The sequence below is a fragment of the Lotus japonicus genome, chromosome 4, assembly GCF_012489685.1.
Source record: "Lotus japonicus ecotype B-129 chromosome 4, LjGifu_v1.2".
Classification (NCBI taxonomy): Eukaryota; Viridiplantae; Streptophyta; class Magnoliopsida; order Fabales; family Fabaceae; genus Lotus; species Lotus japonicus.
Window position 1 is genome coordinate 78647921 of NC_080044.1, and position 224065 is coordinate 78871985.

Genomic DNA, 224065 nt, shown 5'->3' on the forward strand with positions numbered 1-224065 from the left:
CAAGCGATGATAACGTTCATTTCACTTTCCCTACTACGCGTCCTTTTCCTGTCCGATCTGCGAGACGCGACATCGTATTCGTATGAGTGCACATTCTTTCATTATTAAAAGGATCATGTTCCAGTTTTTGTTTTGAATCAAATTAAAATTAAGAAACAAAAAATATCTATGGCGGTGGGCAGTGGGCACCATATGATCTATATCTCTGTGAGATACTGAGGTGGATCAAGATGTACTACAAACCACCAACCGCAAATTACGCCGTAACTGGGGAATGTTTATTTGATGAATAATATTGTTTATATAAGCTCTTAATAGAGTTTAATTTTTGAAATCTAAACATCAGTAAAAATTGTTAGAAAGTTGATCAATGTTACACCAATCAATCAATTAAATTACATAAAATTACATTTTTCTTTCGGTACATCATGTCCAAAATATATGTATTAACATAATATGTTTTCTATTTTTCACATATATTTTTTTTCAATTACATTATTCAACATATGCCTCATTTGGAAAATAGATGTTAAAGTATTCATTTTCCTTTCCTCAGAAAACCTTTTTAACCTCTCGGAGAGCCACTAAAAATTAGTCCATGTTGATTCTTTGTTTAGTAACCTGATTTCACGGTTTTCTTGCGGCCGTCATCTTTAGCCTTTATCTATCCACCCACTCCTTTTTCTTTAATTCAATTCAATATTGTATTCCATAATCATCCATCAACAAACGCTAACACTCTTCCCTCACCACCTACAATCTTCCATTCATATATACCCACCCTCCAACTCTTCCCACCACTCTTCGCTCTCTCCCACATTTCCCTTTCCAATGCGCATCACCGCCATGCAGAGATAGATAGATAGATAGCTTCCCTCTCAGATCTGCGTCTCTTCCAATTCGCCGCCATAGGTACGGTACCAATCTTCAATATCTTCTCATCACGCATTCACCCTAATCTTTTCCTGCATAATTCGCTGTTTCGCTTCTGCATTCATCGTCGTTGTGATTGCGTAACGTTTATGCTTAATGCCGGTTTCAGTTTTCGTTGTTTTCTCTGTTACTGCGGGATCTGTCAGAGACTGTTGTTGATCCTCCCTCCGTTTTCAATTCTTGAATCTCTTTCAATTTGCCGTGCTTCCGCATTTCGTCGTTGAATTGAATTTCACTTGAATGTGTGCCTATTTATTTCAAATTTCAAATTTCAAATAGAAGATTTCTCATTCTTTTTTATATTTGGTTATTTTGATTTATGAGCTTGCCTGTTATTCATGAATTTATCAGATCTGGTAGTTTTAGTTTTCCTCAATAGCGCGACGATCTCATGTAATATGAAATAAAATGAGAGGATTCAAACACCTTATGTGATTGATTAGGCATTTAGTGTTTCAATTTTCGTGATTAATTTCCGGGCGAGCAAATTTGGTTAATCTATGAATTGGTTGTTTTGTTTATATCATGCGATTTGCCATCTTACTTGGTAGATATTGTTTATTGATTGTTGCTGTTGCCACTGCTGTGTATGCTGATTCAACATTGGGATGGTTGGTTAATGTCCAGGTCTAAACTATCTGTGAACTACTGACTGCACCCCGCACCCTCTTGCAACATGGCTCAAGGGAAATATGCTAGAATAGACAATAATAAAAGATCGGCTTCTAGTTACTGTTCAACGGTGACTATTGTTGTGTTTGTTGCTTTATGCCTGGTTGGGCTTTGGATGCTCACATCTTCATCTGTAGTGCCTGTGCAAAATGTAGATGTGTCTCAGGATAGTACCACCAATGACGTGAAAGAACAGAGCGAGGTGAAACAACAGAGCGAGAGCGAGAGCGAGGTGAAAGAACAGCCAACTGACACCACTGATAGCAAGCCTAGGCGGTTTGAAGATGATGCCGGAGATCTACCTGAGGATGCAACCAAAGGGGATACTAGTGTCACCTCTGAAAATAACTCTGATTTGCCAGAAAAGCAGGAAGATAAATTGGACGAAAAGCCTGCAGAGCAGTTTTCTGATGATACTAAGACAGAAAGTACCGATTCCAATGAGAGTGAGAAGAAACCTGATTCTGATGAAGGCGAGAAGAAACCTGATTTTGATGAAGGCGAGAAGAAACCTGATTCTGATGAGAGCGAGACGAAACCCGATTCAGGTGAGAGCGAGACGAAACCCGATTCTGATGACAGTGAGAAGAAATCTGATTCCGATGATAACAAGCAGAGTGATTCAGATGGGACAGGGAATAAATCTGACTCTGTTGAAAGTGAAAAGAAACCTGATGACTCCACTGAAACAACTGATAATAGGACCGAAGACAACGAGGAACAAAGTGGTAACAAAGAGTCTGATGAAAGCTCTGATAAGAATAACACAGATGACAAAGCCGACAACCAGAGTTCTAATGAGGCATTTCCTTCTGGGGCCCAGTCAGAGCTTCTGAATGAAACTACAACTCAATCTGGTTCTTTTTCAACTCAGGCAGCAGAGTCATCTCAAGAATCCTCCAAGCAGTCTACTGGGTACAATTGGAAACTCTGCAATGTCACTGCTGGCCCTGACTTCATTCCATGCCTTGACAACTTGAAAGCAATTAAGCATCTTCCAAGCACTAAACACTATGAACACAGAGAAAGGCAATGTCCTGAAGAGCCTCCTACCTGCCTGGTCTCTCTTCCTGAAGGATATAAACGCCCAATTGAGTGGCCTAAAAGCAGAGAGAAGGTAGAAATTAATTAACTCATATGCTTGTCAATTACAATTCTTGCTTTAACAGTTTATTAATTCATAAACATCACCCTGTTCTTCTTCAGATATGGTATTCCAATGTTCCACACACTAAGCTTGCTGAGTTTAAGGGGCACCAGAATTGGGTGAAGGCTACAGGCGAGTACCTTACTTTCCCTGGTGGTGGAACCCAATTCAAACATGGTGCACTTCATTACATCGACACCATAGCACAGGTAAAAGATAATCATTTTGTGTCAAGATTGTCTGTCATTAGCTGCTTTTAGCGTTGAGGCCATGTGTATAGATCTGGATAACCTTTTGCTTCATATACATGTGCTGTGCCTGTAACAAATCCATCATCTTCCAATTCTATTAGATCTCCGCTTAAGCTAATTTCTCGTCCAATAATCTCATAACCACTCAATTTCTTGATCTTATCCATCTATTTCTAATTCAACTATATCGGTCAGACTTTAGCAGGAAAAAAACCTGTGACAGAAATTCTATCTTGTAGAGGTCTCAAATCTTGTTCATCTAACATTGGCATTTCTTGGGTGACTGGTGTGAGAGTTTAACGTTTCACTTTAGTATGATATCCGGATAAAATAATTTTTTTGATGCTGTCTTGAGTCCTTGATATGAAAATAAGTGATTGTAATTTCTTGTTTGTCTTTAAATGTTTAACTTAGGGGAAAAGCCAAATAGATAGGAACTGCATACAAGATGGTGTTAAGAGACTAATAAATAGTAAACAGATAGAGAAGTGGCAGTACTTCTGCTATGGCACTTGGGATTATACATTGAACTTCTCTACCAATAGGAGAAAGAGATCTCATGGGACTGGATGGTTGAGATGGCATTTTTCTTATGTCTAACTTGGGAAAAAGTCAGGGGGTAGGAACTATGCATATATGGTACTAGGAGACAACCAAGATTTGTCAATTACAGGGATATCAGCAACATTTAGACTTCAATGGACACATCTCTTTAACCATAAGAGAAGTTGTTGGATATAATAATGGAGATTTTTTTTTTCCATCCCAGAATTCCTATGTGTGAGGATTCTATATCTGATATGTTCTCTTGATGTTGTTGAGCATTTAACTGAATGTACAACTTCGAATATGCAGTCTGTACCTGATATCTCTTGGGGCCAACAGACACGTGTGATATTAGACGTTGGATGCGGTGTTGCCAGCTTTGGTGGCTTTCTCTTTGAAAGAGATGTACTAACAATGTCATTGGCACCAAAAGATGAACATGAAGCTCAGGTTCAATTTGCACTTGAAAGGGGAATTCCTGCTATATCTGCTGTCATGGGCACGAAGAGGCTTCCCTTCCCTGGAAATGTATTTGATGCTGTCCATTGTGCACGCTGCAGGGTCCCTTGGCATATAGAAGGTATTTCATTAGCCAAAATTCTTCATCGTACGAGCTTTAACTTTGTATACAGCATTTTAGAATTTTTCCTGCTTTGTTTTGAAGCTTACTCTTTGTGCAAGTGTAGGTGGCAAACTTCTTTTGGAACTGAATAGACTATTGCGACCTGGTGGTTTCTTTGTATGGTCTGCTACTCCTATTTATCAGAAGCTTCCTGAAGATGTTGAAATATGGAATGGTAAATGATTTTATTGTCTGCTTCTTTTAAGCATTTTTATGTTGGCATTTTTTTTCTGAAACTTTATGAATTCATTTGCAGAAATGAAGAAACTAACAAAAGCATTGTGCTGGGAAGTTGTGTCCATCACCAAGGATAAACTTAATGGAGTTGGTATAGCTGTCTACAAGAAGCCAACTTCTAATGAGTGCTATGAGAAACGTTCTCAGAATCAGCCTCCTATGTGTGAAGATTCTGATGATCGTAATGCTGCATGGTACTTCCTTTACTGAGAAATCAATATTTTTTTAACTAAAAACCAAATTAGAAAAAAAAGAGTATTTGACTGAATTAGTTGTGGATTTGCATCTTTATTGTAATATAAACAGCTGCAGGCGTATATTTTATTCAATTTTCCCCTAAGGAACATATGTTTGAGCATATAAGGATATGAAACAACAACCACTGACCAAGCCTTATATGACACTTCTTCAGTTGGATTCTTTTAAATTGAACAGTGTTTTCGTTACAAAAAAGTCTGCCAAAGTTTCAAACCTGCAGTACTATTAAGGAGGGGGACACTGATATTCTCATGCTTACTTTTTATACCACTTTTATTACATTGGAATTTGTCTCTAGGATACACACACATGCTTGCATCCCATATGCAATAATCGAATTGGCTTACATTATACACCAAAAAAAGGTGTAACATATAACTGATGTTCTCATTGGTGGCAGGAACGTTGCTTTACAAGCTTGCATGCACAAAGCGCCAGTGAATTCTTCAGAACGTGGGTCACAATGGCCAGAGAAGTGGCCAGCAAGACTGGCCAACACACCTTACTGGTTGACAAGTTCTCAAGTTGGAGTTTATGGAAAGCCTGCTCCTGAAGATTTTACTGCTGATTATGAATACTGGAAACGTGTAGTTTCCAAGTCTTATCTAAATGGGTTAGGAATTCAATGGTCCAATGTGCGGAATGTCATGGATATGAGATCGGTCTATGGAGGGTGAGTAAAATTGTTTCTGATGTTACTCTACATTATATTTACCTCCTATTTGCGCCACCAGTGTTTTGACACCTTTGTCTGTCTTTTGGGTTCTAGGTTTGCTGCTGCTTTGAAGGATTTGAAAATTTGGGTAATGAATGTGGTTACAGTTGACTCCCCAGACACACTTCCTATTATTTATGAACGAGGTCTTTTTGGCATATATCATGATTGGTGTGAATCATTTAGCACCTATCCCAGGTCCTATGATCTACTTCATGCAGATCATCTGTTTTCAAAGCTTAAGAAAAGGTGCTAACTAACTACTTTCATTCCTCATACATCACCAGCAAATAAATATTGTTTGTCAGATTAGACACAATTGGTAAATTTTTTTTGGTCTCATTTTGATATGTTTATTGGTCACACAGGTGCAAGTTTGAAGCTGTAGTGGCGGAGGTTGATAGGATGCTCCGGCCCGAGGGAAAGCTTATTGTCCGGGACAGCGTTGAGATAATCAATGAGCTTCAGAGCTTGGTGAAGTCTATGCAGTGGGAGGTTCGTATGACTTACTCTAAAGAAAATGTGGGGTTTTTGTGTGTCCAGAAGTCCATGTGGCGGCCTAAAGAACTCGAGACACTCGAGTATGCTCGTTAAACATGGATGAGATGCCAACAACAGAGTTAGGTGGTTTTTGGGGTTTTGCCGCTCAAAATTCTTGTGCAATTGTACTTAAAACCATTATTCATGTATCATTAAGTTAGGTATTTATGTAATTGTTTTATTTTTCATTGGTAATTTTGATCTCTATTTAGAGGTTGGTGTCTTTTGGTGTAACATGTTACCATAGGTAAGGAAATTTGATCACACGTTCTTGCAAATGTAGAGGCCTTTGGTAATCAATAGTTGAGATTCTGGAATTTTGTGAGATGTCCTCCAAAATTTGACAGTAATTATATAGTTGAATATTTTGACATGGATAACACATTATTGATCTGAATATGCAATTACTGGTTTGTTAAAGCTCATGGATAGTATATCAATGGCACAACATGCCATCCAATGGAATAAAGCGAAAAAATTGTTCACATTTTAATTAAGAAGTAAGTATACTTATATCTTGATCTTGGTTTTGATGCGATTTGAATTCCATTTTCCACTCATGTCTAAGTTGTATAGTGATATATTGTTTTTCTCTTAGTAATTCTCTTAAATAAAAAGGCAGTAAAAAAATAATACATACTATATTTGTCACTCAGAAAGTTTGTCACTATATTTTCCATGTAAAATCATATTCTCTTCTATGTTACATTTTTTTGAGATTAAAACTTTGCATTATAGATAAGCAATGCAGGTAAGCATTACTCACAAATATAAATCTATACAATTTGAAAATGAAAAAAAAAAAGTTCAAATGCAATGCTCAAACCTCAATGAGTGGCGAGTGCCCTTCTTAATATTTTTTTCAAATCACGAGCATTCTTTACCGAAACAATTTTGTTTAAGTTGAGTAGGAGCACTATGAGAAACAAAGCCCTGCTTACAAAGTATTTAACGCAACTGAATTTATGAACATTTTTTTTTATAATTTTCTAATTCGTCATTGAATAAAACAATAAAGAGTACAAAGTTAATTAAGTATGCCAACGGGTCAACAAAGGGTGCATCTATTGTCAATAATAGTGTTTAATCTAAGTTGGATTGGGTCCTGGCAGTTACATGAAGTGCTCAAAATCTAGAGCGAGTCTGAAGGATTTCACTGGTGAAAATTCACCTCCACCCATTTTTTTCTTTTTCAACTTTTACTTCTCCTAACCCTTCTCACTAGCCTATTTTTATGCCTCTCTTTTAGTTTCTCTACACAATATGTAAATGTAATCAATATCCTAAAAGTTCATTAATTAATTCCACTACCCTCAATGGAAGATGAGAGTCACAATAATAACACTTTGCCAAATAATGGGTTTAGCTCAGGAAGCCCTGAAAGTCCTTGCTTAAAGCCAAACAACAATAATCACCATAACAAAGAACAGGACCGTTTTCTCCCTATAGCCAATGTTGGTAGAATCATGAAAAAAGTGATTCCTGCAAATGGGAAAATCTCAAAGGATGCTAAAGAGACAGTTCAAGAATGTGTGTCAGAGTTCATTAGCTTTGTCACAGGGGAAGCATCTGACAAGTGTCAAAGGGAAAAGAGGAAAACCATCAATGGTGATGATATCATATGGGCCATCACAACCTTAGGATTTGATGATTATGTGGAGCCATTGAAAACTTACCTTGTGAAATACAGAGAGATTGAAGGAGAAAAGGTGAACACACCAAAGCAACAACAACAACAACGTTCTGATCAACAGAGGCTACTTCAACATCAACATAGCCAAGATGAAAATAATATTAATAACCAACCATTCAACTGTGTATATACAACCTCAACAAATCTCATGTCTCATCATCAGCCTCCTTTTGTGGCGGCGGATCAGCCATTTCCACTCCCTTTCTCAACAAATTCAATTCAAAAACAGTTAAGGCCACAGGACCAGATTGATTCAGTGGGGCATTGGTATGAGTAGCCAAGGTTTTAAATTGCGATTGCAGTCACGCGCAATTGTGAATAAATGGGGGGTGGTGCGATTGCAATTGCAGTCACGATACCGATGCAGGGACTTCAAAACCCGTTACATCGGTTGCGGACCGCAATTTAAAACCCTATGAGTACCTAATACCATGCTTTATATATACATGATTATGCTTATAAGAATATATAATACTTAATGTAATGTCTATAGTACAAGAATATACAATGTGCATCTTTAGTCCTTAGAGTTTTTTTCTGTTTGTACTTGTCGTATAATAAAGATAACTACATATCTGGTTTAATCCATCCTCCACTAGTTATTGTACTTGCATCTTCTAATTGCTTTGGTAATATAGATTTGAGGAGAGAAGGATTGAGCCATATGTTGGTATGAAAAATGGTTAAGTACCGAAGGTTTGTGTGTATATGCTATTCGAATTTCTTAGAGAATTTCTAAGATGTGGACCTAAAGGAAAATGAAGTCTTGGTATGAATTCAATGTGGAATTGGTTTGGTTGGCTCTTACTCCAAATTAATGGTGTAATTTGTTATTTGAATAGGTATTCGAATTCCGGATAAGCTTTTATTTGTTTTTCAGTTGGAAACGTCCCAACAAGCCAACACACATTCACACAATTATGAGATAAAAAGTCCAACGGAACCAAAATGATGAATTGAGTGAACATACCCTAATTGATTCAACCCACTGCATCTTCATTTCTTTTTATGCAAATCATCAAGGTTGACCTGTTTAGGCTAGATGGTAATCTAATTTAACTAAGATTCGGTTATGCTAATGAGTTTAACACCATTTCATTTCAAAGCACAATATGTTCAAATTCAATGCATCGTAGTAATCCATCACTTGTCAACCTATGTAAAGTTATACATAAGACATAATATATATATATATATATATATATATGAGATTATTTAAAAAGAAAAAAGAACTATAAGAAAAAACTTACATCAATTGCAAGTCTTAACGTACTTATATGTCTCAAAAAAAATTATAGATAATATATTTTCACTCAAATTGTTTTGATTAAGCGGATGAGAAGTACATATATAATAAAAACAGAACAATCAAGGAGTGGAACAAGGTTTGATACTTGATGAAATTCTGAGACTGTCTTAAAGCATCTAAAACTTTCTTCCTCTCATCTGCCTCTATCATTGCTTTCATTTCAGCTCTTAGCACTTTGTTCTCCATCTCTTGCACTACCAACCTTTTTGCTACTTCAATGTCTGTCTTACATCTTGCATTTTCTGATTCAGCCTCTTTCAGTCTCTGCTCCTGTTTCAAGTTCCAATCCTGAAGTTCAATCACCTGGACAAAAAAAATAAATAGTAGAGTCAGCATACTCATGCTTAAACTTTCATGACTTAATGCAAGTGAAAACATTTTAAGAGGCGAAAAATTGAAAAATTGAGGGATCTACTCAGAACCTTCTGATTTGAGCTTTTTACTTCTCTGCAGGCTGCATGGTACAATTCCATTGCATGCTTATGCTCTAGCTTATGTCTTAAGACTTCATCTTCCATACTATCCTGCAAGATTGAGATGATGCATTTCTTTAACATCAATGCTATGTTACTAGGAAGAAATGGTTATTAAGGTGTGTGTGAAAAGTAGGAATACATAACAATAGTAATATTAATACATGGTAGGATGTATGAGAAAATTATTTTTAAAGATAACTGTACCTTACTTTCATTGTCTTAATTACCAATAATAACTCGTATCAATAAATTGACTTACTAAGGAGAACAATGGTCCTTCACCGCATGAAAAATCATTCATAGTGTCCACACTGGCAGTTTTGGAAGATGAGAATAAGGGCTCAAAGTTTCCATTTAAAATTTCTGATGATGATGAAGATCCAACCAGTCCTCCAGATTCCAAATTTTCATAAAATGAGAGATAATCACTGTCTGTGCTTAGCCTTGCATGTGGGTTATCATTCTCCACAACTGAGACCTCATCATATAACCTGTAATAAGATAAAATACATTCATTAAAGCAAATTATAGCACATTTGTAAATCCTTCTACAATTGACTCTGTAGTCAAAATCAATTCTAGGGGAGAAGCTTCTGTGAGTAGCGTTTTAGTGACAAAAATGATTTTGAAGAAAAATAAGTTGATCCAATTTGCATTCTATCATTTGATTTGATTTTCCCACTTCAGGGAATCCTACTACAGAGTTGAGACTCAAGATTATGTATCATTTTCCATCAAACCATTATTGCTTATTTCAAAATTGGTATCCTAGTTGATCAAAACTTGTGCTGAAATTATCTTACTATTATCCAGAGTTTTTTTTGTTGATTGAGCCTTTAGTTACTATCTTTGCCAAAGGAAAATTCCCTAGTAGGTTTCTATGACCTTAAGAGTACAAAGAATTTTAGTCACAACTCTAGTTTGGAAGAGCTTATTTGAGATTATCTTTCAACATAAGCGATTATGGAAGTATCTGAGAGCTTATGTAAATAGCTTATGACCTACCTATAAGCTACTTATTTTCTTAAACTGCTTAGATTAGCTTACAAACTTATGCGATAAGCACTGATTGCTTTAAGCGCTTAATTAAGTTGTTTACCAAAACGCGTCGAATTGGTATTGTGTACTTTAGGCTAATCATTAACATTTATACATCCACACATGTATAAATCAGTTAGCATGTTTGGACTGCCTTTTTTTTTCTCAGAATCAATTCTGGCACTCAGGAGCTATTCACATAATTAACTCCAGAACGATTTCCAAACAAGCAGAGTGATGATACTTGTATGTATCTGGCCTTAAACAAAATACTTACATGTCAGGATCTGATTGAGTCGCATTGTGATAGATAGTTTGATTTCTTTCAACTGCATGGATAGCTTGGGCAGAACGTGAAGCAGGACGCATAGCACTGACTTTCCCCTTGTATATAATGTAAACATTACAGAAATTTGGTGCTGACTTTAGTACACTGCTTGAAACATCTGAATTCTTGAATATCCTTAAACTGATTCAAGAAAAAGCTGGTGTTTCAGATATAATACTAATGCAAATTTGTATCAAATCATTCATGTGCTTAGATTCTTGAGAACCTTGAAAGCTACCTGGAAAGGCCATTCCTTGATAATGTGCCAAGTATCAATGTATCAACTCCACCTAAGGAGACATAATCAAGGAGTGCTCTTGCCACATCTGAACTGTAAAGAATCACAGTCTCAAATTGCACCTGAATAATAGAAACTACTTCAATAAAAACTGAAAAGATCAATTGATAAATATTATGTCATTTTTCCCTTTATTTTCATATGCAAACAGAAGAACATCACTTCCACCAAATAAGAAATGAAAAAAACAAACAAACAACTTGCAAAGTGCTGCGTAGAGACTAGTGTTAATTAAGTGCACGTTCGGAAATTCTTCTATAATTGATTCTGAAGCCGAAATCAATTCTAGGAAATAGTTTCTGTGAGTAACTTCTGAATGCCAGAATTGATTTTGAGAAAAATAAGTTGATCCAAACATGCTATAAGCAACATACCTTTCTACGGGTGCAAAAGCACCTATATGGAAGTAATATTTGCAAAGCTTGATGATCTGGTTCTTGTTGGGTCACAATTTCACTGTTTCCTGCCACACCTGAAAGAGAAATTGAATCATGCCCTCTAAAGAAAAAATAGAAATTTAAGATAGAAAATATGGGGCAAATGAAAACTTATAAAATGGACTTAAAGCCCAAATGTTATTGATGGATATAATCAGCTAGTTTATGCACATTTTATTAGGCTAAGCTCACTTTTGTTCTGTTAATTTTTCAGTTAGCTATGAGCATGGCATACCACTATGAGCGACAAAACTCTTCATTGCACTTAACACAGATCTATTCACAAAGCCTCGAACTTAAAACATTTGCTTAAGCTACAATAAGCTCACACGAGTTAATATATGTGTTTGGTGGTACAAGAGTGTTATCTATGTTGTTAATTTCTAAACTGACAACAGTATAGGAGTACCACTCCCAATTGCAGCAATTACAGGTTGGTCATTCCTTCATTTGGGCATCAACAATTCATTTTTTAATGAAATATAAATTTAGAGAATGGCCAAGTAAGGTGTCAACAAACCTGGGTTATTGTTGGTCTGACAAATAACATGGACTTTGAATCTATTCTTGCTTTGACAAATAACATGAAATACAATACTTTTGGCTCCCTCAAAAGTATAAATACTAATATTTGATCCCATTAAATAAAATAAAATATTATTTGTGTAGTTTTAAATTGTGGTTGCTGACTTGTTGTTTCAATTATGGTCATATGGAGAAATTTGAAATTATGAAAAATTACAGATAAATGTGGTTGATTAATAATCAGTTTGTATTTGTGTTTGTGCATGTTTTTCTCAAAACTTGTAACTCTTGAAATCACGCACGTTGAAAGCAATTGAGACGCGGTTCTAAACATAATCTAATACAATTGCGATGATTGAAGAAAGCTTAGTATCATGTGTACAATAAAAATTGTTGGATTGCTATTTAAAACCATAATTATTTGTGAATGATGATGGTAATATAGGTGGGAACAAACCTGGGTTAGATTGTGATCTATGAACAACATGGATTAGTTTTAGGGGCCGGCTTCTGGGGAAAAGGTTATCAATTGCCCATTTGAAAGCATACTGGCTGGATTTTTCCTTGTCCACTGCTACAGCCACCACCCCCTCTCCATGCACTTGCCTTGTTTCTCCATTATCCCTTGTATTCCACATTGTTAACCCTTTTCCCCACAGATGATGGCGCCAAACATTGTTAACACTTTTTTGGATTATGCAATCATAATAATGGTAGTTTTTTTGTTAAATTATGTGTCACAATAATGTGGCATGTAACCTCAATGATACAGGTTTAAGAAAAATTGACTCTAGAAGAATTGGTTGTTGGAGACAACAGATGAGGTACTAAAAATAAAATCGGATAAGAGGCTTCCCTTTAGTTTTGGTCAAGTTCTATGCACAAATCAATTAAGAGGGTAATGTGGTATGTAAGTGTAATAGCCTCCTTTATGTGATTAAAATGACAGCAAAGTATTCTTGTACAAATCTATTAAGATGTATAGAGCATATTTTTTTGAAGGGCTGGTTAAGATGTATAGAAATCTATAATCTTGCTTATGTACTTTTTACACATGTAATTGTGTGTGTAATTTTTATAGATCCTACCCTTCTATTAAATAAAAAAAATTACTACAAAGATGACATTAAAATTTCATTAGGCATTGAATGTTTGTTATATATTATGACAACTAGTCAACAATAAAATTACTAAAAATGGTTATGATGGTTTTTGTCTGAGAAGATGGTAATTAGCTAATTATTGTCAATCCAAGTCATTTGCAGAAACATCAACAAGAAGACAAGAAGAAGAACCTCTTCAATCATTTTCAACTTTCTCTCTCCTTCACAATCGTGTATTACAACTTTTTTGTATGATGATGTTGAAATCTATTGTTAGGCATACACAACGCACCCTTTAGCTGTTCTGGAACTGGAAATCTAGCTTTAGTACAATTTTGTTTGCTTAGAAGAAAAAATAAAAACTAACTTTGAGCATTTTACCTTTTAAGCTGGCAAAAAGTTTAGTTTTTATGCATTGATAAATAAATTTAGTACTGGGATTTGTATAATCATTGAACTTTGTTTTTAAGTATGGTCCTGTCTTCTTTTTTTAATCTTCAACTCCCCATTGCTTTTTGTTTAATTTGCATTTTGATACAGGTGAAAGGAGGTTCTAGTTATGGGACATGGAGGGTCGAGACATCATCATCATCATCATCATCATGGTCATTTATCCCAGCAACCTCCTTCATATGTTGGGAGTTCAGCCAATTCTAACTATCAATATCATAAACCATCTTCTGATGCTGGAACTTCAAAGAATACTAGACATCAACATAAGCAGCGCCCCAAGTATATAGCTGACAATTTCAGCTCATTGGATCAGGTTTTCACTGCTACTTTTGCTCATTGATTTAGAAAAATGGTCAGTGGTGATCTTAGCCTTAGCATATGATATTTTAAGGTTGTTTCTGCTCTGAGAGAAGCTGGTCTGGAATCTTCAAACTTAATACTCGGTATTGACTTCACCAAAAGCAATGAATGGACAGGTTGGTTCTTTTGAATATGAAATTATGTTGTACATACACATTAGTATGGAGAATGCAGAAAAGTCACACCTTCATAATTATAGGCAAGCGTTCCTTCAATAACAAAAGCCTCCATCATATTGGTAGCACTCCTAATCCATATGAGCAAGCTATCTCTATCATTGGCCGTACTCTCTCTTCGTTTGATGAAGATAATCTGATACCATGTTTTGGATTTGGTGATGGTGAGCTGCTTTTTCTGATTTAGCTATGAGGGACAAATGCTGTATGTTTTCTCTTCTATTGATACGATATCCTTTGCTTGTAGCATCTACACATGATCAGAATGTCTTCAGCTTTTTTCCTGATCATCGCTGTTGTAATGGTTTCGAGGAAGCACTTGCACGCTACAGAGAGATTGTTCCATGCTTAAAATTGTCAGGTATGATAAAAATATTATCTTCCTTGCTAGATGAATTTATAATTTTGCTACAAGTATCTGTCTCAAATATATTCAATGACTTTGGACAATTACACTACTATATAGTGATGGGCTCAGAATAGTGGTATGATGCTGATTGGAAGCCTTATTGTACGAGATTGTATGATTGTTCTGTCAAGTTAGAACACCAATAAATGCTTACTTGTTGAATACATATTGATTTGTGCTAGGAATTGCAATGCAGATTCAATCACAGCAAAACCTGTGAAAGGCTAGGGCTTCTTATGCAGTTCATACTCTATAATCACAATTATCAATGGGGAAAATTGTTGAGCAACTAAAAGTTATCAAGTGAATGTAGAGGGGACCTAGCCAAATAAGTTAATCCTAGTCCCCTCCGTCATGGGCCTACGGGCCACACCATTACCCACATGAATCAATTCTATGGATATTCAAACCTTACTAAACGGATCACAAAAATTTTTAGGTGGCCTCAAATGCATCCCTATATGCAAATTAAAAAACAAACATCTGACAATAGTTATTAGATAATTCTAAAACTTATAACTCAATCAGACCTTTTCACTGGATATTTTCATAGTTTGTCATAAGAGTTTTGAGACAAATAGCTATCTCTTGTTGAAATTTGAAGTATCTTGGCAATTATTAAGTAAGTTGTTTGTGCAGTTTGGATAAAATTGAATCTTGAATAGTGAATCTTACGAATCTTAACTAGGAAATCTTAGATTGCAGGCTATATATTTTAAACAGGTTTTAATCTAGTTTCCTGGTAAAACATTCCTAAGTGGAGGGGTGGGAATTCAACTTTTCTGAAGGTGGGCTAACATTTCCAAAAACATTATAAGCTTACCAAATAAATTTTATACATTCCCAGAATCATAATTACTAGGAAACATGATTCACAAGAATGAGAAAAGACTGCATACGAACGCTGCCTTGTTAAAAAAGGAAGCAGTACATAGGGGAGATAGTGTAAATATCCAGGCAATGATATGAAGATTTAATTATGAGTCCTTATCCACAGGTCCAACATCATTTGCCCCAGTAATCGACGCAGCAATTAACACTGTGGAAAGAAGCAACGGTCAATATCATGTTCTTGTGATTATTGCTGATGGGCAGGTTATACTTGTTTAATATTGACCTGATATATTTTCTTTTCATGTCATGATTTAATGGCCTTTTCTTAAATTTTCTTCTATTTCTGGAATATCTTGTTTTTTACAGCTTAGTCCGCAAGAACAAGCAACTGTTCATTCTATCACAGCTGCAAGGTAAAGCAATGTCTTCAGTAGTCTTCTGCTATTGTTTGTGGTGTCTGTCTTTGATGTGGAGCTATTCTGATTGTCAGTCACTATCCTCTCTCAATTGTTTTGGTTGGAGTCGGAGATGGACCATGGAATGCAATGCATAATTTTGATGACAGCATGCCTGATCGCAAATTTGATAACTTCCAGGTACTTGACATTATGTTTTATTGTGTGTATATACTTGTGATCACCCTGAGAAAAGACTGCTTAATCTCAAAAAGACTGGAAGATTTTCAGTATTCCATATTTAGAATACCACTCTTAACTCTGAATTATTTCTTATATTTGGAGTTTCTTATAGTTACTGTTATTGATTTGTTAGCAACATTTTGTTCACTGTTGCCCCTCCAGTTTGTGAATTACACAAATATGATGTCTGAAAACAAAGAGACATCCAAGAAGGAAACCGCATTTGCACTTGCTGCCCTTATGGAAATTCCAATTCAGTATCGCATAGTCCAAAATCTACGAGTCCCCAAGTAAGTTATGAACTGAAGTATGTTAATTGTAAGTTGCGACTATAACCGCGTCTCATCTCGTGTTCTTTTGATGCAGAGGAAAATCAAAAAGGTATCAAGCCAGAAAGCCTTGCCCTCCCCCTAAGGAGGTAGATCATGGTAATGCCTTACCAAAAGTGCCACAAAAGAAGGTAATAGATGACAATGCATTACCAGAAGTTCCAGACAAAAAAAGCTTAGGATCAGCTGAGCCGACCGCTTCAGATGCTACAGAATCAGTACGTTACTCTTGTACCCCCACCATATTGTCTTTCTCCTGCTTTAGATTCATTAAAAGATCACATTATGGTTACAATATTAAATCCCCTCTTGTTCTAGGTATGCCTTATTTGCCTCACCAATCCGAAGAACATGGCTTTTGGATGTGGTCATTTAGTAAGTCTGATTGATGAACTTATTCTTGTTTAATGCTTATGTTAGTGTGCTAAGAGGTTATACTTATAGCTGTTTGTGTGAATGATAATCTATCTCAAAGGGAGTTTAGATTATAATTGTTGCACTGGAGGAACTTTCACTTCACTTCTGCTGTACTAATGAAAGTTCAAAGGAAAATGAAAAAGATTGTCTTTCCTTTCTCCCAATCAAAATTCTGCAACATTTCAACATTGACATGTAATCTGATTTTTCATGTAAACATGCCATCTTCTAAAAATTAGCATGATAAAGCAACAAATTGGTAGGAAAAAGCATTCTATTTTCGGCCATTCATATAGAATTGCTCTGCATAAAGGAACAATTGGCTATATAACATTATAACTTACATGTGAAAATGTCTCTTATTTATTTCAACTTTTTTTCTTTAATGTAGACTTGCAAGGAGTGTGGTGTGACCTTATCTTCATGCCCTATGTGCCGGCAGCAAATTACAACTCGTCTCAAACTATACGCTTAAGTTGGAGGTTTCTTAGCATACACTGCTATTGCCAACTGATAAGATTACTGCTATTGCCAACTGATAAGGAATGTCCCACCTGTAAAATTATAAGCATTTCAAATAAAAAAATGTTGTACAAAAAGGTTGGAATGTTTACATTTAATGTTGATTGCATTTCTTTTTTTTTTTTCTTCATCGGAAGATGTTGATTGCATTTCAAGAAGCCATGTTACTCTTATTCACTTAATAATAAAAAATTAGGCTTAAATGCTCAATTGACCCATGTAATTGTAAAGAGAATCAACTCTGGTCCCTGTAAAGTTTTCGTATCAAATTGGATCCCTAAAAAAAAATTTAATCAAATTAAGGACAAATGTGTCGGCCGCTGTTAAGATTAAAACATAACTAAATACAACCCTAAAATTAAAATCTAATATCTTAACCTAGCAGCCCCACCCCCTCTCTTCTTCCTCAACACCATAATGTTTAATCAGAATAATAGTTAAAATTTCCCAGTATGAACTGGTTTCAGAGATGAAGTGAACTGAACTGGAAGAAGAAGTTGAAATTCACCTCCATATACATATTTCACAAATGCACCAAAATTATAGAAGCAGTTGGAGAATGGTAGAACAGGGGATCTGGGAAAATAAATAAAACAATTGACGAAATTCTAGTAAATAAATAAGAGATAAAGAGTAGAGTCAGCTGAATAAGTGAAGAGACTGTGGTTATCTTACATTGACACATGCGAGGATAGTAATAGATAGTTTACATGATCAGTGGAAGCTTAAATAACATATATACACAAACATGTTACAAGATAGATTAGATAAGCACTACACTGAAAAATAGATGAATATCATTTTTTGGTGGAGGAGGGTGAAGAATTGGCCTTGAAGATGTTCTTTAGAATGCCATTCTTCACTTTTGCTCGGGATGGAGGCTGGTTGTGGAATGAACCCGAAGGAGGAGGGAGTTGAACTTTGCCATCACTCATACTTGATGCTGCTCCTCCAATCTTCAAATTAAATCAAATGAAATGCAACTCCTTCCCAACTACAACATGTCATGTTTTATATAGGGTGTTAATTTACCAATTGATTTGATTTACCTTCTGTTCTTTTTTAGTGTGAAAATATGATCTTTCTCATGGATAAGATCAAGAGAGGAATTGAATGAGATGGGTCCGGTCCTCATAAAGAAAACATCAACCTCTCATTATTTAGTGTATGTTTATTTTGGCGTTGAAGTCAATATGCAAACGTCATAATTTCATGTATGTTAATATTGACAGAAAAATTAGAATTTGTCACCTTAAATATTACTTAGAGTAAAGAAACAAGATTTTGACATGTTTAGCATGTTTAGAAGTAGTACTTCTGAAATGTTAAGATGATGAAACTTAACATTAAATTTGTTATGTATTTTTCTAGAATGTGTCATTATCCTGCAATTAAAGTGAATCTTTCTTGTTTTGGCCTTTATATATGCACGCCCGACACTATATACATCATTGTTAATGTGCAGCATGTGCTAACTTTTAAGACAGTCACACTTCATGCTTGAGCTGGCATGTATAGCAACAAAAAAACCTATCAAAATAGTGACCACAAAACAGTGTTGTTGGTCCATGCTGATGCTGATGCTGATGCTGATTGCTGACCAAGAAGGGTGACATAGCCATGACTGACGTATACACTGAATATTTTTTTGGAATATTCCCTTTAGGTTGATATATAGCATGTTAACTTGTTACTGTGTCCTAGTACATTAGAACTGTTGTATTTGTATAGTATAAATATGACAATATAAGGTCCGATAGTAGCAACCTTGATAGTATGTTGGTAAGCTTGCAGATGTTTGTCGGATTGGGAGGCTCGCTTTAGACATGTCCCTTGGGAAACTAATGCTCTTGTCGATTGTCTCGCAGAGATAGATATTTTTTCTCAGGGTGTATTCACTATTCCTAAGGATTCTCCTGATCTTTAAAGATGTTTTAGGGGTGTAGTTTAGTTTGTTTGTTTAATTTTCCGATGTAAAAAAAATAATAATATGAAAACTCCTAATTAAATTCTAGGGGGTGTTCTCCATGATATTTTTTTTGTTGTTGTTGAATGTTGACAAATAGCATCTACTTTTTTTTTTAGTACATTGGGTCAGCTCGTTAGGCCCAAAATATTTTAGGCCCATTGCTGTTGCCAAAAAAATAAAATTGATGATAAGGAAACGGCATCGAACGCCGTCGGATGAGGCAGCAGAACTGGATGAAGATGACAATGAAACACCGCCATTGAAGCCCTTCACTGTTTTCCTGCCACCGCCACTAACCGAATGCCACTATGGCAACGGTGTCGTTTACTCTCCATCTCTGCCGAAATTTCTGCAAAACGCTCTATCCCACTCCCGCTCGTCTGAGCCTCCGTGACGTCACATTCCGGCGAAGCTTCCGCCGCCGAGTCTCCTTCTCCAGTTCCGCTTTCTCCCGACGCTTCTCTGCCATCGCACCAGGTTCCACCTCCCGAGGTATGAGAATGGAATGGAATTGAATTTGTTTTCGGAGACTGGAATGGAATTGTTTACTCGTTTGAGATTTTGCAGCAGAATTGGATTGTGAAATTGGAGCACTGGATGAAAAATATGACGTGATTGTTGTTGGAGGAGGCCACGCTGGGTGTGAAGCTGCTCTTGCCTCCGCTCGTTTGGGTGCTAGAACTCTTCTTCTTACTCTCAATATTGACCGGATTGCATGGCAGGTTTCGTTGACTGACAACTCCATTCATCGTGTTTATGAACTTCACTTGTTGAATTCTTCGATGCTTGATTGAAATGAAGTTAGATGTGTTTGCAATTTCTCATGCTTTATCTTTGATTCGGTTAAGCACAATATGATGTGTGATGCTGACTGTGATGAGTTTGGTGCAGCCTTGTAATCCTGCAGTTGGTGGGCTTGGGAAGTCCCAGCTTGTTCATGAGGTAGATGCGCTTGGTGGTGATATAGGAAAGGTTGCTGATAGGTAATGTCCAACACTCCTTCATTGCATATTCATTTCTAGTTCTAGATTTTGAATTTGGCATTATCTTCTATGTAATTGCTTGATTAGAGTGAAGTGGTTTGGGTCCATTAAGAGAGAAGCGAGCTACTGATTTTGAATTTGGCATTACCTTCTATTTTGGACACGGGAAGGTAATCCTTAAAGAGGGATCTTAATAATTGCAATATGTTTGAAGATGGAGATGAATATATAATAGTTTGGTAACCTGCCATCCAAAACTAACTAGTCAAGTTGTATTGGATTCAAGTACTTGTCTAAAATACAAAATGAATACATATTCGTTCATGTTCTAATAAGTTTGGCGTGCCATCATCCTTGATTGACAGATATTCACATATACTATTTTCCAATAAATGGGACCTTTGCGGCCACCCCTTTTTTTGAAAAGAAAAATTGTTGCCTCTAATTGCACCTAAATTTCAGAATATGCTGAAGTAGATAAATTTTAAATACGAATTGGATATAAACAACGACCTAATAAACAGCCATTAGATCTTCTTGATTGACACTGCAAGGCTCAAATCACGCTTAAATGTAAAGAAGGTTGTTTGTGGATCATTATGCCATTCGATAGTGATCTAGTCAGGCCCAAAAATTCATAAGATTGTCCTCGTTCTAGTGGCTGCTTTGTACAATTTAATAAATGTTATTGCCATTTTATTTTTTGCATTTTTTATTCTCTGAATACTGAATTTTTTATACACCATTTTAGATATTTATTGTTGCATTTAGTAAAACTGCTATCGTCCGGAGATTCTTGAGTTGATTTGTTTATAAAAAACTGCATTTGTGATCTAATCTAGTTTGAAGGTGTTTTGTTGCTCATATACATATTTATGTTTGTGTTTCAGATGTTACTTACAAAAGCGTGTACTCAATGTCTCAAGAGGTCCTGCAGTTCGTGCATTACGTGCTCAGACTGACAAAAGGGAATATGCCTTGTTAATGAAAAGTATAGTAGAAAGGCAAGTTCAAGTCTTGCATGTGATGTGTGCACCTGCTCTTGTTTTTTTTTTTTTTCAATCATGTTTTGTTTTGACTTTATTTTTTGCAGCACTCCGAACCTTTCTATCCGAGAGGCTATGGTCACAGATATTTTACTGGGGAAGAATGATAATGTGGAAGGTGTTTGTACATTTTTCGGAATGAAATTCTATGCTCCATCTGTTGTTCTCACCACAGGAACCTTTATGAGTGGCAAGATTTGGGTTGGTAGAACATCTATGCCCGCAGGAAGAGCTGGCGAGTCTGCTTCACATGGATTGACTGAGAACTTGCAGCGACTTGGTTTTGAAACTGATCGGTTGAAAACTGGAACCCCAGCCCGAGTGGACATTCGCTCTGTAAATTTCTCTGAATTAGAACCTCAGCATGGAGATGAAGAGGTTCTTCCATTTAATCCTATGTGTAGGTTCATTAGATTCAATTTTGGTTCAAATCGAGTTTTTGTTTAATTGTTTGCACTTTGTAAATGGTTTCGTCTGCAGTCTGTGCGTATGTAAATGTCGGTTAGTATGCCTATAATTAAAAAGTATATATTAGGCATGTCAATGGGGCTGGGTAGGGAAATGACATATTGAATGTCATTTAGAAGATTGGGTGTTTGTTATAGTGGGGTCAGTAAACTGAAGTAGTTGGGCAGTTATTCAGTCAGCTGAGAAGTTAATAGAGGTAGAGAACCTCTCAAGTTGTTCTCTCGGTGTACAAGGCTGGTTCCTCTTGTTCCAAAGTGGTTCTAGGGTGAACACCAAAGTTCTGTGAATAAAACTAGAATCTTTTTTATCCATTTTTTATCACCATTGTAAAAGTCTCATTGTCAATTTTCTACTTGTTAGTCTGATAGTAGTAAGATCCCACACCGCAAAAAGGCAGAAGTTCTCCATTTGGAGAATCATGTGCACAAGCCATCAGTTGGGCTAAGTTCCAAGATGTTTCTCGAGTTTATTTTCTGATTGTGTTGATTGATAATACCATTTAGCATGAGTAACTATGCAATAATTTTAGTTCCAATAGTCCCAACAAATTATGGCACAATAGATAAAATATATTTTGGCTTTCCTCCAGTCCTGTATGATAATGCCCAACTGCTTGTAGTCTGTAATGGAAAGTGTTGACCTTGTAACACAAAGATAGTGTTTCCTCATTGTATTTTCATAATTGGCAGGTTACCTGGTTTAGTTTTGATCCTGATGTCCATATTGAAAGAGAGCAGATGTGCTGCTACTTAACCCGGACTACAAGTATTACTCACCAGATAATAAGAGAGAACTTACATGAAACTCCCACTTATGGAGGATGGGTTGAAGCCAAAGGACCTAGATACTGCCCTTCCATAGAAGATAAGGTGTGGTTCAACAATATTTTCTTGCCTTTTTTTGAGAATAAAAGTAAGCATGTTTTTTTTTTTATATTAGTTTAGTATTTACAGAATTAAGATTAGTTACTGAGTCATTCCATACGCAGCCTGAAGCAGAATGTGTAGTCCTAAACATCAGATGAACAATATTGGAATTTTTGTATTATTTTCTGATGTTATATATTGTCAATTTTAGATTGTAAGATTCCAAGATAAAGAGTCTCATCAAGTATTTCTTGAACCGGAGGGTCGGGATGTTCCGGAGCTCTATGTGCAGGTAAGTTGTATATTCTTTTTTCTTTTCTGTAATGCGAGTGAAACTTTTCAATATTTTTTGGGTGGAGGGGGTGGGTGATATATACTAATATGGTGAAGATTCATAAAGTAAATCAGCAAACTGATACAGTTCTTGAAAAATGATAATCAGTCACTAAAGTGATTGTAACAAATATACGCTAGTGATGCAGTTCTCGAACTTTAAAAACATCACTGCATCTGTAGTATAAGCAAGAACCAAATTGTCATGGTTTTTTTCATTTCCTTGCTATTTTCCTGTTGGGGAAAAGTGGGGTTTCATGGCTTATACCTTTTAATCTTGAAAGGATGTCTTACCTCTAGCTCTATACTCTTCTTTTCTTCTTTAATGATTATTTTAGTAGTCAGCTTACCATAGAATCCCAACCACAAAAAAATGGCAATGTGCATGATTGAACCTTTCTATCTTATAGGGGTTCTCAACTGGTTTGCCAGAGAGACTACAGCTACCTTTGCTAAGAACTTTGCCTGGACTTGAGAACTGTTCAATGTTGAGGCCTGCATATGCCGTGGAGTATGACTATTTACCTGCTCATCAATGTAATAGGTCTCTTATGACAAAGAAAATACAAGGATTGTTCTTCTCTGGTCAGATAAATGGAACTACAGGCTATGAAGAAGCTGCAGCGCAGGTATTCCTTTTAAGTTCGTTTGTGCTTATAAATATAATATTGTATGTGTTACTAGTTGTATCACAGAGATTAGTAAAACTCTTATTGGATGTTTTGGGCTTTTGGCTTCCTGCTATTCTAGCAAGCTTTATTCTCACAATTTAGTATTTTTCTTCCTTCAGGGCATTGTTTCTGGTATCAATGCTGCTAGACATGCAGATGGTAAACCACTCATTATTCTTGAGAGGGAGAGCAGTTATATTGGAACATTACTTGATGATCTAGCTACCAAGGACCTACGAGAGCCTTACCGCATGTTAACAAGGTATGCTATTGCTAACCAAGACTACATTTCTATTGATAGATGCATATATGCTGCTTCATCCATTCCATTTATTATTTCTTGACAATTGCAACTTAAAATGTTTGTCTTCTCTTAGCCGCTCAGAGCATCGGTTACTCTTGAGATCTGATAATGCTGATAGCCGTCTCACTCCTTTGGGTCGTGAAATTGGATTGATAGATGATAGACGCTGGAAACTGTACCAGGAGAAGCAGGCCCGGATTTCTGAGGAAAAGAAGCGGTTAAAAAGTGTCAGGATTTCAGGTGTGTTTGTCTGCTATGCATATGTGGTAACTCGTAACTCTTTCTTGGGAGCTGTTAGTTTAAAAGGGACTAGAAGTTTATTCTTTGGGAAAATCAAGCTGTTGCTTCGAGTCAAAGGCAATTGTTGGACTTGCTTTTGTTGTCAAATCCAATTGTTTTAACCTGTGTTGTAAAATTTGAACTCATCAAATCTTCCGAATCTTCTGTGCATTTTATGTAGTCTGGCAGACAATCCACTCTAGTTTTAAGTAGAAAGTTTACTTATTTGTGATTGCTAAAATCCATTCTCTTAGCAAAATGTTTGTCTTTTTCCCTTTTAATCTAGTTGGATTAAAAGCTTATTGTTTGATTTCTTATTGATCAACCCTACTCTCCTTACTTTTCTCGTCAGGAGGGGATTTGGCTGCTGAAGTTACTGATCTGTCTGGTCAGCCAGTGAAAGTCTCTTCAACATTGGAAAGTCTTCTTAAGAAACCACACATACAATATAGAACTCTTGATAACCATGGTTTTGGCAACAAAAACTTGACAAGAATGGAGAAAGAATGTGTTGAGGTCGACATTAAGTACGAAGGTTTCATCTTGCGTCAGCAAAGCCATCTTCAACAGGTAATCCGTTAAACATGTCAACGAGAAACGTCAATGTTGCTTTGCTCCGTGTCCATATCACTATCCCAAATCATTTCAATTATTGCACATTTTAGAATTTTAGAGCTCTTTTTATTGTTGAGTCTCATTGCTTGATTACCTGTAGATTGTTGCTCAACATCATCGACCACTTCCTGAAGACTTGGATTACCATGCAATGATAAATTTGTCTCTTGAAGCACGTGAAAAACTTTCCAAGGTTTGTAAGGCATCTATCAAAATAGATACTTTGGTAATTACAAGTAGGGAATGGGATGGTATGAACTAAAACACATCCTTGGATAGTTGCATCCAGACTCCAGAGGTTTACCGTATAAATTTAGTAACAACGAAAATAGAAGTATTGAGATATGATGGGAATAAATTGTTTATGGCAAATAACCCTTCAATGTATAAGCAACTTTATACTGTAACCTATTTTGTACGACTTAACCACAATAACTTCTTTCAATGATTTCAGGTCAGGCCTCAAACCATTGGTCAGGCAACCAGAGTAGGTGGGGTGAGCCCTGCTGATATCACAGCTCTACTCATTGTGCTTGAAGCCAATCGTAGGAAAGCTCATGAACAGAGGAGGTACAAAATATTGAACGCCATTCGAGCTGATGATACCCAAGATGAGGTGTCTGAAGTTTCTTTGACTGAAACAGTTAGCTCTGGATAAGTTTTCATGCTATTTGATGCCTGAACATTCCATCGATTTTGATATTTAGCTGTGCCATATTATTTATCTATGATGTAATTGTACATGAATAGATTTACGGAGAATGGAGATAAAGGAAAAGAAACTAACTGTGTTGGTTTTCCCCCTTTATTTTATGATTAATTGATTATCCAATTGATAAAAAAAATAAACAAATTGAACGAACTGGGTCGTTTTAGGGTGGACTTTTGTGCACTACCCCTCCCTTACGCTCCCTCCCTCTCCTTACCTTATTAATGAATTATAAAAGAAACTACACAGTTAATAGATTTGTTTGTTCTGAATTTTGCATGACAGAAGGTTCGAATCTAGCTATATTTAGAGGTGCATTTCTACTATAATATTTCACCGTAGATACACACTGAATTGCTCGAGCCTTGAGGCCTGGAGCTATTATGTTACAAAATTGAAAATCTTTGGGTGATGTTAATTTAAGAAATTCTAATTCTCTGTGCATAATTCGAGCATATGCAAAATCATGTTTTGAAGCTAGTGTTACATGTGTTTATAAGACGAGTTGGGACGAGTTGTGCTTGTCTTTCACACGACCCTAAATATTGATCGGATCAGTTTTGTAAACTCAAACTCATCCTTAGACATGAAAATAATGAAAATAATATGAGGAGGTGCAAATTAAATGGACTTGGGCTAGGACGGTTTAATGGACCGGATAAAATCATACTTAAGTTCCTTCTATCTCATTTCTTTATTTAAGTGTGGACTCGAATTGAGGTGTCAATCTATTGCTTATTTTCTATATAATTGAAGTAACGAGTATAAGTATTCACTGAATCATGGGTGAAATTGGTGGGTACTTTTTCATACGTAAATTAGTAGCACATGTATGAAACCAAATCTAACCTCTACTTAGATAACCACAAACGGAACCCGTTTCCCTCTCTCTTTCTCTGTCTTGGTGGTTGCATTTGTTCTAAGATTAGCCACCTTTTAGGTTAACAAACTTTTGAACACGTCCTCCATTTGAGAAACTCCCATTTTCATGATCATCAGCAACAACAACATCAGAAGAATCAAAACCAAGGGATACCAAACAAAAACAAAAAATCCACCTTCAAGAGAATAACCTCCTCTCACACAATGCAAGGCCATGCATATTCCTCCCCCAATCACTAACAGATCCAAGGTAGTTAAACTTGAGATTCTAGAAGGGGTCAGATCCTAAATGTAGGATCGTAACACGACTTGACTCGTAAGATCCTACAAATTCATATACATATATGAATAGAAATTTATATATGTACATATGAAATAGCATAGAAACCCCTCAACATTGCTTAAAATGGATGGTGATAATATTTGATCATCATTGTTCTGCAGCTTCACCAATGCCTGTGTCTGATCCTAACTCTGGGCGCAAGTTCATATGGCTTGTCACGTGCCTTTTGTTCACCTCTTTATTGGTAGGGGGAGGGTGCCTTGTGGCATACATGGTCCTTCCTGAGACAGAAACCACATCATGGATACCTGTAGTTGGGGTCACATTGGTTGGTCTACCATGGGCGTTTTGGTTCCTCACCTGCTTTTACAGAGTCTTCACAAGGTGTTTTGGATGCAGAGTTGACAATGCTAATGATGGTGGTGGTGGTGGTCGGGCAGGAATCTGGGATGCTCCAAATGACGGATCTCAAGGGAATAATACAGATGTGGAGAGTGCATCTCGAGGAAGAGGTGGACAGTTAAATAGGGCATCTTCTGTTGCTTCACATGAGAGTGAAATGGCCCTCGCAAAATCTATGGCGTCGTAATGTGATTGATTATATACATGTTTGGAATCCTTCTATAATTGATTCTCGTTCTGAAAGTATAATCAACTTGGGAGAAGCTTTGTGATATAACTTCTGTATTTCAAAACTGATTCTTTCTGAGAAAAGAGAAGCTGATCCAAACAGACTCTATTACAAGGGAAGGCAATTGCCCATTTTTTTCACATTTTGTTAATGTTCTGATAATCTGATGATCCTTTGGGTTTCCCTGTTTGATACATATTGATGATGGCCCTGACCAGCATCTGACCCTCACCATGCATATGCACCTAATGAGTATCCAGGCCTTTTTTGTATATATGAGAGATAAATATTGTCCTAAACAAATTCAATGACAGAATATGCATACATGCATGCATTGTTTTTCAACAAAAGCCATCTTTATAATGAACTTTTAGGGGGTCTTGGATACGGATTTGTGTAAAGAAATGGGAGTTTGATGATTCAACTCTCGTTTAGAATTTTGTAGTTCTTTTTTATTCCATATTTGAGATATGTAGTTATTCATTAATATCCCATGTAGCACAAATTTGAGATTGTTTATTTTCTCTTCTTCCATGAATTGTTGGCTACTTGCTAGTTATTCAATATTGACTTCGTGTGCTTTTGGATCAATGTTTCAATGCGAGCAACAAAAATGAACTACAGTTCATTAACAACTTTTTGTCCGGTACTCATGTGGGAATCATGTGAGAACAAGTATTGGATATCCGTCGGTTTCAGTTCAAACAGACATAATAGTCACCTTGAGTCAAAAAGTGAACGAAACTTTTTATGGATTGAAATGAATGTGTATTCATGTTAATTCAATTATTATCCGAACTCGCACTTAGTGTGTCGCAATACATTGAATGACACAAGTAATGTTTGCATTTATGTTACCACAACGTAATGCTAACAAAAGCTTGAAGCTTCTTCACGTTTGCATAATGAGAATGTGTAATCACGAGTTTCAATGTGCTTTTAGATAACACTACCTGGTTTGCTTCTCGTAATACAAGTTAAAACCCTAACCATCGCTTACCTTCAGAATATAAGAAAGAATGGTACCATAAGGATGATTACCATTGCTAGAAAGAAGTAGATGTCGTTACAGAATCACTCTCAATCACACCACCTTTAAGCTCAAGATCCCAAACAATCTTCAAAGTTGACAAAATAGTAAAATACATCAAAGCTCCGCCGCACTGAACATATGCATATCTCAACTCCCTGTAGAAACCAACCAGACACCTCCCCGAGTTCTTCCTACACGCGACCTGATCGGGAAAACTCAAACTAATTTAATATACATTTAGAAACATTTTCACGTTTTCAGAATAAGTAATTTTGTAAGAAGCTATTAGAACTAGCTTTTATGACCAAAAGAAGTGATTTTAGAAGAACAAAATATGTTGTTGTTGAAACCTATCTTGGAAGTTGCATCTATTGAAAAGGATTTGAAAAGGCACCATACCCTAATGTCAGAGAATTCAAATATGGCACACAAAGCGGGAAGGTGAGTAGTCAGTCCTCTATAGTAAAGAGTGTTGTTCCATTTCATTCATTTCCGAAAGCAACAATGGCGACCAACCCCAGGAGCACAGCGAAGAAACCAGTCAGCCTCAACGACAGCCACTATCGCTTCCTCCAAGACCTCTCCGCTCCGCCCAAACGCTCCTCCTCCTCCGTCACCACCACCGGTATTCTCCTTTTCCGTTTCCATCCCTCTCTCTCTCATCGCTTTCTATTTCTCATCAATCTACTTTTTCACAGATGAAGACGAAGACGATCAACCTACCCAACGCCGAAACAACCAACCACCACCAGATGATACTTTTCCTCAATTTTCTGCAATCACCGACTTCGATTCTCCAATCGGTACATATTCCATTCTATTTACCCTCTCTCTCGCTCTCTGTGTGTTCGTTCTATGAACTTGATCTGGGTTGTGTTATTCGATTATTAGGTCAAAACTCGCCGGAGAATCCCGAACCGAGCAAGGAAGAAGAAGCAACACCTCCACCTGAGGAAAATTTTCAGTGTTCGGCTATTTCTGCCCCTAGTAAGTGTTCTCTTCTCTCTCTCTCTCTGTGTATGATCCATGAACTTGATCTGAGTTGAGTTGTGTTATTCGATTATTAGGTCAAAACTCACCGGAAAAACACGAACCGAGCAAGGAAGAAGAAGCTCCACCTCCACCTCCACCTGAGGAAGATTTCCAGTTTTCGGCTATTTCTTCCCTTAGTAAGTGTTATCTTCTCTGTGTCATTTGAATCGTTTTCGTGACAATAAGGCTAATTGTTATTGTCTATTTATAGAGGACGAGAAGAAGACGAAGGTGAAGGTGCAAGGTCGACGCCGTCTTTGCAAGGTTGCGTATACCGATGATGCGAGTGAGAACGTGGTGGTTGATGAGCATAGGTTTGATGACATTGTTGATCTTGATACGCCTGTTCCGGCGCCGAAAAGTGTGGTCCGGATTGAGGAGAGTGGGGGTAGGAGTGAGATTAGGGATATTTTGAATGAGCTGAGCTCTAGGTTTGAGTTGTTATCTATGGAGAGGAAGCCGGAGAGGAAGGTGGTTGAGGGTTTTGTTGGAGGTGAACTGAGCTCCAAGTTTGAGTTGTTATCTGAGGAGAGGAAGCCGGTTGAGGGTTTAGTTGGAGGTAAACTGAGCTCCAAGTTTGAGTTGTTATCTGAGGAGAGGAAGCCGGAAAGGAAGCCTGTTGAGGGTTTAGTTGGAGGTGAATTGAGCTCCAAGTTTGAGCTGTTATCTGAGGAGAGGAAGCCGGTGCAGAAGCCTGTTGAGGGTTTAGTTGGAAAGAAAGAAGCTTTCGAAGATGAGGGTTTGGAGTTTGGGAGTGCGGGGTCTTCATTTTCTCAACAGCAGGATAATGAGCTTGATGGTGGTAGCGGCCGTGGTGGGGGTGGTTTGGAGGATGATTCAGATGATTCTGTTCAAGAGTTGGATCATTTTGAGGCTGTAGATGATGGTTCTATAACTTTGATTGGCCCAATATCTACATATAAGTTGCCGGGTAAAATTGGGAAGATGTTGTATCCGCATCAGCGGGATGGGTTGAATTGGCTATGGTCTTTGCATTGTCTGGGTAAAGGTGGAATATTGGGAGATGACATGGGTTTGGGGAAAACAATGCAGGTAAGGAAATTAATAGCACAACTAACCTTTTAAGTTATGTTTTTGAATAGCTGGTACATGACTTAGCAATGCGGGGTTCTTCTTGCAGATTTGTGGCTTTCTAGCTGGACTGTTTCATTCCCGTTTAATTAGAAGGGTGTTGGTTGTGGCCCCCAAAACCCTACTGCCTCATTGGATCAAAGAATTATCAGTTGTTGGTCTCGCTGAGAAGACAAGAGAGTACGACTGCCTGAGTTTATTCATTTGAATAGTTTATTTTATATGAAGACCTGAGAACTAATCTGCTTTAAGAACAACAATCACTCATTATTTATGCTTTTCTGCAGATATTTTGGAACTTCCATGAAACTCAGAGAATATGAACTTCAGTACATACTTCAGGTACTATATCATTCTTGCTTTTCTTATTTATATAAACTGAGAAATACCTTGAAGTTGAGTTGCTTGTTGCTCATCTGTTATAGAAGACAGGATAAATAAATATTTTACTTTTTGTCCGTCAACTTAAAACTGAGCTTAAGATTTGGAAGGAAACCTATTTTGTGCAGCATGGTTTATTTCAGAGAACATTCATTGAAAGTTGTTCCATTGTTGGACATTTGATTTATTGCTGAAGAACTGGTTGTATATCTAATCTCAACTATATTTTTCATTTCTCCCTCTAGGACAAAGGTGTTCTTCTCACAACATATGATATTGTCCGTAACAATTCTAAGTCATTACGGGGACATAGTCATTTTGATGATGATGAAAGTGATGACCCTACCTGGGACTACATGATACTTGATGAGGTATGGGCTTGTTCTATGTGTAACCTACCTAATGTTGATCTGTCTACTTACAGTACATTTACCTTGTATTTCTCAAATCATCTAGGAAACAGATTACTTTAGAAAAGTTGGAAGTGAATACAGTTGGTTGAATACCACTTGGAAAAAAATATGCATGTGGCGGAAGTTTAATTGATTACTTCTTTAAGAACTTTAGAGACCGTCTATGTCATATAATGAGACAGAGCGCATCTTGCCAATTGAAGGAAACAGAGACCTATGATTTTCGCTTGCACCTTTTACCTAATTGTCTTTATCTCTTTGACTCTTACTTTACAACTTATGTTTTATTCGTAAATAATTAATACAGTTTTATTTAATTTCAGACTCGGGTAAAGCTTTCCATTGTTGGAAAGTAGCGAATTTGACGTTTGATCAGAGATGTGTATGTTAAATTGTTTGTGATAGAAAGTACAAACGTATGTGTTAGTTGTCAGTTATAAATATAATACTACCTGTGTTGTGTATAAAAACTAGACATACTGATAACTACATGTCACCATCACGATAATGGATCCATTGACACAAGGTGTGAACTTTGGCTTGCACCCGCTTCTCTGTCATCCTTTAGGCAATATTGCAATAAGCTCAAATACAAGTTTCTTGCTGTATATTTGCTGAGTGAGAACAGTTTTGGGCCTGCTCAAGATTATCTGAACATGTTGCTCATATCAATTTGCTGAAATTTAAATTATATGATATTGAATATAAACACTTACAACTGGTGGTAAAATTTTTTTTGTAAAAATGTTCTTCACCAGGGGCACCTTATTAAGAATCCAAGCACACAGAGAGCTAAAAGTTTGCTCGAGATACCCAGTGCTCATCGCATTATCATTAGTGGCACACCATTGCAAAATAATCTTAAGGTATATTGATATACGCTCGTTTTATAATCTTTATTTAGTGTTTTTATAACATGACTAATCTGGTTTGTGTAATCTTGATTGAAATTTTGATTATGCTACATTGCTGCCATGTTGAATAGTTTTGTATCTTATAACTTTCTAACAGGAGTTGTGGGCATTGTTCAATTTCTGCTGCCCTGAGTTGCTTGGTGACAACAAATGGTATTAATAATTTTCATGCTCCATTCTAAATTTAGCTAAGGTTCTTATAATCTCAGAATTATAATCTCACAGGTTTAAAGAAAAATTTGAATCACCAATACTTCGTGGAAATGATAAGAATGCAACTGACAGAGAGAAGCGTGTTGGTTCACATGTGGCAAAGGTAATGATTCTTTGTGCTCCAAAATCTAATTTATGTGACTTGGCCTAATTAATTTTAATGGCAAAGACATTGCTCCAGATTGTCTTTGATTAGATATACTTTCTAGTTTCTACTCTTCCAATTGACTATTCTTCTTTTTGTTATTGTTTTGATGTCAAAGATTTATTTGTTTTGTGCTCTTTTATTTACTATCCTTAAATTCAGAGCTGTTAATCAGAATTACAAATATTTAACATTTCAGATGTTTTTGACTTGCTGATATTAACCTGCACCTACATGAAGCTCTGTACAATGATATTTTTAAATAAATTGTCTGGTGGATTTGTGAATACTTGGTTTTAAGTTTTCTTTCTTTCTGGTGATCCATTTATTGTGCTCTAAAATTGCAAGAAAGTATAACTGTAATACAAATAGATCATTTTAATATGCAGCGTTTTCTCATATCCTGATCATCAATTAATAAGAAATTTTGCTTCAACTTAAGCATTGTCTCTGCTCCTTTCTCAATAGGAGTTAAGAGATCGTATTCAGCCTTACTTCTTGAGACGTCTAAAGAGTGAGGTTTTCAATCAAGATGACAAGAACAAAACTGCAGAACTTTCTCAAAAACAAGAAATCATTGTGTGGCTTCGATTGACCAGTACTCAGGTTTGAAATGGAATTCTATGTTGTTTTTCATTTAATCATTTGAGATTACACTAAGTTATTTAGATAACTCTGTATGATTTTTTTTTTCATGTAGCGGCATCTTTATGAAGCATTTTTGAAGAGTGAGATTGTTGTCTCAGCATTTGATGGCTCACCACTTGCTGCCATTACGGTAATTTTGTTTGTTATTTATGCTATTCTCTTTCACTCTTGGCTGCATGCTTGTACTTTAGATTCAACATTAATTGCTATCTTGCTACGGGTATTATTTCCAACAAATCTAATGAAATTATTTAATTGGATCAGATTTTGAAGAAAATATGTGATCATGCACTTCTAATGACTAAGCGGGCAGCTGAGGATGTGCTTGAAGGGATGGACTCAGAGCTAAAGCCCGAAGAGGCTAATGTTGCAGAAAAATTGGCGATGCACATAGCAGATGTTGCAGAAACAGATGAGTTTAAAGATGTGCATGATGCCTCGTGCAAAATTTCCTTCATTATGTCATTATTGGTATGTGCTGATTTATTGCAAATTTCATTCTAATATATTACTTGTTTGCTTAATATTGTTATGTGTGCTCTCCGCTGTAGGATAATTTGATCCCTGAAGGGCATAATGTGCTCATCTTTTCTCAGACTCGCAAGATGCTTAATCTTATTCAGGTTAGTTCAGAAGTTATGTCCATTATCTGTTGCTTGTTTGCTGGTGCATTATTGTAGCTGGAAATACATTGGTAGTAGTTCCATAAACTTCTGTTTTAACACTTGTTTGGTCATTTGATGTTGAAAGTTTCCCTCTTAGTTCCTTGTATCATCATTTTATTGTTGCGAGTTTTTGGATTAGAGTTGACTTCAGGGTTTCTACTGGCTGATTATAGGAAAACCTAGCAGCCAGAAGTTATGACTTTTTACGAATTGATGGCACAACAAAAGCCAGTGACAGAATAAAGATTGTTAATGTAAGTGTTTTGCTTGGTTATATTAATAACCTTTCTGTAACCACTTAGGTCTTCTTTTGTCTTATGCCGACTGTTTTGTTTGATCTCAGGATTTCCAAGATGGTATTGGAGCTCCTATATTTCTCTTGACAACTCAGGTTGGTGGTTTAGGACTGACACTTACAAGAGCAGATCGGGTGATTGTGGTTGATCCTGCTTGGAACCCAAGGTACACCTTGAAGTGTTTCTTCCCCTTGAACCTACTTAGGTTTTTTGTTTCTGTTCTGTCCATGTTGCGCTCAGCAAAATTTGTTACGAATGCTTTTGTTTTCAAAATTTTGCCATTCATAGTACATGCAACTTCATTTAAGTTCCTGTCATGAATATTTTACCATACATACAGTTTCTTTGTTTCTGTTCTCTCCGTGTTGACTTCAGCTTTAAATTTGTTCTTAATGCTTTTGAACCATTGTGTATCTGGCCCTGTATTAAGTTTGCTAGCGTTAATCGTGCAGATCTTTTGTGTTTCTTTCTTTTAATTTGCATTCAGAGACCTATCTTGAGGTATTGGATTATATTCCGGGCAAAAGAGTAATACTTTCTATTTTTAACAGTACGGACAATCAAAGTGTTGACCGTGCTTATCGTATTGGTCAAAAGAAAGATGTTATTGTCTATAGACTGATGACATGCGGAACCGTTGAAGAAAAGATATACAGGAAGCAGGTATTTTTCTCTGTTCCATTGTTTTCACTGAGTATTACTATAATGGGGATAGAAATTAGAAGTGTCTAACATAGTTTTTTGATTGAACTATATGGACAAATAATATTATGTTTAGGCATTAATTGACTCTTTTGGCACTCAATTGCAATATGTAGGTATATAAAGGAGGATTGTTCAAAACTGCTACTGAACAAAAAGAACAAACTCGGTATTTTACCCAGCAGGTATAAGTTTGTTGTAAAGTTTTTTTTTTCCTGTCTAGAGATACTTACACTGTCTTCGAAACATTGTGATTTTCATATGAATGTTTATCCGTTCATCGTTCAGGATCTTAAGGACCTTTTCAGCCTCCCAAAAGAAGGATTTGATGTATCTGTTACCCAGCGGCAATTAAATGAGAAGCATGATCGTCTTAAAGTGTAATTAGTCTATTACTTTGAACTAACTGTTTTGGTGTAATTTATCTTTTTGACTGCAATTGATGCTTTAGCTTTTCTTATTAACAGTGATGTTACCTCAGCTGGAGCTTTACATTATCTACTTCAATTTGATCAATCTGTTTAACTTTCACATTGCACGCTGCATATCTATCTCACAATTGACTTGTCTTTGAAATGTTATGAATATGATAAAGCAAATCCTAATTGTGCTCAATCAGCTATTATTATCTTCAAAGAGTATTTGTATTTTTGTAGGGATGATGCTTTCAAAGCCCATATAGAGTTCCTGAAAAGTCTCGGCATAGCTGGTGTTAGTCACCACAGTTTGCTGTTTTCCAAGACAGAACCAGTTCAAGCTGCTCCAGAGGAGGATGAAGTAACAAGGTAATGCATGATGGAAATGGTTAATACCAAATAACTATTAATAGTTAGTTGTAGTTGATGTGATTTTTGTTCCCCTTTTATTATTTTTGTTTTTTGCCAAATGTATTGCTGACATCTTTCAATGGCATTTAATGTCACTTCCTGAAAGCTGAAGTACAGAATTTAAAATTAAGGAAAGCTCCATACAGTTTGTTACTTGGAATATGCTTACTAGTTACTAGTTTATAAATATGCTTTTAGTGTTGGATTTTTATTCCCGGGTTTTGCTAATTACTTTATCAAACCTAAAGCTGAAGTAATACAATGGTTGCAGGAATCATAGGCCTCCCTATATTGGATCTTCAAAGCCATCTTCGCATGATCTTGTTGTTGATGGGTAATGATTTTCTCATCATAACAATTTTTAGAAGCTAAGGCATGCTTTTGGTTTTGATTTGGTTTTTTTCCTTTTTGTTGTGAAGCAGAGCTGAGTTTGCGTTTAATCCAAAGGATGTTAACTTAAGCAAAAAAGGTTCTTCTCCAAGCAGTGCTGGTAAATTGTCGGAGTCAGAAATCAAGGATCAAATTAAAAGGCTCTCTCTCACACTTTCAAATACGGTATGCTTTTCTCCTTTTCAATGGATTGCCGAAATGTTAAGACAAGTGATGGTAGCAGACAGAGAGAGAATACTATATATTATCATTGTCTTTGTCATAGTAATAGAATAATAGTGTTTTGCATTCCTAATGCTGTAATTGAAATATGATGACTGATTTTTGTATCCCGTTTAAACCTGCGCACAGGCAATGGTTTCTAAATTACCTGACAAGGGGGAGAAACTGCATAAACGGATGGCGGAGCTGAATGTAATGCTCACTAAACTGAAGATGGAACAAAGAGAAATAATTGATTTGGATGATTTTACTAGTGACTTTCAGAGAGTGTTGAATGTATAGCTTATTTATATGTAACTGGATGTTAATAGACCTATTTCCTCGGGTCTTCTTTTTGTAGAAAATTATTGTAAGAACAATCAGGAAACTGTAAGTTAATTGAACTCTCTTGAACTTTTACCTCCAAAGTTCAAGATTGTCAATTAAGGTGAACATTTTTTCAAGGAATCAATACAGTGAAGCGTATTTTGCAAAATGCCTACAATACATGAAGTAGATTTATGTAGTTTTCGTCTTCTAATTTTTTGTGGATCGAAGAAGAGTGAAATGTTTGAAAAAAAGTAAAGTCAACCAATGTTCAGAAAGAAAAGGGAAAATGGCGAGAAGATTGAAAAACTTACTAAATTGAAAGAATGATGAAGAAGTGACTTGTGTTTTCTGAAGCAAAGATTAACAACAAATTCCAAAAAGGAACACTCAGCAAAGATGACAAGAATTGGAGAAGGTGAAATGAATCCTGATTTAAATGCCATGAATTGGGGGCAAAAGCCATGATTTCCGTCATCTTGGGAAAGTTGGGGAGTTGGGTTTGACACCCCACCTATGGGGCTTGGCACCCCACTTTATCAAATACGGAATTTAAAATTCCGTATTCTCCCTATTGAATACGGAACTTAAAATTCCGTACTGTATTTAAGCATGCGTGTCACATTTTCAACCACTCATTATATACTAAAACAGATGGGCACCAAACTCAATTCCCGGAAAGTTGCCTTGAGTCAAGTCCTGACAAGTTAAAAAAGTCACACACTTACTCATTTCAATAGTTAATCTGTTAAAACACACATTTTCCCATTTTGAGAGACTTCGAACACGAATTGTCAATATTTAAAATAAAACCTAAGACAATTTTATGAACTCAACCAAATAACCAATACTCTCCGGTACGGATGCCTATACTTAAGATCCGAAGTTGCATATCTTGAGCAGCGGATTGATCCATAAAACATCGCTCAAGAGCAATCCAAACACCCCGAGAAAGTGGAGAGGTCACGAACATCCGCAAAGATTTCCGTCCGTGAAAGGTGGCCATGAAATATAATTTAATAAAACACAATGAAAAGCTATAAAATAAAATATACCAATAAGTAATTAATATATTTTTAAACAATATAATTTTTTTAAGTAATTAAAATACACAAATAATATTGTAAACAGTCCATAACCCAAAATATGAGAATCTTTTTTCAATCGGTTTTATAGCTCACTCAATGTAAAACCCTAGATTTGTGAATTTTCCCCAATTCAATTCTATCGTGAGAGTGCTTCGAAGCTCTCTTCTCTTGTTCTTCTCCGTCATCTTGAGCTCTATCTGCTGCTGCTGGATGATGAACGAGCAGGGACCAAGGAGCACGGAGGAGGAGAACCCTTCGCTCTCTCCCATCGTTCTCCCTGACGAGTTGATTGTAGCGATTCTGGTGAGACTACCGGTGAGTTCTCTTCTCCGTTTCAAATGCGTCTCCAAATTGTGGCTCTCTCTAATTTCAGATACCCAATTTGCGAAATCCCATTTTGACCTAGCTGCTTCACCCACCCACCGTCTCCTCCTCAATTGCACTCATCAACTCCAATTCCAATCCTTAGACATTGATTCATCACCACCCAACAATGAATCTGCACTGCTCCAATACCTCCGTCAAGAGTTTCATGGTTATGGTATAGAATACCATATAGATTTTCACCCCAAACTTCACGTCCTGGGTTCTTGCAGAGGGTTTCTACTCTTACTTTCACCCAATCAAAATGATTTCATTGTGTCTAATCCATCAACGGGTGTGCAAACACTAATTCCATCATCTACTAGTTTTAGATATTCTAGGCATTCTCAGTATGGTATTGGGTATGATGAATCAACTGATGACTACTTGTTAGTTTCTATAAATTCGTTTACAATTGACCTGTTTTCTTTGAAAACCAATTTACCCTGCTCGCTGCCACTGGATCATGAATATCAGTTGTATGATTATTATTTTGCTAGTCCAATCGATTTGTTCTTACATGGGTCTCTTCATTGGTTGGTTACGTCGAGTCTTACGAAGCTTAGTGTAGTTCTTGCTTTTGATCTGGTAGGGAAGAGTTTATCAGAGATTGCTCTGTCGCCTGATTTAGCTCTGAAGAGAAAGCCATATCATTTCATAGAGATGACAGGATGTCTTGGTCTGTGTCCTGGTCTATGCTACTCTGGTAATCTTGGCATCATTGAAATATGGATAATGAAAGAGTATAAACTGCAATCATCTTGGACTAAGATTGTTTTCTCTACTCATGACATCCTTAGCACACCCCGCTTTTTTCCAATATGTTTCACTAAATGTGGTCACGTTTTTGGATCAGATGAGGCTGGAAGATTCTTCAGAGTCAACGATAAAGGAAAGCTGCTTGCAGTTTGGCCGTTGGACTGGAAGAGCAATTATCGTCTATTACATAGTCGTATGTATACACCAAGTTTACTGTCACTCCCTAGTTAATTTGTAACAGACATCAAGTATCAATTCACTGATTCTCCTGAGGCTCTGTTGGTAATAGCCACCCCAATGAATTTCCTCATTCAGCATATCCAGCAGGCGATGATAATCTGGACCTATTGTAATGTTTGACCTAATGTCTGCTCTTTTTGTCTTAGATAATGACATTTTAGATGTTAAATATTAAAACTTTTCAATTGTATGTAAGGTGTTTGATGTGCAGTTGAAGGAGAAATCAGTGATGGTTGTTAGCATGTACCTCTATATTCAATTTTACTTTTAGACAATGCTAATTGGTCCCGAGAAAAAACAAGTTTGAGTTGCACTGGGTTGACTTGACCTTGACGCCGCCACTAATCTTCACTACTTTCCCACGAATCTTTTCTTTAACCATTATTACTTTACTTGTGATTTTTTTTTTTCAATGAATAAAATTTAGGGTTAGAGGCTCGTGTTGAAAGTGTTGCGCCCAAAGAGCTCTAACAAGACTTACATTTACCTCACCCGAACTCGAATCTGCAATGCTCCAACCCTAGTGATTACTGATTACTTGTGATTTCTTACATCACCGATTCCCTTCCAACTCTTAAAAAATAGTTCTTTTTTCCACAACAAACAAATGACATTCATTTGCAATATCTCAGACGACCCAAGTCACTTCTGGTAGGTACGTCTCTTTGTTACTCACTCACAATCTCTGTGGAATTTTCAATTAACACTTGAAAGTTTCAATTTTTACCATCAAATTTCAGTTAGATTCAATTGGGGTTCGTTATGTCGTCGTTACCTGATTCCTGCGATTCAAGCTTGCTTCTTTTTCTGCCAGATGATGTATTTGCCATGGTGTCACGGTTCCTCAAGCCCAGAGACATTTGCAATCTCAGTCTCTGCTGCAAGAGTCTCTGCGATCTTTCAGCTTCTGAAAAAGTGTGGCTCACTCAATGTGACATCTTGAACATGCAAAGACATTGTTGAGTGGAGAGAGGGTGTGTCATCTTACAAGGCACTTTGCCGTTTTCTTCTGAGTGTTCAACCATTGCTTGGAACATGGGTGTATCAGAATCCTGAACTTGGTAACCTTGTCTATGTCATGCCAGGTTATGTGTCTGTTTTTTGGATGCAGGGTGGTTCCTCAGGAGATTGGTTCATTGGGGATTCATGATGGTCCTATCCTCTGGTCTGCTGTGTTTGAAGTTATTGGTGATTTTGATGGTTCAGCTGTTTTTGTCCTCCATGGAAGAGAAGAGGGTGTACATTATGTTTGTCTAAGGTCAGTGAAGTACATAGATAAATCTTGCAATGTTTTGTTGCTTGAGGTTGAGCCCTTGAAGGGTAGTAGCTTAGTATGCCAATCGGGTCTGGAGTTCTTAAAGAAGGTTTTTAGGTCATACATTGAGCTTTCTAGGCCACAAGGGGCGGTTGGAAATGATGATGGAATACAGGTTCCCTTCAGTAAGTTGACTTTTACAGATAGAGGAATGTTGCTTGATATTACAACTATCCAAGTTCGACAAGAGGTTCCTAACATGGCAATGGGACCATTGTTTACTAGGTCAAGGGATGATTATGATAATTTTCAGAAGGATTTGGTGCTCTCGAGGGATAGAAGAGTGGCCCTAATTCAAATGTACAGGCTCGGGGGTATTCAGATTGACAATAAATGTACAGGAGAGGGTATTGCAAATGGTTATGGGTTCAACTACCCTGGATCACAACCCGGTTCCCTCTTTGTATTTCAAAATGGTATCCTTGCCTTCGTTTGGGTAGATTCAAGTGTTGTTTTGACCTTGCAAAGACTTGACTTGCAAGAACTTTTGAAGAAAGGAGAAAGGATACCCTCTCTGCCCCCCATCAACAATTTTTCATATTTGACCAAGTCTTACTCAAATGTGTTTACAGTCTCTCCTAGCACTTAGTTTTCATCGAGGTTTGCCTTAACCCTGAAGTACCAACTTGTTTTATATTTCAAAAATTTCAGATCAATCTATGCATATCCTCCTTGCTTCATTATATTTTTTGTGTTACAAAGATATTATTTGTGTTAGATATAGGTTAATAGATATCATGCCTGTTTCTTATTATTACTCCCAACCATTTTTCTTGAAGTTACATTTATGCTGATGTATAGACTTTTGACAAGTTAATAACCAATTCCAATTAGGTGGGTTTTTGGACTTTTTGGCATAATTTTGTAGATCTAGAGGACTAACAGAAAGTTGCTGCATTGTGTCTCTCTAGTGAGTTTCACTCTCCTAGTTGGTGACTTAATAAAACTAGTTGCATAGACCAATTTCATTTGAATGATTATTTGGATCTTCCAAGAAAAACAGTTTATTCATGAATCTAAGAAAACCAGTTAGAAAGGCTGTCTCCACTCAGTACAAGAAATCTAATCTTTCTTTTTCCGTAGTTAGTGTTCAGTAAAAAAGTGAAAATTGTTAATCTCATATAATCTTCTAGAAGGAAATTATCCTGTACAGAAAAAATTGCTCACTTTCTTTTGCTCTTCACCTCACTTCTCTATAGGCATATAGAAAATGTCCTGCCTGTGAAAAATGGCCACATTTTAAGTGGATCACGTTATATGCTATTGTAGACATGATCAATGCTAGCAACACACTCTTTTATGATTAATGTATTTTTTTAATAAGCCAAAACACTTGCCCTGTAATTTGATCGCTTTTTAAGGTGTGTTGAAGTTTATAAAAATGGACCAACCATAGAAAGTTTGTTAAAGAGTGTGTTGCTGGCATTTCTGAATTACACTGACATTTGCCCGTTATTACTTAATATATGTCAACCACCTTTGTGAACTGGGGAAATTAACATTTAGTAGAACAGAGATCAGCTGAGTCCTGAATACAATTAGGGGTGGAAAATGCTTCTATGCGGTACAAGTACAACAATCATTGGAATCAGATTTTGTAGTTCTCCAATATATACAATGCTTTATTATATCTAGCAAGCCCTGCCACCAGTGGATTATTTTTTCAATTACTGTTATAGTGTTATGAAATATATTGTAACATCATTCAGATATAGCCACTTCATATGCTACTTTTCTTTATAACCTTTCCCGCATTGTCTGTGAAATAAATGATGGTAAAGGATTTAAATGTAATTGAAATCTATCGAAGATTGATATTAATTGCTCGTTTTTTTTTAAATTCTCTTCTAAAAGTTTGAATGTTGACAGGTAAAGACAACACCAGTATATTAGTGGGTTTGGAGCTTCATGGTTTTGACATAATAGCAGTGTAAGTTGTTATTCAGTTGTAAAATTCAGGTAGCCATAAAAGGTTGGATTAGTTTGATCAATTTTCAGTAATTTTTATAATAATGGCTTATTTTGATAGTAAATGAGTTTAATTTAGTAACACGTTTGATTAATTTCCTGCTTTTGCAGGCTTCCCAGCGCCAAGAAGTTGGCATCCCGACGCTTAGGTGTTGGGAAGGCGCAAGCTTAAGCGTCCCCGCGCTCAGGAGATATAGATCATTAGATCATTTCAATTTTTTGGAAAAAATCTTTTAGGCACAGAAGGAGGGCAGATGGAGTTTATCAGAGGTTTTGGGAGCAAAGGAGGCTAGAGAGCTGGAGCTGAATCTCAGAAGTGGAAGCACCAACTCCTGATGTCTTCTACTTTTTTATACTTTGGTTTTACTTGTTTCTCATACTTTGTGACTGGCTAAGTTTTTCATTGTTAGAGGGTGATTTTACTACTTGAAATACTTGTTCCAAACACTTTAATAATTTAATATGCTGCATTTTAGCTTTGTTATTGTGCCCTCTCTAGTTTTAATGAATCTTTGTCTATTGGATGATGATTTAGCATGTTTGTTATTGGAAATTAGAGTTTTCTTGTGTGAGTTGAGAACAGTGTATATTATGTTTTTGTCAGTGTATATTATGTTTTTGTCAGGGCCGTGTATAGACATCTGGGGGCCTAAAAAATCATTTAGGGGCTTAAAGATACTTAATATATCATATAAATTTTCGATTTTATTATATTAATCTTCTAGCTTTCTGAGCTGCAAAATCATTTATAATAGTTTTAAAATCAACAATTCTAACATTTCGTGTTCTATAGATATATTAAGGCTTAAATAATCTTTTGGTCCTTGAAATTGTAAATGGAATCAAGTCTGGTTCCAGTAAAATTTTTGCATCAAATTGAGTCCCTAAAATTATTTTTTTAATCAAATTAAGTCCTTTTACTCAATTTTGACCGGTCAACAGTCCAGTGGCAAACTTAGTTAGTTAAGGACGACCACGTGGATTTTTTCACATCGATTTTAGTCCCTTAAAAAATATTTTAATCAATTTTAGTCTTTGTTTTTCCACCTTCATTTTCTTCCTCTTCCACCTTCTTTCTCTTCCTCCATAACTCAAATCTCATTTATTAAAATGGAAGAATAAGGTGAATATGATGAAGTGATGAACACATAGTCTTTTTAGGATTTTGAACTAGTAAGTTACCCGTGCTGTTGCACGGGTCGCGGTCCGGACCGCGATCAATTTAACTAAACAATTCATATTTAAAATTATTTAAATATAAAGATAAATTGCTTTTTTGAATAAAGCAATTACAATATATGTTTTAAAAATTATGCTGGAATTTTTAAAAAATTATTACTTTTGTTAGCATAGATATTTTCCCGTTGATTAATTAATTATTTATTTAAACATTAAAAAAATAATTTAATAGTTACGAATATAATTAAAATTATAATGAAATTGTTTATAGAATCATTGACAAATAATTATATATTAAAATTTAATGTAAATTAATATTGTATAATTGAAGATATAATTAATCTCTATATAATATAAAAATTTACTATGTAAGGTTTTTTCAAATTATAGGTTTTATTAGCATAGATATTTTTCCCCATAGATTAATGAAATTGTTTATTTTTTTGAAACTGAAATTTTTTGTTTAAACATTGAAAAATAATTTATTAGTTAACCATAATAATTTAAATGATAGTGAAATTAGTTATTTAAGATTTGAAAATTTATTTTTTAATAAAAGTTAATGTAAATTAGCTCCTAATTAGAAATGAAGATATAACTAATCACTATATAATATGAAAATTCACTATGTAAGAAATATCTAAAAAATATAATTTTTCTTAGCATAGATATATACCCCGTTGATTAATGAAATTAATTATTTAAACATTGAAAATTAATTAATTTAAATAATTTATTAGTTAACCAACATAATTTAAATTATAATGAAATTATATATATATACATTTTTCAACATTAATTTTATAATAAAATTTAAGTAGTTTAAATCTTTATGAATGAAGATATATCAATCTCGATATAATATAAAAATTTACCATGTAAGGATTTTGAAAATTATAATTTTTGTTAGCATAGATATTTTTCCCCTTGACTAATGAAATCGTTTATTACTTTATTTCAACATTTAAAAGTAATTTGTTTAAATAATATTTAGTTAACCAAAATATTTTAAATGATACTGAATTTTTTTTTTTCAAAAAAATGACAATGAAATCATTTTTAAAATTACGTGGCTTGTTGGCAAAAGACGTGGGGTTAGAGTTTGAGGGAAATGATATTGATGCTATTCGGGGTTTGGAAAAGTTGTATGAGGATCATTTCGAGACTTGATTTTCGTTTGTTTCTCTCGGGCTTTGTTTTTTGCTTTTGTTCGGGTTGGGATTTTTTCAGCTTAGAGAGGTTTCTTTTGTTCGTCGGGTGTCTCTTTTATTGGGGTCTCTCGCCCCCTAAGAGCTTGTTCTTAGGGGTTTTTTTGTGGATAATAATATATAATCCTATATTTAAAAAAAAATCAATTTTAAAAATTTATTGTTTCATTTAGCATATATATATCTTCCCAATTGATTGAATAAATGATTTATTTGAAAAATGAAAAACATACTATTTTAAATATTAGTTATGAAACATAATTTAAATTGTAATGAAATATTTAATGATTGAAAAAAAAATTCAAAAAAATCTATTGTAAATTAACTTTATGTTAATCATGATGTATCTAATCTATATATAAAATAAGATTTCATTAAGTAAGATTGTTTTTTAAGAGAAAAAGTGTTTAGTCACTACTTCAATTCACTTTATTTTATTTTGCCCACTTTGTACAAAAGGCTTTTATTTTCCCAATTTGTACAAATTTATCAAAAAAAAATACAAATTTAAAATTACATGAGAGTTTCATACCAAATAGCGCAACTCCTAGAAAAATCACTATAAACCAGATAATACACAACTTTAACCAAGACGATAGGACTTGACTAAATAAATGGAATATTGCATTTAGAGTGATGGGCTGTATCAAAACAATATATGGAATGTAAAAATTAAAACTCAAACAACAAAATTAAGCATTTAAAGATGTTAAATGCTATACATAAGGTTGTAGCCTTTGCCTATAATAGGTCTTGTTTTACGAAAGCAAAGTGGTCAATCAACTGCTTTAATAGGTCTTGTCCAGTGATAAAAGTTAAGCTTAGTCTAACTTCTAATGAAGACACATCTAAGGGTGTTAAAGCATAAATATTCCTGAGACCAGAGATAAAGCCACCTAGTCCAACAAAGAAAGCAAGTCAAAGAATATATCAGTAATAAATTACAACATAGATGAAAGCAATCCAGGCTGATTTTTCTCATCCTTGAAAATACTCTTACAACAAAACTACCCAACTAAAGTATATAAAAACAGTTTGAAATTTGTATAAAACTTTCAGTGGACAATTTACAAATGCTCTGAAGCCAGCAATTAGATAGTAACAGTATGCTTTGTATAAAAGTGTTGCAAATGTCATAGCTATAGTAGGTATATTTACCTAGAAACTTGTGAAAGAAATTGTTACAATTTAGACTTCCATTTGCAACTAAATAAGGTCACAAACTGTAACTATAATTGCTATTAAGAATAGGATGAAACTTGATCAATTATAGTGAAGAAATAGCAAGTAATTTAACTGGGTTAGGAAATAGAGAACCCTCTTTGAATTTGATATTCAACTCCATCATCTGCCACTTTGAAAACAACATAAGCTCCAAATCGTTTATTAACTTTGTTAAGAATTAAGATAAATCAATTAAATTCTCTCAATCTTTCAAGCATTACATTAAATAGTTGTTAAGATCGTTCTTGTCAAAGATAGTTTGAAATGTATCATAAGCACTTCAATCACAAAATGGTTAAATCTGGAAAGGATCACATCAATATACAGACATATGCACAAAATAGTGAGACTGAAGAAGCTTTGTCTGAAATAGGTCAAATCTGAAATAGAACAAAAAAAATCAAAGCTTTGTCTTCAAAATCTGATAGTACACAAAAAAGGTCAAAGCTTTGTTATCAAAGAAAGCAATAAGTCAAGACACAAAAGAAGAACGCAAAAGAAATAGCAGATCTAGCTAAAGATCTAACAGTTGTGCTGGAATATTGGATATCCATGGAAACAATTTATGAAAGAGGAATTGCAAACATACTCTTTTTTACGCTCTTTAACACACTCCTTACTATTGATATAGTTTATGAAAGTCAACATCTTTATCATGTCATTGACCACATGCCAAACATTTTGTTGAAATTTTTCAAAAATTTAATCATAATCATAAAGAGGGAAATGATTACATTTCCCCGTTTCTGAAGTCATATTTGTTAGTACTTAATAGAGGAAAAAAGAAGAATGGTGGCAGTAGAAAGCGAAAGAATGAGGAAGAACAACAACAGAGGAAGAACAAAAGAAAAATAGCAGGGAAAAAAATAAAAATCAAACCTTGATGTGTTACCTCTTATGGAGAAGACAGAGGAAGAACAACAACAGCTTGATTTTTGTTTTCCTGTCAAATGGTAAGCCTAATTTGAGAATGAGATAGATTACAGAGGAAGTAAAAATAAAAGCGTTGAAGCAAGCTACTTCAAACAAATGAGTGTAGAAGAGGAGCAGTGAAACATGATGAGAATGAGAGTATACTAAATTGGGAAGATGAACTCCACACCACAGCTCAAGGAAAAGAAAGGCAGAGAGAGAGAAGGAGGGAAATACAGAAATAGGAGTAGCAAGATTTGAGGGATTAGGACAATTTTGAATTTTGAAAATGAAAGAAATGTGAAAAGCTAAAATGAGCGGGATTTTAAATTGTAGTAACTTTTTCAACTTTTTCTAAGTAAAGGAGAGCATGACACGTGGCCAGTAAGGTCTTCTTTTCTTAGAGTATATTGATTTATGGGTTGGGTTTAAAGATTTGAGTTATGGAGGAAGAGGAAGAAGGTGGAATAACAGAGACTAAAATTGATTAATATATTTTTCAAGGGACTAAAATTGATGTGATAAAGTGCACGTGGCCATCCTTAGCTGACTACGTTTGTCACTGGACCGTTGACTGGTCAAAATTGAGCAAAAGGACTTAATTAGATTAAAAAAATAATTTTAGGGACCAAATTTGATGTGAAAATTTTATAGGGTCCAAATTTGATTCCCTTTACAATTTTAAGGACCAAAAGAGTCTTTAAGCCATAAATTAAATAGCTAACACAGTCGATATGATTTAAGAAATTTTAATTTTGAAAAATTTCTTTCATCAGCAACCGTTACAGAAATTGTCAATAAAATTCTATAGGCAATATTTTCATTTGGAAAAAAATCTAATATATACTCATCGTGTTTCAAGAGAATTAATTGATTGATCTAGTATGTATAAAAGATACTCAATGCAAAAGATTCTTTAGATGAATGTGTGATCTCACTACTAATATTCTCATCAAAATGAGGCTTTTTATGAACTTTACATTTTTTGCGAAATTTTGGTTCGATATCAATTTCGATGGCTTTTTTTTTTGTGTGGATTATAAAGTCAATGCAAATTCATTTTTTTATAATTTTCTAAATAAGTGATAAGAACCATTATTTCTTTAACTTTGTGGTTTCATTTGTTTCAATATTTTCTGCCTAATGAGTAGCTGATCATGTAAACTACTCTAGAGTAATTTTCCAATTTTATCTGTGGTTATTTTAAAAAAAATGGGACCTATCTCAATCTCAATATAAATAAAAGGAGAACCCATTACAAGGAAAGTTTGACATGTGTCACTAGAGGAACCAACCCCTATTTTACGCCATGTTAGCAGAATAATTTAAAAAAAATCTAAAAGAAATTTGTAATACTATATTTAGCAACTTCCATCTTCACGTTGGCACGTGGACCTGAACACATGTGATGATGTGAATATGTGATACTGTTTCTTCCCTAGCGTGGTCCACAGCCTGTAAATGGAGGAAAATTGAAAAAAGAGAGAGTTAAAGATTGGCTAATTTAAACCTAAGTGTAGGTAATTAATGATAGCCTAAAACCTTCCTTGCCACACCAATGACCAATGAGCAAGCTTTATTTGAATTTTTCTGCTTTCAATCTCTATCTTCAAGAATTTATTTATTTTTACAAGAATCCGTAACTGCTGCATTAAATATTGTTGATTATTTTTTAAATTCCTCTTTATGAATTTACCCAAACCTCCCACAACACCCAATTAACGGAGAGAGAAAATAGAGAAAACAACACGGCAAATTATCAGGGCAGCTTTGCGTGTTTTCTTTAACTGCAGCCTGCAACCATTAACTTTACGTGTTTATCAAAACTAACAACCCTTGCTTTTCTCTTCCATTTGTAGCCCTATCAATTGTAAACCATGATGCCTCCCTATAGTCAGCTACTCAAGATGATTTTAATTTGAAATTTGAAATTAGTGCATGCAAACCTTCTTGAACGATCTATAAATTGGGATGAATGGAAGCAGTTGTTGTGCGCATCTGGATTCAGACTTCGGAGGATGGCTGGCCGGATTTCTTGAAGGCAGAGTTGGAGGAATCTCTCACTCATAGAGGTATGAAGGAATTTTGCCTGCTGGGCATTTGCTTCAATTGATCTATATGCTCCAAAAGGATATCTCAAATGGTTTCTTTTCTCAAACAATTCCTGACTTATATGAAATTACATAATACATTTTTGCTTTACTTGATTATGTTCTCGGTTTTTTTTTTTGTTGTTGTTTGAGGTCCAAGTCCATTGGATGTTGGTAACAATTAAAAAAGACAGGTGTAAGAAGAGTTGTTGGACTTGGAAGGGTTATGTGAGGAAAGGTGGAGTTTGTACCATGAATAAAGATGATTTAGTTAACCAAATAACGTGCTTAGATGGTGGAGTTTGTTTATGGAATTTAATATGGTTGAGAACTAAATATAGGAGCTGCAAATTTTATTTCGTTGAATGAAGGTTCTGAAACATTAGCATTTAAACAATACATCTGATTTATCTACCAGTTGTTTTCTGCTATTTGCAGCTCTGTTTTGTCCTCAACTCTTCTAATTTGTTTAGCTCTCATTTTTACAGGGCTTTCCGTGTAGTAAGTTTCATCATGATGCATTCTTTTCCTTTCGGGCTTGGATTTTTCTCCTCTCGGTAATCAAAGAAATCTTTGCTTTTAACCAAATTCACCAAGATTTTTTGTTTTAAAATAGACGCCTTTTTTCTTCGTCTCCTCAATTTACAATACGGAGTTTCAGGATCTCATATTTCTTTTAGGACTATATAAATGACCTTTTCTTTCTTTCTTTTAGCTGCACTCTTATAATGTCATCAATACCTTTTTTTGTTGAAACTCATTGTTAAGAGCAGGAGAATACGATCTTGAATTTTACATGTCATGGGAAGGAGAATATGAATATGAGGGGCCTGGATATCTAGGAGAATATTTGATTTGTTAGGATTGATAGTTTAATATTCTGTTTACTCTATTTTAATTTGTAGAAATGCTTTTAAGGTTTTGGGTATTTAAATATTTTAAATGCTTTTTGTTGTGGTAGACTCTAATTTGTCATTGACACATTTTGATATAATTTTAGCTAATATTACAATATTAAAGTTCTTTTTATTGATGTACTTGGTTATCTTTTAGAAATGTCCATTAAGATATTAACTTTTTTATTTTGTTAAAAGCTCTAACCTTTTTGAGTTGTTTTAATCATAGGAATATATAAAAGTATGTAGAACTCCAATAATAAGGTGTAGGTGAAGCTATTTGTTTTAGATAGAGAAAAATTTGTTGTGTTCTCTTCAAGAGATGAATAGTGATAATATACTATTTAGAATTTTCGATACATTTTGAGGACCAAGTGATGTTATTAATCTTTTAATTGTTACTAAATATTTATGGACAACATGTGAATCATTTGCTCATGTGTTACATCAGTCTTTTGAGGTACTTAAAAGGATTTAAGTTCTATTCACTTCTCTTCTCTTTTTCGGTTTGTTGTGATCTTCATTGTCATTTCTTGATTTGTTTAGATAAAGAGGTCTAGAAACAAGTTCTTAGACAAATCTATTACTTATGAACAAAGGCATATGCAAGTTTTGACTACAAACACTCTTCTATCTATGACTTCATGGTAGTTGAGTTTTTATAAGTTTCTATATGGTTCACTTTAGGAATCATGGATCTCTGCTATGTTACAAAAAATGATGTGGCTAAATGAAAAGGTGCTATGGGTGGTTTGTATTAGTTTTGTTGCTAATCCATTTTTGTGAAAGTTATCTAGAGTTGCTCTGTTAAATGGTGGATGATAGCCACCATTTTATTCATCGAGTGCGTGTATTTCAAATCACTTATGGGCTCTTGCTTTTTATCTATTCTATGAATGGGTTGTAAAATTGTTACTTGGTTTCATTCAATGATGATTTTGATAGATATGAATTTTGGAATTATATTCACAAAAATAGTAAATGGGGCTGAATGTGTGAGTTGTCATTCTCGCAAGATTCTATTCTTATCTTAAGACTCAATTTTGCTTAATAGTATACTTTGATGAGTTTCTTTATTTTCAGGACTAAATGAGACCACTTGCTCATAATCAAGTGTGATCTTCATCCTAGATATTTGGGACAACTTGACATAAAATTAATGGCCGAGTTGCCTTTTAACATGTACAAGTCTTTTCTAAGCATTGAAGTGGAACTTATGGAAGTGGTATGATAACACAATGTGAAATCAGAAGTATAATAGAATTGGTGCAGGAGTCATGTGTGATATATCAATTCGATGTGTTTGTAGAAGCTTTATAATGGTGTGGGACTTAACAAACGATCTTCAGGTTCATTTCTCTTTATGGTCTCTTGGTTGTGTAGGTTTTTTTGTGTTCTCTTACTGATGATTTGAAAATGTTTTATGGATAGAACAAATGGCAATGATGACAACGTCGCAGTATAAGGTGCAAAGGAGATAGAGCAGAAACAGATTGATGGGCAACTAGGGATTCTGCTATTTGATTTCCAACAAGCGAATATTGTGATTTGTGATGGAAGAATTGAAAGTGGAGTTGGAGAGAATAGCAGGTTATGAAACACAATATGGTGATATCCAAGAAAAATTTGATAACATGAAGAGTTACTTAGAGACTATATCAGTGCAGCTTGATGATTTCTTTAATGAAATATTAGAAGGAATGTAGAAGTTTCTGGTCATGTGCTATCATAGGTAGAAAAAAATTTAGATATAGAGAAAAGGAACTAGAAAAAAAATGTTAAAAAAAGCACTGTCATCTTGGTTAACGCTTTGGGTCTCAAATTGTACAGGCTACAAGAGTTAGGCTAGATACTATTTTGGTGCAAAGTACTGCAAAATCTGTGGGATTCTTGATTATAGGCATGTATATAAATTATAATTTTAGGGACAAGTATAATTTTTAATTACATTTGAATTATTATTGAATAAGATCAAATTTTAACATAATGTTACTCTTGCTTTGAGGAAAATTAGAACATGTAGAAGCTGATGACTTCAATTGAAAGAAACATCTTTCAATCAAAAGGGAAAGATTCTCTATCTCCTGTTTTGTGAAGAGGGTAAAGGTGGGAATCCTATATCTATTTTAGATTTGGATTGCATGTGTTTTGTTAATTGATTGTTGATATATACTTATTGGGATGATTTGTAAGAAGAGGGAAATTAACATATTTCATTTAGGTATAATAATTTTTTTTAATTATTACAAGAAAAATAAACTTATTGAAATGTTTTATTATGAATAAACTTTACAGTGTAACTATTTTTTATAATTCTTAAATCATTTTTAAATAATTTCGATATTATCATTTTTATCATTTTTTAAAATTTTTATAATTATAATTTGTCATGTATATTTTAATAAAAAATATTGAAATGTATATAATCAAAATTGTATTGAATTCAAATTATTAAAATCTATGAAAATATGTTGTGCGAAATAGAAGGCACAATTATATAACATGTAATTTGACATATACTCCTATAAAATAAATGAAAAACATATAAAATTACAAAATAAATATGAACTTAATGATGATCTCCTTGGCCATTATGAATTTAAGCTCAAAAGATTACATTTGACAAAGAGTTTAATTTCTATGCACCGACGGTGTAAAGTTTTTTTACACCATCAACCAATCAGATTTCAAGGATGTGAGAAAATATCTCATTTTATTTAATTTCATTAATTGACGTGGCACATCCTTGAAATCTGATTGGTTGACGGTGTAAAAAAACTTTACACCGTCGGGACAGCTGACTTTTTCTCTTTGACAAATTATAAAAAGGTTACTATATGCTACTATGTTATATGTTAATTTCAAAATTTTCTAATGTATATCAGAGCAATAATGTGAATCATTTAATTATACTTATTATATACTTGCGGTGCCTGTCTGGTGCGAAGGTAAGAGAAGCTATGATTCCATCTAGGCCATCTCATAGTGAACGTTCTAAGAGACGAGCTTAGCTGAAGGTATTTTTGTGATATGTACTAACACAATATAAGGGAATTTGAGCGCCATATAATTGGTGATTGGCTACAGTTTGTTCACACAAATAATTTTTAAGAAGAAGATCTATTAATTTCCTTTGGCCTATGTTTGTATTGGTGGTGGACAAACTATGTGTTGTTATTTAGACCTCACTGATTCAGACAGTTTCTAATTTGCTCATTTGTATTGCCTAATATGTTTGGTCTATACATTATCATTACATTTTCCTAAACTTTGATTTTAATTTACAGTTTTATAATAATCTAAAACATCTATCCGTGCATCGCACGGGTCAATTGGAGGGGGCTACGACGGTGGTGGAAGGAACTGCTCAAGGTTTAATTAGCCACGATTTCAAGGGTGAAGGCTATGGAGATTCAATATAGTGCCTAAATCGGAAAACATGGTACCTGAGTTTATATATATGCATGATAATTTGATAGGGAAGAGTCAGGCGTGGACATCATCATTTGCAGACAAATCCAGATCCTGTTTCATCATTAACTGTGATAAAAAGGAATAGTATGACTAGCTTTCCGGAAAATGAGACGTATTTTCACGGGAAGTAATATATATTAAAATCTCCCATGAGGAACATTTTTTATGAAACAAAATTCATCCCATAACTAATGTAATCTTTTTTATATTTTAAGAATTTTTTTCATAATTATTGAAATATGTTCTACGGAAAAAAAATCTACCACGCTGAGTAATATTGTAAATGAAAATACTGAAATATTTAAACTATGAAAAAGTATTTTACAAAATATAATATTATATGAATAATTTTTCGTAATTTTTTCAAAACTTTTTGGAATGAATATATATAAAATTTCCATAGTTTGATATATGAACACACACATATATATATAATATATTATGCATATATTTATGTTTAAATTATAAGGTAAGGAGCTCCCATAAGGTGGAATATCTTACATGAAAATATTATCATGTTAAAACTAATACTTAAATTACAGGTGAAAAGTTGCTACGGGTAATTTATAAGAACATTTAGTATATTTTTAAATTGTTTTTGAATATTTTGAGGATTATATTTTTTTGGTTACAACGGAAAATTATTTTGAGGACTAAATAGGGAAAATACTTTCCATTTAATGGGGTTGCTGGCTGGTTGGCGAGGTGGGGTAATTTCACTTTTGCGTCTGTTGTTTAGGTTTTTGAGATTCCACCGATAGAGCTTGAAACTCTGGTGTTGACGAACGCTCTGCTTGCTGTGTAATTATTCTTTTATTTTCATGTAATTTTTCGATGAAGTAAAAAAAGAAGGGAAAAATACTTTCACGGGGAGTAATATATATTAAAACCTCCCATGGGATAAATTATTTTCAGGATAAAACTAATATAATTTAAGTATTTTTTCATAATTTCATTTGCTTTTGGGTGTTTGTAAGGGGGGTTTTGGCTATGTAGTATGATGTGTTGACCCCTTTGAGATTTGGGTACTCTTTTTCCTTACTAGGATTTTTTCCCAATGGGTTTTTTTCCTTCTAAGGTTTTAATGAGGCCCTCTCTCAAAGTCAATATGTGGTCATTGGGTGGGGGTTTGTATGCGACACAGACATGTGATTCGTTGCTAGCCTGTTTTTGGAGGCTTTCTAATAATATGTTATTCAGTTTTAAAAAAAAAAGTATTTTTTCATAATTTTTTAATTTATTTTAGGTGTAAATATTTAAAATGGTATGAAAGTATGATAGTGGAAATATGTCATTAAAAAAATTCTCATGTGGAGGGATATTTTACATGATTTTTTGAAATCAGATATTTTAAATGAAAAAACTTTCATATTTAAACTAAAAAATATATTAGAGAATATAAGGAGTACTTCTAAACATAATTATATATATATATATAAAAGTTACACGGTAAAAAGCCCCTGCAACCCCCTATTTTAAGGTAAACTTTCATAAAATTTATTGCCAAACAAATTATGTAATTTAAAATCTTTTGGTATGTATCTTATAAGAGTTTAATGGATATGCACTGACAGTGTAAAATAGTTTTACATAGTCATCCAATCAAAGCATGCCACATAGGAGAGATAATTACATTTGACTTTAATTTTAATTAAAAGAATAAGATATTTTCTGATTTGGCGGAATTCAATTGGATGTCTGTGTAAAACTATTTTGCACTGTCAGTGCATATCTATTAAACTCATCTTATAAAAGATAAATGAAAAAATATGATTAAAATTAATTTTCAGAAAAACTCCCCGTGCATCGCACGAGTCACTTTATTTTCTTATAATCTAAATTTTCATTTAAAATATATTTATATCAATGCTGTCAGCTTAATACGATATTGAAAAATATATTATATATTAATGAGCCGTATAACAAGTAGAAGAGATTTTTTTTTTTACATAAAAAAGATACAACCGGAAGAGAATTAAGTATTATGAATATATGATAAATAGTTCAAATATAATTTTATTTCAAATATAATAATTTTACAAAAATTTCAGAAAATACTATCCGTGCATGGCACGGGTTAGTATACTAGTGGATAGTAAAAAGAAAGTTGGGACCTTAGGCATTTGCCTAATTTCCCTTATGGCTTCCACGGCCCAGGTTTTTGTTCGGCTATGGGAAAACCGAACCTATGTAGGCAAGGTGGTAGGGAAGCTTTGTTGGATTGCAACTCTCCATGGAAGGATCTTCTTCTCATAGCCGGCAATCAGTGGGCAACAGAGGTGGATACCTGTTGCAAGGCACTCTGACGCTGTAGTCAACAAAACTGAAGAGAAGTAAATGTAACACCCCATTTTCTGTTATTAGGTTATTTATTATTTTATTTTAATTAGTATTATGGTATATGTTAATTAAGTGATTTTATTAGATAATTAAGTGATTATGTGATATAGATAAATAAGGTTTTAGGGTTTAGTGTGAGTAATTGAGAGTGGGGCCCATTGTATGGCTATTTAAGGGTTAGGAGTGAAATAGAAAGAAAGAAAAGAAAAAAAAATAAGGATTAGAAGAGAAGCAGAACAAGAAACACGTGAAAGCAGAGAAGGAGAGGAGAAAAGAGGAGAAAACTTAGAACTGATCTACAAGAGGTAAGGGTTTGAAATCATGTTTTATGGATTGGTATGATAGTGGATAATGATAGAAAGCATGATTTAGGAACCCTAGGTTGCAAAAATTCCCAAATTGAAATAGTTAGGGTTTGGTTTTTAGATGATTTTGGGGGTAGATGATAGGCTTGCATGATGCGCAGAAATTTACGTTCTCTTGTACCCTTTTTCGTGCTATGTTAATGGCCGAATTTGAAGAAGTAGTCTTCATAAAAGTTGTAGGTTTTTCTGTTACGAAACTTTTGCCACTGGTTTCACGTCATTCCGACGTCTGTAGCTCGAGTTATGTGTATTTTAGTGAGTATAGGTTAAGCTGTCCAGTTTCTTACGAACTGCGGTTAGTGTACGGTTTTTCCTGATTTTTGTACTTCGAATTTTGACTTGAAAATTTATAGAGGTTTACAAAACGTGTATACGGAACCATGATAAAAATATTAGATTTTTCTGAGTATATTTGATAATTTACATCTGTTTAATAGTTCATTAGATGTGTGGTGCGCGCACATGGCGAGTTGCGCAGGAAGATGTCGCAAGATGTCGCGACATGGCGAATTGCGTAGGGAGATGTCGTGAGATGTCGCTGGAGAGTTATTCAGCGACATGGCGAGTTGCGTAGGGAGATGTCGTGAGATGTCGCGACATGGCGAGTTGTGCAGTGAGATGTCGCGAGATGGCGAGCATGAGCATGTCGCGAGTTTTTGGGAAAATTTAGAGAGAAATCCAGTCTTTAGGAAATAGTTGCAGAACCTGTTATATATGAATTATATTTAATTTACATCTATTTTTAATAATCATTATATGATGTTGTTTCTGAATTGATGTTATGTTTGAGATGCTAAGTTGTTGTGATTGCAAGTTGTATAATTGATAACATGTAATATGTGTTTTGTGCAACTGGTGATGAATATGCTAAAATAATTAGGACTTGGAGATGGTCTGAATATGCATATGTTAGTTGAGTTTTGCACAATACACTGCATAGTTGTCAAGAGGCAATGTTTGCTAGTTCTCGTGGAGGCTAGTGACTTGTCCCAAAACTGGAGTGGTTTTGAAGCCTAGAGCGAGGGCTTTATTGGTGGTTATCTGTCTGGAGTGGACGCGGTGATACCGCTAAGGATAACAACTTTGGTACCAAAGACATTTGCACGGAGTCACACTTGAGTCATATAAGTCACTGTAGGGAGTTATTGATGTTAATTAAAGTTAACTGACAATTTTGTTGTTGTGGTAATTGACAATATTTATATTTGCTTTGTCTGAGCTATGATTATGGAGTATTGGCATACTTTGAAAATTAATTGATTATATTAAATTTTATGATATATTTTCTTAATTATGTATGAGAAATTTATGGATAATTTTTAAAAGCTCTCGCATTACTTATTATTATGCTTATCCATATGATATGAGTTCTCACCCTTCTGTTGGAATGATGTTCTATGCGACATCGCTCAGGTACCGAAGATAGTGGAGCTTCTCGCGAGGGTTAGTTGGAGGAGCTAGTCTTTCATTTACGGTTTAGTTAGGGGAGTCATGCTCTATTATGTAACACCGGGAAACGTTTAGTTTTGTACCTTGATGTTAAGAGTTACCTATGAACTCTCTTTATGTTAAATTTTGGAGTTGAAATAAATCCGCTGTGCTATGCATATGATGTTGCGACATTAAAGTTGGAAAATTTATATATTTATTATGAGCATGACAGGTGTTTTGATTTATGTTTCTGGAGAATAAGTGTGACACCCTCTGTGTCATGCATTTTACTCTGATTTATAATATATTATTATGCGGGGTTTAGAGGGTGTTACCCTAAAGATTAGGGTTGAGCAAATAACCATGTGGAGAGTCAGGTGTGATATGATATTGTTATGTCATAGATATTATCCGATGATAGTAGATATTAGCTTAACTATGAATTTTCATTCCCATTCAATGTGAAAATTTTACTTGATAAAAATGTGCTTAGTCAAGCGTATGCCTTGGTCACTTGATTTCTATCTGTCCTTTGCTTTTTTATTCAACGTGAATATTTGGAATAAACTTGGTGGGTTATATACTTTTTTTTTTAGGAATGGTGGGTTATATATATATATACTTAATGGTTCATGGATAGTACTGTTTTACCTTTTAAAAATCAATTTAAATTGAAAAGTAAATTAAAATATATATTATAATAATAATTCGGGAGATATACAAACAATTACAGTATTAGTATTAAGTTTTAAATTACTTTAAAAAATATTTAAAATGTATAATTATAATAAAATGTAATAATATAAAATAATAATAATAATGAGATATGAGTTATTTATAAAGATTTATAGCTTAAAGATAAAATAGTAATTACAAATGTCATTCATTTTCATTAGTATCACTTTTCCTTCTACAACCTCTTCTTTTACCCTCAATCCAAACAACTTCAAAATCACTTTATTTTCCAATATATTTTTTCTTCTTATATTTCTTCCTCACATTTTCACCCCTACATACAAGCAAAGCATTAGTGTTCATGGGTGGCTTGTGTTATTGTGATGAACATTCATTAGACATACATATTTGTGACAGTTTTTAACACTCGGAACACTTTGTGGAACCGCCCATAAATGCTTCCACCACAAAGTTTATGTGAATCAATCATTATTATTTTCCATCATCCGGTTTGAGCACCAATCAAACGAACCGAAGACAATGGAGATTTACTAAATGTGGTTCCAAATGTTCTTTGTATTTGTACCGCTTATGAACATTTTCCCTCTGTAATTGCATTTGGTATTGGGATGTTACAGCTTACTACGTACCTATTAACTGTTGAGATTATTTTCATAAATCATTCATATTAGCTTATGAAAATACACTTATATCTACATAGAAGCCATTTTAAGCTTATTTCAATAAGTTTATCAAATCTACTACATATAATTAGCGTGTTGAAGGATTTACTGTGAATCACTGTTCATTTCAGATGGCCAATTTTTTTTTTTGGTCGAAATTTGCTTTTTACTATTCAACTGTTCATTCATGGACAGTCTTCCCCATTCCCTACGACACCACCAACTCCACCCATCACTTTCTCCCCTCTTTCCAGATACGTGGAGATGTAGAAGCAACAAGATAAAGCAGAAGGAAATGGAGCATCACATATGTTTACATATCAGATCCGTTCATCTATCAAACCCAAACCCAGAATTAGAGGAAGAATGAGACAGAAGAAGAGATTGACATTTAGCTAAAAAATTACAACAAGAATTAGACAAAGATGTTACAATAAAATTAAAAAGAGGTTGAATAACACAAGTTCCAGTAGATAAAATAGGTGAAGCAAATCCAGAAGATGAAATAGGTGAATAAAAAACAAAAGAGGAAAGTCGTATTCTTTCATGTGATGGGAAGCTTCAGTTCTGTGGCTGGAAGCTCTGATCTGGTGGCCGTGCCCTCTGATTCACACCGATCTGGTGGCTGGGGCTCTAAATCACTATGATTAGGGTTTCTCATTTAAATTTAGATTATTCCTTTTTTTGTCAAATGTGTATTCCTTTCTACTAATAATTAACCATTAAATAATTTTTTTTCCTGTTCTTTGAGTCAGACGGACCTTCTTGGCCCAGTACGTATTTTTTCATACACTGGGTAATGTTTTTATAATTATTATGTTTGACTTATTTTGTATTATGATGAAGTTTCAAAGCCCAGTTTATCTGTTTGGTCTGTAAGTAAAGAGCATGTTTTTGGAAGCTAACTCAAGTGCTTGCCCAAAATTAGTTGAAAGTTTATTGATTTTATTAATTAATTCTGAATATTTTAAGAGTTTAATTTTGATCCACTAAATTTTAGAGTAAAATACACTCACCCCCTCAAGGTTTGCAAGAATGACATTCCACCTCATTCTTTTTTAAAATCTACACTCCACCCCATTTTTTATAAAGGCAAAATTTAGTGACGAAAACAAATCCGTCACTGATAAAAAATAATTACTAATTAGTTAAAATTTAAATAAATTTAATGCATATACACTATCATACATTAATTTATGAAAATAATTTTACTGAATTAAATTTCAAAAAAATCATCGACCCTGTCTGTTAAGTCCACGTCCCATCTATCTCCAAATCATATTTCTCACCACAAACGGTCACCACCAAGCCTTTGCTCCCTTTAACACGGCGGTCACTGTCCCAGAATGTGAAACCTCATGACACAACCGTGCCTCAAAGTTTTGTTGCGACCTGAACCCTAGAACGTGAATCGCACATCCCAAAAACCACTTGTTCAACTAATTCTTGTGAACTTCACCCCTTTAAGTTGTGAGCGAACACTCTGTTGGTTTAAGATGTTGTTGGATTTTGTTAAAAACGGTGTTTCACCGCATCGTTGGGTTCTAATAACCTCCGATCCACTTCATATTTCTTAATTTTGTTTCTCTATTTTCTTCACCCATTTGTATTGCTTTTTGGGTCTACAATTCAATTTTGAAAATTGGAGGTATAAATAGATTATTTTGATTAAAATTGAATTATTACCAAATATGAAAACACAAGCATGTTTCATTATGTTCAAGATATGGTTTGTAAACTGGAGGAAGAACGCGATTGAGAGAATGAGGAGGACAGTAATGTTTTCATTTTTAAATTTATTGGATTATATTGAAAATATTTTTTGAAATTATTGATTAACAATTTAAATAATAACTAATTATTAATGAAGAATATTTTTCGTCAATAAATTTGCCTCTATATAAAATTGGTGGGGTGTAGATTTTAGATAAGAATGGGGTGGAGTGTAATTCTAACAAACCTTGAGGGAGGTGAGTGTACTTTACTCTTAGTAAAATAAGTCTAACTGTCTAAGTCTATATATATATATATATATATATATATATATATTAATGATCAATATATACTTAAAACTGTCCCCGAAAGATAGCAAGTGGTAAGAGCTAGGGACATAAGGGTTGAGTGGGGTGAAGGGTCCCGGGTTCGAACCCGGAGAAGAGATTAATTTACTAACATTTCTAACAACAAACATTTATCTATAAAAAAAAGAGATTAATTTCTATGCCACGACGGTGTAAAAAGTTTTACACCATCATTCAATCACAACCTTCCATTTCCTAATTTTAGATATTCTTAAATTCAAAATTAATTGTAAACTAACAAAATTGAGGGATGTGATTGAATGATGGTGCAAAACTTATTTACACCGTCGGTGCATAGAAATTAATCTCTAAAAAAAACTACAATATGTAAATTGCTTAATTCATTTTAATAAATTATAAAATCGTTTCTCCGTGCATAGCACGGGTGTACAATCCTAGTTAGCTTATAAATAAGTGCATATTGAACTAGCATAAAAAGTGGTCCACTTTTTGAACAAAAAATGCGCCATTTCTCACAGACAGGACATTTCTATATGCCTATAGAGAACTGATGTGAACAGGCTAAGAAAGTACAAGTTTGTCTGTACAGGATCATTTCCTTCTAGAAAATTATAAGAAATTAAGAATTTCCATTTTTTAATGGAACACTAACTACACAAAAAGAAAAGCTTACATTTCTTGTGCTGATCAGTTCAGACAGCCTTTCTAACTTGTCTTCTCAGAATCATGAATAAACTTTTTTTTCTTGTAAGCTCCAAAATCATAATAGAAAAGAAGTTGGTCTTTGCAACTAACTTAATTAGCATCTTCACTTCGTCTTAACACCAAGTTTTTGCTTCAATCATGCATTCTTTTACCTGGATTCCAAAAGCAGCTGGTTCTGAATTAGCCACCACCTTCTAGTCATACCATTCGAAAAAGCCACATGAATAAGATTTCTGCACCAAAGGAAAAAAAAAACAGAAACTTAGTATGGAAGCATATGAGCTAGAACAAATAGGCATTAGCTTGGTTATCTCAAACACATTTTCAGTTACCCTCCAATTAGGGCATCTCCAAAACCTTCTGCCTGGGTTTATGGTAGTGTTCGAAGTCATCAACCAAAGCTCCTCCCCGCATGAGCACATCCTGTGTGTTGGTGACAATCAAAGTAGTATGATTTTTCAACTTATATTTTCAACTTATAAAGCTGATATCATGTGGGGGTATATGGAATTAAAACTGATTTTAAGCTATCACATTCAATAGTCTTTACTGTACCTAAAAAAAATTAATCTCAGAGTCCCTCGAGTCTCCAGCCAACAAGAGGATTCGCCTTCAAGTGTCGGAGCCGAAGAATTATTATTTGCTCACACGCAGCAAAAAGGTATATGACACTTGAAGTACGGGTTTCCCTGTTGTGTCGGTGTTCGATATCGGGACAACTCCTTTGAAGAGGAGTGTCCGTGCAATAGAGGCCACGTCATTTAATGACTATATCCCTTAGTGATTAAGGATTTATTTCATGTAATTAAATTAGATCAGAGACTAAACCCGGGTTTTGAAAGTTTGGGACTAAAAGCGGAGGATCCCTACCCTATCTTACATTTTTGACTGAATACCCTATCTTACATTTACAGGGAACAAAAACATACTTAACCCAAATAAACAATAATCACAAAATAAGAACAAAAATCACATCTACTACAACAAATTATTGATAGTTAAAGACCAAAAATAATTATTGATAGTTATTTAGTATTACCATTTTTATCATGCATTACCTTGTTACTTCATCAGCAGGAGCCGGTTCTGTCTTGGAAAACAGCAAATTATGGTGACTAACACCGGCTATGCCGAGACTTTTAAGGAACTCCAAATGACCTTTGAAAGTGTCATCCCTACCCAAAATACAAATACTCTTTGAACATAATAATATCCAATTGAGCGCAATTATGATTAGCTTTATCATATTCATAACATTTTGAAGACCAGTAGGAAAACTGAACTTCAACTGTGAGATAGATATGCAGAGTAGCATGTGAAAGTTATATAGATTGAGCAAATTCATGTAGATAATGTAAAGCTCCAACTGAGGCACATCACAGTTTAGGAGAAAAGCTAAAGCATCAAGTACGGTCTAAAAGAAAACTACACCCAAAACATAGTTCAAAGTTGTAGACTAATTACACTTCATGTTCAAGATCATGCTCCTCATTCATTTTCCTCTGCGTAACAGATACATCAAATCCTTCTTCTGGGAGGTTGAAAATCTTATAAATATCCTGCAAGGGATGGATGGAAGATAAACATTTGTATACCAAATAACTATGTTTTGAAGATATTGTGTAAGTATCTCTCAACAAAGAAAAAATAAACTTCCCAATAAAACTTGTACCTGCTGGTTAAAGTACCGACTTTTTTGTCCATTTTCAGTAGCAGCTTTGAACAATCCTCCTTTATATACCTAAACATAATGCAATTGAGTGTCAAAAAAAAACAATTGATGCCTAAACATAATATTATTTGCCCATGTAGTTCAATAAAAAAAAACTATGTTAGACACTTCTCATTTCAATCTCCATTCTAGTAATACTCAGTGAAAACAATGGAACAGAAAAAAAATACCTGCTTCTTGTATATCACTTCCTCAACGGTTCCGCACGTCATCAGTCTATACACAATAACATCTTTCTTTTGACCAATACGATGTGCGCGGTCAACACTTTGACTATCCGTACTGTTCAAAACAGAAAGTAATACTGTTTTACCAAGAATATAATCAAATTTAGGAATTAAAAGCATTTGTAACAAATTCTGCTGAAGACAACAAGGACAGAACAAAAACAAAAAATCTAAGTAAGTTGTAGTATTTAGCTTTCTAGCCATTTTCCTGAGGAAGAAAATGTAAGAATTACCATACAAGATGCAAGAATAATGTATCTCACTTCATGAAAGATCAAATAAAAGATTAAAAGGGTTTAGAAAGAGAATGTATACTGAATTTCAAACAAAGAATACACAAAAACACATACAAGCCTTAGAGTCAAGGCTTCTCAGCCTTGAACAAATTAAATCGTTAATAGTTCCATAATTAGAAAATAATCCTACCAGTAATTCCAATGTTGTAAAATTCCAGCAAAATTAGATCAAATGTAAGAGTCAAGCGGAAGAAACACTTCAAGGTGTACCTTGGGTTCCAAGCAGGATCAACCACAATTACACGATCTGCTCTAGTAAGTGTCAGTCCTAAACCACCAACCTTAGATGTCAATAGAAATATAGGAGCTCCAATACCATATTAGAAATCCTGAGATCAAACAAAATAGTTTTCATAAGACAAAAGAAGACTTAGGGGGTTACAAAAAGGTTATTATTATATATAACCATGCAAATCACTTACATTAACAATCTGTTTTCTGTCACTGGCTTTCGTTGTGCCATCCATCCGTAAAAAGTCATAACCTTTAGATTTTAGGTTTTCCTAAAACCAATCAGTAGAAACCCTTAAGTCAACTCGAATCCAAAAAACATACAACAATAAGATGATGATGCAGAGATTTAAGAGGGAAACTTTCAACGTCATCAAACAAATGACCAAACAATTGTTAAAACAGAAGTTTATGGTGTTAGATAATATAGGTTTATTTTCTTGTCTTAGTCTTTACTTGTTACCTATTTATATTTATTCATTTCTCTATTGCAACAACAATTCATTCACAATGTAAACTAGTGGAGTTTTGTTTACTCTTCTTCCTCTCCCTTTTTTCCTTTGTATTGCTTCTCTTAACAAATGGAACCACTACCTATGTATTTCCAAGTACAACAATGCACCAACATACAAGAAACAGTTGAGAAAATGTTTGACTGTTTAATCATATCCAGACAAAATAGTTATAAAACACAAATAAAGGAAATAACTTCTGAACTAACCTGAATAAGATTAAGCATCATGCGAGTCTGAGAAAAGATAAGCACACTATGACCTTCAGGGATCAAATTATCCTACAGCAGACATCACAAATGATAATTTTAAGCAAACAAGTAAAATATCAGCATGTAATTTGCAAGAAACCAGCACTTACCAATAATGACATTATGAAGGAAATTTTGCACGATGCATCAATCACGTCTTTAAACTCATCTGTTTCTGCAACATCTGCTATGTGCATCGCCAATTTTTCTGCAACAATAGCCTCTTCTGGCTTTAGCATTGAGTCCATCCCTTGAAGCACATCCTCAGCTGCCCGCTTTGTCAATAAAAGTGGATGATCACATATTTTCTTCAAAATCTGATCCAATTAAAGATTTTCATAAGTTAATTTGGAAATAACACGCATAGCAAGATAATAGTAAAAATGAATATAAAGTACAAGCACGCAGCCAAGAAAGAAAGAGAATAGCATAAATAACAAAGTAAATTACCGAAATGGCAGTAAGTGGTGAGTCATCAAATGCTGAGCCTGAGACAACAATCTCACTCCTCAAAAATGCTTCATAAAGATGCCGCTAAATGAAATAAAAATCATTCAGAATTATCTAAATAAGTCGAGCGTAATCTCCAAAGATAAAATGAAAAACAACATAGAATTTAATATTAAACCTGAATACTGGTCAATCGAAGCCACACGATTATATCTTGTTTCTGAGAAAGTTTATTGTCATCTTGATTGAAAACCTCATTCTTTAGACGTCTCAAGAAGTAAGGCTGAATACGATCTCTTAACTCCTATTGAGAAAAGAGCAGAGATAATGCTTAAGTTGAAGCAAAATTTCTTATAAATTGATGATCAGGATGTGAGAAAATGCTGCATATTAAAATGATCTAATGGTACTAAAAAGGAAAATAATCAATTGGAAGAGTAGAAATTATATCTAATAAAAAACAATCTTGAGCAAAGTCTTTGACATCAAAAGCCACAGGCCAAGTCACATAAATTAGATTTTGGAGCACAAAGAATACCATTGCAACATGTGAACCAATAAGCTTCTCTCTGCCAGATGCATTCTTATCATTTCCACGAAGTATTGGTGATTCAAACTTTTTTTTAAACCTGTGAGATTATAATTTTGAGGTTAAAAGAACCTTGCCTAAATTAAGAATGTAGCCTGAAAATGATTAATACCATTTGTAGTCATCACCAAGCAACTCAGGGCAGCAGAAATTTATCAATACCCACAACTCCTGTTAGAAAGTTATAGGATACAAAACTATTAAACATGGTAGCAATGTTAGCATAAACAAAATGTCAATCAAGATATCACAAACCAGATTCTTCATGTTAAAAAAACACTGATTAATGATTATAATTTTTTCAAAATACCTTAAGATTATTTTGCAATGGCGTGCCACTAATGATAATGCGATGAGCACTGGGTATGTTGAGCAAACTTTTAGCTCTCTCTGTGTTTGGATTCTTAATAAAGTGCCCCTGAAGTTAGGAACATTTTGATAACAAAAAAAAATACCACCAGTTATAATATGTTTAATATAAGATAGGTTTCTCAAAGAACAAACCAATAACCTCATCAAGCATCATGTAGTCCCAGGTAAGGCCATCTTCAATTCTGCCATCATCAAAATAACTATGTCCTCCCCGGAAGGACTTAGAATTTTTACGAACAATATCATATGTTGTGAGAAGAACACCTTTGCCCTAGAGGGAGAAATGAAAAATATAGTGGAAGATGATTAGGAACAAAGAAATCAGAAACACACATATACAACCAGTTCTTCAGCAATTAATCAATCAAATGTCCAACAATAAAGCAACTTTAATGAAGCAACTCAACTTCAAGATATTTCTCAGTTAAAATAAACAAGAAAAACAAGAACAGATATAGTACTTGAAGTATGTACTGAAGTTCATGTTCTCTGGCTTTTGTGGAAGTTCCAGAATATCTGCAGAAAAGCACAAATAGTGATTGTTGTTCTTAAAGCAGAAAAGTTTTCAGCTCAGCATATTAAATAAACTATTCAAATGAATAAACTCACTCTCTTGTCTTCTCAGAGAGACCAACAAGTGATAATTCTTTGATCCAATGGGGAAGTATGGTTTGTGGGGCAACAACCAATACTCTTGTAATTAAACCAGAATGAAATAGTCCAGCTAGAAAGGCACTAATCTGCAAGAAGAACTAGAAAAATTGATAAATCATGCACAAAAACATACTCCAAACTTTCTAAAAGGGTTGGTTTGGTTGTGGTATTAATTTCCTTACCTGCATTGTCTTCCCCAAACCCATGTCATCTGCCAATATTCCACCTTTACCCTGACAGTGCAAAAACCAAAGCCACTTCACCCCATCCCACTGATGTGGATACAACATCTTCTCAATTTTACCAGGCAACTTAAATGTATATTTTGGGCCATTAGGACCATCATTCACAGGCTCAAAATGATCCAACTTTATAACATAATCATCTGAATCATACTCCAAACCACCACCACTACCACCACCATCATCATTCTCATTATCTTGTTGTGGAGAAAATGAAGACCCTGAAACTGCAACCTCATCATCTTCACAAGCTTCTTTTTTTCCAAGCAAACCCTCAACAGGCTTCACCAACCACTTCCTCACAACAGATAAAAACTCAAATTTCAAGCTCAAATCATTCTCAACAGCCACCACGTTCTCGCCGGTGCCAGCATACGCAACCTTGCAGAGGCTGCGTATTCCACCTTGCTGCAGCTTCACCTTGGCCTTTTTCTCTTCCTCTAGAAACAGAGGAAGAGAAGAACTATTGATTCCAGAATAATGAAGCTTGCTATAGTGTATGATTTTGTTGGAGATCTTGTTCCGGATAAAGAACTTCAAGTTCTGCATGTTCAGTTGCTGAAGAAACACTGCAAACTATGATCAAGCATGCATCTCCATGGAAAACCGTTCATATGTACTTACATTACACGTTTCATCTTCTCCAGACATTTTTTTCCCACCCAAAATTTTATTATTATTATTATTATTATTATTTAATTCCATTTTGAAGAAATAAACCATCATAATCTGACTTGAAAGTTGAAATGATCACTATAGATCTTATAGGTTCGTAGTTTTAGCTTTTTAGAGGTACAGGCTTATTATAGTATTGTTTTATTTTTATCAATACAGATCAACTTCAAAATTTGAACAGTTTTACTTTTACGGGAAGAAGAAAAAAAATGCAGTTCCAAGAAGTGATTGCCTTCTATTGACTGCGGTTGTTCAACTTCAGATTGATGGGATCACGGTAGAAATTTAAGAATCAATATTCTCATGTAGGTTACATTGTTAATATTGGCTCAAACTCAACAAAGTACACAATTTGTGACATTAGGATGTTGAAATTTCAAAATCTAAGATAATTTTTGTCTGAAGCAATGAAATGTTTGACATTTTCCAAGCGATACACTTGTGATCCTAGATGTGTAAGAGCTTTAATTCAGGCATGTTTCCAAGATTATATGAGCGAATTCGTACTCACATTATCTTTTATATCGACATATCCGTTCGAGGTTCTTGGGATGGAAAAAGGTGCGATCTTTGTTTAATATACCTTACATATTATTGATCTACTTAGAACCAAAATGATTTAACTCAAATTTTACCTTGGACTATTTACACAGCCTCATTGTTTAATAGAGTTCTACTATTAACTTCAAAAATATTTTAAATAAATTTATTATAATTTATTTCTTATAAGATATGAAATTCAAAAGGACAAACTTAATATTAAATAACATCTTACCAAAATAATACTCTCGCTAACCCTTCTCTCTACAAGTATATAAATAAGTGTCAATACTCATTCAACATGTGCTATTCACATAATCTTTGTTTATGTATATGCTTTTGTTTTTTCAAAGGCTCAAGGTTCAAGCCATTTTCATAGGTACATATATTCAAGGGGTAACTATTGATGTACTAGCCTAGAATGTTGATATATGTTCTAACAAGTTTTTTTTCATGATGATTTTCAACTTGATTTCATCATTTAAAATTGAAACACCTAACAAAATATTTTCTTTTTGATGGCCCAAACTTTACATAAGGTATCCAATATTTCAGAGTTCGTGTACTCCATGTGTGGGAAATAAGAGATTTCAAAAAAACCTCAAGTTGTTAATAGTATTAAGTTGCTCTTAATCGATGAACATGTATTTTGTTTTAATAGTTTTTCCCATTCCCATGGTACCTAATTCAAACTATTTATTTTTACCAAACAAAACTATGAATTTTTATAATTGGAAATTTTCATTTTGAAAATAAAACAGCACTCGAAGATCCATGCAACCTTTGGCCAGAGTCAAATAGCACAGTTTAGTGACACAATGTGTGAATGACAAGTTTATATGATTCAGAATTTTATGGTTCTAACATCTGCTAAGAAATGTAGAGTCACAAAGTATAAATACAAGATTACTTTAATGGGCATCTCTAAAGTTAAAGAGACTACAAGTGACACAATTTATGGAGCAAAATATGATTTTGTACCACTTCCTAAAATTCATTTTGTACCACTTCCTAAAATTCAGACAATCACTAATGACTAATATTTTTTTTGAAAGTGAAAATGTATTGAAATAAAGATGAGGAGATATACATGATATTCACCCTCCTCAAAGGGGATCCAAAAAGCAAAACCAGGCAAAAAATACTCTCTAAGATTCTGCAGACCTAACCAAAACCTAGCCAAACGGTTAAAAAAATCTAGCAAAACGGGTTTTGCTAATGACTAATATTTACTAGGTTACTTCTCATACAACAACAACATTGCATGCTCAACATTGTAGTTTAGTATTAATCTTTATCTTTTTTTATGTTAGATGTTAATGGCCATTTAGTTGAAAAAAGGTGGATTAATAGAAAGTTAAAAGGATGGGAAGACAAATAGGCATATAGATGTTGCACTACACGATTCGGCGTGAGTCTTTTTCATACATTGATTGATTATATTAAATTTTTTAGACTCTCCTAAATCATTAAGTTTATTTTGTTAAAATTAGAATGAAAACTGCAGAGGCAATCAACTGGTGTGTACACTTTGAGACTTATACGCAGACCAGATGGTGGTGTACTTAAGCCAAGAAAATAACAAAGAAATTTTAGTTGTGATAGTTCATCTATGTAAGACCAAAAACTTGCGATGCTGATGATGAAGTTCGAGATTGGGTACACAGTTGAAAGGAACCATGTTTGGTAGAAGCATATTAGGAATTGAGCGTTAAGTAGCTTAAGTGTAAGTTATGAAGACCTTGCAGCTGAGATTAATTCAAGGTGCAATGATGAAAATACCAAGTGCACAAATTATTTTGGGATTTAGTCAGTAAAGGGAGTCAATTTGTTCTAGGTAAGCTCTTCTTTTCTATGTGAAATTCATATACATACTTCATAGTAAAGTTATTTGGATATCTAAGTAAAAACCTTTTCTTGGCTTAAAAGAACGCAAAACAAATCCGCCAGAACTCCAAGATGCATAAACTTCCAAGAACTTCCACTAAACTCATCGGCTTCAGGCATGACAGCACCGGTGTGAAGCAGATTCAACAATTTTTATATTTAAAATGAATTGTAGTCTTTTAATTCATGATTCTTCTTTTAGTAAATCTATAAAAATAACTAAAAATATGAAAAAATACACATTATAAACAAAAATGAATAGCTCCATGTATTTCACGGGTCACAATACTAGGACTTGAATTAAAACTTCCCGAGTCAAAACCTATTTATATTTTCCATTTTTTTTAATGTTTTTGTGCTCAATCAACATTTATTCTATATGAAAACTACTGTTACCTCCACACACAAAAATGAAAATTACTTTCTTTTTGGGTAAGACGTCTTTCTTTGAAGGAAATCATGTTTGAGTCGAGAACATCCATATCATTGTGAGGTTATCTTCCTAGGGGAAAGTTACTTTCATTCCACATGAAATAAAAAATAAAAATCTATATAAAAATTACCTAAATGCACATCAAATTTACCTCATATAATTTGCCTAGCTTAAAGCTCTCATGTATTTTCATTTTTTCTCTCTTTTTTACTCCCTTTTATTTCTTAGATTTCTTTTTGTATGTTTATTGATTAACATAAATAAGGATGAAAAACGTGTATATATATATATATATATATATATATATATATATATATATATATATAATAGTTTCTTTTCTGTAAGACAAAAACCAACACAATTATAATGAAAAAAAAATTACAAATTAATATGTCCTTATATCTAAAATTAAACTATATCCTTTATTAATCTGTAAATTATCTTTGGTCATTGTTAAAAATACTACACACACTCTTATTAATGCCAACCACACTAATGTGAAGCGGAAGTGAAAATGTAACACACCTTATGAATTAATAGGAGGCGCGCGGTTTCATACATAAAAAATTGTTCATTGTTTTTTCTAGACAGGCGGACTAGTTCGATAATAAAAATTCATTTTTCTATAAATTCTTAAAGTGTGGTACACATTGGGGATGATAATGATAGGTGTGGGTAGTATTAATATCAATGATCATTATCTTTTAATACATATAACAACAATAACACATATTTTAAAATTTTACGCCATAAAAATAATGAATATCCGCCGTGCATCGCACGGGTAAAAAATACTAGTTAAATATATATTAAATGGTGCAATTAATTTTTGTTGATTTTCAGAAAAATATTATTTGTTTTCATTTTTTACCCTTTATAATATGTTTTATCTTTCATCATTTATTGTTCCTATAAGGACATTGCTTGGAAAAAATCCATTAGTGTTCTCTTGAAATTATAAGTGGACACATATATATATATATGTATATATATGAACAAAAAAATTCTTCAAAATAAACAGTTAATAAGGAACGGAAGTAATATTCATTTTGTCAGTTAGCGGGTTTGGGTTTGTTTCTTCTGGCTGGTTGATGCTTCTGGTGTCTCCTCTGTGAGACTGTAGCATGGGGTTCTACATGTTTCGTTGTTTGAATTGAAAATTTGATGAAAATAATAAAAGGAACAGATTTAATTTTATAATGTATTCCTTAAACTTAATTTATAAGCTCACATTCATGTCATCCTATATCTATTGCCCTTATGGTCTCCTTAGTGGAAAGAAATCTTTCATTCATTTTCGAGTATGTTTAAAAACTTTCAACAATAATATGTCCGTACTTCATTTTTATTGGTTTTTCTTTCTATCCGATAAGTGTCAGTTTTACCTAATTTCAATGAGAAATATAGACACTTATCCTTGTAAATTTATGAGAAACCTTGACCAAATCTAACTTCTTTTGTTTAGAACTTGTTGTTAGATGTACTTTAGGATAAAATGTGCTTAAACTTGATTATGATCTTGTTTTGTGTTTAAGGGATGAAGATTCAATGAAGAAGGCACACTTTGGCACGAGAATAGGAATTTGAAGATGCCCAGGTAGCCCAGCAGTATGCATAGGCCGCTCCGCGCCCAAGGCGGTGACAATTTCCCTTCTCTGAAGTAACTGGCCGCTCAGCGGCCAGGCACGTGACAACACATTATAAAAGGCTCTTTTCAGATCAAAACAGAGGATAGCTTGGTTTTTAGAGAGAGAATTCGAGAGAGAACACAAAGGGAAGGAACTTAGAGCTTGGGTAAGCTTCCATTGAGCTAGAGCTACGCCGAAGTCGGCACAGATCGTCACTTCCATCCTATTTCTCTTGTAAGCTTGTCTAGCTTCCATGTCTATGGATAGCTAAGCTTTTCTTTGTTGGGGTTTGGTGTAGTACCTTGACTCTATGTATCTAACTTAGTTCTTATGCATATGAATCTATATATCTCTTGATTTCAATCGTATAATCTTGTTCTTAAAGCTTGTTTTAACTTGATCAATTAGAACTTGATTAGAGATTTGATGTGTGAGTGAAAACTACATATTTGAATTGGATTTAGGTTATATCATCTAATAATCCTAATTGCTAGACATAGAGTTAGGTTTGTTAGTCGTTAAACACCCGAATCAATCACGCTTCGCTTTGTTAGTTATGCGAGACATCGGTACTTAGGAGAGCGGACCGTTAATCTTCTCATGTAAGGAATTAATGAGTTTGATAAGAAATGGTGTGATGGAATCAAGAATAGAATGATTCATATGTGTTGAATTAAAGGATTGATAACGGTTAAGGTGTGAAACTCAATCCCAACAGTTTTCTCAATCTGTGTCAGCCCTGTTATCATCGCTTTCCTTTATATTTACGACGTATTTTGAAACAATCAATTCAAAAAGCTTTGTTGAATTAATTGCTTAAGTGGTTTTACTAAAGAACGGCGTTGTATTTCCAATTCCATGAGGACGATAAAAACCCTTTGCTATACTACGATTGAATCTTGAAGGATTCGAAAGTGGTTAAGTAAAAATCTTTCAACACTATCCCACTCATTTTTTCCTATCACATCACTCATCATATCTCTCAATTATCTCTTTTCTCTTCATATCTTTAATTTCCATTAGGTGAAGGTGGATTGGTATGAACATGTCATTTTCCTAAAAACTCTACTTAAGTTTTTTTTTCATAAGCTCAAGACTCTCCTTAAGTATCTAGCATATAGATGTAGGCTCGAGGATCTCCTGCATTGGAGCATGTTAAGATTAACAACATTAAGTTTGTCAAATTCACATATATGTATATATAACCTTCTTATGATCAAGTTTCCAAGCAAGACAAGCCTTGAGTGACACCCAAGAGCTCTGCTAGAAGGGCATTGCTTTTTTCCCTCGAAGCTACTAAATCATGCAACCCAAGAGCTAAAACTGTTCCAAATAATTTCACCACAAACTGATATTCACTGAAGTATGGAAATGGCTATCATAAACATTTACTACCTCTGGTCCTATTTATAAGCATGAAAAAGAAGAAAAATATTGGTCCTTTTTATAAGAACCAAATGAAAGTTTGAGCTATATTAATTATTTTTTCCAATGATACCCTTATTAATTCTAACTTGTAGAATGTGTCTCATTAATTATTCTCTCTCTTTCCCACTTTCCAACACGAATAATAAAGGGTAATTTTGGAAGTTTATTTTGATTCAAGACAAATTTAATGCATTTTATCTAGTTTTACTACATTTCTTAAACTATGTGATTTTTTTTTGTTGCTTATAAATAAGACCGGAGGGAGTATTATAATGTTACCAAGGTCTGCGAAGGATTTTCTCCAAACTATTGTTTCACAAGAGAGAGGTTCTTAAAAGGGGTTACATAAGAGATAGCAAGATTTGATGTTGTTCCCTCCTTCCAGTCACTTCCATACTTCAAATTTAATTTAATTTTAGTTTCATAGTGAACTTCCTTAGTTTGAACTCTAACATTTACGGTTTGTAGTGTTCGGGTTCAAAGTATGGTTCAGTTTTTCCGTAGAATTTCATAACCTGAGGGCGATGGATATTGTTATTCATTACTTGAGTTGCACACATAAAGGGAAGACATTAGGTCATCGTGGCACGAGGACCCTTAGTGTTAGGGTTCAAAGTATGGTCCAGTCATTTTCGTGGAACTTCATGACCCGAGGGCGAGGGATGTTGTTATTCATTAGTTGAAATCAGAATAGGTGGTGTGCTTCTCAATACCAATAATGCAGTGGTTTTATCTCAAGTATCCTATAAAGCATGACCATTCTCTACTTTTTACACTTGACAAGTGCAAATGGTAAAATGAATGTAGTGATCAAGAACACATTACAATTTTTCTTTCCTTTACACAAAAAAAAACTAGCATAATCGAGCTCTTTGTCATAGATTTATTTTCCATGCTGACGCCAACTACGAAAAAAGCTGATGTAATGGTACACCTTCCCGGTTCTCAGCTCCACGTAAATTTAGCAAGAGATATTTCTTCACTTCCATAGGAACGTCAAAAGTATCAGGGCTCGTGTTCAATATTATCTCCAACAGCTGGAAGACATAAAGCAGGCCAAGTAAGATTCTATTCATCACTAGTGGTACTAGGAACTTAAGTAATAAGTTTACAATGCAATGTCAGAATCTACATATCCGGACTTAAAAAAGGAAATTTAAACAGAAGAAAAGTCATACCTATTGAATCCAAGACGAGCATATGTCATACAGGCTCGGGTCCAGTAAGGATCGTCCAATGGTATTCAAGACCTCACATGAAACCTTATTTGAAAGTTTGTCCATTACTGGGCCCGTTTCAACCATCAGTTTTAAGAGCAAAAGATCAAATCTAACATGCAACACTTCTGCAAAAGCGGAATCTACATCATCTGCTTGACCACCACACTGCACGACCACACAAAAATGTCATTCTAGTTTTTAAAATATTAATAACGATTTAAGTGAGCAACACAAATCATCATCCAATGGTGTATATCAGTCATGCCTCAAGGTGTGCTAACATTGTCGTACTGTTTAGTATTTTCCTATTATGAAATCAGACTGACATTGCGCGCCTGAGAATATACTAATAAGCAAGGAGCAGATGCTGACATTGCACGCAATTCTTGATAATCAGTCTTCATTAGGGCAAAATAATTCAGGTCAGTTCAAAAGTTTGGTTTTACTTATTTTTGTTGAAATCTTAGATCTAATAGAAAGTGAGAGAGAGATAGAAAGACGAGAGAATTGTAAGATTAATACAAATATGCTCAATAGACACTCTATGTAACCAAAATAAAATTGTTACACCTAGGGGCAAAACAATATAACCAAAAGTAGATTTTCTTAAATCTACACATCCAACATAGTGTGACCCGAGTAGTCAACCACTTCAATGTGATATGACCTTTTGTGTGTAAGCTTATAGTCATTGGTTCCTTGTAAGGGCCAAGGAATTCATTTGCATCTTTCTAGTGGTGTATTACGGGATTACTTTGATCTCGACCTAACATTCCAACATCAAAATAAATATCCGGCCGAGTGCATGTCTGCACATACATTAGATTTCGAATCATTGATGGACATGAAATATACTCCATTTTCTTTCGCCCCAAATTATTTTTATGACATTGCATATTACTATACTTGTCCCCTTAATGAATAGGAACTATACTCATGGAACAACTTTTCATTCTAAATCTCTCTAATAATTTATTGATATAACATTTCTTAGACAGCCCTAACACTCCTTGTGATTTATTACAAATATATTTATTTCTATCATATATGATGTCTCACCCATGTCTTTCATTCCAAAGTACATAGAGATCTCTTTACACCATATAACAAACTCATATCATTAGTAGCAAGTAGAGTATCATCAACATATAAAATCAAAATAATAAAACAACTTCCAGTAACCTTCATAACATAATGGTATCATTGAACTTGAGATACTTGTAGTTTTTTTTTTCTTTCCAGAAATACAAACCGGGCCTTTATTTTTGTGGTTTGTAAAATGTAGATTGTAATTGTAGTCTTTCCTTGAACACATTGTGTCATAGAAGTTGAAAAATGATTGTATTTGTTTTAATATTACATAGACCCTTTTAACCATGTAACATGTCTATATATTGTATACAAATGTAACAAATGAAATTAACTTGAATAATACTAATAATTTTTTTAATTAATTAATATGATAAATAAAATATTATAAAAAATGTATGCTGAATTTCAACCATTACTTATTATATATAATTTAACCTGAACAACAATGTTAACTATTAGCAAAATTTGAACTGTTATATTAAATTGACTTGTAACAAAAAAGAATGACTTGGACAAGTGGGTTGCATTGTTATTTAGCTCTTCATTTATTAAATAAATTGTTAGAGATTCGATTTTCAATTCTTGCAAATGAAAAAGAAGTAAAAAACTCATTTTTCCTATTGTTAAATAAACTGATAGTGTGACGAGAGATTAATTTTATGGCCACTTGCTTTGGAAAGATTAAAAGATAACATTAAATTAACTTGAACGACAACAATAAATGTTATATCTAATAAATGAGAGCTTAGAGCATGTTTTTCTCCGATGCCTAGCTGCTCAAAGCTTCTGGTTGGGATTGCCTTTGGTGTTGAGGATATAACGCTTTGCCTCCATAACAGATTTCAAGGAGGAAGTGTTGCGTGATGGATTGCTAAAGGTAGGTAATTCTTCTTTACATAAATGCGATTGAGAATTTGTGATATGGACAAATGATTTAAAGGAAAATGCATGTGCTTAAAACAAGTGTCATATTAAGAATGAGATTTTCTGCTAAACATAATATTTTGAATCAGTTAAGTGTTGATAATACCCTTGGTAAAAGTTGACAAATGTGGTGCTGGAGGCACTGAATGAGGGGTTACTATTCTTCTTTATTCATCTCATGCGGTGACCTCGAAGGTTTGTTTCCTTTGAATTCCCATACTTTTATGTTTCTTCCATCTCATAGCAAGGACTTTCATTTCATTCAGCAGCAGCATGAAATAACTATGGATTATTGGATTTCATTTGGAACTAGCAGAAACTAACAAGAAGCACGCCATAAGGTTTTCTGTCACTAGGTCTTTTCTTATTCCAATGCAACAATTTTAACTTTTCCAGAAAAACCTTTTCTTCACACTAAATAAATAATGTGTTTGTTGATCTAAAGAAAGAAAGCTTACTGATATTTATATGTGATCTTTTTCTACTGAATTTTGGACTTGCTCATATGAAACCCATTTCATATGCATATGTTAGTAAACATAATTTCATTATGGATATACTGTTGGCAGACCCTTAAGTCAACATTATTGGGTCCTTGATTAGTTGTGTTTCTTATATCTGCTATGTATATTTTTCCCAGCACTATTATGAAGTCCAAAATTTGTATTTTTGTGAGTTTGTGTTTTAAGGCTTATATTTCCTTTTTGGTATAATTGATGGAAACAGAGTAATTAACAAGGAGTGAAATCTAAATCAGAGCGCAGGTAATCAGTGGAGAAGAAAGAGAAATCAACAAGAGGCAATCAAATCAAATGATCAATTAACATAGGAGGCATTGCAATGCGATTACCAAAGATAGAAAGAACTCTGAATCAAATTACAAGGAAAAGGATTGCGCATTAATAATCAACATGGGCATATAGCTTTAATATGATATTCTTTTCCACTGCAAACATTTATTTTGCTTATTAGAATGATCAACATATATTTATATGCTTGCTTGCTTGACACAGATATTATAAAAGCCAAAATAAGGAAATCACAATAATCCTCCATTACAATCCATCACTTCTCTTCACCTGCGATTATGGTTTTTCCCTCCATGGATCCACAAGATTGGCCCCTCCAAAACCAAGCGATCTCCTCCATTCTGTCCTTCCCTGCAATGCCCCATTAACACTTCAGTTCACATCCCGTCTACCATGGCCAGTAAGAGGACATTTCTCCCATATCTATTGTCGTTACTAATTGTCAATGTCGAAAATGGTATGTGTTTTACTGACGCCTTTGGTTATTTTGATTTTATTCAAATATCAATCACCTTACATGGGCATGATCTCATTTGATTCTTAATTGTGGAAGGTTTTATTGTCTTTACTCAATTATCCCAAACAGGCTGCTATAATTTTTACCTGAAGGTTGCAATTTTTACCAATATATGTTATTGATATGAATTTCTTTCAAACATTATGGTTTACTTGGATTGAATGGTTGTGAAAAGTTTACTTGCTGCAACAGGTTGTCAAGAACTTCCAATTCCGGATCACATAGACATTTATTGCCTAACTAGGGAAAATGAAGCCTCTGACATGTTTGGAAGTTGTCATAAGCTGTGATAAGGAAAGACTGACATCGGAAAAAGAAGTTGAAACTTTGGAAGCCGAGTGTTGGTTTTGCTGCATGGTTGCTATAGATAAATTAAGTTGAGAGTGGTATGGGGTTGTTAAATTGTGGTGGAGTAGTCCCACTAGGATCCAAGTTTGTAAGATGTCATGTAACTGCCTATTCAATATGTAATTTGTATTAAAACTTATCTAATAAAGTGTACAAATTTTGTAGTTGATTTGAATGTTTAGTTATTCGTCATAATTTTTCAATACAATTTAATTTGTGTGCACCGTTAGTCTAAACTTTTTTTACACAGTGACCCAATTGAATTTCGCCACATCCACAAATATGTTCAGTTTTATTTAAAATTGAAGGCAAATTTTATTATTGCACCCATGTCGCATGTTGTGATTGGTTGTTAGTGTAAAACTCTTTTGCACTGATAGTACATATCAATTAGACTCTTTTCAATATTAATAACTTAATACTTGGGTGAGATATAAATTAAATTAAATATGGTCTACATTGACACTTGTATGAGTTGTATCTTATAGAAATAAAAACAGGAATTATAATAATTTAAATTACTATTTGAAGGAGATAAAAAATTTGACATATTGCATTTTGATCTTCAGATAAATATTTAATTCTAATTCGATTATATTCTCATTTTCATTAAATTATGTTACGAAATTTTATCAATTGCATTATTAATTTTTAGTATATTTGATTGATAAAAAGTTAATTATATTTCATTAAATATTATTGATTATAAAACAACACATGTTTTAATTCAAAAAAAATCAGAGACCATGCATCGCACGGGTAACTACCTAGTAATATTACATTTGTGTAGTTATCAATATAACACATATTATCTCAAACTACTTATGCCTATTTTTTTTTCCAAATTTAGGTTTCTGTGTTCTTCAAATATGGATTTCCAAAACCAATTTAAAATCAGAATAGGTGGTGTGTTTCTCAATACCAATAATGCAATGTTTTTATCTCAAGTATCCTATAAAGCATGACCATCCTTTACTTTTTACACTTGACAAGTGCAAATGGTACAAATGAATGTAGTGATCAAGTACAAATTACATATAGATTTGTTCATTAGTCACAATTTGTACAATGTTTTTAAGCAGCCTAGTTGGACACTTGATGGACCAAGATGCAGCAGAAAAAAAGGAGCATGAATTTGTGAGGAAGCTTAAAACCTGAACATGATATATATTTCAAACCCTACACTAAATACCATCCAAGTAGAAAACTAGAACATTCAAAAGGTATCACCCCAACTCAAAAATCCAATATATGAGAGGCTAATTAAAACTAGCATAAATTTGTCATGTACGAGCTATTTGTCATGCTGTTGAAACCAAAAAAAGCTATCTGTCGCTGTTGTAGATCAATTTGTTCTGAACAGTCAAATTGAAAGTTAGCAGAAGTCAAGTTATTCAAACTCTTGTAGATCAATTTCCCATGCTCACGCCAACTGCAATAAAAGCTCATGTATCGGTACACCTTCCCAGTCCTTATAGGTTGGAAGTTCATATAAATTCAGCAAGAGACCTTTCTTCACTTCCATGGGAATGTCAAAAGTATCAGGGCCATCTTTCAATATTATCTTCAACAACTGAAACCATGAATTCAGTATTTTAAGTCTCAGATGAAAGACAGAAGGCAATAGAAGAAAAAGAAGAAGCAAGCATGCAAGAAAAAAAAAGCAAGTATGCAAGAGCGCTTATCACATCCAGAATTCCAGATTGACCACAACTTTGCTATGCCATCATGCTAATCCAGGCAGGTATTATAAGCACATCACAATGACTTCTAAATTGATTCATAAATTATGGCGTTGAAAAATCGCAGTGATCTTCAACAAGGCGGGGGGCGATCTATGTCATTGGGACTAAAAGTAAATTGTCTAGCTTATAATATACATAAGAAACAGGTTGTATGCAAGTCCTCCAACTAACATGACTCAACAAAACATCAATGGCTTCCACAACTAGAGACCTGTTAGGAACCCAAGAGTCAGAAGTGAAAGAATATATCCCCTTACAACTAACTCGTTGCTCTGTTTTCCCAAAGTGTACAATGCAATGGCAGAATCTACATATTCGGACTTAAAAAAGGAAATTTAAACAGAAGAAAAGTCATACATGTTGAATCCAAGACAAGCAGAATTCATACAGGCTCGGGTCCTCTAAGGATCGTCCAATGGTTTCCAAGACCTTACATGAAGCCTTATTTGAAAGTCTGTCCATTATCGGGCCCGTTACAACCATCAGTTTTAAGAGCAAAAGATTAATTCTAAGGGCCAACACTTCTGCAAAAGCGGAATCTACATCATCTGTTTGAAGGGCATGCATTGCTTTACTCCAAGAACTCAATACGGAATTATCATCTCTGCGAACCTTGTCACCAGCCATAGCTTCTGCAGTCAATTCAGGGATTGCTACTCTTGTTTCTCTAGATGTTCCATTGTCTTCACCAGCAATTCGAATTGCTTCCAAGGTAGCTTCACCCTTAGAAGCTTGTCAGATGGGCATTGCTGTTTTCTCCTGATATCTCCTGCTCCCCCCTTAATCACTGTCATGGACTGACTTCCATGGTCTTCCATCAGAAGAACTACCAGTAAAAGCCCATCTTGAGGAAATCTGCTGATGGAAGACCATGGAAGTCAGTCCATGACAGTGATCAAGGGGGAGCAGGAGATCTCAGGAGAAAACAGCAATGCCCATCTGGCAAGCTTCTAAGGGTGAAGAAGCCTTGGAAGCAATTCGAATTGCTGGTGAAGACAATGGAACATCTAGAGAAACAAGAGTAGCAATCCCTGAATTGACTGCAAAAGCTATGGCTGGTGACAAGGTTCGCAGAGATGAGAATTCCGTATTGAGTTCTTGGAGTAAAGCAATGCATGCCCTTCAAACAGATGATGTAGATTCCGCTTTTGCAGAAGTTTTGGCCCTTAGAATTAATCTTTTGCTCTTAAAACTGATGGTTGTAACGGGCCCGGTAATGGACAGACTTTCAAATAAGGCTTCATGTAAGGTCTTGGAAACCATTGGACGATCCTTAGAGGACCCGAGCCTGTATGAATTCTGCTTGTCTTGGATTCAACAGGTATGACTTTTCTTCTGTTTAAATTTCCTTTTTTAAGTCCGGATAAGTAGATTCTGCCATTGCATTGTACACTTTGGGAAAACAGAGCAACGAGTTAGTTGTAAGGGGATATATTCTTTCACTTCTGACTCTTAGGTTCCGAAAGCATTTCCATATTGGGCAAATCTTTCACCAAATTGGATACGAGTACGACCATCGCCATCTCTTCCATACTTAGCATTGGAGTAATCTTTAAAACCATTGTACTTGGCTTCAACAGTTCTCTCAAGTCCCCATACGCTGTTTTCTAGAGACACCATACTATCACGAGATTGATCCATGAAAGTCTGCAAAATTGTAAGCATTTATCACTTACAAAGAACATATATACCAGAACTAATTTTTTTGGGCCATACTGAACATACCTGCAACCTGTTCATCATATCAACATGTAGCCTTTCCACCTGCATTAATATTTGTCTGGAATCATCATTTGGGATGTTTCCAATGGAAGTTCTTCCTTCTTTTGAATCTTTTGCACTTGCCTCTGATTCTTCCTCATTGTTTGAGCTTGAAGAATTGAGGCATCTACGAGGAACAACTACTTCAACTGGTAAATCATCTGAGCCCCTTTTTTCATGTTTTTGGAAAAACTCTGGGTTTAGTTCCTTATCACTCAAGACAGGAGCTTCCTTTTCTAATATTACAACTGCCTTCTCTGAGATGCCAGCCGGTTTGGCTTTAGTAGTCAAATCCGTGTTTGAAGAACTAGTTGATGGTTCCTTTACTTGGGGATCAGACTTCCTCTCTTCAAAATTTTCTTTTTTCAGGTCACTTGTTTCTGACGAAACAGCTGATTCAGGATTCCCACCATCTAAAGCATAAAAACAATCATCACTAAGATAAATCAGGACAAGGGAGTACAACAGAAAAATCAAATATGCCTAAAACAAGACAAGGGGTTTGTACCATTAGGAGATCCATCTCCTTTCCCTGCAATCTTTTTCCACAATTGCAATGCCTCTATCATGGTATCTCTCACGGGTTCTATCTGTAAACAGTAATACATTAACTTTTAAAAAACTTCGATGATGAAAAAGCAAAGAATCAATCTCCCAATAATGAAGTTTCAGCATATGACAACTCTACTATTCTAGGACACAACCGTCAGCGCTGACTTAACGAGAGAATAGTATATGTACACCTGCTAGACCAGTCACAAGGAAATGTACTATCTATCAAATCTGTGGGTGCATAATTCATTCAGTGCACTTTTAAATGATGAGCAGTAGAATGTTAGCAATGAAGTAAATGGAAAGAAAACTTGTTTAATGTGGCTATTGGCTACCTCCTTGCAACGATATAGAAGCAATTTAACAAGCTATAATAAAGAAATCTCTTTGCAAATAATACCAGGTCAAACTGGCAGGCCTCAAGTGCTGCTAGTGTGGGTCCTGTTTTATCAGTAACCAAGCTGCTTTGATGCAAAGCCAAGGAACTCAATGCCTCAGCTGCTGCTTTACGTGTTGCCCAATCACTACTGGTAAGGCACTCATGAATGCTAGGTAGAAAATGTTCCAAGCTTTGGGGTGCAATTGCTCCAGCATACAACAAAATTCAATTAACTCTTAAGGTTTTCTTAATGTACTTCCCATAAAATGGTAATTTGGTGATCTGTGAAAACAATAACCCAACAGCGGCCTGACAAATTGAACAAACACAACATGAGATTGGCAGAATCAAAATGAAAGGATATGGATCACTCTAGTCTTGAAAAGCAATAGACCTAAAATCTAATAAAAACCGGGCCAAATCTCCTACTGCAATTTGCATCACTAAAGGTATTTTATAGTCTCAGCAGTTGCCAAAAGAGCACACCAACATCATTCTCATGCAAATGGCCCATGTTGCATTGAATTTTCCAAATTTCAGTGTTCTAAGATCAACAAGCCTAACCATCCCTAAGTGCAATAAATGAATGTTACATTTTCAATCATCAATCCAATTCCAAACACAACTTTATTTTAGTTTTAAAATTTACAGGTTCAATATTAGTCCAACATGAATGAAAGTAAGCAAACCTGTGATAATCCAGCGACCACAGGCAAAGAGTACAGTGAAGGCGATGAAATTGGGGCTGCCGAGGTAGAGTTCAGAGAGGGCACCAACAGTGTAGCGGCAGGCGTCGCGTGTGGCGGAGTCGGGGTCGTTGAGGCAGCGGAGGAGGTGGTGGATGATTTTGGTGAGGTAGGGTGCGGCGGAGTGGGGGTGGGCGTAGCAGAGGGCGGCGAGGAGGCGGAGGGAAACGATTCTCGCCCACGAAGACAATCTTGAAAAATCCATCCTCAACTGCCTCTACAACGTCTCCTCCGACCTTAAAGCCGCCGTCAAAAACGTGGGCGTAGCAGAGGGCGGCGAGGAGGCGGAGGGATTCGTTTTTGACGGCAGCTTTAAGGTCGGAGGAGACGTCGTAGAGGCCGAGGATGGATTTTTCAAGATCAGGGGTTGTCTTCGTCGGCGAGAATCGTTTCCCTCCGCTTCACCACTGCGAGGTGGGAGTTTGCGGTTGACGACGGTGAAGACGAACAGAGCGGCGCTTTCTGAAACCAGGAACGAAAGGGTTTACCAACAGGCACGGATGCACTTGAGGAGGTATGGGGGCATTTGCCCCCACCTGAATTTCATTTCTTAATACAAAGATACCATAGTGTTAGAACATTAAGGGTTAAATTGCCCCAACAATATGGTAAATGCCCCCACCACATCTTTACATTGTTATTTTGAATGCCCTTACAGCTCAAGTTTTTTATTATGGATTTTGAACCACTTATTGTATCTTTCTCAATTCTCTTCCGGTAACAATATTTCTTGGACATAATTAACTCCATTTTCTTATATTCTCTAATTTGTTTTATTCTTTAATAGATTTTCTTTAAGTTACTGCTACATGTGTTTTCTTTCATTTTAAAAACTTTTGTTCTTTAATCAGAGATTAAAACTTACATTTTATCCTTTTAGTGAAATCTTCACTGTTGTATTAGATTGCAATTTTCATTTTAGTAAAAATCTTCAACTTAATTTACAGTAGTGTCATACATCGTCATGTTAAAATAATTGTGATGAATGCATTTAAAATTTTATATAGCACTTAATTGGTATGTTCTATTTTATGTTATTATGATAAAATATTCTATTTCATTTGTGAAAAAATTCTCTAAATGTTCATGAAAACTCATAAAGAATAATGATATATATATATATATATATATTCAAGTTTTAATAATAATATATTAGATTTTTAGTACTGCAAATTTATGTGTATATATTGCCCCCACAGCTTAAAATTTCTTGATCCGTCACTGTTTACCAATCTTCATTGTGAGTGGAATGCGTTTTGATATGGGATTTGCTCGGTTTGCTTGCGTGGGGTAGGTTATATATGTTTTCAAAAAGTAGATATATTGATATATTTGACAAAAAGGAATAAATATAAAAGTTTATTTTTAGGGTTAAGCGTCATATTGGTCTCTGTCTTTATATCGTCGTCTGATCTAGGTCTCTCCCCGAAAAATTTATTACATTGGGTCCTCGTTTTTGAAATATTTTTGGGCAGATCCTCGCTGGAGGGCGGAGCTTCGACGAGTGCATGTGTGACATGCTGACTAGGGTTAATAAAGTGACGTGGCATTAAAAAGAAATTAAAAATTAAAAAACAATTACAAGTGAGATTTTTAAACCTAATTAACCTATTTCTAATTAAACCCTTAACTTAATTAACCAAAATTAATTCCCCCCAACTTAAATCATTTCACATCAATTAACCCAAATCCTCAATCCCTAATTCAATCTGAACATTCACCCCAAATCTGACCCAGAATTATCTTCATCTTCACAAAATCATCACCCAGAAATGCATTTCATCACCACCTCCTCCTTCATCTTCTTCATCATCAAAGGACCCAAATCCCACCGCCGCACCTTCGCCCTCCGCCGCACCGCCGCCATCCTCCTTCATCTTCTTCATCATCAAAGATCCAGATTTTCTCTTTCTCTCTTTCTCTTTTTCATGGTGGGGGTTGGGTTTCAGGTTGGGGTGAGGGGGTGCGAGTGAGGGTGTGGGTGAGGTTGCAGACTTGCAGGTGGGTGAGTGTTGGGGTTGAGGGGGTGAGGGTGAGGGTGAGAGTGAGGTTGCAAGTGGGTGAGGGTGAGGTTGTGGGTTGGGGTTTGGGGGTGAGGGTTTTTCAAATTAATAATAAAACAGGAGAGAGCTAGGGGATGAATACATCAAAAGTTTTCACCCCAAACTAAGGAAAACACCACAAGTGATGCACAGATCTTCGCTCTCAAAATTGGAAGACCAATCCTTGGATCCCACCTCCTCTAATCCAGCAGCCAAATCACGTGAAGGGCCCCCAAGAAGCAGTGCAACACGCAGACATAAGTCACAGAACACGTAGGTGGGTGAGGGTGAGGGTCAGGTTGCAGGTGGATGGGAGGGAGAGTGAGGTTGCAGGTGTGCCTGGGTTTAGGGTAGATAGTAGAAGAAGATGATGATGATTCTGGAACTGATTCAGATTTTGGTTAATTGGGGGTGAATTGGGATAAGTTTGGGGAAAATTTAATTTAGTTGATTAGATTAGGTTTATAATTAGGAATAGGTTAATTAGGTTTAAAAATGACTTGTAATATTTTAAATTTTTTTTATTCCATGTCACCTCATTAAACCTAGTCAGCATGCCACACATGCACTCGTCGGAGCTCCGCCCTCCGGCGAGGATCCGCCCCAAAAATATTTAAAAGACGAGGATCCAATGCAATAAATTTTCCGGGGAGGGGCTTAGATCAGACGACGAGACAAAGGCAGGGACCAATATGACGCTTAGCCCTTATTTTTATTTAAGTGTTAACAATATTCATGTAAAAGAAATCCTGGAACCCGTTCCTAGACCCAACGAAATGCAAGTTTAAGAAACATCATACCACAAAATGACTAATTCGGGTTGTTCCATAGACAAGTTGAATCACAATTTCAAATTCCATAAAAGAATTATAAACTCTTCTCATTATTTAAAAACACTAATTTCCAATTCTATGATGAATTGTAAAACAAGTTACACATATCTTAGAATGCTTGTATTGAATTTTGTGTGATGCAATTCTAGTAGGAGAGTTCGTGGAACAGGTTGTGCGTGTCTTTCACCAAGCCCTAAATATTGACCGGGGCGGACAAACTCATTTATAGACCCAGTGAGGTACGGGTTGAATGGACTTGGGTCAGGACGAGACAAGGGACAAGGTCGGGTCCTGTACGCCCCTAATAGACTCAGCCACGACGGTCCGGTGAGGGCGAAGCAGCTCTGCGACCCTGACACTTGAATCTGGCATTTATGTGATGATTTTGGTGGAGGCAAAGCGAATCCGTTAGGGAAAGAGGTTGAAAGGGGGCGACAACACAACCACGACACCCAAAACCACCGCCCTTCAGCGATGCTCCGGTGAGGGTTAGTGAAGGTAACCTGAGAATGAACTGCCACAACATTGAACCACCATTGGAGCCGTGACCCGGCGAGGGCGCCATCCTCTTTCTGCGTTTTGGATGATTATTGCTTTTGACATATGACGCAGGAAGAAGGTGGTTCATGGGAAGTGTTGGAAAGGTATGATGAAGGTGTTGTTTTATGAGAGAATGAGAAAGGTGAAGGGTGAAGGAGATTAAGTGGTGGGGCTTGAGAACGTGATTTTTGGAGAAGGGAAAAAATGGGAGTAAAGTGAAGAAAAATCCCCCTCTTCTATGTCTGATGATGATATTGTGGTTTTTCTTTCTTTCTTAAGGATTGAATAATAATCAAAAGGTAAATGGGTCATTTGAAAGAAACTAGCCCAATTATTATTTTTGTACAAGACCAAATTAACCCATTTGACCATTAGCAATAAAAGAGTTTTTTCATTTTCATTTTGCATTCTTTTTTTTAAGATGAAGAACAAAATTAAATTCCCATGATGGAATATCTGACAAACTGCTGTTCACTAAAAATTAAATTGTGTCTTTCTTGACTAAGCTGTTCCTAAATCATTTTCCCATGATGGAATATCTGACAAACTGCTGTTCACTAAAAATGCAGGCTCTGCAGGTACTGGGAGGGTTAGAGAGTAACTGTTAAGCATCAGTACAACAGAAGCCATGGTTGGTCTGTCAGCTAAGTTTCCCTGAACACAGAGTAAACCAATGTGGATACATCTCATTATTTCATTTCTTGAGCCTTTATTCAATGTGGGGTCCACAAGATTCAATGATGTTCCCTCCCTCCAGTTTTTCGGGAATTGGGTTTAACACCCCAGCCCTTAGGCTTCCCGCCCCACTTAAAGTGGGGAAATTACCGGAAACCCTCAGGATTAATATCGGTAAATGATTTTCCGATACGTATCGGTTTATCATTTACCGATTCGTATTGATATAACAGCATCAGATAGGTTTTGAAACATAATTTTCAAAACCCATTTCCCTCCCCAAATCACTCCCTCTTCAAATCTCTCCCAAACTTGCGTTCGGTCCCATCATCATCAAAGCTTCCTCAAAGCTCCGGAACTCCCATTCCATTACATTCAAAAGGTAAGTTCCATTTTTATTGATTCTCTCACATTGATTGATGATTAGAGGTAGTTGATGGATTATTAGGTGAATGTTGAACACTAGGGTAGTTGATTATTGATTAGAGGTAGGTTTTATTGACTGAAATGGCATGAAACGGTCATGGGCACGAGTGGGTCGTTTCCAGTTCTGGTTTCTGGGTTACTGTAAAATCGGAAAAACATTTTCCGATTCTGTAATGGAAAATGTTTTTCCGATTCTGTAATGGGAAAACATTTCCCGATTCTAAACCAGTTTAAGGCAGTTTAAGGCAGTTTTTTTAAGCCAGTTTTTTTTAGTTTTCCTCCATCTATTGGGCTGAATATTTTGTACAAATTTTCAAATATTTTAGTGTCATGACACTGGGAAAGGGTGTTGATGGTATCGGCTTATTAGAACTAGGGAACTTCCTTAATGTTGCATTTTAGTTATCTAGATTGACAAATTAGAAAGGGTGTTGATGCTATATGAGAGATGTTTGTTTCTATATGAGAGATGTTTGTTGCTATATGAGAGATGTTTGTACAAGTTGTAACTGTTAAAGTTGTTCAAGTTGTAATTTGATGTTAAATTTGTTTGCTTTTCATAGGAGAATGAAGGGCGGGAGGAAGAGGTCTCGATCTTCTACAGTCGATGATGCAGAGGATCGCCACGAGCGCTTGCATGCTTCTACGCGGCGCGGCGACCATCGAGCAGCTAGTCAGGCGGTTGAGGCTTCGGCCCCGTCTCCGTCTCCGTCTGCTACTCCGGCCGGGGCTCCGTCTCCGTGTCCGTCTACTACACCTCCGTCAGGTGGTCCATCTACTACAGCTCCGTCAGGTACTCCGGCTGAGCCTCAGCCTCATCCTACTCCGGTCTCTCCGATGGTTGAGTTACCTCTTGAGGAGACATCTGGCGAGCAGTCTTCTTCGGAGCCCAGTGGCGAGGAGTCTGCTTCTGAGACTGCTTCTGAGACTGCTTCTGAGGCCAGTGGTGAGGAGGAGGAGCCTCTTATTCTCCAGGAGGAGATTGATGCTGCTGATGTTGTGCCAGATGTGGTGGCAGAGGGCGGCGCGGATGACGACCTCATCCAGAGGGTGGCACCGTTTCCCGGGGGGCCTGAGGATCTGTCGCTTCTTGCGCATTATCCTGACCACAAGGCTCCTTGGACGTGGCAGGCACTTCTTCGCATAGACCCGCGGTACGTGGACCGTCGGACATTGAGGGTGGCCACTGTTGGGGGGAAGGTATGGAACCTCCCCTATGATGGCGATTCAGAGGCCCACACAGCTGTGCGACAGCTGCTGCAGCAGACGGGTTTGTATCACCTGCCTTGGTGCGGGTTACCGGAGACAGACCCAGCTGTCGTACTGGCCCTTGTTGAGAGATGGCATGAGGAGACGAGTAACTTCCACATGCCGTTCGGGGAGATGACTATCACCCTGGACGATGTGTCGGCTATTCTCCATCTTCCCACAGGGTCGAGTTTCTACACTCCGGGCAGAGGGGAGCGAGACGAGGTTGCAGCGCTCTGCGCCCAGCTCCTGGGAGGATCAATTGCTGCTTATCTGGCTGAGTTTGAGGCGGCGGGTGGCCAGAACATTCGGTTCATTACTTTGAAGACCATGTACACGTCTGCTATGGATGGTATGTCTTAATAATTACTTTATTAAGTTGTATTTATTTTTAGAGTATTATTAATAACTGTTAACTTAATTCATTTCATTGTAGGGGGACGCTATGAGGATGCTGCTAGGATCTGGCTGGTGAACCAGCTTGGTGCCACCCTCTTTGCCAGCAAGAGTGGTGGTTACCACACTACTATCTACTGGATCGGGATGCTTGAGGACCTCGGTCGCGTGTCGGAGTACGCGTGGAGTGCGATTGCGCTGGCTTCGTTGTACGAACAGCTGAGTCGTGCTTCCCGCAGGAAGACAGCGCAGATCGGTGGGTTCACCTCCCTCGTGCTGTCATGGGCGTATGAGTACATATCCAGCAGCGTCATTATCAGGACGGAGGTCCCCGGCTACACACAGGACCAGCCTAGGGCGCAGCGGTGGTCCACGTCTCGGATCGCGCATTCCGGACTCGATGAGAGACGGGTCATGCTCGATGAGCTTACAGTGGATGATATCACATGGACCCCTTTTGAGGACCATCGAGATGTTCGACCGCGGGATCCCAGGGCCCTCTATTCCGGCTACATCCGGACACCTTACGGCCGGTCTGTGAGCCTACATCTACCAGAGCGGGTTATGCGCCAGTTTGGCTTCATACAGGACATCCCTCGACACCCCTCTGAGATCCAGACGACGGGGTCCCTTGCTGAGACCGCAGATGCTGCCTATGCTGAGTTTGAGCCGCACCTCCGCCCTCAGGGGATACCTGCTACATATCCGGGAGAGGCGGTGGAGGGTTACATGAGGTGGTATAGCAGAGTGTCACATGTGTTCATCATCCCTGAGGATAGGAGGGAGGAGCTTAGTGCCGTGGTAAGTTTGGATTCTAAACTTGTATATTATTTTTATTCATTCAATTGTGATTTTTGTTAATGAAATTATTTTTGTATATTATTTTTATGCAGTCTGCCATACGTAGGGGTGTGGAGTTGTTGGAGCAGTCCCTGGAGGTGCCAGGTGCTTATGCTCCAGGGACACAGCCCCGGATCCTCACGGAGAGGGCGCTCGATCTCTTTCGACGGAGTTCCTTCGTTGGTACCCAGGGAGTTGCCTTTTCTGCTATTCGAGGAGCCGCAGCTGCGGGAGGCAGAGCTCGTGGAGGCAGAGCTCGTGGAGGCAGACCCCGTGGAGGCGGAGCTCGTGGAGGCAGAGCTCGTGGAGAGGGTGATCCTGGAGAGGGTGTTCGTGGAGGTCGAGCTCGTGGACCCAGAGGTCGCAGGGGGCGGGGTCGGGGAGAGTGATTTTATTACACTTGTTATGTGGGATCCATTATTATGTATATGTTAGGACTTTTTATGTTATGTTATGACTCTTTCCTCGTTTTATTTGCATGTGTTATATTTTTAGTCTTAATATTATGACTCTTATAATGAAAAAAACAGAAACAACGACAACATATAAATAATTCAAAGCATGTAGTAATCCATGACAATAAGTTAAACGGTTACACAACCAAATTAAACATAAGCAACACCGAAAACAAAATTATTCCTCTGTGATATCGATGAAGTCATGGGGTCCGCAATCTTTTGGGAATACCTTCACTAGGTTGGGCAATGTTATATTAAGATAACAAACAGTTCCTCTAGGTGCAAACACAGCAACCTGCAAGTGAAATGTATACTTTAATTAAACCATGCTTAACTGTCCAAAAAATGAAGCAAGTTTCATGTTTAGGTTTCAGACCTTTTGGAGAACGAGAACAGATCCAACAGTTATGTCATTCGCAAATTCACTGTGAGTAAATGCCTTGCGGTGGATGCTAGCATCAACGGCACCCGTGTTTTGAAATCGTTTGAGAAGTAAATTAGAACGGTTAGTCAAGGGGGACAAAAAACAAGGCCTTACAAAACCCAAACTCAAGACATACCTTGAGGGTAACTTTCGCATCTCCAAATCCATTGGGAGTGCAAGATTTGATAACAGCAACAACATTCTCCACCCTCTCAACGTTCGCTGTCAGAGAGCCCAGCGGAGTGGCTATTCCCCACTCTTGCAGGGCTGATAGCCAAGCATGTGAGTTGAAATCAGGATCGGTTTCGGTTGATCCATGATCTAGCACACGCCTCACGATTTCCTGGGTCGGAATGAGTGGTGTGTTCGGGGTGGATCTACGGGCATACATGGCAGCCTGGATGGCGCCAGCCGGGCCAGGAATGAGAGGACGAGAGCTGCCAGAGTTGTTGCTTTGACCTTTGCAATGGCGGAGGAATGGATTTGGGTCTTGTTCCATTGTGTAGAATGAGGAGTAAGAAGAAGAGTCAAGACACAATAGACAGGAAGATGAGGAATGAAGAGTGAGAAGAAGAGGCAAGACACAACATAGATTTATAGCTCAAGAGTGCGGTCAAAACATTTAAGGTGTACTGGTGGATGGTAGAAGAGTGGTTGGGGCTGGTGGTTGAGAGTAATGTCAGGGTTGGTGGTGGAGGGTAATGAAAATGAAAATGACAAGAGTACATCAAATTAACATTACCAAAAGTACATCAAATTAACATTACCAAAAGTACACGCATGAACCTGCCAATCTACGATGATGTCTAGGTTTTCATCATTAACAACAACCTGTGATAAGGGCCACATTCTACCAAATTACAGAGAGTTTACAAATTAATATTACACAATACAAGAACATTCAATCTGTGGTGATGTCCACATAGTCCGCATGACCACTAAAAGCACCAAGCCAAGCATGGAATTGTACATCATACATGTCTAAACGTGGACGATATAGGTTCCTCCAGTATTTGGAGGCAAGATCAGCGTGCCAATCCCACTGGGGAGCAATAGTCGGCATAGGATGTCCAGCAGTTAATTGGAGCTGCATTTTAGAGAATAACCATAAAATTAGATAACTTCCACATACAAAAATTAATCGACAAGCTAGTAGGCAACTAAAATATTAGTGTATTTGGTCAAAATATACCTGTACCCAGTGATTTATCACATGTCCAATAGCTATAACAGAATGCTCATCTCGTGGGCCGGCTCCTATCAGTGGAAAGTATGTGTTACAACCCATAGAGGATAAGGATACGAGAACCAATTGGTACTTTGTGGCAACAAGGTATCCCATCTCTGGCAGTTGAAACCATTTGTCAGGGGTGGCCGGGTCACCAATAGGAAGAGTGAGACGATTATGTAAGGCATTAACAACATCTGTGCCCCACATCCTATTATACATTAACACATTTGTCTCAAGTTCTTGTATCAATGTAGCCCTAACCCAAGGCCAACCGTCCTGACCGGCGGAATGCCCCATTAATGCAGCAATAGATCTATAGCCACAGTTACCATCATCCTCAACATCTGTAATTGTGCCAATATATGGATGGAGAAAGGCTGGAAAGTTACACATGAAATGGCTTGTATCAGACTTCTTCACACGCTTCTTCCTCTTTGCTGGTTGTGAAGACTTCTTTTCCTCTTTAATCTTCTTGTCAGTAAGTTCAAACGCTGAAGGATCACGAGTCAAGGATCCTATTGCTCGACCCTTGGGTTGTTTGCTCTCCTTCAACTTAGGAGTGCGGTTGGACTTTATCCGAAGCTCAGGAGTACATAGTGTACTCCTTTCAGGACAATATATCGCTTGAAGCTTCCTCCTTACCATACTCTGCCCTCCAGTATCCAAAGAATGGAAATAACGTGTCAGTGCCTCAACTTCTGGGTGCATCTCTCCATGGTTTAGTCCGCAAATATCTGAGCTGCCAGTATCTACAACAGGTATATGCTCCCAACTTAGGATCTTCCAGAATGGATGAATGGCCTCGTACGGAATCCTCTCATAATCTGCAAGTTCACAGACATGTTACATTGAATCACAAATATAAATAATTGGAAGTAGTTGAGAGGAGAGTGGTTGACCGGTAACCTGCAAGTTGACAACCGCAAGGTAGTCCATGAGTCTCTCTCAATAAGCAATCGCATCTGCCGCCGGAGGCTCGCATTCTTGTCAGTTCAGCATCAATGAGTTTCAGGCATTTGATTGACACAAATCCCCTAATATTTGTGTAGAAAGGGGTCTTGAAAAGGTGATCAATTTTATTCATACTGCGCTCAAACGATGCTACTATCTCAGTGTGGCGATTGGTGGTCAAACTATGCGACGCATCCCATGATGTGGCCAGGTCACCCTTACTGTTCCGCAACATCAACTTCAAGCTGGCATGTGCACCTTCAGCCCTGCAAACCAACAACGCACATGTAAGAATTAATACTGTAATAATCTATGAAATGAAATACATATAACAAGTCATAACATAATTTTTGTACCTGTTACTTGTTGTTGTTCCAAAATGCATCACATGATTTGTCCATGCCTTGGCAAATTTTTGCTTGTGGACCAACCATGTAGTAGAACAATAAGTGGCAAATTTCAACTTGTGTTTATGCTTGCACATGTTAAACAATTCAATCCAATGAGCTTCAAATTCTGGAACTGTTGGAGCATCTACCAATTCGGCCCACTTGTCCATAACCTCTTGAGCAAAATCATCCGTGCCAACATACTCTTTGCACTTTGCCAAAACACACTTGTTGATGTGTCACAATCATAGTAAATGGGTGGTGGTGGGAAGGCTTTGTGAAGCAGCACTCAATAAAGCAAGATCTCTGTCCGTCACAATCACTCTAGGCAACCTGGATTGGTCGGAAATCAGAGACTTCATACACTCCAATGCCCAAATGTAGTCCTCTGTGGTCTCACTGCCAATGTAACAGAATGTTATTGAGTATGTTTTATCCGTGGAGGTCAGGCCAACAATCTCGAGCAAGGGTAGTTTGTATTTGCTGGTCTTGTATGTGCAATCCATGATCACTACATATGGGAATGTGTTGAAAAGTTTGACGGCATTCGGATGAGCCCAAAATATATCTCTAATCACTTCCGATCCGGGTTCATTTCGTTCGAAGTGAACATACTTCTCACCGTCCAACTTCTTCAACAAGTATTGTATCTCTGTCAGTGACCCACGAACGGATTGTCTGAACCGCTTGCAAACACCATAAATTTGTTGGATGGTAGTCAAGTTTGAAGGATCTTTTTCCTTCAAGGACGCCAACATCTTTCTAGGTGGAACCCAAGTCTTAGCCTGATTTATCACGTCCTCCTTCGCCTCACTATTCAGTCTACCAGCGTAATTGTGGCCAACTAGTGACTCAGCTGCGAGATGGATGTGTCTACCGTCCATCACCTTCAACCACCAACCTTTATCATCTTTCGTACGTCGTCCTTTTAGCCTAAAAGGACAACCTGTCTTTTGTGTTGACGTTCCTTCAACAAGATCCGGTTCTCTGTAGGGAATATACGCACCATGCTTCTCACACCCCAGAATGACATATTCTTTTCTTCCCTTCGCACCACTATCAGACTTTGTTGTCACCAAAACAAAATTATTTGCCATAGAAATGTCGCGAACCCATTTCATAAGATCATCTTTCAAAGGGAAACACTGTTTCAGGATAAACAAGGCATAAGGCATAAAACAAGGCATAAACAAAGCAAACAAAGCATGCAAAAATTTGTGCAATGAGTACCTGATCAGTATGATACAAATGAGAGACATCTATAGATATAATCGGAGGTTCAGCTAGTGATGGTTGCTCCTCTGGATTATCATTTTCCAATCCAGCAGCATGTATCAATTGTGATTCACCAAAGAAAAATGACTCTGTCATCCCTGGAACAAAAACGGTAAATCAATAACCGACCATATAACGGAAAATCAAATTCCGACCCCATAACGGTAAATCAAATTCCGGTACTATAACGGTAAATCATTTACCGATTCAGTTCACGATTCAGCAGCCTAAATTACCAACTTAACTAACTAAACTAACTACTTAAACTAACAACTAACTACTTAAACTAACTATAAATAAAGTACCAAAGCTAACAACACTTACCAGAAGTTAAAAGCTTTCCCTTGGTGGTGGTGGTGTTGGTGGTGGTGGTGGTGGAAATGTGGAGATGGTGGTGGTGGTGGGAAGGTGAAATGTGAGGGAGGAGTGGAGTAATGGAGAATAAGGTAGTTTGGGCGAGTTATGGGGGGCTGGTGGGGGGTTGTTGGAGGGAGGAGTAATGGTGGAGGGGTTGGTGGAGGGAGGAGTAATGGTGAAAAGGTGATCAAACTTCCAGATTACAAATCGGTAAATGATATACCGATACAATATTAGAATCGGTTAATTATTAACCGATATTGTTCTTCGTGTTCTGGGTAATGGGATGAAGGTGTTCATACTGAGGAACAATAACGGTAAATGATTTACCGATTGGTATTTTGACATCGGCAAATCATTTACCGATGGGTAGTTTTGGAATAAAAAAAAAATGCTGGGGCGCGTAGCCTAAAGGGTGGGGTGCCAAACCCAAATCCCCAGTTTTTCCAGACCTGAAAGGATTTGCACAATTGCAGTAAAAGATTAGTTCACATATTTTCAACTTATGCACTTCTTAATACGTATTTGATTAAAATTATGAAAACAGTTCATGACTTATTTATAAGTGCTTTTAAGCTTATTTTAATAAGCTTCTCATATTAGTTTTTGAATAAGCACTTATTACTTATACCTATTTATAAACTATTATGATCTCAATTCAGTAAGTTTTTCAAATAAGTTTATAAATAGGTCTTTATGTGGTAAGACATATTACTATAAGTGTTTAATTAAACTGTAACTCAAATGCACCCCTATTCTTATACTGCAAAAGGAAAATAAGACTACCTGTGAAACCTTTTGAAAAGGAGATAAGAGACTTACAAAGCTTATTAGATACTCTCCGTTATGGAAGCCACTGTTTTTCTGGCCACTTACAATCTCTAGAACCAGTATGCCAAAGCTATAAACATCTGACTTCACTGAGAGTAATCCTTCCCTGACATACTCAGGAGCCATATATCCTCTGCTTGTCAACATGATCGAGCTCAATTAGTATAATATTTTACTCTATGTTGATTTGTTATTAAGGACCGAGTAAAACTATTAAATGATGCTTTCATATCACGATACTTACAATGTTCCCACAACTCTACTTGTGTTACCTTGACTTTGATCCACAGCAAACAATCTTGCCATTCCAAAATCCGATATCTTAGGATTCATCTCTTCATCTAAGAGAATGTTACTTGCTTTGAGATCGCGATGAATAATACGCAGTCTTGAATCCTCATGAAGGTAAAGAAGGCCTTTGGCAATGCCTCCTATGATTTTATACCGCCTTTCCCAATCTAAATGTGCAAGCTTAACTGGATCTGCAAACCCATGTCAAGATATAAAATTTTTAACCATCTCTACAGAAATTATGCACTTACCATTCAGCAGAACTGAATTATCAGTGAAGGTGCCACTGCCATCACATCAAGAAAAGTTCTTACCAAAAATAAAGTAGTCAAGGCTTTTATTGGGAACAAACTCATAGACCAGTAACTTCTCTTCTCTTTCCAAACTGAAACCAAGTAGCCTGACTAAATTTCTGTGTTGTACCTTGGCCACCAACTGCACCTCGTTCTTGAATTCTGTCTCCCCTTGTCCTGAATTTGTAGACAACCTTTTCACAGCAACCTCTAGTCCATTGGAAAGCTTACCCTGAAAAATATTTCAGTTTGATGTAAATGCACATCGGAACCGACAGTAAGTGAAAACCACTATATGAAAATTATTATTTATCTAAAATGTAACCGGCTAACCGCATATCATTACCTTGTAAACAGGTCAAAATCCTCCTTGTCCTAGAATATGAGTCGGAAAAGTTATTTGTAGCCTTTCTTATGGTCTCAAAGTTGAAATGCATTTTATCAGCAGGTTCAATTTCACTGTCATCTTCAGCTACACATGGGAATGGAACATAATTTTAGTTCTTCAAAGGTGACTTAAGATTAACAGCAGCAAATCAGAAAAAGCATGATGGTTAACGGTAAATTTGCTTTCTTTCTCTGAGTGAATCAATGCCTTCTGTTACAGAAAGTACTTCATATGTTATTATTTCTATTATGATTAATTGCTTGTATTGTATTGAGGAAAATTATATCATGTTAATCCTGAAAGTTGATTAAACATTAGTCTTATTGCCAACAAGAATCACATGAAGACAGTGCTTTGTCTTACTATCAGTATCATCAATATGTCGTCTCCTTTCAGTCCTTTGCTTCCGTGTTCTTAAGAAGATGCACACAGAGATGACTAGTACAGCGATGGCTACAATTAACACAACTACCGCAATGACAATTGGTGTTGTGTTGCTCTTTCCTGCAAAAACCACAATACCATGGTGAATACTCACTCAGATATTTAATGTCAACTATAATGGATAGAAGAATTGAAACCAAAAAGATCAATCTTATAGGTTCAACTTTAAGGAAAACAGTTAAATATTCATTTGAATTGATGGGAAAGGAAACAAGCCACAAAGAAAACATTTTGAATGCAGCCACTGGCCAACATAGATGTTGTCTGATGCAGTGATAAATGTAATACCATCTTTGAATCACCTTCTTTTTCTCTCAGAATCAATACTCAGGTATAGAAGCTATTTATAGGAGCTTCTCTCAGAAATCAGAATTGATTTTTGTTTAAACACTAGTTAATGTGTTTCCAAACATGATATAAGTAGCTCATAACCTATACTGCCAATCCCAGTTCCCAGCTCATCGCGGCCAGCCTGAAAACTGGGATCGCGGGATCCCATAGAGTGGGATGGCCAGGACAGCGAATTTTTGTCTATATTTTGTATAATTTATACCATATATGTACATACTAAATCAATGATAAATAGTAAATACTTGATAGAAGAGAGGAGAAGAGGGTTGAAGTGGGTAGAAGAGAGGGAAAGATTGAACAAATCAAAGTTCTAGGGTTTTTCCTGTTGTGAAAATACCCGTAAATAAAAACCCCCAATGTTTACATGTGGGGAGAAAATATCGAACGGTTTGAGTACCGCAGCATGCAATTGTCATACCAGCCAATAGCCTCTTTCTGGTATGGACAACTTCGTGTGAGAATGACTCTGGAGTCATTAAGGCAGCTTCGACAAACATCTGGCTCAACATCTCCTCTACACATCCCAATTGCATTAACTTTGTCAGAGTTTTGGCCCTGAGAGAAATTGTAGAAGCCATAATCAATTTGTGTGTGGTTGGAAGACAAACTTGACAAGAGGGTGTTGAGGTTGGTCTGGTAGGTACTGTTTTTGCAGTGTAGTTGCCTTCATCATACATGCAGAAATGGTATAAGAAACTTGGCTGGGCGTTGGTTTGAGATATGAGCATGACAAGGAGACAGAGAAGGTAAATCACTCTGGAAGATGCCATTGTACTACAAGGGAATGTAATGTCACCTAGAACCAATACACTCTAAGTTGTAGAAACTGCTACTTTTCTTTCATAGACACATTCTTTAAAACAATCAAACAACAGGGTAGGCAAAAAGTCAATGTATATCTACTTGGTATAAAATATGAAATCAGTTATTGTTGTTCATTGCCATGAGAATTTCCTCAGAGTCCTAAGACCAAATCATATGCTTAAATAAAATACTTCAGAAACAGCTTCTACGAAGGTACTTTTTGTACTAGAATGAGTTTCATATTCAAGATGGATACATCAATCGCCATTGCTCTTGCGTTAGCAATCATTCTCAAAGCACATTTCCACACTGATATTAAAATTTTAAAATAAAATAAAAACTATGGTTGATGACCTGATTGAGACTTGAGTGATAGATGTCAATGGGGTTGGCATTGCCCAACACGCAAGTGAGCGGCGGCGGCGGTGGCGGTGGCGAAGCTTGCAGTGTTGGCATTTGGAGTCAGTGTTGGTCGTCGGAAGTAAGGGGCACGACGGGAGTTGGGTTTGGGACCCCCCCTATGGGGCTCCCCGCCCCACTTAAAGTGGGGAAATTACTGAAAAACCCCCCTTTAAAAGAATACGGAATATTAAGTTTCGTATTCAATACGGAATATAAAGTTCCGTATTATATTACTATGTAAACGACAGGGGTTTTTTCAAAACCCATTTCAGCGCTCCAAATATTTCCATTTCAAACCCTTGCTCTCCAATCTTCGAGACCGACGATCTCCTTGCCTCAATCATCATCTGGAAAGTGTACCATCGTCTCCATCATCAAACCCATTCTCCCCATTCATTGCATTGAACCTAGAGGTAAGTAAGTTTGAATTTCAACTTGAATTCACCATTTAACTTGGAATTATGGAATCTTTCAACCCTAGGGTAGTCGATTTATGCTTAAGTAGATGTTATGTTGGCTGAAATTGTGTATAAATTGGCCTTTGGGGCGAGTTCCAATCATGCAATAACGTTAATGGAGTTCTGGTTCGATATGGAACATGATGTTCCGTATTCAATATGAAACTTAATGTTCCGTATTGGATATGAAACTTAATGTTCCGTATTTGGTGTCTGTTTAGAGTTATAAAATGTTTTTATAAAACCAAATCTAATTAGCTTAGTTAATTTATAAAATGTTTTTATAAAACTTAATATAATTAGCTTAGTTAATTTATAAAATGTTTTTAAACTTATAATTAACATCGTGAATTATTTAGTGATTTTATTTAGAGATTTAATTGAGAGATTTAGTAATTGAGCGAGTATAATTTATTCAGTGAATTTATTTAGAAAATGTTTGCTCTGAATATATAGTGAGAATGAAGAACAGAAAGAGGTCTCGAGCTAGTGAGGATGCGGGGCCTACAGAGGAGCCGGCGCGGCGATCATGCTGCGACCTCTCAGGCGGTTGAGGCTTCAGCTCCAGCTCCAGTTGATTCTATGCAGTCGCCCATGGTAGAGGCTTCAGCTCCAGCTCCAGTTGAGCCTACTGATCCAGTTCCTACTCCGCCGTCTCCCATGGTTGAGTTACCTCGCCATGAGTCACCAGGCGAGTCGTCATCCGGTGATGAGTCATCCGACGAGGAGTCATCCGGTGAGCAGGGGTCATCTGACGAGGATAGTATTCCTCCTCCTGATGTTGATGCTGATGTCGTGCCAGAGGCACAGGGTGGCGAGGAGGACCTGATCCAGAGGTTGCCGCCGTTTTCGGGGGGGCCTGTTGATCTGTCGCTTCTCACGCATTATGCTGATCACAAGGCTCCCTGGACGTGGCATGCACTCCTACGCACAGACGAGCGGTATGTGTACCGTCGACACTTGAGGGCGGCCACAGCTGGGGGGGAGGTTTGGAACCTTGCTTGTGATGGTGATTCAGACAGTCACAGGAGGGTTCGAGAGTTGATTGAGCAGACGGGTCTTCATCAGCTACCCTGGTGCAGCTACCCGGAGACAGATGCAGGCCTCATTTTGGCCCTTGTGGAGCGATGGCATGAGGAGACTAGTAGCTTCCACATGCCGTTCGGGGAGATGACTATCACCCTGGACGACGTGTCGGCTCTTCTCCATCTCCCCATGGGGTCGAGGTTCTATACGCCTGGGAGGGGGGAGAGGGACGAGTGTGCAGCGCTATGTGCTGAGTTTATGGGAGGATCTGCTGCTCGTTATCATGCTGAGTTTGATACGAACAGGAGCCAGACTATTCGCTTTGGGGTCTTGAAGACCCTGTATGATGCTGCGTTGGAGGGTATGTCTTAATTATTACTTGATTAAATTGTATCTATTATTATTGTATTGTTATAAACTGTTAACTCAATTTATTTCATTGTAGCTCACCGATACGAGGATGCAGCGCGGATTTGGCTGGTGAACCAGCTAGGCGCGACGCTCTTTGCTAGCAAGAGCGGAGGCTACCACACGATCGTGTACTGGATAGGGATGTTGCAGGATCTTGGTCGAGTGTCCGAGTACGCGTGGGGCGCGATTGCGCTCGCTACGTTGTACGACCAGCTTGATCGAGCGTCCAGGAGGGGGACGACCCAGATGGGAGGTTTCAGCTCACTCTTGCGAGGATGGGCCTACGAGTACCTTTCTGACCGCGTCATTATCCGGAGGGCGGATCCGGACTACTCACAGGCCCAGCCTAGGGCGCGGCGGTGGGTTACGTCCCGGGTCGGGCATGCAGGCCTCGATGAGAGGCGAGTCATGCTCGATGAGCTGACGGTGGATGACATTATATGGACCCCATTTGAGGACCATCGGGCTCATCGACCACGGGATCAGAGGGCCATGTATTCTGGCTACATCCGGACGCCATTTGGCCGTGTTGTTCGACGACATCTACCAGAGAGGGTTCTGCGCCAGTTTGGCTACATCCAGGATGTCCCTCGACACCCCTCCGAGATCCAGACGACTGAGTCCCTTGCTGAGACCGCAGATGCTGCCTATGCTGATTTTGTGCCGCACCTGCGCCCTCAGGGGATCCCTGCTACTTATTCGGGAGAGGCTGTGGAGGATTACATGAGGTGGTATGGCGGTGTGTCCCATCGGTTCATCATCCCTGATGATAGGAGGGAGGAGTTCAGTGCTGTGGTAAGTTTGAATTTTATTTTTCATGCAATTGTGATTTTTTGTTCATGATATTTTATTTGTACACTCACATTTATGTACATTATTTTTGCAGACGGTTGTGCGTCGGGCTGTGGACTTGTTGGAGCAGTCACTGGAGGTGCCAGATGCTCTTGCAGTTGGCACGCATGCCCGATCCCTCACTGAGAGGGCGCTGGATCTTATTAGATCCAGCGCATTCATCGGTACCCAGGGAGTAGCCTTTGCTGCTGTCCGAGGAGCTGGAGCTGCAGGAGGCAGAGGTCGTGGAGGTAGAGCACGTGGAGGCAGAGCCCGTGGAGGCAGAGCCCGTGGAGAGGGTGCACCTGCAGAGGGCGCTCGTGGAGGCAGAGCTCGTGGACCTAGAGGTCGGAGGGGTGGCGGTAGGGGTCGGGGCGAGTGACTGTATATTTGTATATTTTTTGTGTACTTTTATATTATGACATGTGACGACTTTGTATGGACTCTTTTTATATTAACCACGCTTTCTATTTCCACCTATTATGTTTAGACTTATAATGAAAAAAAAAACTTGTATAACTACACCGTAAATAATGAAAGGCAGGATAAGTAACATAAATAATCCATGGCAAGCAGTTTAAAGGGTACACGAAATTATTCAGAAGCAACACGAAAACTAAATTAATCCTTAGTGATATCGATGAAGTCGTTGGGTCCGTTATCCTGTGGAAATACTTCAACTACGTTGGGCAACGTTATATTCAGATAACGAACATATTTACTCGGTGCAAACACAGCAACCTGCAAGTAAATTGCAGATTTAAAACCCACCATGCGTACTTGTTCAAAGGAAGCAAGATTAATGTTTAGGTAATAGATGATAGACCTTTTGGAGAACGAGAACAGATCCAACAGTTATGGCATTTCCAAATTCGCTGTCAGTGAACGCCTTGCGATGGATGCTCGCGTCAACGGTGCCCGTAGGGTCCTAAATCGATGCAATCGTGAGAGAAAGGGAGGCAAAAAATGTAAGGTTAAAGAAGCTGGACAAAAGCGAGGAAATACCTTGAGGGTAACTTTGGCATCTCCGAAACCATTGGGAGTGCATGATTTAATAACACCAACAACACTCTCTACTCTCTCAACATTCGTTGTGATTGTGCCCAGCGGAGTGGCAGATTCCATCAATTGCAGGGCTGAAAGCCAAGCATTTGAATTGAAATCAGGATCAGTTCATGTTGATCTGTCTTCGAGCGCATGCCTCACAATTTCTTGGGTCGGAATAAGTAGTGTGTTAGTGTTGGATCTACGGGCATACATGGCAGCCTGGACGGCGCCAGCTGGGCCAGGAATGAGAGGACGAGAGCTGCTAGAAGTGTTGCCTTGACGTTTGCAACGGCGGGCGAATGCATTTAGGTCCTGTTCCATGGTATTTTTTTTTTAACTTCGTTGCAAGATAGGAAGAAAGGGATGAAGAAGACGAATAGGGAAACCAGATAGATTTATAGCAGAATTGTTAAAAGATTTATGGTGTTTGGTGGATAGTACAAGTGTGGTTGGGGTTGTTTGGTGGTAGAGAGTAATGTCAGTTTTCAAGTTCGTCATTTAGTGGATGAAAATGACTAGACTCTGATGACGGAGTGGTTGGAAATGACATGACTCTGATGATGGAGTGCTTGGAAATGACAGGACTCTAATGAAAATAATAAGGCCCATCAATATACCAATGACCATCAAATTACTATTATTAAAAGCAGCAATGATCAACATAAGGGCAGGGCCCATCAGATTAATATTACAGAGCGTTTACAAATGAATATTACACAAAGTGTTGTGTCAGTTTGTGGTGATGTCTACATAGCTTTGGTGACTAAGAGGAACACCAAAAGTAACAAGCCAAGCTTCGAATTCTGATGTGAACCTGCGTAAACGTGTATCATATGGGACGCACCAGCTTACTGATATAGGATCAACATACCGTTCCCACTAGAGAGCAATTGGCGGCATAGAATGTCCAGGAGTTAGATGGAGCTACATTATAGAGAATAACAATAAAATTAGATAACTTGCAAATACAACAAATTAATTCACAAACTGGATATTAGTGTACGCAATAAAAAAATACCTGTACAAAGTGATTTATCACATGACTAACAGCTATAACACGATGTACAGGAGGTGGACCTTCTCCTCTTAGTGGAAGGTATGACCAACAACCCTTAGAAGAGATGGATATGAAAACCACTTGGAACCTGGTTGCTACAAGGTATCCCATCTCTGGCAGTTGCATCCATTTATCCTCGGTAGCCGGATGACCAGGAGGAAGAGTGAGTCGGGAATGTAAGGCATTAACCACATGTCTGGACCACATTTCATCATACAACCCTCTGTGTCGTTCAAGTTCGTCTATCAACGCTTCCCTAACCCATGACCAACCTTCCTCACCTGATGGTAGTCCCAGTAATGCAGCAATGGCTCTATAGCCACAGTTACCATCATCCTCAACATTCTGAACTGTGTGTATATATGGGTGGAAAAAGGATGGAAAATGACCCATGAAATAGCTTGTATCAGACTTCTTCACACGCTTCTTCTTCTTTGGTGGTTGCGAAGCCTTCTTTGCCTCTTTGATCTCCCTTTCAATATGTTCAAAACCTGAAGGATCACGAGTCAAGGATCCTATTGCTTTAACCTTGGGTGGTTTTCTTTCGTTCGCCTTAAGAGTGCGCTTGGACCTTATCTGAACCTCAGGAGTACAAAGTGAACTGCTTTCAGGACAATAGATAGCTTGAAGCTTCCTCCTTACCATACTCCGCCCTCCAGTATCCAAAGAACTGAAATAATGTGTCAATGCCTCAACTTCTGGTTGCATATCTCCATGGTTCATGCCGCAAATATGGTTGCTGATAGTATCTGCAACAGGTTCAGGTACATGCTCCCAACTCAGTCTCTTCCAGAATGGATGAATTGCCTCATATGGAATTCTTTCATAACCTGCAAGTTCATAAAAGTGTCACTTTTAATAACAAATAGAATTAATTGACAAGAGAGTGGTTGACCGGTGACCTGCAAGTTCACAACCGCAAGGCAGTCCATGAGTCTCTCTCAACAAGCAATCGCATCGGCCGTAGGACTTCATTCTTATATGTTCAGCATTAAGGAGCTGCAGGCATTTGTTTGACACAAATCCTCTAATATTTGTGTAAAATGGGCACATGAAAATGTGATCAATTCTGTGAATACTGCGCTCAAACGATGCTAATATTTCAGTATGTCGATTACATGTCAAACTATGCGACGCATCCCAAGAAGTGGCCAGGTCACCCTTGCAATCCCGCAGCATCTTCTTCAAACTGGCATGTGCACCCTCAGCCCTGCAAACAACAAACCGATATCTTATTAACTCTCCAATGTAAACAATCTATCAAATGAAAAACATATAACAAGGCATAAATTAAGCTCATATAATTTTTGTACCTGTTACTTGTTGTTGTTCCAAAGTGCATCACATGATTTGTCCATGCCTTGGCAAATTTTTCCTAGTGGACCAACCATGTAGTAGAACAATAGAAGGTAAAGTTGTTGTATTTGTCCTTGCACATATTAAACAATTGCATCCATTGAACTTCAAATTCTTCAACTGTTGCAGCATCCACCACCTCTCACCACTTCCCCATAACCAATTCAGCAAAATCATCTGTACCAACATAGAGTTTGCACTTTGCCAAAACACACTTGTTGATGTGCCACAAGCATAATAAATGGCTGGTGTTGGGAAGGCTTTGCTTAGCAGCACTCAATAAGGCAAGACCCCTGTCAGTAACAATCACCTTAGGCAACATGGCTTGATCAGCTAATAGAGACTTCATACACTCCAGTGCCCAAACGTAGTCATATGTGCCCTCATTAACAATGTAGCAAAAGGCTATGGAGTATGTCTTATCTGTGGAAGTCAGTCCAACAATCTCAAGCAAGGGAATTTTATATTTGTTTGTCTTTTATGTGCAATCCATAATCACTACATATGGAAATGTGTTGAACAGTTTGATAGCATTTGGATGAGCCCAAAATACATCCCTAATGACTTCCGATCCAGGCTCATGTCTTTCAAAGTGGACGTACTTGTCACCGTCCAACTTCTTCAACAAGTGTTGCATTTCTGTCAATGACCCGCGGAGGGATTTTCTTAACCTCTTGCAAGCACCATAAATCTGAGATATGGTAGTCAAGTTTAAAGGATTGTTTTCCTTCAAAGTCAACAGCATCTTTCTCGGTGGAACCCAACTCTTTGACATTTTTTCCACTTGCTCCTTCTCTTCGGAATTTAGACGACCAACAAAATTGTGGCCAAGTAGTGACCTAGCTGGTTCATGGTTGTGTGTACCTTCCATCACCTTTAGCCGCCAATCTCTATCTAAGCCATTTTTCATAGGTCGTCCTTTTAGTCTAAAAGGACATTCTGTCTTTTGTGTTCTCGTTCCTTCAACAAGGTCAGGGTCTCTGTAGGGAACATACTTACCATGCTTCTCGCACCCCAACATGACATAAGCTTTTCTGCTTCCATTTCCACCGCTATCTGACTTTGTGATCAACACAACATATCCATTTTCAATCGCAATTCCATGAACCCAATTGATAAGATCATCACGGGTAGGGAAAATCTGTTCAATGATGCATACCCAACACACAAACAAGGCATAAACAAGGGTGATCAAGACATAATAAGAATTGATATATTACACTTTCAAAACAATGCAAAAATCTGTTCAAAGAATACCTGATCAGTTGTAAATAAATGCGAGACATCTATACTTATACACGGGGGTACAAATGCTGGTGGTGGCACCTCTGTAGTGGCCTCTTCAGGTTGAGCATTGTTCAATCCAACTTCAATCAATTGGGATTCATGAAATGAAAATGATTCTGTCATCCCTGGAAGAGAATACGGAACTTTATTATCCATATTAACTACGGAACTTTATAATTCGTATTGAATACGGTATATAAATTTTCGTATTGACTACGGAAATTTATATTCTGTAGTTCATCACGTCTCAGAATTCAGAAAATCATCATTCTAACTACTTAAACTACTTAATCTAACAACTTCAACTACTTAAACTAACAACATACAACAAACAACTAACAACACTTACCTCAAATGCTATCTTTTTGCATCCAATGGTGGAGAGCTTGCCAATGAAGGAGTTGGTGGTGGTGGTAGGAAGAATGGAAGTGAGGATGAAAGTGAGGTAGGAGAGGGTGAGAGAGAGGGTGGTCTGGAGGCATTGAGGGGGTTAAGGGGGCTGGTGAGGGGTTGGTGACGGAGGAGTAATGGTGGAGGGGTTGGTGGAGGGAGGAGTAATGGTGGAAAAGGTGATGACTGTCAGAGTTAGAATACGGAATTTTAACTTCCGTATTCTATTTTATTGAATACGGAAGTTTAAGTTCCGTAGGGCATTAATGGGTTAAAAAAAAAGAGGTGGGGCGCGGAGACCCATAGGGAGGGCCCCAAACCCAACTCCCGGGCACGACGGATTGAAAGATTCAGTGTTTGATTAGAATAATGGTAAAGGGAGAAAATTGATACTATTGCTAATTATCAGTACAAGAAAAGAAGAAACATATCTATCTATCTATCTATCTATCTATCTATCTATCTATCTATCTATAAACTATATAAAGGGAGAGTTTTTGCAACTTTGAGGGTAAAATAGTAATTCAATAAATCAATGCACATGAGTGAATATTTTTTCATGGGCATATATGTAAATCTATCTATCTATCTATCTATCTATAAACTATATAAAGGGAGAGTTTTTGCAACTTTGAGGGTAAAATAGTAATTCAATAAATCAATGCACATGATTGAATATTTTTTCATGGGCATATATGTAAATCTATCTATCTATCTATCTATCTATCTATCTATCTATCTATAAACTATATAAAGGGAGAGTTTTTGCAACTTTGAGGGTAAAATAGTAATTCAATAAATCAATGCACATGAGTGAATATTTTTTCGTGGGCATATATGTAAATTTGTAAATAATTAATTATAAAATCAATCTTGGCCGTTGATTGCTTCTAATCCTAACCGTGCATCATTTTCTTACAAAACCCTTTAAGAAACATCTTCACATTCTTGGTTGTTTTCTTTGTTGCTTTTGTAACTCTTGAATGTGGTTACAAAAATAACAAGAGTCTCTTCCTTTTTCTCCCATATATGAAACACCTTTCCATTCCACTTTCAGATTCCTTTCATCTTTCTCATCTTGATCTCCAGAACCTCTATTCCTATGGAAGAAATCTCTCTCATTTGAATTCTCCAAAAGCATCATCCCCTACGTAAGAAGGTCTTCTGTCAGGTTAGAAATTTTCTACTTCATCTCTTCGTTTTTATCAGTCACTTCTTCTTCATCAGTTTTCATTCTTTAGGCATTAATGTTCTTCTCCATCATCATCGTCCATCCGGTAAGAGTTCTCTATGGATTAATAAAATTATTATGATATTTTCTTAACTTCTATTATGTTTTCTTCTTTATCATTTCTCTTATTGTGTTTCATTGTTTTTGTAACTCTTGAATGTGGTTACAAAAATAACAAGAGTCCCTTCCTTTTTCTCCCATATATGAAACACCTTTCCATTCCACTTTCAGATTCCTTTCATCTTTCCCATCTTGATCTCCAGAACTTCTATTCCTATGGAAGAAATCTCTCTCATTTGAATTCTCCGAAAGCATCATCCCCTACGTAAGAAGGTCTTCTGTCAGGTTAGAAATTTTCTACTTCATCTCTTCTTTTTTATCAGTCACTTCTTCTTCATCAGTTTTCATTCTTTAGGCATTAATGTTCTTCTCCATCATCATCGTCCATCCGGTAAGAGTTCTCTATGGATTAATAAAATTATTATGATATTTTCTTAACTTCTATTATGTTTTCTTCTTTAACATTTCTCTTATTGTGTTTCATTGTTTTTGTAACTCTTGAATGTGGTTACAAAAATAACAAGAGTCCCTTCCTTTTTCTCCCATATATGAAACACCTTTCCATTCCACTTTCAGATTCCTTTCATCTTTCCCATCTTGATCTCCAGAACCTCTATTCCTATGGAAGAAATCTCTCTCATTTGAATTCTCCAAAAGCATCATCCCCTACGTAAGAAGGTCTTCTGTCAGGTTAGAAATTTTCTACTTCATCTCTTCTTTTTTATCAGTCACTTCTTCTTCATCAGTTTTCATTCTTTAGGCATTAATGTTCTTCTCCATCATCATCGTCCATCCGGTAAGAGTTCTCTATGGATTAATAAAATTATTATGATATTTTCTTAACTTCTATTATGTTTTCTTCTTTATTATTTCTCTTATTGTGTTTCATTGTTTTTCATGCACAATTTTATGATTTTGTTTCCATTTCTTTGACAGTTCAATCTTTAGTTAATGCAAGTTTCTTGCTTTTCTTTTCATTTTCATTATCAACTAAATCAACTAACTGATTTTCTTTTCTTCTAATCTAATACAATGAAGTTTTTGTTCTTATTTTACATTTAATTGGTTTCATTTCAATTTTTTCTTCTTTCAGGTTTTACTGCTATTGTTTACGTTCTTCCAATATACTATCTTAAAAATATGTAAGTTTCTTGCATCTTTTGTACTTTTTAATTATTTGATTGTCAACTTGGTCTATTGAATGAGAGTCATCTTTATTTTATTTCACTTTTTTCAGTGTTGTCATCTTCATCGTCTTTCTTCTCTTCGAATACCTTATTATTGTTGTCATTTTAAGGTGTCACTTATATTACGAATGCACTAATTTTACATTATTTGTTCAATTTTTGGTTTTGCTCTGCCTTCTTATTTCTTTTATCTATCAACTCTATTGGTTGAATGTACTTCAATTTTTTTTTTCATTTCCCTATTGAAATCAAATCCTTAATTTTTTGACTAAAATTGAAGGATCAATGACATTCAAGTTAAATTATTTTAATCTTAAATTTTTATGTTATAACTCAACCATAATATAAATATATTAAATGTTATTTAAATACTAACTTTCGGTTTCAATTTCAATTCATTTCTTCGTCTTTATAGTTTTAACTGCTTGAGAGTGAGAATTCTATGAGACACATATTATTAGTTTATATTTATTGAAACATTAATCAACTAATAATTAATATTAATAATAGACCTTAAATATTTAAGGCTTAATTGCACTTTTGGTCCCCCAACTATCGCCTTCCTGCAAAAATGGTCCTTAAACTTCAAAATTAGCAAAAATGGTCCTCCAACTATACATGCCGTTGCAATTTTGGTCTTCCGTTAGCATTCCGTCAGGAAACTAACGTGAGAAGCTGATGTGGCTCACTCACATGCTTCTCACGTGACCATTCAGGAGAGAGAGTGATGACTGGACAAACATGTGCGTGTCACGTGACACTAAAGGGTGTAATCAGGTCAAATTAACTAATTAACTAATTATTAAAAAATCCTTAATTTGTAATTTCAGAAATATTAATCTCAAAATAAACACACAAATATTCATGAGTATTATCAATGTTCTTCCTTCATGATCTCAACCCAGAAATTTTTTTTTGCCTCCACCAAACTTGAACCCAGAAAAATAAATCATCTTCCTCACATTCTTCAATAAATAACTAAACCAGAAACATGAAAATCAAGATCAACCCTCCCCCAAACCCAGAAAATTTACCCATAAATTAATTTTTTCCAAAACAACAACCAAACCACAAAATTAAACCCCCAAAATCCAAAAACAATCAGAAAAATATGAACTACCCAGAAAAAGACATGAGAAGAACAACAATGCACATGGGTAAAATCTAAAATGGCTCCACGAAGCAAGCACAGTACCCAATTTATCAACAGTCACATGAAAAAAATCAAAATTGATGAATACCTTTAAGAAACTAAATGAATTCAATCACGGAATAAGCATAAAAGTAAAGAAATTCTTTTACACTTGAATACTCATCTCTCTAACACTTGAATCGAATTAGGAAAACAATTATGGCAGGCCCAAAGGGGAGAAGTTACAGCTTTGCAATCCTTAACACAGGATGAGGAAGAAGGAGCCACAGGATTCAACAATTCCCAGAACATCAAAATCAAATAACCCTAATCCCCAATTTACAAACAATCCAAACCTCAAGAACATATCGATGCCACCGTTTCCACCGTCCTATCTCAGGAATAGATCGAAGTCCTCCCCTCAAGCTTTCTCGTCACTGTCAACAAAGTCTATCACCACCACCATCGTGCTTCCATCAGTTAAGAAGAAGAAGAAAGAAGGGAATAAAAACAGAAGAACCCAGTCGTACCCGAACCCAGATCGAGCAAGATTGAGACCAAGTGAACACGAATCGAACCATGGCTTTGTTTCGAGCTTTTAAGGTTGCCATGGGGTGGTTCCGCCCTTGATGGTTTGGCCGACGGTGGTGATGGCTTTTGTTTGGTTTTAGAGAGAGAGATGATGGGTTCAGGAAGAAGGAAGAAGAAAAGGTTTTTGAAGGTGAGGGGAGAGGAAGGGTGGCAGCTAAAGGATTAAGGGGAGAAGATGGTTGGTGGCTATGAGAGGAAAGATGGAGAATTAGGGTTCATGAAAGATGAAAGCAGAAGATGAAAGTAGAAGATGCCAGCAAAGCAGTGGGCAAGATCACGTGACACGCACATGTTTGTCCAGTCATCACTCTCTCTCCTGAATGGTCACGTGAGAAGCATGTGAGTGAGCCACATCAGCTTCTCACGTTAGATTCCTGACGGAATGCTAACGGAAGACCAAAATTGCAACGGCATGTATAGTTGGAGGACCATTTTTGCTAATTTTGAAGTTTAAGGACCAATTTTGCAGGAAGGCGATAGTTGGGGGACCAAAAGTGCAATTAAGTTAATATTTAAAGGTCATTCAATAAACAAAAACACTCATATACTCCTTCCTCTTGAACTTCCTTCATCAATGTCATTCTATGGAATTCTACTATTACCTTCACAATTATTTTAAATAAATTTATTATTGTTTATTTCTTATGAGTTATGAAATGCAAAAAGACAAATTTAATATTAAATAAAAATATACATAATTATAAAAATAAATATCCCAAACATGTGATAGAAAAAGAAAAAAAAAACCATCCCTATCCATTTCCTCTTGAACTTCCTCTATCAATGTTAGTTTATATGTAACTTTCTACTATTCATCTCAATATCATTTTAAAAACATTTATTACTATTTAATTCATATTAAAGATTATCTTATATTTTTTTCCAAATTCAAAGAATTTAGAAATGTAACAATTACAAGTAAAAACGAATATAGATTTTTTTCTAACGTTAAAAGCCAACATTTTTTTTTACATGACGTTAACAATCAGAACCTTAAAATTTTATGAAATTCAATACACTTGATTAATTTAATAATAATAACTCTAAATTCAATTGATAGACATATTAAATTCATATTCCATAAAACTTATTAAATTTTATATACAACTTGAACAAAAGTACTCATAGAGGATTCTCACTTTTTTTTTCCGAAATAAAGTTTATCTAATTATCATTTTTTAAAACATTTCTAGTTACAAAAGAAAAAAACTTTAAAAATACAAAAGCAATCCACATAAACTGAGAGCTCAACATAATATTTTTTAAAAAATACAATTTGTAACCACAGTGGCAGACATATATGCTTGCTGATTCCCTTGTGACTTGTTGGTTTGGAAAATCTCCACATACCAACCAGTTCGAGGTTCAGGGCCGGCAGAAAGCAAAGACATGGATATGCTACATCAAAGTTTGCAGTGTTTCTTCAAGCTGGTAGTGGTTCCTCCATAACTGTTGCATCATCAATCATTACCAGTTAGCCAATTTCCTTCACTTTTGGGGGTATGAAGACATAGGAGGGAGGGAGAAACAAATACCTTTTCTTTTTGAAGATGCTTCAACAACTTTTTCACCTGGTGCTTGGATTGGGACTTCAGGAAGGTCTAATTTCTCGTTGATATCTTCAGACACTGAAGTAGGAACTTCAGGAAGATCCTGGACAGTAAGCTGAAAACAAGAACCAGTCATCATACAATAACATCTTCTAGATGCATGATCTCCATCTATTATTGCACATTCATGGCATGCCTCTTTGTTTAATCATTAAGAGAAATTTAAGACATGGTCTAGCACATCATCTCAAAGGGGCACAAAATCATTATCTAATGTGTAAAAACACCTTGAAGATAGATTCAGTTCTATTGTGGTCCTCATCAGAACCATAGATATATAATAATTTGAGTACCTATACTCCATAGTAAATCCTACCTTGACTAAAAATTATTGATCTATATAAGTTTTTTAGCTGAAATTGTTTTATGTGATTATTTCCTTTCTACCAAATTTTGAGTAAATCTCCCATGCAATGAATAAGTGGCTCAAAATTCTGCTAAGAGGAATAAACACAGCTTGACTTCTATATGTTTCAACTGGCAGCTGTTTACATTGTGCAGCTAAATGCAGTAGGAATGTTGCTTCATCAGTATAAGCCAAGATTAATCTTAGAAATTAATTCACCATATAATAAAACCAACACAGATTCGACCTACAAAAGAACATTCCATAAACCTTGTTTGATAAATAAGCTGTTCTCCAGCCAAGAGATACAGAAAGGGAGAAGAGACAATTTTTCTTTAAAAAAATTCCAAATAATACCTCAGTTTCCAAATTCTCAAATTCTGCTAAAATCTCCTCCTCGTCTTCTGCTGATAGCTGCTCCCCTAGTACTGCATTGATTTCCTTCAAATTCAACAAAATTATGGTATCCATCAGGAAACATCAAATACAAACAGAAAGAAACCGAGAGATGGATATTAAAAAAGAACGTAGCAGCAATATGAATAACCAAACATCTCATAAAGCTGCATCAAACAAGTACAACTCCAGTGCAATGACTCTAGACATGGAAATCAGTTTCCACAAAGAAGTAGGAGTAAGGATAAGAATGAAGTTAAACTCACATCTTGATAAGCTTTAGCTTCAGCAGTATCATCCATAAGTTTCTGAACATCCTCAATGTTTATCTCACTCTGTATGGCTTTCATTGCATCATTACCAGCCTTCAAACTATCAAACACAGCCTTCTGCTTGCTTGTCAATTCAATATCTGCTAACTAAACCAAAACGAATGAGTCCACATATTTGTTTTACATGTACGATCGTGTCAAGAAGTCATTTAGAGACAAGATCCACAGTGGCAACCAATAAGTCCCTGAGACTCTTTATAAGTTATAACATGCCATCACTTTGGCTGAATTGGGGCCATAGAGAGAATATATATTGAATATTAAAATATTACTTGTTGTTCCACATTTAAAAGCCAGGCATCAACTTGCTTCAGCAATTCTTCTTGTGCCTTCTTTTTCTTTAATGCTAACAATGCCCTGTCCTTCTTCTTTTCACGAATCAAGTCTCTTGCAGCTTGCTTTTCTGCTTCAATGACAGCATCAAGCTTGAAAAAGAGGATCACAACAAAGAAATAGGGTAAATTATCCAATGCAGAAAAGCATTATACTTTTGTACAAAATTTCTATTGACATTGACCTGACAGTTATGACATATCAAAAAAGATCCTGAACTTGATTAATTGGAAGTCATTAATTATTTCACCTACAGGAGATCAAAAGATAAAGTCTGATTCCAATGACTAAGCCATCAAACTTATTAGCATACTATAGAACTTTTTACAAGCCAATTTTATGCAAGTTACTGAATACTTCTAATCCACACATGCATCTCCCATCACGTCCTAATACACCATTTTGATTGAAATTGTTAAACTGTGCATTTACACATATTAATGTACACAACATGCCAATGATATTCAGCAGGTTTGTTGACAGTTTATAGCACACTATCTTAGTAAGTGTTGTGTATTGGTCTAGCCTAGAAGCCACAACAACTAATTTGTTCTTACATTTCCTAGAAGCACCTTTTATCTTGAAAATTGATTGGAATTTGTCCCTAGTTCAGGGTATTTCTTGTCAGTAATTTCAGAGGCCTTGGTAGAAATGAGGGGGTTAAAACTGTGTGCAATGCTTGCATTTCTATGGTATATTTGCTTGGGGTGCTAAATAGTATTTTAAAAACTGGTGCATGTTAAGGGCATATCCATTCAAGCCATGTCTGATACTCTCTCAAGTGATTCCAAGAGCCCCTTGCCCTTTTCTTCATAGCTTAATCAACAATACTAGCTAGTCATCATATCTACCACTATGCCCTAAACCCAAAATCATCTCCTGATATGAAATTTCAGCAACATAATTAAGTCCAAGTAGTCCATATTTTTCATTAATTATACCCTCAATAATAGTTGCTCATCATAGTTGATAACTTCAAATCTCAAATAAATCCTAAACTACTAATTCTTAATTTCACCAATTCGAACGCCAAGAACTTAGGAAAAACACATCAATCTGACCAGCTCCAGAGTCAATTATAATAAACAGGCAAGTGAGCAGCAAATTCACATTAACCATTTATAAATATAAAAAATCTTCATGAATCACTATTAGTATTACTTTCAATTACATATTACAATCCATTTGCTGCAACAAAATACAAAAAGGACTCAATTGCAAAGTATCAAACTTAGAAATTAGATAAAGATTGATTCTATTTCAAGCTCCAGCTAGAACAACACATTTGGTCAAGATAATCTGAAAGAACCCAACTGGAAAATTGAGATATGCTTTACCTAAATTGTAAATGTAAATTGGAAAATAAAGGTTGAACCTTTTGCTGATATTGAGCGAGTTTGCGTCTCTGGGTCTTGAGAGCGAGAATTGCACGATCCACATCTGTTACCTTTGGCTTCTTGACAAAAATATTCCCCATCAAACTTGGATGATTGAAATTAGGGTTTCGCTATCCCTGATGATCATACAGGAATCCACAACAAATTCATGGATTCCCAACCAGCCCCAATGAAATCTCTTTCAGCTTTGATTTGAATCTTCGTTGAATGTTACCAGACCAAACGTTGGGCACAAAGATCGGATATTTTTCTTCAATAAATTTGATTTTAATCCTTTTTTAGAAGGTAATCTAACATTTGATCATTGGTGCTTCCAAAAGTATTCTTTTGGACGTATCATACCACTTTAACCGATTTTTCGTCATGTTCTCAATTATATGCGTCACTTCAATATCTCATTATATATAATAATCATTTGATATTATATCATATTTTTAGTTCGACACTCATTTATTTCAACATTCTTATTTTGGTTAGTCTTTTGAAAACCCAACATCTAATGTGATTCTCCTCTTTAACCACCAAGCTTGAATTTGTTTGCATTATTTCTTCATACTACATTGATTATAATTAAAAAAGCTCCAACTATACAAGTAGCACTCTTGCTAGTCAAATAGAGGTACATCCTAGAGTTCTAACATAAGGCAAGGTGTGCAACTTACTAAGGTCTGCCCTTAGACTTTTTGAGAACACATTTCATAATTCATAAATTGATTTCTGAATCATAAGTTTAAGAAACTCAAGCCAGCTTCCATCATGTTTTGATGTTAAAGATAATTTTTTTTAGTATTCTTACACTTAACAGCAGAGACATTAATTTCTTAAATATAATCACTTGCTAAAGTGGGGCTGAAATCTCATTTGGTGTGTTATATCATTTCAAAATCACACATGTAAGGTTATAATTGTCATGCTCATACTACATGATACAATTTAATTAGTGAAGAGAAAGAGGCCAAATGATGTGGATAATTTCATTGCCAAAGGAGACTGACACAATATTTTCTCAATTCACATAATAGTCATGAATCAAATGTTTAAGTATCACAGTGAGAGAATTCGATAATTGTCACTACAATAGTTGAATCATTTTAAAATATAATGGGGTGATCATGTTAACATTTTACGGTAGATAAAGTACTACGGTATTGGTCCTCATGCCTATTACTTTTTCCCTGCTTTTGAAGTAATGGGTGTCAAGAGATCATTTTATACAATAAAAGTGAAAAGTCATAAGCAAAACTAGTTATTATGCAGAAGGAGCAGTGTTTATACATAACATGCTTACAATAATATAGTGCATGTTCGGAAATCCTTCTACAATTGCCTCTGAAACCATACCAATTCTAAGGATAATCTTCTATGACTTAGTAGCTTCTGAATTTTACAAAAGAAACTGATCTGCTATTAAGCTTATTGCAAATTATGTGCTAAGGAACCACTTCCCCATCCAGAAAACGGGTATATTGATGAGGAAACCTCTGCACATTTGCTCTCAACCGTTTCAGCTCTCTTAAATCCTCCACCCATGTACTGTAACTTGAGTTCTTAGCAAGAACATCATTGGACACCTCCTTATTTTCAACTAACTTCATGGCATACTTCTCAAATTCCTCAATTTTATCCCACAACATAGCCAACTTGTTAGTGTCTCTCTCACTCCTAACACCATTCAACCAGTCCCTTGCTTCTTCCACCCTGGCCCAAAAGCATGAATCTTGAGTAGAACTTGCAAACTTGCTCCTCTCCTTGTTTTCTTCACCAGTAGTGACCATTCTATCCTTCCACCATCTATCAAAAATCTCATATCTCCTCTCCCTACCATGCTCCATGTAGTGTCCTTTGATTCTGTGCACCCCTTTTCCATAATACTCAGCAATGTCTAATGGCTCAACCAACAGTTTGTAGAACTGTGAAGCATTGACCCACTTGGCTCTCTTGTCAAAATCATGGGGGAGTTCATTCCTTTCCAACATGTCAATCACATTGTTCCAGAACCGGGCGAGTTTGTGGCGGTTGCTGTTGACTTTCATTTCTCTTTTGCAGGAGCCTCTGCTTTTGAAGGAATCATAATACCCCATTTGTTCATCTTGCTCATCACACCAAATTTTGTACCATTCAATTTGTGCTCTGTAAGGTACAACCTTGGAGAAGGTAACTGCTAGGCTTGCAGCATTGAGAGCTGGTGAAGGACCTCTTCTCCTTGCTGTCTTTAGACACTCCTTGGCAGGTACGATAGTGGTTTCCTGTTGGTTACATCATAGTAACTTGTTCAGTGAAATTGGCTTCTTCAAGTGGAAACTAAAATTATGAATCATATGCAGGTAATATTAGTGATAAGGCACTGCAAAATTGATTTTGAACAAGTTATGATGGTAAAAGTGCTAAAAATGAAGTGTTTTGGACATGTTTATATGAAAAGTGGTTTATGTACTCAATGTTGTGAAATTCGGTTATAAATCACACAATTGATTATATCTACTCAAACCACATTCTCTAGTTCTCCGCATAATTGATTTTGGAACTAAAATCAACTTTCTAAGTAGATTGTCAAACATCTACATGACCACCTAAAAGTGCTTGTGAATGTATCCAAACATAAACCACTTCACATTTAGCTAACTTTTACCAAAATCAATTGTGACAAATGCTGATCCAAACACGCAATAAATTGGAACATTGGTATTTGAAGTAAGGTTTTTGGAATATATATATGGAGTCAAGATGTTGCAAATACCTGGTTTGCTATGCCCGAAGACTGGAGGGCTAATTCAAGCCCTGCCTCATAGGTTGAGTCAGGAATGTTCCTCTGTATGCAGTTTCTTTGAATCAGCATTTGCATAGAAACTCTATTAACATAATCTCCATACTTCAGATGGTCCTCAATGCTACAGGATGGAGAACTAGTTGAGAGCATCAAATGCAGCATCTTTATAATTGTGGGTGGACTATCCACACACAAAGCTCCTTCTTCTGAGACAAAAAAGTAGTTACCAAAAGGGTAAAACAGAATTGGCCCTGAAGAAGCTTCTCCATCTTGTGGTGTTGCTGCTGCTTCCAAGTAATCCACTACAGCTGTGAACAGCTCAGCTTTCTCTCTTTCCGATATTTGAACTGCGAGCTTCCCAGATGCTGGTGAAGTCATGGACCAGTGCCAGAACTGGAGCAGGAAATTGAGCTGAGAAGTGAGGGGTGTTATAGGGGCAAAGAGCAACCTTGGCATTATGTCATGCTTTGAAACCACATGGCAGAAGTTTCCACCCCATCTTTCTTTGGAAATGGCTCTCGAAAAGGCTTCATTTCCAAGCAACGGTGAGCCAAAAGTGAAGCACATAACTGAGACACTAGAAGAGATGGATTGGAGGTAACAGAGAAGCCAAAGAGTGCACAGTGAGGCAATGGCTCCTCCAATGGAATGGCCAGTGATGACTACTGATTTGGTGTCTGTATTTTCCAGTATTCCCAGCATCTGAAGAGTAAAATTAGTTTCAAACAGTTAGATGGGAATAAGATCCTAGTGAAACAAATTTAAAGAACAAAAAACACTTAATACAGATAATAAAAAATTGAGATTTATAAAGTTATTGCTTGTTTGCATCATTTTCTTTTTCATCAAAATCAATCTGAAACTCAGAACCTACTTACAGAAGTTTCTCCTCATAGTTGATTTTAGCTTCAGAATCAATTGTAGAAATGTTTTTACATCGTTAGGGAATATCTGACCTACTAGGCTCTGAGCATCTCACCGAAATTCTAGCCAGCAGACCAAGTACACGCTGACCTGAGTCAGTCATCAGCTAGGGAGAACATCTAGATTCATCTCCATGCCTCACTACTAGGTTTCCCTAATTTCCACTCCCCCAATTAATTGTAATTGCATGATCCGCTCCCCCCACATTAATGTAAGTACATGGGATTTCACTCCTCTAAAATGAGATAAAAGTCATCAGAACCATTAATAGTGATTATCTACTTTGAAAAGTTAATAAAATAACTCGATCAATGTTTGAAAGAAGTCTCAAGATCCAATTACATGAACCTCTCCTCCACACTAATCACCATTCAAGATGCCCTAGTTATATAAAAGAGGTCTCAACCTTGCATTGACATGTTCACTTGATAATTCTTTAGACAAAGATTACACTTGTTGACTAACTTTGTTCTTAGATTTTTCCACCAATTGTTTCCAAATATTTTATTAGTGCACGTTGAAAATTATTGTACAATTAACTCTGAGGAAAATCTTATGATTTTATAATTAATTTTAATTAAATAAGAGTTGATCCAAACAAACTATTATAATGATGAAATTAAATACGAGAGGCTAAAAGTAAAGTCAAGGTCCTTTGGCTAAACCTCAATATGAAAATGAAACTCTTGTGTCTTCATGTCAAAAGGTTACCGGCAAAATGGACCAATTCAATTAATTCAATAATTCAATTTGAAAACGTGTTGGTGGTGGCATGGGGCACGACTCGAGTCTTGTATTGTTGCTCCCAAATCATCAAACAAGGACTAATCCAACTTGTAGTTTTGTTAAGTATACTAGAAAGTCCTATCTCCCTAGCTTTGACATGATAGATATTGAGTTAAGTGGATTCATCTTTTACTGTGTTTATGATAATTACGTCTAAAACACTCAGATTATTAAAACAAATGTTGAGTTTAACTTTACCGACCCAAATCACTAAGACACGTTTTAGAGAGAGGATTTTCCGGGCAGAGATGATTTCCCAGATTAAATAAATGGATCTTATTTTTTAAATAAGATTCATTTATAGTGAAACTTATGTAAGGAATTGAAATAATAAATAAATAAATAATGTGAAGTATGATATTTATTTGAATAAAAATTTAATTTTTATGATTTTTTTATATCTTTGTTGTTTTAAATTTTTAATGTTATTTATTTAAATTTTATCATTATATTTATTTTGAATCTTATATGGGAGAAATCATTATATTTTATTTGGTTTTTTTATTGGTGAATCTTAGTTTAAAAAAGAAGTCACATTTCATCAAGCGCATTCATTCCGGAGCTGAAACTATGATTTTTTACGTTTGGCTGAAATTGATATTTTTATTTTTTTTGAAATTGATATTGATATTCAAACACATTAAAATGTTATGATATTAAAAAAAATGGTTTTTTTTAATGACATTTGGTTTCATTTCACGAGTCAACTAGTGCTGGTCGTCACAAATCACAAATTGCTGTATGACGTAGTTTTCTATTAATCAACGCAATCATATATAATAATGATGATAATCTTAAATTATTTACCACGAACGACAATTAATCCCACTCTTATATTTGTCATGCATTATCTGGTTGATGAAATGTTAAAAATAAAGAGTTTAATTTTGATACACCGTCAACCAATCAGATTTCAAGGATGTGACATGTCAATTAATGAAATTAAATAAAAAGAAAGATTTTCTCACATCCTTGAAATGTGATTTGTTGATGGTGTAAAAAAACTTTACACCGTCGGTATATCAAACTTTTTCTCAAAAATAAAAGTCAATCATTTCAAATTGGAATCTTGGACCCTAATGCATATGTCCAATAAAAGTTTTATTAGGCACTAATTAAGATGCCTTGTTGTTAATCTGGTTGGGACCCATGTGTGAGACTCAGGATGTAAGCTTTTGGAATCCGTGGCTGTTCACACTGCAAATTAACACGTTCTTAACTTTTTGTACTTTATATATGAAGTGACAATGATATCATCTAGAAATTAAATAAGAAAAGCCATCACCACCACCACAAACACGGAAAAAAAAAAACTTTTGGTTTAGGGTTACAGCAAATTTTCCTAATGTACTGTGAAATTGAACCAAGGAACACAAAAGTATCATGTTTATATTACACTTAATAATATTTACCGAAATTAAGCAAATTTGAATGTAGTGGTTCAACATTTCATTATGTAAGTAAATTATTGGGAGTTTGAACTCTTGCGAATAAAAAAATATTATTTATCAGCTTCTTATCATTTAATACGCTAACACGACAATTGACTATGGCTATGAAATACCTTAGTTAACAAAAACAAAATCTTCACCAATTAAAAAGTGTGAGGTACACCAACATGGAGATAAAGTTATTTAGGTTGTATTTCATTTTCAATTTGAAAGTCTGTTTTGGACACTGAAATTTGAGATCACACATTTCATTGTCTTAAACGTGAAATTTGAGATCACACCTTTCATTGCCTTAAACGTGACAGAGGCTTTGAACCTCTGTTGAGTGAAAGCATTTTCAAAATGAAAATCAAATAAACACCTAATCGCTTGGATGTTTCTACCGTTTACTTTTTATTTTATTTTACTAAGTATTGCATATTCACTTTGGTTGTTATCTTTCTTTATACTTGCTTTCTCACTATCAATTATTAAGTAGCAATTCAGCGGAAAGTAGCACGCCCCTTTAAGTACATGTAAGCACACCAACACCAAAAGGTTCCCACTATTCACAATAACAAGTGTCCATATGCCCAAAACCAAAATCTAAATGGCAAAAATCCCACACAAAAATGCATAAAGGGAAAAAGGAACAAAAAGAAAATCAAACAACAAACAAACCCTACAAAAGGCACAATGAGGATTATCCTACAATTATACACTCATATGATTATGCTTTAATCACTATATATTCCCTCCATCTCCTCCTTAATTAAACCTTCTATTATGTAGGTTAAAAAATGTAAATTGAGGGAATTCAATATACATTAGAAAAATTAAAAACACATTAAAAAAGTGGATATGTTTGTGTCTAAGTTTTATCCATTAAATTTAGCTTCTTCCCTAATTTTTTGGGTTTTGTAATTAGATGAACTAAACCTGATTTAGAAAACAAAAATTGATCTTAAATTCAATCATAAGCAATTAATTAAGCGCATGAATTGAAATTTGAAACCAAACCTGATTTTGCAAAGAATTGAAAAGTGACGAGAAGAGATTGAGCATCTCAGCATGAACCATCACCGCCTCCTCCCCTTCCGTCTTCCGCCGCGCCGAGAACAGCGGCAAGCCGCCGATACTCTCCAGCAGCACCAAGTTTCTCCAGCTAGGATCCGATCCGCCGGCCAATTGGACGCCAGAGAACGCTACGTAGTTGACGCCGCCGGCCCGCTCCGCCACGAACGAGAGGGGAGCGGTGGTGTTGGCCTTGCTGCAGAGCCTCCATGACTCCCGCAACAGCGGCGTGGATGTGACGAACGTCGCCAGCATCTCGCTGGTTTCGAACCTGCGTCGGAGATTAAAACAGCGTCGTTTTAGAAAACAATATAATAGAAACTGGTGGTCAATTAGCGTGGTTGTTAATGTTAAATTAGTTGGAAATTTCTTTGGAGATGGAGTTTTGAATTTTCAGTGGAAAATGATGGAGTGAGTACTTACGGTGAAACTTCGTTGGAAGCCATGGAAATGATTGGTGGCTTCTTGTTGTTGGTTTCAGTGTGTTGTGAGAAGACCAGAGAGGGAGAATGTGTTTATATATAACTTTGAATAACGCACGCAAACGCAATATACATACCTTGTTTTTTTACCATGTCAACACTTTTTTGAAATTAACTTCACCTGACTACCTAACTCTAAGTAAAAAGGGTTAGAAAAATGATCATGCATTGAAAGTCAACCAATCAGATTGTAAGAATGTGAGAAAATTTAGTAACGGTCAGTGCATATAAATTATACTCATTATGCTTTATGTGAGCTAAAATGTGCCGAATAATAGTTTCTATTAGCTAAAACTTTGATAAATATTTTGGGTTACCTACTATCATTAGTAAATCTAAAATTCAAATAATCTTTAATTTTGTGATGGAATGTGTTTGGAAAAAGCTTAAGGGTGGTAGCAAAAATCACTTTCACGGACAGGTAGGGAGGTATTTATTAAATCAATAGCTCAAGAGATTTTATCTTATGTGATGTCTTATTTTATCCTTCCTAGCGGCCTTTGTGCACATATAAATGATGATTTCTAGATCCTTCTAGGGTGATGATGTTTCGCGTCGGGGTATGCATTGGACAAACTAGGGCAATCTTTGCAAACACAAATGTGATGTAGGACTTGACTTCCGAGATTTTAAATCCTTCAATACGTCTGTGGGTAAGAATTGGTGGCGTATTTATTCTGCCCAGAAATCTTCGTTGGCTCGGGTCTTTAAGGCGATGTACTTTCCTAGTGGTAGCACGTGTAAGGCTAAGAGGTATTGACCAAGCTATGCTCCAACGATGTCTGTACTGAGGAAGGTGGTAAGAGACCTTTCGTCGATGTGAAGCAGACTAGGTGTAGGTATGATCAAAATTAATTTTGATGCATCTTTTGGGGGGGGGGGGGTGGCACTTAGTTCGGGATGGTGGCTCGTGACCGTGAGGGGGAGAAACTATGGTCTATGCAGCTTCAGACTCTTGCATGGAGTTGACACCTTTGTTAGCAGAGGCTTCGAACTTCAAATGAGCTATCTCTTTGACGAATGATCATGGTTTTAGGCGCGATCAGCTTTTGAGACCGGCTGTTTTCATCCTTTTCAATGTTGGAATCATAAGGTGGAGGGGCGTTTTTTAATTTCTAGCTTCACTTTTTTGTGATTGTCGTTTTCTTTTGTTAGTTTTTAATTTTTCTTGTCTTTCTTTTGTTAGACATTTTGGAAACTTTATTGTCGATGTTATGGCTAGGAACGCCAGTGCCTTTGTTTTGGTTGAGGATGTTCTTTAGGTGTGGTTTCTTTGGTGAACGTTGATGTGTTGACTTTAATGCTTTTGTGCTTAATATCATTGGAGGCTGCTTAAAAAAACGATTGTTGGCCTAATGGTAAGTAAGATAGGTCGGCCTCTATAAAACCATTATAAAAATAAAAACACACGAATAATTATTGAGAAAGACATTCAACTATTTTTGAATAAGTGATGACATCCATCAAACACAAGAAAAAACTATTTTATAAGCAGTGAAAATCGTAGAAGGTTGTAAACTTCACAAAAAATTAACTCCTCTTATATAAAACTTTTTAACTATACAATTGGGAAAAATTTATTATGGTCATCTAAAAACTTGTGTAAGATTGCACCAAACACTTTTGACCCACTATAACAGGTTTAAAAAAAAATCAAAATTCATATTTTCTTAATTAAACATTTATCTTTAATAAATATTTCCAGTCTCATCCAAAAAAAAATCATCAACATTTCCAGAACATTTGCAAGCCGAAAGAAGACAGTGAGATATGAGGCTGAGTTGATTGAACAAAAACTTAACAAGAAAATCAGAGAGACCCCAGAAAATCATCAACATTTCCTTATCATCTCTCTTGTTCAGATCTTTTGTTACCTTCTCTAGTTAGTGAATGATTATATCAACAACCCATAAATCATTATCAAGGCCCCATGAACAAATCATGAACAAACCCAGAAACTATCGACATCAACAAACTTTCCAAAGTTGGGGTGCTGGTGTTGGATCTAAGGAAGAAGAAGATATGAGGGTGAAGAGAGATCTGATCCATGGCCGCTTGCTTCAAGCGCGTCTGGTGAAAGGATCGAGCAAAGAAGGGATTTTGGAGAGAAGGAGATCCAGAACGTGGAAATTTATTTGCTGCCGGAGGGATATTCCGATGCGGCGGCCCCGGCACCTGTGGGCCTGGAGGAAGGTAGGGTTTCATCGAATGAGATTGGAGATCGAGGTGGAAGGCTTCAAAAACTGTGAGAATCATCATCGTGACGTTGGATCTGAATCAAATAACCCACTTCATGCCTCTACTGGAAGAAAAATTGAAACTTTTCAATCAATACCCATTTTTTCCAATTTCTTCCATGTGTGTTTCTCTCCCAGATTTGCGGTGGTGGCGACGTTGGTTCTGGTTGAGGGAAGGAGATGGTGGTGCGTGGCGGATCTAAAGGAGCGTGGTGCTGCGCGGCCCGGGAGGAAAAGAAGGATGGTGGCAGCGTGGTTCTGGTTGAGGGAAGGAGATGGTGGTGCGATGGAAACGACCCACCCACCTTCAATTCACGTTAATGAAGAATTTTTTTTTGGGGTTTTAATTACTGAGTTAATAATTAACCTAATCCTTCATTAATTAGTTTACTAATATATATGTTTTTTTATTTTTAAAAAAAACCTACTAAACTTGCTATTGCAGGTTAAAAAGCAAATGTGCAACCATGCACAAGTTTTTAGAGGTGTATAATAAATTCCTCCACAATTGTATATGGATAAGATTAGAATTATTTCTTTCAAAAAATATTAAAATTATTTATTGGTCATAGAATTGCTTAAAACTAAGCATGCATGTCTCTTATTTGTTCTTGCAATTAATTCTCTTCTTATAATATCGATATTAATTACATCACTAAACTTAATTATCAACTTATTAATTTTTGGCCTCGCACAACTATTTTCAATTTTTCATAATTATGTCTTTCTTGATTTTTGAATTATCTCAAAAATTAGTAATCGAATTTAATGAGGAAGGCATCATATTCCTTGATTCATAATATGCCAATATCATAACAATGACATTAGTCGTAGTCTGCACACTAAATTGAGACGGTTTTCATGTAGTAGGAACAAAAATGAATGGTTATCATTTTGAGAAGTAGGTGGTTCTCCTCTTGTTGTTGTTGTTTTTTTTTTTTTTGAAAGTTCTCCTCTTGTTGTTATTAGTCACTTCAATTTGTTTTCATGTTAGTACTAGTACAATCTTGTTTTGATACTTAGCTCATGTGTTGTGATGGGAGGGCTGGAAATTTTGCTCCGTTATGTTTGGTTCAATTGCAAATTGAAAGACATGTATTCAAAGTCGTAACATATTAAATTGTGAAACAAGATTTTACCACGTTGACTTAAATATGGATATATCGACGCTAAGTTAACTGAAAATTGAAACATACACCTAGACTCAGCAATATTGCTCAAGACTCCAGAGGGCAGAGAGAGATGTTCTTTAATTTAATTTCTAACCTCCTAATTATACGCCCTTCTTAGGAAAACTAGAAGTCAGACTAACATGTTGAATCAGATTGATAAAAATAGTTAATTAGTGTATAATTAGTATGTAATCACTATCCTTCTGATACGGTATAGAAGCGCGTAGGTATTAAGATATATAGAGACTGAGGTCAGGTAATCAAAGTGGACTCCAAATGCCGCGTGAAGAGAGGAAGACTCAGTTGTTGACTGCAACATTGTCTTAACTTTGCTCGTCATTGTCACTCCAAAACGCGTTTGCATGCCCTTCTCGATTCTTAATTTCCTTCTTAGTATATATATCTTTAATTTGCGTACATAATACTCTCTAAAATCTATCATGAAGTCAACGTAATTCACAATTTGGATGATTCAATTTTACATTTTTTTTAAACTAATTTTATGTTACTAATTAATCTTATTTTTTATAATAATTACTTAATCTTAATCTTATTCAGTGTGGGTGTGTGTGGCAAATGACAAAATGGTGCAGAGAAAGTCAATAAGGAGGCGCTAATTGTTATTTCAAAATATGAGCATAGAGATTCTCCAATCGTGAGTCTTGGGGAATGCGGCCGATGTCACGGTTGTTGGGGTTGATTGCAATGTAAGTCTCACATTGCTAATGAAGGAGAAAAAAGATCAAGTTATGCATTTTGGAGAAGTCTCACATCGCTTGGATTAGTGAGGGGTGGGAGGGTTCAAGACTATATATAGGGATCTCAGGCTCCTTGTTTCGACACACCAAAACACCAAAGATGTAGCACCTGAAAACACTTTAAGTTTATTTTTGTGTTTTTTTTCTCTTATGCTCTTGTTTTAGAGCATTGTGAGATGTAGTTCAAATATTTACTTTGGAGAGTGTGGGTGTACTGGGGTCATGGAGTGGTTGAGAGTGAAGTCTATGTGTTGTAACAATTTTCACATAATGTTTATTCTCTAGTTGTCGGTTTTGACAACGACCGTGGTTTTTTCTCCGGTTTTGGAGTTTACATGTTATATTCTTGTGTTGTTGATTGCGCTCCTGATTTATTTTACTTCTTCAGCTGTGTTATTTTCTAACAACGGTAGTACAAAGAGAGTCACAATTTAAAAGAGATATCTCTATAAATGACACTTTGACGCTTAATTCAGCAATGAATCAAATGAATAATTTTCTAAATCTAGTAGAGCAAAGTAGAGAAATTATGACAATATTTAACTTAGTGCATGATCAAACATGTATATATAGAGTTTGAAATGAGCAGTGTTGAGATTTGAGAGTGCTTAACCTTGTGAGGTTGTTGTGCTACTAGCTTTTGAGGTGTGAGCAGTGTTGAGACTTGAGAGTGCTTAACTTTGTGAGGTTGTTGTGCTACTAGATAGCTTTTGAGGTTGAGCAATGTTGAGACTTGAGATCGAGTGCCTAACCTTGTGAGATTGTTGTGCAACTAGCTTTTGAGGTGTTAGCATTGCTTTAGTGAACTTGGCTATTAACTCTAAAAACTTAACCTTTTGTTAAGCTAATTAATTTTATCAAAGTTGAATTTGTCTTAGCTATCTTTGTTAACTAGCTTGAAGTTCACTTAGTTATGATGTTGATTTTACTTGTTTTAATCAGTAATAGTAAATTTTACTTAATTAGTAAAATTTATTTTCCTTACTCATTTCTTCTAGACTCATCTTTTTTTTTTATTTATGTATATCTCCACCCGCAGAGGCGGAGGCAACACCCGCATATGCGGAGGCAAGGGGGATCGGATGGTGCCGCAGTCACCCCCTTGTTTCTCAACTGGGAATTTGGTTTGGCACCCCATCTATTGGGTTTCGCACCCCACTTTATTAAAAACGGGAATTTAAATTCCGATTTTAATACGAAAAAAACGGAAATTAAAAAACCGTTATGTATTTTAGCATATGTGGCACATTTTCAACCGTTCATTGCATATAAAAAACAAATCGGAATTTTAAATTCCGTTTTGAAAACGGAAATTAAATTTCCGTATTGAATACATGGGGTGCCAAACCCAAATCCCTTCTCAACTTCTTGAAAAACTCTAGTAGAAATATTAAATGGCCCAGTGATGGCATGATGTTATTTATGTATAATTTATGTAAGCATGTTAAAAAATAACTATGTAAGCCGGACCCTCTTCACTTTATATTATTCTTTTACTATTTCAGTGAGTGCTTCTCTACACTGATTTTTTATATAAAGTTATATTACAAGAAACTTAATTATAATTTTGTATTGTTTTGTTTTTTAACAAAAGTATGAGACCAATTTTTACAATATTTTCATATTTTAAAATACATTTATTTATTTTTTTGGTAAAAAAAATAAGTGTAAGAATAATATCTTAATTCAAGGCAGAAAAACTACAAGACTCAAAGAGAAATTTGATAAACTTATATTTATTTTACCCTAAAAACATGAGTGAAGGCTCAAATGCCCAACCTGGAAATAGTGCCACACTCCATCCCATAGGATTAAATTCAATTATTTATTTATTATTATTGTTGTACTTGATATAATTATATATTTCTTCTAATTATGAGAAAAGTTAAGATTTTTTTTATAAGTTCCATGTTCTTTCCATTTGTTCTTTTCCTTCCCCCAAATGCTTTTTTAAAGATTCCAGTCTCTGTACCATCACCTTTCCGGTAGAGATGGCAGGAAAATCCAAATCCGCGGGGCCCAACCCGAACTCGACCCGAAATTGTGGGCGAAACCCGATTTCTTTGGGTTTGGGTTCGAGTTCGGGTTTCACCTAAATTTTAAAACATGTTTGGGTTTGGGTGTGAGATTGATTAAACCCGAACCCGAACCCAAACCCAAACTCAAACACAAAGTCTAATGCATGTAATTACCAACCCTTATATATATACTATTAAAGCTACTAAGTAGAGTTTTTTTAAAGTTACTAAGTAGGCTTATGTTCATGAACTATATTTTATTCCTTTGTATTGGAATGATAATGAGGTTTAATCAACTTATGTCCATGTTGTTCTCTTATGTACATGTTGCTTCCGGATTGATATTTTTGATTTTTTGTCAGTTTGGTGCTCACATTGAGTTTTGGGTTTGAGTTTGGGTAACCCGAAACTCAGGGGTTTGAGTTTGAGTTTAACTTTTACACCCATATTAAATTTGAGTTTGAATTTAGGTGTTAAATTTGAGTTTGGGTGTGGGAATGGCCAAACCCGCACCCACGGGGCCCATTGCCAACCCTACTTTACAGAGGCTTGTATGTTTCATCTCTTGATTCAAACATACTTCAACTTGTAAATCGCAAACCAATGAAAGTGTGTTTGGATTCATTGTGGAAACAGAGTGCAAAACAGGGTAACTCTAAAAGTTACTACACATTAAGACTTCACCTCATGCAAATTAATATGAGCTGCAACTCTTAGAACCAATTAAACACATTGTGAATAGGTTTATAATACATGGACATGTACTAGACTGCTATGAGCCTAAATATGAGTCCACAACAATGCTACAGCTGCTATGCAATTCATACATATGGTGATTGCGTTGCACGGGACCAATTAAAACATATTGATGGAGAATTGGAACAGAACATTGAATATCATCATCACCAACCCTACCAAATTGTCTTCACTCACACTCGCTGTAGTCTACTCTACCTAGCTCCTCCCTTAAGCTATAAGCTGAGCACTGTCATGTCACTCTTATTTAATTTGATCCGATACAGATACAATGCAGCTGATGCAATATTACTCCTATAAATAACGTGAAGTACGTTTCTGTTTATCCATTGATATTTTTAGACCCGATCGATGTACATTATGTTTAAAGTCACAAGTTGGCAGACACATTGATGTTTTCTTTTTTGCAATAATGGTTATTGGTGGCCTTTTGTGATGTAAACGTCAAAAAAAGAAAAAAAGAAGAAGATGATATTAACTTGTCATAAACAATTATGATTCATGTTGGTCTCTTTTTGTTTGAATAATAATAATCTAAAAGTCTAAACTTCATATAATTTTATATTATTATTTCTAATACGTTCCTTCATTGCAATAGTACATTTAAGTTGTTTGTTTAAACTTTAAGTGTGAACAATTGCATAGATTAACCTACCATGTATTGAAATTTAAGTTTTTATTAAATAAATTTGACAAAAATCAATTATCCCAATAAGTTAAGCTTCTAAATAAGAGTCATGTGAATGTTTATATTATTATTTCTAACACGTTTCACACATCAATTCAAGCAGCACGAAAAGAGAGATTGAAAAAGAATAAAGAAATAAGAGATGCAATTATGCTATGTCGCACGACTATGATAATGCATGACAAACATGACTACATAAATGTGATAGTTTTATAATCTTTAAACGCGCGTTTGAAATTAAAATCAACTGCATGATCTAGTGGTAGTTAATATTTCGTCGTTGTGTCATCAAAGAGTTGGTTGCATAATCTAACATTTTACTAAGATATATGATATGTGATTTGATAAGAAAACAAGATAGAAATATAAAAAGAAAGTAAATTAAAATGAAATAGAAGAGAAATTGAAACTATAAATATGCCAATTGAGACTATAAAATTAAAATAAAGCATATGTGAAACTATGAGATTAAAACTACAATTTAATCTTTTTTATTTTATTAATTAACATTTCAAAGAAAAAATAAGTCAATAAACTGAATAAAGTTTCCTTCAAGTTTTTTTTACCCAATTGATGCCGGTCACGATGATTAAAAAGTAGTTGATTGAACTTTTAGAGTTCTCATTATAAATGCGTCTTCGGTCTTCTAAGAATAACTCGACTTTATTGAATTAAACAGTCACTCTTAACCGATGCGGCACCATTATTCCTTGAAGATTTTGCTACTATTAACTTTTGAAAAAAATTGTTTCTTAAATGTCTACTCTCTTGCCAACGTTAACCTTTCACCTACTCATTTTGTTTGTTCTGAAGCTTCGTGAACAAACACTTTGACTCTCTGTACATTAATATTTCTAGTGTTTCAGTTCTGTCAATGTTTCTCTTCCTCATATAATTAAAACACGCACGATCGTCACCTTTTCCACCGAGAAATTAAGCAGGGGAAGTTTTCACAGAGACCATGATGATGGAAGATGATGAAGTGATGAGTGAAGTCACTGCTCCACCTCGCCGTGTTCTTCTCATATCCGCCGGAGCCAACCACACTGTCGCCCTTCTTAGTAAGCGCTTATCACTGCTCTGCCCCACTTCCCTTTTGTGTATGATCGTTTTGAGTTCTGATCCAAAGGGTGATGAAATTACATGGCAAGTTTTGAAATTTTGCATTTTTTCTACATGCTTTCTCTGTCTCCAGCTGAAGGACCCCACCCTAACTCATTGGTGTGTGATGTCTGTGGTCCCAAACAATGGAAAGCTTCAAATTCATGCATGGTCTTTTGTTTCTTTCTTCCATTCTTTTGTTTGTGTTATGCTGGGCAGGCTGCCTGCACTTTACATGATCCTCCTGCGTTTGATATGACATTGACATCACATTTTGGGAACTTTTTCACTGTTACTGCTTACACTGTCATTGTATGGTTATATATTCCTATTTTTTTTTAAAAAATCAAATTTAAATGGAAAATAACAGTATATATGTGAGAGAGGAGACCACCAAAGGGATACACCAACCGGGTAGGTTCTAACTTATGTAGATGTCTCGGGTTGGAGTCTAATGTTAATGTAGCTGTGTTAAATGCCTGGTAGGAGAGCTTTGTCATCCACAATAGTCCTACCTAGCTCGAACATGATTGCCTCAGTGAATGATACCCATGGTTTAAACAAAAAAATATGTGAGAGATTAGCCCTGAATCTCCACTACCATAAACTGAATATTTGCTTCACATTGAGATTTGCATTTGAGTCTTCTTTATCAAAGCCAAGTCATTTGTTTTATAACTTCTTTGTAAGCTTTAAGAAGTACTTAATCAAATAAATGCAAAATTTTTTACTTCAATTCTTCACCATTATCTTCCTTGCCTCCAAAAGTGGCAACTAGGTCCAAAATCATTGTCATTTACTTAATTTGTTTGACTTCTCTTGTAACTAGGTATGGTTTGATACTTTGATTTCTGTGATTCTTTTGTTTTTTACCCTTTAACTTTGATCCTTTGAAAGGTGGAAACTTTGTTTGCTCATGGGGGCGGGGAGAGGATGGACAGTTAGGCCATGGCGATACTGATGATCGACTCTTACCTACAAAAGTGAGTGCGTTGGATGGCCAAGACATTGTGTCTGTTACTTGTGGAGCTGATTTTACCGTGGCTCGTTCTGAATCCAGCGGAGGTTTATATAGCTGGGGATGGTCTGTTCTCCATCTTAATTATATTGTGGTTATTATTTTTCTCCATAATTGGACACTTATTTGGAAGGTATTTTAGAATGGGACCTTACGATGGTACATAACAAGTTTACATATGTTCTAATGTGATGTAGTATTGGATTCAGCTTCAAGTAAGTTATAGATACTTAATTAGTTACTAATACTATGCTTTTATCACTGATATCTAACAAAGTGTAAGTTCATTACATGCTGAAGGAATTGGGTTGTTTCCTTGTAGAACAAGTTTGATTTGGACTCAATAATTTATGCCTATGAATAGAAATAGTGGACATTTTATGTCATTATATGAAAACTCATCATGGCAGAAGATCTATCAACTGCTGGGCATATCATGTTGTGTTGTTCTCTATCAACTGGCAATTCATAAAACATTTTTGTTCACATCAAACGGAGTCTTTTGAAATGTGGTTTATCTGTCATATTGGTGACTGTGATATTTTTAAGATTTCAAGCATACCATATTACGGTTTTCCAGGGGTGACTTTGGAAGGTTGGGTCATGGTGATAATATCGACTTGTTCATTCCTCATCCCATTAGAGCATTACAAGGTCTAACGATAAAGCAAATTGCTTGTGGAGACAGTCATTGTTTGGCAGTTACTATGGATAACAAGGTGCTGAGGTTTGTAGTTTTCTACTGCCCAAATTTTCATCTATCTTTAATTTGTTTGTTCTGACCTTTTCTTTTCATGTACTAATAGCTATTCCTCGGTCCATAAAGGTTGAGTTGCTTGATTAAATATAACATTGAAGCTAACAGTGCATCTCAGAGAGTCATTTTTTTCCATCACATGCACTAATCAGCTTTATCAAAAAAAAAATTGATAAGCCAAAAGTATATTGATATAAGCACAACGGGTGCTTAAAACCATATACAATTTATCTATGCTTAAATTTGCATATTATTTGTTCACTGTTAACTTGATGGTGTTCTTCTTCTGTCATGATTAAAGCTGGGGGCGAAATCAAAATGGTGAGCTTGGACTTGGTACCACAGACGATTCTCTTGTGCCACAGAAAATTGGAACATTTGAGGTACGCATTTCAGAGCTGAACCTAGTTTTATCTGTAATGGATAAAGCTCTGTGACCTGGTTATCAGCACTCAATAAGATGGATTAGATAGTATCCCCAGGTTAAACAATTAAAGACAAAAAGCAACTACCGTCAACAAAAAACAATCGCAGAAATCGCTTCCTTGTCAAGAAAGAGATAATGACTTGACTCGTAACATTATATAGAATAATTGGATACATATATATTAAATTTTCAACTTTTGCAGGGAGTACCTATCAAAATGGTTGCTGCTGGTGCTGAACATAGTGCAGCAATTACTGAAGACGGGGATGTGTATGGATGGGGTTGGGGACGATATGGAAACTTGGGATTGGGAGACAGAAATGATCGCTTGATTCCTGAGAAAGTGTCTATTGATGTATTTCCTCAAACTTGCACAAACTTACCTTCAGATTAGACTGTGATTATATCTATTGTAGTTTGGAAAAATATATCATGATTCATGAAATTATAATTATTGTATGATTCCTGAAAAAGGGTAAACATGCTGTTAACTTAATATAGTCAGGACGAAGCATTTTAAGGTGTGAACTTCTGATTTCATAACTGTCCATTTTGCAGGGTGTCAAGATAGTTATAGTTGCTTGTGGCTGGAGGCATACAGTATCTGTTTCATCTTCTGGCAGATTATACACAAATGGATGGGGCAAATATGGCCAGCTTGGACATGGAGATTTTGAGGATCATCTTGTGCCTCGGAGGGTTCAAGCGTTGAGCGATAAGTTCATTTCTCAGGTGGCCCTTTAAAAATTCATGCTGAGTTGGTGCCGGTTAACTTCATTTAGATGATGTCTTGTCATTTTTATTGTTTATGACTTTCTAGAAATTTAACGGTTGAACTTCTTCCCTTACTCTTATTTAGTAGATTCTCTAATATTGCTTAAGTTCCATTCTGGAAGCTGGATTCTTTTCATCTGGAATGAGATAGACTGAACTACTTCTCTTTGAAGAGTTTGATCATGTATGTTGTCATTTGTCTCTGAACTTTTTATGCACTTTTTTCAGGTATCAGGTGGGTGGAGGCATAGCATGGCACTCACATCTAGTGGACAACTATTGGGCTGGGGTTGGAATAAGGTTGATAGTACTTTTGTTCGTCTCCTGTTTTCACGATATATTTTGTATGATAGCAACATGAAATACTTAAGATTGGTAAACTGTAAGCTGTTTCCCCTTTCATTGTAGTTTGGACAGATTGGAGTTGGTAACAATGTTGATTGCTCCTCTCCTGTGGAAGTGAAGTTTCCCTATGATCAGGTACTTGAATTTGAAAATGAACACTCTTCTTCCCTTTTCTTTCCTTATAAAATTCTAAGTATAACAGTGACCAGCAATTTTTTTTTTATTTCTGCAAAAAAATTGTTTGGATTGGCAGAAAGTAGTTCAGATGTCATGTGGGTGGAGACACACGATTGCTGTTTCGGAGCGTGGAAATGTATATTCTTGGGGAAGAGGCGCAAATGGACAACTTGGGCATGGAGACACCATAGACCGGTACTTGCATGTGCAAGAAACCAAATGCTTTTCTAGAAAATCATGTCATTTTTAATTAGACATGTGACATTAAAAAATATTTAATCTCGATCATCCATTTTTTGGGATCTTTAGGAATGTTCCAATGATTATTAAGGCCTTCAGTGTTGATGGATCTAGTGGGCAGCATATAGAATCTTCAAATCATTCTTCATCAGGTGCTCTGGCAAGCTCTTTTGTTATGTGTTCCTTTCTTTATCCATTACTGATGTATACTACTTGACATTGGAATTTATAATTATTGTTGTTCCCTGAATAAATTAGCATGATTCTGGATTTGTTTTTCTTAAGCAGGGAAATCCACAGCCTCGCTATCAGAGAGATATGCAGTTGTTCCAAATGAATCTGTAAGTGTCTTGTTTTAGTATACATGAACATTATTTACAATTATTCTGGCCATTGATCTTTGCTTAGTTGTGAAACCTAAAAAGGAAAGGATATTGTAAGGCTGTGATAATTATATTAAGTTTACAAGCTCATTTAACTTGGTCTGAGAACTAGATATTCACATGAAAACAGCTTTTCAGCAGAAAGTTCACAGCATTTTGAATATGAACTTTCCGAAACATAAAAATGAGCTGATACAATCGCGCAATTTGGAATTATTTGGCAGGCCTCTGGATCATTTGCTACTACTTCAGACAGGGAGGACAAGTTTGATGTCAGTGTCCCATAAAGTCATGTCAACTGATACCCAATAATTAATCAGTTCAAGAGAATGGTGTCAATACCCAGTCTGAAAGACCAAAACACACAAGGAGATAGGGATAAGGAGTATGTGCATTAGTGATAATGCGCTTTAGTGATAATGCGTGAGAGGCGGTTATGTTAGTGTCATTTATGAAGTGGGTTTTGCCTCTCCCAACAAATTATTTTTTGTAAACATGGTCAAGGATCAAACCCTTGTCTAGCTATCTACCAAGTGTGTCAGGATTTGTTGGTAGTTATGAATTAGTATGTTGGTTGTATGATCTGTGAAAGTTTGGCTTGAGATATTCTCTTCAGGCAACATATGTAGTTGAAATTAATATCGATATTTGTAATAAATGTACAGTATCATTCAGTAATTTCTTTCTTCTATTGAGGTTTTCCCTTCCCTCGTATCTGTCCTTAACTCCTTATAAATATCAATGCTTGTGATAACTTGTAATCTAACAGCACGTCTAAGAGATGTTGACTTCTGGTTTTATCAGATATAATTCCTATACACTTTCTTCTAAACTAAATGAATTCTACAAATTGCACGCTCCAGATGTTCTGATATTAATTTCCTCCTACTCCAATTGCAGCACTCCAATCTAACCGTGAAGCGACAAAGAGAAGTCTCCTATGCCGGGAACAAATCCAAAGCTGCTAAGCTCGTGCCAGAATCTGACACTCAACCTTCAGCAACTAATGAGGTTATCCCGGTCCGTATTAGCAAGGTTCCTAACAAAAATGGTGAAGGAGCAAGCAACAAGACTAGCTATGAGCTCTACCTCCGCGAGCTAAAAGACCGAAAGGAAATCGGCTTCACACGAATAGGCGCATCTAAGAAGTTAACTTCTCGATCATTCGAGATTGATCTCGATTACTTCAAAGCTGCAATCACTGATGTGATGAAGCATATCTTACTGATACGCTGTCACTCCCAAGGGTCTATGCGTCCCTCCGAGATCACCTCGGTCATCAATTCTGCAGTGCCTTTAACCGTTGACATATGCATGGCAGCTGTTTATGCCAAGTTGCGTAACATTAACAAGTCTTGTGGCAAGCATCCTGCTCGTTACGCTTCTTCTCCAACTTACTCGAGGGACATTGAACTGCCGCTTGATAAGTGTCATATTCACCATGTTTTACATTATATTTTAGGCACTTATCTATTGTAATAATGAGAAATTTCTTCTAAGTAACTCTCTTTTAAGTTGATTATGTAGAAAATGATTCCAATCTCAATTTGAGTTGTAGGTTGAAGAATAATTAAGAAAGTGCATGATTTGGATGAAAGAAAGCTTGTAAATGAAGAATCCCACTCAATAACTTTGAAAAAACACAAGAAATCAACCTTGTTCCAATCATGCTTAGCATGTGTTCCAGGGTGCTTAGCATCATCTGGCAATGGAGACTCCTTCAGCATGAAGAAACAGGGTGCTAAGCGTCTAAAGTGGAGTGCTTAGCATCATCTGGCGGTGGAGAATCCTTCAGCTTGGAGAAACAGGGTGCTAAGCACCTAAAGTGGAGTGCTAAGCACCCTGTAACAGATCTGCAATGCTATAAAACTAAAAGTTCAGCACAGAAATAAAGGGAACGAAAAGGAGGACATAAAACTCGAGAAAAGGAAGAGGGATTGAGAGATTGGGAGCTTTGTTACCTTCCGTCGAGCTGGGAACACGCCGACGACGGCACGGATCATCCATTTCTTCTCTTTAACTCTTGTAAGCGTGAAAGCTTCCATGAAAATGGATAGCTAAACCCTTTTTGTGTTGGGATTGGATGTAATCATTTGAATTCTATGTATTCATCTTGATTTTCATAAATGAATTCATGTTTTATGTGATGATTTCAATGGGTTATCTTGCTCTTAATGATAGATTTAGATTGATCAACTAGAGCTTGTTATTTGATTTGATTGCTTAGTGGAAACTTTGTTCTTGAATCTGAAATAGATAAACCCATCTCTTGAATCTAAGTTCTAGGAATAGAGTTAGTTCAAGAGTCAAAGAACACCTAATTTTAATGCTTATTGCTTTCTAATTTATTCAAGGAATTGATGGTTAGGAAGTGATTTGATAATCTTTGTCATTAGGGAACTATGATGAAGTTAAGAAATGGTGTGATGAAATCAATCATAAATCATGGTTTGTATATGAAATCATAGAATACAGCGAAGTTGATTGATGAAACCCGATCCCAACCATTTTCTCAACTTGTTTACAATATTTTTTACTATTGTTTGTTGTGTTTTTCCATAGTGATCGGTAATCAAAACAACCCACAATCAACCTTTAATCCATTGCTTAAGTAATTTAGCTAAAGAACGACATTGTATTCCAATTCCCTGAGGACGATAAAAACCCTTTACTATACTACAATTGAATCTTGAGGGATTCGAAAGTGGTTAAGTAAAAATCATTTCAACACCACTCCCTCTGGCGCTGGCTATTCAAGAGCTTGGAATCTTTACAACCCATTCCTCGGTGACTAACTTGCTCATGATTCCAACCTACCCGGAAGGAGTTGAGAATGAGGCGAAGAACTACCTTGTTGCCGCCGAATGTGAAGCCTACATCCCCACTTTTCGTGAGCTTGGAATACCGCTTAAAAGTGTAGATACTCGCATCACCAAGACTAGCTCAGCCTGGTGGACTTACAAAGTAGATAATGTATGTGGTACTACTGACTTACTCTGCACTCTACCTCGCAGCAACTACTCAGATATGAGCGCGCTCATCCGATCCATGTTTTGTCATTTCGACGAACATGACAAATGCAAAGACATTATCAATCTCTCCGAATTCAAGACTGATTATGGAGCACTCATGAACTGTCTGAACCGCGGCTTCAATGGTCGTGCTTTCCTCGCACTCCTCAACGGACCGTCATAAGAATGGAGCTTCGGCTCATGTTAGCCATTTGTACTCAGCATTAGCTAGATTTCGTTGAACATTTTGTAATAGCTACATCAGTTTATGAAATTATGGCAATGCTGAAGGGAGTTAAATATGCAGTTTATCTGTTTATGGTTAATGATAATAATATCGCTATTAAATCTTCATTATTACTTATTAGCATAAGTCCATACAATTCAAATTTGAAGTTAATTTTAATAATAAGAATGAATCATTATCAATCAATTTGTATCATTACCTTACCTATGATGAGATCTGTTGATTTATTGGAACAAATCTCTAATTGATCTCCTCAATATTTGCCTTATTTATCTTTATTGTGTATCATTACATTTACTGTAATAGATTTAATTTTAAATTAGATGTAATTTGTCATTAAGACAGTAATCAGTGATTAAAATAAAATTGTCTATATATGGTTATATTTTATATCATCATTCAGGGAAAATCCGCAGCAATGGCATCTCAGTCCAAACTACCACCTTCTTCCAAATCCTCATCCCGCCGCACATTCGATTCCCTACTCGGATCCTCCAACAACCACCGCGCCTCGTCTTTTGACGACCCCTTCCGATCCGAGACGCCGTCGCGCCCCCACGCGCCGTTTGATTTTGACTCCATCTTCAGCTCGCCTGCCGGCGACGGTAAATCCCCCTCCCGCTCCGTGAACTCCCCGCCTCCAGCGTACGACGACGATGACGGTTTCGACATTTTCGACGGTGTGCCGGGGCTGAAGAGGCCGACTAAGGTTAAGTTCGACGACTACGTTTTTGCCGTCTTTGACAGTGTGCCGGGGCTGAAGAGCTCGTTGGATATGGTTAAACTTGACGACGTCGTTGCGCCGGTGAAACCGGACAGTGGCGCGTTGGATGAACCTCTCGACGAGTTCGGTAAGGAATTGAAGGGTAGAAAGAGATCGGAGAAGGATGAAAGAGTTGCTTCTGATTCTGATTTTGATGATTGGTATATTGTATAGTGGCATTTGTGGTTTTTGCTTAATGCGCAAGCTAGTGTTTGGATGATTTTAGTTTTTGCTCAATTCAATGTTTTAAACTAGAAATATTAGTGATCGTTTGAGTGAACAGTTTAATATTGTTTTCTTTTTTTTGAAAGTAAACAGTTTAATATTGTTGTAAACACTTATGGCATAAAAATTAACTCTTTAGATATAATTTGAGTTGAAAATAAGTTTGGGATAAACATTAACTCTTATTCATAAATTAATATAAACATTATAAGAAAATACAGTTTACAAGTAAGTTATAAATTATTTAGGTTTACACTTATACTATGTTGGTTTACAAATAAATTAGACTAAAGTTCCATCATTGCCCTGACCGACGACGTGTGACCTTTAATAACAAAATAATGGAACAGGGCTAATCGGATACCACAAGTTTTAGATCTAACTGAGTTGGAAAATCCAACATCCGATCAAAGACAGAGAAACTAGGATAGCCGAGATCAACACATTTAAAGGAAAAAACTCATTGAAAGTCTACTCACGAGCAATGAAGAATGATAAAGTCTAAGGCTAGGGTTGAAATTTTTGTCTCTAAATTATGTAGATAATATTGAGTGGAGTGTAGATTGTAGATAAAAATGAGTTATGATATATACACACCTCTCCACTTCTTTTCCACCTCCATTCTATTTATTTATATTTTTTTATCAATCAAATCACATATCACATCTTTACTTTCTCTCTCCTTTCTTTCTATCTCTCTCTTCTTCCACCTCTCCACACCTCAAAAGTGAGGTGTGAAGATATAATTATCCTGATTGAAGTGTCATTCCTCTAAACCTCATTTGATCACTAACACTATCTAACTAAGGGTAGCTCACTTGGTGAGAAAGGGAAATGAAGAGATTTGTAGAGTGAAGGGTCATGGTTCAAATCACTAACCATTAACAACTAATATTTACCTATAAAATAACTATCTAATGTTGACAAAGTATAAAAAATCGAATAGAAACAATTAAAATGAATACTAGTTTGAACTTGTGTTATGCATGGTTGGTATCTAAAAGACACAAATTTATAATATAAAGATAAAATAAAGTTTAACGAAAAGATAAATTGAACACACATTTCATAAAAATTAATAAGTTTGAAAATTCATTTTGAATAAAAAATGGAATTAAACAATGTTTGCATCAAATCGGACCATCTCCATAATATAATATATGATATATGAGACGTTAGGATTCTTATAACTCATAATATCCCAAGGTGACCTCGTCCTCTAATATGCACCACTTTTAGAGTAGTGTTTTACACCACTTTTTTTAACCTGCTATAACATGTCAACACATTTTTTTAAAGAAATTTAATACATAACAAATTTTTAATAATATTTTTTTAAAAAAAAATTAATGTGTTGACATGTTATAACCGGTCAAAATAAGTGGTATAAAATTACACCACTTAAAAAATGGTGCATATTAGGGAGACACCAAAGTCTAATGATTGAACTTCACATCCTTCCCCATATTGATGTTTTGATATTTTTCAAGAAGAAGACATGGTTAAGGATTTTTGGAACTTAGAAAGCGTGACCATCTTCAGGATATGATGATAGTTTTTTTCAATAAATAACATTTCTGAGATTTGATTTTGTGATCTAATTCTTAGAACCTTTTTTTTAAACACTTACGAGAACCTAATTTGTTTATCATTTGACCAACACTTTACCGGTTGGATCCGATGAGTGAAAGTAATTTTTTTTCTTAAAATAAATAAACAGTATATAATATATAATTAAAACATTTATTAATTTATCCTTTCTTCATTGAAGCAAAACACTGCCAGAGAAGAATTCCATGTCTTGGCTTATCAATTATCAATTATTAAGATAATAATAAAGTTGCATGTATCCATGATTGAATATTGACAAGAGAAAAGAGGAAAAACAAACAGCATTTGAAACTAACAAGGCAAAACAAACAGAAGAGGGAGGTCTCTACCCTGCAACTAAGTCTCACATCTCTGATCTCTCTCACACACAACACAACACAACACAACAGAGATTCATTGAGATCAGATTCCCCTTCTCTTCTCTTCTCTTCTTTTCCATTTCAATTTCCACCTCACCTCACCGCATGCTCTCTACACCCTCCCACACCTGATCCCACCCCCTCCATCTTCATCCTCTGAATTCCCCAATTTCATCGCAACCACCACCATGAACGATTTCGATGGCCTCTTAGCCTCCGATTACGGCTTCAAACCGCAAGGAAAATCCGCACCAATGGCATCCTCTCAATCCAAACCCCCTTCTTCTTCCAACTTCGATTTCGGATCCCGATCCTCCCGCACCTCCGATTCCCTATTCGGATCCTCCAACAACAACCCCCGCGCCACCTCCTTCGACGATCTATTCCGATCTGAACCACCGCGCTCAGACAGCGCGCCGCTCGATTTTGACTCCATGTACCGCGGATCCTCCGGCGGCTCTGATTTCCCCTCCCGCTCCGTGAACTCGCCGCCGCCGGTGTATGACAAGCCGGTGTATGACGACGATGATGACGTCTTCGATGGCGTGCCGGGGCTGAGGAGCTCGTCGACCAAGGTTAAATTCGATAACGTCTTTGCGCCGGCGAGTCCGGACGGTGGCGCGTTCGATGATCTTCTCGGCGGGTTTGGCAAGGAATCGAAGGATAGAAAGAGATCCGAGAAGCATGATAGAGGTGGTTCTGATTTTGACGATTTGCTTGCTGGGTTTGGAAGCAGTAAGCCATCTAGTGACAGGTATATACAACTGCGATTCTTTTGCAATTGGCATTGTTCAGTAGTGGCTTTCGTGGTTTTGATTATTGCATATAGCAAGTGTGTTGGTGATTTTAGTATTGCTCTTGTTCATATGTACAGTGGGTCAAAAATATCCAGTAGGGCTACAGTGAGTTTCAAATTCTTGTACCTAATGTGGAGAAACTTGTTGCATTCAGAGTCATGCTGCTGATAAGGAATATAAAAAATTCCAAATATTGATTGGCAATGATCTTCGTTAGGGTGTCTGATGATTAGAATGATCTATGGACCAGTGTTGTCAAATAGCGGCTATACGCCGCTATAGCGTAGCGGGTTTTTGGCTAATCGCGACGCCGCTATTGCCCACTATAGCCCGCTATTAGCCGCTAAATAGCGATTGAAATAGCGGATTTTTGGCTCTCCGCGATCGCGATTTGATAACACTGCAATGGATAATAATTGTGTCAACATTTACATAGAGAAGACAAGTCATAGGCAATTATCTTCCTGCAATTTGTATTGGTTGTGTCTAGACAAAATTTCTCCATGGAGACCTTCATGACATTCTATCTACCATCACTATATGCTAAAAATGTGTTTCTTTGTAATTAAAGAATCAGAAAGCCTGATTTAATCTACTAAAGCAACCAATGGACTGGTATTTAAAATAAACCTTAGTTGTTTGGAACTTGGAGGGAGCTATCCTTGACCACGTCTATAGGACTAAGTTGGAAGTGTTTTGTTAGGGGGGGGGGGTTTACTGTTTGCACATTACAGAAGAGAGCATTGAAACAACATTTACAGTTGCTGCTTTGTGATAAGGAGGCCATGTCGTGGAATTAGCCTCTTGCAAAGGGCCCAGCCCTTCCCTGGATCCCACCACAGTGGGAGCTTTATAGCACCAGGTTGCCCTTTATTGTCTTCTAAGTATTTCATGTATAAATCTATTGCAAACTGTTATTGGTAGTGAAGATTCAAGTTTATTTCTAGGAGCTAACTATTGTAACACATGGATGTAGTATACATTATGTATTCAAGTTATTGTTCATGTGATATCAGTCTTTGAGGTAATGCACTGTTTGAAGGATAAGGTTTTGGTAACTTTGGTTATACTTTTTTATGCAGCGTTGTCATTTAAACAAAGTAAAAGGTGTTTCAAAGGGGACCAATGGTATTGTTGTATTTACTGATTTTTTGTGTGTGCACCATCCATGGGCTCCACTTGAATTACACATGCGCTTTTCGATACAAAAAGAATGAAAGTCAAGGTTGTTAAACTCAAGAGTTTACGTAAACTCGTGGAGTGCCCATATACTCTACTTGTAAGAGTTTACCTCATACAAAATTGATATTAAAGAAAACTACAATAATGGTGAAAAACACCAATAAAACTACAAATATACTTAAATATCTAAATTATACAATGACAAGCATATAACAAGTTAAAACGATACATAAAATGGCTAAATATAAGTTCCAAGGAAGAAAATAACACATGTCCATAAGGGAAAAGACTGAAAACTTCAAATGAGAGAAAATAAGTCATGATCTTCTAACAAGAGTATAAATCTAACTATTTTACAGTCCTCTCAATATCTGACTATCGATTCATAATCTGAAGCTAAGAAGAATTTATATAACATAAAGATTCAGAATCTATTATTTAGAGGCCACTTGATCATTGTTGTTCCCTTTCCTTTTACTGCCCAAACAAATGCTATTTTTCGCATGCTGAAACTTACATCATTTTGTTCGGCAAGGATAAATTCCTATTTTTATATGCATACATCAATGCCATAAATATATATATATGTTAATTAAATTTTAAAATTAATTAAGTGCCTACATTGACGCCATAAACGTTTTTAAATATCAAAGGTCCATTTGCAGTCTTATTTGACAGAGAATATGTTAAAAATTACTTTGGTCTTTTTGTGAAATACAGCCTATATCAAATTCAAAATGTTTTCTGTGTTTCTCTAGTGCCATCAGAGTTATTTTTGTTAGATAAGTACAATGAGTAACTGGATATTTGTCTATTCTTATTTTGATGACTGATTCATAGGTATTATTTATGTTGTCATTGGCTGACCTATTGTCATTAACAGGCATGCTCCTGATGTTGGTTTGTCCTCAGAACCACCTGCCAGTGCATCTAAAACAACCTCCACTGTTGCTGAAGATCCTTTCAAAGTATTTGAATCAGCTTCATCCCCAGTGGATAAACCCACAGGCCACTTTACAGATCCATTGGAAGAAATTAGTAAATTTAGTAGTTCTAGAAGCACAAAATATGATAGTTCTTCAACTTCAAATGGCAAAGTATATGAAGACATTGATCCTTTTGATGGGCTTGGAAAATCTGTCCCTGCATTCTCATCAGAGAGAAATAGCAAGAAGGGTAGCACTTCTCCGAGTTTGAACAAAAGCAGAAGTTGGGCTAGAGATGAAGAACCACTTGACAATTCATCTGATACGAATCTTGGAAGGTACCCACAAAACAGCATTCCTGTTGAAAATGGTCAGGAGTTTCCGCAGGCTCCATCTTACATGCCTACATTTTCATCTAATTCTAATAAACCAGTTGGCCAAAGGTCTACTTCCCCTCCTCCATATGATAATGTTGGTTTTAGACAAGCCAATATTCAGGTTGACATGTCTCCCAAATATGAAGAAAACTTAGAATCAAGTGAGGATATATGGCTGACAGTGTCAGAAATTCCTCTTTTTACACAACCAACAACTGCTCCACCACCTTCAAGACCTCCTCCTCCACGGCCAGTACATATTCCCAAGTCAGGAGCTGGTTCATCAGCTTCTACCAATGCTAGGAAGCAGGCCAGTGAATTTTCATCTTTCCCAAGTTCCACTCGATTTTCTCAGGCTCCTAAGTCTGCTCCAGCTGCAGCAACGGTATCCCCAACATCTCAGTTTGATGAACTTGATGATTTTGCCATGGGCAGAAGTCGTGGTAATGATAGTGAGAGTGGAAATGGTCTTCCTGATGAAGAAGTAGAGATGAACTCAGCTGCTGCAGCTATGAAAGAGGCAATGGATAGAGCTGAAGCTAAATTTAGGTATGCAAAGGAAGTTAGAGAGAGAGAGTCTACAAAAGCTGCTAGAAGCAAAGAAACTGTGGAATTGGAAAAAGATGAGAGAGGTATGCTAGAGGAGAGAGAAAAACAGTTAAGGTTAGAACGTGAGCGGCAGCAGAAGGAGAGAGAGGAAAAGGAGCAAAGAAGACTAATGAAAGAAAGAGAGGAAAAAGAAAGAGAACAACAACGGCGGGAGAGGGAAAAGGCAAGGCAGGCTGTAGAAAGAGCTACTAGAGAAGCACGTGAAAGAGCAGCTGCTGACGCACGCCAAAGAGCTGAGAGGACTGCTGTTGAGAAAGCTAATGCTGAAGCTCGAGAGCGTGCTGAAAGGGCTGCAGTTCAAAGGGCACAATCTGAAGCCCGAGAAAGGGCTGCTGCTGACGCAAAGGAAAGAGCTGAAAAGGCTGCTGCAGAGGCAAAAGACAGGGGCGCACGTGAAAGAGCTGCAGTTGCAAAGGCTGAAGCTGAAGCACGTGTTAGAGCTGAACGTGCTGCTGTAGAAAGGGCTGCTGCTGAGGCTCGGGAAAGGGCTGCTGCTGAAGCCCGAGAAAGGGCTGCAGCTGCTGCAAGGATGAACCAGCAAAAGAATGATAATGATCTCGAGTCCTTCTTTGGCGGTGGACGACCCAGCAGTGCTCCAAGACCTCCTAGGACTAACTCTACTGTGAGGACCTTTTGTTTCTTTCATTTTTTAATCTATACTTCTGTACTATATGGAGATTTAGTGGACAAAGGTTTTGGGTGTTCGGGTAGTTATGTTGTTCTTTCATTTTCTATTATAAAAATAAAGGAGGATCACTTTTGAAAAATGACGAGTATATATTGACTTAGTTATTTAAAAAATTGAAATTATTTTATTTTAATAAATTTAAAATAGCAAAGGAAGATTAACACTCGAGTTAATACTTGCATAATTCTATTTGAAATTTGGTTATTAATTTATTGAACCTATGTTGTCAGGAATCTGCATTTGAACCCCAATTTCAGGCAGACGTAACAAGGAAATCTACGGGTGCATCTTCAAGTATGAAAAAAGCATCGTCATCCACTAATATTGTTGATGATCTTTCCTCAATTTTTGGAGGTAGGTTTGCATTTTTAACATATTCATTGCTGATGCAATAGCGACTAGTGTGTGCGTGTCTTACTTGGCTCTTTTTGTTCCTTCTCTTTTATGGTTTGAAGCTGCTCCTCCATCATCTGGTGAGTTTCAAGATGTTGAAGGGGAAAGTGAAGAAAGGCGAAGAGCTAGGTTGGAACGCCACCAGAGGGCTCATGAGCGTGCGGTATGTGTGACTTTACTCTATTTGTCTTCTTGATTTGAGTTCTTCATTGTTTCCTGATGTTTACACAACGAATAGGCAAAGAATACACTCTTTTTGAACCAGCTATTGGATCTTCAAACCAACTTGTTTGTCAATTTTATGACCATTACACCTTGTACCAGGCAAAAGCTTTGGCTGAGAAGAATCAGCGAGACTTACAAACTCAAAGAGATCAAGCTGAGAGAAATGTAAGTAGTTTCTTTTGTTGTTTTTCTTTATATTTGTGGGTCAGAGGGTTCTGTTCATATATTTGCAACAGCCTACACAGCCTATTTATCCTCGTTCTAGCCAAAAACTGTTTTACGAAAGCCACTAATAAAAGTTCGCAGTTTTTATTGCAATATGGTTTTATTTTCGTTATCTAATTTTATCTGTCCATTGTTTTCAGAGGATTGGCGAGACACTGGATTTTGAAATCAAGCGTTGGTCTGCAGGAAAAGAGGGGAACTTACGAGCTTTGCTCTCTACCTTACAATATGTATGCACACTGTGGATGATCTCTCTGAATATTTTGTATTCCAGATCCATATAGTGTGTGGAAGTGTGTAGGCTTAAATTATCTCTATTTTTCTTCTTTTTAGTATCTTGGGTCCCATAATTTTAAATATGGCATTATCATATTTTTGTAGTTCTGGATATATTTTCTCAGGTGTCTGATCTTATTATCGCTCAACCTCCTTGGGCTACAAGTATAGAAGTGAATAATTGTTCTGACTAATACTGATTGAATCAGTTGATTTACTCATTAAATGTGCATCCTCTATATCTATTTCCTGCAATAGACCATATGTAGCAATTTCTGAACAGATATTAGCTAGCAGAGACAACATCATTTTGAAGCAATTTTAATTTTGAAAAGACTGTAATGATGTACTCATAATTCAGTTACAGTCAATTCAGAGGAAAGAAGAGTCACAGCAACTTTTTCCCTTAATTTTTTATACACTCATTTGAAGTTTTAAGCAGCCAAAACAGTCCCTTAATTTTTATGTTGTATCTGAAGTGTTATTTTATTTTTGACAAAAATCGTGTAAATTATATTAACTTGTTTGCTTCATGAATGATGATCAGGTACTGTGGCCTGAATGTGGTTGGCAGCCAGTTTCTTTGACTGATTTGATTACAGCTGCTTCTGTTAAAAAAGCCTATAGGAAAGCTACATTGTGCATTCATCCTGATAAAGTACAGCAGAAGGGTGCCACCCTTCAGCAGAAATATATTGCCGAGAAGGTGTTTGATCTACTAAAGGTTAGTATTTCTGGTCATTTTACATAAATTCTATATACTTTCTAATCAATGCTTTATAAGTTGTTTATAGTAGCTAGAGGGAATCAATGGGTTACTGAGCGTAATTATGCTACCATTATTATTCTAAGCAGTTTCTTAAAATGGGTTTTGATATATAGCCTTTTGTGGTCAGATTCTGTACATTTGAAAACAGGATTTCCTATAGCTATGTTCATTATGGAGTTGTAAAAAATTTGATTTTATGTGAGTGGGCAACCAGTTAACGCCAATGAACATGTTAGATTTTATGGCATATGGCTCAAGCAGGGTCCGATTTGATTTCGTGATGTCTCTAATATATAGTTCTTGTTTTTAAAGATAAAAAATACTGCAGTTAGTAGTAGTTCTAGTTCATATTTTGGTGCTATGTCATGCACATGAGTTTATGACCTATAATATATTGCTGAGTCCAGAATAGATGCCTTCATTTTTGCCTAAAGTTTGATAATTTATAACAGGAATCCTGGAATAAATTCAATTCTGAGGAGCTTTTCTAGTCTTTGATGAAGAATTTATCTTCTTTGGTTTGACGATTCTGTTCAGGGGATGATAACCCTGTTACAGCTACCTCCCCCAATTGCATTTTTGTTTTGATCGAAGCTATGATGATGCATTGATGGTGATTGGTGAAATGTCGGTTCCTTCCTTGTCTAGCGTCTCTTGGGTGTAATTGATGTTCTTCCAGGGGGTTGTTGGGTTCCTACAGATGATGTTTTATTAATGTAGCATGTTTTGTTGATGATGTAAAATATCCTTTTGTGCTATATCAATTTTATTTTATTCATTATCCCTCTCTAGTGAGGGCTTTTTCTTTTTTGTTTTCTGGTTCCAGAGTGGACCCCCCATGATGTGGGTCTTTTTAACTTGTGATATAGTACACGATGTCTTGAATATATGTACCACCATATTGTGGATTTACAACATAAGCTGAGATTGATACATGGATCTTCACTCAAGCTTATGCATTTTATACATGAAAATTTCTTTGTTATCAGTGGTGTTCGGTTGAGCTTGTTCAACTATTTTGGATGATGCTGGGACAATAGTCGGATTACTGCTGAAAAAAACTTTATATTTTGTTTTGGGTTTGTCATCTGTGTACATATTTATTTCAATATGTAAGTGTTGGGATTTAAACAAGTTCAGTATTTCGACCAAACAAAAATTCGGGTACTTAAGCACATTTGGAAGATGATTAAAAGCTGGAAATAACTCTTACCTGGAATTTTGTTGTGAAATTTTCAGTAAGTAGTTAAATTGGTTATTTTCATGAAAATCCATTAATTCGAGCACGAATTTAAAAATCTGAATAAAACTAATATTTGATTTCGGCTTTATTAGTTGTTTATAACTTTGATTAATTTTTCTTTAGTTTATCGAAGCTTTTTTAATTTGTTAATTTAATATCTGAAAGATGAAAGAGGTAATAAAAATAGCAAGAAAGTTAAAAAGAAGGTCTTTGACATCAAACTATTTATATCCATTTGTCAATATTCACGGGCAGTTCATATGTATCCAAGTATATTATAATATGGTTATAATATTCACCTCTATTGTTTGCTTCAGCTAAGTTGTTAGCTTGCAGTTCTTTTATATTCCACTAATGTTAATACAATATAAATTATCAACTACATAATAATATATGAATAAAGTACCTCCATTTTTTTGTGAACTATAGCATTTTGAACCGTTAAACAAGTTATTAATTATTATGGAAGAGACCAAGGCAAGGGTGGATTAAAATGAACACAGACGCAGCAGTAGGAGCAGACTGGTTGGTGGGTTTTGGAATGGTTGCTCGCGACTCAAATGGAGAAATCATGCCAGCAGCAGCCCGGTACCCTGTGGTGGTCCATGGAGCTTGCTACCCAACTTGGTTTCCGTTTGGTTCAGTTTGAAACGGATAATCTTGAGCTTTACCATGCTTAGCGGAAGCGTAATGGAGTGTTATTTATTTTCTATTATTAGTGATTGTTTTGCTTTTTTCCCTTTCTTTGAACACGTTGAACTTTCCTTTGTTCGCCGAATCGCCGTGATGACAATTCCGTGGCAGACTATATGGCTAAGAATGCCTCTTCTTTCCCCGAGCATGTTTGGGTTGAGGAGGGACCTTCTGGTTTGGTTCCACTCTTGGACGCAGATGTTTTGGCTTTAATGCCTATTTGATTCAATGAATTTGCTATTTTCAAAAAAAAAAAGACATAAGACCATATACTTGTACTTGGTAAATTAATAAGTAAAAATTATTTTAATTTAATATTGGATATTAGTCCCAAAAATGTAAAAAATTGAAACACTTCACTGGCCTAACATATTAAACACTTTCAACTCACTTTCCAAGTATAATCAAACACACTTGTAGAGGTTTTCTGTTCTGCTTAATTCCATTCAACTTATGACTTGCTGTAATCTCCAAGTTATTGTAAATGTGTACCCTTATGTTTGCTGTATAATTGTAGTTTTCTTTCATTAGGTTTTCATTCCAAAGCTCAAACACTTAGCATATTAATTTTATAAAAATCTTTAAGATACGTGTTCATGATTTAATTTTTTAGAATTGCAATTCTTTATTTATTATGTTATTTGAGTTGTATTTATGTATATCTAATATATGTATTTTAGACATATCATATCTTTTGGGTGTAGACTGGGGTAAATTTCAGAGAAATTAAGTTGCATTGTTAGCTTCAAAAAAAGTTGCATTGTTGAAACTTGAAAATGGCATATGGAATTCTCAGCCTCAATAGGCAGCATGCATAAACAGGATGGCAGATATACAATGGTTGTTTGGACATATGCAAATTGAAGGAAATCCTTGCCTTTCATGATTTTTCAAACAAGGAGTTGCTTATCATGATCCAATTGATCTATAAGATAATGATACAAAGTGCAAACAAAACAAAAAACTATAGCCATCATTGGCACTGCAGTTTCTTATGAAACTCAGTAGTTTGATTGGAATGGCTTGTATTTCTTCAGGTCAAGCAAGACACCAGCCACTGATCCAACAGCAGCAACAACTGACACAACCAAACATGCCCCACTAAATACTTGTAAGCAAATCCATCTGCTACTCCATTTTGGGATCTTCCTCTGGGCGATATACATCTCCACTGGAAAGTAAACTGTTAGAGGCCAAAACCCTAGTGCTCCAATCACTCCCACAATGTCATTGAAGAATGGAAGCAACATTGATAAGACAGTGGTTAAAATCACAAACAGTGTCCTCCAAACCATTCTAAACACATTTAGTCTGTAAGGGGAAGAGAGACCAGGGATTGGAATTTTGAACTCTTTGTCAGTATGGGACCATTTTTTTGCTGCTTCTTTCTCCACAAAGGCAAAGATGGGTTGTGCAAACACTTGGTATGCTCCCACAAGGTGAACCACTATAGCAGCATTTGCAATGTCTATGAGCCAATATGGATTGTAGAAACCAAAGCCAGTAAGAAGATTCCCTGGTGCTGCATCTCCAAAAGCAGCATAGCCCATGCAACCACAGAGCATGTAGAATGTTGTGGTCACTGCAATGCTTATCTTTGTAGCTTTCTTCATTGTTTTTGCCTCAGATGGTGGGGATTTCACTGTGTCCTGTAGTATTATTATTAATATTATTAGATATCAGTTAGTTTATTTGACAAAATAATGGTGTGTTTCGATAAACAACTTAATTAAACATTTTAGAATTGAAGCCCTTAGATTTTGAAGAACTAGAAGGTGTACCTGAATTTCAATGAGAACCACAGCAAATGAATAGGCAAAGGCTATGTCACCAAGAGCTTGGGAAGTCCTCCATATCTTTTGGGTCTCTGTCACAGTTCCAATGCTTATTCCTGTGAGGCTACCCATCAAAGTACCATTTTCTGTTCATGACCCAACCAAAATATCAGACTATATGACTAAAAGTTTAAAAATCAAAACTGTAAGTACTTGTTTGGATCAGTGTTGTGGTGTTTGATATTGGTAAAATTGATTCTGGTAAAAAAGTGAGTTGTAGTGTAGTGAAGCGATTTATCTTTCACCACATTTATGTGAAAAGTGATTTTTATTGTGACATCTAGTAACGAAATCCTGTAATTGATTATGTCCACCACAAAATCTATTCTCTCTAACTTCTTGTCGAATTGATTTTAGACAATGATAACCAAATAAAAGTGATTCTAGTCAATGAAAATTGATTCCAAGGCTCCCAAGCGTGGAATGTGTTTAGAAACTCGGTAAATTTTTACATTTGGAGAATAAGTGATTCTTACATAAGCTATTAGTAGTAGTTTTAATGAGGGAATAAGTGATTCTGGAAAGATTAGAATTAGATCCAAACATGCTAGCTATTATATAACTAACCTGCAACTTTGACAATTCCAAGAGCAAGGCCAATTATGGAATAGGTGAAAGACATGACTGCAGCTACTGATGAGAGCCACCATATTTGATCAAAATCAGGAATTTGAGAAAGAAAAATCTGAGTTATGCCAAAAATGATCATGTATGGGTTGCTTGACATGTGGCATGGATTTTTGCCTCCAGATTGATGGAAACAGTTAGACCTTTTGATTGCCCTGTAGTCAACCAATATCAATCAAAATTTGATACAATCTCCTCAATTATCATCAAATCACTCAAAATCCAATTCTTGTCAGTTTAAAGATGGTGACAGGACAATGAACTATCATGCCACATCCCACATGTTAAATATTTGTCCTTTTATGTGGTACAATTACTAAGCACATGAATAAGCCGACATAAAGTCATTTTCATCTTTTGTTTAAGCAATTTTATGAGTAACTTCTAATCTTATCACACGTCTCCTTTTCATAGGTGACAAATTTTGAATATGAGATTAGCCAAACTAAAATCAATTAGAAAGAGGAATCATGAAGGCCTAAACATGTCTGTGTTATAAACTGTGATCCGAACTCACATCATGCTTATAGAAGCTGCAATTGTGTAGCCTATTACAATTCCAATTAGATTCAGGTACTGAAATATCCCACACAAAGTAACACTGACTCCACCTGCAAAATCCATTGTAGTGCATGTTATTAGTAAATTGTTTAACTGAGAAAAAATTTAAATTCTAAACATATACAAATCATATGATCTTCTGTATGAAGTTCGCGTTCTCAATTATTTTATTCCTTAATTTGGGTTTATTTATTCTTAGGCCAAGCAAAACTTTACAGGTATATCAAACTTTTCAAAAAGTATCATAACCGGTAAAAGAGATTGACTAAGGTATACGTCCATTGAATGTTGCACATGTGAATATGACAGTAAATTTCATATAAAATTTTAGATAACCAGTTGAAAATTGACAAAGACTAATCCCCTTTGACTAGTCTTCTTTACTTGTCATCTCTCATCATATTCTCTAGTAACTAGTTCAGTATTCTCATGACCTTAGCACTAGTAATGAAGTAGCACATACTTGGTGCTGTTTCACTAAAATATTATGTTGAACATGTAAATAGTATGTTTGGTTCCACAGTAAAATACTTTAAAATCTCTTCTACAAATTTTAACTCCTAAGTAAACTTGTCTTGTATTATGTGCAAATTGTGAAATCAAATAATGCAACTCACTAAATGCATGTTTAGAAATCCTTCCACAATTGATTATACCGTCAAAATCAATTTTGAAAAGGAGTTTCTCTTAGTAAATTCTTCATGTCAGAATTAAATATGAGGAAAAAGAAGTTGATCAAAACATACTTTTATCCTCACCAAGGCAGTAGCATCATACACAATAGCGAGAGATATCAGTGAAAGCAGTGTTATGTACCTAGAATGGAGCGAACTGCATCCATGTAAGTATAGTTTCTCTTGCCGGAATTTGGGTCGCCAGCACGGTAGCTTTCAGCCAGAAAAGATGAAGTATAGACAGTAACCAAAGAGAACAACAACATCACAGCAGGACCAGCTACCCAACCAAGTTGAGCTATGGCCCAAGCTAAAGATAGCACCCCAGATCCTATCACAGCTGTTATTATGTGGGAGCTTGCAGTCCAAACATTTCCTGCATCATTTCATCATCACATATTTACTATTAGACTATATCCAATGAAACATATTATGTATTGTAAAAGTGAAACTAGCTTCAATGCATGTTTCAAAATCCTTCTGCAGTTAATTCTGAAGTTAGAGTCTATTATTGGGAGAAAAATCTATGAGTAGCTTCTGGATTTCAGAACTGATTCTGATGAAATAGAAGTTGATCCAAACATGCTGCTATAAATGAATTTTGTACCAGTTCGTTTGAGACGTCCATCATCATCATAGCATTTGGAGGGGTGGGAAGACCCATCAACTCTGGAGCCTTCAATGTCTAAACCTTGATTATGGCTAAGGCTGGTTTGAGGCATGTTTGGTGAAATGAAACAGATATCAAAGCAGAGCAAATTTGTGTGAGAGGCTGTTTATAGTAAGAGTCTTTGTTTATGCAACTAAAGAACTCACTCCACAAATCATACAAGAGAAATAGAATGAGAGAGTGCTTGGTACATAATTATAAGGAGAATGGGGGTATTTATAGGTGTTTTGATAATGATGCTGGTAAAAAGAAGCTAATGGAACAATGAAAGTTGAAAGGGACAATAAAATAAGACAAAATAGTAACCAGAATTTTTTCTTTTCATAGTTGAGAATAATTAATGAGAAAAGTGGTAAAGATATTTAACTTTGAGTTAATAGGTGTCTGCAGAATTCAAACCTCAAACAATACAGGTCAAACTATCACATTATATGTTAATTGTATTATTAGAAAACTATTACTTATACCACTTGTTGATAGGGTAGTTTTGGCGCAACGTTAAAAAGTTGTTGCCATGTGACGTAACTAAAATTACATGCTCAAGTCTTGAAAACAATTTCTTATGTAAAAAATAGAGTAAAGCTACGTACAATAAATTAAGTAATCGGATTCTTTGTATATTGGGAATTGCTAATGAACAAGATTTCCCATTATATGAATTGTGCTATGAAAGTGGGTTTTGTGGATATAAAAAAAATGGTGAATTAGTTAAATTTCAACATTTAGAATTTTTTCCATTTAAATGCTATACACGAATCTAAAAAAATGTGGCCCATGAGGCACAGATTCTATTTAGTTTTCAAGCATCTCATGAAGCACTTAAAGGGCGAATTTTATGACATCCACAGAACTCAGTTGCTAGCACAATTCAAGAACATCACGTAAATGCATACAGGTGTCTAAGCATTTTATTTTAATGGATATCATAGAGCTACAAAAGTCTGAAAATGAGTGAGAATAAGTGAGACATGTGATACCACACCACACCCCCATTTGCGGAAAAACGAAGTTGTGGGTATAGGTTTCTCAGAAAAGTAAACCTTGTCCTGATATTTGGCAATTAAATACCTATGACTAAGTTGTGACTAAGTTTTGTGAAATAGTATTATAATTAGCTCAACTAGACACTAGTAAAATGTTTCAGCAAGTCTCTGATTTAATTGTGAATGCAATTACGTTAAATAGTTAGTAAAAATAGTTTGGCTAAGATAAAAGATTATCCTATTGTTTAAGAAAAACAATAGTAGTACGTATAATCAGCTACGATTATGTATATAAAATGCTTTTCTCTGATTAAAAAAATGTTTTTGTTACTTAATAGTTAATATACTATGATTTTTTTTTGAACAGTAATATACTATTACTATGAATTTGATTTGATGATTTGTAACAATTTTTTGCGGGAAATTTTTGTCTAGACCATAGTCCATAATAAGTATGCACCCCAAATATGATATTGGAGCCGAATAGGACATGTGATTCTTTTTTCATTGAAGTATTGAAGTATGCATGCAAAGGTATATAGATTGTGCCTAGTGGAAGTAGCATTATGCTATAACTCATTACAACCCTGAATTTAATCGTTAATGCATCCAAAAAATAACCATGACTTGGACATTTTTTAAGTGGAAACTAGACATGGGAAAGGTTAAAGTTGAGTTAAGGAGGTACATGTGTGTGAAAAAAAAACTGCTAGAAGAGCTAATTCATGAAGATGTTAATGTTTTCAACTCGAACAAAATTGTCTTTGGTAGAGATAAAAAAAGAAAATGATGTCATTTATACTAATCAGTCCCTTGCTACAAATCTCTTAATAATTTGAGCTTTAGGTGCATGTTTGGTAAAAAGTTAAAACCAACTTCAAAGTACTTTTAGCCTAATGGACTCATTTTTTTCTTCCTTTTCTGCATTGGAACTGATAAAACGAACTTTAACTGACTTTCAACAGTTACCCAAAAACACCCACTCAAAGCAGGGGCTAATTAAACTATGCCATATCTCTAGCAATAGCAGCACTTTTCTCCTAATACTTATGAGTAATCATATGACAATCTGCAATTTTCTCACAGTGGTCTTAGTTTAGAGCTTAAGGATAATTCAGAAATAGAAGAAGGTCTAGTGTGTGTTTGGATAAAGATAAATTTAAAGTGAAAGTATTTTTCCCTCAATTCATAGATAAAGATTCGCGCGTTAACTTTTTATCTTGATGTGAGTGCTAAAATCTTAGAAGTTACTGAGAAATCCTTATTTATTTTCAAATATTAAAAGTAGTCATTTGCATTCCTCTCTCACTTGCAAAGCCTTCCCCACCATTCCTATATTAATATATATATACAAGAATCTATTCCACTTCTTCCTACTCCCTACCTTTGATCTGTTATCTGTATCCTCTTTCCATTGCAGGAATAAAACACCAAATCCTTTCCCTTTTTTTCTGCTTTTGAAAGAAATTAAAATTTGTCTCCTTAATTTTGATGTATCAATTTTCCTTGATTTGAACCATAATTGGTAAAATGGAGAGCATAATAGGTAAATGTTATGCTTCCAAAAATTAGATGCAAGGGCATTGCATCTTCCAGCAGAATTCAAAATTTTCAAACTTAATGGATACGGAAATCCAGAGTAACCTCCCTTCTGAGTTATAGTACAATGCATATGATATTTGATTTGATTTTATGAAGGTTCTGTAAAGTGTAAACTGAACCTTTTCTTTTCTATTTTGTTCTTTCTTCTTTTTCAAGGAGGTAGTAGCCAGGAATGAGGAAAATGCATTTGATATTCTTTCATTGACCATCTTATGGCTTTCCTTAACCCATCCAATCAATTTTTTGTACTGTCCTTGAAATATTGCACTCTACAAATGCCAAATGGTATTAAATTAATTACCTATTGAAATCCAAAAGCAATAATAAGGTTATTGTTCATGCAAGAATCTCTAAGAGTCCAAGGTCAAAGCACGTGTAAGATAAATGTTTGGTCCTAAAAGATAGTGTGTGAATATGTATATTGATCTCATTAGAAATGATCCTTTATTGACATGGCTCCAACAGCAGTTAATTAATTAAATGTTTATACCAATGTGCTTTTACTAAATAAGTGATCACCGATAGATAGATAAAAGTTTATTCACAAGTTAATTTAAACCGTTTATGTTAATAAACTCAACCATTTTATAGACAAGTCATAAGCTATTGTAATTAGTTTACGCAACTTTATCTAAGTGTTTTCATAAGATACATTCAAATAAACTATTGAAAAAACAATCTTAATCTTAATGTTTTTGAAGTTTACCCTATTATAACTTCCTTATTTGCTTAATTGATGTTACGCCATCAAAAGATCATGTAATTAGGGACGTGATACCTTAGTAATTAATGCATGGTCGATTGGTTGAGAGTCAAATCACTGTAAATTAGTCGGTCCATATGATTGGGGGGAAATTGCTAAGAAACATCAAACTTGTTAATATGATGTTCAATAACCTTATCTCTTTTGTGATCACTAGTTTCATGAGGGTAGATACTCATGGATATATCATTTCCACTAGATATAAACAACTAAAAGAATTTACCAAAAAGAAAGCAATGGGGGAATATCAGTACTACTGTATATGTCCTTTCCAAGAAACGTGTGGATAACTGGTCTCATTATATATGTATACGGTCCAAAACAAAACTTCCATACATTGTGTGATGAAAAACGAATCAATTTGGGTCTGTTTAAGAGAGAATCTTCAAGAAATAGTCAGAGAACAGGTTTCCACATGAATTTATTTGTATTGATTGATTGTGACATGCATGAACAGAGCAAGTGCATGTTCAGCACACTCATCATTGAGATTACATGTGAAATGAGTGAAAGGAAGGAGATGAGCCTCTGAAAGTGGGTTTTTAGGGTCATTTGACCTTTAAATTGGGTAGTGAATAGTGATGGTGTCATATCATAATCTTCAAGTCCTTCATAAAGTCAAGTGTACTCCAAATTTCAATTGTATTTTGACTCAAAATGCAGGAATTGATTTGATTGAACTTGCTAACCAATGCTAATTCAATAGTTGATTCTGGACCATATAATATGAACCAGTTATGTGTAATCAGTAATGTACCCCAATTCAACATTCTACACACAGATTGTGTTCTAAAATCTAAACACTAGTTATGGGCATTGGCATGGGTTTGAAATCATGAAGTTCCACTTTATATAAGCACTAAAGAAAATAGCCACAAACTCAAAAAGCATATGCATGATTTTCAATCATATATTTTGCACATGCAGAAATGTCAAGCCTCCACATAAAGTATCCAATTAATTATGATATGGTTCTGTGAGGGAATATATGCATAAACAAAATGTAAAGATAATATCTTACACAAATTGGGCTTAAAAATTAGAGATTATGCCATATGTAATTGACTACTTTTTCCAGCAGGCTACTAGGCCAAAAAGTTTAATGGCATTGCAGCTAACTCAAAAGCAAACAACAATACTGCTTGATCAAGTGAAGGAATATCATATCTGGCAAGTGTCTGAGCGGTCATACACTAATTGAGATGCAATGAACAACGCATGATGACGCGCATGATGATGAGATGTCGACCATGCTGAAGCTCTCATTTAAGGAATTCTCACACATTTGCAGAGGCATTGAATATAGGCTCCAACCTTATAAATGCCAGTTGAGTCGTTCATTTGCATTATTTTGCTTTTTATTCTTAGAATTTCACATTGAGTCCTTCTAAACCTCTTTTTTCTCTCCTTACACACACATTGACTTGAACATCAGATAAAGTGTCTTCTACCGGTATCTTTGACACCTGCAACTAAGACCTAGGAGGTGATCCAGGTCTAATCCCCAAAAAACACTACTTAATTAAGAGCATATATTGAGATTACGAAAGATTTTGGTAGAAAAGATTGTGTTGGATTAAATTGTCCCAGTTGAGATTTCAAATTAGTGCTGGTTAACTTCATCAGATATGCATTCAAGTGGTAAATTGGATGTGGTTATCTTAATTCTTCTCGTATCACTTTTAAAGTGATTTTTCGAAGTTGTTTTTTCTCTCAGGTAACTTTTAATATGATTAATATGATGGTAGTGGAAGAAAGAAATGAACTAGTTGTAAAAATCATGAATGTAAGGATGATCCAAAAGAATGTGACATTCATTTATTAATTTGATCAACAAAGGTTACTAGTTCAATTGGTTAACTGAGCATCGATTATTGGCTGTTTTCCAAGCTCCCACTAGCTTTTTGGATAACTATATGTATATCAACTAATCATTATTCATTTGCAACTTCTAATCTTCAAGTGGATACTCATGAAAAGTGCGTTTATAATTAGTAAATTAATAGCAAGTGAAAATTAAGCACTTGATAAAGCGTACTAAAGTGGTGTTTTTTTAATCACTCCTTTACACGTTTTTAATTAATTCACACATCTAATATATTTTTCCCCCAGCTTTCTAATACACCATGGATATGGGATAGGATAATTATTTGTCCACACCTCATCTTTGAGGTGGAAAGAGGTGGAGGATGAGAGAGATAAGAAGAAAAGAAAAAGTAAGAGAGAGAAAGTATAAGATATGATAGATGATAAGAGGAGAGAGATAGAAATAAAAATAGGTGAAAATGAAGTGTATAACATATGAGGTGTGTATATATCATTGTTGATATGGATATATGATTGCCTCTCCGAGATCTTTCTAGTGAGAGTAGCATCAAAGGAAGTGGCTACTTTATAAGTACACCACCAAATAGTGGACATTTCTATATATAGATACCTAAAAAAATAGACAATTTTATAAATTATTCCAATACTTTTTCTTTTATTTAGTTGGGTAAAATCATAAAAGCAAAAATATATTTATGTTAAACCATTGGTTTTTTTTTTTTAAATCTATGCTAAACCATCATTATATCAGTGCAAATTTTTGTTTTAATTGAATGACTACCAAAATAATTAACTATATTTATCAACATGGGGTACTTCTGGTTGGGCAGCAGAGAGAAATTGGTCATAATTGGCGGAAAATAAATCCGTCACAAAATCCTTATCAGCGGATTTGGAAAAATCTGTCATGAGCTTTGCGACAGAGAATAAATTCGTCACAAAAAATTAGTCAATGCGTTTACGATGGTAATGTAACCTGTCACTAATTTGCGACGGCCTATGTATCCGTCACAAACTCCTTTAAGCGAGGGAATTTAGCGACAGAATGTTAGAGAGGATTTCATCTTTGTAAATCTGCATCAAACCATGGATTTTGTGACGGATTAACTTTCCGTCGCAAAAAACCTCATGTTGGCATTTTTTAAAAAAGAACTTTATTGCTGCAAATAATCAATTATATTTTCACAATAATTTACATTTTTAGACAGAATAATCGAATATATTAAATAAAGAAGGCATGGATAATATTTATAATGGTTGATTTTCTTTTGTCAATCTCTGTGTTGTTTGGAAATTTAGAGAGGAAACAATTTATATGAACTTTGATCAAAATTTTCATTCTCTCCTCTTACATTTGACAAAAGAAAAAGAAAAGCATGATTTTTAACTCATTTTCTCTAGGACCATTTTTGGCCAAACAAACAAAATTATAAGTGGGCTGAAAAAATATCCACATCCTTATCTAGCTTCCCCCACCATATCATATTTTCAAATTTCAATTGATGAACCTAGAGATTGGGGAGACGCACAAATATAGCATCATTTTTGTACACAACAATTAAGTAATTCAACAACTAGTTACAAAATAAAAATAAAATCAACAACTTATAGTGTTTTTTAAACAAATGTATTTTTCACGGGAGACAATCATGTTCGAGTTGGAAAGAGTCATATCTTGATGGAGCTAGTTCTTCTAACAGATAGTATTTTCCATCTACAAGACTTAAACTCGAAATCTTCTTAAAAAAATCAAGTATGTATACCACTTGAACTAAGTGCGGCTAGCTCTCTCGACCGATGATTTTTTCCATCAATAAAACTCAAGTATATATGCCACTTGAACCGATTGCATTTGAAAACTCTCTAGGAAAGAGGTGATATAAAAAAATAATTAAGAATAGTTTTAATGGTAGTAGGAGGTAAAAGGTGATTCTGCGAGATGTAAAGGGGAATCCAAGCACACTACTATACTCCTAAATCCTAATAAGATTACTTTCCAACCAATCCACATTGCTTGATACTTGCTAAGCTCGAACCTTTTATAATTATTTTCTTTATTAATTATTATCTTTACTATCTTTTCAAGTTGGTACTATATTATTTAAGAAGTATCATTTCTCATTTCTCATTTTGAAATCTTTATCTTTTGATTGCTTTCTTTTTTCAAACACCCATCTCATTTCATATTTAAGATCACATTTCGCAAAGGATAAGCAAAGAGAGAGTGAGATGAGTACGTAACTATTAACGCATGACAGTCAAGTGACTTGAATTTAGTGAATAGTTAAATCATGCGTGAAAAGGGTAAAATGTGCATAAAAAAAAGTAAATTAAAGAAAATAAAAAAAAATGACTTTTTTTTTAATTTAGAGATATTAGGTGTAGTCTCACTCATAGTTATAAAACTCGAACCGGACTAGCCGGTTCGACCGGTTGAACCGAGAACCGGACCCCTTATCGGTCCGAGCCATCAATCAGATCGGTCAAGCAATCAAACCGGTATAAACCAGTTTGGACCGGCCGGTTCAGGGAATAAACCGGCGACTCGGCCGGTTTTTTGATGAACTGGTCAGTTTTTTTTTTTTTTTCTGATTTTGCCTTTTTTTGTTAAAACTGTTTTTAATGGTCAAACTGTAATTAATTTACATTTAATGTTAATTATTTGGTCAAATGATATTCAATTGAGAGTTATTTAAAAAAATTGTCATGACTAGGACTTGAACACAAGACCTAGAGGAGGAAAACTAATCCAAGTTTCCACTACACCACCTTGCTTCTTGTTAGGAAGAATGCATATTATTTTATATATATATGATATACTAAGGTTATATTTTAAATTATTATAATTTTTTTAATATAAACCGAGTCAAACAATCGAACCAATGACCCAATGGTTGAACCATTGACCCAGTGCCTCGACCGAGTCGATCACCGGTCCGAGTCTGATAACACTGGTCTCACTCACTATGCCTTCATTATGTAACAAAAAAAAATCTGTCTCACTATTCTCTCTCTCTTTGGAATCCACAATTATGATTTCATTGATTAACTATGAGTAGTATTCACATTTTATTATTTCTTATAATTCATTTTTGTTCAGTTTTTTTTTTCTGTCTCTTTCTACTATTTTTATCAAATTATCTATAATCTATATAAAAGCAAAGTTTCTGCAACAATAAGGGTAAAATTGTAATTCACTTAATTAGTATGCATGTTTGAATTTTTTTATATGGATATTTTTGTAATTCTATTAATTATTGAGTAGAAAATCAATCGTGGCCGTCCATTGACTTTGATCTTTAGCCATTGATTGTTGGGTAGGAACTTCAATACAAAGGTGGAACTTCAATAACCTGAAACGTCTGATTTTTCACGTCTAATTTTGTGAAACGTTTTCCCTTTTACTTTCTCTGTTCGGCTTTCCAGTTTCAATGGTATCGCGACTTTAATTCTTCCGACCCATTCCAAATCATACGGTATAGATTTTCCGTTCTGAACACTATATATAGTTTATTCTCCATTTGCCATGGAGGGAATAAGGTTGAGGGAAAACTCGAATCAGAAGGTCTCTGGCGCACTCTGATGAGGTTCAGCTTCTTTCTCCGGCTGAGATGTCGTCTTTCGTGACCGGGGTTGGAGTTGCCAATCGCCATTGGGGGTTAGGGATCGAGGGCAGAGTCTGAATGGTCCCAAGCGCACAACAAGGAGAGGAGGGATCAGAAAGGGTATCAGCATCGATCTCACCTGCGGATTATTTGAGGTGAGCCTGTGAGGTTTTCAGGAAGAAGCAATTGATGATTTTGGGACGAAAGAGACCGTTGTTGCGTCGTTTTTGTTTTTTTTTACGTGTGCTTGCATTTGTTATCTTCCTTCACTATCATTGCATGTTCAGTTCTCTGCATTCATTTTTGACTCACAATTTCCATTTCTAAAATAGGCAATAGACTTCTCATTCTTCTCTTACGTTCCGGTAAGTACTCTCTGCTAAATTTTTGCATCCTTACTGTTTTCTAGCATCATATTGCTCATGCTCCCTGTGCTTCTTCTGCCTACCACTCTTCATTGAAAGTAATTTACTTTCATTTTTCTTTTTTCATTTTTCTACTTATATTGGTTTAAGTCATGAACCTGCACATATTTGGTTGCGGCGGATTTGTTTAATTTAAAAACTTTATTGTTTGCTGCCATGTATTCTGAAAAATCTGTAGACTGTAGTCATATTGGTGTCATCAAGGACGATGGCATCTGAATGCCCGTTGACTGTAAAACCAAAAAAACCAATCCATGGGTAAACTTCATTGAGTACAATTCTCCTCAGGACATACTTACATACATGTTCTTTCTTTAAGCCATGTTGTTATAGACTGGATTAGTAGTGAAGTTTGGGGAAGATTAGTTTGACTAATACATAAAGGGGGTTATCCTTTTGCTTGCAATTCCATTACCTAGCTCCTTCAATCCAAGATTCAGTTGTTCGGTGTCAACAAGATATAGTTTGAGCAGTGCAGAGAACAATGTGGTATATGCAGAAGCAAATGTCAGTACTTTTGATGAACAAAACCTTTGGTTGTTAAGCAAGCTTGCAGGTTGTTTCCATTTGTTATCTCCTTATTGCTTAACATCTTGACAGAGGCTACTGTGAGTTATAGTTCTTTCTACCTCACCAATCTCTATTATAGATAAAGTAAATTTAGTGTTCATGGTATATAGTCTATTTTTGTGTTCATATTAGTGTTAATATTTGTTTAATAATACACATTTGAGGCTTGATATAATTTTTTTCTAGATTGTTTAGCAGAATTTCTGATCTTGCCTTTCCTAACTTTGGCCGAATTTATGAACTGGCAACCCCCTATTTTGTCTTCTATGATGGAGTCAATGAGGTAATTGGTTGGTGGTTATCTTGATTGAGCTGCTTTTGTGAATTAATAAAGCTTTTCAGCATAGTAGGCTATTAGCACTGCTTACTTGCAAAAAGGAAGTTTCCATTACTTTTAGTTGAATGAACTTAGGATGCATGAAACACATATTTTAGCTTTACATTTGTCCAAGAAATTTGTTGATGTCTGAAGCTATCACACTTATGCATGCATCATTCATGTGAAGAAAACCCAGTGCAGCAATATTAACTTCTATAACTGCTTTTTTTTTGCTCCACTACTTAGCAAGATTTACAGTGTGTGTCAATATTCTATTTTATTTCAATTTTTATTTTTATTTCTTTCTTATTGTTTATGCTACATTGTGTGATTTTGTTCTTTTCACATCTTTTAATATCATTCAAATGTGTCATATTCTCTTATTCGTTTTCTTCCATAAGAATGAATTTCTACTTCATTTCTTATTTTCTTATTATTAGTTCACTTGCTTTTGTGGTTCTATTTTAATGTTAGTTTTCTTCTATGGCAAGAAAATGACATGATGGATTCCATTTTCTCTAGATAATTAGGTTGGGAACTGGGGATTCCATATCTGGAGAAGCCCAATCTATTTCACCGTTGAGGGGAAAGCTTTTTTCAAGCCTTGGCGCTACCTTTAATTTTAGCCATCTTGATCAAATATCTTTTAAGAGAGAACAAAAATTTGAAATGCCAAAAAGCATACCGATCAAGGAATCCAATGACAAATTTACCATCTTACTAAATAATACTAACAATTTGATAGCATTTTTTATTTTTTATGTTGTTATAAGTATATATATAATTCATTGTTATTTTTGAAATTAAATTTTTTCTCATTTTATTTCCTTTATTTCACAAATAAAATGAAATTATATGTTAATAAACTCTATTCTATATAATAATACAAAGCACATGTGAATGGAATTGTAGAAGTTGAAAGGTTTTAAAGCCATTGGATTTTTTGCATTGGATTTTGCAAAAGCTGAAGAACAATGAGTTAAAGGAAAATGAAAAGAACGAAGAGAAGAATACGCGTATTGATGTTGGGCAGCAAGAATTGGAGTAAGTTTTCATACATTGATGGTTTATATTAAAGTATTTATCCTTTTACAAATAGTTTCGGTTTGAAAACAAAAACAAAAAAAAATTCTATGAAAATAAGCTTACTGAGGAGCAAATAATTTTTTTTTTTTGCTTTTGCTGAAATAAACTCTTTACTGCAAAACAACAACCGGTCATTAGCAGACTTCCCTCAAATAACTCAAATTGATAGATCCGCACTATTAGCTTCTCAAAATAACTTAATATAGAATGATAGATAAGCTTTAACCATAGAGCATGCATATCTTCTATCTAACATGACATTAGAACAAAACAACTAAGTGTATGAAACGATCATGAAAACGGTTACTCACGACAAAAGGGAGCTGTTTTTTCTCTATGGTTATGGAGGAACATGGAAAACTTACATTTGGAGAGCATTATTAGCAGCTATAAGATCCAAAGGAGTTTGCATTAACCGTTGCATCAAGTGAAATTGCCACTTTGCTCATTGCATACTCACAAGCATTTTTTTCAAGTACAGTCATTGTAAAAGGTGTTATATTTGCCAAAACAATTGTTTTCAGATGACCAATTATATGTATCATGCTATAGAGTCACGCATCGTAAAGGATTAAAAATCCTGATTTGCGATAGCGTTGACAAAAAATCGCATAGTACTTCAAATGTAGAGTACAAAGAAGTCTTTTGCAATGTCATATAAAGAATATCTTTTTACAGGAAATGTGCAACGATGCATTTTCAATTTTATTATGAATGTAATTACTCCAAGTGCAAAAAAGGAATCCGTATAGCACATACATGTTACTCGCACTCCCTGTAATAAACTATTCAATAGATATAAAAAAAACTAAAAATCGAGCTCTTAGAAAAACAAGTACAATTACAAAAGATAAAACAAAATAGCAACTCAAAAAACAAAGACAAACGTTCACTGAAAAAACACATACAAATTTATGATTTCATATATCTAATTAAATTAATTTTTTTTAATCCTTAAAATATCTTTAGAAAAACACACACAGATTAAAAAACACACCCACATACACAAAATAAAAATGAATATACGGGTAAAAATACTATTTAATCATATAGACACCAAAGGGAAATCCCCGTGCATCGCACGGGTAAAAGTACTAGTATATCATATTGCAAATTTCTTTCTCTTTTATTTATATATTTTTCTCTAAAGATGTGGAGTTTTAAAGTGTCATGAAAGCTTAATTCATGAAATGTACTCTTATTCACATAATATTTGGGGGGGGGGGTGATGTTATTTGCATTAGGTCCAATAATTCACAAAGACATAAAGCATTTAGTAAAAAAAAGTAATAATTCATAAAGCCTTGATAAATCCACATTAGGTGTTTTTAGGATTGTAGGAATTTTGAAGCTAAAAGCGGTGCGGGTTTCTATAAAATAATATTCAACCTTCAAAATCAGAACAATAATCTACTGGATCAAACCTACCAAGCTCAAAAACATCATGGACAAAGGCAAACACTGAACCGCCCACCACCTCCTAGTAGTATCTCACAATTAACCATCCATCCTTCTCCATTTGAGACTTTTATTAGTGAGTGTGTACTCTGATTTGGGATGTTGAATGCACTTCATTGGCATCCATTTGAGGCCTTGGTGCGCTCGTAACAACCCTTGTATTGAGCAACGAATGATCTCTAATGACTATGTTGCGACGTCGATTCTGGCTCAACGTTGATAGTTTCCAAGCGGCTTGGTCTAATAGTCGGTGGAGGAGCGGGTGAGGTTCATTTCTTGGGCTGCTTTGGTGGCCTCTAAAGTTTTCGTTAACTGTGATGACAACCGATGTGGCCCGCCAATGAGTTCAGGTTTTGGAGGTTGTTGGCGCAATAGCAAGGGAGAACGGATAATGGGTCTCATGAGTTCTAGAGTGGATTTAGACATCCTTCACATGGAAATGTTAGCTATTTTACACGGGCTACAAAATGGCTTGGAACTAGGGTCTTCTTTACATGCTGTTGATTTGGTTCTAAGATCCTCATCTAACCATCATGCGTATGAGGTCTTAATTTTGGACATAAAGGATTTGCTCGGAAGGCGCTGGAAGGTGCATTTGGTTCATACTCACAGAAAAGGAAATATGAGTGCTGATTTTTTAGCCATTAATAGATTTCTGACGGGTGCAATTTATCTTTCCGATGTAAATGGAAAAAAAAACAAAACAAGAACTATATGGGTTATGAAATACAATATGGATAACAATAATAAATGAGAAATAACAATAAAACCATTCTCCCAAATTGAGGGAGGGAGATTGAGGAAACAGAGCACAGTGAAATGGCGTTACAGCAATGTTGTTGTTCTTCTTCTTCCTCATTCATCTTCAACTCTCGCACTCTGCTAAATTCCCCTTCTTTCCCAATCTCAGCTTCATTCCCAAACCCTAATTCAACAACCTTCACTTCTTCCACCACCATCTTCTGCCGCGCCACTGGCCCTCTCAACAACGACAACCGTTCTTCTCCGGCAACCAAGAAGAAGAAGAAGAAGAAGACCAAAAAGATTGACGATTCCGAACTTCTCAACTCCAACGACTTCGATATTTTGCATGATTTGCCCTTCGATGCTCAAACTGCCGCCGCCACCGCCGCCGCCCCTAACTCCTCCGGTTCCTCTTTCTACCACCCTTCCATGCCCTTGCCTGAACCTCCTGCTGGTTTCGCTTTGGGCGATAACGGCAAGGTTCTCCTCACTTCGACTAATCGACTCGTCACTGTTGTAAGTGTTTTTCACCACCCTTTTGATTTCTATATTTGTGTGAATGTTGCAAACTTTGAATGATTTGTTAACAGGTTGATCCTACGAACAAGCTTCCATTAGAGTGTGTGGTGAGGAGAGTGTTCAGAAGCTCTGAAAGAGATGAATGCATGTTGCTCTGCCCAGTTGACACGTAATACTTGTTATCCTTTCATTCTAACCTTGTTACATTTTCATTCTATTTTTATGTATTGTCTTCTTGACTATGGATTTTGGATTGTTTTACTGCAGGCCTGTCCAGATATTGAAGAACACACTTGATGGATGGTCAGCTGTAAGTTTCTGTCTTGAATTCTAAGCCTGCAATGTATATTCATGGGATGTTTCTATCCATTGGTGCTTGATTCAGGAGTAATATTTCTCAGCATATTCAATAATGCTTTTGAAAATTAAGATCCGCGCTGCATTTTGTTGAGGATAAAATCATTTGCTCAAACTTGTATATAACAAGGCACTCTTTTTATATCCCTCAAAGTAATGTTATCTGCCCCTCTTAAATAATGAGGTTATTGATTATTGTGGGAAGATTAAAATGTATATCTTTCAATTGGGTCTCTACATGTATAAGGTGTTCAATCTTGCCCTTTAAATATTATCGTCGTCTTCAATTTCATTCCCTGACCGTGAGATTGACATGGAGTTACTGTGAAATATAGAGACTAAACTGAAAATGGTTGATGCTTTTAGAGACAAGAATGTTAGTGTTTCTAGTCCATATTTTGTGATTCTGTATCAGTTTGGTCCCTAAATGGCTAAACCAATGTATTGTAACTTGTAGCTCCATCAAACCTTTTTGTAATATTGATGCAAGGTCATATTGAAAACATTTGTATGTATAGGGACTAAATTGAATACATTTTTATATGGGGAACTTGGAATGGAATTGAAACTGAATGTCCTTATAAAGAGTTAAAGATCGGAAATATTTTTGTAACCTTGTGGGAACATACGTACTTCCTTTTATTTTTCCCCCAATCTTCTCACTCAAATTCATATTTTCCTTTTGTCTTTTAGATCAGTGATGAGGAAGTTGAATCTATTCTGCCTGCTGCAGCTTATGCGCTTGCCAAGATACACATGCATCTTGTTTATAGCGGGTATGTTTGTGATATATTGTTATCTGGAAAGTCAGGACATCACTGAATATTTTTGTGTCTCCGTATCAGGTACTGTTATACTGCACGTGGTGGTTTTTGCTACACCGAAGAAGATATATTTGACTTTCATACAGGCAAGGATTTATTTGCTTTCATTTCCTTTTACTAAAGTACTTACTGATATTCATTGTTTAATGTTTCTGACATCATATCATAATATAGACAAAGTAGAGGTTATAATTAGCTTAATACACCCGAAAGCTTAATTTGGGTAAATGACACGAGTGCTTTTGTCTTATATTCCTTTCATCACCACTCTTATAATTTCTAATTACATTGCTTTTTGTTGGGAATTGGATATCTTTTTGTTAAGGAAAATGAATTTTCTTAGTTACTTTAGTGACATTTGGTTGGTTGCTGATCACATATATTATGAATGCAAACTTTTTTGTGTCTGTCCATTAGTATCAAAGTGCTATTTTTACTTTTGCCTAATGTAATGTATATCACACTGCAAAACTGGAATTTGTATATAAGACATTGGAGATTGCTATTTTCTCCCTTATTCTAATTTCATGGGCAAGTTGTGGACCATGAGTCTCTGCTTATTTAGATAGAGACAATGCATTGACCAAAAATAAAAATCCTAAAGACGAGTCATATATACATTCATTATTACACTTGATTGTATTTTGCATTTCTGGTTTTGATATATAGACCCCAAACACTTTGCACGATTAATGGATAATTTTCATTTTCCATCGTCCCTGTCCTTTTCTGATTTAATAGATCAAATAAAAGGTTAATCTATAGGAAGCTCCTATCAATTTATTGTCCAACTTTGTCTCTACCATGCAGTTTTAGGATGATGATAAACACATTCTATTTACGAATTACTTCTAAAGCGATAATCTAATGCTCAACTGATTGAATTTTATGCCACAAGTGTAATGCATGATGTTTTTACCATTTTGCAGACGATGAGAGAGGAGTGGATGGCTTGCCAACTGAAGGTGTAGAAATTACACATTTTAATCTGGTAATTTTATTATCTTCATGGGCACAAATATGTTTTTGTATTTTTTGTTTCTTTTCAATAGGTTTTGATTTTAATAGAACAATTGGTTTAGATGTATATTTTGTTCATTTGTTTTATCCAATGTTTAAAACTTAGAACTTGGAAGATTGATAAAGGAACCTTTGGCCTATTACAATCCTCAGAGAGCTATGGATTGTGCACTAATTTATAGTCCTTTTGTTGCAGGAAGGTGCTCGCTACATGATTTACACACCATCAGATCCACTTCTTTTTGTCGCTTTGAAGGTAAGCTGGTACAAGCTTCTTAGAGTAACTACTATACTGTGGAACAGTGGAAGCATTCCATATACTTGAGACCCTTTACTCTCTTATACCAGTGTGAATATAGTGTTAAAGATCATTTACTTGAGTTTGTAATTGCCATAGTAAAATACATAATTTAATTGGGCCTTTTACTCTGCAGGATGAGGACGGGATATTGCAAATTGCTGATGATGTAAGTAGGCTATCACCAATCACTAACTCATTAGAGTTTGTGCACAATTTCCTTTTGTAGTTCTAATCTTATATTCAATATAAAGCTGGCTCCTATTTTCTGCATTTTACCCCATTATTCTCAAAGGTCAGAATGCCACTTTCAAGCGATGGTTTTCAAATTTTAGCAGCCTTACTATTTTCTGGTTATGGCATTCACTCTAATAATAATGTCCATTACTTGACCACAATGATTTTAAGTTTCTTTTGTTGCTTGTACACACATAGCTTGAGGTTGCTAATGGCTAAGATTTTGAACAGGACCTGCTTGAAGATCCTATTGTCATTGACGCCATAGATCAGGAGACTGAATTTAATGCCTTGGTGGTATGTGGCTCCATTCTACCAAGTGATCACTTCTTTTGATATTAAGTTTGACCATGCTCATTTCCATTTTATTTGTGCCCCTGCAGGAAGAAGAAGCTGCCCTTATTGAATCAACCATGGATGAAAGATAACCTGGTATATTTTACTGTAGAGCTGTCCCTGTATTTTACTCTGCACTGCCCCTGTGTATATGATCAATTTTGTAAGGACCGGATGTGTATACTAATTTACTTTACTTTTTTGTCGTCTCAATATTTAAAAATAATCTTTTTTTATTAATTTTATATGTTTAGGCATTTTCTTTGTATTTGTAATGCTTGGAATCTCTTGTAGGAAAGAAAATGAACATCCTTTATAATTCAAAATAATTATATTTGAACTTTTTGTTTCGTGTAAAAGATTTCAGTGCACAACAATTATTTTCTACTCAATCACTTTTTACCTTAATATTATTCATAAATCAGTTCTGATAATTGCCAATTTGAAGAGTTTTAGCAGAAGTGAATCAAAACTAAAATGACTTCTAGATAATATCTATCGTTCGTGAGTGTGATTGATATATAATAAAATTTTCAAAACCAATATAAAAAAGCTTCACTTTATGTCCAAACTGGTATTTCATTCACATTCATCACAATTTCAAGGAAAAGAAGGTGCTGAACTCTTTGAAATAGCAAATCTATGTTAACTGGCAAATCAAAGCCCTTAATCTTGCTTCTCCACTGGTGGATGAGATCAGTATTTCGCCACATTTAGCTTGTCTTCAGCTTCCTTAGCATAAATCTCATCCCTCTCTTGAAAATATCTCTTGAAAGCTCTTGGAAGGAACCTTGGTATCAAGAACGCACACAGATTGACAGCATAATAAACCAGATTAGCCACAGCCAGAACCCTCCCAAACCAAAACCATGCCTTGTCCTGCACAAAATGGATCAGAAAATTCAACTCATTTCATTTCCCCTACAAAGATTGATTATATATGCATGCAGAAATCAATGAGAGAATGAACCTTAAGTAGTGCATTTTGTGGCAAAGTCTTGTAGAGCCAAACATTTTGTACCCAATCAACATCCACAAAGATCCTCCTTATAGTATACATCAAAGGCACCAATGCTCTCACTGGTGGAGAAAAAAGTGACAAGCCACTTATCACATTCTCTGTGAGTATCTGGACAGACATCAAGAAAAGATGAGGACTTGCAGATTGAACTGCAAGCTCATCCCCTCTTCCAAACCCTCCCAACACATATGCCAGAGGCAAGAACAGCCCCACGGTGGTTCCAACCACCACATAGGCCTGGAATCCTCTGCTTCCATGGAAGATGATCTGGCGGGGGCCGCCTCGCACGTTTGATGGGAAGGCGAAACGTGCAAGTGCCATGAGGTAGATGGTGGTAAGGGCAGGGAAGAGAAGATCAAAGAGAGGGACAAGACCACTTGCTGAGAATACCAAAACGAAGGCCACGAGCTGAACCTCTATCACACGCAGAGAGCCCATCATGTTCATGCTGCCAACTGGTGCAGCAGAAGCTGCTTGTTGCTTAGGATTTGTGTTTGTGCCTGTGCCTGCCATAGCTAGAGAAACACCAGACATTTGTGTCTTGTTTTTCACTGAGGTTGTTTGTTTGTCAGAGTTCTTCTGCTCATAAAAGTAACTTCTAGGCGTCAGAATTAATTCCCAACAAATAAGCTGATCAAATATGCTTGAGTGATCTAGCAATTCAAACAAGATATATCTATGTATAGTTTAAATGCGTTTGCATTTTTATTTCCTTATAAAGTTATGACAAAGATGTATTGTCTAGAAACTCAGTAGATTTGTGAATATACAAAACATGATTATACATAGATATATACAAATCATAATTATACATAGATAGATATATACAAACCTACTAGTAGCTAGCTGAACTGAACCGAATTGGTGTCATGATAATGACGAGTTGAAAGAAAGGGTGATCTAGAATCGGCAATTTGGATTGACTTGTTTTCAGATAGAGAAAGTTAGAAGAACAATTTGAGAATGAAGACAGAATTGTTGATTCACTACATAAAGCATCTCTGGTACCATTATAGCACACCAACGTGTAGTGTAGCATGTGTGGCATTTGCTTCTCCTTACACGTAGGCAGGCAATCCCACGTGTCACCTTCATCTTGATCTTAAATGGATTAGGATTTAGGATAGGAAATATAGGAATGTTATTTTAGTAGTTGTATTGATCTGTTTGGAATCCAGTAATCTTTTGGAAGAGATTGTTTTTTCAAGAAAGTAAAATTATTCCATTGCTCTTTCATTCTTTCCATGCTAACAAACTCCAAAGAGTATTTGGATTACAAAAAATCAAACCCAATCACTCTGGAGAATAAATTATTAGACTCATTTTTGTAGCAGTTGGTTTACTATGATTTGGCAAGGCAAATCCAAAAAGGAAAATGATTCTGAAGTTCCCTGAGTATGTTTTTCTTGTAAGTAGTCTGTAAGTAGTGATGGAGAATGATTATTTAGAGAGATTATCTTCTGAATTTGTGGTTGAAACAGTGTTGAGGGAGATGTCAAGAGGATTCCCACCCTCCTCTTCAAACAAAACCAAAACGTTTCCACTGTCTTTAAGGAACGACCTTGGAACATGATACCTGTGACCACACAATATCAAAACAAAAAAACATTACTAATAACATCTGAACTGAACCATTTGTTCTTTCCATTCTATACTTTCACATGAGCAATAAATTACACTTATGGGGCATGGATGGTTGATAACTTACAGTGTTTGTGAAGGCTGGTCTTTGGAATCATGGAAGGAGATCCAATAGCGACCAATGCTTTCTCCATTCACCCAAGCCTCCCCTTTTCCCATCGTCTCAAGGTTCAAGGTTAAAGGGTCATTCCCATCGGGTGAATCAAACACACTCTACATAGAAATAATTCATACATTAACAACATTTTGCATTGACTTCTCTTTCTCAGAATTAATTATGATAAGCTTTTCCACTGAATCAGAATCAATTCTAAAATAATTTACAAATATGCACTGGCTCTCTTTGCAACTTGCTATTAATTTACTTAAAATGCAATACTTAATTGATTCCTTGACTAAGTTGTTGCACCATTACCTTGTACCAAATTAGCCTCTGATTGGTAATGTTCCCTAATTGAGACCATTGGGTTGAACTGCTATTTGCTTCTTGATATATATCTAGTTGCTCTCCGACTAGTCCAACCTGTAACATACAAGAGACAAGGATCCTGAGGAAAATATTGTCTTATTGTTAGGGTAAAAGTGATTCTGGGATAAGTTACTTCTAGTAGCTATTGTGAAGAGAGAATTGATTTTGTAAAGTTTGAACTTGAAATTAGGCTGATTGCAATAGCTCAAACTAAAGAAGGTTTAAAAACAAAAATGAAGAGAAAACCTGATATCCCCAAGTAGAATTAGTCAAGTCATAGGACTCTTCCCTGCACTGAATTTCCACTGTGGTTAAACCAGCAAATCTTCTTTCTAGAAACGCACCTGAATCCTTTTGATTAACACAATGTCATACAATTGTTAGAAACTTCTTTTCAATTTTTTCTTTTACTTAATTGTAAAATCAAGGTAATTTGTTCAAAAAAAATTAAGTATCATTGTCACCCATTACTGTAGTATAAAACATAATCAATACTTGAGATACATTGATACATTACCGGGAGTCCAACCATAACGCTGAGTATAGAGATATTGGTTGTCCCTTCATTGAGTGTAACTGGGACCTGTAAGGTGAATGACTTCACATCATGACTTCCATGTGCCCCTCCTAGTAGATTTAATGAACATATAAGGTCACTTTCTTCAGAACTTCAAATTTCTTGGTTAATCTTTACATTAACCAACTTGATTTGGATGAAGGATAATTGATGAGATGGGATGTAACAGAAAAAACAAACTTACATTTGGAAAAGTAATGTCAATATAGTGGATGATTGATGTATAATACACTTAGAGAAAGTAGTGTTTGTCTAGTTAATCTTGCAGAACTCACAACAAACACTACTGGATTCAACCTTCAAAAAGATTAATCCTTTTGAAATGATTCAGTACTTACCTATGTATGTGCCATCCGCAAAAGCATGGACAACATGAGCAGCAGACTGAACATGAAGTACTGATTCAGTGCAAGGTAAATCATGTTCAAACCTGTTCACAAAATTATTTAGTTCCAAGCTTATGACCACTAGTAATATGAACAAAAAATAGATCATAAGGAATGTGTAATAAGCCAATTAAGTGGATTTATAACTAACCTAATAGTATACCAAAGGTAATCCGTTTTGTCTTTGGTTAAGTTCATATGCTCAAGTAATGAGTTTGATATTAACAATGTTTCATCAAAGTTAGGAATCTCATCTAGAAATTGCTCCCATTCGTCAGCTGAGCTGAAAGCTTGTACTGGATTTATGACTCTTCTATTGTTCTTTGTATTTACCTATGCATAAATGAATGTTAAGAAAATCATTTAGACAATCACTAGATTTGGTATAATATAGTTAAATAAGCATGTAATTTCTAACTTACAGTTGCTGTATTGAAGGTCACATTTTGGCAATCTGGTAAGATACTTATTGACTTTGGTGGCAATTGGTATGATCTGTTGCGAAATTGGACAGTAAACACATTCACATTATCATCGTTTACAAGAAAAGCAGCACATTCTCCTCCTCCTTCTTCTTCAAAAACATAACCCTGATTGAATTGTAACCGAAATCAACTGAATATTTGGAATTCAATCAGTGAAAACAATCCTGACTGGGCCTAGGGAATGATATAGACAAACTCACCTCCTGAAATGGACCTAAAGAGAAATTCCTCTGCATTCCTTGCAACAAAGTGGCAGAACAAGACTTGATTGCAGAATGAAGCTCCTTAAGATGTCCCCACTTGGGTTGCCTTAACAAACCTAATGAAAAGAAAAGAAAAGAAATTCATTAGAAGCACATGTTCATCAAGTGAATTCATGGTAGGAGAATGTGTTTCTACTCATACCATATTCATCTAGTGGAGCTTGGTCATAATAGGATGTTATAACATAAGCAGAACTTGTCCTCCCAAAGTTAGTTCCACCATGATACTAAATTTGCAAATAATGTTATTTAGAGGGTATACATTATAGTGCTATGAGAGAGGAAAATCTCATAAAATCAAGAAGGGGAAAAACAGATGACACAAGATATGTAAATTTTAGCTCAATCTTAGTGCATGTTTGGATACAGTGTAGAAAACCACGATGAAACCAAAATCATGGTGAATAGTAGCAAAAGCTAAGGGAAGTAGTTTATGTCCACCATGATTTTGACTTACCGTAGTTTTCTACTATCCAAACATGTAATTGGTGCTAGCTTTCAGACTAAGTAGATTAGTTCTAGCAACAGAAGACAGAGAGGAAGGAACCTCATTAAATTGAATTAGATGAATATATCTACCATATAATAGTTGACGTAGCTTCCATTTTTTCTTGCAATAAAAAGAGTGACATGGAATGCAATGTCTTCAGCAGACCTTATATATGGCTCACCACCGTATACTTGATAGCTGCAAGAGGGGGGGGGGGGGGGCAAACAAAAATATAAGAAAACAAAGCTGACATAGGCTTCCATTGTATTGTTTTTAAGTAATGAATTCATAATAGCAATGAATTGTTTGAAACAAGCATGCAATATTTGCATCTGACTAATTAGAAAATGTGGAGAATTGAGAAAACAATGTACAAAGAAGTCCAATTCTCTGTCCACAATGCTGGCTTATCAGGGGAGTTTGGTCCTGTAAAAGTTTCTCCACATTTCATTCCATTGCATGTATTGATCTGCATAAAAAATAAAACTCAAAAAATTTTGGTCGACAACTTATAGCTACAAGAGTTTATTCATTAGCTAATCTTCTGATAAGTTTATAAAATAAGCTCATAGTCAATAGAGTTAGACCATAAACTATTTTTATAAACTCTTTCAAATGTTTTCATAAGCGATCGTTCAACGAGTTAAGCTCAGATTAGTGAGTATATGGACTGACCACTGGATCAGGAGCATCAGTTTGCTTGCACATAACCCATGGCACTCCAGTCTGCAGACCCACCGCCATTTTGGCAGCCCAGTCAACATACTGTGATCCTTCTTCTCCAAATGATTTTTGAATATTTTGATATTCATTCTCAATCTATGTAGATACAGACATTTTTAACTGTCACTAGGATTTAATGGAAAAAAAAAAGTTTTCATTGAACTAAATTAATGGTTGAATGTCACTCATTTAGCAGGAACCATACCTGTGACAATATAATTGGACCTCCTTGAGAAGCATATAAACCCTCTGATTTCATCATGCTCACTATTTTCGCAGTAAACTTTTGCATGTAGAGCTGAACAGTGAAATATTATTCTCATAAGGCTAGTAATGCACAAAATGTTTGTTTAGATATCAGTTGATTGCAATGTAAATGGACAAGTACCTTGAATGGTTCGTTGTTCGTTCGGTAGACAATACCAGGGACATCATGTAACCAAAATGGGAATCCCCTATAAGTCGAGAAAAAATAAGTTGATTCAAATATACTATTGAAAAATGGTGAGCATGATCTATTGATACTCTAGATTCTCACAAAAGCTAGAAAAAATTAAGAGAGAAATGGAAGGGAAATTAGTACCTAGTACCTACCCATATGTCCATTCACTTTCGATATAAGGTCCTATCCTGAGACATACATACAAGCCCTGAGCTTGAATTTCCTTGATGAATTTCACCAAGTCATATCTACCGCTGAAATCATACTGTTGTGTGTATTTACTTTGTAAACATGACTTTGGATATGCATACATTGGAATTGGAAGAATGTTGTTTACATTAAGAATGAGTATGAGTGAAATGTATACCTGTCCGGGTTGGGGCTCATGTAGACTCCAAAACACATATGTCTGAATCACGTTTAGTCCTCCTTCTTTTGCTTTCTCTATCAATGCTGGCCACATCTGCAACATAAGTTAGGGAAGAGGCATTGTTATTTATACACACATGCATGATGCATATAATGTTGGTTGAATTAATTAATACCTGAGGAGTGCTGCGAGGATAGTGAATTGAACCAGAGAAGAGGATTTTCCTCTGGTTTTCAATGAGAAGAGATCTTCCATCGTATGTGACCCCTGCTGCTTCCATTGATAATGTCAAAGACACCACCACAAGCAGCAGCATCACCACCAAAACCAGCCACTTTCCCATCTCAGAGAACTTTACTATCTGAGCTTAATTTACTTTTTTTTGCAGCTCTCTTTCTCTTTCTTTCTGAGTGTATGAGGCATATAGTAATATAGTAATCTAGATACTTTACAAGTTTATAAGACAGAGATTAAAAATATTTTATAGCAGTGGCATTGAGAAAGTGAGACTTTAGGGACATGTGACCCTCCCTGCAAGACCACTACCAGAACTATTGTGAGGCAGAGGACAGCTAGAAGTGGGAGTGGCGCCAAAAATTTGTACTCTTATCAGTGGGGGTACAGCACTTGCCAATAAAAGAATGACACCATGGAAAGCTGAAACAAATCCTGCTGTCTATATTCGTTTAAGACCACTTACAATGGTTGTTGAAAAATTGTGTTGAGGATTGTTTAGATGTTGTAGTGGTTGTTGAAGAATGTTGAGGGTGATGTGGAGGAGAGAGGGAGGGGAGAAATGTTGAGGAAGCTCAACAAAGTTGAGAGACCAGCCGGACGCCACGTGGCGCGCTCCGACTGGCCACCGACAGGCGCGTGGCATGCACGGACAGACAAGGCGCGTGACGCGCCTGGGGGAAGAGAGTGAAACTGACGGTGAAAGCAGGGGCTGCCACGTGTCTTAATTTGATTGGGTCGCCGAATTTCTTTTACCCTTATCTTTTGAACTCAATTATTTCATCAAAAAAAAAATTTATACTAAAATTCATGATTTTTTTTTCTCTATAAATAGAGACTTGGTTCGTTTAATTTGGACACAAAAAAAACCAAATTTTTCACCATCTTATTATCTCTCTCACCATCTTATTATCTTTCTATTAGCCTTTGTTTTGAAATGGATCCCAACAATCACCATTACAACTCTCAGAATTCTTCTAACTACCCAAATAACTACCAAAATCCCAACAATTATCCAGAGTGTTGAATTGGAGAGAGAAGATGATGTGGAGTGTTGGGAAGAGAAAAAGTGGTGTTGAGAGGGGGTAAACTAAACAAACCATTGTAAATGGTCTAAGGAGCAGGGTTATGGTGGTCATTCCAGGAAGTCACTAATGACATGCTTGTCATTTCTCGTACCCTCGGCGTACATCATGTTCCTCAACAGCGAGCACCACAACATCCTCATTTCCACCGTCGCCGACGCAGATCAGTTGATTTATATGCTTCTTGCCCAGATCTGGGTGCTGGGTTTTGGTGGGATAGAGGTGCTTTGAGACAAGGTTGACGAAGGCCCCCTGTTCTGTTACTACAACGGTGGTGTGACAATGTGGGTCGACATTGGCCTTGACGGAGGAGAGAGTGGTTGCCTTTGTTGGGGTTGGATATTTGGATGATGAGGATCGATGATTGGGTGGTGATTTGTTTGTTCAAGCGAAGATATGGTGGCTCCGATGGTGAACAGTCAAGTTTTGATTATCCTTGTCTGGGTTTCCTTATCAGCTTCCATCACTTTCAAAGATTGGAACTTTTCAAAAACTTCTATCTGGATATTGTTAAATTCACTTGAACTTGCCCAGTTGATAATATCTGATGTTATCTAACAATTGCACATCAATTTGTTGTCTTACAGTTGTTGACAAATTCATCGAGATTTCATTATTCTTTTAAAATTGTACCAAATAGTTTTCATTCACTCTTGATTGCTTGAGCACTAAAACACACTGGTTCTGGTTCTGGTTCTTGTGAATTTAAATTGGTTCAACTTTTTTTTTTTTAGATTTCAACTCAAGCAATGGGAAATTTCACGAGAAAGAAGATCCCAAAAACATCATCTGCTATTGTTTTTAGTACTGAATTGCACTATAGATCTGAGCTCAAGGAGAGAAAATTAAGAAAATCAAAAAATCCATTTAACAAGATAAACCGGTTTCCAATTCCCCACCCTGACTGGTGGTGTGATCTGATTGGTCCTAACATGTATGGCATGGGTGCAAGACCTACCCACTATTGCACCTTATACTTCACCTCATCAAATTTTGTAGTGCTATTTTTGGGATAGCAAAGCACAACTATTTTGGACCAAGGAATTGCTCACAAGAAGAAACCTCATGTGACCCCTTGTGTATCCAATTAAGTGGGCTCATGATTAGAATTTTGTTTTGTTTGGTGAGCAAAAACACAAAAAAACTGGGACTTTTGTCCATTGTACTCAACATATAGCCCATATCAAAATCGATGTGATTATTCGGACCAGGCCCCGTTAATTATTAAATGTATATTTAGAAACTTGGTAAATTTTTTACCAAAAAGAAGAGAAACTAGGTAAATTCAGTTCTAGGAGAGTAGTTCTCAGAAAAGAAAAGAAAAAAACTACTACAATTAGCTTCTATGATAGAAAAATGATTCTGAAAATTCAAAAAGTTAATTCAAACATATACAAGATGATCAATAAGAACGTGTAGTGGTAGGATGAGAACACATGTTCAATACCTGAAAGAGAAATTTGTTGAAGGGGCAGCTACAATTTCTCAAATAGATAATGACATCCAGTCAAAGGAAAAAAAAACATTATACAAGATGCTAATCCAAGTTGAAAGCAGGGTCGGCCAAAGGGTAAAGTCACCCAAGCAAGGCTTTAGGCCTCAAAAATAATTTTTTTTACTTAGTAAAAAAGGCCCCAATATTTTTTTACTAAGCAAAACAGGCCTCCAAAAATAAAGTTTATTTTAGGTTTCATTTAGGTAATAATGTCTCACTTTAAAATTTGTTTTAAACCTCAATTAATGTTGGGCCGGCCTTGGTTGAAAGTTTGCTAAAGCTGATTGGTTTATAGTAAACATGCAGTAATTAAATTAATAAATTGGGTCCCTTAGTGCACAAGGATGAGAGACAAGCAGTAAGGTGAGGTCAAAAATGGCAACTACTGCTACTGTGTGAGAGATGAAGAAACTTCCCAGAAGGTGTCAAACTAATTTACTATAGAGAATAAATGTTCATATCTCTTGGACTTCTAGCTATATCCAACTTGCTAAACTAGGTTCACGAGTGACAATGATGTTCCTCTACCATGTTCACTAAACTATGTTTTTTTAAAATAAATATCTCATAACCAAGTATGATGTTAGATTGTTAATCTAGCAGTATCTACTGTCATCAGTAAACTATACTCCGTAAAAGTGATTATATAAGTTTAAGCTTCAGCAAAATCATTCATTAATTGGAATTGCATAGTTTTGCAGACAAGATAAGTCTTGCTTTCAAAGCAAATGGGGAAAGTGGGAAAAAAGTCCCTTTCGACCCCTGAATAAGAGCCGGCTGCGATCATGTACAGAGCAACCTTGGTGCTCAAGTTTTGAAAGTAGACGCCATTTTATAATTAATTAATTAATAATTTCTACTAAGGGACTGAACATAAAATTCAAAGACCAATAGATCATGGGGAGAATCTTTTACAAATCATCCATAAGCTGACAAACTAGCACAAGCGTTTCATTGTTTAAATTTATTAATTATTCGTACCTTTTAGTGTGGTTTGTCAGATAAATTCTCATATACATCAAGTGGTTCATAGTCACTCACAATCAACCTACACTAAAACACAGGGTTGTGATTTAAGTTTGAATGAATGTTTATTCATGTTTTAATTTAAAATTAAGTTTTATTAAGTGAAATAGAGTGAAGAGAAGGAAAAAAAAAGGAAATAAGGGATTTATAATTAAGATTATCTTAAGAGATATGAGTATATGACAATGTCAAGTAAACTATTGAGTTAATTTCACTCTTTATATATTTTCAAAGAGATATGAGTATATGAAGAGAGATAGACACTTGAGAGATAGACACAAAATTAAAAAAAAAATTAATAGATCGAATTTACACTTGAAATGATCCTAATCAAAAAGTAAAAATGTGATAAATAATATAATTGAAAGAGATGAAAAATAGATATAAAACAAAAGTATAAATGAAGTGAAAATGTGAATGAATAATAGCGGTTACTCCAGGTTTTTTTTTAGGGAAGGAGGATAAAACATACTACAGGTTAGAAGGGGGGGGGGGGGGGGGGGGGGTTAATGGAAGAAAAAATAGAAGTCAAAGGAGTTTCAAAGGGGAATGGATCTATCCGAGCTGGCCAAATTGAAAATGGATAATAAAGACAAGAAAAGGAAAACCAAAAAGGTTAATAATTTGTGGTCAATTCTAAAGCAATGAAACACTAATATGATATTCCTTTAATAGAAAAAAAGGAAGGAATTATCGAGTGGTCTTAGATAAAGCCTTTGCGAGGTAGCATCGAGGTACCTTCCCCATTAGACCAACGTCCTTGTCCACGTACGCCTAGGTCACGCACCACATCACATTGGATCGAGCAGATTCAGTGTATGTTTGATTTTAAGATTTTTTACATAAACCAACCCAAGAATATATAACTTTCTCATATTAATATACACTACTATTTGTTTAGATACAACACAAATAAAATAAGAACAATTTCAGCAACACTAGATTTGAGATGTCTTTTCTTTAACATAACCCTTTGAGCTTCTTCCGCAGTTTGTTGGTTGATTGTAGATTTTGTATATGTTTTTGTAAGAACATTCTTTGTCAAATTTGTTGCTCTCAAATCCAGTTTGTCTCACTTCTCGCCATTCATGTTGAAGTGTTTTCTTTTAGCGGGTCGTGTAATTTGTTAGATATTTTATGAATTAGCATAAATTAATTAATCAGAATGTGTGATGTTAAAATTATTAATATATTAATTAATGAAAATTAATATTAGTTATATCGCCTGGGCCACATATGGTAAACCGTTATAAACTAGAAAGTAGATGTTTGAACTCTAAGTTGAATGTTCAATTTTTGAGAGGCCGGTAGATTATTCTTGCATTTTATTATAATTTGAAGAGAATAGCTAACAACACTCATTCATTCCCACATTATTTTATCAATAATTTCTCATTGATTAGTTAAAATTCATGAGTGTTCAGCTAATTAAATTGAAAGTGATACTTATATTTTTGTGAATCTCATGTGAATTTTAAGACATCAATGACAAAGTGTTGGTGACCCTTTTTGAGTTTGAATACCTATGTTTTTGAGTCACTATTTAAGATCGACACAGTTGGACCATCGACGTTTTCAGTTGAATTTAAGATTAACTGTTTCATGGTAAGTTTGACCAGTTTGACAATATGTCTGGTCCAACATGAAAACTGATCTGGTCATAGTCCTGGTCAATGGCTTATCGGTCGGATATCTATTAGTCATGTCTGAGTTTAATAACTATGATTAATTTTATGATCTCTATTAATTACTAGTATTAGTGTTATAACCTTTTATTGCTTATATAATTAAGTAATTAAGGCTTAATAATAACAATATGCTCGCTTGAAATGTAGCGTTGATTGATTTGTGTTTGTTTGGTTCAGATGTTGTTAATAGAGCTATACACTGCATTTTTCTCTTTCATCTTATATTTACTTTTAATTTTCTGAACTTATTTTTTCTACTATCACATCTCTTCATTTATACCATTTAAAAATTGTTCTTGCATGGACTTAACACTTTCATGTCTAAGGTTTAGAACTGTAAAGAATATACAAATAAGAATGAATGAAACTCGTCTCATTGAATTGAAGTTTAACCTTTCACAATAAGGCTTGTCCAACTCGTAAGGGTCTCGTTTAAGTCCTAAGAGATGAACCCGCCTAAGACACTAACCCTTTCTACGTAGGTCGAGCCGCCCGATTTTCCAAAAATATATTGTCAATCGATCAAATGATTGTAGCTTTATATTGAACGGTCAAGCTGAGGCACATGTGGCAAGGTAGAACTGGACAGAGCAAGAAATGTTGGAGGCTGCAGAGCACTACAAACATGAACCATAATCCTGTTGCGTCGACCGATAACGACAGAGCCGCTACCATATAACAGTTCACTTCCCCAAACCCGGTTTAAAACATGACGCAAGCCGTGACAGAATCACCTTCTCGTGTCCCCGACCATCCACTCCTGTTCCGCCACGTGTCCATCTCGAACTTCGAGGGTTCTCAAACCCACGTGTCAATTACACTTTTTCTCACCCTATAAAACACCACGCGCTCCCTCTCTCAAAAGTTCGAACTTTCAAGCCGCCACCAAAAACCAGAGTCATCACAAGGAAGAAGAAGAAGAAGAAGAAGAAAACTCAAACCCACACGAATGCAAGGTGCATTGGAATTACCACCTGGTTTCAGATTCCACCCCACTGACGATGAACTTGTCAAACACTACTTGTGTGCCAAGTGTGCTTCTCAACCCATCAATGTTCCCATTATCAAAGAACTCGACCTCTACAAGTTTGATCCATGGCAGCTTCCAGGTAATTTTCCCTCCCCTTCAAACAAATTCATTCATTTTCATTTTCAACCAATAAACAAAAACAGAGTAAAAACAGAGTAAAAACAGAGCAATTTCTCATTACCATTGTTACTTTGTATACAGATATGGCTCTTTACGGTGAGAAGGAATGGTACTTTTTCACTCCCAGGGACCGGAAGTACCCCAACGGTTCACGGCCGAACCGGGCTGCTGGAACCGGGTACTGGAAGGCGACCGGAGCGGATAAGCCGATCGGAAAACCGAAGACTCTGGGGATCAAGAAGGCGCTGGTTTTCTATGCAGGGAAAGCACCTAAAGGTGTGAAGACTAATTGGATCATGCATGAGTATCGTCTTGCCAATGTTGATCGATCTGCCACCAAGAAAAACAACAACAATTTAAGGGTATGTCTCTGAATCTCACCAAGTTCTTAAAAAATGGTCAAAATTTGATGTTTTTTGTTTTCAATGGTTGACATGGTTTGATTGATTTTGATGATTGCAGCTTGATGATTGGGTGTTGTGTCGAATTTACAACAAGAAAGGGAAGATTGAGAAATATGAGAGTGTGGTTGGGGTGATGGATCATTTTTCTGAGGAGAATCATGAGATGAAGCCTGAGATTAAGATGTATGGCCATGATGATTTCAGGAATGAGCACCAGCTGTATACGGATACATCAGATTCGGTTCCAAGGTTGCACACGGATTCCAGCTGCACGGAGGAGCACGTGCTGTCGCCGGAGGTCACGTGCAGCAAGGAGGTGCAGAGTGAGATCAAGTGGAATGAGCTTGACCCAGTTGCAGCCTCCTTTGATTTTGATATGAATTTAATAATGGATAACACCAACAATCACAACATGAACATGAACATGAACATGTCAGCAGTGGTGGATGACCCTTTTGCCCCTCAGGTTCAGTACCAGATGAACCAGCTCTCTTCACATTTTGATTCATATTCTTTTTGGAACACTTAGAGGATGAAATTATGAAAGTGACCCACAAGTTTCCATTCACACCAACCTAACTACTGTTACTGCAAGTGGACTAATGGAAGTGATGCCTCACACAATGGTGGGGATTGTTGAAGTTGGCTGTTATTTGATTGATTCAGGGAAATTGAGATCTTTTGAAACTAGAACAATAAGCAGTTAATTTGATCTCAAATGGGGTGAAGAATTGAAGATCCAAATAGTCATTTTAGGATATTGTAGAAGATTCTTGTTTCAATGGTATTGTGTTAGGATTTTTTTATATGGTTATGAAACAATATGTATAATATATCTTTTTTTAGTTATATTTCAGAATGATTCAGTTTAAAAGTTATGTTCGCAGAAATATAGTAGTGGTAAGGCTAAACTTGTTGATATAAGGAAATTAAGTGGTCAGATCAGGCTATGTCTGCTTTAAACTAGACTTTTCAAAAGTCTAAAAAATACCAAGTTGAGAGGAAGGAGGCTTTTGGAATGGTGTGGAACAGCATATGCCTCAGAATTCTATGCCCATGGTTGACAGTTTGAACCTTAAAACTAACATATCTATGAAGGAAAATGACATTATAAGAAAAACAGAAACCTGTTGGAAAATAGTATATAGTTTACATGATAAGTACATCTATTTCTTCAGCAGTCAAACTTGAATGATCCTGACATCGTTCAAAAGGAAGCTGCATGAGACCTGCCACCTAATTAAAGAATAATTGATGCATGTCTCTATCTTGCATAAATTTGCTTTTAGCATATTTGGATCTGTGAATGAGAGTCTAGTTATCACTTATAGTAAGAAGCTACCAAGCGTAGCATATAGAGTTACTGTGTTTTGAAATTGTCTTTTCCCTTCAAGTTCTAAATGAATGCCTCACAGTCACAGGCACACAGCAATGTAGTGAAGCTAATGTGTTATGGCAATTTACTTCTCTAACCAGAAGGAAATAAATAATATATCTGGATCTCTATACTCTACAGCAATATGTTATACACAAGGTTGAATAAGTATTCACAAATCATAAGCAAGTAGACATCATACACTCTATAAAGACAATACATAAGTAGTGTTATCACCCTGCTCTATAAAGCACAGGTCATTATCCATCCTCTTGATGATAGCAACGCTATGCATGTGTGGATTAAGCATTTTTTTATGATCAAATACTAAAATCTCTAGATCTTGGAACACGGTCGCAATCCGCAGCTCCCCACCCAATCGACAGCTTCTCATTGTCAAATACCATCACTTTGTCTTGCATTGATATATCTGCATAAACAACACCAGGACTTGTATAATGCAGAGTTTAAGAAGCATTTTGTTGGAAAAGTGAAGAATTGTAATGCTAGTAATGGTTAGCATGTTAAGATCAGTTTCTCTTTCATCAGAATCAATTCTGAAATCTAGAAGTTAAACACACAAGCTTCTCTCTAGAATTGATTCTGAAGAGTCTTCAGAACCAATTGTAGAAGGGTTTCCAAACACACACAATATTCATTAATCATTATCCAAAAGGAGAGAAGCAGAAGAAAATAAAAAGTGACAACATAACAAAGTTCTCACCTCCAATTAGGTTCAGTTCCCCCAACCCTACTTCAGGGCCATTTAGAATGCCTAGACAAACATTCCCAAAGTTCTGGCATGGCAAAACAAATAGTTAGCATTCACACATGACACATGAAATGCATGTTACATATGATAGGAGACACTTGTAGGTTAGAACTCACTGATATTATCAGATAACCTTCAGGAGGGATCTCAAATTGAGTTTTAACTCTTCCACCATTGGTGAAACTAAGTGCTAGAGGCTTGAAGTATTTCTTGATTTCACTCATGCTTCTGAAAGGTCTTCTACCGTGCCAGCAGACAGGTAAAGTCTGATCATCAGGTGCTACTTTTATGGGTTTTCCAGTTAATTCCTTCTTCAACTGCATTTGAAAATTAAACAAAACACCAACTTAAGTTACCAGCCAATATTTTCTGGTATTACTGAAGAAAGTACTTCATTTATTTTTAAGTTGAGTATGTTTTCAGTCTCTATAAAGGTCTGAAATTTTGATTTTGGTCTCTCATTTTCAAATATCTTGTTTTAGTCTCCTAGACATTAGATCAAAACTATTTTGCGCATGTTAGAAACTCCTTCTACAGTTGATTCTAAAGTCAAAATCAACTTTCTAGCATTTGAGTTTCAGGATTGAATCTGAAAAAAAGAAGATTTGATCTAACCATGCTATTAATGATGGTGCATATAACAGAATATGGCTTAACATCAAGGACTAAACATATTTCACCCTTTAATTTTTTCATACAATTTTGAATCTTGAATCATGATATTTACATGATCTTTAGCAGAAATGCCTCATACTTATAGAAATACTTCAAATAGGGAAATATGGTGAGATTTTAACTGACCCAAGAAAGTAATGCTTGGTAAGCCTGAGAGTTAAAGTAAGTGTAAGAACTCCCAGTGTCAAAAACAGCAGTAAGACTTCCCACCCCACTCTTCCTTCCTCCCAAAACAAGTTCAGCTGGCCCTGCTGAGTAATGTTTGCTGAAACAAACCACACATAGGATTTTACATCAGCAGATAGAATTACGAGTCATTAAAATACACGTAACACGTAACAAAAGCCTTATCTCATTAAGTTAGGATCTGATTTACGAAGGTGTACTTACGAATCTATAGATGAAATCGGAGTCCAAATCATTCGAGAAGAATCATAAGCATTTCCAAAGAAGATATATCCCCCTCCCTTAGAACTTAAACAATGTCCAATTACATTTCGCACCAATCCCATACTATTCAATTGTGATATCAAGCTGGCTTTTCCCCTACCTAGCCCAAGTATTCCATCTAAGGGGTGGTATGAAGATGGTGAAAAAACCTGATCATATCCACATCTGTTGAAAGGAATCAGAAAAAGGTGCATAAGAAACTTCTTAAGAATTTCTTAACAAAAATATGGCATAAATTGTAATCTTCATGAGTCTATGTTAGGTTAACATCATCAAATATGTTCTGTATATAGTATATACCAAATGTTGGATCATGCAATAGAGGTGTTTTTTTTTTTTTTTCTGAAATAGGCATGTACTATCCAAGGAGAATATATTCAAATTCTCATGATTTCTGGACTTCATAAAATTTGTTAGACAATAAAGATGAAAACAATTTGAGTCATTCCTGAATGGTTTTGCTTGCAGAAACACCAGTATTTTAATAGAACATGCACACACAAAGAAAGTAAAAATGGCTGAGAGGTGGTAAAACAAAGCTTGCAGAGTAAACGAACCCAAGTCCCATCCGAACTTTAAGTTGGACTCCATTGGTAAAGTTGAGAAGGTAGACATCATTGAGAAGCACACCAAGGGTTGAGTAGTGATCTGCATACTCAATTTCATAGTCACATTGATTAGGGTCTTCACAGTTGTAGTCATCAGAGGGCTGCAAGGATGCACAGAGGGAATCCTTGCAAGGCACAAAGTCATTGCTAGGCCGGTAGAGAGGATGGTATGTCTGAAGTAAAAGAATCAACAAATGTTTTGGATCAGTTTATTTTTTCTCATAATCAATATTAGCACTATAAGCTAGTCATATAAGTTTCTCTTCAGAATTGATTATGCTTTCCAAACATGTACGTATGTATCCATCTATCTATCTATATTCAAGATGAGGTTTTTAATCTATTATTTTGTACTGCACATTCTTTGCCTCTTTAAGAATTTATAAAGAAAAAATTGCTGTGGGGATTTTCCATATAGTCATCGTAATAGTACCTCAGAGCAATGGGAACAAGGAGCATCACATTGGAGCCAAGTGAGGTCACTACCAGTATCAATATCAAGAAAGTAGGGCCTTGGTGGCTGGCCAATGTTGAGAGAAACATTATAGAACCTGAAAATTTTGAAATTAAAGGTGAAACTTACATCAGAATATAAAGTTTCTTCCATTTGTCAATGTTAATTAATTATTTCATCCAATCCCAATTGTTGGTGCAGAAGGGAAAAAGGGAGCAATGAGCAATGAGCATTGAGCAAGTGCTCGGGTTTCAGTGGGATTGCTAGTTTCTTGTAACTTTAAGGCTAGAAAGCGTTTCTTCTGTTTTTCTATTTCATTTCTGTTTTATAGCATGTTTGGTTTCACGGTAAAATATTCTAGAATCACTTACTCTTTGAATTTTGTGCAAATCGTAAAACCAAATATCCACAAGACACTATGTGATAGCACGTTTCGATAATTTTCTCTTTCATCATAATCAATTCTGAGACATAGACATAGAAGCTACTCACAAAAGCTTCTACCTAAAATTGATTCCGGCAGAAGAATCAATTGCAGAAGTATTTCCAAACATGTTTATGCCTTTCCTTTTGTTATATAAATAGTAAACTAACAGATTTCTAAAGCAACAGAAAGTGCCTAGTAATTAAAATACAAAAAAGAAATATTCCAGTAGTGAATTTCGATATCAAGTGAACCCCAAAACATGAAAAGGAACAAGCAACCCAGAAAAGGAAATTGAATTTACTTACCCAACAGGATAAACATTTCCATTAACTTGGAACACAACAGAGGAACCAGCAGAGTTCATGAGCCTTGGCTTTGAGGATGTGGTTTCATCTGGGAGAATAGAGTTCCTTCTATGTCTGTGTTTGTTACCAAACCAAGCTGAACAAGAGGACAAGCTGAACACCATCATTGTAAGCACCACCATCAACCATCCCACCTTCCCTATCTTCATTTTCTTCTCTCCCTGTTAATCCAAAATAGCTCTTTTTTTATTAGCAAACTAGGAATGAAAAGAAACTGAAGATTGATTGGTTAAGTTTAAAGTTAAAATGTTGGTTTCTTCTTGAAAGAGTTGTTGGTTGTCCTTGTTCATGAAGGTATCATAGGTATTGCTTTTGCTTCATAACTTGGTGTGAATGACAACCTTGGATTGAGTTTGGGTTTAGGAAGGAAGAAAGGACAGGACAACCTCAGGCATTAGAAGTGGGATTGCTTCTCATGGTCTGGTTTTTTGTTATTCCTTTCTTCTTCACAAGGAAACATCCATCAAATGCTACACAGAACAGAACTGTGTCTCCCTTAACTGTTGATGCAGAAGAAAAAAGGAAGCAATGAGCAATGAGCAAGTGTTCGGGTTTCAGTGTGATTGCCAGTTTCTTGGAAACTTCTCCCTGTCTCCTTCCACGACTTCATGAGAAAATGATTGTAGCAAAAAACAAAACAAAAATAATTAGTTACTTTTACAGTTTTATTACACCTGATTTTTTTTTTGTTACACCACATTTCTTTCTAACAAATTTATATGATTTTTTTTTTGTCAAAAAGATTATATAATTTTTAAAATTTGACGGGCGCCTGGTTCGAATTGGTAGATTGACTTCAAGCTTTGATTTCTTGGAACGACAAGATGTCACATGTAAAAGAAACTCTAACGCTGGTCTAGGTCGAGCATACTAACCGTACATATAAAATGTGCATACCTTACTCAACTGTGATTGGTGACCCTATATTTAAAAGCAAGGTTTGAGAATTCAATGCATGATTTTAGGGGAAGAGAATACTCCCTTATCTCTTGATTCATTTGGGCCTACCCTTTCAGATTACGCTTGACTGTGGGGCTGCCTGGTTGGGCTGAGCAAGCTAAGGCCAAGGCAGATTGAATCGGATTGGGTCTATGCAAGCGGGGTCAATCAAGACTGGTCTAGGAATCTGGTTAGTAACGATTTTGGTTTTCTTTTTACAATGTAAGTAAATTTTTTTATACCAATTCTATCATTAACAAAAAATTAATTTCAAATAAGAGCGAAAATTTCAAAAATATGGATAATACATACTTTGTTACTGCACATAACTTAGTTGGAAAATCATCCAAAGTCCATCTCAATCATAATCATGAACATCGAACATTAAAACTATAAGCATTTAACCTAAAATTAAACATGTTAAAGGGAAGCTTGCTGGCTGCAGCTTGTGGACCGATCACCGATGACGCCAACTTCTTCACCTATCTTGGCTGAGACACTTTGTTTGCGTTGGGCACTCCGTAAAGCTCTTGTATTTGGGTTCACGCGTGTCGTCTTCGAGTCCGATTGTCAAGTGCTTGTCAAGGCTTGGCATGGGAGGGAAAAAGAGATTTCTTATTTTGCTTCTGTTCTTGCTGATTGTCGGATTATTGCTTTGTCCTTTGAGTCTTTTAATTTCAGTTTTATTAGGAGAACGGGGAATCAAGCGGCTGATTTTGTTGCAAAATTAGCGTATGATTTTCCAAATGTTGACTGGGTGGAGAATGCTCCCCCGGGTTTAGTTTCTTTCCTTCACGCGGATGCATTGAGTTCTTTGAGTTAACTCTTAGTATATATTTCGTTTCATCTAAAAAAAACTACAACACAATGTTTTAACATGAACTAATTCATGTGCTTGCAACTCCCAAGCTAACACTCTCCAATAGAAAAGGTTCAGTTGGGGATAGAGATTGACTTTAATAACAAATGACACTAGCTAAACTTTCAGGTTGTGTGGAAATAATAGACATAACAGAAGAGTTACATCCATCTATAATCAAATACATGAGAGCAAGTAAAATTAAAATGAATTCTAGACCACAAATCCACAATCATAGAAGTCTAGTAACGATCAGTGACAATATAAAGAGGTATAGATATAACTAAAACTTTTGAATATACACACACACAATGTGTAAGAAATACAAAATTGACATAAATATATAAGTGGCATAGGATTTGCTCATAGACTTGAGGAGATTTATAAGGAAGAGGAGCATCAGTATTATTAATGTTACTGGCCTAGGACAAAGTTTAAATATTTCCTTATTTGTGAACATTTTTTTAAATAGCACGTCAATACATATCTAAAAATGAACAGAACATTTATAGACAGGGGAGAACAAGAACATATAACATGTCCCTTACGCATCATTCATTCTTTAGAGCTTCCAAACAAAGCAAGAAAGATGGCAAAAATGTCGCGACTGATAATGGCCTTCAACAATTTTTGCTTCTGAGGTGTATATGGAGGGTACCTAAGGGATGAATCTGCATCAAAACTTCTATAAAGAACTGACTTTTTATGGCTGAAACTATCAAAAGAGAATTTTCCATGGTAAGAACCCATTCCACTCTCTTCAACTCCTCCAAAAGGCAATCCACGAGTTGCAACCTGCATCAATGTGAAACTAGCTTAAGTATCTTCATATGTGTGTGTGTACAAGTATTGATTTCAACTTTGATGAATATGAAAATAGAGAGCAAAATTTTTGTTCTACTGATTGAGCACTATTAATAGAGAGCAAAATTTATGAAAATAGGATCATAGCTAGGCAAAATTTATAATATGTGTGTGTGTGTGTGTTAGCAGATGATGATTTTTCATGTATAAATTTCAGTGAGAGAATAATTACATGCATAATAGTGTCATTGATGAGCATCCCTCCAGAAGATATCTTTTCAACATAGTCCTTCTTCAGCTGTTCATTGTTTGTGAAGAGATATGCAGCGAGAGGCTTTGGCTTTGATTTGATTATACTGAAGCAATCTTCTATCTTGTCCACCTGCAAAAATATATGAGGAAAGGATATAAGAACCTAACTTCTATGTGAAGTATAAAAACATATAAAAACATATAAGTTTTGAACATGTTTTCCCTGCATCAAGAAGAGTTATCTCCTTGTCAACAAGTCCCATATGTACTCACAGTGATGATCGGCATTATTGGCCCAAATATCTCCTCTTGCATTATCATAGCTTCTTGTGGAACATCCAATACGATAGTTGGAGCAATCTTTCTGCAACATAGAGAGAGAATTGAAGTTATGATATTGTTACAAATAATTTCAATCTTAAGAACCAAGATGGGAATACAACTCACAATTTCTTCTCATCACTCTGACCTCCTAGAGCAATTTTGTCAGATACCTCATCCAAGAGCTTCGCAAGTCGTGTAAATTGAGCTGGAGACACAATACGTGACATGTCTTTTGATTCAATCGGATCTTTCCCAAAACATTGCTCCAATTCTTCTTTTAAAGCATTTATCTGCCCATTAACAATTTATCAAGAGACATTTTAATAGCATGCTGAAATTTGTATTATAAGGGCAATCTTACCAGCGCAGGAGCAAATTCTTTTTTGGTGATGATATAATCAACAGAAATGCATGCTTGTCCACTATTGCATGCCCATTTTCCAGCTATTATCCTCCTAGCAGTAACCTGAGATTTCAAGGGTTATTATACATGAAAATATGCTACTCAGAATCTCAGATGCATAAGTAACGAATTCAACAAATGATGTTACTTGTAAGTTGACATCTGAATCAACAACAGCTGGGCACTTTCCTCCAAGTTCCAGAACCACTGGCGTAAGATGCTTTGCTGCAGCAGCCATGACAATGCGACCTACTCTAGCACTGCCTGCAAGAAATTGGTCTATTATGCTTGGAAACTTCTGGTGGAGGTGGCATGCTAATTAGGCTAAGTAAGCACAACTTTGTTATAAATCAAAATCATCAAATGTATCATGTCAACTCAAATTTCTTGATCCAAGTTGTAATAAGTAATTACTAGATTTAGACATTTGTATGAAACACAGAAACAGCTTAAAATAGAGCGAAATTTCAAACTGCGGATTATTATCATTTATCAATGAAATGTTTAGATATCCGTTGGCCTAGTACAAGCGGATCTTAGCACACACCTCAAGGAAAAAAGGTGAATGAAACTATTTTTATAGATTGGGATGGAAGTCTGTTCATGATGCACTCGTGCTATCCAAAAGTCTCAAAAGAAACAAACACCTTCAGAAAGAGGGAAATACAACAATCGTGACATTGATAAAATTAACACTAGTATTTTAAATTTTCAAGTTTTATACTGTCTCAGAGACTGATGAAACTGTTTGATATGGTGTGATTTTGGAGGATATCGATATGATATTAGAAGAAAAATTACCTGTGTAAAGTATCTTATCCCACTTCTGCTCCAGGAGTGCAGTTGTTTCAGGAATAGCTCCTTCTACAACTCTTATGGCAGAGTTGTCAAGATAACTTTTGAGAAAATCCGCAAGCACTGATGACGTTGCTGGAGCAATTTCTGATGGTTTTAGGACCACTGCATTACCTGCTGAAATGGCTCCAATGACAGGGTCCAATGATAACACTGAAGATAGGAAATAAGACCATATTAATCAATGGAAAAGGGAAATGGTGGAGAAGATGAAAAAATCAATAAATTAGATGGTGCAAGCATTCCAAAAAGTAACAAAATGGTATGGATGTTGAGAACTCATTACATAGTGAAAAGTTATGAAAAGCAAAATTTTATGAAGATGCAAAAGTATAATAAACATAGCTCTAATCTGTTGGTGGTTTTGGCAAGTGACCTGAAACCTGTGGTCAACTTTATATACAGAGAACAGACAGAATTTTAAAAGAGATATAATTAACTAAGGGTGAATACAGATTTGTGGCATTTGAGGCTTAAATTAAATAATGAAATTGTATTTCGACTAAATAAAGTTGCATAAGGGCTTGTATTGTATTTAAAGAGTCTAATCCCACTACACTAGACTAAAGAAAAGCTGTTTTGCATTGTAACCAAATGCTGTTCTGATATGAAAAGAGACATACACAAAGGAAAGTTCCATGTTGAGACAACCAACACAACTCCTAGCGGTTCTGATACAATCTCGGCTGATGATGGAAATGTTGTGATTGAAGTTTTCACCTAAAAGAGAGGGACAGAAAACTTGTGTTAATTAATAACTCTAATAGCAGGTTTGGAAATCATTCTACAAATTGATTCTAAAGCCATAAATAATTCTGGAAATAAGCTTTTATGAGTAGCTTTTGAGTGCCAGAACTGATTCTGAACAAAAATAAGTTGATCCAAACATGCTAAATGTCATTTCTTATTCTTAGTAATTACCTTTTCAGGCTTCATCCAGTGTTTCAGTTCTTCAAGTGCTTCACTACATGAGGATTTTGCCTGGGAAATCTGCAACAAAAAAGTGCACACATAGTAAATTTGATGGTAACCATGATGGTAACAAGGCAAATGGATATACTAAAAACCATCATGAAAAAAGGGAAATGATAGAAATAAAATGGGAAATATAAGACCTCAGTAATAAATGATTCGAATCCAGGTTTGGATAGATCCTTATCAAGAGCTTTAATAATTTCCTCCTCCTTCTCCTCTAGCATCTTAGCTATTCCCTCCAACTGGGAAATCCTCCATTCATAGCTCTTTGTCCTGCCTGAATCAAAGCTCTTTCTCAGCTCTCTAACAAGTAAAGCAGCCTTCTCCCCATCAAATGTTTTCTTCTCTTCTAATTCTAATTCTGGAGCAACGGATACGGTTGCAGAACATCTTCCCAAGATAAACCATATGCATGCAAACAAACCACATAGAAAAAAACAACATAGTTGAGCAAAACTACAATTAAAACACCATATATGAACAAAATGTGCAGGGTTGAGAGAGAGAGAGAGGGAGGGACAGAGTTTACGAGAATGAAGATAAAACAACACAGCTGGAGTGGAACTGAAGTTGCTTGCGAAAGCACTTTCTGTTCAAATTGTATGCAAAAGCTCTGCTTCCAATTGGGGTGCTGTTTCTCAATATGAAGAACTGAAGTAAGAGGTTTTCCAACTATGATGAAATCTTAGTTAATTGAGGGTGATTATTCTTATTGATAATCTTTCTTTCATATGTTAGAATTTGATTTTATGAATAACAAAGTAGTAGTAAACAAGGAAGAGTTGGAAAAGATGTACCTGGCTGCAAGAAACGGGCCAAGACAGAGGCTTTTCATGGTAAAACAAGAAGAGGAAAATGCTTTGGTAATTGGGTAAGAGAAGGGATCATAAATTTGATTTGTGTAACTTGCAAGTTCAGGTGTATATATAACAGAACCGAATGAGTTCTCAGCCATGAAAAACACAAGTTAAGGATAACACACATTTATTTAATGAAGTTGCATTGACCCCATGTACTAAAATTGCACGAGGACACATCCAAAAATTCGAGAAACGTTTTACTTAGATCAAATAGTGAGTAGGATGAAGAATGTGACATGAACCCACGTGGGTCTGGTAAATCGTGACCGTTGTATGCATGGACCTCTTTCGTGAATAGCAACTCAACAACACTGACAGTAGTTCAATCACAGCCATTAAAATGATCGAAGGTGGACAAAGAGAGGGACCCATCATGCCCAGCTAGGTACAATTATTTATGTACTGTGTCAGCTGAAGACTTTAGTGTGAGCAAAATGACAATCTACGATGAAATGAGATCCAATCAGAATTTAGGAGCTGTATTCTGGTGAGATAGTTAATAAAATATGGGATTGTGGGGTTACCAGAACCAGCAGCACCTACGTTTCTGCTGTTGGAGCCTGATAGAACCTTGTGTTGAGAAGAATCTTATGGCGGCTGGCACTTAACCTGAGTACCCACCAAATAGTTTATAACGTTTGATTTATCATTTCAAAACATAAATAGACTTAATTATTTATAATGCGAGGTTTCCTTTAAGGCGTGTTTGTTTTACGAGAGAAAGTGATAAGATAGAAAATGAGAGGATAAAATATGAATAGAGAAAATGGTTTGCAGTTTCTTAACTAACCAAGCACACAGAGAATACATATGTTAACTCATTTGAGTGTAACAGCATAACTGTTAATTTACATTTCACAAAAATGAATAGACCCTCAAGTTGTATCAAAGTGAATATCTACAATCTCAAAAGTCAAATGGATTGACAAGGAAATGAAACAAGAGTGACAAAGGGGAGGGCTGAGAGAAAATGCTAAAGCGCTGTAGTAAGGGGTCACGTTGTATGGGCACTGTGCGTCCGAGAAGCCCATATTCCAAAGACAAGAAACCAGAAAATGAACAAGATTGCCCAATATCGTGCAGGTCCATACTTGATTCTGGTGAGCACAAACTGCAATAACACAGTATATATACAAGAGAAATAATTAGATTCTGATTAGCACCAGAATTGAAATAAATAAAACTTGCAGAAATATGCCCACTAAGATCAAGCATCTTATGTATATTTTGTTTTTGTAGTTCCTGCTATCATAATTTTGGAAATAATTCACTCAATTTTTCAAAGTTCTGAGCTGGTTGAGATTGAACAAAAATACAGTCACGCTATGAGGGCTCTTGAGCTACTGCTTCAATGACAATCCACAATTCTCATTTCCTACCTGACTTTTCAGCTAACTTAGTTTCTTTTATGATATAATTAGACTGATTGCATGAAAATTAAATTCTTTGATTAAGAACATCAAGCTAGTTATATCAGAAAACCATCGGTTACACATTTTTTCAAGTATCTAAAACTAATTAGTTGTTATACCTAATTTTACATAATATATTGATGACACATACCTAAGTGATTTCTGCCTCCACTAGTTTTTCCATATCTATTTCCATTGGTGGATGGAGAGAAGATTTAATAAATTTCCAAATATCATTGACAAAGGCTTTGCTTTCTCATGCTAGATATTTAAGTTACTGATACAATGTGCGGGTTTTGTATCTAATTATTTTTAACCACAAGCAAGTTTTAACCAGCCAGCAATAACCAAGTTTATAACAATTTTCTTTAACAAAATGCAACAGAGAACCAAAGAAAGGAAGATAAAGTACTTACAAAGCGGAAGAAAACCACCACTGTTAAAGCACAAACACCTCCAAGTAGGATATGAAGACCACCTCTTGCAGTTTTCTGAACAACAAATATAGGTTGTATTAGGCATGTGCTTTTTTATCAAAATCAACAGGGAGGAAGCAACCCAGACATATAACCATAATCCAAAATACAACAAGAATGAAACCCAAAAAAACCAAACGTATATGATAATATACAAAGAAATGTTAGAAAAAAGCTAGGAATGCCATAAGGCTGTCTTATCAATCTGCCCATCCAAAATTGTAACTCTCTTGAAGAAGCCATGAGCCCATGAGTAGTAAGCAGCTACTCTCTTGATGTAGCCATAAGGAGGCAACCAAATCAAGTTACTTGGTCAGAAGCACCCTTAAACATACAAGCATTACACTGCAGCCACATAAACTGAGGAATAGCAACAAAGGCACACAAAACGTTTTAGGCTTTTAGCCTCTATGTTTTTGCCAAAACCTTGAAAGAGACATACTTCAAAGTTAACCCATAAAAATGTTCAAGCCTTATAGTGTGGGGGCACGCAACTAATGTTCCCTAAGGCTCAAAAAAGATTGTTCCAAAGGAATGTAGCCGACCTTGCATTGCAACAACAAGTGACATACTTTTTCATAGCTAGATTTGCACATATTACACCAGAAAAAGTGAGATGTGAGGTCAACGAAGTTGCAACAAGTGATTTTGAATTAAATGTGTCATGTGACATCATCCAAACTAAAGACTCGACCTTGGACGAAGCTTTGGGTTTGTCAAGAAGGAATCTTTGAAGATTACAAGTGCGTGCGTCTTAGAAACAGAAAGAAAGACATGCAAGTGAACTCTCCATAAAGGCCAAAGTCTAACTCTCCCACCACAATGGACTGAAAGTGAGAGATATATAAGACCAAGTACGAACAGAGAGACTGTACTTCACAAGGTTCCCTGTCATTCAAATGTGAGTCATGCAAGGTAAAGTGATGAAAAAGGAAAGGACAGGCCTCTATAGAAGAAACAATCCCAGCATCATCACCCAAACTAATAGGAAAAGGTGGTAACAAAAGAAACATGTCCCTGGGAAATCAATTTTCAAGAGCTAGAGTAAGTTGAAATGATTGCTTGGTTGGCATGCCATGTATTCTACCCCTACCTCATACTTTCTAGTCACGATATATAAAACAGAAATCAAGATCCATTTTACTTGATATCATGACTCATAAGGACTGTATGTAAATGAAGGGCTTATAATACCAAGCATAAAAATGAACATATTTCAAAATATATACCACAAGCAAAATCTGACTCATGAACTTTAAAATGATTAACACTTTCTCCTCTCTATAGCCCTGAATTGTACTCAGGTTTTATCACGTTTTTAATACATAAATGAGGTTCTCGCAGATAAATCTTAATGGTATGTTCAGACTGAGAAGTAACCCTTGTATAGGAGTTCATTTAAATGAGGAAAGTGAACAATTACCATGTGGGCTGGTATTACTGACTGAGGTCCGAAAGTCCAGTAGTCAGGCCGAGTTCAGATGAAAGGATATAGAGGTGACTGGGCTTTTACATTTAAGTGGGCGATTTCATTCGTGAAGGCAACATAACTTATCAAGTGAGCTATCTAGAATCTAGGTAGTTCATTGTATCATGTAATATTTGAATAATTCAAAACACGTCACCGGGTCGATGGCACCTACAGCCGCGTAATGGGGGTACGGTTATGCATTAGGGTTAAAGTGTGACCCATGTATTTAATACGCGACTTGTAACGCATATGGTATGTTCAATTGAATGCAAATCTCAGCTTGGTCTCCTAGGATTCACTTCGTGAACACCATATAAAGCATTATGCCTGACTCAATGCATGCAGCACGTTTCTATCACAAAGTTCTGAAAATATAAGCCTACAATTATTTTGTAAATGTACAAGTTCAAGGTAAACTGAAAACGGTTACATAGAAACATGGCAAGGGTCTGTGAATGCATATGTATTGTAGGCACATGCAAACAAAGAACATCTAGGCAAGAACTTTCCATACAGATATATTAGTATCTTTTTAGGTACTCAATGCAATTGATATTCAATTCTATGTACCTTTCCAACACGAGGAGCTATAAGCCATGCAAGGGTGATAGTGAGCAGCCCCGTAGCAAGCAGGATCCCGGTGCCTTCTACAGCCCACTTAGTAGCAGGATTCTGTGCAGGGCCAGCATCTTCGATGACAATATTCAAAGGATGCTCCGAAACAACCTGTGAAACTGTATCCACATTGCTAAAGTTGTTAACATTGCTGCTATTGTGAGGACAAAACCACAGTGCAATTTCACTTAGTCGTTGCCTCCGGATAGCAGCCACAGCATCAGGATCCACACCAGTATTTCCATGAGCCTGTGCAGGACCAGGACCTCCACTAGCAGTTCTTTCCCTCAACGCCTCGTACTCCTTCAAAGAACTAACAACCTTATTGAAGTCAGATATTCTGATATTACTCGCTATATGTCCACATATTTCACAAATTGTAGATCCATGGTTAATAAACCACTTAAGCGCGCACGCATAATGTACTAACGCAAGATCATTTTTACAACAACAACCGAGCTCAACTAACGTATCTTGATGAGACAACCCCAGTTCCAAATCACTCTTACAAACGAAAACCTCGCCATCCGGGCTAACAAATTCCACCACCCGAGATTCGTTCTCAACATTTCGGTTATCTTTCGCAATCCCCACGCCATCAGACCCTACTTCTTCCCCTTTGCTCTCTAAAACTGGAATGATGCCCAGAAATTCTAGGGCAGCATCCCCTCTTTTATCAGATTCAGCACACTGGCATACCCGGCAACTTTCCAAGGCTACTTCCTTCTCGAGGCTAAGGCGAGAGTGAGATTCTAAATCCCCAGTTTCAACACTTGAGGAGCTTTCATTACGGAGTTTTTCCTTTGGCATTGCTGACACATTTTCTCCACCACCCATCTGATCAAAATTCTATCCTTAGATTGAATTTGAAACACACCGTTTGAGCATTCAGGATTATAGTCCCATTCTGGTTCAATAAAACAATCACAAAAGCCTAAATTTTACTATGAAGAAACAGATTCAATAAAATTGAAACCTGAATGAACTCTATGAAACGTAAATTGAAGAATGATGAATTTGAGTTACAAGAAATCGCATAGGAATGAAGAAGAAGGACGACATTGAATTGAAATGGAATGTGAAAAAGGAGAGTTGTGTATCTTACTGTGAATTGGAATTGAATTTGGAACGAGGCGTGACGGAATTGAGAGCTAGAACTGGTTTTTGTGAGTTACACGTTACGCTAGGTTTTGGTGCATCACTTTCACATGCTATTACCTTCTCCTTCTTCTTCTTCTTCTCCTTCAGCAGTTACTGTTTTTCAGTGCAGTGCTTATTACTCTCTTAATACTTTGGCACTTTCTCTATTACACATTGACACACCCACTCTCTCTGTCCTTTTCCCTCCTTTTATAGTTATTTTTTATTTTTTATAATACGATCTGTTAGCAATCATGAGATTAATTTCATTGAAGTCGGAGATCACGTTAAGTAAATAAATCTCAATCTCAATAAACTCTTCTTCATACTTATTGCTTAGCAATGAAAATTTGAACATCATGCCTAATGAGCGCAATTATCTATTTATCAATTATGCTAGATGTTCTGGCTTATACATGACATATATTTTTTTTTTGACAGTTTATACATGACATATTGACATGTGATGTACGTGTCTTTCTTTATTTTTTGGTATATTTTCCTATTCTATATTTCGTCATTTTACTAGTAGTATTTTTCAGTGGGCTGAAATGCAAATCCACCGTGACCGTATTTGTTTTTTACCCAAATTAATAATAGTAATTAATTAATGTTTAATAACCAAAAGGGATAAAATCATATCGTATCATATCACGTACTCCCTCCGTTCCTAAATAACTGGTATAATTTTGGTTAAATTTTTGTTCCTAAATAATTGACACTTTACAAAATTCAAGAGTGCATTTATTTATTTTTACCTATTTTACCCTCCAATTAAAACTCTTCTTAATTACCCACACAATTATCCAAGAATAAATTGTTGATGGTTCCCATAATAGTAGAGTAAATTACTTGAACCAATTCCAATGTCAACAATTACTACTTCAGATGGCAAACGAAAGGGTGTATCCATTCCAATATTTAAACCAATAAAAGTAGAATATCTCAACACTATTTTTATGTTCAGATTTCTTATATAAATAGAGCCACAAATTATGTTTCAAAAATTATGGTGGGAAGCAATTGAAAATTATGGAGGTAAACACATTTTAATTTAAACTACTCCTAGAGCCAGAATTTTTTTAACATCCAAATGTATGGAGGGAGGTAAAGAGTTCAACAGTTTTTTTTTTTATTGAAAACATGAAATATGGAGCAACCAAAAGACATGAGTAAATGAGTTAGCATAATTTTTTTAATGAACACAGATGTGAAAAGAGAATATGGAGTACGAAGGTTTATCTTCATAATTCACATTGGATATAGGAGTATGAAAAGGAGTACACTAAATGAGTGGAGTAACCAAGTAAGTCTCATTTAATGGTGTAAAATGATGAGAAAATTTATGAGCAGGTGAGATAAAGGGTAATATTGGAACACAATGAGTAATTTTAATAGAATAATTGTATTTCTTAATAAGTGTGTAGAAACCTTAAAGTGTCAGTTATTTATGAACGGATGGAGTATATGTAATGGATAACGTGCTAATAACGTTATTAGTGAATGAGGAAAGGAGAGAGAGATATTTTTGGTTTTTAATTTTGTGTTAAGTTATTAAACTTTATTATGAGAGAGGATAAGATGGAAATAAGATAAGAGATGATGAGGGTGGGTGATACCGACAACGAAGAAGATGAATCTTGGGACTTGAACCAATGTTATCGCCGGAGCTGCCTGCAACTGCAAGTCTCATCTTATTTCAATCAGGTCATATGAAATTTCTGGGCTGGCCCAGTCCACTCGTGACTTCTTTCAGCATAATAGTAATTTTTTTTTTCAATTGTATGCATTTTTTATTCAGATAATATTATTTAAGTTGGGTAGCATTGTTTTAAGTGGGCGACACTCTTCAAAATAATTATTTAACACTACATTAACATTAACAGAAATTTGAATCTGAGACTTCTCTTTAAACTAAAAACAACTTTGTGTAAGTTGGAATCTAAAGTTGGTTTTGGCTTCGGTGGGGCAGTTGAAAACTGTTTCACCATGGTGCAATCAAATAGTAGTCGTTGGCATACAATTAATAATTAATAGTAATGATCATCAAATTGTTAAATTACTAAAAAATAGTTTCTCCTCTTCTTTGAAAAAAAATATTTGTGTACACCGTTATTTTCACAACACCGGCACATTTGTTGTTTGTGGCAATTTTTTACTCTGGAACTTTTTTACTCTACACTTTGTGATGATTAAAAATCATAATACACCACAAGTGTCATATTTACGAATGAATTAGCGCTTTAAGAAAAGTAAATAACATCATAGTTATACAATAAAAATCTCATATTCAATTGAGTGGAGTAGTACATTTAATAAACCTTTTTTAGCAATAAGTGGGCATGCATGTCATTGTATTGATACTGAAATTTCAAAATCACTTAGGCAAAGGGAAAATCTCCATCAATTCCAGGGAAATCTTGCAAGGCTACCTGGAGTTAGGTCAGAATGTGAAATTGAAATATATAGGTAATGTGGGCATTTAAATTTTTTAAGAACACCACAAGCCCAAAAATACCTAATCTAAGTCATTTGAACACTAGATATATTTATTTATTTTATGTGTAAACACATTCTTATGCCGTTTTTTCTTTTCAATTTGATTGCGGTTTATCTGCTATTCCTTGCTTGTTGCTATTTTTGGCAAAGCTGTGTCAGAAATCATGAATACTTTGTGAATTTTTGCCTTTGACATATCATGTACTTCAAATCCCTTTTAGACTTTAGTCATGGAAACTGCCCTCAAACAACATGTGGACAAGAGTAGGTTTTCTACATCTTTTTTGGTATTCCTCACCCCCCATGTTTCTTACATCATAAGTTTCTTAAAATAATATATATTTGGAGACCCATCAATTCTTAGACTTCAAAGATTGTCCTTCTTGCAAGTTGAAATAGAAGATTTTTGCCCACAAATTCAGATTGCCATTTTGGCAGATTGCAAAATAAAGATTGCCAATGTTTTTTTCTATTAATCCTCCAATGTCAACCATATGAGTGACTAATGAAGCAGATTTTTTATGGTCTGATATGAAACAAAGCCAAAACTGCAATTTCAAAATTGAATCAAAGTTAGGATCACTGGTTTATTTCATGATATAGTTCAGGCTTTAAATTTAAGCCTCTTTAATTTAAGCTAATACATATTTGGAAATCTTTTCACAATTAATTCTAATGCCAAAATTAATTCTAAGGAAAAACTCATATGGTGAAAAATATTATGATCCAAACATGCTATTAATTTGATTTGATGTTATTCCTAGCTTCCTAGAAGATATATAAGGGCTGCTTTTATTCTTCATGTTTCCTTCAGCTTGTTCTGTGTAAAAATAGCAACATAAACTCCAAGCTAGCCCAAGATACCCTCCACCCAATTCTCTTTGATTGATTCCAAGTGCTGCTGTAATCTTCAAATAGTTGAATCAAGGCCTTGATGATTCCCTTTCTTTGCATCCATCTTCTTCCCCCACTCATGCAACCTCAGATGCAGCTCAGCAGCAGCAATCAAGAAATGAATAGCCTGCTGTGGAGTCAGAATGCCAACAATCCCCTGCAGTGTCTTCAACCTCAGATTATCAGCTTTCTGAAGAATCTCTTCCAGCTTCTCCACCTTTGGCTCCAGAGCAGACTCAACCCTCTCTTCCAATTCCTTGTTATCACAACCACCTTCATTCCCTCCTCCAACAATCTCAGTGAGCACATGAGATAGCTCTACCATTGGAGCATCAGCCACAGTCTCCTGGTGCTCTGCCATCACATCAGTGAGCTCCCTCTCCTCCCTAATAGTCCTCCTCTGCATGTCATCAAGCTCAGAAAGCTGAACAGCACAAAGATCTCCAAGGTCACATGTTTTCATCCCCTGCATCAGATCATTCAACCTTGCCTCAAATTGCAAGCTTGATTTTGAATACAACAAGTGAAATGCCATGCTGGGTCTCCACCCTCCAATCCAGAGAAAAGACTCCTCCAAGGTGCTCCTCCATGATGGGGTCAGCATGGCTAAGACATCTTGCTTTGCCCACCTTGATTTTGCCTTGTAGTAGAGCTCATAATGCTCCTCCACCCTCTCAACCAGTACCTGAACCCTCTCACTTGTGACAACCCCACTTGATTCATCAGCAGCTTCTGAAAGATCTTTCAGGTGCTGGTTCTGCTCAGCCAGCCATAGCTCAAAAAACTTGTGGAAACTCCCATCCTCAGAGTTTCCATTTTCACTGATATGTGAAAGGTACAAGGCACTGCTTGGAGCCACAGACATAGCTATAGCTATAAACTAACTCTTTTCTTGTTAGTCAATGTTTGACTAAAGCATGAACCAATAGAGCAATGTCCATGGTCCATCATGCTTTTATAGAGGGTGAACCTATTGCAAGTGGGGTTGCAACATATTTTGGCGGTTTTCTGATTTCTGAATCAGGAACTTCGCCGTTGGATTGTGGAACTGGCTGGCAATTTGATTGATTCAGTGTATTTGAGCTGAAAAGGTGAAAGGAGAAAACTGTGGTTGGAAAACAAAGGTGGTATTTTATATAGATTGTTGTAGATTTTGCAATGTGAACATAGTGAAAGAAGACATTGGAGTTAAGGAAGCTGACATAATGTATAATAATTGTGGATAAGACTTTGAGATTAAAAAAATAAAGGGCATGTGCCTTTGCTTTCCCTAAAGGGGAAAAGAACAAGCAAGTTGCATATAGTGTATGGCATAGCTATAATAAATTATAATATAAGTCATAAAGTATATATTATACCATCAATAAGGTTGATTTTGACTGTTTATTTTCAACTGAACAGAGTCATATGCTGCATATTTAATAGTAGTACGTTCCTCTAAAGCCGTAGTCAGTGTTTGGAAAAGTTGAGGGCACTTCTTTCTGTCAGAAAATTGTCCTCATATCACAAGTATGAAGTAGTAGAATTGAGGATGCACTCTATCCTTTGATACTGCTCAAGTTATCCAAACAGGGCATTGAAGTAGCGACAGAAAAATCCTGCAACATGGAAAAGCGAGGCGATGTCGACCAAGGATGTCGGCAACGTGCGTCCAAAAAAATAAAACTAAAAAACACAAGTGGGCAGTACTTAATAGTATCCATCCCAATGTTCATATATACATACATCACCTACAGCTTTGTTTGGCTAACTCATTATAATACTCGGGTTTTGACAAAAAAATTAGGGTTTAAATATAGTGAAACTTATTTATCTATGCGACTAATTATTCACTTACTCATGATTATCTTTCAATTTAGTTTTAAACTAAGAATTGGGCTTGATGATCCACTTGAACTCCTGAGTACTAAAAACAATGACTCTAAATGTTGAAGACACCACAATGATGATCAAGTCTTGACAAGACAAAAGAAGTACAATGAATTGACCCAAAAAAAAATACAATGAAAAACTAAAGAAGACTCTCAAATATCATTGAATTACTCAAAAAAAATTAACTTTTTCATACACTAGTTTGTTATATGGCTTATTGAAATCATATGTCTCTTTAAAAAAAAAACATGACTCTTTAGAAGCAAAGACATGGCTTTTTAAAAGACATAACTCTTTAAAAATACATGGTTAATAATAAAGACATGACCATTAGACCAAATTTGTCCAAAGACAGCATATGATCATAAGACAAACATTTTAGGTCAAAATAGTATGATTAAACTTAAATATGAATAGTCCATGCATGTTATAGGGCCCAAGCCCCTTAGTTTGAGCGTTTATGTCTCAAACTCCCTATCTTTTGCCCAAATGATGTTAAGAAGTGACTAAGCTTGGAAGTTGGAGAAAATTTTGTCTAGCCCAAATGTCAATCCTCTTAGCCTTGCCCTTTCTCTTGTAATTGGTCAATTTAAAATTTATAATTCATAATTCAAAAGCTTGAAATTAAAGTTGAATTATTCCAACCTTGATGCATATCATTCCTATGCTCCCATTAGAATATAACATACATTTGAATTCATAAATAACAATATTATAACTTACTTGAGGTGAAAAAATAAAATAAATGAATGAGTTAACATCAACGTAAACGTAATGACTCACCTCTAAAAATGATATATTATAATAGATTTAATTGGAAATATCAAGAAAAGCTAGGAATGAATTTTGTTGGTTTCTCATTTAATTTCTGGTAAATGGTGGTTGCTCTTTTTTCTTTGGGTACATGGTGGTTGCTAATTTATTTTATTCTTCTTCATAAACTTATTATTATGTTTAATAGCTTTTTTTTTTGTCCCTAACATTTGGTCCCTTCAGGAATTTATTAGATTATTCAATCTCTCACTTATGGCCATTGTTACAGAACCAATCTTCTGTCCATCCCTCGTCAGTTTTTTTACGTTAAACGCCTACGTGGCTTACTTATGTGAGGTGACAAACTGATTAGAGAGAAAAAGGGCTAGAGGAAGCACGTGACCAGCACGTCCCAGTTGTCAATAGAGTTTTGGAGCCCCTCCCTCATATGGTGAAACCGTTGGAGGTTGAAGATGATGAACAAGTCACGTGCAGATCACGTGCTTTCTCTAGGCCTCTTTCACTCTCCAATCAGCTTGCATGTAGGCGTCTAACGTTAAAAAACTGACGGGAGATAAGTGAGGGATTGAGAAATCAAATAAATTCCTGGAGGGGCAAAAAAAAAAAAAGAAAGTTATTCAAGCTTTGTTATTATGATTATTTATTTATTTTTATGAAAAAAAAAGTCAAATATGAAAAAATTAAAGTGATGCAGCAGCAGCTTACACGAGGAACAGAGCATGTGGAAGCAGAACAACCATATCTGTAGGGTTTTGCCTAACTTCTCTTCATCTTCTTGCTTTGGTGGTAAACCAAACCCTAATTCAATTACAGTTTCTGTCTCTCAGATTACAATGTCACACATTGCTTTAACCGCATCAGCCACAGCCACCGTCTTGGCGTTTCACCGGACGAAACCATGGACCGCGCTATCCCCGAGTCGCTGGAGCAATAGAGGAATCAATCCGTCAATATTCGCAAGCTCTCCCGGGAAACGGTTGCAATTGCGGTTTTCCGCTACGGGGGAAATTGGCGGCAATGGAGCTGGCGCGGCGGAGTTATCGGAATCGGAAAAGGCGCGCGCGAATATTTTTGTGTGGCCTGATAACAAGGTTTCAAAGGGTTACTGTTTCTCTTGTGATATTGGGTTTCTACTTGCATTACATGTTTGATGTGAATTTTTGCTTGCAGAGGCCTAGAGTGTGCATATTGGGTGGTGGATTTGGTGGTTTATATACTGCTTTAAGGTTGGAATCACTTGAATGGCCTGAAGATAAAAAACCACAGGTGAATTGTTGTTCACTGAAACCTCCCCAATTCAGTTATTTCAATTGCATGGTAGTTGATGTAAGAATCATAACCAATGGAGCAAAAAGGAAAAAAGAATCACAGTAGTACCTTTTAAATTTGCAAATGCCTGTTTTGGTTATGATAAGTTGCTCATTCAGCTACGGTTGTGGCGTCTTATATTAATTGTTTGGTTTGTCTGGACATTTTGTTCACTTGAAGATGTTTTGATAAAAAAGGATATTCTTTGTTGGATATGAAACAGATTGCTCTTGTGGACCAGTCTGAACGCTTTGTTTTCAAGCCAATGTTGTATGAGCTGCTATCTGGTGGTATGTAGTATTATACTTGAGAAATCACTGCAGTTTTCTTAATTTCAAAGAGGATTCAACAGAATTACTTTATTGACATGCAGAAGTAGATGAATGGGAGATAGCTCCGCGTTTCTCAGATTTGCTGGCAAACACTAGTGTGCGGTTTTTGAAAGACAGAGTAAAACTTTTGCATCCCTCTGATCATGGGGGAATGAATGGATCCAAAGCATCTACTAGCGGAGGAACCGTTCATCTTGAAAGTGGCCTTCATATAGAATATGACTGGTACAATCTGCACTGTTTAAGCAATTCTATTTTATAGTATACACTGCTCAATATGGTGTGTTTGTCTATGGCTTTATTTTTTGCATGTTAGCTTAGGTTCTTTAATTTGTAAATGATGGGCTACCTCCTCTGGTCATGCTTAAGTTCATGCTTCCTAATAATGATTACGATGTATGGGCAGGACCCTATAGTGTAGTGTGCTGAAATGTTCTTTTGTGTACATAAATCATCTGTAAAAGGAAAAATGAGTCCATTTATTGTTAAATGAAGTGCACTGGCAGTGTTATTGTAACTAGAGTTGCATTGTTTCTGTTGATTTGAACTGTTTTCAATTCTTCAATCTGGACAGCCAGGCTGGTTCTTGCATTGGGAGCTGAAGCTAAACTGGATGTTGTACCAGGAGCAGCAGAGTTTGCAATTCCTTTCTCAACTCTAGAGGATGCGCGCGTGAGTGCATGACAGGGTGGATCAATTATTTAATAACTCAAGACTTATAGATTTGATCTATACCTTTGCCATCTTTATACTTCATTGATCTTACGTGCTATTTTCTTGTGACAGAAAGTTAACAATAGATTAACAACCCTAGAGAGAAAGACCTTTGGTAAGGACCTCCAAGTTAGTGTGGCCATTGTTGGTTGTGGTTATTCTGGAGTTGAATTAGCTGCAACAGTGGCAGAGCGATTGCAGAATAGAGGAATTGTGAGAGCAATTAATGTTGACACAATGATCTGCCCAAGTGCCCCCCCTGGCAATAGGGAAGCTGCAATGAAGGTTAGTTGTTTAGCGTTTAAGTTTTATGCTTAACGGAACTTGAATGTCAGTTTTGGACAACTCAGATGCCATGTGCAATTAGGTGATGCTCCACTAATATGTTGAGTTTGCATTTCCTTCTATGGTCAGGCAGTGAAATATACTGCTCTCTTCAATTTTTCTTTTATACCATTTCATACTAATAACAATTAATGAAATCAGATATTTAGAGCTTTATGTATAACCATTTCCCTAGATGTTTAATAAAAATTAATTGTCCCACTTTTTAAATAAAAAACTGTATGTGTAAAATAATGAGTGATTATTCATTGTTTGCTTTGAAGAAATGCAACCCATTTATTTATGGAGAATGGAAACAAAGATGATTTTCTCTTAAATTAACCCCAGTTATATGTAAAGAAATACGATTCTTGCTTGAATTAAGTTTGTTGAGTTTTAAAATCCTATCCTGTCTCTACAAGAATAAGGGTGTCTGCTGCTTCTTTTTCTAGATGGACTTTGATTTTTTAAGAATTAAACTAATTTCCTCATAAGTTTCGTTATGCCTGAAAAAGCACAATTAGTCCTATTTGGAAGGATTGATAATTGTTAATTACTCTATAGGTGCCGTAAATTTAAGGAAAATTTGAATATGTCCCTATAACTTGAAATTTGTAATTAGGAAATTATAGTCTTAAATTTTTTAATCAGCTCCCTACCATATTGAGATTTTCCTAAGAGGTCAGTAATTTAACCTATTTTTTTTCTAAAATGTTCTGATGAAATTCTGAGCATGGTGAATACGATAGATCCCTGATTAACTTAAACCTTTGAAACCATGAAAACATTAGCCATAATTGAATGCCACATGGGCACATGATGAAATTGAATAACTGTTATTAAGACTATTTGCTTGAAGTCCTGCTTCTGACAACTGACCCATTTCCTCAACTACGACAACTCTAGTTTTTTCATACCATTCAATTTGAGACTTCTATTTCCATTTCCATTGTTATTTACTATTAAAAGTAATACTATGGATTCTGAAAGGAAACATTACGCCATGTATGTTAGGTTCTATCCTCTAGAAAGGTTGAACTTTTATTGGGTTATTTTGTTCGCGGAATTCGGAGGGTCAGTGAATCCGAGTCTTCAGATACCCTGACAAAGGTAGATGAAAATAGCATTGGCACAGTGCATGATTCTGAGAAATATATATTGGACCTGCAACCTGCTGAAAGGGGAGCGCAAAGTAAAATCATTGAAGCAGATCTGGTACTGTGGACTGTTGGATCCAAACCTCCTCTTCCTCAACTAGAATCATCAGATGTATCATTTGTCATTCCACTTAATGCCAGGGGACAAACTGAAACAGATGAAACTCTCCGTGTTAAGGGTCATCCACGGATATTTGCTCTTGGTGACTCTTCTGCGTTAAGGGATTCAAATGGAAGGATCCTTCCAGCCACTGCACAGGTGTGTAACTGTTGCTTGATATCCTATCTAATACTTAAACCTTTGTTTGCTTACAGTTACCTTTAACTTGCAGGTTGCGTTTCAGCAAGCAGACTTTACTGGCTGGAATTTATGGGCTGCTATCAATGGGCGTCCGCTTTTGCCATTTAGGTATTGTTGCATTCAGAAGTTGGTCATTTGTTTTAAAATAGTTTAATTACTCTGCAATATAAACACTTCTAACATTACATTTCCTCCTAATCTGGGTGCTAGGTTTCAAAATCTTGGTGAGATGATGACCCTGGGAAGAAATGATGCTGCCATTTCTCCAAGTTTTTTTGAGGGGCTAACCTTGGAAGGCCCTATTGGTCATACTGGTAGGTTGGTCTCATTCTATATTATTCATTTCATTATGCTCGGTCATACTGGTAGGTTGGTCTCATTCTATATTATTCATTTCATTATGCTCGTTATCTTTTAAAAAAAAGACAAGATTAAGAAGAAGAAAAAAGTTTAAGCTTTTCTATTTTTGCAGCGAGGAAGATAGCTTATTTGATCAGGCTACCAACAGATGAACATAAGCTTAAAGTGGGAATCAGCTGGTTTACAAAGTCTGCTATTGATTCAGTGGCATCGCTACAAGGTACCTTATCCAAGGTCCTTTCGGGCTCATAGCTCCTTCAGACTTGTGTGTATATATAGCATGGCTAAGCATTTTTATGCTGGGTCTACAGAATTTATCAGCAATGGCTTTTGTTCCTTGTATTACAGAGAACTATATGTAACATGGATATCATGGATCAAACTATAAAAAATAAAAAATACGAGATTCGCCACACCAATTATAAATTAATAGTATGTTTGGATCAATTCTTCTCAATCAAAATTAATTTAGAAATTATGCATAAAAGTTTCTTTCCAAAATTGATTTTGGCTTCAATATCAATTGTAAAAGGATTTTCTGATATGAACTGAAAGAAATTGGAAGGATTTGTCTTATTCAAGTTTCCAACTCTCTATAGCTGTGAATTTTTTTGATGGATGTCTATGGCATTGTACCATTGGACATTTCTAAAATGAAAATCTAGCTTTTATAGCGTGTGGGATTGAAGGTTAGGAAAAGCTGCTTTCAATCATAACTGTAGACGGATGGCAATGGCCCATGGTCTAAGTCCGCTTCAGTGCTATCTTTTTCGTAAGGTCTAGAGACTAGAGTACCTGCGAATTATTAATTTGGCGGCTTGGAATTATTAATGTGCTATTAATATAGGGTCCCTTAATATAGCGTGGATGAACAAAATACATAATATTTCATATCAATGTGACCTCAAGGCTATTCATTCAGATGTCTACCTCCAACTTAATTGACTTGGGGCTGTGTACCCTCCACCAAGCTGACCTACATCTATACTAGATACAAAGCACAAGCCCTTAAGGATGACAAAAATCCGAGGTGTCACTCTCTAAGCAGCTGTCCACGTGTCATATTCTCATACGGTTTTATATGGAAGTCCTTTAGTCTTCAGTTTAGCAGAACCAGTTTGTGCCGATTTCCCCATTGCGTTGGCCACAGATTTGATATGCTCAATGTCAATTACGGGTCTCGCACAAATCAAATCAGAGTTTCTTGTGCTCTCTTATCTCCTGTTTTGTATAAATTCAGTCCAAGTCAAGCGTATCAACCACACTCATTCACAAACAAAGCAGTTCACAAATCGACTTCCACCACCACTGAAACCCCCAACCTCTCCTTCGTCGCGAAGGACCTCGACGTCGCTAAATGGAAGGGCGACCTTCTTGCCGTCGCCGTCACGGAGAACGACGTCGCCAGAAACAGCGACTCGCCATTCGAGAACCACATCCTCAACTCGCTCGACTCCAAACTGAACGGTCTCTTGGCTGAAGCCTCTTCCGAAGAGGATTTCACCGGAAAATCCGGCCAGTCCACGGTTCTCAGAAACGCCGCCGGGCTTGGATCTAAGAGACTAGCCTTGGTTGGTCTCGGCAAGTCCGCTTCTGGTTCTGCTCCGTTTAAAAGCCTCGACCGGGCAGTTGCCGCCGCTGCTAAGTCCGCTCAGGCCGCACATGTCGCTGTTGTTCTCGCCTCTTCTCAAGGATTCTCTGCTTAGTCCAAGCTTAGCACCGCCTCTGCTATTGCTTATGGTATTTGTTCAGTTTGTTACTGATTTCTGTTTTGGCACAATATGTATGTCAGTATGTGTGTGGTGTAGTTGTTTTGTGAATTGAAGTTGAGTTGTGTGGTAGGGACTGTGCTGGGGACATTTGAGGATAACAGGTACAAGTCTGAGTTGAAGAAACCAGCGCAAACATGAGAGTGGGAATGGCCCGTGCAAACATGTTTCTTTAATTGATCCTGATTTTTGGTGAACTGTTATTGTTACCCGAATTTGATAAATTATGAGGGTTTTGTTTTGTATGTATTATTTGGTATTGATATTGTTCATTCTTTTCACCATAGACCTTCATTCTTTTATATAAACTGTTAATGCCTCTTGATTGTTTAAAATGGCTTTTGGTATTGACTTGCCTCTTGCCATGCACGGTTAAATTGTTTGAATGTGATGTAATTTTGGGTCTTACTTTCTTAAGTTGTTGATATACAGATTCCTTACTGACCTGTAGTGTATGTATTTTTCTTATGCCATATGGGTTTTTACTTTTTATTATCTTATTATTTGAGATCACTGTGCTTTTTCCCCTGGTTTTAGCCTTAGGAATGCAGATTCCATACTGACCTGTACCAGATGTATTTTTCTTATGCCATATGGGTTTTTATTATCTTATTATTTGAGATCACTGTGCTCTTTCCCCTGGGTTTAGCCTTCGGAATTATTGGTCACCAATGTGATATGCTAAGGTTACTTGATTTATAATTTTGAAGTTAGAGATAGGAATGACAGTTACAATTTTATTTTTTCAAAGATAAAAGTACAAAGAAGAATGTTATTTTATGCTTATGATTTGAGTTCCATTGGAGTTTTTGTATTCCATCATTTGTTACCAACTAAAGGGTTTATCCAATTTGAAATAGAAGGTCCTTTGATGTTTGACGTTATGGTTACCTCTTTTTGTATCTTATACAGTTTTAACCAAATCCTCTAAGGATCTAATGCTGTCATGAAAAAACCAGCGCATCTTTTTTTTTTCTTTTTCTATGATTGAGCATTTGAGCCACTGCCCACTGGTTTTTTGTTTTGTTTAAAGTTAATTTGGTTATAATGTGCTGTGATTTACAGTAGATTTCATACTAAGATCTGGCTGTACTGATCCGTTATGTTTGGGATTTACTATAGTTTCAATGCAACTAGAGTGCTCAGTTCCAAGAAACAAATGAAGGGCAATTGTTATAAGTTTTGTCTCAAAGTGATTATTTCCATTTTATTCTTATTATTCTAATTGTTCTTTATAAAAAGATGTTAGTGTGGCCTTCATATCTTTTGGGTGTTATATGACAGGTCAAGCAAATGTTAATTGCACTTCTTTGTGAGTCTGGAATGAAGTTGGCAAATGAGGTGATAGAAACAATTATTGACAAGGTGAGTTTTAGACATTATAGAATACTATTTAGATATGAATACTCATTTGTATTGTGAATATTGTATTTAGATAATGAGCCCTTTCTGTAATGGGGGATTGAATCAGACACCTAGGGATCCTGCTTACCTACAGTGGCCAAGTCCTACCATGATGAATGCACATTCATATGACCAATTAAGATATTAATTTTTTTATTTTGTTAAAATCACTAATGAGATGTTTTAATCATAGAAATATATAAAAGTAATCAAGTTGTATGTAGAACTCAAATAATAAGGTGTAGGTGAAGCTATTTGTTTTAGGTAAAGAAAAATTTGGTGTGTTCTCTTCTACAGATGAATAGTGATATATATATAGTATTTAGATACATTTTGAGGACCAAGTGATGTTATTAATCTTTTAATTGTACAAAGAGCTACTAAATATTTATGAACAACATGTGAATGATTTACTATAGTCGTTACATCAGTCTTTTGAGGCACTTGAAAAGACTTAAGTTCTATTCACTTCTCTTCTCATTTTCGGTTTGTTGTGATCTTTATTTTCATTTCTTCATTTGTTTAGATAAACAGGTCTAGAAACAAGTGCTTAGGAAAATCTATTAACAAAGGCATATGCAAGTTTTGGCTACAAACACTCTTCTATCTATGACTTCATTGTAGTTGAGTTTCTATAAGTTTCTTTTAATTTTCCTTTGTTTTACCATGGAGCAATTATGTTAGAAGATATAATTTTATTTCTAACTGATACTGGTTGGTTCACTTTAGGGATCATGGATCTCTGCTATGTGACAAAAAATGATGTGACTAAATGAAAAGGTGTTGTGGGTGGTTTGTATTGGTTTTGTTGCTAATCCATCTTTGTGAAAGTCATCTAGAGTTGCTCTATTAAATGGTGGATGATAGCCGTCCATTCTATCTAATGAATGTGTCTATTTCAAATCGCTTATGGACTCTTGCTTTTTATCTATTTGTGCACGGGTTGCCAATTTTTTTACTTGGTTTCATTCAAAGGTGATTTTGATAGATATGGATTTTGTGAATTATCTTCACAAAAATAGTAAATGGGGCTGAATGTGTGAGTTGTCATTCTCGCAGGATTCAATTCTTATCTAAGACTCAATTTTGCTTATAGTATACTTTGATGTGTTTCTTTATTTTCAGGACTAATTGAGACCACTTGCTCATAATCAAGTGTGATCTTCGTCCTAGATATTTCGGACTGCTTGACATAAAATTAATGGACAAATCGCCTTCTAACATGTACAAGTCATTTCTAAGGCTTGAAGTGGATCTGATGGAAGTGGCAAGATAACACAAAGTGAAATCAGAAGTATAATAGATTTGGGGCAGGAGTCATGTTTGATATGTCCCTTCGATGTGTTTGTAGAAGCTTTATAATGGTGTGGGACTGAATGAACGATCTCCAGGTTCATTGCTCTTTATGCTCTCTTGGTTGTGTAGGTTTTTTGTGTCCTCTTACTGATGATTTTAAAACTTATGTTTTATGGGCAGAACAAATGGGAATGATAACAATGTTGCAGTAGAAGGTGCAAAGGAGATAGAGCAGAAAGCCAGAAACTGATTCATGGGCAACTAGGGATTCTGCTGTGTGATTTCCAACAAGCGAATATTGTGATTTATGATGGAAGAATTGAAAGTGGAGTTGGAGAGGATAGCAGGTTACGAAACACAATGTGGTGATATCCAAGAAAGAGTTGATATATAACAGTGCAGCTTGATGATTTCTTTGAAAGTTCATTTACTTGAAAATGATGATCATTTTCAAGTAGTTTTTAATAATGTGAAAACTGTCCTGTTTTTAAAAGGGAAAAACTTAGGTGCAGTACCATAAGTCCTGTTGGTACTGTTGGCCAATGAATATATGACACGTAAGCCATTCTTTCCCACTCACTAACTTCTTCACTAACTCTGTTAACGTTCATTAATCTCTCATATCTTTTTACCTCAAAAACAAAAAAAAATCCTGACTCTCCATTCTCCCCTCTCGGACTCACTTCGCTCATCACCCACTCCTCAATTCATCGTCGCCGGATCCACCGCCCCTCGTGCTTTCTCCATTCTGTCTGCCAGTACCCTTTCTCTCTCTATTTGGTCATTGCGTGAAAGAAATGAAGTGTTGGGGGTTGAATCAGACAAAAGGGGTAGTAGTGGCCTTTCAGAAGATTCAAGAATGATGACCGAGAATGACTTTTGGGAGTTGGATCAAACAAAAGGGGACAGATCTGTGAAAGAAGATATAGGAGTTTGCCGTGATGGGAGATCTGGTGGGTATTTGGGAGTTGGTGATTTTCAGTGAATAATTGGATCTAACCTTAAACAACTTGATCTCAAGACTATGGCTAAGTTTTAATTATGGGAAATTTACGGAACTTTTTATCCTTGCAAAAATGTTAGAAAAACCATGCTAAAATGGGAAGAGAGAAACGGGGAGAGAGGGAGTGAGCAGTTTCTAAGTTTCCATGAAAATTGAAATAAACAAAACGAGAGAGATGCAGAGAAATAATGGGCAAAACGATAGCTAAACGGAGAGATAACAGAGTTAGTGAGTTAGAATAAACTAATCCATGTGTCATATTTTCATTGGAAAACAGTACCAACTGGAGTTATGGTACTGCATCTAAGTTTTACCCTTTTAAAAACTCAGGATAGTAAGTCATCTTTTTTACTAATACATGCATTATTTTTAAATTCATGTTCTATGAGGCATTGCTATGAATTTCCCTTTAATTTCATGTTCTGTTTTTAACTATGTTGTGTGTCAGTTTCACTGGTGGAGATACTTGGATTGCAATTTCAAAAAAGTCCGACATGAATCCTTTACTTCGGTCTTCGGGTGTATCAGAATGGGTTCGGTTCAGTTTTTAAGAATCATCTTTTTGGTTTGGTACAGTTCAATACGGTTCTTAGCTGAAACTGTACCATGAACAGGGCTACCCATTAGGGTGAGGTTAAATAATCCTTATGTTGTGTAGTATTTTGGTTTCCAAGTTGAGTTTAAATATGTTGTTGATAACCAATGGTAATACTGTAATAGGTGTTGATAACTAATGGCAATATAGAGTAAAAAATTTCACCTATATGAACGTTTAGAGGAAAATATTTTCAAGAATGTTGTTATACTCTTTATAAAGGTTGTATGTGTCATATATGTAACCAATGTGATATTTCTAATATATCAACTTTTTAAATAATTTTAAGAGGAGATATGCACAAGCATTACAACTTAATTGTGAAAATAGAGCTCTTACGGGGAAGAACATTCACATTAAAATATTTTCAAGTTAAAATTAACAAAAATTAAATTTCTATATAATTTTAGATTTTTTTCGTAAGTTTAGAAGTAAATATATATAAAAATATGAAATTTTGATCTAAAACTTGTGTCACTGGGATTGAAATAAAGTAACATAGATGCACATTCATTCATCACATAGTAAAATCTCTTACGGGCAGAAATATTTTACATGAAATTTAATAGTGAAAATATGTTGTAGAGTGATTTAAAACATTAATATTTATATTAATCACTATGATTGATAGTCCTAGAATGATAGAACAAGTGGTAAGAGCTAGGAGACATATGAGTTTGACGTGGGAGGTCAAGGGATCAATTCTTGGAGACTAGAGAGTGCAAGGTATTTTTCCGATCAAAAAAATTAATATGATTGATAAGGAGCGTATCAAGTGAGAGCAACGTTTATTTTGAGAAATAAGAGTATTAAATTGTGACCATTAAATCTAGCATGAATGATCAAGATTAAAACATAAAGTCACATGATTTTTCAAAAAAAATCACATGATCATTAAATGACATTAAATCTCAACCGCTCATTTATAATTGTACACACGATTGATGCTCTCAACTCTCACAATAAACATTGCTTTCACTTGATACACAAGCTTCTTAATCGATATATTTCGTTGTTTATATCCACAAAATATGTAGATAATTATATTTTTTTTACAGTAAATAAGATTTATTTAATTCAGATGATGATTATTTGATTTATATTAATTTTTTTTAAATCATACAATAATATATATTAATTTGTAATTATATTATTAATCTTTTAATAAAAGGACGTTAATTTTTTTTTTAATAAAACAATAACCGTGCAAAGCACGGGCTTAGATACTAGTATCATAGACAATACGAGATCAACCCTAACATGAAGGTTGGCAGCATATGCCAAGTCCACACATTCAATCCAGTTTGAGTAGGGAAAACACACTCGCTTTAGCCTTTAGAAGGTGGTCAGCAGCCTGTATCTCCTACAAGGCTACAAGATTATATCTCGAAATATTCTCAAGGAACCAAAAGTTGTTAGTTCCACAGGAGATAATAAAAAAGAATCAAACACAGAAGTGGGACAAATTTTGAAGACACATGAAATGTCGAACAATGTGGAGCAGAGATTCCTATGACTGAGGGCACAATAGTACGTATGCGGAAGGATAATGATAGAATAGGAATATGTTGATTATTCCTATTTGATTCCCTGTAATTACTCTGTAATTAGGTCTAACATTTATGTATTTAGTCAACCATGCATTGTATAAATAGGGCACCATTCATCAATAACATTCAAGGATTCAGTAATCTTACATGGTATCACGAGCCCTTCAGTGATCCAAACCCTAGCCTCTTTGTGTTTGACGGCTGTGCCACCTTTCTACTTTTGCACCGCCTCCGCACTTGGCTCCTGCGCCGCCGCCGCCCACTGCCGCCGCCGCGCCACTCCCCTCCCCCTTGCTTCCGCCCAGCCTCTCTTTTCCCTTCTTCCTCTTTTCTTTTCTTCTCCACCTCTGCTGTTCTCTTTCAACCCAGTGGTCTCCTTCTTCTTTCCTCTCACCGCCGTCGTCACACACTGCCATCAGCGCCCGCGTGCTCCTCTGCCCGCGCCGTCACCGCGCGCCTCCTCTGGCCCTCTCGCGCCGCCGGCCGCCACCGTCCCTTGCACCGCCAGCGCCGCACCAGATCTGCTGCCCTCCAACCCGCGTCCCCTCTGCCTTCCTCTTTGCAGTTTCACACGCGTGTTTTTTGCTGCCCTCCAACCCGACCCGCGTGTCTTCATAACAGCACCGGTTCATCCAGACCGCACCTAACCGGTTCGACCAGATCCGGTTCAACCCCCTATTAAAAAAAACCCCTTTTCCTTTACTCTCGGTCAACCTTCTCGCCGTCATGTCTTCTCAAGCCTCTTCGGACAGCACCTCCGTGACCGCCACCACTTCTCCGGCAGTCACCACCGTGGCCTCTCCTGCCCCGCCGGCTAAACCTGATTTCCACCCGGCGCTTGCTGTTACGAACATTAAGAATCACATTCCTATTATGCTTGACGTGGAGACTGATCGATATGGCACCTGGGCGGAGCTTTTCCGCATCCATGCTCGTTCTCACCGGGTTTTGCACCACATTGTCCCTGCTGCGGACAAGCCTCCTCCGCCTGTCACTGACCCTACCTACGAGTTGTGGCTCACTTTGGATTCCACTGTCCTTCAGTGGATTTATGCCACCATCTCCATTGACCTGATGACTACCATCATGGAGCCTGACTCCACCGCTTTCACTGCTTGGACTCGTTTGGCTGATCTTTTCTGGGATAATCAGAACGCTCGTGCTGTCACGCTGGAGCAGGAGTTCTCTAATGTTCGCATGGAGGCATCTCTGTCTAATCTCTCCCTCACTCAACTTCTGTATCGTCGTGATCCATCTTACACACATCTGCGAGTTTTTGGTTGTCTTTGTTACCCTTTAGTTCCTTCCATTACCATTAACAAATTACAACCCCGCTCCTCCCCGTGTGTCTTCCTAGGGTACCCACTTCATCACAGAGGTTATAAGTGTTTTGACTTGTCGCACAGAAAAATCATTCTCTCCCGACATGTCATCTTTGATGAGACTCAGTTTCCCTTTGCCACCATGACTACCCCTCCTCCCTCCACTTATGACTGCTTCTCAGATACTATACATCCCTCTCTTATTCACCAGTGGACTCATCCATCCACCTTACCTGCGCCTAGCCCTACTCCTGCCGTCCCTTCTACCGTGACCACACCACCACCCCATACGACCTCTTCCTCCTCTTCTGACTCCCTACCACCTTCTCCTTCACCGCCTTTGCCGACTCCGCCTGTACCACCTATCCGTACCATGGCCACTCGCAGCATGCGAGGTATCTACAAACCCAGAAAGCTCTTCAACCTTTCTGTCACCATTAATGATCCCACCATCTCACCTCTTCCCAAAAACCCGAAGCTAGCTCTTTCAGACCCAAATTGGAAATCCGCCATGCAGTCTGAATTTGATGCTTTACTTAGAAATAATACTTGGGATTTGGTACCTTGTCCTAGTGATGTTAATATCATTCGCTGCATGTGGATTTTTCGTCATAAGACGAAAGCTAATGGTTGTTTTGAGCGTTATAAAGCTCGTCTTGTAGGTGATGGCAGGTCACAGATTGCAGGTGTTGATTGTGATGAGACTTTCAGTCCTGTGGTGAAACCAGCGACCATTCGCACTGTTCTCACCATTGCCCTCTCCAGGTCTTGGCCCATTCACCAGCTAGATGTTCAGAACGCTTTCCTCCATGGTGATCTGCATGAGACAGTTTATATGCATCAGCCATTAGGTTTCCGTGACCGTACTCATCCTGATTATGTGTGTCGCTTGCGGAAATCTCTTTATGGGTTGAAGCAAGCGCCTCGCGCTTGGTACCAGCGTTTTGCGGATTATGTCTCCACCATTGGGTTTCAGCATAGCACCTCTGATCACTCTCTTTTCATCTACAGACGAGGCTCTGACATGGCTTACCTCCTGCTTTATGTTGATGACATCATACTCATCAGCTCTTCTCATGACCTTCGCAAATCTATCATGGCTCTTCTTGCCTCTGAGTTTGCTATGAAGGATCTGGGCCCGTTGAGCTATTTCTTGGGCATTGCCGTCACCAGACATGCAGGTGGACTTTTTCTCAGTCAGAGTACATATGCTCGTGACATTATTGCTCGAGCCGGTATGGCATCGTGCAATCCTTCTGCCACTCCAGTTGACACCAAGCAGAAACTCAGTACTTCTGCTGGTTCTCCGTGTGATGATCCTACTTTATATCGGAGTCTTGCTGGGGCCTTGCAGTATCTCACATTCACCCGTCCTTACATCTCTTATGCTGTTCAACAGGTGTGTCTCCACATGCATGCCCCCCGCACCGAGCATATGCTTGCACTGAGGCGCATCCTGCGTTATGTTCAGGGCACCTTACAGTTTGGATTGCATCTCTATCCTTCTTCTCTCGAGAAGCTTATTTCATACACCAATGCCGATTGGGGTGGATGTCTCGACACCCGTCGGTCTACTTCTGGCTACTGTGTGTTTCTCGGCGACAACCTCATTTCCTGGTCATCCAAGAGACAACCCACGCTTTCTCGTTCTAGTGCTGAGGCTGAGTACCGAGGCGTCGCTAATGTGGTTTCTGAATCATGTTGGCTACG

General features: G+C 36.1%; 31 protein-coding genes, 1 long non-coding RNA gene and 1 pseudogene across 52 annotated transcripts; 18 read left to right on the forward strand and 15 right to left on the reverse strand.

Annotated features, from left to right (window-relative positions):
• Window positions 1-681: 681 nt before the first annotated feature.
• On the forward strand, window positions 682-6301 carry LOC130714824 (probable methyltransferase PMT26). The gene is made up of 9 exons (XM_057564781.1): window positions 682-912; window positions 1561-2722; window positions 2812-2961; window positions 3859-4129; window positions 4236-4346; window positions 4428-4602; window positions 5067-5339; window positions 5436-5630; window positions 5750-6301. Exons 2-9 carry the CDS (start codon window positions 1610-1612, stop codon window positions 5973-5975), a joined length of 2514 nt encoding a protein of 837 aa, XP_057420764.1. The 5' UTR covers window positions 682-912; window positions 1561-1609; the 3' UTR covers window positions 5976-6301.
• Window positions 6302-7237: 936 nt separating this feature from the next.
• Window positions 7238-8346, forward strand: LOC130714827 (nuclear transcription factor Y subunit B-7). Its single transcript, XM_057564786.1, has one exon. It carries the CDS (start codon window positions 7238-7240, stop codon window positions 7889-7891), a length of 654 nt encoding a protein of 217 aa, XP_057420769.1. The 3' UTR covers window positions 7892-8346.
• Window positions 8347-8927: 581 nt separating this feature from the next.
• Window positions 8928-12807, reverse strand: LOC130714826 (U-box domain-containing protein 52). 2 transcript variants are annotated; one of them, XM_057564784.1, is made up of 7 exons: window positions 12483-12807; window positions 11438-11526; window positions 11004-11125; window positions 10715-10906; window positions 9659-9890; window positions 9346-9447; window positions 8928-9226 (listed from the first exon to the last, which is right to left on the reverse strand). In XM_057564784.1, exons 1-7 carry the CDS (start codon window positions 12661-12663, stop codon window positions 8942-8944), a joined length of 1203 nt encoding a protein of 400 aa, XP_057420767.1. In that variant the 5' UTR covers window positions 12664-12807; the 3' UTR covers window positions 8928-8941. The 2 variants fall into 2 exon arrangements, with proteins under 2 accessions (XP_057420767.1, XP_057420766.1); XM_057564783.1 differs by having other exon boundaries at window positions 11438-11535; window positions 12483-12806.
• A 653-nt stretch (window positions 12808-13460) lies between these two features.
• Window positions 13461-17276, forward strand: LOC130714825 (E3 ubiquitin-protein ligase RGLG3-like). Its single transcript, XM_057564782.1, has 12 exons — window positions 13461-13597; window positions 13669-13894; window positions 13973-14057; window positions 14141-14281; window positions 14365-14478; window positions 15524-15621; window positions 15727-15773; window positions 15851-15956; window positions 16161-16288; window positions 16365-16545; window positions 16646-16702; window positions 17136-17276. Exons 2-12 carry the CDS (start codon window positions 13688-13690, stop codon window positions 17217-17219), a joined length of 1248 nt encoding a protein of 415 aa, XP_057420765.1. The 5' UTR covers window positions 13461-13597; window positions 13669-13687; the 3' UTR covers window positions 17220-17276.
• A 2157-nt stretch (window positions 17277-19433) lies between these two features.
• On the forward strand, window positions 19434-25608 carry LOC130714082 (uncharacterized). 3 transcript variants are annotated; one of them, XM_057563948.1, is made up of 13 exons: window positions 19434-19727; window positions 19803-19957; window positions 20127-20218; window positions 21109-21222; window positions 21312-21642; window positions 22422-22601; window positions 22810-22890; window positions 23342-23560; window positions 23722-23864; window positions 23980-24146; window positions 24538-24755; window positions 24901-24993; window positions 25255-25608. In XM_057563948.1, exons 1-13 carry the CDS (start codon window positions 19544-19546, stop codon window positions 25456-25458), a joined length of 2181 nt encoding a protein of 726 aa, XP_057419931.1. In that variant the 5' UTR covers window positions 19434-19543; the 3' UTR covers window positions 25459-25608. The 3 variants fall into 3 exon arrangements, with proteins under 3 accessions (XP_057419931.1, XP_057419932.1, XP_057419933.1); XM_057563949.1 differs by having other exon boundaries at window positions 19806-19957; XM_057563950.1 differs by lacking the exon at window positions 19434-19727 and having other exon boundaries at window positions 19817-19953.
• Window positions 25609-26448: 840 nt separating this feature from the next.
• LOC130713901 (uncharacterized) lies at window positions 26449-27848 on the forward strand. Its single transcript, XM_057563728.1, has one exon. It carries the CDS (start codon window positions 26802-26804, stop codon window positions 27261-27263), a length of 462 nt encoding a protein of 153 aa, XP_057419711.1. The 5' UTR covers window positions 26449-26801; the 3' UTR covers window positions 27264-27848.
• An 839-nt stretch (window positions 27849-28687) lies between these two features.
• Window positions 28688-36753, forward strand: LOC130713773 (protein CHROMATIN REMODELING 24). Of its 2 annotated transcripts, none has more exons than XM_057563571.1 (24): window positions 28688-28963; window positions 29037-29141; window positions 29230-29325; window positions 29406-29507; window positions 29582-30423; window positions 30512-30642; window positions 30750-30804; window positions 31089-31214; window positions 32015-32122; window positions 32268-32323; window positions 32396-32486; window positions 32997-33134; window positions 33229-33306; window positions 33441-33647; window positions 33728-33799; window positions 34015-34095; window positions 34185-34303; window positions 34689-34800; window positions 34956-35024; window positions 35128-35219; window positions 35496-35624; window positions 35938-36000; window positions 36086-36221; window positions 36408-36753. In XM_057563571.1, the coding sequence occupies exons 1-24, from the start codon at window positions 28843-28845 to the stop codon at window positions 36558-36560; spliced, it is 3282 nt and encodes a 1093-aa protein (XP_057419554.1). In that variant the 5' UTR covers window positions 28688-28842; the 3' UTR covers window positions 36561-36753. The 2 variants fall into 2 exon arrangements, with proteins under 2 accessions (XP_057419554.1, XP_057419556.1); XM_057563573.1 differs by having other exon boundaries at window positions 28689-28963; window positions 36089-36221.
• A 1129-nt stretch (window positions 36754-37882) lies between these two features.
• On the forward strand, window positions 37883-39276 carry LOC130710615 (F-box/kelch-repeat protein At3g06240-like). The gene has a single exon (XM_057559945.1). It carries the CDS (start codon window positions 37883-37885, stop codon window positions 39023-39025), a length of 1143 nt encoding a protein of 380 aa, XP_057415928.1. The 3' UTR covers window positions 39026-39276.
• A 149-nt stretch (window positions 39277-39425) lies between these two features.
• Window positions 39426-42841, forward strand: LOC130710614 (F-box protein At5g39450-like). The gene is given in 6 exon segments (XM_057559944.1): window positions 39426-39689; window positions 39775-39981; window positions 39983-40133; window positions 40135-40949; window positions 42219-42279; window positions 42429-42841. Coding segments are annotated over 3 exon segments (1140 nt in total). The 5' UTR covers window positions 39426-39689; window positions 39775-39796; the 3' UTR covers window positions 40939-40949; window positions 42219-42279; window positions 42429-42841.
• A 5558-nt stretch (window positions 42842-48399) lies between these two features.
• LOC130709941 (uncharacterized) lies at window positions 48400-51773 on the forward strand. The gene is made up of 4 exons (XR_009010238.1): window positions 48400-48912; window positions 49419-49487; window positions 50910-51175; window positions 51258-51773. It is a non-coding gene; the product is annotated as an uncharacterized LOC130709941 (long non-coding RNA).
• A 9916-nt stretch (window positions 51774-61689) lies between these two features.
• Window positions 61690-67646, reverse strand: LOC130713414 (protein CHROMATIN REMODELING 24-like; annotated as a pseudogene).
• An 11966-nt stretch (window positions 67647-79612) lies between these two features.
• Window positions 79613-84396, reverse strand: LOC130715461 (microtubule-associated protein TORTIFOLIA1-like). Of its 4 annotated transcripts, none has more exons than XM_057565562.1 (6): window positions 83725-84390; window positions 83057-83344; window positions 82613-82694; window positions 82069-82517; window positions 81858-81990; window positions 79613-80171 (listed from the first exon to the last, which is right to left on the reverse strand). In XM_057565562.1, exons 3-6 carry the CDS (start codon window positions 82671-82673, stop codon window positions 80140-80142), a joined length of 675 nt encoding a protein of 224 aa, XP_057421545.1. In that variant the 5' UTR covers window positions 82674-82694; window positions 83057-83344; window positions 83725-84390; the 3' UTR covers window positions 79613-80139. The 4 variants fall into 4 exon arrangements, with proteins under 4 accessions (XP_057421545.1, XP_057421546.1, XP_057421547.1 ...); XM_057565564.1 differs by having other exon boundaries at window positions 80031-80171; window positions 81878-81990; XM_057565563.1 differs by lacking the exon at window positions 81858-81990 and having other exon boundaries at window positions 83725-84396.
• A 3568-nt stretch (window positions 84397-87964) lies between these two features.
• On the forward strand, window positions 87965-89826 carry LOC130713415 (uncharacterized). The gene is made up of 3 exons (XM_057563183.1): window positions 87965-88253; window positions 88861-89640; window positions 89730-89826. The coding sequence occupies exons 2-3, from the start codon at window positions 88865-88867 to the stop codon at window positions 89824-89826; spliced, it is 873 nt and encodes a 290-aa protein (XP_057419166.1). The 5' UTR covers window positions 87965-88253; window positions 88861-88864.
• On the forward strand, window positions 89814-91282 carry LOC130715459 (protein MAINTENANCE OF MERISTEMS-like). The gene is made up of 3 exons (XM_057565560.1): window positions 89814-89897; window positions 89982-90742; window positions 90835-91282. Exons 1-3 carry the CDS (start codon window positions 89876-89878, stop codon window positions 91168-91170), a joined length of 1119 nt encoding a protein of 372 aa, XP_057421543.1. The 5' UTR covers window positions 89814-89875; the 3' UTR covers window positions 91171-91282.
• A 1089-nt stretch (window positions 91283-92371) lies between these two features.
• On the reverse strand, window positions 92372-99314 carry LOC130715458 (uncharacterized). 4 transcript variants are annotated; one of them, XM_057565556.1, is made up of 12 exons: window positions 98883-99314; window positions 98033-98173; window positions 97628-97753; window positions 97303-97513; window positions 96942-97179; window positions 96689-96830; window positions 95834-96318; window positions 95465-95607; window positions 94202-95379; window positions 93801-94111; window positions 92856-93718; window positions 92372-92750 (listed from the first exon to the last, which is right to left on the reverse strand). In XM_057565556.1, the coding sequence occupies exons 9-12, from the start codon at window positions 94402-94404 to the stop codon at window positions 92565-92567; spliced, it is 1563 nt and encodes a 520-aa protein (XP_057421539.1). In that variant the 5' UTR covers window positions 94405-95379; window positions 95465-95607; window positions 95834-96318; window positions 96689-96830; window positions 96942-97179; window positions 97303-97513; window positions 97628-97753; window positions 98033-98173; window positions 98883-99314; the 3' UTR covers window positions 92372-92564. The 4 variants fall into 4 exon arrangements, with proteins under 4 accessions (XP_057421539.1, XP_057421541.1, XP_057421540.1 ...); XM_057565558.1 differs by having other exon boundaries at window positions 96970-97513; XM_057565557.1 differs by having other exon boundaries at window positions 96942-97513; window positions 98802-99314.
• On the reverse strand, window positions 96591-99234 carry LOC130713416 (cysteine-rich receptor-like protein kinase 15). The gene is made up of 6 exons (XM_057563184.1): window positions 98883-99234; window positions 98010-98173; window positions 97303-97513; window positions 96942-97179; window positions 96743-96830; window positions 96591-96629 (listed from the first exon to the last, which is right to left on the reverse strand). The coding sequence occupies exons 1-6, from the start codon at window positions 99232-99234 to the stop codon at window positions 96591-96593; spliced, it is 1092 nt and encodes a 363-aa protein (XP_057419167.1).
• A 3703-nt stretch (window positions 99315-103017) lies between the features above and the next one.
• On the reverse strand, window positions 103018-105670 carry LOC130713417 (uncharacterized). Its single transcript, XM_057563185.1, has 5 exons — window positions 105403-105670; window positions 104773-105330; window positions 103402-103532; window positions 103223-103324; window positions 103018-103137 (listed from the first exon to the last, which is right to left on the reverse strand). The coding sequence occupies exons 1-5, from the start codon at window positions 105551-105553 to the stop codon at window positions 103018-103020; spliced, it is 1062 nt and encodes a 353-aa protein (XP_057419168.1). The 5' UTR covers window positions 105554-105670.
• A 7183-nt stretch (window positions 105671-112853) lies between these two features.
• On the reverse strand, window positions 112854-116491 carry LOC130715492 (vacuolar protein sorting-associated protein 20 homolog 2-like). The gene is made up of 6 exons (XM_057565600.1): window positions 116127-116491; window positions 114691-114843; window positions 114353-114505; window positions 114048-114131; window positions 113270-113399; window positions 112854-113183 (listed from the first exon to the last, which is right to left on the reverse strand). The coding sequence occupies exons 1-6, from the start codon at window positions 116226-116228 to the stop codon at window positions 113158-113160; spliced, it is 648 nt and encodes a 215-aa protein (XP_057421583.1). The 5' UTR covers window positions 116229-116491; the 3' UTR covers window positions 112854-113157.
• An 880-nt stretch (window positions 116492-117371) lies between these two features.
• On the reverse strand, window positions 117372-123671 carry LOC130715491 (lipase-like PAD4). Of its 2 annotated transcripts, XM_057565598.1 has the most exons (4): window positions 123553-123671; window positions 123076-123400; window positions 118886-119617; window positions 117372-118394 (listed from the first exon to the last, which is right to left on the reverse strand). In XM_057565598.1, the coding sequence occupies exons 1-4, from the start codon at window positions 123573-123575 to the stop codon at window positions 117579-117581; spliced, it is 1896 nt and encodes a 631-aa protein (XP_057421581.1). In that variant the 5' UTR covers window positions 123576-123671; the 3' UTR covers window positions 117372-117578. The 2 variants fall into 2 exon arrangements, with proteins under 2 accessions (XP_057421581.1, XP_057421582.1); XM_057565599.1 differs by lacking the exons at window positions 123076-123400; window positions 123553-123671 and adding an exon at window positions 119794-120343.
• An 8284-nt stretch (window positions 123672-131955) lies between these two features.
• Window positions 131956-137140, forward strand: LOC130713607 (ultraviolet-B receptor UVR8-like). Its single transcript, XM_057563383.1, has 12 exons — window positions 131956-132301; window positions 133239-133425; window positions 133940-134086; window positions 134418-134499; window positions 134746-134898; window positions 135102-135275; window positions 135546-135617; window positions 135726-135797; window positions 135916-136034; window positions 136149-136231; window positions 136368-136420; window positions 136687-137140. The coding sequence occupies exons 1-12, from the start codon at window positions 132202-132204 to the stop codon at window positions 136747-136749; spliced, it is 1305 nt and encodes a 434-aa protein (XP_057419366.1). The 5' UTR covers window positions 131956-132201; the 3' UTR covers window positions 136750-137140.
• A 5444-nt stretch (window positions 137141-142584) lies between these two features.
• LOC130709898 (auxilin-related protein 2-like) lies at window positions 142585-150130 on the forward strand. The gene is made up of 8 exons (XM_057559029.1): window positions 142585-143432; window positions 145541-147191; window positions 147488-147611; window positions 147713-147813; window positions 147975-148040; window positions 148241-148330; window positions 148924-149100; window positions 149598-150130. The coding sequence occupies exons 1-8, from the start codon at window positions 142867-142869 to the stop codon at window positions 149634-149636; spliced, it is 2814 nt and encodes a 937-aa protein (XP_057415012.1). The 5' UTR covers window positions 142585-142866; the 3' UTR covers window positions 149637-150130.
• Window positions 150131-151841: 1711 nt separating this feature from the next.
• Window positions 151842-155648, reverse strand: LOC130711721 (amino acid permease 4-like). The gene is made up of 6 exons (XM_057561440.1): window positions 155386-155648; window positions 154921-155154; window positions 154061-154154; window positions 153484-153698; window positions 152863-153002; window positions 151842-152730 (listed from the first exon to the last, which is right to left on the reverse strand). Exons 1-6 carry the CDS (start codon window positions 155498-155500, stop codon window positions 152083-152085), a joined length of 1446 nt encoding a protein of 481 aa, XP_057417423.1. The 5' UTR covers window positions 155501-155648; the 3' UTR covers window positions 151842-152082.
• A 13182-nt stretch (window positions 155649-168830) lies between these two features.
• On the forward strand, window positions 168831-172763 carry LOC130715039 (uncharacterized). The gene is made up of 10 exons (XM_057565031.1): window positions 168831-169346; window positions 169421-169518; window positions 169617-169659; window positions 170400-170482; window positions 170552-170616; window positions 171460-171521; window positions 171747-171806; window positions 171985-172017; window positions 172317-172382; window positions 172469-172763. The coding sequence occupies exons 1-10, from the start codon at window positions 168906-168908 to the stop codon at window positions 172511-172513; spliced, it is 996 nt and encodes a 331-aa protein (XP_057421014.1). The 5' UTR covers window positions 168831-168905; the 3' UTR covers window positions 172514-172763.
• A 150-nt stretch (window positions 172764-172913) lies between these two features.
• LOC130713891 (uncharacterized) lies at window positions 172914-174490 on the reverse strand. 3 transcript variants are annotated; one of them, XM_057563713.1, is made up of 3 exons: window positions 174279-174490; window positions 173392-174037; window positions 172914-173300 (listed from the first exon to the last, which is right to left on the reverse strand). In XM_057563713.1, the coding sequence occupies exons 1-3, from the start codon at window positions 174488-174490 to the stop codon at window positions 173118-173120; spliced, it is 1041 nt and encodes a 346-aa protein (XP_057419696.1). In that variant the 3' UTR covers window positions 172914-173117. The 3 variants fall into 3 exon arrangements, with proteins under 3 accessions (XP_057419696.1, XP_057419698.1, XP_057419697.1); XM_057563715.1 differs by having other exon boundaries at window positions 172917-173300; window positions 173392-174021; window positions 174279-174416; XM_057563714.1 differs by having other exon boundaries at window positions 172919-173300; window positions 173392-174021; window positions 174275-174414.
• Window positions 174491-174637: 147 nt separating this feature from the next.
• LOC130713889 (beta-galactosidase 6-like) lies at window positions 174638-179749 on the reverse strand. 4 transcript variants are annotated; one of them, XM_057563709.1, is made up of 18 exons: window positions 179464-179749; window positions 179286-179381; window positions 179071-179183; window positions 178865-178931; window positions 178682-178774; window positions 178429-178572; window positions 178128-178222; window positions 177843-177951; window positions 177406-177490; window positions 177201-177319; window positions 176938-177105; window positions 176667-176848; window positions 176468-176559; window positions 176070-176179; window positions 175799-175903; window positions 175499-175606; window positions 175151-175296; window positions 174638-175018 (listed from the first exon to the last, which is right to left on the reverse strand). In XM_057563709.1, exons 1-18 carry the CDS (start codon window positions 179629-179631, stop codon window positions 174883-174885), a joined length of 2136 nt encoding a protein of 711 aa, XP_057419692.1. In that variant the 5' UTR covers window positions 179632-179749; the 3' UTR covers window positions 174638-174882. The 4 variants fall into 4 exon arrangements, with proteins under 4 accessions (XP_057419692.1, XP_057419693.1, XP_057419695.1 ...); XM_057563710.1 differs by lacking the exon at window positions 179464-179749 and having other exon boundaries at window positions 179071-179172; window positions 179286-179384; XM_057563712.1 differs by lacking the exon at window positions 179464-179749 and having other exon boundaries at window positions 179060-179172; window positions 179286-179384.
• Window positions 179750-185664: 5915 nt separating this feature from the next.
• Window positions 185665-187244, forward strand: LOC130711681 (protein ATAF2-like). The gene is made up of 3 exons (XM_057561394.1): window positions 185665-185925; window positions 186048-186328; window positions 186429-187244. Exons 1-3 carry the CDS (start codon window positions 185766-185768, stop codon window positions 186897-186899), a joined length of 912 nt encoding a protein of 303 aa, XP_057417377.1. The 5' UTR covers window positions 185665-185765; the 3' UTR covers window positions 186900-187244.
• Window positions 187245-187853: 609 nt separating this feature from the next.
• On the reverse strand, window positions 187854-192076 carry LOC130711678 (aspartic proteinase Asp1-like). 2 transcript variants are annotated; one of them, XM_057561391.1, is made up of 9 exons: window positions 191883-192076; window positions 191437-191657; window positions 190684-190801; window positions 190200-190423; window positions 189583-189807; window positions 189319-189457; window positions 188634-188834; window positions 188470-188542; window positions 187854-188175 (listed from the first exon to the last, which is right to left on the reverse strand). In XM_057561391.1, exons 1-9 carry the CDS (start codon window positions 191889-191891, stop codon window positions 188066-188068), a joined length of 1320 nt encoding a protein of 439 aa, XP_057417374.1. In that variant the 5' UTR covers window positions 191892-192076; the 3' UTR covers window positions 187854-188065. The 2 variants fall into 2 exon arrangements, with proteins under 2 accessions (XP_057417374.1, XP_057417375.1); XM_057561392.1 differs by having other exon boundaries at window positions 191838-192076.
• Window positions 192077-192898: 822 nt separating this feature from the next.
• Window positions 192899-193258, forward strand: LOC130713418 (uncharacterized). The gene has a single exon (XM_057563186.1). The coding sequence runs from the start codon at window positions 192899-192901 to the stop codon at window positions 193256-193258; it is 360 nt and encodes a 119-aa protein (XP_057419169.1).
• A 290-nt stretch (window positions 193259-193548) lies between these two features.
• LOC130711677 (aldehyde dehydrogenase family 3 member H1-like) lies at window positions 193549-197910 on the reverse strand. Its single transcript, XM_057561390.1, has 12 exons — window positions 197705-197910; window positions 197437-197538; window positions 197048-197297; window positions 196854-196922; window positions 196556-196652; window positions 195879-196085; window positions 195226-195341; window positions 195036-195140; window positions 194798-194964; window positions 194624-194714; window positions 194331-194480; window positions 193549-194089 (listed from the first exon to the last, which is right to left on the reverse strand). Exons 1-12 carry the CDS (start codon window positions 197860-197862, stop codon window positions 193850-193852), a joined length of 1752 nt encoding a protein of 583 aa, XP_057417373.1. The 5' UTR covers window positions 197863-197910; the 3' UTR covers window positions 193549-193849.
• A 609-nt stretch (window positions 197911-198519) lies between these two features.
• On the reverse strand, window positions 198520-203060 carry LOC130711679 (uncharacterized). The gene is made up of 4 exons (XM_057561393.1): window positions 202847-203060; window positions 201697-202648; window positions 199596-199670; window positions 198520-198878 (listed from the first exon to the last, which is right to left on the reverse strand). Exons 2-4 carry the CDS (start codon window positions 202576-202578, stop codon window positions 198762-198764), a joined length of 1074 nt encoding a protein of 357 aa, XP_057417376.1. The 5' UTR covers window positions 202579-202648; window positions 202847-203060; the 3' UTR covers window positions 198520-198761.
• Window positions 203061-205942: 2882 nt separating this feature from the next.
• LOC130715402 (protein DOG1-like 2) lies at window positions 205943-207387 on the reverse strand. Its single transcript, XM_057565501.1, has one exon. It carries the CDS (start codon window positions 207137-207139, stop codon window positions 206291-206293), a length of 849 nt encoding a protein of 282 aa, XP_057421484.1. The 5' UTR covers window positions 207140-207387; the 3' UTR covers window positions 205943-206290.
• Window positions 207388-209522: 2135 nt separating this feature from the next.
• On the forward strand, window positions 209523-218295 carry LOC130711806 (alternative NAD(P)H-ubiquinone oxidoreductase C1, chloroplastic/mitochondrial). 4 transcript variants are annotated; one of them, XM_057561551.1, is made up of 14 exons: window positions 209523-209664; window positions 209748-210011; window positions 210091-210186; window positions 210452-210518; window positions 210602-210785; window positions 211139-211232; window positions 211347-211559; window positions 212613-213014; window positions 213088-213164; window positions 213267-213421; window positions 213529-215156; window positions 216470-216550; window positions 217715-217980; window positions 218066-218295. In XM_057561551.1, the coding sequence occupies exons 2-11, from the start codon at window positions 209754-209756 to the stop codon at window positions 213666-213668; spliced, it is 1686 nt and encodes a 561-aa protein (XP_057417534.1). In that variant the 5' UTR covers window positions 209523-209664; window positions 209748-209753; the 3' UTR covers window positions 213669-215156; window positions 216470-216550; window positions 217715-217980; window positions 218066-218295. The 4 variants fall into 4 exon arrangements, with proteins under 4 accessions (XP_057417534.1, XP_057417533.1, XP_057417536.1 ...); XM_057561550.1 differs by having other exon boundaries at window positions 209589-209664; window positions 209734-210011; XM_057561553.1 differs by having other exon boundaries at window positions 209590-209664; window positions 209734-210011; window positions 213267-213374.
• Window positions 214574-215122, forward strand: LOC130713419 (leucine aminopeptidase 3, chloroplastic-like). Its single transcript, XM_057563187.1, has one exon. It carries the CDS (start codon window positions 214574-214576, stop codon window positions 215120-215122), a length of 549 nt encoding a protein of 182 aa, XP_057419170.1.
• Window positions 218296-224065: the final 5770 nt, after the last annotated feature.

What these genes read in the sequence shown, in the direction of transcription:
- LOC130714824 (XM_057564781.1), top strand. Translation starts at nt 1,610, where the DNA reads ATGGCTCAAGGGAAATATGCTAGAATAGACAATAATAAAAGATCGGCT. An exon ending in ACATCGACACCATAGCACAG is followed by an intron (nt 2,962 to 3,858) that starts GTAAAAGATAAT and finishes TCGAATATGCAG; the next exon opens with TCTGTACCTGATATCTCTTG. An exon ending in TTTTCAAAGCTTAAGAAAAG is followed by an intron (nt 5,631 to 5,749) that starts GTGCTAACTAAC and finishes TTGGTCACACAG; the next exon opens with GTGCAAGTTTGAAGCTGTAG.
- LOC130714827 (XM_057564786.1), top strand. Translation starts at nt 7,238, where the DNA reads ATGGAAGATGAGAGTCACAATAATAACACTTTGCCAAATAATGGGTTT.
- LOC130714826 (XM_057564783.1), bottom strand. Translation starts at nt 12,663, where the DNA reads ATGTGGAATACAAGGGATAATGGAGAAACAAGGCAAGTGCATGGAGAG. An exon ending in GCTTTTGCACCCGTAGAAAG is followed by an intron (nt 11,126 to 11,437) that starts GTATGTTGCTTA and finishes TCTATTATTCAG; the next exon opens with GTGCAATTTGAGACTGTGAT. An exon ending in ACTCAATCAGATCCTGACAT is followed by an intron (nt 9,891 to 10,714) that starts GTAAGTATTTTG and finishes ATCTTATTACAG; the next exon opens with GTTATATGATGAGGTCTCAG.
- LOC130714825 (XM_057564782.1), top strand. Translation starts at nt 13,688, where the DNA reads ATGGGACATGGAGGGTCGAGACATCATCATCATCATCATCATCATGGT. An exon ending in CATTCTATCACAGCTGCAAG is followed by an intron (nt 15,774 to 15,850) that starts GTAAAGCAATGT and finishes TCTGATTGTCAG; the next exon opens with TCACTATCCTCTCTCAATTG. An exon ending in GCAAATTTGATAACTTCCAG is followed by an intron (nt 15,957 to 16,160) that starts GTACTTGACATT and finishes TTGCCCCTCCAG; the next exon opens with TTTGTGAATTACACAAATAT.
- LOC130714082 (XM_057563948.1), top strand. Translation starts at nt 19,544, where the DNA reads ATGGCAACGGTGTCGTTTACTCTCCATCTCTGCCGAAATTTCTGCAAA. An exon ending in ATAGGAAAGGTTGCTGATAG is followed by an intron (nt 20,219 to 21,108) that starts GTAATGTCCAAC and finishes TTTGTGTTTCAG; the next exon opens with ATGTTACTTACAAAAGCGTG. An exon ending in AAAAAGTGTCAGGATTTCAG is followed by an intron (nt 24,147 to 24,537) that starts GTGTGTTTGTCT and finishes TTTTCTCGTCAG; the next exon opens with GAGGGGATTTGGCTGCTGAA.
- LOC130713901 (XM_057563728.1), top strand. Translation starts at nt 26,802, where the DNA reads ATGGTGATAATATTTGATCATCATTGTTCTGCAGCTTCACCAATGCCT.
- LOC130713773 (XM_057563571.1), top strand. Translation starts at nt 28,843, where the DNA reads ATGGCGACCAACCCCAGGAGCACAGCGAAGAAACCAGTCAGCCTCAAC. An exon ending in CTCGGTATTTTACCCAGCAG is followed by an intron (nt 35,025 to 35,127) that starts GTATAAGTTTGT and finishes TTCATCGTTCAG; the next exon opens with GATCTTAAGGACCTTTTCAG. An exon ending in CATGATCTTGTTGTTGATGG is followed by an intron (nt 36,001 to 36,085) that starts GTAATGATTTTC and finishes TTTGTTGTGAAG; the next exon opens with CAGAGCTGAGTTTGCGTTTA.
- LOC130710615 (XM_057559945.1), top strand. Translation starts at nt 37,883, where the DNA reads ATGATGAACGAGCAGGGACCAAGGAGCACGGAGGAGGAGAACCCTTCG.
- LOC130715461 (XM_057565561.1), bottom strand. Translation starts at nt 82,673, where the DNA reads ATGATAGAGGCATTGCAATTGTGGAAAAAGATTGCAGGGAAAGGAGAT. An exon ending in AGGAGATGGATCTCCTAATG is followed by an intron (nt 82,518 to 82,612) that starts GTACAAACCCCT and finishes TTTATGCTTTAG; the next exon opens with ATGGTGGGAATCCTGAATCA. An exon ending in ATATGATGAACAGGTTGCAG is followed by an intron (nt 81,991 to 82,068) that starts GTATGTTCAGTA and finishes ACAATTTTGCAG; the next exon opens with ACTTTCATGGATCAATCTCG.
- LOC130713415 (XM_057563183.1), top strand. Translation starts at nt 88,865, where the DNA reads ATGAAGGGCGGGAGGAAGAGGTCTCGATCTTCTACAGTCGATGATGCA. An exon ending in CTGGCCCTTGTTGAGAGATG is followed by an intron (nt 89,641 to 89,729) that starts GCATGAGGAGAC and finishes ATCTTCCCACAG; the next exon opens with GGTCGAGTTTCTACACTCCG.
- LOC130715459 (XM_057565560.1), top strand. Translation starts at nt 89,876, where the DNA reads ATGTACACGTCTGCTATGGATG. An exon ending in GTACACGTCTGCTATGGATG is followed by an intron (nt 89,898 to 89,981) that starts GTATGTCTTAAT and finishes ATTTCATTGTAG; the next exon opens with GGGGACGCTATGAGGATGCT. An exon ending in GGGAGGAGCTTAGTGCCGTG is followed by an intron (nt 90,743 to 90,834) that starts GTAAGTTTGGAT and finishes ATTTTTATGCAG; the next exon opens with TCTGCCATACGTAGGGGTGT.
- LOC130715458 (XM_057565556.1), bottom strand. Translation starts at nt 94,404, where the DNA reads ATGGACAAGTGGGCCGAATTGGTAGATGCTCCAACAGTTCCAGAATTT. An exon ending in GGAACAACAACAAGTAACAG is followed by an intron (nt 94,112 to 94,201) that starts GTACAAAAATTA and finishes GTTGGTTTGCAG; the next exon opens with GGCTGAAGGTGCACATGCCA. An exon ending in TGATAAATCACTGGGTACAG is followed by an intron (nt 92,751 to 92,855) that starts GTATATTTTGAC and finishes TCTAAAATGCAG; the next exon opens with CTCCAATTAACTGCTGGACA.
- LOC130713416 (XM_057563184.1), bottom strand. Translation starts at nt 99,234, where the DNA reads ATGGCATCTTCCAGAGTGATTTACCTTCTCTGTCTCCTTGTCATGCTC. An exon ending in CAGAAAGAGGCTATTGGCTG is followed by an intron (nt 98,174 to 98,882) that starts GTATGACAATTG and finishes TGGTTTTTGCAG; the next exon opens with GAAAGAGCAACACAACACCA. An exon ending in AGACAAAGCACTGTCTTCAT is followed by an intron (nt 97,514 to 98,009) that starts GTGATTCTTGTT and finishes AATATTTTTCAG; the next exon opens with GGTAAGCTTTCCAATGGACT.
- LOC130713417 (XM_057563185.1), bottom strand. Translation starts at nt 105,553, where the DNA reads ATGTGCCCATTTTACACAAATATTAGAGGATTTGTGTCAAACAAATGC. An exon ending in ATGCCAAAGTTACCCTCAAG is followed by an intron (nt 103,325 to 103,401) that starts GTATTTCCTCGC and finishes GCATCGATTTAG; the next exon opens with GACCCTACGGGCACCGTTGA. An exon ending in CTGTTCTCGTTCTCCAAAAG is followed by an intron (nt 103,138 to 103,222) that starts GTCTATCATCTA and finishes ATTTACTTGCAG; the next exon opens with GTTGCTGTGTTTGCACCGAG.
- LOC130715492 (XM_057565600.1), bottom strand. Translation starts at nt 116,228, where the DNA reads ATGGGGAATATTTTTGTCAAGAAGCCAAAGGTAACAGATGTGGATCGT. An exon ending in TCGCTCAATATCAGCAAAAG is followed by an intron (nt 114,844 to 116,126) that starts GTTCAACCTTTA and finishes CTCTTTTTCAAG; the next exon opens with CTTGATGCTGTCATTGAAGC. An exon ending in AAGCTAAAGCTTATCAAGAT is followed by an intron (nt 114,132 to 114,352) that starts GTGAGTTTAACT and finishes TTGAATTTGAAG; the next exon opens with GAAATCAATGCAGTACTAGG.
- LOC130715491 (XM_057565598.1), bottom strand. Translation starts at nt 123,575, where the DNA reads ATGGCTTCCAACGAAGTTTCACC. An exon ending in GCTTCCAACGAAGTTTCACC is followed by an intron (nt 123,401 to 123,552) that starts GTAAGTACTCAC and finishes TCTCCGACGCAG; the next exon opens with GTTCGAAACCAGCGAGATGC. An exon ending in TCAATTCTTTGCAAAATCAG is followed by an intron (nt 119,618 to 123,075) that starts GTTTGGTTTCAA and finishes TTTACTCTTCAG; the next exon opens with ATGCTGGGAATACTGGAAAA.
- LOC130713607 (XM_057563383.1), top strand. Translation starts at nt 132,202, where the DNA reads ATGATGATGGAAGATGATGAAGTGATGAGTGAAGTCACTGCTCCACCT. An exon ending in GCGATAAGTTCATTTCTCAG is followed by an intron (nt 135,276 to 135,545) that starts GTGGCCCTTTAA and finishes CACTTTTTTCAG; the next exon opens with GTATCAGGTGGGTGGAGGCA. An exon ending in CATGGAGACACCATAGACCG is followed by an intron (nt 136,035 to 136,148) that starts GTACTTGCATGT and finishes TGGGATCTTTAG; the next exon opens with GAATGTTCCAATGATTATTA.
- LOC130709898 (XM_057559029.1), top strand. Translation starts at nt 142,867, where the DNA reads ATGAACGATTTCGATGGCCTCTTAGCCTCCGATTACGGCTTCAAACCG. An exon ending in TGCTCTCTACCTTACAATAT is followed by an intron (nt 148,331 to 148,923) that starts GTATGCACACTG and finishes AATGATGATCAG; the next exon opens with GTACTGTGGCCTGAATGTGG. An exon ending in AGGTGTTTGATCTACTAAAG is followed by an intron (nt 149,101 to 149,597) that starts GTTAGTATTTCT and finishes AATTTATAACAG; the next exon opens with GAATCCTGGAATAAATTCAA.
- LOC130711721 (XM_057561440.1), bottom strand. Translation starts at nt 155,500, where the DNA reads ATGCCTCAAACCAGCCTTAGCCATAATCAAGGTTTAGACATTGAAGGC. An exon ending in GCAGCTTCTATAAGCATGAT is followed by an intron (nt 153,699 to 154,060) that starts GTGAGTTCGGAT and finishes GGTTGACTACAG; the next exon opens with GGCAATCAAAAGGTCTAACT. An exon ending in TGGAATTGTCAAAGTTGCAG is followed by an intron (nt 153,003 to 153,483) that starts GTTAGTTATATA and finishes GGTCATGAACAG; the next exon opens with AAAATGGTACTTTGATGGGT.
- LOC130715039 (XM_057565031.1), top strand. Translation starts at nt 168,906, where the DNA reads ATGGCGTTACAGCAATGTTGTTGTTCTTCTTCTTCCTCATTCATCTTC. An exon ending in TTGCTCTGCCCAGTTGACAC is followed by an intron (nt 169,519 to 169,616) that starts GTAATACTTGTT and finishes GTTTTACTGCAG; the next exon opens with GCCTGTCCAGATATTGAAGA. An exon ending in CTGAATTTAATGCCTTGGTG is followed by an intron (nt 172,383 to 172,468) that starts GTATGTGGCTCC and finishes GTGCCCCTGCAG; the next exon opens with GAAGAAGAAGCTGCCCTTAT.
- LOC130713891 (XM_057563713.1), bottom strand. Translation starts at nt 174,490, where the DNA reads ATGCCACACATGCTACACTACACGTTGGTGTGCTATAATGGTACCAGA. An exon ending in TTCAGTTCAGCTAGCTACTA is followed by an intron (nt 174,038 to 174,278) that starts GTAGGTTTGTAT and finishes GACGCCTAGAAG; the next exon opens with TTACTTTTATGAGCAGAAGA. An exon ending in CACAAAATGCACTACTTAAG is followed by an intron (nt 173,301 to 173,391) that starts GTTCATTCTCTC and finishes CATTTTGTGCAG; the next exon opens with GACAAGGCATGGTTTTGGTT.
- LOC130713889 (XM_057563709.1), bottom strand. Translation starts at nt 179,631, where the DNA reads ATGGGAAAGTGGCTGGTTTTGGTGGTGATGCTGCTGCTTGTGGTGGTG. An exon ending in GCTACGTCAACTATTATATG is followed by an intron (nt 177,491 to 177,842) that starts GTAGATATATTC and finishes TTGCAAATTTAG; the next exon opens with TATCATGGTGGAACTAACTT. An exon ending in CTTTAGGTCCATTTCAGGAG is followed by an intron (nt 177,106 to 177,200) that starts GTGAGTTTGTCT and finishes CAATTCAATCAG; the next exon opens with GGTTATGTTTTTGAAGAAGA.
- LOC130711681 (XM_057561394.1), top strand. Translation starts at nt 185,766, where the DNA reads ATGCAAGGTGCATTGGAATTACCACCTGGTTTCAGATTCCACCCCACT. An exon ending in TGATCCATGGCAGCTTCCAG is followed by an intron (nt 185,926 to 186,047) that starts GTAATTTTCCCT and finishes CTTTGTATACAG; the next exon opens with ATATGGCTCTTTACGGTGAG. An exon ending in AAAACAACAACAATTTAAGG is followed by an intron (nt 186,329 to 186,428) that starts GTATGTCTCTGA and finishes TGATGATTGCAG; the next exon opens with CTTGATGATTGGGTGTTGTG.
- LOC130711678 (XM_057561391.1), bottom strand. An exon ending in GGAAATGTTTATCCTGTTGG is followed by an intron (nt 190,802 to 191,436) that starts GTAAGTAAATTC and finishes CAAAATTTTCAG; the next exon opens with GTTCTATAATGTTTCTCTCA. An exon ending in AAGGTTATCTGATAATATCA is followed by an intron (nt 188,543 to 188,633) that starts GTGAGTTCTAAC and finishes TTGCCATGCCAG; the next exon opens with AACTTTGGGAATGTTTGTCT.
- LOC130713418 (XM_057563186.1), top strand. Translation starts at nt 192,899, where the DNA reads ATGACGCCAACTTCTTCACCTATCTTGGCTGAGACACTTTGTTTGCGT.
- LOC130711677 (XM_057561390.1), bottom strand. Translation starts at nt 197,862, where the DNA reads ATGGCTGAGAACTCATTCGGTTCTGTTATATATACACCTGAACTTGCA. An exon ending in CAGAGTGATGAGAAGAAATT is followed by an intron (nt 194,715 to 194,797) that starts GTGAGTTGTATT and finishes TCTATGTTGCAG; the next exon opens with AAAGATTGCTCCAACTATCG. An exon ending in TCAATGACACTATTATGCAT is followed by an intron (nt 194,090 to 194,330) that starts GTAATTATTCTC and finishes ACATTGATGCAG; the next exon opens with GTTGCAACTCGTGGATTGCC.
- LOC130711679 (XM_057561393.1), bottom strand. Translation starts at nt 202,578, where the DNA reads ATGGGTGGTGGAGAAAATGTGTCAGCAATGCCAAAGGAAAAACTCCGT. An exon ending in TAGCTCCTCGTGTTGGAAAG is followed by an intron (nt 199,671 to 201,696) that starts GTACATAGAATT and finishes TTTGTTGTTCAG; the next exon opens with AAAACTGCAAGAGGTGGTCT. An exon ending in TGGTGGTTTTCTTCCGCTTT is followed by an intron (nt 198,879 to 199,595) that starts GTAAGTACTTTA and finishes GTGTTATTGCAG; the next exon opens with TTTGTGCTCACCAGAATCAA.
- LOC130715402 (XM_057565501.1), bottom strand. Translation starts at nt 207,139, where the DNA reads ATGTCTGTGGCTCCAAGCAGTGCCTTGTACCTTTCACATATCAGTGAA.
- LOC130711806 (XM_057561550.1), top strand. Translation starts at nt 209,640, where the DNA reads ATGTGGAAGCAGAACAACCATATCT. An exon ending in TTGTGTGGCCTGATAACAAG is followed by an intron (nt 210,012 to 210,090) that starts GTTTCAAAGGGT and finishes TTTTGCTTGCAG; the next exon opens with AGGCCTAGAGTGTGCATATT. An exon ending in CGTCCGCTTTTGCCATTTAG is followed by an intron (nt 213,165 to 213,266) that starts GTATTGTTGCAT and finishes TCTGGGTGCTAG; the next exon opens with GTTTCAAAATCTTGGTGAGA.
- LOC130713419 (XM_057563187.1), top strand. Translation starts at nt 214,574, where the DNA reads ATGCTCAATGTCAATTACGGGTCTCGCACAAATCAAATCAGAGTTTCT.